The following is a 288,358-nucleotide window of genomic DNA, read 5'->3' as shown; positions in this document are numbered from 1 at the left end:
TTCACTTGTAAGGAAGGTCCATGTTGGAAATGGACAAGAATCAGATGGTAAATTTTTTAAGGCATTTAGATGGTTTTGGAGATGGCCAAGTGATGCAGTATTGAGATCAATTTTCTTGTTGGCATCTACTTGTGAAAGACGGTAGTTTCCTTAGAAGAGTATGAGGCTCACGACAAGGGCTTGTCTCACTGAAGTACAAGGCAAGGATGCGGTGTTGTCTCACTACGTCGAGTGTTTCAACCACAAAAAGGTTTGTAGAAAAAATTCAAGTACTTGACTCTATTGTACCCATCTCACTTATGTTCCATGAAATTTTTAATATTGTTTTGTAGATCATAATATATCACAAGGAATACTCTGAGGACAATGCAAAGTTCCCACTGTTTGCAATGAAAGTTATTACAAGTCTGTGTGGTGGGTATCCCCTGCCACTAAACTTAGAAAGGCTATATCTGATAGAGAAACAGTTTGCACTACGCATCTTTGGCATTGGGTATGGGTGCCAAGTACTCAAAGCCCCATATTTCATGTCCTACACAACTCAAGCTCTGGCGGCAAGAGTTGAAGACCTAGAGAGCTTAGATCCATACAATAAACGACTATTTTTTAGGGAAAAAGATGCTTGATGCTTGCGAAGATACTTCCATCAGCAGAGGAAAGAGTTCGTCTACGAGGCTTGCATGTTGAAGAGGTACAGAGTGAGGAAGAAGGAGGTGCAACAAAGAGGATAAAAACGGCTGGCTCAGGACCATCTTCTCCTGCTCCAGACTGATAAAGACGGCGACTACCTAACAAAGAATGTCATTTTGGCTTTTTGTTGGTGCAAAAAATTATCACATAAAATGTACTATTTAACATTTTCATTTTCTCTCTCTAAGCTAACGTCGAAATTCTTACAGGGCCAAAATGCGAGTCCAAGTTTCTCCTAATGGATATCATAAAACTTCCCATGGTAGGCGTAGAAGCATTTATCTCAAGCAAAGACTCCTCAGTGCACCATCGATAGAAAAACCAACAAAATGATTTAAAAAAAAAAGAGATACCTTTTCCTAGGCTTGCTATTGTCGTATACTTCTGTTGTGGAATCTAGTGGACTATCTAGTCAATCACAAGAACAAGTTTTTTTCTCACTGATAGATCTGGGGAAGTGCCTAGACAATCACAAGAACAAGAAGAGTCTAGCTCACTCAGAGATATGAGGGGCTGCCCAAAAATCACAAGCTCCTCTGTGTGTGTGTGTGTCTGTCTCTGTTGCAGCACTTGAACCAGATTCTTGGTGTGACCAATCTCTCCCCCTCTCCCTCCTCTATGTATGTGTGTGTGGATTGTTCAAAAGCCACACAAGTGCTCTCTCTCTCTCTCTCTCTCTCTCTCTCTCTCTCTCTCTCTCTCTCTCTCTCTCTCTCTCTCTCTCTATATATATATATATATATATTGTAGCACATGAATCAGATTCTTTCTTGGTGTGACCAATCTCTCCCCCTCTCCCCCCTTGTACGTGTGTGTGTGTGGATTGTTTGTCTACCACACGAGTACTCTCTCTCTCTCTCTCTCTCTCTCTCTCTCTCTCTCTCTCCCACAACCACCTTAAATGATTGGACCGTTGGGATCATGCATACTATTATTCCAAATTAACTTTTCACATGTGCCCACATTCTAATCATTCTATAGAAATAACTTTGAAAGTAATCAATACATGCTTAGTTTGTGGATGATATAGCTTATAAAAATTAGTTTCTATATTATAATGAGTCAAAATACATCAAGTCTCTTGAGCCACTAATAGCATTGATTAGGGGAATCCCACTTTGATCCATTTCTCTCTCTTCTATTGGATTCTTTGAAAGCACTTGTCAATGCTCAATCAAATGAATTGATAAAATGGATCAATGTTGGTTGATTATCACCTTCATTTACTAATGTGTGTTCATTAGGCCAATTTCCTAGGTTTTTCACCACAAAGCACTCTCCTTTCAAAGGCCCAATTGATTTGAAATTTGTATGTATATATTTTTTTATTATCAAGATCTTCTAAACAAGTCCTCAAGCTTTAAATAGAATTATATTTGGTTTGTCCACCATAAGCAAAGAAATCCATGTTTTTGGTGTGTGTAGGCCATTGTAATCTTTGCATAAAAGTCCATTTCTAAGCTTTTCCTTTGTGGAAAATATCATGAGGAGAATTGTATAGCCCATTGACTCTAATTGACATAGAGGGCAATAGATTCAAGTGGTTGACGGCCTAATTTTGGATTGTGGACTTCAGGGTGGACTTCTGAATGGTTGTCATATTCATTTGAGAAGAAATTTGGCTCCACTAGCCCAATTTTACTATGTTATTCATGAATGAGTCTTTGTTCAATCCTCCATAGATTCATATCCAATAATCATTACTTCTCTAAATTGGGATAAAGTGTCATCAATGGAGCCCAAGAAACAAGGGAAGGCCTAACTATCAAGTCACCCCAACCTTGAGATTGGGAACCTTACAATTTGTCTCAGTGGTATCACCATTTTTAAGGTTTTTGTGTACTTTTTTGATGTGAAAAGATTAATTAATGTACTTACTGTGTACATTTGGTCCTATCGTTCGTTTCAATTGTTGTCGTTTTCTATGTGATTGGTTTTTGTGGGTTGACACTAAAAAAAAAATCCCATTGCTGCATGAAACGGTATAAAATTTGATCGATAAATAGATCAATCTGATCTTCCAAAGTCATCCACTCAAACTTGGAAATGAGCAATAGAGATAGGCATAATAAATACTTTTTTTCCTTACATCCTGTGAACTCTTAAGAGGTAGAAAAAAAATACATGAAAAAGGTGATGACCTATTGACAATAGAAGAGGAGAAGAAGAAGTAGAAGAACATCTAGATGGATAAGGAAAAACAGGAAGAGCCAATTTTCATGCTTTCATCTCACCTTAAGCAAGTCCCACCATGGCTTGTGTAATTTTTAGGACCTTGAAATATAGGCTTAGAAGATGGCATGGATTGTGCTTTGGGGTTGGACATGCTACTTCCCACATCATTGGATTGGACTAAACATGCAAAGACAAATCCAAGGGTTGCTACAGTTGTTAATGAAATTGAAAGACTATATTTGGGAGTTACATGAGAGCCAAAGTGACTAAAATTCAAACACTTCTACTCATGTATCAATGAAACACTTTACTTGATTTGGATTCCCTCTTTTTACTTGGTTTGTATTAAAAATGTTTAACTTTAGAAGAGATATTGCTTTACAAAATTTTTTAAGATATCCTCATTTATTTAAAGGACTCATAGGGCTCTTTCAAGGTATTTCTTGTGCTTCTTAAGGACTCTTTGGATTTGCCTATGTCCTCCTTAGGCTCTTCTTGGGATGTCAGGCTCTTTCTTCTTCTTATCCTCCTTTGCCTCCTTCACCTTAGATTTTTTGTGTGGATCTATGGACGTTTGTGTCCTCCTTGAACTCTTTCTTGGGGTCACTTACTCCTTCTTCCCTTTCTTGCTCTACCCCTCTGCCTCTCCCTTTGGCTCTTTGATTGTATCTTTCTTTTGTTATTGCCTTGACTATTGGCTTTTGTTGAGCGTGCAACTTGGTGTCCTCGTCCTTTCCTTGCCCACCAAACATGGCTTTCAGAGTAGTAACAATACCTGTTGATCTGAGCAAGAAGAAAATTTGTACTTTATTAGCTGTTATAAAGTATATAAATACATAGACTTCCAATTAGAAATAAAATCAATTTAATCTCCATCTTAGAAACTGAAGTAGAATAGGTGGACAATGTTCAATTATTCCCATAGACCTTGAAGCATTACTATTTTAAACAAATAAAATCATATGAAGCTAAGATTTACCAAACACTAATAATGAAGTAGTAGGGGGACCAAAGTATACTAACAACCTTACCATTTGATGAAATCTATCAATAGACTTCAGAAGGTAGCAAGTCTTTCTAGTGATATCACTGGCTATGAAAATTAGGCTCCAATGAGAACTACGATCAAAGAAAAGTAGTTGGCTGAAAACAAAAGATAAAATCCTAAAATATCAAAAACACTTTGCAAACCAAGAGAAGAAAATTGATTGTACAAGTTTCAAAGTCCGCATTGGGGATAGTCATCTTTGGATTTAATTTACTGTTGAATATATCTTTACATAGTGAGATATGGTAAGAATCCACCACCTCCACTTTTACTAGATTTTTGGATCATAGTCATGCATCATTAGTTTGCAATAAGGTACAAAGGGTCAATTATCCACTTTAAACATGCTTTCCTAGTGCAACGACCTTGGTAGAAGACGTAAACCTTGAAGATGCCAACCAAAAATACAGAGTCATTGATTTCAATCTTCCTATATTTTAGAATTCTAAGCTTTTTGGGTTGACATTGCTCACCAATGAGAGAAGGTTGGATTCCAATCTCCCTCTGCTCCTTGGTTTCCAATTGTTCCTTGTTCTCAATCTTTCTCTCTTATAGTCAGTCTTTTATCAACTCCTCCTAATCCTTGCAAATGACATATTCAATGTTCACTTCTGTCATTTGGACATTTTTTGTTCAAGGTACATTAGATTATTGAAGGTATTCGAGTCTTGAAGTAGAATTGATTCTACTATCTTACTAGACTTGTACCTCAACCTCCTAATGATAATTATATGTATATCCATAAGAGTAACCCAATGGGAGTGAACTTCACATATAGGAGTGAGAATTATTGGACGCTGTAGTGCAAGGGTTGCAATGGGATGGAATACAACGATTTAGCTTTGACTTATAAGGATTTAGAGAGAAAATGGAGAAAAAGTCTTTTAAACTATGCATATTTTTTCTTTTTACCTGCCTTGAAGCTCGAGTTTATGAAGCTTTGGTGAAGATTGAAGGGTTTATTTGAATGTTTGTTGAAGGTTTGAGAACCCAAGGACCTTTTCTTTGCTTGTGTTACTCAGTTGCGAGTGTTGGAGTCCACCCTTGGCAAGCCTAAGGGCTTAGTTTGCAAGTATAATGATCTGAAGCATGTAGGCCTACAAGAAATGCCCCCTAAGCAAGAGGGCTTAGTTGCAAAGGGCCATTAGGGTCATCGGGTTGCGATGCGAGAAGGGGAGCTTTAAAGAGCTGAGCAATGTGGGCACTTTGGATAGGAAGCCAGGCAGCATGCACAAGTGAGCAAGAGAATTTTGGCAGCGCGGTCCAGCATCCAAGCAACTGGACAAGCAGTCCTAGATTTTTGTGTTTTTGTGTGTGTGTGTGTGTGTGTGTGTGTGTGTGTGTGTGTGTGTGTGTGTGTGTAAGATGTCCCTTGTATCCACACATAAAGTAAAAAACAACTCTAATTGGGGTGCTTTTCCACTTGGTCAAGCACTGTATGATTGTTCAAAAAAGGCTTTCAGCTTGTTTTCTCCAAAAAAAAGACCTTGAGCATTAAATTTCCCTTAGTACACTCTCTCTCACACACACACACACAAACACAAACACACACACACACACACACACACACACACACACACACACACACACACACACACACACACACAAAATCACACACACACACACACACACACACACACACACACACACACACACACACAACCCTTGAGCTTAGAGAGGTGATATGGAAAGCTCTCTAAAATGCAAGTAAAATTTGAGTGCATGCACTTATTAATTAGTAGTGAACAATCTCTAATGCTAATTTGGCATCCAATGGTTAGTGAGTGATTACCCAAGAGTCTTGAAACTCAAGAATATGCTCATGCTAACCAATTGGATCCAATTAGACATGAGGTATGCAATGAGGAGAGTAGAATAGAGATGCCAAGGATTCTATTGATGATTTAAGGAGTGTCCACAGCATTAGTAAAGTAAACTCAAGTTACAAAATTCAAATGAAAACTTAGCATATGATATGTACAACATAGGCTTTATTTATAAGGCTAGAATACATATTAGGCTGGGGTCTTTGACTTACACATAGCCATACCAAAAAAAACTTACATATAGGATGATGGTGCACATAATATCTAGAATGCCATTCTAGATAGTATGCCACATATGCACTTACCTTCCACATAGTCTTATACAATTAAGAGATGTTTCAATCCAACAATCTACATCGGACATAGGATGTGTCCACCAAACATTGAAAACTCCTCAAGTTAATGGAGGGTGAATTTTGATTGATATTGAAACTCTCATTCTATGAAACAGAGTCCTTTGCCTCTCTACAATTGTTCTTACTAACAAGCCCAAGAAGGTGTAGTGATGAATGTAGCCGAAAGGGTCATTAGATCTGTAGAACTAGTAAATGACCAAGCATCTTGAATAGTTTGAGACAAGCAAAAATCTTGTAACACAAACTCAAGGATGTGTGATCCTCGTCAAGGCATAGAGGAAGTCTCAAATCTCAAATGCAAAGAAATCGGGGAATAATTATAGAGCATCTTAATAGGTAAATCATGATTGTCGCACCACGAGATGCTGCCTAGGTGCTAATGTAAAATCTATCTAACTGCTCCAGTAAGTGTTTTGACTGTCTCATGAAACCCCACAAAATTGGAGTACGGGTCAAGGAAGGGACATGCCATGCATCTAAACCTAGAACCACAAAAAGAAGTCTGACCCAAGCCTCTTGTCTATGGTGCAACAAATGACAAAGAAGGTGGGTGAACTGCACATCAATCCTTCGAGGTCTGTACATTGTTGAAATCACCCCCAGTAATCCACAAATCCATAGAAGGCAATACATCCACAAAATGCTACCAAAAACCAAGTGAAGTGCGGCATAAATACACATCACAACTACCAAAGAGTCATCAATCTCTAGATTAATCCACAAAGCTCAACCATGTACCAATGTACCATGGTTGTGTACACAAAGTAGCCAATTGGGGACCACAAAAATGTACACGCCACTGCTAGAATATTGCTAGCCTATTGCAATTTTACAAAATATATGGGAATCCCTAGGTAGCAACCTGCCACATCTACATTAATTGCCTATACATGGATTGTGCTCTTGTACAAGAGGTTTATCCACATATTGATCCATAGAGAGTGAAAGTATCATTGAAACAAATTCTACCTTGGGCCATTGATGCTAGTGTGATTATTGACATTCCAAATAACAATATGTAAATCTATGTGACACACTATTATGAACCTAAAATCTCAAAGGCATATGTCAATCGTGTCAACCACTACAAGATTGAAGATCAATGTCGAGCCCTCTTATCCCTAGCCACATCTGTGGAACAAGAGCTAATGGAAGTGCATCTTCAGCATGCAGAGGACCTATCTTGAAAGAAAGACTTTGGTAGTAGTTGTAAACCAAAGAGCTGAAGTACATTGAACTCGCATCGTAGTGTAGTAACTATTGTCGACTCCAACCATACTTGGTTGGGACAGTATGATCAAAAAATAGAATCACTCATAAATACCAACGGTCCTCTGTATGTAGCCATTGTGTAAGCTTCTCTGTAGAAATGTATCATGGAATGCAACCTACCCAAGTTAGGATAGCTTGGAAAGTATGGCATACGACAAAACCCAGTATTGAAACCTCACTCCATGTCTCCATGTAAACAAAAAGTAGGGAGAAGGAGACCTTATTACTTTTCGTACCTCTTAGAAGAGATGCTAGCATTCCTTCTATGCATGTCGCAAAATGTACAATGAGATCAGCAGTGGACTTATGCTATCACCATTGTGCTCGTCTTGAGAGAAGTGCAAAGGTGCTGGAGTACTAGATATGAAGGATCAAGGAACATGGGATGAGGTGAGACACACAAAAGAGGTGGAGAGGAATATGAAGCAACATGTGCAGGGTGGTCGCCTTATGGTGGTGTTGGAGTATCAGTGGGGGAGGCAAAAGGAAAGGCGGTGTTGGTGAGGATGGTAGAGACAAAAAGTCCCTCTTCATAACTAAGTGTGAGGCAGCAACTGCTCTGCTGGGATTCTTGTGGAGCATTGGGTGGATGCCAAAGAAGTAGAGTGTATTTCTTGTAATGATTAATATGAGGGAGTGGTTGGTGCGCCCAATTCAGAATAACAAAAATATTTGCACCCATCATTTTGGTATACTAGAAGCCTGGTCATTTTCAACCTTATCCTCATCAATCGATCTTGTAAATCATCATTAAAAAAATAGTATACTTGCAACGTCATTTTCAGTCTTATCCTCGTTAATCGCATCTTGTAAATCATCATAAAAAATGGTTGACTTGTAACATCATTTTTTTATGCCTACTTAGGGTCCACATATGCCTAAATAGAACTAACAACTATTAACATATCATATACATTGTATAAGCCCATATTTGTTTGCTCAATACATGCTAACAATGGTTGATTTACATCTTCCATAAAAATAACTTTGAAAGTAATCAATACATGCTTAGTTTGTGGATGATATAGCTTATAAAAATTACTTTCTATATAATGATGACTCAAAGTACATCAAGTCTCTTGAGCCACTAATAGCATTTATTGGGGGAAACCCACTTTGATCCATTTCTCTCTCTTCAATTGGATTCTTTGGAAGCACTTATTAATGCTCAATCAAATGAATTGAAAAAATGGATCAATGCTGGTTGATTATCACCTTCATCTATTAATGTGTCTATAGAGCCCAATGAGCCCAATTCAAGTGGTTGACACCCTAATTGTGGATTGTGGACTTGCGGCTAGACTTCTGAATGGTTGTCAAATTCACTTGAAGAAATTTGGCTCCACAAGCCCCGTTTTACTATGTTAATCATGAATGAGTCTGTGTTCAATCCTCCATAGATTCATATCCAATAATCATTACTTCTCTAAATTGGGATAAAGTGTCATCAATGGAGCCCAAGAAACAAGGGAAGGCCTAACTATCAAGTCAACCCAACGTTCGGATTGGGAACCTTACAATTTGTCTCAGTGGTATCACCATTTTTAAGGTTTCTGTGTACTTTGTTGATTTAAAAGGATTAATGAATGTACTTATTGTGTACATTTGGTCCTATCATTGGTTTCAATTGTTGTCATTTTCTATGTGATTGGTTTTTGTGGGTTGACACTAATTAAAAAATCCCATTGCTGCATGAAACGGTGTACAATTTGATCATCTTCCAAAGTCAGCCACTTAAACTTGGAAATGAGCAACAGAGATAGACATAATGAATACATTTTTTCCTTACATCCTGTGAACTCTTAAGAGGTAGAAAAAAAATACATGAAAAAGATGATGACAATAGACAATAGAGGAGGAGAAGAAGAAGTAGAAGAACATCTAGATGGAGAAGGAAAAAGAGGAAGAGCCAATTTTCATGCTTTCATCTCACCTTAAGCAAGTCCCACCATGGCTTGTGTAATTTTTAGGACCTTGAAATATAGGCTTAGAAGATGGCATGGATTGTGCTTTGGGGTTGGACATGCTACTTCCCACATCATTGGATTGGACTAAACATGCAGAGACAAATCCAAGGGTTGCTACAGTTGTTAATGAAATTGAAAGACTATATTTGGGAGTTACATGAGAGCTGAAGTGACTAAAATTCAAACACTTCTACTCATGTATCAATGAAACACTTTACTTGATTTGGATTCCCTCTTTTTACTTGGTTTGTATTAAAAATGTTTAACTTTAGAAGAGATATTGCTTTACAAAATGTTCTAAGATATCCTCATTTATTTAAAGGACTCATAGGGCTCTTTCAAGGTGTTTTTTGTGCTTCTTAAGGACTCTTTGGAGTTGCCTATGTCATCTTTAGGCTCTTCTTGGGATGGCAGGCTCTTTCTTCTTCTCATCCTTCTTTGCCTCCTTCACCTTAGATTTTTACTATGGATCTATGGATGTTGACTCCTTGAACTCTTTCTTCGGGTCACTTATTCCTTCTTCCCTTTCTTGGTTTACCCCTCTACCTGTCCCTTTGGCTCTTTGATTGTATCTTTGTTTTGTTCTTACCTTGACTATTGGATTTTGTTGAGCATGCAACTTGGTGTCCTCGTCCTTTTCTAGCTTGTTCCTTGAGGTTATTTTTTCGTCCTTTCTTTCTTATGTGCACACGTCCCAAGTCTGTTGTTGACCCTCTCTTATGGCTTTGTATGATGTTTTTGTATACCCACCAAACATGGCTTTCAGAGTAGCAACAATACCTCTTGATCTGGGAAAGAAGTAAATTTGTGCTTTATTAGCTATTAAAAAGTATTAAATACATTAATTTCCAATTAGAAATTCAATCATTCTGATCTCCTTCTTACAAACTGAAGTACAATAGGTGGACAATGCTCAGTTATTTCCATAAGCCTTGAAGCATTACAATTTCAAACAAATAAAATCATATCAAGCTAAGATTTACCAAACACTGATAATGACATAGTAGGAGGACCAAAGTATACTAACAACCTTACCATTTGATGAAATTATCAATAGAGTTCAAAAGGCAGTGAGTATTTCTAGTGATATCACTCGCTATGACAATTAGGCTCCAATGAGAACTACGACCAAAGAAAAGTAGTTGGCAAACCAAAGGAAAAAAATGATTGTACAAGTCTCAAAGTCCACATTGGGGATAGTCATCTTTGGATTTAATTTACTGTTGAATATATCTTTACATAGTGAGAGATGGTAGGAACACCACCTCTACTTTTGCTAGGTACAAAGGGTTAATTATCCACTTTAAACACGCTTTCCTAGTGCAAGGACCTTGGTAGAAGAGGCAAACCTTAAAAATGCCTACCAAAATTACAAAGTCATTGATTTCAATCTTCCTATATTTGAGAATTCTAAGCTTTTTGGGTTGACATTTCTCACCAATGAGAGAAGGTTGGATTCCAATCTCCCTCAGCTCCTTGGTTTCCAACTCTTCCTTCTTCTCAATCTTGTAATGATTGATATGACGGAGTGGTTGGTGCACCCAATTAATAATAACAAAAATATTTGCACCCGTCATTTTGGTATACTTCTAGCCTGGTCATTTTCAACCTTATCCTCATCAATCGATCTTTTAAATCATCATTAAAAAAACGGTTGACTTGCAACGTCATTTTCAGTCTTATCCTTGTCAATCGCATCTTGTAAATGATCATAAAAAAAGATTGGCTTGTAACATCATTTTTTGCTACCTACTTACCGTCCACATGTGCCTAAATAGAACTTACATTTGTACTTCCACCTTTAAGTAGAGGGCAACTGTTAATATATCATATACATTGTATAAGCCAATATTTTTCTGCTCAATACATGCTAGCAATGGTTGAACTACATCTTCCATAGAAATAACTTTTGAAAGTAATCAATCAATACATGCTTAGTTTTAAGATGATATAGCTTATAAAAATTACTTTCTATATTATAATGAGTCAAAATACATCAAGTCTCTTGAGCCACTAATAGCTTGATTAGGGGAATCCCACTTTGATCCATTTCTCTCTCTTCAATTGGATTCTTTGGAAGCACTTGTCAATGCTCAATCAAATGAATTGACAAAATAGATCAATGCTGGTTGATTATCACCTTCATTTATTAAAGTGTGTTCAATAGGCCAATTTCCTATGTTTTTCACCACAAATCACTGTCCTTTCAAAGGCCCAATTGACTTGAAATTTGTGTGTATTTTTTTTTTCTTATCAAGATCTTCTAAACAACTCCTCAAGCTTTAAAATAGAATTATATTTGGTTTGTCCACCATAAGAAAAAAAATCCATGTTTTTGGTGTGTGTAGGTCATTGTAATCTTTGCATAAAAGTCAATTTCAAAGCTTTTCCTTTGTGGAAAATATCATGAGATGAATATTCTATAGAGCCCAATGACTCTAAAATACATAGAGGGCAATAGGTTCAAGTGGTTAACACCCGAATTGTGGATTGTGGACTTGCGACTGGACTTCTGAATGGTTGTCAAATTCACTTGAGAAGAAATTTGGCTCCACTAGCCCCATTTTACTATGTTAATCATGAATGACCGTTCAATCCTCCTTAGATTCATATCCAATAATCATTACTTCTCTAAATTGGGATAAGGTGTCATCAATGGAGCCCAAGAAACAAGGGAAGGCCTAACTATCAAGTCACCCCAACCTTCGGATTGGGAACCTTACAATTTGTCTTAGTGGTATCACCATTTTTAAGGTTTTTGTGTACTTTGTTTATGTGAAAAGATTAATTAATGTACTTACTGTGTACATTTGGTCCTATCATTGGTTTCAATTGTTGTCGTTTTCTATGTGCTTGGTTTTGGTGGGTTGACACTAATAAAAAAATCCCATTGTTGCATGAACGCTGTAAAATTTGATCAATAAATAGATCAATAAGATCTTCCAAAGTCATCCACTCAAACTTGGAAATGAGCAATAGAGGTAGACATAATAAATACTTTTTTTCCTTACATCCTGTGAACTTTTAAGAGGTAGATAAAAAATACATGGAAAATTTGATGCCCAATAGACATAGAAGAGGGGAAGAAGAAGTAGAAGAACATCTAGATGGATAAGAAAAAGAGGAAGAGCCAATTTTCATGCTTTCATCTCTCCTTTAGCAAGTCCCTTGAATATAGGCTTAGAAGATGGCATGGATTGTGCTTTGGGGTTGGACATGCTACTTCCAACATGATTAGATTGGACTAAACATGTAGAGACAAATCCAAGGGTTGCTACAGTTGTTAATGAAATTGAAAGACTATATTTGGGAGTTATATGAGAGCCAAAGTGACTAAAATTCAAACACTTCTACTCATGTATCAATGAAACACTTTACTTGATTTGGATTCCCTCTTTCTACTTGGTTTATACTCAAAATGTTTAACTTTAGAAGAGATATTGCTTTACAAAACGTTCTAAGATATCCTCATTTATTTAAAGGACTCATAGGGCTCTTTCAAGGTGTTTGTTGTGCTACTTAAGGACTCTTTTGAGTTGCCTATGTCCTCCTTAGGAACTTCTTGGGAGGGCGGGCTCTTTCTTCTTCTCATCCTCCTTTGCCTCCTTCATCTTAGATTTCTTTTGTGGATCTATGGATGTTTGTGTCCTCCTTGAACTCTTTCTTTGGGTCACTTCCTCCTTCCCCTCTGCCTCTCCCTTTGGCTCTTTGATTGTATCTTTAATTTGTTCTTGCCTTGACTATTTCCTTTTGTTGACAGTGCAACTTGGTGTCCTCGTCCTTTTCTAGCTTGTTCCTTGAGGTTATTTTTCCGACCTTTCTTTCTTATGTTCACACGTCCCAAGTCTGTTGTTGACCCTCTCTTCTGGCTTTGTACGATGTTATTGTATACCCACCAAACATGGCTTTTCAGAGTAGCAACAATACCTCTTGATCTGGGCAAGAAGCGAATTTGTACTTTATTAGCTGTTAAAAAGCATACAAATACATAGACTTCCAATTAGAAATTTAATCATTCTAATCTCCTTCTTAGAAACTGAAGTAGAATAGATGGACAATGTTCAATTATTTCCATAAGCCTTGAAGCATTACTATTTCAAACAAATAAAATCATATCAAGCTAAGATTTACCAAACACTGATAATGAAGTAGTAGGAGGACCAAAGTATACTAACAACCTTACCATTTGATGAAATCTATCAATGGACTTCAAAAGGTAGCGAGTCTTTCTAGTGATATCATGGCTACGACAATTAGGCTCCAATGAGAACTACAACCAAAGAAAAGTAGTTGGCTGAAAACAAAAGATAAAATCCTAAAATATAAAAAATCTTCGCAAACCAAAAGAAAAAAAAATGATTGTACAAGTCTCAAAGTCCGCATAGGGGATGATAGTCATCTTTGGATTTAATTTACTGTTGAATATATCTTTACATAGTGAGATATGTTAGGAATCCACCACCTCCACTTTTGCTAGATTCTTGGATCATAGTCATGCATCATCAGTTTGCGATAAGATACAAAGGGTTAGTCATCTACTTTAAACACGCTTTCCTAGTGCAAGGACCTTGATTAAAGAGGCAAACCTTAAAGATGCCAACCAAAATTACATAGTCATTGATTTTAATCTTCCTATATTTTAGAGTTCTAAGCATTTTGGGTTGACATTTCTCACCAATGAGAGAAGGTTGGATTCCAATCTCCCTCAGCTCCTTGGTTTCCAACTCTTCCTTCTTCTTAATCTCTCTCTTAAAGTTAGTCTTTTATCAACTCTTCCTGATCCTTGCAAATGACATCTTCAATGTTTACTTCTTTTGTCTTTGGAATTTTTGTTGTTCAAGGTACGTTAGATTATTGAAGGTCTTCGAGTCTTGAAGTAGAATTCATTCTACTATCTTACTAGACTTGTATCTCAACCTCCTAATGATAATTATATGTATATCCATAAGAGTAACCCAATGGGAGTGAGCTTCACATATAGGAATGAGAATTATTGTACGCAGTAGTGCAAGGGTTGCAATGTAAACGAATACAACGATTTAGCTTTGACTTATAAGGATTTAGAGAGAAAATTGAGAAAAAGTCTTTGAGAATATGCTTATTTTGCTTTTTTACCTACCTTGAAGCTCGAGTTTATGAAGCTTTGGTGAAGCTTGAAAGGTTTCTTTTAATGTTTGTTGAAGGTTTGAAAATCCAAGGACCTTTTCTTTGCTTGTGTTACTCAGTTGCGAGTGTTGGAGCCTACCCTTGGCAAGCCTTAAGGGCTCTGTTTGCAAGTTTAATGATCCAAAACTTGTAGGCCTACAAGAAATGCCCCGTTAGCAAGAGGGCTTAGTTGCAAAGGGTCATCAGGTTGCGAGAAGGGGGGCTTTATAGAGCCAAGAAATGTGGCCAGTTTGGACAGCAAGCCAGGCAGCATGCATAGGTGAGGAAGAATTTTGGCAGCGCGATCCAACATCCAAGCAAGTGGACAGGCAGTCCAAGACTTTTGTGTTTGTGTGTGTGTGTGTGTGTGTGTGTGTGTGTGTGTGTGTGTGTGTGTGTGTGAGGTCCCTTGTACCCACAATAAAGTAAAAAAAGACTCTAATTGGGGTGCTTTTCCACGTGGTGAAGCACTCTATGTGAGTTCAAAAAGGCTTTTAGCATGTTTCCTCCAAAAAAAAGACCTTGAGCATTAAATTCCCTTTAGTACACACACACACACACACACACACACACACACACACACACACACACAATCCTTGAGCTACTGCAAAAAAAAAAAAAGAGTTTGGTCTTCAACAGATGTTAATTTTATTGGGAAATCGGGCTAGCAATCCTTGCCTGATTTAAGCTTAGAGAGGTGATATGGAAAGCTCTCAAGAAGCTATGCACACACACAAGTTGGGAAAGACCATTGTGCCAATAAGAGAGGCCGAGGAAGCAGTAACACACAAAAATGATGCTAAAATGCAATTAAAATACGAGTGCATGCACTTATTAATTAGTAGTGAACAATCTCTAATGCTAATTCAACACCCAATGGCTAAGTGGTGACCCAAGAGTCTTGAAACTCAAGAATACACTCATGCTAACCAATTGAATCTAATTAGACATGAGGTATGCAATGAGGAGAGTAGAATAGAGATGCCACGGATTCTAGTGATGATTTAAGGAGTGTCCACAACATCAATAAAGTAAACTCAAGTTACAAAATTCAAATGAAAACTTAGCGTATGATATGTACAACATAGGCTTTATTTATAAGGCTCAAATTGATATTAGGCTGGGTCTTTGACTTACACATAGCCATACCAAAAAAACCTACATATAGGATGACGGTGCACATAATATCTAGGATGCTATTCTAGATAGCATGCCACATATGCACTTACCTTTTACATAGGCTTATACAATCAAGAGATGTTTCAATCCAACAATCTAGATCGGACATAGGATGTCCACCCAACATTGAAAACTCCTCAAGTTCATGGAGGATGAATTTTGATTGATCTTGGAACTCTCATTCTACAAAACAGAGTCCTCTGCCTCTCTACATTTGTTCTTACTAACAAGCCCAAGAAGATGTAGTGATGAATGTAGCCGAAAGGCTCATTAGATCTGTACAACTAGTAAATGACTAAGCATCCTCAATAGTTTGAGAAAAGCAAAAATCCTATAACACAAACCCAAGGATGTGGGATCCTCGTCTAGGCATAGAGGAAGTCTCAAATCTCAAATGTAAAGAAATTGGGGAATAATTATAGAGCATCTTAGTAGGTAAATCAATATTGTTGCACCACGAGATGCTGCCTAGGTGCCAATGTAAAATCTATCTAACTGCTCCAGTAAGTGTTTTGACTACCTCATGAAACCCCACAAAATTGGAGTACGGGTCAAGGAAGGGGCATGCCATGCATCTAAACCTAGAACCACAAAAAAAAGTTTGACCCAAGCATCTCTTGCCTATGGTGCAACAAATGACAAAGAAGGTGGGTGAACTGCATATCAATCCTTCGAGGTTTGTACATTGATGAAATCACCCCCAGTAATCCACAAATCCATAGAAGGCAATACATCCACAATATGCTACCAAAAACCAAGTGAAGTGCGGCATAGATACACAATACAACAACCAAAGAGTCATCAATCTCTAGAGTAATCCACAAAGCTCAACCATGTACCAATGTACCATGGTTGTGTACACAAAGTAGCCAATTGGGGACCACAAAAATGTATTCACCACTGCTAGACTATTGCTAGCCTATTGCAATTTCACAAAATATATGGGGATCCCTAGGTAGCAACCTACCAGAACGACATTAATTGCCTATACATGGCTTGTGCTCGTGCACACGAGGTTTATCGACATCTTGATCCATAGAGAGTGAAATTCTCATTGAAACAAATTCTATCCTGGGCCATTGATTGTGAGTGTGATGAAATCCATTGACATTCCAATTAACAATATGTAAATCCATGTGACAAACTATTATGAACCTGAAATCCCAAAGGCATATGTCAATCGTGTCAACCACTACAAGTTTGGAGATCAATGTTGAGCCCTCTTATTCCCTAGTTGTAGCCGTGGAACAGGAACTAATGGAAGTGCATCTTCATTATGCAGCTATCTTGAAAGAAAGGCTTTGGTGGTAGCTGTAAACCAAGAGCTGAAGTACATTGAACTTGCATCGCAGTGTAGTAACTATTGTCGACTCCAACAATACTTGGTTGGACAGTATGATCAAAAAATAGAATCACTTATAAATACTAACGGTCCTCTGTATGTAGCCATTGTGTAAGATTCTCCGTAGCAAGGTATCATGGAATGCAACCTACCCAAGTTAGGATAGGTTGGAAAGTATGGCATAAAACAAAACCCATGATTGAAACCTCACTCCATGTCTCCATGTCAACAAAAGGTAGGGAGAAGGACACCATATGACTTTTCCTACTTCTTAGAAGAGATGCTAGTGTGCCTTCTGTGCATGTTGCAATATATACAATAAGATCATTAGTGGACTTATCCTATCGCCATTGTGCTTGTCTTGAGAGAACTGCAAAGTTGCTGGAGCACTATATATGAAGGATCAAGGGACATGAGAATGAGCTGGGGCACACAAAAGAGGTGAAGGGGAATATGAAGCTCATATCATAGGAGACCCATGGGATAGACAATATCAGGGCAAAGATAATGCTATTTACAGCTTGACTTGGGAAATAATTTGTCATGTTTCACGAAGATACATAGGAAACTATGCACTAAGTTTAAAAATTCCAAATATCAACAATGCTACCCAAAGTGTACCTTCACAGTCCCAAAAGGTGAGACTAAACCAGAGCCAAACAATTTTGAACTCTTACAATGAAGCAGGTTGTAGTGATCACCCTAGGAAGGGGGGAGCTGCAAATCCATCAAAATCAGCTCATGTACCAAGAAATGCTACACCAATTAGAAGCCCTAAAGTCTTTAACCAACAGACTCTTTAAAGCAAAAACCATTGAAAGATCATATGGTTGTTGGAAGTTTCCAATTGACCCAGGTCCTATCAAAATCTGTAGACAAATGCTTATATGAAAATCATCAGGAACAGAAGTTTCAGTTGATCTCCAAAAATCAGAGTCAAAAACCAATAAATTTAATAGTGTTCAAGCAATTACATGTGATCAAGCTCACATATGCATATCAAGATGCACATGGTAAAGAATATCAGCAAGATCATGACCTTGTACAAACCCATAAGGATGTACAAACCAAAAAACAATAGGAAGTCCAAAGATCAATCACTCATTGCAAGCTGAATCAGTTGATGTAAGTCAGATTGCAAAACAAAGTTTCAATCCACCTTCCATAGAGACACAATTAAATCAAGATGAGACCATGGCAAAAGCAAGACAAAGATATTCAAGAGAACCAACAATGAGAATAGTTGTAGTTCTCAACAGTACAAAAGGAGCAAGTGTTAGATGCAATGCTCTATTGGATAAAGAAGCAAAGTGCAATATGGTTGCAGACACCATTCAGAGCATTCTAGAGATTACTCCATGCAAACATGATAGCAAGACAATGCTAAGTTTACATACATGTGAAAAATAAATGGTTGCTACCCTTAGCATCCAAAATCATGAAGAGCGGGTGAAGTTTCAGATGAAGCCTTCAAAGGAAATGCTTGCAGATGTCATCCTTGGACATCAGTGGTTAGATCAACACAAGGCCTACAAAGAAGATACAATGCTAATACTCTCTTTTCCAAGAGGTAGCAAGCAACATTTATAGGTACCGTTAATGCTAGATTTAGTGTTGTAGAAGTCACAAGGATCAAAGACAAATCTTGCAGACAAAGGTAAAGCTAAAGTGGACCCTCCACCGACTAGCAAAGAAGGTGTGACAGCATTTACATCTACATCAAAGAACCCTTATGGATCAGCTTCTTCAAGCAAGTTAGGTTTTCAAAACTTTAAGTCAAACACTAACCCAATTGAAACCAAAAAGGCAAAGGTATTTCAACCAAAGTACTCAAGAAAGCAAAGGAAATTCAAGCAAGCGTTTGTTCGAGCAGTTTAGTTAAAGTCAACGATCCGATTTGGATTAAAGATAGAAAATCAACACAGAAGGACAAACACATGGGATAGATAGCATCACAATGGAGCTTAAAAGAACAGGAGTACTATGGAGGTAATAGACAGATATGGGTGTCAAAGCCGCAGATTAGAACATATGAAGTAACTTTAAGTCCCTCCCAAGAAAGAAGGTCCACAAGGTATCAACCTTGACAATATCGTAGGATACCTAAGAAGCATGTATACAATAGAACAACATTGAAAGATGCCAAATTCTACCACATCTCACGAAGATGGATACTGAACAAAGATGGATCTCAAAGAATCTTCCTCTTAGACAAGGATTCTACACAAGTTATACAAAAATGGATCTCAAAGAATCTTCCTCTTGGACAAGGATTCTACACAAGTTATACAAAGATTTGGCTACTAGTCAACCACAAGCCAACTACAACTACACTAGGCCTACATGAAGATCTTAAGAAATCAACAAGACCTAGAGCGAGGCAAAGTCAATAAAGGAGATACAAAGGTCATCAAGAGATTTAGATTCCTAAGTCTTCCAATGCTCCTAGTCAAAATCCAGATGTCGACAGCCAACAAAGGCCTTCAACAACATCAAAGACTCCTATTAGCAGGCCTACTTGGAGAATCAAAAAAATAATGGAGTCTTCACAATCAAAGAAGGACAACCCAACCAATGATACAAATTCAAAGATGATAAAACAGGTATGGCAAAAGAAACCTTCAATGCCAACTTGGTTCTTCACTAATCCTCTTTTTGAGGATTCAAGCTTATTTTACATGAAGAAATGTTTGTAGTAAGCTCAAGAATGTAAAAAGTCAAGTTGCTAGGGTGCAAAAAACACTCTTTGGCATAGTCAGAGTCGGGTTGTTAAGCCATTGAATGAACAAAGTATTAGTCCCAAAGCTTCAAGTCATATTAAACTTTGTGATAAGAGTCGTAGTTATTAAGCTTACGCTCAAGCTGGAAGAGTTGAGCATATCTAAAGTCATGTCGCTCATGCTGGATGAGATGAGCATAAGAGTCGAAGTCTATTAACTTACAATTGATGGAGTGTCGTAGAGTCCAACACTTACGCACAGTGCACAGTAAGATGAGAGCATATATCCTCGTCAACAAAAACCATTCTTAAAGGGATGCCATCTTGTAAAGCCATGTCATATGCTTTTATAGCTACACTATCTTTCTGAAGAACCCCTTAAAATCCTTCTTGCACAACATATTGTTTCCCATACATTTTTGAGTATGAATACATAGGATATCCCACCATTGGACATATGCATTAGACACTCTTTTTTGCTTCCACCTATGCACCTTGAGTGGACTAGAATAGGCAAACCAACGTTCCATCATGCTACCCTTTCATATTTGCTGGCTTTTTAACTCCATATCTATCAACAAATAATCCTTTGAGTACTTTCTTCATATCTCTCATGCTAATAAGTACTCCAATAATGCGCTTATTCCAAAGGTACTTTTTTTCCACTATGTTTTTTTTCTTTGGTCATCCAGGTATTAGACCTTAATTTAGAACCTCATCATCCTACTTCCCTTGTACATACTTTTCATAAATAAATAGTAGCCTCATCATTATGCTATTACAACGAACAAATGCAACATCATCTCTCACATCAGACATATTCGGACCAATGAAGATGCTACAACAAATTGAACCTCATCAACCAATCAAAACCTTCCACAGCCTCCCGCACACTTTTCAATAGTGCCCGAGGAAGGGCACTAAAATCGAAAGGGGGGAATGTTAACTGAGTCAATGTCAATTAACAGAAACTACTAAAGATCGAAGACGTATGAATGTACATCAAGGATTAATCCAAAGAAGCAGTAAAGATTGGAGCTACACATTTTTCATGTTTTCTCACAATGGTCACATATTGTAAATTCTGAATTTATTTCAAGCCATTGTAATATTCTAATGTGTTACGTGCTCAACAAGAGTTCCAACTTTTAAAGAATAGGTCATATAATGTGCTTAGGTTGCAGATTTAGTAAGTGGTGGAGCCCTAAAGACCTTGAGCACCCGGACATTGCATATTTTTCTCCTAAGTACATAAGGTAGTGTGTAAAGGAGATTAGGGTTCTCAAGTTCATTTGTTAAGAGCACTCTTTGGTGAGAGCTCTTGAGGTGTGTAGCTATGGAGTCCTTGAGCTTCTCCTTGCTTATGAGACTTGATTAACACTAATCAATGATTCATTCTCATTCACTATGCCTCTCTCATGCTTCTTATGATTTTCTATGAATCGTAGATTAGCTATATCTTAGCTAATTAGTGGTTAATTTCTCTCTAATCTTGTGTGTGTATGTAAGTTTGATTGGAGTGTTGTGCAGATCTATGTGTATATGCATGTCATTAGTGTGTTGCATGATAGGATTAGTGTTGTGTGCATTTTGCAATCGTAGTGTGTGTGATTGGGTTGATTAAAGGTGAAGAGAAGTGGATGTGAAAATTGCCCTTCATTGTGGTTTAGCTCCTCCATAGGCCGAGAAGCTCACCTCGTAGAGTTAACCATTTGTGTTTCCACGATTAGCTCACTAACCATGTGAGTGTTTCCATACCCTAGTCGGGAGGTAGCTCATCCCTCTATATTGACAATTTTGTTGGATCCCCCAACAATATTAGTTATTATGACATTACCTCTCTCTTGAAATCGTAGTTGTCCTCAACTATGGGGTAGAGAAGATAAAGCCTATTCATTAGTCCTTTTTCTAACGGGTATAGAATCTCTATGTTACCCTACATCATCGGTCTAGAATGGATGACTAATCCATTTGGCGCTTGAGAGCCTAAGCTACCGCAAGCATGTCTGCACATTAGTCCTATTAATCTTTCATATTGAAATGACAAGCTCTACTTGATGTTTGGGAGATGTCGTCTCTGCAAACTTGATCCAAGCATGCATACTACTTCATTTTTGTGCACAATACAGAAAAAGAGAGTCTTATAAGACAAAAACTTTGTTCATTTTAAACATTTGTACATTTGCTTACTCTAGGGAAGCATTGTAAGCATTGACAAGGTTTAGGTTATCCTTTAATTGTATGACTTGCATCCTTCTAGCATCTTCAAAAGGATAATTCTTAAACTTAATAAGAGATTGTTGGATAGTCTTACCGTCTCTTAGTACCTTGTCTTCATGTCAGAGAATGGACTCAAGCTGCAACATCTCTTCTTGGTCCTCGATCTCTAGTGAGTCTTCAATAGTTGGTTCTTGAGGTGGCTCTCCTTGTAAGGCTTTAGTAGGCTCACATGGAAAGCATTGTGTATGAGACAATGGCTGGGCAACTTGAGTTGATATGCCATCTCATTGATTGGCCTAAGAATCTGGAAGGGATCATAGTACCTTTTTGCTAACTTAGCATAGTAATTTTGGTGTCCCGTAGGATTCTTGTCTGTTTGTGTCTTAATCAAGCCTTGGGAAATTTGAGTAAGACCCAATCATTTTCTTTAAAGGCTTGGACTCTTCTGTGCTTATCAACAGAGTAGCCTTTTGTCTTTGCTATGAGATAGAGATAGCATCCTTAATCTTTTGAAAAGATTCTTGTAGGTCTCGGCTATACTCTTCTGTAGCGAAGATCTCTGTGTACCTTAAGTAGCAGGGGACTTTTTGATCTTCCCCCAATTACCTCAAAAGGTCCTTTTCCATGGAAGTAGACAAAGGTTGAAGCAATCCAAGTTGCTTCCCTCTATCAAACTTCGTCTTTTGGTATACCACACATTTAGAAACATACTCTTGTATGTTTGCTTTCATGGTAGGCCAATATAAAATATGTTTCAATCCCTTTTAGGGTAGACTGAATCCCTCTATGCCCCGCATAAGGAGGAGCATGAGATTCATACATTACTTTCTCACGTAGTGAGCTAGTAACGCATAGTCTATTGCCATAGAGAAGATAACCATCTTGTAAGGTAAATGGTTCCTCTTTCTTCCCTAATGCAAGGGCTGAAATCACATCTCTAAAATCGTGATCAATAGCATACTCATGTATCATAGAAGATAGATCATTGTGAGTTGCTATGGAAATCACATTCACTCTCGGCCATCTTGAGAGTGCATCGGCTACTTGATTATGCTTGCCAACAATGTAAGCAATATGAAAATGAAATTACGAAAGAAAATTTTCCCAGCGCATTTTTTTATCGGAGAGCTTGGTCTGCGTCATGAAGTACTTAAGACTTTGGTGATCCGTTTGCAGAATGGAAGGAGTCCCCAATAAATAGTGCTTTCATGAGTCTAAGGCTTGTAGAACTACGAGGAGTTTCTTTTCATATATTCCTAGAGCTTTCTCAATAGGGTCGAGCCTTCGACTTTCATAGGCTATGGTGTGCCCTTCTTGGAGCAAAATAGCTCCAAGGCAATCATCACAAGCATCACATTGGATCTAAAATGGCTTTGAGAGATCCGGAAATGTAAGCACAGGTTGAGAGAATCTTTTCATTAAGCTTTTGAAAAGCATTGTTCTCCTTGGCAAACCATGTATACCTAACATTTTTCTTTGTTAGGTCATATGAGGGTCCTGCAATTTGTGAGAACTTTTCTATGAAGCGTCTATAGTATGCACACATGTCTATAAAGCTTCTTAGTTCATGAAGATTCCGTGGCTAGTTGATCCTTTTATTACCTCTAACTTTGATGGATCCATTTGGATGCCATCTTGAGAGATAATGTGACCTAAATACTCAATCTTTTGCAAGAAAAATTCACTTTTCTTTCGATTAACATAAAGTTTATTCTCTCTCAGAACTTGAAATATTACCTGGAGGTGTTGCTTGTATTCATCTAGTGAATAAGAGTAGATGATAATATCATCAAAGAACACTCCAGTAAAGGTTCTATGAGGCCTGAATAGCTTCTCCATCAAGCGAGTGAATGTGGCTGGTGCATTGGTCAAGCCAAAAGGCATGACAATATATTCATAAAGACCAAACATAGTGTGAAATGCGGTCTTTACAATGTTTTGATCAACTATCCTTATTTGATGATAGCCACTTTTTGGTAGGTCAATCCTATTGAAGTAGGTGAACTCTTGTAGCTTATCAAATAGGTCTTCTATCTGTGGAATGAAAAACCTATTCTTGATAGTGATCCTATTTAGTGCTCTATAGTTGACACACATACGATATGTGCCGTCTTTCTTTTGCACTAATAGCACAGGTGAGCAAAATGGAGATGAGCTAGGCCTAACCATGCCCCTCTCAACTAACTCATGTACTTGCCGCATAATCTCCTCTTGTTGAGCTTGAGAAATTCTATAAGGAGGTTTATTAAGCGGTGAACTTGTTGGAAGAAGTTCAATTGCATGGTCATCATTGCCTCGTTTAGGAGGTAGTTCAAAAGGGATGTCGTCAATAAAGACATCTTGAAACCCCTTGAGAAAATTGGATAACTTTAATTCCTTGTGAGTGTATATTTTCTTTCGCTAAAACACTAGGTTCATTTTGAGAATCTTTGAGAAAAATCATGTACACGGAAATAGAGCTCTTTATTGACTTATTGAAAAAGCTTGCGTATGTACAATGGGTATGGTGTTACCCATTTCCTTAGCATCTATGTACATATCTTTTTTCTTAAACCTAAAGTAGATTTTTCTTTCAGGGAATTTAACATTGGCAGCCATGTGATCAAACCATGGTGCCCCTAGGAGTACATCGTCATGCTTGAGAGGCGAGATAAAGAAGTCCTCTTTGACCACATAGATTTGGACATGGAGCCTCAATTTCCCTATTAAGGGAGTGATTGAAACTTATTGCCCCTTGAAAGCACCTTCTGCGAGTAGGATATCTCCCATCTCGTAAGCTTGTATGCCTAGCTTGGTGGCCAACTTTATGGATATGAAATTGTGAGTAGAACCAGGGTCAAAGAGAATAAAAGCATCATGTTCTCTTACCTTTCCCTAAGCATGGCATAGAGGAGATCCTTTGTGGTGAGTTTTCTCCTCTTGGATTTCGACCAAGGTAGCTCTAGGAGGCTCATGGCGGGTGTTCTTTTGAGGACGAGCACAGTATCCATGCCCTTGCTCGCCCCACTTGAAACAACGTTTATCCTTGAGATAATTCTCAAGCTGTTCAGGAGAGAGTTTGTTTTTGCCTTTGTAAAGTCCCTTCTCCTTAGCTTTGTTGGAATTGCCCTTAGGAAACTTTTGGACATTGTCCTTCCCCTTAAGCTCATTGGAACCCTTATTTTTTGTGGGCTTAGAATTTCTCTTAGCTCCTGTTTGGAAATTGATTTGAGAAGCCACCATAGTATGGTATATAACCGCCAATATAGTGCATGGCCTTTGGGAGTTGACATACTCCACCATTTCTTCAGTTCAGCCCGCACAAAATTACTGCTTTTGCTCTCCAAAATCCATCTTTTGGAAGACAGTGGCTTTGAGATGTAATCCCAAAACTTGTCTACATATTTGTGAATTCATGGGGAGAGAGCTTCAAGCTTTGCCATTCGGTAAGTACTTTGTCTTTGGCATCGGTGGCCAAAAACTGCTTAATGATGGAAGCTCTTAAAGCTTTCCATGTTTGTGGAGCTTCACGGTTGGCCCGTAGGATAGACCACCATTGCCTGACGGACTTTTAAAAGTGCATAGCTACATGGTGTAGCTTAGAGGACTCTGTGAAGCCCTCATCTCCAAACGCCGCATCGAATTGTTGGATAAAGGCCAAAACTTTGTCCATAGCACCAAAGGTGCCATCCTAGATAAGGAAAGAGATGCTCTTCCCTCCCTCTTTGAACTTCTTGAGCTTGGACAACCTCTTCCACATGGCATAGGATTTCGTATGGCCTCTTTCTTTTTGATGGTTCAAAAGTTGCATCATCGCTTTCTTCACAGGATGAAGAATTTGAGGAAGATGGAGAAGAGGGTGATCTCTTTCTTGCCTTGATCTTCTTTGCCTGCACCATCATTTTAATAAGAGAAAGAGGATAAAGAAGATGGAGAAGAGGGTGTCCTCTTTCTTGCCTTTTTCTTCTCTTGCTTTTTGTCACCCCCCTTTGAATTGTGGTGTGGAAAAGTGTGTGATGGTCTTCTCTATTTTGGAGGTGATGGATAGCATTTAGCCCGCTGTCTTTGTGGAACCATCTCCATCGAGGTGGCAAGAAACTCACTTCTTTCTCATTCCTTCAGAGGGGGCTCTTGAATTCTCCTTTGGGAAGGAGATGCATCATCAAGAAGAAAATTTTTGAGCCCTTCGTATGGATCCTCTTCTTCTTCCTAGGGGCTTCCTAGGTACTCTCTTGTCTTGGTGGGGACCTTGGAGAATCCCATGAGCACGAAGCTGTCATTGCACTTCACTTGGGAGGGATGGATTGCCCATGGCTTGTTGAAGTCTAGAAACAAGGTAGTTAACAAGCATAGGGGCATCATTAGTACCCGCTCATTAGCAAAATCAAAGTTATCAACGTTAATTTCACTCTCTTTACTATTGTCATCCATTCTAACAACTTTTAGGTGTAAACTTTTAGGTGTACTTTGGCACTTCAAGCCCTAGTTGCTACTCCTTGTTACCCCTTTCAGAAAAGCATTCAAGCTACTGTACTCGGGGCTAGAATACCCTTAATTGCAATGAATAGAAGAGAGGGTCTTTCAACACCAAAACAACACCGGGTCCTGTCAAGCCTCTAATAGCTCAATAGTGGTTAAGCCATAGGCAATCCCATAGGACTCCACTATTAGGACCATAGCTCTCGACGGTGATGCTCTATTATATGGACAAAGGCAGGTGCACTACAAGGTTGAAAATTTCCTATTCTACTTACTCAAATGCAATTAATAGTACCAACCACTTATAGCTCGTTTGAGGACCTCCCTTCTTGAGTAAGAAAAGAGAAACCTTGTGCTCTAATACCAATGTAACATTAAATGGCCTGGTAAGTTGTGTGTAGTGGAAAATAGCATGAACATAGTGAGCAAGAATAGATTCCTAATGAGAATAACAAGAGTGCTTGGGTGGAGAGAGCAATAAAAAGCATAACACCTAGTTAGATAGCATGAACCATACTTCAAAAGAGAGAGAAATTAAGCAATTGACAACAGCGGAGGACCGGATTTATATGGAGCCACGGCCCCCCCTCCAAAATCTCCCATCAAGAGAGACATTTTACAATAATACAATTCTTTGTGTTCTTTCAATACTAGTTAGTGCAATGAAGATGAAAGCTTCAAGCACTAAGCAAAACACTTATAAAAGAAAACATCAATTCCCTCACGGTCTTAGATCCCAAGACCTCACACACCTTCGAAGATGGTGAGAGCTAGCGGGGTATGAGAGTAGATTGAGAGAAAGATGGAGTAGTCTTACAAGAAAGATGTACATCTCCTCACATAATCACTCATATTAGCATAGCATAGCATCTCCTCACATAATCACTCATATTAGCATAGCATAGCTTAGTGATTAGCATGGTAGAGGAGATGAGCATGCATTGAAACTTGGCTCTTGGTTGGATTTGCGTCACAAAGCCAAGAGTTGTTGGTGTAGGCCTCTCTTCTCACAAGCTTGGAAGGGACCATAGTACCTTTTTGCTAGCTTAGCATAGTACTTTTGGTGTCTCGTAGGATTCTTGCCCATCGTGTGCCTTAATCGAGCCTTGGGAATTTTGAGTAAGACCCAATCATTTTCTTTAAAGGATTGGGTTCTTTTGTGTTTGTCAGTAGTAGCCTTTTGCCTCCTTAATCTTTTGGAAAGATTCTTGTAGGTCTCGGCTATACTCATCTGCAGCGAAGATCTTTCTGTGTACCTTAAGTAGCAGGGGACTTTTTGATCTTCCCCCCAATTACCTCAAAAGGTGCTTTTCACGTGGAACTATGTACATTGTTATTGTAGGCATACTCCACTAAGGGTAAGTACTTCTCCCATTGGGACCTTTGATCTACTTCCGTTACATAGACTTTTAGTAGATCGAGAATTGTTAGGTTAGCTATTTCACTTTGGCCATCCGTTTGCGGGTGATAAACCAAAGAAAAATTTAGCTTTGTTCCTAAATTCTCAAAGAGACCCTTCCACAAAATTATTGGTCATTCTAAGATCTCTATCCGACACTATGGACATTGGCAGCCATGGTACTTGAAGATTTGTGAAATGAAGAGGGTTGCCATTTATGGGCTTTGATAGTCTTTTTGACACGTATAAAATGAGCTTGTTTACTAAACCTATCTACTATCGTCCATATTCCCATGGATAGCCACAATATACTGCATTAAGAGTTATCATTATGGGAGGTGTATAGTAAATCATAAGGTAAACCCCATAAGGTAAACCCCATAAACCCCATAAGGAGTACATATAGTTGGATGTCACAGTTTTTAGCCAGATACAGTGATTTAGAGCACAATCAGAACCCCTCTAGATGCTATCATGGTCACATGCTGTGACCAAGTGTATGTGTACCCGCCCTATCCCAGGCGCTATACACAATGGGTTTTGACAGTAGGTCCATTGTGTATGGGCCTCCTGCCTCATCAAAAAAATGAGTTTAAAAAGTCTCTAGCAGAGAAGTGTCAAGTTGGAGTGTGCGTGAAGAGGGTAATATTATTTGTACTATTACAATATCTGATATCGTCTTCAAGGAAGACATTACTGCTGTAGGAGTTTTAAGGCTTTGTTAGCCCTTTTGAAAAAGGTATGGTTTTCATTGCGTAGTCTTTAGAAGAAATATGCCAAGCTTTTTATCTAATATCAAAAAGTCTTTATATGTGTAAGAGGTAGAATGTTCCTGTAATTATCAATATACAATTTACTTAAGCATGGGTGAGTACAATTGGATTAACTTGCTACTTAAAATCGACTAAGCCAAAAGACTACAATAGTCGTGAGTAGGAATCCAGTCTATAGTCAAGGAGAGACCACCTAACACCTGTCAACCTGTCAAGGAATTATAGAAATTGGGTCATTCAAAGCTTATAGACAAGAAATATCCAAAGCCAGCGTCCCGGTCCACCCAATTGCGTGGGAGGGCCTGGTGTTTAGGGGTGTGTGTAGTTATTTTACTTTTAATAAATACACACCAAGAAACAAGACGTTGAAAAGATAACTGGCTAAAGATCTCTAGGCAAAGATTAGTACAAAAACAACTTAGTCTTTGATTGATAACTGTAGGTTGAATCATCAAGTGTTTTAAAAGTCAGACTGCAACAGATAATGTTAGACTTGGCTACATATGGTAGGCTTCAAAGAATCTATCTGTTGTTATGCATGTCAAACTTAAAAATTATTAGACTAGCTACTGTCCTGCATATTAAAGTCTCAAGGATTTTATACCATCATATTCTTGCTAGAGTTACTTCATATGTTTTAACATCTTTTTTATAATAACCATTTCATGTAAAAAATGTCGACTAATCCATATCATTGTATGTACTTGCATGCAATGCTAAGTTATGTAATCTCATCTTCAAAATATGTTCGGAGGTTGAGTCCCTCAAAGCCAGAATCAACTAGGATTATCACTCGACCAAATTTTAGGCCAGATATTAAGAACCAAAAGTTACCGAGTCATCCCATAGTCTGTAACAGGTTATGCACATTCATCAGTACTATGTCATATTCCATAAAGAATTCCCTTTGAAATTAGCTGAACTATCAACCCACAGAAGTACCAGCTAGAGCCAAAGAAGTACTAGCTAGAGCCAGAAAAGTATTAGTCAGAGCCAGCCAAAAAACAGGTCACCTCAAGTCTTTCCCAAAAATAGCCGGTTTATAAGAGTAGAGTTTATTCTAAAAACATTGATTATTCATATCCGGAGACCAAGATTAAAAGACCACGATTCTAATATATTTGCAACAAGTATGCACACTCATCATCATTACACCAGATATCATAAAAAAGCTAAACTATCAGCCTAGGGAAGTGCGAGCCAAGGTCAGAGAAGTATTTAGCCAGAGCCAGAGTGAGTCATAAAGCAGGCCATCTCAAACCATTCATAGAAATAGCCATTGTATGAGAGTAGGATCAAGTTGAGAGAAATGACTAGCTAAATCCAGAGACCAGGCAAAACCAAAAAAATCTGTTGTAGACCAGATCACTTAACTCGCGAGAACTAGCAAAAGACATCTGCTAATGAAGTACAGATATCCAATCACAGTTAGAAAGTCAAGGCCACCAGGCCTCCCCATGTTACAACACTATACCCATCTCGATCAGAATTTTAGTTTAAGCCAAATCTTAAGTGGTAAAGCATAAGAAGCCAGAATATGTATGTGTACATATAAGGTTTTTATCGCACTACCACCACCAAGAGCTAGATGTAGTGTATATATGAAAAAAAGAAGACCAGATCTAAGTCAGGCATCCAAGCAACAAGCTGAAGGTTAAATTTATTGTAGGTCAAAGCAAACAGTCTCTCAATAAGATGAGTTTAAAAAGTCTCTAGCAGAGAAGTGCCAAGTTGGAGTGTCCCTAGAGCGGGTAAAATTATTTGTACTAATACAATATCTGATATCATCTTCAAGGAAGACATTACTCCTGTAGGAGTTTTAAGGCTTTATCAGTCCGTTTTGAAAAAAAGTGTGGTTGTCATTGAGTAGTCTTAAGCAGAAATCTGCCAAGCTTTTTACCTGATGCCAAAAAGTCTTCATATGTGTAATAGGTAGTATGTTCATGTAATTATCAATATACAATTTACTTAAGCATGGGTGAGTAGAATTGGATTAACATGTTACTTAAAATCGACTGAGCCAAAAGACTACAATAGTCGTGAGTAGGAATCCAGTCTATAGTCAAGGAGAGACCACCTAACACTTGTCAACCTATCAAGGAATTATAGACAGTGGGTCATTCAAAGCCTATAGACAAGAAATATCCAAAGCCAATGTCCCGGTCCACGCAATTGTGTGGGAGGGCCTGGTGTTTAGGTGTGTGTGTGTAGCTATTTTACTTTTAATAAATACACACCAAGAAACAAGACGTTGAAAAGACAACTGGCTAAAGATGTCTAGGCAAAGATTAGTACAGAAACAACTTAGTCTTTGATTGATAACTGTAGGTTGTATCATCAAGTGTTTTGAAAGTCAGACTACAACAAACTAAACCTTTTTAAGCCAAGATAGAATTCTCACCTGCATCCATATAGTCAAGACAACAGATAATGTTAGGCTTGGCTATGTATGGCAGGCTTCAAAGAATCTATCAATTGTTATGCATATCAAACTTCAAGGATTTTTTCCCATCATATTCTTGCTACAATTACTCTATATGTTTTAATGTCTTTTTTAGAATAACTATTTAATGTAAAAAATGTCGACTAATCCATATCATTGTATGTACTTCTTTAACTTAAAAATCTTGCATGTAATGCTACGTTATATAACTTCAAAATATGTTCCGAGGTCGAGCCTTTCAAAGCTAGAATCAATAAGGATTATCACTCGACCAAATTTTAGGCCAGATATTAAGAACTAGAAGTTACAGAGTCATCCCATAGTCTGCAACAAGTTACATGCATTCATTAGTACTATGCCATATTTCATAAAGAATTCCCTTTGAAATTAGTTGAACTATCAACCCATAGAAGTACCAGAGAAGTATCAGCCAGAGCCAGCCAAAAAACGGGCCACCTTAGGTCTTTCCCAAAAATAGTCAGTTTATGAGAGTAGAGTTTATTTTTTAAAAATTGATTAGTCTTATCCAGAGACCATTAAAAGACCACGATTCTAATACATTTAGAAGAGGTATGCACACTCATCATCATTACACCATATATCATAAAAAAGTTGAACTATCAGCCTAGGGAAGTCCCAGCCGGGTCATAGAAGTATTTAGCCAGAGCCAGAGCGAGTCATAAAGCAGGCCACCTCAAACCATTCCTAGAAATAGCCATTGTATGAGAGTAGGATCAAGTAAAGAGAAATGACTAGCCAAATCCAGAGACCAGGCAAAACAAGAAAAATGTGTTGTAGACCAGATCACTTAACTCACAAGAACTAGTAGAAGACATATGCTAATGAAGTACAAATATTTAATCACGGTTAGCAAGTCAAGGCCACCAAACCTCCCCATGTTATAACATTATATCCATTTCGATCAGAATTTTATTTTAAGCCAAATCTTAAGTAGTAAAGCATAAGAAGCCAGAATATGTATGTGTACATATAAGGTTTTTATGGCGCTACCAGCACCAAGAGCTAGATGTAGTGTATATATGAAAAAAAGAAGACTAGATCAAAGCCAGACATCCAAGCGACAAGCTGAAGGTTAGATTTATTGTAAGTCAAAGCAAACAGTCTCTTAGTAAAGTATTACAACCGAAATATTCTATAACGCTTACATATATTTTATGGTAGCATCATCACAAGATGTAGTGGAATATGTATGTAAAAAAAAACTAGATCTAAGCCAGACATCCAAGCAATAGGAGAAGATCAGTTTTTGTAAGTCAAAGTAATCTCCCCAAATCATAATACCATAACAAACTCAGGTAGTAAAGCACCAAAATCCAGATCATTATCTATATGTAAAGACTAGCAAAAGAGCTATATAGCAGATTCTTATCAGTGAATATCTAGCAAAGAAAACTTGCTATATATATACCAAATCACAGCGAGCATGATAATACCTTAAGACCCTTGGACCCCTAGCAAGGGAGAATATGGTTACCAAAACCCTGATTTTGGCCAGCCATCAAGAACCCGAGGTTAATGAGTAATTTCCTAGTCTACAATATATATGTTTAACCATCAACACACACTACGTACCATAACAAAATCTTCATCCAATAGTAGTTGGATTAACTGCCTAGGGAAGTATCAGCGAGAGCCACAAAAAGTGGAGCTAGTACTCTATGGTAAAATTACACTCAATTCACCCTTATTCCGTGCCAAAGTGATCCATCATTGAAAAAACAAAGTTTTAGATAGAAAATTCTCAAGCACAGTGAGTAGGCCATTTGTCAAATTTATCCCAAGGACCAATGTTAATCATAAAAAATTCCATCTATTTTGTGCTTAAGCCATAAGTTAGTTAATATTTTACTGTTGTTACACCATAGAGACCAGGTGAGCAGAGCTCCCTGGAATATAAAAGAAACATTCTCAAAATTTCTCAATAAAACCACAACTCCTCAAGCCAAAAAGAAGTAAAACCTCTAGCCCAACCAAGGAAGTATACCTGAACTCACCTTATTCCATAGTTTATCAAGGAAAAAATATAATACTGCAAATTAATCATGCCAAAAAGTTTTTAAGCCATAATTTAAAAAAGCCTTAAAAACCAGAGTAGCTCAACATTAGAACTTTTCTAGAAGCTGAAATTTGACTGAAGTTTTAGAACCTGTGGAGTAGATGCATTCCAAAATACTCTCCATAGTACCCGGGAGTTTCATAGCCAAGCAAAGGATAACACAGACAAACCTATGTTCACGAACTAGACCAAAATTACCTTCTCTATTTTGCAAAAAAGCAAAAGACAAAAAGAACCCAAGTCTAAGTGAGGGGAGAGGAGCCCATGTTTCAGTACAACCACAATAGCTGTCGTCCCTTGTGCTGCTCCCTAACAATCGACTACTCATATATAAAGATGCGGGTAAGGCCAAACCTGTTATGTTCATCATGGTAAGATATCACATCTGGAGTGAGAGAGGATTCTATAATGAGCTGCCTAATCATTGGTCCTCGTTACCAGCAAGGGAAGTTTTTGTCATGAAACCCTTCGAGTGAAACAGGGCAAACGAACCAGTGTTGTGGGGTTTTTTAAGTGCTATACCACGCACCAATTTATGCCTGGAGGAAAAATGGGAAGGAGACCCATCATTCATTTTTAATGAGATAAATCCTTTAAGGTACTACTCCCGCTGAGCCAGGCCTTTTTGTGGTTCATTACTCAACCAAGCTTATCAAGACAGCAGTGTAAGCTAGTATCAAGGGTCCGAACCTACTTATCCTATGCGGTGATTTCAGTCTTGAGGTAGACTCCCTTATGCTCAAAATAAGCCACTTGTGATCACAAGTAGTTATGCAGCAGTAGTCTCCTAGCCTTAGCCAACTACCAAAATATGTGTTAAGTTAGGTAAAACATTAGTTGTATAAAAAGTTCAAGTAACACTTCTAGTAGTACGTTGAGTTCAAATGTGAGTGTAGCTAGAATTAGTTAACATGGTCAGATGCAATAAAGTAAGCAAATAAAATCTAATTATTTATGGTGAATAGCTCCTCTTAGCCACTGTATACTGCATTAGGAGTTATCATTATGGGAGGTGTATAGTACAGCATAAGGTAAACCCCATAAGGAACCAACTCAAGTTTAATATTGAGTGCATATAGTTGGATGTCACAGTTTTTAGCTAGATACAGTGATTTAGAGCACAATCAAAACCCCTCCATATGCTATCATGGTCAGATGCACTGACCAAGTGTGTGTGTGTGTGTGTGTGTGTGTGTGTGTGTGTGTGTGTGTGTGTGTGTGTACTAAGGGGCATTTAATACCCAAATTCTTTTTTTTCGAGGGAACAATCTGCAAGCCTTTTTTGAACTCTCATAGAGTGCTTCTCCATGTGGAAAAGCACCCAAATTAGAGTCCTTTTTTACTTTATTTGTGGGTACAAGGGACCTCACACACACACACACACACACACACACACACACACACACACACACACACACACACACACACACACACACACACACACACACAAACACACAAAATATCTCGGACTGCCTTTCCACTTGCTTGGATGTTGGCTCACACTGCCAAAATTCTTGCCCACCTGGCTTCCTGTCCAAAGTGCCCACATTGCTCGGCTCTATAAAGCCCCCCTTGTCACAACCCAATGACCCTAATGGCCCTTTATAACTACGCCCTCTTGCTTAGGGGGCATTTCTTGTAGGCCTACAAGCTTTGCCAAGGGTGGGCTCCAACACTCGCAACTGAGTAACACAAGCAAAGAAAAGGTCCTTGGATTTTCAAAGCTTCAACAAACATTCAAAGAAACCTTTCAAGCTTCACCAAAGCTTCATAAACTTGAGCTTCGGGGCAGGTAAAAAGGAAAAATAAGCATAGTTTCAAAGACTTTTTCTCAATTTTCTCTCTAAATCCTTGTAAGTCAAACCTAAATCCTTGTATTCCATGGCATTGCAACCCTTGCACTACTGCATACAATAATTATCACTACTATATGTGAAGCTCACTCCCATTGGGTTACTCTTATGGATATACATATAATTATCATTAGGAGGTTGAGGTACAAGTCTAGTAAGATAGTAGAATCAATTCTACTTCAAGACTTGAAGACCTTCAATAATCTAACGTACCTTGAACAAAAAAAAGTCCAAAGACAAAGAAGTAAACGTTGAAGATGTCATTTGCAAGGATCAGGAGGAGTTGATAAAAGACTAACTATAAGAGAGAAAGATTGAGAAGGAAGAGTTGGAAACCAAGGACCTGAGGGAGATTGGAATCCAACCTTCTCTCATTGGTGAGAAATGTGAGGAATCCCTAACCTCGAGCGAGATTTTTCGAGTGATCCCTAAACCGAGCAAGACAAGACAAGGTACATTATCAAGAAACCAAAATCAATTAAGGTTCTCATATGTATTTCAAGCTTCAAAACAAGCAATAAAACAAGTTCCCACCTTTTCACTACTAGCACCTCCCCAAGATTTTTGTGCAAAGAGCTCTCCTTGAACATGTGCTTGTGCAAAGTGTCTCCTATGGGCTAGAAAATCTATTGTACAATTCAATTTGTTCCATAAAAATGGGATTAAAAAATCAAATGGCCCCCATACCCCTACCCGCATGTTAAATAAATAAGGCTCCATGCCACTTGTATAAATGGCATGACTTGGAATTGGGTAGTTTGTATAATGCGGATGCCATGTATATATCCACAACCTCTCCATTTGTCGCAAGTTTTGGCTAGTGGAAACAACCTTCTATACCCAAAATGCACTCTCCTTCCACTTCCTCTATTGTCATAAAGAACAAGAGTGCAAGGGAAAGAGGAGCTTAAACTTCTCTCTCTCTCTCTCTCTCTCTCTCTCTCTCTCTCTCTCTCTCTCTCTCTCTCTCTCTCTCTCTCTCTCTCACACACACACACACACACACACACACACACACAAACTTAATATTTGAAGTTATTGTATCAATGTAATATATTCGTCCTAGGGTTCTGACTTTGTGTGGCCATTCTTTTTAGAAACCCCATAACATGGTATATGTTCACTTTGGCTACCCTACCACTGCGGGGAAGACTTTGGTGCTGTTGACATAGGTGATATTGAAAAGTTAAAATCCGGGCGGTGGGTTTATCAGGGTGCACTGATGGAAGAGTGTGAGGGGTGTACAAGGAGAGTGTTTTTTGAACTTGTGTGAAAAAGAAGAAGAGAAGAAAGATATCAGTGAAACAAACGAGTTTGGGTGAGAAAAAGGTTAATTCTTTTTTTTTTTGGGAATCTCTAAGCCCTTATCCAAGACATTTTTAAATTATGACCGTGCTGCACCCTCTTGGAGCCCCGATACACAACTTCCATTGCAAACCCAACGGCCATCTCTCTCTCTTGAGTTCAACTCTCCTCGTCAGATAGATCTTTAAGGTCTCTCGGGATAGTTTCCTACGACGTTAAAATTCTCTTCTTCTCTCTCTTACAAAAAAATTAACCTCTATATGTGACTATCTCTCTATGCTGACATTCGCTTCGAGAATGGCGCCCTATTTACTGCTGTTGGCCCGCTGTGTTCTACAGCGCTTGCAGACCCCCCATTGCCACTCCTACACTGGCCCAATCTCACACCAGTAGTGTTCGGGAAAAATCATTTTTCCGAATATACAAAATTCCTTTCCTTAATTTTCCAAGAGGAAATTTTAAAAAATTCGGTTATTTTTCAGTTTTACACTATTCTTCTATATTTTGGGGTGAAATTTCACCTTTTTTCCTTGCACTCAACCACCATTTTTGAAATTGAAAACGGCACGATATTAAATTGAGACACATTTACTGCTCACCTCCCTCTACAATACCACCATTTACCTCTTCCTTTGCCTATCCATGCTTTCCTCCTTCCCCTCATCCCAGCCATCCGCCCTCCTGCAGAATCTAATGGCCTACGTAGTTTTCTCTTCCCTGCTCGTCGTCAACCACAACTGCTCCCTCAACGAGGGCCTCGCCCACATGGTCGACGTGGCCAGCGACAATAGCTCCACCCTGCAAAACTCTCTCTCTCTCTCTCTCTCTCTCTCTCTCTCTCTCTCTCTCACTCACTCACTCACTCACTCACTCACACACACACACACACACACACACCAAGCTGCCACCATCCCTTGATCTCTTTGTACAAGCTGCTACAAAGTTGTACAGGCAAAGCAAGAAGAGGATTTATCAGCCCACGTGCCTCCCTCTCTCTTTCTCTCGTTGGCTGTAGTCCTCTTCTGCGAGCCCGTGCAGCCAAAAGAAAATGGCATCCTCACATATCATGGCTCAAAGCAGGGTTGGTACTCAGGGATGCTGCCTATGAGCCCAAAATATCATCATCTCTACTACAATCGCCTTCGCCACTCCAATTATGTAGTCGACCTTAAAACTGCAAAGGATCTCTCTCTCTCTCTCTCTCTCTCTCTCTCTCTCTCTCTCTCTCTCTCTCTCTCTCTCTCTCTAGTCATCCACGCTGGCGTGGATGGATAGAGAGAGATTTTTCTACTGTTTTCGCAAGGGTTCTTCACTTCCCCCATTTGTAAGTTTACCCATCCTCTCCCTCCCTCTAGCCCATCCACGCCGGCGCGGATGGCTACAGAGAGATTCTCTTTCAGTTTTTGCAAGTATTCTCCACTCCCCCATTTTATTTGCATTCACTTGAGTATGTGCCCATGATTCACCAGAAAGCCACTATTGGCGCTCTCTCTCTCTCTCTCTCTCTCTCTCTCTCTCTCTCTCTCACACACACACACACACACACACACACACACACACACACACACACCTTGCTCTCTCTTAACCCTAGCTTGTGTTGAAACTCCTTTAAATCTATCAGCCTCAATCTCTAATTGATGTGATGATGTGCGCATTGTAAAGAATGAGGATGCAAGAGAGCTACACAAGACAAGCACAAAGCACACAGAGATGGAAAGCTTCTTCTTCTTCTTTACAGAAAAGAGAGTACAAAATGACTAAATGCTAAACCTGAAAAGTAGCACATATGTACATGCGGTCACTAAGTGTGAACTCGCTAAAAGCGTACTAGGCTGGCACTATAAGTGTAGTCCAGCTGTAGAATCACTGGCAGAGATCCTCCGTGTCGGTCACCTAACGCGCCAGTGAGTAAATGTCGTAAGCGGCCAAGACCCGTAGTGGATGTCAGCTCAAGGTGTAGAGCTTGACATCTCAACACTCTCCCTCGAGCTCTGCATGTCGCAGAGTCCAAGCATAGTCCGAAAACGTCGAAGCTTCTTAGCTCCGAGGGCCTTGGTAAAGATATCCGCTATCTGCTCCTCTGTGCTGACGTAGACCAAGTCGATGTCGCCCGCCAACACTCGCTCTCGAACGTAGTGGTAATAGACCTCTATGTGTTTGGTCCTGGCATGGAATACTGGGTTTCTAGCCAACTGTATACTGCTGAGGTTGTCACAATGGATGAAAATCTGCTGGTCCACCTGCACTCCCAAGTCCTCAAGTAATGTGCGTAGCCAAGCTACCTCGCACGCTGCAACTGCTGCACCTCTGTACTCGGCCTCTGTGCTCGATAAAGCAACCGTAGGCTGCTTTTTGCTGCTGCAAGTAACAGCAGCACTCCCAAAAGACAACATGAAGCCACTCGTAGATCTCCTATCAACAATGCTACCTGTCCAATATGCATATGTATACCCATACAATGCTAATGGTGCATCTGCTGCATAGAACAATGCGTAGTCAAGAGTACCTTGCATATACCTAAGTGTGCGTCGTACTCCATCCAAATGTGGCTTCCTCGGAAGCTGCATGAACTGACTCTCCAAGCCTACTGTGTAGCTCAAGTCTGGCCTCATGATAGTCAAGTAGATTAGACTACCCACAATCTTTCTGTACATGTTGACATCCTCAACAACATCACCCTTCTCTGCACTCAGCTTTGCATTCACATCCAAGGGAATAGAAATTGGCTTACAATCAGCCATACCATACTTTGACAACATGTTCAAAGCATACTGTCTCTGTGATAGCCATACACCCTCTGGAGTCCTGATCACCTCAATGCCAAGAAAGTAGCGCAACTCGCCTAAATCTTTCATTTCAAACTCCCGTTTGAGAAGACCCTTCACATGGTCAATCTCCATAGCATTGTCACCAATAATAATAAGGTCATCTACATATATGGTAATGACCACAATCTCCACATCACTCTCACGTACATAGAGTGAATGATCAGCATGAGCTCTCCTAAAACCAATACTGACAAGATACTTGGCAATCATGTCATACCATGCTCTAGAGCCTTGCTTCAAACCATACAAAGCTTTGAGAAGTCTGCATACATAATCTGGGTAACGTGGATCGACATAACCAGGTGGCTGATCCATATACACTTTCTCTTGCAACTCACCATTCAAGAAGGCATTCTTTACATCCATTTGATGCATAATCCATCCTCTAGATGCAGCCACTGCTATGACAACTCTTACAGTCGCCATCTTTACCACTGGAGCAAAGGTCTCCTCATAGTCTATGCCATACGTTTGTGCATAACCCTTTGCGACCAGCCTTGCCTTGTGACGCTCAATGTTACCATCAGCCTTATGCTTGGTTTTATATACCCATTTACAGCCAATAGCTTTCTTGCCACTTGGCAATGGCATCAACTCCCATGTGTCGTTTGCTTCCAATGCAGCCATCTCTTCATTCATTGCATCATCCCAATGCACATTTTCAACTGCATCCTCAAAATATGTGGGCTCCACATCCTGTATCACCTTAGCCATGTAGGCTTGGTGATGCGCTAGATACCCATCATAAGTCAATTTTTGAACTGGATTTTTGACTCTATTAGATCTGCGCGGTCCTGGGTCACTCCTTTGCCCTCTAGCATCTTCTTGTACTTTCCTTACATCAGGTGTCCTGACAGCCGGAATTCCAAATTCCTCATCAAGACTTTGTTCAGAACCATCTGAATCCATGTCTACATGTGGAAAACCTAATGATACATCAGCCATAAAGGGAGGTTCATCAACCTTTTCCTTTCCTTTTCGTGATACATTTCCTGTACCTGTTGGTGGAGTAACCTGCGTACGTAGTCTACCATTCCATGGTTTCTCAATAGAGCCACGAGAAGAGGACTCTTGTGGTCCGCTCAAAACCTGTGACTGTGGCCTCACATTTTGTACAACTACATCATCTTTTACATCAGCCCCAATAGTGCCATGTGCATATCTGTCTCCTTCTCAATCATGACTTTGAAGTCTTGAAAGTGACCAAACACTTCACTTTTGTTACGCATGAAGTAGACCCATACTTTCCTTGTATGGTCATCAATGAAAGAGACATAATACCTGCAACCATGTATACTTGCAGTATCGGTTGGACCCCAAACATCTGTGTGCACCACCTCAAGTGGCTTTTTACATACGTTGCGCTCATGTGGAAATGAGCCCTTTGACTGTTTTCCAAACTGGCATGCTGCACACACTTTATGCATACCATCCACCTTGAATTTGGGCAAACCTTTTACAATCTGTTTTGATTGCATGTTGTGCAATCTCTGCTCATTGACATGGCCAATGCGTTTGTGCCAAATGTCAACATCAACCACAACATCTGTGCCATGTGCAAATAATGCAGCTTTTACCTCAGGCATGTCTACATTCAGCGTAAACATTCTGCCCACACATTTGCTCTCTGTGATCAGCTTACAGCCATTTGGATTGAAGCGAACCTGAAAACCCTGCTCAACCATTTGTCCAACAGAAACAAGATTCTTTGTAATGTTTGGGACATGAAGTACATCTGCTAAGTACTTTGATTTCCCACTCTTTGTATTTAAGGGTATGTCCTCTACATGAGCAATGGGGTGAGCTGTGTCATCTCCTGTCTGCACATAGCCTGACACATCTGGTTTGCACATATCTCTAAACCACTCTCCACGAGACGTCATGTGATTAGAGGCACCTGAATTCACATACCAAACATCATTTTGGGTGGAATTCTCTTCAGTCATTGTATTCATTACATGCTGCATAACAAACATGCGCTCATTTTTGCTGTCATCTGCATCTCTGCTAGTAGATGCATAGTTGCCCTGTTCTCTCTTTCCACTTGCTTTTTCCTTTGGACAGTCACGTGACATGTGACCTCTTTTACCACAAGTCCAACATTCTCTGCTATCTGGAGTATGTTGCTGCCTACTTGATCCTGCACCACGACCTCTTTGACTCCCCCTGCCTTGAGACTGGTTTTCCCTGCCACCTGTATTGTTTTGATTTGATTGACCTTCCAAAAATTGGCCCCTGCAACCCCTTGGGCCTCGACCACGACCTCTACCTCTACCTCTACCTCTCTTGGACTTAGAATAGAAGGCCTGTTCAGAATTATTTCTGCCATGAGAAGAAGATGTGTCAAGGTTCTTCTCCTCAAGAATAAACATAGAAATCAAATCTTGGAACACGGGGATGTCGTCTCTTGTATTCATGGAAAACCTGAAATGTACATACTCATCTCCTACACCATCCAAGCATGCACGGACAATGTCATCATCTTCCACTGAGACTTTAATAGATCCAAGAGCCTCAATGATACTCTTGATCTTCAAAGCATGATCATTGATGGAGAGGTTGTTCCTCTTAACCTGATTTAGCTCCGACTTTAGTTGAAGCTTCTTGGCCTTGGTGTTCACCTCGAACACTCTGCCTAAATTTTTCCATGCAATGGCGGGGGTTTTAGCATCCTGTAGATACCCATCATGCCATCTGTGATGCTCATAGACAGTCAATAACATCACTTTGCTCTGGCCTTGTTGCCAGTCTCTCAAAGCTTTCCTTTGTTCTGCTGTAGCATTTGCCTCGGGAATCTCTGGTTCCTTTTCATTGTCTCCTTCTACATAGTCCCAATAACCTTTTCCTTTTAGGAAATTTATTATTCTGAACTTCCATGCAGGGTAGTTATTTTTCTCAAGCTTCTCAGTGACAATCTGATTGAAACCGTCAGACATCTTGAAGCACTAAGACAAAATAGCTACAATCTGCAAAAACTTGCAAATCTGCTGAACCTGCTATCGTGGTACCTGTAACGCTTCCTACATTCAATGAGTGTCCACAATCAAGCGTACATACAACCACTGTACTTGTACAATAAATCTCTGTGTACTGCACTTTGGAGACCTGTTCAGAAACTTCGGCATCTGGTCGTGGATTGCGAACGAAGGGATTGTGATGCTCTTGCTCTATTAGCCTCTCTTGCCTGCACCAGGCTCTGATACCATGTAAAGAATGAGGATGCAAGAGAGCTACACAAGACAATCACAAAGCACACAGAGATGGAAAGCTTCTTCTTCTTTACAGAAAAGAGAGTACAAAATGACTAAGTGCTAAACCTGAAAAGTAGCACATATGTATATGCGGTCACTAAGTGTGAACTCGCTAGAAGCGTACTAGGCTGGCACTATAACTGTAGTCCAGCTGTAGAATCACTGGCAGAGATCCTCCGTGTCGGTCACCTAACGCGCCGGTGAGTAAATGTCGTAAGCGGCCAAGACCCGTAGTGGATGCCAGCTCAAGGTGTAGAGCTCGACATCTCAACACTGTCCAATAACACATCGTAATCCATGGGATACATGAGTGTTCATGTAAGCCCCTCCCCCCCCCCCCCCCCCCCCCCCCCTTTGCCTCCTGCTCTCTCTCTCTCTCTCTCTCTCTCTTTCTCCACCTCTCGGTTTCTCTCAACCCTAGCCTCTGATGGTACTCCTCTAAATCTCCCAGTCACAATCCTCTAATTAATGTAATGATGTGGGCATATGTCCATTAACACATCACAATCCATGGGATAGATGAGTGTTCATGTAGGTAGGTATGGTCACAAAACCATCCTCTGTAGGAGATGCTCTCTGTAGAAGGCTAGCCATCTTCGGCACACGTGTAGGATGTATCCATGTCCTCCTAGTGTCTAACTAAATCAAGTCCTGTCTGATGAGCTGAGTGATCTCGGTGTGTGTGAGAGACAAGGAGGGTGCATCTAGTGAATGCTTGAAAAGGGGGTAATCTATCCATGTCAAAGAGAGAGAGAGAGAGAGAGAGAGGGAAGAGGTGGGGCCAGAGAGATAGGGGGAAGACAAGGGGAGAGGGGGGTGACAAGTGGTGGGACACACACACACACACGCACACACAAAGAGAGAGAGAGAGAGAGGGGGGGGTGGGGGGACAGGGGTATAGAGTGATAAGAAAAGAGAGAGGAAAAAGGGAGTGGAGGACCGTGAGGAAGGGAGGGGGGTTGGTGGAGGACAAGATGGAAGAAGGGAAGGCAGTTATAGGAGTAGATGTAGAAAGGAGGTAGAGGAGAGGGAGGAGGCTGAGGAGGAGGAGGAAGCGGATGGGCGGTGAGAGGAGGTACGGATGGCGGTCCTCAAAAAAAAAAAATCTCTCTCCGTTGAGCTCGCTCGAAGACCTAACTCCACTTCCAAATTTTGTGTGTGTGTGTGTGTGTGTGTGTTTAGCTTGTGGTGGGAACTAACTTATAGTTTCTAGAAGAGGCCAAAGGTTTCTTGGAGGTATTATATCAGCTTGCTTCAACCACTTTGCATCATTATGTGGTGGCACCACAACACTTGCTCATCCCTGCTAGTGAAGATGCTGCCTCAAAGCCTCCTGCCACTTTGTTGACCTTGCCTTGTCAATAGGTCGATGCATGTTGTCCACATAATCGACACGTTCTCATACTCCTTGCAATTGGCCACACCACGATAATGCTTTTTTACATGATTGGAGTGTATTGTCATAGTTGTACACACTGCCTAGCCCACCCTCAACCACCACAAACTCATTGCTTGTTTGATTCTCTTGCTCCCCTCATCATCAGCTCCCCACCCTGTTAAAAAATCAGCACCAACAACCACTGACATTACAGTCCCTATTAAGCGGTGTCCATAAAGATTGTAGGTACTCCTTATTCTTCTACGTGGTTCTCTCTTGGGTTGCTCTACTGTCAACCTCTCACATGTGGCCACTTGACCTTGCCATTCATTGCCAACTTAGAGCATCCAAATTTTCTCTTTTTTCTGTTAAAAGGAAAATGAGAATCTCAAAAAAATGTTCCCACCTCTACCACACCTTTGGTCTTCCTGATTCCTTCATTGCCTAAACGGCTTGCCCATGAGCATATCAAGATTTTTTAGAGCCACTACTAGATTGTAAATTTCTTTTCCTCCATCTCAAATTGAATGACAAAAGGTAATAAGTTTTTTGTTCTCACAACATGCTTTCAAAGGATTCAAGGCTTAAGAGTAATCTTGTAAGGTTGTATCACTAGTGTCCCAGTAGGAAGAAACAATCAAACAATGTTATTGATTATTTAGGATTTACACTACGTGACATCATCACACATGGTGATATTCTCATTTTGATATGAAATTGCAACAACAAGGATTAGACACTACCCAATAACATGGGTAAGACCTTCCTTTCACAACACAAGGATGCACAATCATGGGGGGAGATCAAAATGTGGATAAATTTAATGGTCAAGGCTCTCACACATAGCAGGCAAAAATATAAGATTATTAAATGAAAAAGGAGTTATGGTCTGTCATTAAACCACTAGGCTAAGGGTGACAGAATCAATACCCAATAGAGCTTAGCACACTTTGTAGCTAAAGATGAGAAGGCTCTTGGAATTTTATTTGCATCACTTAATAACAATTTTGTGGTTTATCTTGATAATTGCAAAATTGCACACAAGGAATGGACCACCTTAGAACAAAATTGTGGTGCCATTGCCAAGCATTTCAAAATTGCATTCAAAATGCAATTTTGTGGATTTGTTATGGAGCCCCAAGAAGATGTATCACCTCTCGTTAATAGGCTCAAAAGTATATGCACACAATATGCCCAGTAGACAATGAAGACCAAGTTGTTGTGCTTCTCAAAGCTATACGTGATGCAGATTCTGGGCAAATTGTCACATTGCCCAAAGAGAAAGACCTAGTTCCTAAACTTGTCATTAATTCTCTTCAAGAGCATGAAAAGAAGCTCAAAGGTCAACCACCATAGACAAATGGTGCGTTTTTTGTCTCATCCAATCCCTCCAACTACATCAACAAAAGAAATCTAAAATGCATACACTATGGCAAAACAAATCATCTTTCAAAGGATTGCTATGAAGTCAACCCTTGCTACATTTGTGGCAAGAATAACCATGCTACAAAGTATTTCATATTCAAACATAAGCCTTTACAAGTTACCAATCACAAAGAGCATTTCAAAGATAAAGAAAAATCCAAAATCAACATCACCATTTAATACACTAACAACAAAGATGACAACAATTTTGGCTTGGTATATGATGATATACTGGAGCATTACAATCTTATGTATTTTATCCTCTTTGTTTGTGTAGGGGAGGGTTGTGTTTGCCTCAATTTACTTTTGTTTAAGGGGAGGCTTGTGTCTTGTGTGCCCCACCTTAGTGTGTTGTGAGGGGAGGATTATCTTGTGTGAGTGATATGCAACCAAAAAACATATAGAGGAGGATTGTTGGGATGCAAATTTTTTGTTGCATCTGTTGTGAAAACAACCTCTTCCACCTAGAAATGTCAATAACCCATGTGGAGAATCAATCCATGTGTAAATCATAGCCACTTGTGTGGTGCATAAAAAGCCACATATCTGCCTTATGTGCCAAAAGGTTGCTTCTTTGTATATTGCTGCACAATCCGACCTTCCATGGTTACTGCTGATTCAATTCTCTTGGATGCTTGAATTGATACTCCATGTCAATAACACACATTGATGGTTTCCTTGATTGCAATATTCTTTACTCTAAAGACTCTTGTCTCCGATGCCAGCAACTCTAAAGCAGTCATGTTTGTTCCTTTTTCCACTGGCCATATACTTGGGACTCTAGCACGACATTGAGTGATTGTGTTATAGATCTTCCATGTGTGATCTACACTATCATTGCAGAACCACATTGTGCCTTTGAATCATTACCACGAGGATTATCATCCCTTCTTTCCCATGTTTGAATACCCCAAAAGGATGGTGCAACATCACCTAGACCTACATTCTTTATATTCTTCTTACACTTATCAACTCTAGATCCTAGCCACCCTTGACATTGAACCCTACTTCCCTTTGGTATACGGTGGATTTCCCATATTGTCTTATGAATATCTGCCTCCTCAACCATTAGCCCACCCTCATGTACTTCGAGCGGCCATTCCGATAGTTCCTTGGAGACCTCAACAATTTGGTGAGATACTCAGGTTGATGTGAAGCATTCTCCTACTCATAACTTACTCTTCCAGTATCTCCCTCCATTGTCGGTTGCTGATAGAGTGGTGTACCTTCGAGCCCATCCTCAATCTCTCTAGCAACAATAGCTGGGCCTGGTGCTTGACCTTGTTGTGCCCGACGAGCAAGTTTTTCCGTAGAAGGTCCATCTCCATGATATCTACCCTCAACAAAAGTAAGCATCTTCACACTTTGTAGCAAAGCGTGTAATAGATTAGACACGCATGCATCATACAAGTTCAACATTTCTTTATTTCCTCACTAGCAAGCCAGCTCACGTGATTTTTTTTAGCAAGGTTTGTAGTCGGGATCATGATATAGATCATCCACTTTCCGCAACATATTGATTGCATTCGAACACTAAATTACAAGACTCCCTTAAAATTGCTTGGGAATGTTTACCCCAACGAAGTGTTTTCTCCAAGGAGGGTATCGAACATGCCACCAACCTAACCAAAAATCCATTTTGAATACTTGGACACTTTTCCCAAAGCCCACCAAGCTTGTATAGTCCTGTACAAGCTGGTGGCCTCTTCCTTGCTCTTTGCACAATGCCATAATTCACACATACGCTTGTGCTCATCCTGTAAATTTTTATGCACGTATTGCATGGTGTGAATGTGCAAGCCTTGCTCCCTATTAAACAAACATGAGGGTTCTCTTCCTTCCAAAACATTGTCAAGTCCGCCATTGTATACTGTTTAAATAGCTTTCCAATTTGCTCTAGCCTCATCTTCCATTAATCCTCTAAATCAGCTGGATGATGCCCGCTATCCAACATCACTGTATTCATCATTTCCTAGAACATGATCTATGCGTGTGTGCCTTCTTCCTTCATCTTCCAGATGGCAATTGTTTGCATTTCTTGAATCCTGCAAAGATAAATGATTAATCAATGCTACAAAGGAACAAAAAAGAAGCTGAAAGTTGTCTTTGCAGGCCTTACGTAGGATGATTGACATGTGCTACCATTGTTGTCCACCCCACTACCCTACGCACGTGATCAAAGAAAACCCAACTTCTTTGCAAGTCCCCACTCCCATCTTGTCGCATTCTATTTACCAACTTGACACCAGATCTAGGTCCATTGATCAAAATTTTGAATACGTGACATCGTTTATTAGGGTCTGTGGATTGTCGTGGAAATAACATACCGTGAAGAAACCTATAGCCGCAATTGTTTTTCAGTCAAATCAATTGGGACTCCGCACTGACCCCAACCCATGTAGTTTTAAACCTGAGTTAATATCACGTCAGCCAAGATCAAGTGTAACAGGTTCGAAGACAAGAAAATAAAACAACACCTTTGCGTATGGATCAGTGGTTGCATCTCCTCCAGTATAGGGAGGAGCTCATTGCTATTTAGTTGCTCCTCTTTTCTCAAACCACCGCTCCCATTACCATCTGCTTTGCAAGATTCAATTGCAAATGCCTAGGTCCAATTGTTGGTGATTCAAGCACCACATGAGACACAAGTTCTCTCGTTTGTTGGATTGCCAATTGCAAAACTCCCTTTGCGATGGGGTGGTTATGGCTTTCAATGTGGATGAACAACGGGTCTAGTTGTATTCAGTGAGCAAGTAATATACATCACAAGAACACTCTCGAAGCAAAACTGGACTTTGACCACAGTGGAACCACCGTAGTGTTCCGTTTTTGGAGCTCAACGTACCAACTGACGTAATTGATGTTAGCAATTTTCCTGTCCAAGAAGTCTCATTTAGCCATCCATTTATTGCATTGATCAAGCACGGGCTATTTTTGTAGACAAGATGTTCACCACATTTACTTCTCTTGATTAAAGCTAGATACTGCATTTTGGAATAAACATGCTTAACCCAACAATGGCTATCGTAATTTTGATCCATCCCCAACATTTTGGGGACACCAGGCGGTACATGGTTCAACTCATAAATGCAATCTCCATTATATAAATGGGGAACTTCATCGACCTTTTTCTTAATTAAACACCTAGAAATCACTCGGCTCAACTTGGGGTACTTGTGGTTATTTAGCACAATGTCCTCTAGTGTACTCTGTGTTTTTCTACCTGGTTTGAGCCTGAAGATATTTTTTGTCTTTCTTTTCTTCTTCCATCCAAACATCTTGCATTGTTTCCTGGCAAATAGAAAATGAATCCCGATGTTTCTTGGATGAGTTTCCAGCAACAAAACCTTCTTTTTCATCAATGGAGCTATGAGATAACTCCGCCATCGCCACATTTGATCTTGACGACATATCCACACCCATGTTTGTGACCAACAAAAACTTTGTGGACAAGGTTGAATCCAATACAAATTAAAAATATTGATGACCTAATGTCACACCATCTTTCACCTGAGTCTGAAATTCATTATTGGGAGTTGAAATGATGGCCAACATCTCGTTGTTACTACTACCCCCATAATCTCCAGGATCGACCATGGAAAATCTTGCAAGGAAATCAAGCAACAAAGGTTCATCACTAATAGTATCAAAAAACAAACTCACCTTGCATGACGAAGAGGAAACCATTGATGGGAGAATCTTTTAGAGCTTAGTGGCTATCTAGATATATTAAAGCTGAGACCCTACCTATTTTTATTATTAATTGACGCACTCAAATACAAATATCTAGGCTCTCTCTATGCTACCCTATCATCAAGTATATCTTGGAGAAAACCTTGGTGGTTGAGGACTCTATTCGTGTCAATTCCTTCTCTCTTCTTTCCCTATCTCTCTCTCTATCTACCTCTATCTTCCCCCTTCTTTCTCTCTCTATCTTCTTCTCCACACTCTTTATCTCTATTTACCCCCTTTCTCTTTCTTATCTCACTATTCCCATCTCTCTATCCCTCTTCCTCCACTTCTCTTTTTCTCTCTATCTTATCCCCCCCCCCCCCCCCCCCCCCTCTCTCTCTCTCTCTCTCTCTCTCTCTCTCCCTCCAGTTCCCACGATGTTAAATTTCTCTTCTTCTTCTTCTTCTTCTATTCCTCTGCTCCATTTCTCTTTCTCTCGCTATCTCTCTCCCTCTCTCTCTCTCTCTCTCTCTCTCCCTCCGTTCCTCTTTCTCTCTCTGCTCTCTATCCCTCTCCCTCCATTCCTCTTTCTCTCTCTGCTCTCTCTCTAGAGTTCTCTATCCCTCTCCCTCCATTTCTCTCTCTCTCTCTCTCTCTCTCTCTCTCTCTCTCTCTCTTTGTCTCCATTCCTCTTTCTCTCTCTGCTCTCTCTATCCCTCTCCCTCCATTCCTCTTTCTCTCTCTGCTCTCTCTCTAGAGCTCTCTATCCCTCTCCCACCATTTCTCTATTCTCTCTCTCTCTCTCTCTCTCTATTCCCCTCTTTCTCTCTCCATCTCTCCCTCTTTTATCTCTCTATCTCTCTCTCTCTCCCCCCCCTCTCTCTCTCTATAGAGTTTTCTATCTCTCTCTAATTTTTTTTAAAGCATAACTTTCTAATGGAAGTAAAAATATAAAAAAAGCAACATCTAACTTGCTTTTTAATGAAGCACTATATTAGCAAAATCTAACTTTCTTTTGATGAAGCTCTCTCTCTCTCTCTCTCTCTCTCTCTCTCTCTCTCTCTCTCAAGGTGGGCGCTAGCGCTCAATTAGAGAGAGTGGGTGACCACTCTCTCTAACTATCAAATCTTTTATTAAAAAAACACCAACTTTTCTATTCTCTCTCTCTCTCTCTCTCTCTCTCTCTCTCTCTCTCTCTCTCTCTCTCTCAAGGTGGGCGCTAGCGCTCCGTGAGAGAGTGGGCGCTCAGTTAAAGAGAGAGAGAGAGAGAGAGAGAGAGAGAGAGAGAGAGAATAAAAAAGCTGATGTTTTTTTAAATAAAGGATTTGATAGTAATCATTTTTTATTTATCATAAAGAATTGTTCTCTCTCCCTTGCAATCACTCCCGCCCCATTACTCCTTTCTCATGCTACCTTAGTCTTTCTCTCTCTTGCGCTCGTTGTGAGAGGATGCTAGTGCCCAATTGCAGAGAAAGCAAGTGAGAGAGAGAGAGAGAGAGAGAGAGAGTGGGATAGAGAGGGGAGACTGTGCAAGAGAGAAAAGGGGTAGGCGATTGAGAGGGGGAGAGCCTATATAAAGGAGTTGAGAGGTGATTTTTTATTTTGCTAAGAATTATTGAAAGTCTTCTATCTAAGGCGAGTCTCCTGTCTCTATCTATGATCTCTCTCTCTCTCTCGCTCTTGTGGTGAGCGCTAGCGCCCACTTTGGGCATGTTTATGAGAGTCTCTCTCTCTCTCTCACCACAAGAGAGAGAGAGAGAGAGAGAGAGAGAGAGAGAGAGAGAGAGAGAGAGAGAAATGGAGAAGGAGAGAACGAGAAAAGTAGGATTGATAATGTTAGGGAGGCATTGAAGGGGTCACTTTTTGGAATGTGGTAATCATGCTTTTGTTGTATGCGGATGATGTAGTGCTTCTAGCACACTTTTAAAGATGCACAAAAGCTTATGGTTGTCCTTGAGAACTTTTTCTTGCATAGTGGGCTGATTCTGAATGAATCCAAAACAAAGGTTATGCTTGTGAAAACTAACCATAAGGAGAAGCCATGCATTGTAAGCACCAATTAGACATTTGAAGTTGTTGAGAGCTTTAAGTACCTTGGCCTTGAGGTTTTGTCCAATCACAAGTGGTATGAATGTGCTTTGCATCATTTGGAAGCATGAAAGAGAGCATATTATTCATTTGAGACCATGTGTAATGCAGAAAACATCAAGTGTTGGGTTCTCAAGAAGTACCTTTTTGATGCATTGGTGACACTAGTTCTTCTTTATGGAGTTGAAGTGTGGGACGGGAGCATTTTAAAGTCTATTTGGAAAGATTTTGAGAATATCCAAAAGCGTTTTCTTACAAACTTTCTCCAAGTTAAGACACAAACACCATATATGCTCCTACTTCTTGAGTCAAGATTTCTTCCAATTGAGGTTATGGGCATGGAAAGGGTTGTGGAGTACATGATAAAGATGCATCAAAACCCCTCACATGGACTTCCTACAATTGCATGAGAAGCAAGAAAAAAAGTTCAAAAGATGCGATCTTGAGCATGGGATGGATGCAAGACATAAAGAAGTGGTTTGGGAGATGGGATGCATTACACTTGCTACATGATGCTTCAATTGTCTCCCGAGTGAATGAAGCTTTTCTACAATGCCAATGTATTACGGCTTGGGAGAAATCCGGTGGGTCATGCTTCATACATTGCATAAGTGAGCGCAAGAGATAGAGCAAGAGAGAAAGAGAGAGGGAGAATGTGTGTGAGAGAGAAAGGGGTAGGAGATTGAGAGTTGGAGAGCCTATATAAAGGAGTTAAGTTTAGAGTTTTTAATTTGCTAAGAATTACTTACAATTTGCTATCTGAGGTGAGTCTCATGTCTCTATCTCTCCTTCTCTCTCTCGCTCTCTCTCTCTCTCATGTGCACGCTCATTGTGTGTGTGTGTGTGTGTGTGTGTGTGTGTGTGTGTGTGTGTGTGAGAGAGAGAGAGAGAGAGAGAGAGAGAGAGAGGGAGAGAAAGAAAGAGAGGAGGAAGATTTATATATTTTTTGATTAATTAATTATGTTTAATTAGATGGATAGAAGAAGGGAGAAGAAAAGAGCTATAGAGAGAGCTAGAAGAGGCATGTGTGAGAGAGAGAAGGGTAGGGGGTAGGGTGGTGTGACTAGAGAGAGAGAGAGAGAGAGAGGGAGAGAGGGAGAGGTAGGGAGCGAAATAGATAGATGGAGAGTAAGTGGGAGAATGTAATGGGAGAGAGAGAGAGGGTGTTGAAAGAGAGAAAGAGAGGAGAGGAAGAGGAAGAGGGGGGAAAGGATGGAGAGAATGTGATAAGGAGAGAGAGAGAGAGAGAGAGAGGGGTGTGTGTGGGGGAGAGAGAGAATAAGCGAGAAAGAGGTAAAGGTAGATCCAAAGAGAGGGAGAGGGGATTTTAGAACTCCAAAAGGACAGAGATTAAGGGGAGAGAGAGAGAGAGAGAGAGAGAGAGAGAGAGAGAGAAATAAATAAATAAACACAAATTCTACTTCTTTTTTGCAGATCAAAAAATTTGTGCTTCACTTTTAGTTCAACTAAAATGGCCAAGAAATTTGGTGCTGGTGCTTACGTTGAATTTTTTGACAATGAGTGTAGGTCAAATAGACAAGACTTTGAACGTGGCTAAGCTTCATGGGAGCAGATTGCCATTAGGTTGCAGTTTTAGAAGTATATGATTGCAAAGATGCTCCTCTCCCTCATGTTCCTTCGATGAACAAAGAAATGACTACCCTGAAGAAAGCAAAAGAGAGTCTTATTGCTTGGACTAAAAGTGATCTGGTACTTTTTGGTTTAGAGTCTTTGAATTGGCCTCTCTTTGAGCATAAACTCTTAAATGTCCACTTTAAAATTATTTTTTTGAATGATCATTAATGTTTTGTTTGTTTATTAATGAGTTACCAAGATAGCAAGGAAAGAACCACAAAAAATGTCTCCATCTGCTAGTGTATCTCTATCCAAGAGCAGGCCAATTAGTAGTATGCCATCTCCACCTATTGCGACATTAGAAAAATCTAAAAAAGAAGCAGAAGGAAAAGCAAAAGTTCAAGAAGGAGCATCATCTAGATTAGTAGCCAATGTTGACAACTCCAAAGAAGAGACCAATGACAGAGAAATGGAGGCATACATGGCAACATGGGCAAATGCTTGAGGTGAATTTCCAATTAATGAAGATGTTACAGTTCTCCAAGTTATGTTATTGAAACATCTTGGAAATTTGAAGGTACATAAGAGCATTTGAGTTTAAAGAAGCAATAACTGTTGCAAGACTTTAACATATTTTGGAGAATGCAGGTAGAGCACAAAACTCCATTGCCTTTGGTTCCTCTTTGCTGTTTGGTCAAACTAGACAAAGCAAGACAAGTTACCTGGGACCCCAAGCAGCTGCAACCATTGGCCAATAAATTCTTGTTGAAGGGGTATTATGAGCCCAAAGGTTGCTTCATATGCTCTCTTGATGCATCGGGCCATCCTTCCATCGACGTAGACGACGATATCATGTAGGCATGGAATCCCTTGTTGCAAGTGGCTAACGAGGAGGCCGAAATCAAGACACTTGTTGGGGTGACCTGTGCGGCAAAATGCTGTATACTTGGGATGGCAACCATAGGCAAGCCGTTGGATGGGAGTTTTTAAAGAGAGTAAGTTTTGTTGTTAATGGTGTTAATCTACTTGTATGTTCTAAAATACAGTTAATGCGTATTCTTCTCTTTGGTTTTAGGTGTTGCCTACAAAAAAGACGTCAATCTGCACCCAAGAGTTTGAGTTGAACTAGTGACAATAGATTCTTCAAATGAGGCTGATATGTTGAGCATTGCTATGCATATAAACAAGTAAGGTCCATTGATTCTATGTGCATGTGTATCTAGCTTTAGTATCAAATTGTCTTGACAATTTTTTTTCTTCAATTCCATGTAGATTGAACAAGATAGGATACATGGCTACCTCTTACATGGACATGATTTGGATGGTGCAGGCAATGGGCCTTGCTTCAAAAGAGGCTATCATGGAGAAACTACTGTGTGTAGTCTATAGTTGGATGCAGCCCCACAGACGTTGAGAAGAGGGTTGGAAAGAAATTATGGTACAATGTGCCTGTCATCCTAATGTCATAGCTTTATTCATTGTATAAGTGGCATCGAGTTGTTCAATTAGTAATTAGCATAAATTATTATCAAAGAATGTCACAACTTCTTCATCTTGTAAGTGGCATCAAATTGTTCAATTAGTAATTAGCTTAAATTGTCATCAAAGAATAAAATTATCATAGCACCATGCGTGTAGGAAAAGTATACCCTTTCCTTGAAAAAGATTATTGTAGAGAAGGATAGAATGCTTCCCTCAGGGTCTCAAACATAATTAAAAAATGCATTCTTTGAAACCGATGGGCCATCCAGAATAATGACAAAACATGCATTGGCCATTGTTGATTGTGCCTTTGGAGATGACTGGTGGAGGTTGGTTGTTTCAAACTCTCTAGTGGTATAAAAAAATATTCTTAGAGTACAATTTGAAATTGATCCCTTTGGACGTCGGTGCACGACATTGTGCACAATCGAGTGGACCAACCGTTCGAAGTGGGTGACAGAGAAAAGATTGTACGGGCTAGCCTGTGCATACCTTCTCGCTATCAAAAAAACCTACATTCTCCATGGGATGGCTTTTAATGATCCAAATGATGTTAAGAGTTTGGACATCCCTTAGACTAGTGAATACATTAACTCTCAACATTGCTGTTCTCTAGTTGGAGCATTCCAGGGAAGCTTTGGGCTTGCAAAGAGAGGCTCGTATCAAGGAAAAACATGAGTGTTGTTGACGTACATAGGATTAAATATCATGATTCACTTATTCATTGCTATCATTGTCGTGTTTAGGAAAAAGAAGTCGACTGTCTGCATAGGAAGTAATTGACTTCGCAACAAGTCTGGAAACAAAATTTTTGTATATCTCAAACCTACCATCCGTTACATACCCATCAATCGGTAAGTGGCCTTCTTGAGTGAAATTTGTGGTGGTAGGATCATGATCTTGATCGATACGGTTGAGGGTTTTTGCAGATAGTTATGGAGACCAAATTTAGATTGCGCATTTCAGCTCAGACAAGACAGAGGATGACTTGAAGAATGCTTTGCTTAGCACTATGAGGGGGTATGGAACGTGGGCATTGGTTTGTTTGGTAATTGCTTGCATGGTATACAAATGAGAATGACATTGTCATCTAATACGGAGGAGACTGTGGAGCGTTGGCTTTGTTGGGGAGCCATATGGGCCGTATGATGACAATATTTGAGAGTAACAAAGGGTTTTCCACAAAACTACACATTGTTTTGGAAATGCAAGCCCATCAACTGAGAGAGATACATGAGCAAGACAAGAGACATGCATATGAGGTGGATCATGCCATGAAGACAACATCTCTATTGGGGCCGCATCCAAACATTGTGGAGTTAGAACCACCGGCCCATGACTTAGAGTAGATATTTCAAACAGCACCTCACATTGTGTGGACCATGATCTTTTTTGTAAACCATTATTAATGATCGCTTTTAACATTCATTTGAGTAAAGAGATATGGTTATTCTCAAGTAGTTTGATCTTGTAATTAAGTGGGTTTTTTCTATTTTTGTAACCCTTTCCATGAACTATGAGAGAGATTTATGGACTTGTATGATCTTGTAATTAAGTGGATTTTCTCTTTGTGTATGTGTGTGTGCAATGCGGACATAAGACCTGCTCTTCTTTTTGTTGATAATCATTTTGTGTTCGTGGATTGCTTTGAACACTTGTGTTAGATGTTCTCTATGCTCTTTTTGGTTGTCAGATGTTCATTATGCAAATCTTCAGTCTTATGCACTAAGAAAATAAGACCTCCAACCACCCTACCCCCATTCTAAAGCGGTGTCTGTTGATGCGGCGGCACAATTTTGGGTGATAGACTTCGACCTTAACCCAAATTCCATGAAAAGAAGCACATTGCTTGTCATTTACCTCATCACAATAGAAACATCATTGCTTTACATGCTATCCACCATTAGATTGCTGCTCTTTCATGCGTTTGACTTGAGGGATCGTGCCCCTAAGGTAGCATCTCTATTGGGGCCGCATCCAAACATCGTGGATTTAGATCCATCAACCCATGATTTATAGTAGTGATTTCAAACATCACTTCACATTTTAAATAAAAAGATATGCTTATTCTCAAGTAGTCTGATCTTGTAATTAACTGGATTTTTCTATTCTTGTAACCCTTTCCGTGAACTGTGAGAGAGATATATGGACTTGTCTGATCTTGTAATTAAGTGTATTTTTCATATTCTTATGACCATTTCCGTGAATTGTAACAGAGATATATGGACTTGATGTGTGCCAAAAATAGAGATAGAGAGAGAGAGAGAGAGAGAGAGAGAGAGAGAGAGAAATTGGGAAATATAAGTTATATGGAGTGTGTGATGAGTGGCTATCACTCATTTGACAGAGGGATTAGGGAATCCAACACAAACTTGATAGAGAGAGCTTTTTCAATAATTTTGCCAATCGGTTCATTTTCCATAAAAAGCTCCCTCTAAAGCTCCCTTTATTCCCCTACTCGATAATGGTGATTAAACAAAATTGTTAAAGGTTTACGTTATTGAAGCCCTAGTCTTGAATAATTTGTAACTACCACCTATACAGGGGGGTATTAAAAGCATATATTGGTGGTACCAATTTTAGCACTTTTTGGTGTATCCTTCACAAAACGTGAAAACTCGTAAATTTTTTACAAAAAGTCTCAAAACTTGTCAAACCTTATAATTTTAATTCTGGTTCTGAAAATCTATCCATGGATATGTATATCATGCTAGTTTATTTTACATGTAAAACATGAAAATAGGGTTTTAAAGTGCTACCAAAGGGCTCTCAAAGACACCACTTTTTGGTACCACCAATACATGCTTTTACCCACTGTCTCCCCAAGATGATATCATAATTGGATTTCTTGTTGAAATCTACAATCTCAAAGGTGTGTTTATAGTCAATACCACATGAGTTGGCCATCACTCCTTCTAGTACGTCTAATCGTCCTTCTACATGTCCATCCGCTAGAGTTGGATTTTCATGGAAGTTTTTGTAGAGCATGTTTTTTCAAGATTCCCATACTTGTTTGGTAATGATGGCAATGCTCAATCCATTGTCTACTATAACTAGAGGGTTTATCCTACAAACTGAATAGGTAGAGTTGTATTTCCCTCTTCTCCTTTGTGGTGGTCTCCAACTTTGTTGACACAGGTTCTGGTTGGACTTCCTTTCCTAGAGACCATTCTCTTTTATTTCAATTATTTGTTCTTGAGATTTGATTCCCATTTTCCCTAATCTTTTATGGAATTCTTTCCACAAGTGTGGTCCAACCCTTAGCAACTCACACAATGTGATCATGCATTAAATTGGTATTCCACATTCCATGTCACTTTGGCAATACACGTCTTTGTGATGTTACACGCTTGAGATTTGTCCTTTTGTTCTCTCACAAATGAATCTAGGGTTCTGAAGGTATTGGCTTTTGAATCCCTTTTTTCTTTCAATTCCCAACCTTTATATAGAGACTGAATTTCTAGGTCCATAAGAGGGTTCTCAAAACAACTTTTCAAAGGGAGTTGATCCCAAATTTTGGCTCCCATCATTAGAATCTTAAAAAAGTTCCCATAGGTGGCTTGGCAATTCTTCTACCATATGTTAAATCCCTTGATTCCATCCATAGTATCTGCTACCGCAAGATTTGGTTCTTTCTTTGCTTGTGTAGTAATATTTTTCTAGATTGGTGCTTTTCTTTATTTACATTTTCTTGTGTTTGGACCTTGTATTTGCATTTGAGGTTTTAGGCTCTCTTGATGGCGACATTTATTTCTTCTTTTACGTAGACCTAGTCATGTCTCATTTATACTCGTAGCATTAATCTTTTGTCCATACCTTCAATCATTCCTTTATTTGCCATAAGATTTTGTTCATATATCTCATTTAATTTTCCCATTTTTATGTTCTATTTTTGTACAAGATCCCTATGTTTGTCTGCAAGCATAGCTCCCATCTCCAAGTGTTGAGTACAACCAAGGAAATCTTTCCTACAGTCACCAACTAAATGTAGCACAATGGTCATGTTGGAAAAAGGAGGTGGTGTATTTGTAAATGGATCGTTGGGATACATCCTCCCATCTATCCACAAGTATAAATGATGCTCCCCATTATTCCTTCTTTTTTCTTTTCCTCATGAGGTAGAAAGGTCTCGTTACATTTGTTCAATAGCTAGTACTCTGATTGAAATATTTACATGAAGATGGTACTTGTCATCTGTTTGTTTACAAACATGTGTAGCTGAAGGATTGATTGAAGTCCTAGTTTTGGATTAATGTTATCACCTACAAAAACAATGTTTTCTTGTTTTCATTAAGTGTTGGATGCAAGAAGGGAAGTTGAGAGGAAAACTCTATGGAATTTCATTCAAGGTTGGTCTTTATTGAACTTCCATTAACTATCTTGGCTCCCCAAAACCTTCTCTAGAATGAATGCATCTAGTCTTTATTAAAGGACTCAAAAAACTGAAATTGGGATGGGTGTTCATTCAAATTCACTATGAAATGCTTACATACATCCAAAAAGGATCACCGTGACATGATTAGAGGCATCTAAAGAGCACATACTTTTACTCTTATTGATAAAATGAACAAAATGAGCACTCCAAATTTCACTCTTCCTAAAGCCAAACTTTCCCTCCCCTAAACTGATGCGGCCTTATTAAAGGGCCCAAAAATTGAGCCTTTTTTTCTCCTAATGTATCCTACTTAGCTTATTTCTAGACATTCCTTCATATGACGTTCCAAAAACTTTATAGCCATGAAGATGATGTCATCTATAATTGCTAATAGATGATAAAGTATTGAAGAAGGAAATTTTAAAAGGAAGCATGCTCAATAAATATCAAAGTGTAGGCTTTGTTGCACTCATGTGTGTGGAAAAAAAATCTTCACCTAGATATGTGATGTGTCTAGCCATGTAGGCAAAGCTAGGTGATAAATGATATTTGCAAAAAGCTAAGCACGTGACACCTAAAGGTGATGTGATGATGTGACACCTGTACTTTGTCTCTTTTCTCTACTTCATACAAATTTGTGAGTTATATAATCAATGGCATGTTCTTGCTATGAACCTTTGGCCACTACCCTTGGTAGTGTACTTGTATCAAACTACATGCTTAATTAGGGTGAACTCTAGCCTACTTCCTCTTGGTTACACTTCTTGGTAGCTGCAATTACCTTCTTTTTGCACAATGTGTGCCAATGGTTGTGTAAAGTGATGCCTTAATTAGGGTGAACTCTAGCCTACTTCCTCTTGGTTACACTTCTTGGTAGCTGCAATTACCTTCTTTTTGCACAATGTGTGCCAATGGTCATTTAAGTGGATTTTGCACTATTTTGATGAATTTGGGTTTGATCATTATTAGTAATAGCTTATTTCATGCATTTGAGACAATAGCTTATGCACATTTTCAATCAAAGCCCTTAACCACATGATTTGGCTACCATTATACCCTCTAATTGGCTTGCCAAAATTAGGTGTCTGTGTGTGTGTGTGTGTTGTATTAAAGCTAATACTTATACACAAAAGGACATTATCTTCAAAAGAGGACTGGTTGTAGACGACAAGAAGGTGTTTGTACATATAATTTTTTGCATTCAAATCATTCATATACAATATGGTGAGAATTAAGCAACATTTTAGTTATCCTAAACATCTGGACAAACACAAAATCTATAGAGGTTTCAAAGAACCTATCAATTGTTATCCATGTCCTACTTAAGGATTATTAGATTAGCTACCACCCTAACACATGGAAGAGTTTGTTTTGCATTTTTTTCAAAATCTTATTTACCCATCAACAAGGGAATCACATCTTTTGAGGGTGTATTTAAGTGTTTTTAAGATTCCTTCTTGTAAGAAGCTAGTCCAACTTTCAAAATATTTTTATAGAAAAATTTTTAGGTGAATATTTCAAGTAATTCAAAGTCACCCTTCAAAAACTTGTTCCATTTTCTTGCATACCATCCAAACAAATACTCGGATGGCTTCAAACCTTCAGAGCAGTATCATCATAGTGATGGGAAACTTATTAGCAGTGTCCAAATATCAAATAGGATAAAAATTACAATATCCAAAGTTAAATTTTTTTTTTGGTGCCATTGATATACAATCCAACTACAAGCCATTCAAATCTAAAATCTTGTTAGTAAATAATAATCTCTAAATAACATGTTGAGAAAAGATCCAAAGTGTAAGGTTCTTGCAAAGACACAATTTACTAAGGTCTATTTTAGTTTGTTTGGTATCCAAAAATGAAATCCGAGATATCTAGTGAGGACCAATCAAGATAAGTAAAGCATACATCTAGTAGACAAAGCTTGGACTCACCCTAGTTTCTAAACGGTTGCAGATTCTTTGTCTACTTAATAGATGTTTTACTTATCTTGATTGGTCCTTACTAGATGCCTCATATGGAAATTTGGATACCAAAAAAACTAATATTATAAACCTTAATAAATTGTGTCTTTGCAAGACCATTGCACTTTGGATTTCATCTCAGCATGCTATTTTGAGTTAATATTTAAGTCTAGAAAAATGATTTTAGATTGTAGTTGGTTGTACATCAAGGGCACAAAGAAAGTTTTATTTAATTTGGATATTGGACTTTTTATCCTATTTGATTTGATATTTGAACAATGTTAAGAAGTTTCCCATGACTATGATGATACTGCTATAAAGGTTTGAAGCTAGCCCTATTTCTAGTTGGATGGCATGCAAGAAAATGAACAAGTTCTTGATGACTATAAATTGCTTGAAATATTCAGTAAAGATTTTTTTCTACAAAAATATTGTAAGAGTTGGACTAACTTCTTAGAAGAATGAATCTTAAAACCCTCAAAGGGTGTGATGCCCTTGTTGATGGATAAATAAGCTTTTGAAAGAAATACAAAAAAAAATCTTTCATTTGTTTGGGTAGTAGCTAATCTAAAAATATTTGAGTAGGACAAGGATAGAAACTCATAGGTTCTTTGACACCTATAAAACATAGCCAAGGCTAACAAATTTATTGTCTTGTTCATATGGAAGTAGGTGAGAATTATATCATGCTTAAAAGGCATTAGTTTTGCTGATGTTTAACCTTGAAGATGAAGACCATCTCATCTATAGATTTTGTGTCTGTCCAAATGTTCAAGATAGTTGGAATGTTGCTTCATTTTGACCATATTGTACATAAATGATTCAAATGTAGGAAAGTTTATATACGAACACCTTCATGTCATTTAAAGCCAGTTGTTTTTTGAACATAATGTTCTGTTGTGCATAAGTATTATATTTGATACAACAATAGACACTCCCTAAATGCAAGGGCTTCCCAAGGGACTAGGTAGGCTAGGGCACTAGCTTTGGCTTACTTTAGTCTCCAATAGGCCCTCTGTCAGTAATTTCTTTTAGGTTGACATGTGTAAGGTGGTCTATCTATTACTCTAGATGAGGTTCCTATTCACAACCATTTTGGTCCTTTGGCGTTGCTAGATTTTGGCAATAGGAGCTACCACTGTTACTACCTCTTGTTAGATTTCAAACTAAATTATTGTCTTCATTTCAAGAAAAGACTACTCCTATATGGACAACATGAATAAGGTACTACACTGACATATATTGGTTCACAAAGCTTTAAAACTTTGATTGGGCCTTCCACACTAACATATACTAGCTCAAAAAGCCTCAAAACTTTGATTGGAGTATAATACTCACTGAGACATTATTTGATTAGGCTTATTCATCAAATATTGCTTCCATGGTTTTGAACACTTGATTTACATTGCTTTATCTTTTCTACTATAACAACTACTATGGTTTCACGCTTGTTTGTTATACTCTCATTGACTCGATGAGGCAGTAGGCCCATATTGGGCCTACTACCTAAACATTGAGTATGGTGCTTGGGAAAGGGTGGACACACACACACACACACACACACACACACACACACACACACACATTTACTCATGTTGCTAAATACATTCTCGTCCCAGATTTTAATTAGATCCTAATCCATGGTTTTCAAACTAAAGAAAGAGGCTACCCATCTGGAAGTGGACTGCCTTGAAGCCTTATAGATTCATGAACAACTTTAAATAATTCAAGCTACTAACTATTTGCACTTTGTTCATATAGATGAGATAAGATTAACTTCTGGTTCCAAATACCTTTATGGTTTTCTAACTAGGGAGAGACCTACCTAGATCTCTATTTGCTAGAGGTTTACCCAGAGTTTCGTAGCGCAAATCCCACCTTGGAAGCTTCGATCAAGAGTGTGATTTGCACCTTAAGTGGTGCAATTTGATTACCCCCCTTCATTTGTTGGGAAGAATCTTGGAGCTTCCACTTTTTTCTTGTTTTGGTTAAAACACCCTATTGTACTAAAATTGTTCTCAAATGACTCCACTTTAAATGTCGCATGAGAGAGCCTTACATTTTTTCCCCTCATATTGCTTGCTTGCATGAGCTCAACCCTAGAATGGGATCCCTTGACTGTTTCCCTTGTGCAATGAAGAGCTCAACTGTGATCTTCAAACCAACCCCTTGAAGATTTTTTTAAAATGAAGAGGTGCTTAGTCGGAACCACCCCTTGATTCTCCAGTTTAAATGTCCCATGAGAGGCTCTCACATTTGCTCCCCTCATTTTGCTTGCTTGCATGAGTTCAGCCCTAGAATGGGATCTCTTTGACTCTTTCCCTTGTGCAATGAAGAGCTCAATTGTGATCTTCAAACCAACCCTTTGAAGAGGTTTTTTTTTAATTAGTTCCTTAGCGGGAACCACCCCTTGATTCTCTTACTCCTAAGACATAATGGGCTTAGGAAGACACTTAATGCTACCTTCCTTGTTGAGCTACCTTGACTCAGAGGTCACCCCCTTGGTCTCACTCTCTATCTCCCCCGCTAAGCAATGACTCACAATACATTGGATTTCTTCCTCCTCTCTCCCTCCCTCTATCGAATTCACATTGCATTGTAGTGACCCTCCCCCTCGATATGCCAAATCTATAGTGGAGGCCTCCATGTCCCTCTTTCTTGGATTTGAGGCCTCTCTCTTTCTCCAAGTGTGAGTTCTAAACATTTCATTTAATTATTGTTCAGCTTCAGATCCCTCCCTTGGTTCCTTGTTGTCAGAGTCTCGCTTTTATTCTGCTTTGTGTGTTTGGTAAGTCCTAGTAGCTATACACAAAAACACATAAAAAAATATATACATACACATGCAAATTTGTCTAGCTCTCAAAGCTTTACATCACACACGTAGGCAATCAAGGAGTATTCACTATTGCTGTCAACTTCTGTTTCTTTGGCTCTAGAAGGATCCCATCATTTTTTCTTGTAAAATTTTCCAATACTTATGCATGCTTTGGATTTCTTGTCATCTCTTACCTCTGGCATTCTTGACTATTTGTCTATATAATAGTATAACCAATTAGGCTTAGTGCACGCATATGACAATCTCACTTAGTTTCTATGAGATGCATGCCATAATGGATCCTATAAGCTCTGGATGGTTGGATGAGCTCTTGGCATCATGGTATGTACACATGGCCTCTTATGACATTTGATGCCCCGATAGCAATATGTCCCTCTTGTTCTTATTACTTGCTTCTACTTGCCTTTGCCTAGTTATAGGTATGTACTGAAGTTGATGGCACTACCCCTATTTTTTGATCTACTTAACACTAGCTATGGAAGGTGGATGATGAATTGGCATGTTGCCCCCTTTCTATTTAAAGGTGAGGGATTTCTATCCCTCATTTAGCATTATGAATTATTAATTTCCACCTGGAATAAGAATATGACTATGAGAGGAAGTGGTGTGCTAGTGGATGAGGTTCTTATGGTGGCTAGCTTGCTGGATACTAATTATTGGAATCTCTACTCCTCTTTGATCATGATGAGAACAAGGGAATGATCTTCCTTAAAAGTTTCTACTTAATTTAATGGTTATTGGCTTGTTGTGGTTTTAAAACTTGACTCTCACAGTACTCTAGTGCTATGGTGTGATGATATTTTGGGAATATTAAGCTTATGTTGTATTTCTAAGTGGTATGAGAAAGCACCTTGTGATGATCTTGGAATGATGATTGCTTTGGAAATGCTCTCTTAGCCTGACTTTGCTAGACTCTTGGACTTGACCTTAACTTTGGGTGATGTGAACATCACGAGTTGTTGGTTGCCTTTATTTTTCATACTTGGATTTGATGTTGACAACGTTATTATTTGAATCTTTGTAGCACTTGCAATGTTACTTTGGCCTCTCTTCAAATAAGATGCCTGGAAGGTTATGGCTGGGTTGCTTTTTTCTTCTCCTATTGGCTTTGAAGCACCTCATTTTTTGCTCATACTAGTTAGGAACTACTGTGATCTTTCTCATGATATTGCTATAGGTATTTGAATATTGACTTGACAATCCTCAATCTTGACTGGCTTAGAGTAGTTTGGGTGTTCCTTGGCAACACCTTAATGTTGCTTTCGTTTTGTGATTAGTGAAGATCTTGAAGGTAGTCAGCTCTTGGGATTTGGCATGATCTACATTCTTTGGGATAATAGCTAGGAAACTCTAGGTAAACCTCTAGCAAAAAGAGATCCATGCAAATCTATTACTTGAAACCAAAAGTCAAGCTTATCTCATCTATGTGAACAAAGTGAAGATAGTGAGAAGCTTGAATTATTAAAAATTGTTCTTGAAGCTATACGGATTCAAGGCAGTCCACTTCCAAATGGGTGGCCTCTTTTTAATGTTAGAGGTATGCAAAACTCGGAGTAGGATCTAAGTAAGCATTGGGATGAGAATGTATTTAGTAACACCAGTAAATGTGTGTGTGTGTGTGTGTGGGTGGTAGCCACTCCAATTCAAGATAGAAGAATTTTCCGGGTTGGACTATTTGGTTTCGTTTGGTTAATTTCCAAAAGGAGATGATCCAAGGCAAGTATAGATAGGATGCATGCTATTGAACTAAATCTACCTCACTTTTTGCCTTAGACTATTGGCCAGCTTATTCACAAAACCAGGATCAAACACATTGAGGATACAACCAACACCCATCGCCCCACCATAAGCCTCATCCGTTCATGTGGCATACTTCACACTCATGGTAAATCATGCTTGAATCACAATTTTGCTCCCCTGAGCACTATTCCCATACTGGCTCACCATAAACTTAAGGCACCACTCACAAGCATACAGCCTTAAACCCTTCAAGGGCTAGTTCCCACACTCAAGATCCAAGTCACATGCTCAAAAGATACCTAGCCCTTGTTCAAAGTGGCACAAGACCCTTCAAAGGTAGACACGTTAAATTAAAGGGTAGATTCCTACCAAGACAAGAAGACATTAACACAATTAGTGCATTTAATCCCAATTCCTAAATGCACAACTCCAAGCCCATAAAGCACTAGTGTCATTTTGTCAGTTTTCTTGTAAAGGTGTTTGGAGAAGCTTGCAAAAAAATCAAACTCATCAATTTGCACAACACCCTTCTGCATTAGATCATACCTCATATTATGCACACAAAAATCAAAAGTTATGGATGCTTATGAGAACATTGTGATGACATAATCCTATGTGAGCTCATTGGGAGAGGATTAGCCTCTGCCATCACCATCATGGTAAGACCTTCCTCTTTGGAAACTATAGTGTGCACTAGCATTGATATGTATGCCATGCGTATCAAGGCATCAATCCTTTATAATGTAGGGATGATATACCACCACAAACTATGACAAATAGAACATCAAGCAAAATTTAAAAATAACAAGAAATCCCAAAAGACAAACAAAGAATAAGATCAAGCAAACGATGAAGATCAAGCAAGCAAAAATATCAAACACCAAGTAACTGGCAACAATTTTGACAATAGAAAACAAACCAAACAATTTGAGGCGTGTGGGGACCTACTCCTTGTGAGTCCCTCTGTACATGTGATTGTGTTTCAGTATCCCTTTGTGTTTCAGGGAAGGCTTGTGATTGTGTACATGTATCCCTTTGTGTTTTTTGAGGGGAGAATGGTTGTGTGAGTACAAACAAAACCCACAAGGGAAGGATTGTTAGAGTGTGGAATTTATTGCTCAGATGTGAAAACGTGATGTATGAAGAAGCCTAGTCAACCTGAGAAGTGGAAAGCTAAGCATGTAACACTCTAAGGTGCTATGAGGATGTGACATCTAGATACGCTCTCTCCTGGCTCTACTTAAGAGCACACAATGTACACCTTTGTGAGTTGAATAAGCAAGCCAATGTATTGGACTGCAAATCCTAGAATGACGGTTCAACTCGGTCCCTAGGCTATTCCTTTTCTTTAAAAGGCCCCTCTTGCTTGTTTGCTTAAGCTATTGTGTGCATCATCCTCTTGTGTAATCTCTAGTCTAGTCTCTCTCTAACCACGCTTAAGCCATGAATGCTACACCATCCTAGATTGGCTAATCACCTATCCCTTCAATAACACTATAAAATATGTTGTCAAAGTTGAAAATGAACTCACTTGTGGTTCTTCAAGGTAGTGGATTGGATGTTGGATATCTAGTATTTATCAAACCCTCAAGCCATTCATAACATTCCTCTTAGTGAGACACGCATATTGTCCAAAGAAAATCAACGATTTCCCTCAAATCATTTGCTACCTCCTATCTCATTTTCAAATGTAACCAAAGGCATACGTTCTTTGGCATATGCATTGTTCAAGGATTCCTTGGGTGCATACAATGCTACCTCCTATCTCCTTTTTAAATGTAACCAAAGGCATGCATTCTTTGGCATATGCATTGTTCAAGGATTCCTTGGGTGCATACAAGCTTTGCTTATGCGCAATTGACATCCTTAAATCCTGTTGTAGATTAAGTACTTCCTAGTTTTAAATTGCATTTAGTAGCAATGCTAAGTTGTACATTAAGTTTCTTCATATTATAATAAATTGGTCATCTAATATTGGATGCTCCTAGGTATAGACACAAGGAAAGACTTGGGAGCTATAAATGTTTTTGGTAAATCTTGGAATTTGAGGATTCCCCATAACCTTCTCCATCATCAAAAGCATCTAACCTTTATTGAAGGAGTAGAACACTTGTGGCACTCACCCATTAGTCATTGCTCTTGCTTCCTCTGCCTTTTTATTGCTGATTTGAGATGTGCTTCCGTTTTTCCTTCTTGTTGGCTTTGTAAAAGTGTATCTTGTGGCACTCACCCATTAGTCATTGCTCTTGCTTCCTTTGATTTTTTATTGTTGATTTGAGATGTGCTTCCCTTTTTCCTTCTTCTTGGCTTTTGTAAAAGTGTATCTTCATACCTTCACACTCCTTGATTGTCTTCGTTGCTTGCTTGCTCATTGTTGCTTAAACCACTTGAAATCAAGCCCCCATGCATGCTCCATAATGAAAATCATGACAAGATTTCTTATACGGGTCTTGGACTTTTTTTTGTGTGCTTACGAACATGTGTACGTGCCTAGGCATGTGTGTGCATATGCATTGCACACACATACATGTGCATGTGTGTGTAAAGAAAGAAGACATATCTAGCCTCATCCATAGGCTAAAAAGTATATGTGCACCATTTTCATACATTCAAAGTTGTCGGGTTCATGCTAATTTGCTGGTGGACACCCACTACTAACCTAACCCATAACCTTATTCTTTATATATAGCATATGAATAAGGAGCATTGAATTATCTCTTCACTCACTCTATGATCCACCCACATGCTATGTACTCATCTCCACCAGCACTATGCACTCACACTCTGCATGCACCTTCTAGCACGCTCACAATTGGTATCAGAGCTATGATGGCTTCCTCCCGCTTTGCGTGTGCTGGAGCTGGCTAGCTTGGATTGAAAGCTTATAGCACTTTGAAAACAAAACCGAAAGCAATGCTAAAGTTGAAGGGGGGAATTAATGCTATCTACAAGATATTGCAATGTTGATGATACTATAGGGTTGATGATTTTTTTGGGAACGCTTACATTAGTGAAACCTTTCAAGCATTCCAGTGTGGAACTTTAGCAATAGATTAAAGCAGCACTAAGTACAAAATTAAACATAGCACTGAGGATTGGAGCATCAAGTAGTAGCGTTAGCTTTCTGTAGTGCTACATCATAGATATAGATAGAGAAGAGGCAAAGAGGTGACGTCTATTTCCTTCTTTGGTATCAAAAGAGAAGGAAAAGTGTGTGTCTGCATGCATACACACACACACACAACTTTCTTTTTAGTATCAAAAGGGAGCAGAGGGAGTGAGCTTTCTTACTTCTCTCATGGCATCATATGAGATTCTTGATGGAGATGTGTTTACGATACACACATATGGTTTGCAACTTCCCAGCATTTGCGATTGGCATCTCCGATCTCATTTCTTGGATTGCAACATCAATGACAAATCTTCAAGCTCAGTGGCTTTGGCATATAATGCAAGAGAGAGAGTGCATCAATTTTCTCGGTATCATTGATGAAGCGTTTCCATCCAACAACAAAAATCGACATCGACTTCCAATGCTTTTCTGAACATCAGCTTCCTCAACCTCCACAAAGCTTTTTTCCACGGCATCATCAGAGAGAGCAGTATTGTCAGTTATTGCTTGGCTTCTTAGTGCTATGTTTTTGCACATTTGATATCAAATCCCCAACAATTTGAGCATGTTATTCAACTTGTTATGGTTTTGTGAGCTTGGCTTATATAGAATTTGTTCTTGTGGTTCAGTATAGAGATTAATTATCCCATCAAGAAATCTCCGATAAAATATTCTTGCAAGTAATCACTGCATTGCTGATTGTACACTTATCTTAGGGTTTAGAGGAATGTAATTTTCAATGTCAACGTATGCTATAGTCATTGGAGTGACTATGTTATGGGACCATTTTGGTACCATTTCTAGGGCAAACACATAAACATTCAGTAGATCATCATCCATTCTTTTGGGTCATTCTCCTGATGTAACCCTAGAAAGGTGATTAGCCGTACTAATATGTGTTGTACTATGTTTACCATGACAATAAAATCAAATTCCAATAATATCATGAACCATCTCACAATTCTTCCCATGCTACATGGTTTGTTTACCAATAGACTAGGGCTTGTTGGTCTACAAAAAATGTAAACTTGTTGGCCAATAGATAATACCTAAATTTCTTGACAACATACATCATACCCAACCCTTCCCTTTTGGTGGTGTTGTAACTTTTCTCTACAATGTTCACTAGCAAATTGAAAAGGTCCATTGTGTTGTCAATAGGTTCAATTAAAATGCAACCTATAGCAAATTAGATTCATCTACATGCATAATCAAGATTAGTGGTGTTACCAATGCATCATCCAATTTTTAAATAATACTCCTCATAGTCATCCATCTAGTTGAAGTTAGTGTTCAAGGCATATAGAGGCTTTGCCTCTATGGCATCCATGTAGATAGATCTTTTGTAATGGCGAGAATGTCCCATGAATGCCTATACTTTTTGTAATTGTGGAACAATTTAGTGATCAATAGAAGTGACTTGATCCTCTTCTGCTTCATTTGTAGCATCATAAGAAGTACTTTAACCTTCTTTATCTTGATTGGATAAGTCATTGATGGAGGTTTATTCTTGTATTTTATATACATGTATCTCCTTTTCTAGAGCACTTTTGTATGTTTGGGGTTCTTCTCTTGGGGTTTCCTTGTATGAAAATGTTATGGATACCATCTACATTGAGATTATATCATGACCACCCTTGTCACAATATTTGTAGGAGTTCTTTACACAAGTGTTCAAAGTTACCAAAATGTGAGTCCACTCAAATGGCTTAAATAGATGTTCAAAAAATGGCTATGGGACGTAGTATTCAGCTTTTACATGCCACTCCAAAATACAATCCTCCCTCATTAAACTACTATGGTATGAAGCTTTGCACATCCAAAGGTGGCCTCTGCGTTAGTCAAGAAGGTAGTTTCATATTTGTTGTGGTCGTAGAGACAAATTCCTTAATAGGAGCTTTTGACATCTCTTTGTAGGAGTGATTCTTTAAGCTAGTTCAAGTAATTGCACCCACTTGTCTGAGGTATAAATAAGTATACCCTCAATCATTTGGAAATTGGTACGTGTAACCTTTTGCAAGTCAATTCTTGCTCACACTGAGGTTGCCTTAAATGTCAATAGGTCCAAATCATTGTTGGTATGGTGTGACACTCTTGGATCTTTAGTCATATTGCCATCATTTCGAAATGGTTTTGTGAGGGCCATGCTAGGGACCACTGATTGCACCATCTCCAAATGGATACACCATGATTCTTGAAATCCCTCCCGCTTGAAACTGACACCAAGACAATACTCCTCCTGCTCTTCGATGCCAACTCAAGGGGGTGATAACATTCATTTTTCTCATTGGGAACCCTTAATCTAGAAACACCTTTTCTTATCTGTTCAACTTTCCAATTGAAGTAAGTCATCAGACTAATTTGAACTCAACCTTCTAAGGGTCAATTGGTGGGAGTTCTCTAACTCACCCTTGCTTCAAGGTGACTGACGCTTTTTTTCCAGTTATGACCGAGCACAGTCGTCAATGCGTTCCTCTAAGATGAGTGTATTTATAATCTACAAGAAATCCTCATTCCCAAGTTTTACTAACGCTCTGTAGATCAAAATCCCTTTTCCCTGATCTTGACTTAACTTAATGGGCAACATATAATTGGATTCAACTTTCCAGCCAACAAATTAACCCTCCAAAATCCACTCTCCCACTGAACCATCTGGTAAATGCACCTTCCAAGGTAGTACTATGGTATTAGAAGACAATATCGCAAACATGTTAAACCAAAAATACCTTCCAAGCATTTGGAAGTAGTATGCAAACTGTTGCATACCCTTGCAAGTGTGCATTTATCAGGTCGTTCTTACCTTATCCTTTATAGAATATTTTTTTTCTTTTTTCCTTTAGTATTACTAAAGTTATCTAGTTATCTTTTAAGAATCACATATACTTCTCCATGCATATCCCTATCCTCATCCTTGGACTTGGGTAGCTTGTCTCCTTTGCCATGTGTGCAGGTGGCAATTTATATTTTTCTTTAGCTTGTTTGAGAAATACTTACATAATTACTCTACTTTATGTTTTCTTTTTTATAATTAATCTGAGAAGCAGAGAAAATGTATGGTTGCTGAGGAAAATTGCGATATAGCCCATTTAGGTTGTTCCAAGCTTTTGCAAGGTTTATTTCTACCAAACAATTAGAATTCCTTAATTAATCACATCCTCCCTCCCTTTTCTGATCCTTTTTTGGATCCACCTTTCTTTCTCTATTTTCGTTGACATCAGGACTACCCGAACTAGTCTGATTTCCAGACGTATCCATGGGTCTCACCACCTGATCGAGACACACCCCCATTCAATCCCAATTCCAGGGCTTTGAATGAACCCAAGCTCAAAATATAGACCAACGGTTATCAGTTCTATCTGAAAAGGAACATCTCCCATTGCATCCCATAGGTAAACATCTGTGTCTACCTTTTTCTAAACATTTTAGACAAATATTGTATTTAAATTCTATGTTATGCTAGGGCTATCCATGTCAAATCTTCTCGGTAAAGTTTTCAATCCTAGTTGAAAATTAAATTAGGTTCCTTGAGTTATCATCCCTTAGTTCATATTTTCTTTTTATCTCTATTCAAACAAGACCTTAAGAAATACAACAAGTCTGTTGGGAGTTTAAGGTTTTGTCTCGGCATAAGTTTCAAGTTAATCTCGTCTTGGGTGATTCCCATTTGTTTTCTTTGCACCATTTGCCATTCATGGGGCATCTCCATGAAAGGGATGGGAGTTTTATGTTCAAGAAATGTGATCATCACTTTTGCAAATCTATCCTCTTACTCACCCCTTCTTCTTAGTTGCAAAACAAACTTGAAAATAGACAAACTTGAAATGAACAATGCATATGCTCTATAAAACGACTTTTGCTTAAGTTTGTACCATGACTACTAACATTTAGAATGCATCAACTTGTGATTTCTAAGACAAATAATCTAAAACTTTGTTTAATTGATTCTGCAAGATTAAATGATGGTTTATGCAAAAGTAAAATCCTTCAATAAATGATAGTCTAAAAGTAATTTGTAAAATTTTTAAGAGTGGACATACTAGTGTCGTTCAAAATACTCATGCAATGGAGTACGAATGATACACAAATTCTTCTCAAGATAGGGTTTAGGCTTACCTTTTGTTTTCATGGAGAGGATTAATCACACAGCTAGGAGAGGCTTAAAGATTTGAAATTTTTCAATTGGTAAGAGGGAAGCAAGAAATGACCTTATTTGGAATGGGAATCTTCTTTCTCAAAGAAAACTTCTTTGGTTATGATAAACTTACCCTTCAAAACTCAACTTGCTTTTGAAAATTAGATATTAGCTTAGCATGCCACTAAAACTTTTACACACATAATTTATGCAAGATCAAGAGCATTTCTTTTGGAGAAATTACAATTTCTTTTTTGAAAATAAGGTTAGTTCTAAAAAAAATTTCATTACTTAGTTGCCTTTGATTTATGGTATTACTTTTATAAGAGTAATTTAGATAAGAGTATAAAAATAACTAAAAAATCAATAAAAAAGATCATACGAGAGATAAAGATAATTAAGGATATTAGTCACCATTCAATCATGCATACTATTTAAGTAAATATGATTTCCAACCATCTATGGTTAAAGAGAGTGCTTTCTACTCTCTCTATGACATATTAATATGGTAATCTAAAAAACTTGAAATAACAAAACTTGAAATATTTAGATAATTATGACCTCTAGGCACCTATGGTTAAAGAAAGTACTTTCTACTCTCTCTATGCCATATTAGTCTGGCAGTTTAAGAAACTTGAAATAACATTGTGACTAGTTATTAGCAACATGGTTAGTTATGATTAGTAATAAACCATAATTAGAAAGAAACAACAAATTAAGAAGTTATTTTTTCTTCCCAAGCAAGCAAGGGAACGGCTTGCTTATGGAAACATGAGAGCTTAAGCATGAATTTAAGTAAGGAAAAAACTAAATCACATTCAAAAAAGTGCAATAGCAATAAGATAACAAGCAAACATTACCTTTGTGTGTATATGCTAGAGTTTTCTCCTTGATTTGGGAGAGTATTGAAGAAGTGTGTTGATGTAGTCGGCTCTTTCCCTCTTCACTTCAATTGAGGACCACCAATTTGGTTACTTGGAATGAGAGAATGACAAGAGGGAAAGGAAATTCAACCTATGGAAATCTTGAGAATTAGGAGAGAGAAGAGGGAGAGGGTAACGGGAAGAAGAAGATCAAGTTTGTCACAAGTTTTGACAAACTTGATTAGGGTTTTGGCCATGTCTTTTCTTGGAGGGTGTGTGTGTGTGAAAGAGTCTTGGCTATGGCTTTCTCAAGCTTAATCTCAAGTTTGCACCATGAGAAAATGAAGGAGAGAATGTAAAAGGAAAAGAGGAGCACTCTTTTTATGCACATTTTAAATAAGTGCCTTCTCTTATCTTGATAGTTTATCTTCCGTATAAATAAGTTCTTTTTACTTATCTTGATAATTTATCTTGCTTTTCAAAAATTCTTCAACAAGCTACTTACTCACCTCATCCTTATACTTATCTTCTCTTTCTTTTTTCTTCATTCCAGTGCCGATGGAAGAGTTTGTGTTGTGTATGACTAATGCAGCTATGTGAATCAAGGTAGATGTTTGATGATTTGAAGAAGGTTATTCATGTGAAAAACCTTTTAGGACATGAAGAGCAAGTGAACTAGTGAAGGCCATGTGGTTTGTGATAAGAAAAGAAAGTGGATGTGTGGCTCAACTTTCTTGCATGAGGATAGCCAAAAAGTCATATTCTGTAAATTTTTTGTGTGTGCTTGCGAATGAAAAAGTGATTGAGATAGTTGAGATGCAAGAAGCTTTGCTTTTGTGTGTCATTGTGGGCTTGGGTGTGTGCAACTGAGTGTTTGCAATAAAGTTTTACCATTTGGTGTGTTTCTTTGAGTGGATCGGGGTGTTGTGATTCCATCTGAGCTATATAGAGGCTTGTGTGTGTTGTCGGGTGTGTTTCTCCTTTCCCCCCATTTATCTTTTGGTGCCCCCACTGAGGAGTATTTGATTGCTCCTATTTGAAGGTGAAGTCTTAGTTTTGGAGTTGATGAAGTGTAGATTTTGAAGAGCAAGTGTTGTAAAAGATGGCATGGACAAGTTTTCCTACTTTCACTGGGGTGGAAGATGCAGAGACTTGGCTGCAGGATTATGGTTTTTTTGTGCTGGAAAGCAGGTTGTTGAGAGAAGAAGGCACGTTTCAAGTTTTTCTGCTCCTGGTTTGTGGAAAGATGGTACGACGGATTACGAGATGAAGAAAAGGCAAATTGGGTAGTTGTAGAAGCGGCTTTTTGACGATAATATGTGCCGAATGTGCAGGTGCATGAAGTGAAGTAGAGGTTAGATGGTCTAAATCAAAGCCTGGACAATGATTTTCAAGCGTTTGTGTGAAAATTGAAGCCCTTTGGAGATAGCTGATGGAGGTAACTACTTCCCAAAGTATTGATTATTTGAAATTAAGCAGATTTTTAGATTGCCTGCATGAGGACATTTGGGACAAGGTTGAAGCCAATGGACCTATGACGTATGCAAAAGCTATAAATTTGGCAAGAGGCCAGACCAAGAAGATCTTGAAGAAGCGACAAGCGAGGCAAGAGGCCAGACCAAGAAGATCTTGAAGAAGAGACAAGCGAGGCAAAGTCTATCAAATGTTGTGGTGCCTAGGGAGGTCAAAGAAGCGGTGGAAGCGAAGCCAAGGTTGACGCAAAAAGAAGTGATGGTACGCGAGGAACCGTGGGTTTTATGATTGCAAAGAGGTGGAGTGATTTTGATGCCAAGGATGCTAGTTAGGAAAGCTCCAACTATGAAAGAAGTGCAAGCGGTTTCAGATCAAGTAGGAGATGCATGGGCAAACTGAGGTGTGGTTGGTCAAGATCCATTGGCAACTACTAGGAATCAAAGAGTAAGGTTTATAGACGATGTTGAAGTGGTAAAGGTAGAGGAAATCCCAGATATTGAGATGGAAGAAAGAACATGGAAAACCGATTCTTCCCACTCGAGGTATGAGGAATTTGATCTACTGCATGTAGATAAAGATGTGAAAGTTGGGTTTGAGGAGCAGGAGAAAGTGCAAACCGATTTTCTTGATGAAACCCAAGTGGAGGAATCCAGGCCTACAGAGTTAGACATGTAGGTAAAGATACTAGGTGGTGCCATGTTGATGGCTATGCTTGTTAAAGTTGCTATGGAGTGTGCTACAATGGTGCAACAAGTACAAAGCTATGCCATGAAAGGTAAAGCAAGCTTGGTTTTGGAAGGAGACCAAGGTAGTGCGTTAAAGGATGATTCTCTATCTTCTTTGATTGAGGATGAAGGGGAAGAGTAGGCAGATGCAGTTGATAAAGTGGTGGTGCTGATTGATCTTGAAGGGCCAATCAATGATGAAGGGCTTGATGATGCTGGAATTGAACTCAAAGAGGAGGTGCAGGAGAACATGGAGCCAATGGTGGAACTAGTGCAGCAAGTGTGCTCTATGGCAGATGAAGAAGATTCCCAAGATGTGTTTCAGCTTTCTAAGGAGGTATACAATTCATGGTTGAAAGGTATGGTTGTAAGTGTAGCTGTGCAGTATGTTATTCGTCGGATACGGGGTTCCCTTGAGAGAAGCTCTACTTTACAAGGTTGGGAGGGAGGGTCAAAAGTGTTGGTCCATGGCAGATGGTGCGATTGTAGGGCTAGATGCATTGGTTGGTTTTGGTAATTTGTTTGCACGGCCAAGTTTGTTGATGAAGCAAGATGATATTTGAAGAGGTGCTAAAGTGTTATGGGATTTTTGTGTGCATCGATGGCTACATGCTTGGGTAAAGCACTATTGGAGGTTGATATAGATGGATGGAAGAGAGAAAAGCAAAGTATTTGATCCAAAAGGTCAAACTATGCACGGGGTGGGAGGATTGGAAGCAGGAAATAGGTGTAGGGCCTTGTACATACGATAGTGTTTTTTGGTTCTCTCAAGGTGTTGTCTAGTTTTGATGTTCCTAGGTGAATAAATATGTTTTTTGGTTGATCATGAATGTTCAACAAAGGGATTGGGCAATGATGGCGCAACCAAAAAGTGTCGATGCCAAAATGCATGAGAAGCAGTATCAAAGGTGATTACAAATGTGTGCCAATTTGTAATGTGTACGACTTATGCGGCTATGTGGATCAAGGTAGAGGTTCGATGCTTTAAGGAAGGTTATTCATGTGAAAAACCTCTTAGGACATGAAGAGCAAGTGAAGGAGTGAAGGCCACATGGTTTGTGATAAGAAAAGAAAGTGGATGTGTGGCTTAGTCTTCTTCTTGCATGAGGATGGCCCAAAAGTCATGTTGTGTAAAACTTTTGTGTGGTTGAGAATCAAAAAGCGAGATGCATTAAGCTTTGCTTTTGTGTGTGATTGTGGGCTTGGGTGTGTGTAGTTGAGTGTTTGTAATAAAGTTTTGCCATTTGGTGTGTTTCTTTGAGTGGATCAGGGTGTTGTAATTCCATCTAAGCTATAGAGAGGCTTGTGTGTGTTGTCGGTGTGTTTCTCCTTTCCTCCCTTCCATCTTCTGGTGGCCCTGATGAGGAGTATTTGACTGCTACTATTTGAAGGTGAAGTCATAGCTTTGGAGTTGATGAAGTGTAGATTTTGAAGAGAAATTGTTGTAAAAGATGGCATGGATGAGTTTTCCTACTTTCACTGGGTGGAAGATGCAAAGACCTGGCAGCAAGATTATAATTTTTTTGGTGCTGGAAAGCAGGTCGTCAAGAGAAGAAGGCACGATTCAAGTTTTTTTGCTCTGGTTTGTGTGGAAAAGCAAAAAGATGGTGCGACCGATTGCGAGATGAAGAAAAGGTGGATTGGATAGCTTAAGTGGCCTTTTGAGGACAATATGTGCCGAATGTGTAGGTGCATGAAGTGAGCAGAGGTTAGATGGACTAAAGCAAATCTTGGATAATGATTTTCAAGCGTTTGTGTGGAATTGGAAGCCCTTTGGAGACAGCTGATGGAGGTAACTGCTTCCCAAAGTATTGATTATTTGAAATTGAGTAGATTTTTAGATTGCCTACATAAGGATGTTTGAGACAAGGTTTAAGCCCATGGGCCTGTGACGTATGCAAAAGCGATAAAGTTGGCAACAGGCCGGACCAAGAAGATCTTGAAGAAGCGACAAGCCACACAAAGTCTTTCAAGTGTTGTGGTGCCTAGGCAGGTTGAAGAAGTGGTGGAAGCAAAGCCAAGATTGATGCAAAGAGAAGTGCCAGTACGAGAGGAACCGATGGTTTGATGGTTGCAAAGAGGTGGATTGATTTTGATGCCAAGGATGCTAGTTACGGAAGCTCCAGTTGTGAAAGAAGTGAAACCGATTTTAGATTGAGTAGATGCACGAGCAAACTTAGGTATGGTTGGTCAAGCTCCATTGTCAAATGCTAGGAATCAAAGAGTGTGGTTTGCAGATGATGTTGAAGCGGTAAAGGTAGACAAAATCCCAGATCTTGAGATGGAAGAAGAAGTGAAAGCGGAGTATAGCAGTTCCATAGATGCTGACACAACATGGGAAACCGATTCTTCCCATTAGAGGTATGAGGAATTTGATCTTTTGCATGTAGATAAAGATGTGAAAGTTGGCTTTGAGGAGTAGGAGAAAGTGCAAACCAATGTGCTTGATGAAGTCCAAGTGAAGGAATACAAGCCTACAGAGTTAGACATGCAGGTAAATATGCTATGCGGTGCCATGCTAATGGCTATGCTTGTTAAAGTTGCTATGGAGTGTGCTACAGTGGTGCAATTGGTATGAAGTTATGCCATGAAAGGTAAAGAAAGCTTGGCTTTGGAAGGAGACGGAGACAGTGAGCTAGAGGATGATTCTCTATCTTCTTTGGTCAAGGATGAAGTGGAAGAGTAGGAAGGTGCTAATTGATTTTGAAGGGCCAATCGATGATGAAGGGATTGATGATGCTGGAATTGAGCGTGAAGAGAGGGTGCAGGAGAGCATGGAGCCATTGGTGAAACTAGTGCGAAAGGGGTGCTCTATTGCAGATGAAGAAGATTCCCAAGACGTGTCTAAGCTTTCTAAGGAGGTATACAACTCATGGTTGAAAGGTATGGTTGTAAGTGCAACTGAGGAGTATGTTATCCGTCGCGGATACAGGGTTCCCTTGAGAGAAGCTCTACTTTACATGGTTGGGAGGGAGGCTCAAAAGTGTTGGTCAGTGCAAATGGTGTGATTGCAGGGCTAGATGCATTGGTTGGTTTGGATAATATGTTTGCGGGACCAAGTTTGTTGATGAGGCAAGATGATGTTCAAAGAGGTGCTAAAGTGCGATTGGCTTTTTGTGTGCATGGATGGCTACATGCTTGGGCAAAGTACTATTGGAGGTTGATGTAGATGGATGGAAGAGAGCAAAGCCAAGTATTTGATCCAAGAGGTCAGCCTATGTAGGGGGTGGGGCAACCCACCTGAGGATTGGAAGCAGGAAACAAGTGTAGAGCCTTGTACATATGGTAGTGTTTTTTGGTTCTCTCAAGGTGTTGTCTAGTTTCGATGCTCCTAGGTGAATAAATATGTTTTTTGGTTGAACATGAATGTTCAACAAGGGGATTGGACAATGATGGTGCAACCAAAAAGTGTCGATGCCAGAATGCATGGAAAGCATTATCAAAGGTGCTTACAAATGTGTGTCGGTATGGCAAAGCATATGTGAAAATCCAGTGCCGATGGAAGAGTTTGTAGTGTGTATGACTTATGCAGCTGTGTGAATCAAGGTAGAGGTTCAATTCTTTAAAGAAGGTTATTCATGTGAAAAAACCTCTTAGGACATGAAGAGCAAGTGAAGGAGTGAAGGCCATGTGGTTTGTGATAAGAAAAGAAAGTGGATGTGTGGCTCAACTTTTTTGCATGAGGATAGCTGAAAAGTCCTATTCTGTATTTTTTTTTTGCAAAACGTATTTTTTCTAAGACCAGCTCACCAAGTCCAAAGGACAACACCGTTTTGAACTTTTTTGCGTCTTACGCACGCAGGCTGATTGTGCACCATTTGAAAGGTATTTTAGTTTTTGTAAATTGCTACTTTTTTAGAATACAGGAAGGACAGAGAAGGGGAGAGAGCTCTGAGAGAGCCTGATCCACTATAGCCAATCACTTGTTGGAGAAGAAGAAAGCTTCAATTGCGTCGTCTCTAGTATTGTCTCCCCCAATCTTCTTCTTCTCTCTTCTCTTGCGCAAAGGTGTCAGTGTGTCTAGGGATAAAAAATGACTTGCAAGTCCAAATACAATGCCAATTTGTTTCAACAAGGGTCCACCAACAATAGTACTTAGGACCTACTCCCAATTTTTCTATCACCATTTCTAGACAAAGATTATTAAAATCATGGTAATGGCCCCCAAGGCATTATTCTAGTTATATTGTACTGGGTCTCCCATATTTGCAGATTTCCTAATTCTTTCTTCGGTAGGAAAGATGAGGTAGACAGTTCTTTATCATGTCCTACTTCTTTTATTCTTTCTTTTCTACAGTTGTTATCTCCATTTCTCCTTGTACAAATTGGACAACTTTCTCTTCTTAATATTCCCATGCCATTTTCGTCAATACCTCACTCTCTTCCTACAAAAGTTCATATTGATAATCCTTATCTTTCCAGGGATAGAAACTACACTCTGATACCACTCATGAGGGCCATGCTAGGGATCATTGCCTACACCATCTCCAAATGTATACACCATGATTTATGACATTTCATTCCTCTCGCTTGAGACCGACACCAAGATAGGACTCCTTCTGCTCTTTGATGCCAACTCAAGGGGGTGATAACATTCAATTTTCTCATAGGGAACCCTCAATCCGGAAACACATTTCCTTATTGATTCAACTTTTCAATTGAAGTCATCAAACTAATTTGAACTCAACCTTCCAAGGGGCAATTGGTGGGAGTTTTCCAATTCACCCTTGGTTTAAAATCATTGATGCTTTTTTCTCGGTTATGACCGAGCATAGCCATCATTGTGTTCTCCTAAGATGAGTGTATTTATAACCTACATAAATCCCTCGCTCCCAAGTTTGACTCTCGCTCTGTAGATTAGAATCCCTTTCCGCCCAATCTTGACCTAACTTAATGGGCAACATAAAATTGGGTTCAACTTTCTAGCCAACAAATTAACCCTCCAGAATCGACCCTCCTACCGAACCGTTTGGTAAATGCAAAACAAACCATAATTAGAAGGAAACAACAAAATTAAGAAGTTATTTTTTCCCCCAAGCAAGCAAAGGAAAGGCTTGCTTATGGGAACATGAGAGTTTAAACATGAATTTAAGTAAGCATAAAAGTAAATCACTTTCAAGAAAGTGTAGTAGCATAAAGAGAACAAGAAAACATTATCTTAGTGTGTATATGGTAAAGTCTTCTCTTTGATTTGGGAGAGTATTGAAGAAGTGTGTTGATGTAGTCGGCTCTTTCCCTCTTCACTTTAGTTGAAGACCACAAATTTGGCTACAATGAGAGAATGGCAAGAGGCAAAGGGAATTCAAGCTATGGAAATCTTGAAAATTGGGAGAGAGTAGAGGGTGAGGGTAACGGGAAGACTGAGAAGACCAAGTTTGATAAGGTTTTTGGCCATCGATTCTCTTGGAGAGAGAGAGAGAGAGAGAGAGAGAGAGAGAGAGAGAGAGAGTAGGAGATGTGTGTGAAAAAGGCTTGGCTATGGTTTTCTCAAGCTTAATCTCAAGCTTGCATCTTGAGAAAATGAAGGAGAGAAGTGTGAATTGAGAAAAGAAGACCTCTTTTTATGCACATTTTAGATAAGTACCTTCTCTTATCTTGATAGCTTATCTTCATTATAGATATGTTCTTTTTACTTATCTTGATAGCTTATCTTTCTTTTCAAAACTTCTTCAACAAGCTACTTACTCACTTCATCCTTATCCTTATTTTCTCTTTCCTTTTCCTTTTTTTCTTCCTATTTCTTTATCTTTTTTTAATGCTAATTTTCTCAAAATAAAGAGCTATTTTCCCATGGTGTAAACCAAAAGCGTCTTGCGAGTAGACTAGGGTGCTTGGATTGAGCCAAATTTACTCGAACAAAATTTTTAATGATTATTTTTATTATTTTCTTTTTCTTTTTCTTCTTTAAGTCGGTGGATTAGATGCGTTGGCCTTGCGTAAGGGCTTGCAAGAGTAAATCAATAACATGATTTACTTTGTTGTTGTGTTTGGTAGATTCCTATTTTTCATGGGTGCTCACAAAGGAGACATGTGAAATAGTGGGATTTTCTTGATGCTTATTAGGCAACCATTGCTTAATTAAAAGACCTTGGTATGTTGTTTCTTCAAACTCACGGTCTCTCATCAGGCTGAATCCATTGTTATACTTATCCTGAACGAGTAGTTTGTGAGTAAAAAATATACGATTTTATTATCTGTGAGAGTTTCCAACTTAGCATTCCAAGCCATCAACATTGTCCCAACTATATATCCCTAAACTTTTATCATTTTTCTTTTGCTTTTTGGCAGTTCTTGAATTTGATAGCACACAACCTACTAAATCAATGGAAGGAAGAGCTTCATTGACTTTGTCTGTAGGTGCAGCCTTAGATGTTTGTTGCAGCAACCATATGTCCTCAACCATTGACATTCTCATAGTCATCCACTTTCAAAAATTTAGCACCCTTGGAGTTCATGTATAGTAATCTCCCTATTTTTGAGTCAAGGAGTGATTTTGAAACTTCATTCCATGGTCATCAATTTTGACCACATAATCGTTCAAAGGACCTAAATAAATATGATCCCCATGTTTGTTTTGCATGTAAAACTCAAGGACATCCGAATATCTAACCATAGTCTCAGGTCTAGAGTTGTTTGTTGGCTGGGAGTCCATCTGAGAACTAATATCAAAGTACAACTCAAGGCTTCTTTCAAGGATTGTCAACAACTTATCCCCTTTGCTTACACTCACTTTGGTTGATGCTCGACAATCAAAATCTTTGATCAATCTTGGGTGTCCTATAGGGTACATGGCCTGATCTAAGATACATAAATATGCAATTCACCATTTAATTGTAATGCTAACCTAGTTTATTTTGATTACTTTGTCAATTTGTAGTAGTCTTCAAGCTCCAATTTGTTTCCCTAATTAGAGTCTGAAATTTGCAACAGCCCCCTTTTGCCCTAGCAAATTCTTTTGGCTATAACTTGACTTCTAGTGGGTATTCCTGATCCAATCTAGAGGATATGGAAAGTACTCATGTGCCTCTATTACCCTATCAAGTTAGATACCTCCTCCATGAAAATAGTCTCATATCACCCTAGAGCTATCGACCTTTTATGAGAGTTTTGACTTGGCACACTAGTGCCCTATGTCAAGTATAGTACCCTCATAAATTTTTGTCAAATTTGGATGACTTTCAATTGTCCAAATGAAGTTTACCAATCAAACTTCTAATAAGATCCAAGTCCCCCTTTGCACTAAGAAGATTAGTGGCATTATCAACATATTAGTGAGAGGTGTCATGCAACTAATATCTAAATTTAGTGATATCAAGGGAACATGCTCCTTGAAAGTCGTAATGCACCTAATATTCACTTTTTCTCTTGTATCACAAAGTTCTAGGCCAAGCTATCCAATGGAGATTCTTTATTTTTCATAGTCAACAATGCACGTTCAAGTTATGAGCCATTTTAATCCATTTCTCTTTTAATTCTTCCTTTAGCATGTTTTAGTGGGACTGTTTTCCTCTCGTTTTTCCTCTTGATGTTTCTAAAATTGCATATACAAAGGGGGACTTGGCTCTAAGCTCACTTGTAAAAGTGGTCAATGGGCTTGTCCATGGAGTGCATCTAGGACTTGAAAAAGATAGAATTACTTGTAGTAAGTTCATTTGTACCCTATTACACTCTAAGAAAGTGTATGCAAAAGAAGAACTGACATTGAGCTTGAACTATTATAAGATAATGCAACCGATGATCTCAAGAGACTTCAGAAAATAATTAATGCCTTATAAGCCAATACTAGATATGTGTGTGTGTACACGTGTGTGTGTGTGTGTGTGTGAGAGTGTGAGAGAGAGAGAGAGAGAGAGAGAGAGAGAGAGAGAGAGAGAGAGAGAGAGAGAGAGAATCTATCGTACATGCACATGCACACATGCATGGGCTTAGTAGACTTCCTCCTTGTAAGTACAACTCTTCCTACATGCATGGGCCTAGTAGAGTCCCTCAATGTTACCCAAAAATCATCACCTAACGCTATGCACCACTTCTCAAAAGAAACCTAGGTTTACTGTAATCTTGACCCAAATTTTTTTAGATTTACCTCTAAATTTTAAATTTGAAGGTCATAAAACCTACAAATTTTAATGAAATTTTGTGTAAAAACCTTCAAACATAGTCAAGTTACTTCTAATATTTCCAAAATGACGCCTTAATTTCCCTCTCTAGATCCTAGCATTGAAGAATGGGCTCAAGCATAATTCTTTTATAGGCACAATCACATTTCATTTGTTATGAAATGTGAACTGAGAGCTTGGTCTCATGTTCTAGCACACGAGCTACCCTGCCCGATCATCTGGTTGATGGGACATCCAATCATGACCTCAAAATCGCTGACCAACTTGCTCTATGAGGAGAGGGATGAGAAAAGAAGAGGTTGAATGAGCAGGTGGCTGCTCCTCTTTCACATAAATCTCACATTTTAAGAGATACTGATATCGTATGTGTGTTGTTTATGAGAGTATGATAGGAACACAACCTTCTTTCTCTATGTTACTTGCTAGTGATTGGATGAAAAGCAAGAAGCAGCACACTACGACTAAGCTCTAGGGTAAAGGAGCCAATAGCGTGACATGGTCCAAAACAAGGAGAACTCTAAATCACATTTTATTTATTAGGAAAATGTTGATGATTCATGATGGAGGAGTAGAAATATTTTGAATTGAGCTATCTTCTCATCTTGAGTTCAGTCAAAGTCATTATTTAGAGTGGGCGATATGATGATCCCAAATTAAACTTCCTTCTAGTGGCATATACTTATTAACTACCCTTAAGTCAGCTCACACATGCCACAATTTTAACACAAGAGCAATGGCACATTCTATCAAAATCCCTTTAAGCTTCAGAACCTCCTTTGTGTAGTTTTTTCTTGCTCTAGTTGTTGTTGGAGGCGAGAGATATTGGAGTGTTGCATGATTTTGTAGGCCTCCATCATCTATTCTAGAACATCTACAATTATGTTCTAGTTGGCAACACAACCATCTGTGCTAATGTCATGACTATTGCCTCACTTACAAGCTTTGTTTTTTTGTTTGAATGCAAGCGGTCATTAACTCCCTTGTCCTTGTTTCCCACGTTCACATTATTGGAGCTATTTATAAGCTCTAAGGAGTCTCATATGAATCCCTCAATGGCCCTCTCAGATAAACCGCTAGTGCCAATTATTGTAATAAATTTATTCACTGCAAGAATACAATTCTTGAGGAGTTTATCACTGGCGCTATTTAAGCACTGAGGCCCCACTCGCATAGTAAGGCAAATCAAGTATATCTCAAAGATCATTCAAGGCATCCAAACTACATGCACTCAAGTCAATCAAAATGATTCAAAGCGTTCAAGATTTTGGTTATAATTGTAATGTCTGCAAAACTTTAGTCATCAAAGCTCCTACAGGAAAGGGAAACCATTTATGTGATGCATGCCACACCTAATCTCAAGATGTAAGGGGTCATAGATACTGCCAATATCCATTGGTATGTGAGGGCCATGCCACGGATCACCGGCTATACCATCTCCAAATGGGTACACCATGATCTCCAACATCCCTCCTGCTTGAGACTGACACCAAGACAAGACTCCTCCTACTCTTTGATGCCAACTCAAGGGGGTGATAACATTCACTTTCTCTCATATGGATCCCTTAGCCCCAAAGCACCTTTGCTGATCGCTCCAACTTTTTATCGAAGTCATCAGACTAAATTTGAACTCAACCTTCCAGGATCAACTGGTGGTAGTTCTCTATTTCACCCTTGGTTCAAGGTCACTGCTGACACTTTTTTCTTGGTTATGACGGAGCATAGCCATCAGTGCATTCCCTTAAGATGAGTGTATTTATTAACTACACAAATCCTTCATTCCCAAGTTTGATTCTCGCTCCGTAGATTGGAATCCCTTTTCTTGTTTTTGACTTAACTTAACAGACAAAATAAAATTGGGTTCAACTTTGTGGCCAACAATTAACCCTCCAGAATCCACCCTCCCACCGAACCGTTTGGTAAATGCACCTTCCTAAGGTAGTACTATGCTACTAGAAAACAGTATTCCAATCATGCCAAACCAAGAATACATGTCAAGCATTTGAAAACAGCAAGCAAACTATTGCATACCCTTGTAAGTGTGCATTTATGAGGTCGTTCCCACTTTTTTTCTTTACAAAATATTTTACTTACTTCTTTTTTTTTTAGTATTATTAAAGTTATCTAGTTATCTTTCAAGCAATCACATATAGTTCCCCAGGCATATCCCTATCCTTGGCCCAGGACTTGGTATCCTATCTCCTTCGCCATGTGTGGAGGCGGCGCCCTTACACAGCTTCTAATTCTTTTTTTTCTTTACCTTGTTTGGGAAAGGCTTACAAAATTAGTTTACCTTCAGTTCCTTTTAAATAATTAATCCGAGAGCCGAACAAAGGTCCAGCTAATGAGGACAATTGCGGGATAGCCCATTTAGGCTCCTAGCCTTTCCAAGGTTTCCTTTTCAAACAAGTGGAAGAGTTCATTAATTAAATCACATATTCCTCCCTTATTCAATTCCTTCCTGAAATCCCTTTTTCTTTCCTCTTTTTCTTGTCAGCATCAAACCTATGCAGACTAAGCTGATTTCCAGACTTTTGCGCGAGTCTCACCACTCGACCGGGACTCACTCCCATTCAATCCCATTTCTAGGGTAGTGAATGAAACCAAGCTCAAAACAACGATCGACGATTATCACTCCTAGTAAAAAAGGACCATCCCCCGTTGCATCCCATAGGTAAACACCTGCACCAGCCTTTTTCAAACATGTAATAAAAGGTTCGCACATAAATATTGAATATTAAACTAGGGCTATAAAGGTCAAATCTTCTTGATAAATTTTACAGTCCTAGTTGAAATTTAGTGCGAGTTCCTTGAGTTATAATCCCTTAGTTCCTATTTCCTTTTAATGTCTACTTAAACAAAACTTTAAGAAATACAACGCGTCTCTTGGGCGTTTAAGGTTTTGTCTCAGCGTAAGTTTCAAGTTAACCCCGTCTTGGGAGAATCCCATTTTTTTTTTCTTTTGCATCATTTGCCATCCATGGAGCATCTCCTTGGAAGCGATGGAAGTTTTATGTTCAACCACCACGGTTGTCACTTCCATGAAGCTATCCTTCCATGAAGCTATCCCCTTACTCCCCCTTTATTCATAGTTGCAAAACAAAATTTGAAAGTAGACAAAGTTGAAATGAACAATGTATATAGTATATACAATGACCTTTACTTACGTGTGTACCATGAATAGTAAACACTAACATTTAAAATGAATCAAATTGTGATCCTAAGAAAAATAATCTAAGACTTCCTTTGATTTGATTATACAAGATTAAATTATGGTTTATGCAAGAGTAGAATCCTTCTACGAGTGATAGTGTAAGAGTAATTTGTGAAATTCCCAAGAGTGAATATACTAGTGTCGTGAAAATGCTCATGCAATAGAGTGTGAATGATCAACAAATTATCCTCAACATTAGGTTTAGGCTTCCTGTTGATTCCATAGAGAGGATTAATCACTCAACTGGGTGAGGCTTAAGAAGTTGGGATTTTTTAAATTGGCAAGATGGAAGGGAGGATAACCTTACTTGGAATGAAAATCCTCTTTCAAAGAGAACTCCTTTGATTATGAATAAATTACTTTCTTGGAAGAATTGTATATTAAACTAGAGTAGGTCACTAAACGTTTATACACAGAATTCATGCAAAATCAAGGAAAAGTTGTGAGCCTTTCATAAGAGTATTTCTTTTGGAGAAACTATAATTCCTCTTTTGAAAAATAAAATTAGTTCCAAAAAAAATTCCACTACTTAGTTGCCTTTGATTTATGGCATTACTTTTATAAGAGTAATTTAAAAGTAACTTAAAAATCAATAAAAAGTTTTATGCGAGAGATTAAGGGATAATTTAAGATATTAGTCACCATTCTTCATGTATATGATTTAAGTAAATATGATCTCCAATCACTTATGGTTAAAGAGAGTGCTCTCTACTCTCTCTCTATGCCATATTAGTCTAATAATCTAAAAAACTTGAAATACTTAGATAATTATGACCTCTAGTCACCTATGCTATTCCCATGGCGTAAGCTGAAAGTGGCTCGTGGGTATACTTTGGTACTTGAATTAAACCCAAATTTACTTGAACCATAAGATTTACATCCTTGGGCGTAAATTTAACTAGTTTAACAAAACTACATCTCCTTTTTTGAGTTCCCATACTTTCACTTTACTATCATGCTAGTGTTTTCTTTGTTGTTGTACCACTTCCTATTTTAGTGTTGCTCTCTGTCTGATTTCATCTAACTTAAATGATTCATCGAGTCTATTTTTGAAAGTCAATTCATAATCCATATCATGTTCTATTGATAATGTAAGATTGGGAACAACAGATTCCATTGGTACCATAGATTCCGTCCCATACACCATTTTGAATGGTGTCATTCTAGTTGTCATCTTATGCACTATTCTATATACCTAAAGTGTTATTTGATGCTTCTTATCCCAGGTGTGAAGTTCCTTCATATTGATTCTAGTCAAAATAGCATGAATATCCTTTTTGTTATTCTCACATGTGGGATAGTAAGGCATGGAATTTCGATGCTTGATGGAGAAGATTTCAGTTAGGATCGAAAATTTTTCATCTCTAAAGTGAGTCCCTTGATTTAAAACTATCTCTATTGGGCAACCATATCAACATATGATATATTCATACAAGTATGTGGACTTAGCTGTGTTATTGGAAAGTATCTTAGCCTCCACCCATTAGCTGACATAGCAAGTATCTACGACTATATACTTGTTCTTCTTGGGGGTGACTTTCTTGAAGGGTCCCATGAAATGTAGACCTCACTTCATGAATATTCCTAGTGGCTAAGTTGTGGTCAAAGGTGTCACATTTTTTGCATTGGGTCTACCCATTCTCTGACAAATATCACATGTTTTAAAAAAGACTCTAACATTTGACATCATACTCTACCACCATAAACCTACTTACAAAATCTTCTTATAATTGATGTTAGTGAATAGCCCATGTGTGTCTCAATAATCACTTGCATCCTTGCTTGCATATGTACACATCTTCTTAACACTCCATCAATGCCTAGTCTGTATAGATATCCAACTATGATAGTAAGATTCAAACTTCTAATAATGAGAGCCTTTTAACTGGATTGAGAACAATCTTCTAGAAATCCACTATACTATAGGAAATCATACACATCGTGCCACTCTAGATTTGGTTCCTCTATTGTCATTATCTAAAATAATTTAGTATCTATTGGTTTATCCCTCAAAGGTGTTAATGAGATACCCTTTGTACTGGGTAGGAAATTTGCACCGCAGTGAGTCTTGCCAAGCTTATGTAAGATCTTCTCAAATTATGGAAGGAGCATCATCCATTTTTCTAATCTTTCTTGGTGGATGACCACTTTTATTAATCTAATAAAGTAAAGCCTAATGATCCATATAAAAATGAAATAATTTTTCCAACAAAAAATGTATGAATTCCCAATGCTTCTCTTTTTGTGGTCAAATACCCTTACTTCGCCTCATTGAATCAGCAAATGAAAAAGTACATTAGATAGTCATCTTTTCCATTGGGTGGTGCCAAAATTGCTCCCATTTCCATACGAGAGGCATATATATGAGCAAAAAATGACCTCCCAGTTTGGTTGGCAAAGAACCTATTTCATTCTAATGGCATCCTTTAAAGATTGGAAGCTGGCTTTACATTTTGGTGTCCAAAAAAATTTAACTCATTTGTGGGTTAATTCATATAATGGAATGGCCTTTGTTGCAAACATATGAATAAACCTTTCATAGAAATTAATGTTTCCCAAAAAGGAACTTAATTTAGATACATTTGTTGGCACTATAACCTACTTGACACTTTTGATCTTGTCTTTAACAATCTCTATGCCATTTGTAGATACAATATATCCATGTAGGGCTATCCCTTCCAAACCATGAACACTAGTCTAAAGGAATTCAAACAAATTCTCTTCTCTTTGCATCTTTTGAATACTATCTCCATGAAGAGATTGGTGGATAGATTAGTGAAGCATTCATGTTTTGTGTGTGTGTGTAATGGAGTAGAGAGAGTATCACAATGTAGAGTAGAAATGATCTTGATGATTAAGATAGAGGCTCATCAGGTGCATATGTCATGAGATAGGTAGTCAATGATAACATCATCATGTAGATCATTTTTCATATCATGTAAAACGGATGGGACAATCTTACCAATATTTGGCAGTGTCTAGAATCCCCATACATTATATTGTGTAGCCAAGTGCTATCATGCCTTGATTAGATGCAAATATGGATGTATTAGATTTGTACAAGTGCAAAAAGTGATTTGTTCAAATACAAGGCATAGTGCTACTAGGGATCTTGCTAATCTTGGGATTAGATAATGCATAAATGTCTTTTATGCATGAAGAAAGTATCTTGGCAATCCCTATAAGCTCCCCCTTGAAGCTCAAGTATTTTGGTCCTACTTGGATTATGTTAAATTGTAGATTGGATGATATTCCTAAAATGTTGGTTCCCACACTGCCATCCAAAATTACCCCTGACAGTGGTTCCCAATGTTTTCGGATCTTGTAGTCCGTCTGGATGACTAGTACTTTGTCATCCTTAATTTTAGATAGGTTGACTGCCATTGTGTTTGATTCCGTCTTCCTTGGCCTTCTAATAAAGTTGTTAGCTTCTGGTAATGTTTTTCTAATATGATTGAGTTCAACGGTTAGCTTCTATATTCTCTCACATACTTTGATATATATTTGATCCTATTCATTCTCAAAATTGCTATCTGAGCTGGAGTGTCTTTGCAGTGCCATGCCTCTGGTGGCCTCCTTCATCTCTTAGCCAAGAGCCTCTTTGCTTTTCTTTGTTTGATTAGATGTCTCATTTGGTAATTCTTCAATGACAACTCCTACACTCCTAGTGATCATGCGTACTAGAATTGGATCTGACATTTTTGCCTTGGCCACTTTAAATTTTATGTTATCTAGACATTGCATTGCAAAGTGTTTGTATTTTCCACAGGTATAGCAACTAAAGTTATTTTTGGTAAAGTCATCTCTACCCCTAACTCTACTAGAAATTTTTTGATAGCATCCTCTTCTAGCCATATTGCTAGTACTGGCTCCATTGTCCATGTTTGCTAGTATCCTCTCTTGCTTGGATGGTTCTGATTGTGTTAGAGCTATCATGGAAACATCTTTTCGTTCCTTGAAATAATGCATTCAGATTTTTCAATTTCTCCATAGGTGCTCAAAAGCAATAATTGCATTGACAACATTCATCAGACCTATGATCCTTTGGCGTGCATTTTGTGCACTAGGTCTCTATTTTTCCTACTACAGGTTTGGTCTTGGATATTTTAGATATCCGCTTGGATATCTATTTTTAGTCCAAGCTCCCTTCTTGGATGTGTCCTTTGAATCACTATCCAAAGAGTTGAAGCTAGTATCAAATCCTTTAGTAGATAATTCACTAGAACTAGGAATTTCCTTTCCTTTGTAGCCCTTCTCTTTCTTAGCTTGCTGCTCTAAATTTAGAGCTCTTTGCACCAGATCGTTAAATTTTTGATTTGGTGTTGGTACCTCCTATTATTCTAATTTCTTTCGTATGAATCCACTCAAAAACCATGCACACATGCATTTTTCTGATGATGGTTTATTTAGTTGTCTGGTCAATTCTTAAATTTTCTCCACATAGCTCCTAGTAGATAGCTTACCCTATTTGATTTCATCCAATTCTCAAAGAATGTCCTCACCCCTACAGTTTTTACTATACTCTAGAAAGAAAGCTTTCCTTAGCTTACTATAAGTTTGGAGCTTACATGCTAGGTAATGGTACCATTTCTTGTGGTGTCCTTGAGAGTTTGTGAAAAATTCTACCCCCAATCATCTTTAGTGATGTCCTTCATATCAACATACTACTCAAAGGCTTGTATATGGATATCTAAATCATTTTTTTATTGCTGCCTTGAAAGTGGGAAATGCAATTTCTAGATTACTAGATTATTCACCATATTTGGATTTATGATGATTTGTTCCTTTTCTTTGCGTCTAGATTTATCCTTGTGATCTAGTTTCCTCTCCCAATGTTTGTGCTTGCTATGATGGTCCATGGCTTCCTCCCATATGTTATTGTAGTTATCTCACGAGTCTCTGTTATTGTGTCTGACTCATTGCCTTGACCAACCTTGTGTGTGATCTTTTACTCATTTACTATGGCTGTTGGTATCATTGACATTGTTGTGAGCTTTTGCTTTGCCTTTCCCATGTGAATCAGAGCACCTCTCAGCTCTCTCTAAAATTCATTTTCATGAATGTGTTGAATTTTGAGGGGCTCGATGCATGTTAATTTCTCTTCTCCCTCGGGATTAGTATCAATTCTTCATTCTAAGAGCATGGTTCTCCTTCAGAGCCTTGCTCTAATTTCTCAGTTACTATGTTGATATTGTCCTAGACTTTAATAAACATTACATTAACTCTCCTTTCTTGTGTTGGATGATGTGGCAACATTACAAATAGTTGATTCACTCTAAATACTAGATAAAAGAATGGTTCCTATCAAGAGAGTTAGCTCACCATTGTGATTGCCAAAATGGAATGAGCTGGTCACTTGACAACAATTCCAGGTTTAGAATTCTTGAGTCAAATACTAGATGTTAGATCAAAAGTGATGAATAGAGTCAAACTTCAAATGACTAGATGAAAAAGTCAGACAAATAACTGAACTCAATTGAAAGATTGAATTCAAATGACATGAATTGAGACAACTAGAATTTAGATATTTAGATTCATGATTGGTTTAGAAGTACAACTCTAAAAGTACAAATAATATTGAACTTAGAGCTCAGTTACAAGACGATACAAGAGTTCTAATAGACGATGCTAGATTCAAACAGGCTTTGAGAAAGACCGATATACCCAAAATGAAAGTAATGGATTGTATTTATAGGTGCTTGTACTAGGTTTTGACTGACTATATAGTTTGAGAAAATGGGTTAAAGTAAGGGCTACTAGAAATAATGACACAAGAACCACAATTTCTTCTTGTGTGTGAATATGTCTTCACAGGATATGGGCTTCCAATAGAGATTTTGAGTAACCGCAATACACATTTTATTAATGAGGTGATAGAGAGCTTGCTAAATTATTTTATGACCATGGGGAGAAAAAATTTCCAGTAGCAAAAATCTAATTCCTTACCAAAGGATCCATCAGCCAAGAGATGTAGGAGGCCATAATGTTAGGGTGTGGTAAAGCCCAATGTGCTGTGCCTAAGTATTGGGCGGCCAGACACTAACTAAGAACTAACACTGACCATTCATTATGCATAAAACAATAAGGACTCATGATCGTAGTCACTACTGTGATAGCAATCCACAACCTATGTCTCCTCTTCTTCTCTCTTCTTCATTGATGCACACACATGCACATGCTCTTGCTTGCACACTTCAATTGGTATCAGAGCTTGAGGATTATAGAGCACCATTGGACCTTGGCAAGGAAGCAAGCGAGAAGAAAACAAAATGGAACAAAATTTTAGTACATTTTTGTAGATCTTTGTTTTTTGGTTTGTCAAAAGGTCTCCATTTAGGCCGATTCTCTCTTTTCTTGATTGATTATGGCCCTTACCTACGTGGGAACAATAGGATTCTAAGGGAAATTTAAGCCTTAAGACTCTAATTGAAGAGGATTTGACCCTTAAGAAAGAAGGAGAAATTTTTGGCTAAGTTTTAGGAAAGAAGCGTTATTTTTATGAAGAAAGAGCGTTTTTAGGAAAGGAGTATTCTTTAGCAAAGAAAGAACATTTTTAGAGAAGTAAGTCCAAGATAGAGATTCTTTTCTTCTCCTTCTCAAATAGAGTCTCAAAATTGTGCATTGCGATACGTGCACGTTAAAAATTTTTTTGTGAACATGCGCAAACTTATCTTCTTTCTCTTTTCTATTCTTATCTTTTGATTCAAGGCTTGAGAGCCTATATAAAGGTGCCTCTTCCCTCATTTTCAACACACACATAAGCTCTCAGAAGAGGAAGCTCTCTTGCCTTGACACCGAAGGTACCTTCTTTCCCTCAACCTCTATCCCTCTAACTCTTACCCTCAATCCAATTCCACCTACAAATTTATCTCTACGACCATTGTGTTGTCCCTCGGATCGTAGAGCTTTCTTTCTCTCTGCTTTTCACAACAAAGCTTTCCCTCTTATCTACCTGGATATAATGGCCCCAAAGAGAGTGACTCAAAGCTCTAAGGAAGCTCCTGCAGTTCCTCCTCCATGGAAGATACAAAGGAAAGTATCAACTACTCTAATCGTAGCTCAAGCGAAGGTATCAATGGTGGAAGAATTCGAATCCACCCAACGTCCAATGCGGAAGATATTCAAACACTTCGCTAATTTGGTAAGACAAATTTATCATTCTGTATCATTATACATGCTGACTTGGTAAGTCAAGTCTAGGAATTCCCCTTAAATTGTCCAAGAAACGTGATTATATCACAAGAAACATGATTTCGTAGAATAGTGAAAGATTTATTTGATAAATTGTTATTGTTCGATAGCTTGTTACTGTTAGATAATAAGAGTTGATTGATCATGTCTGAAGAATCACTTAAAGAGAAAAATTGCTAAAGGAATATCTTTTGTTCCTTGCGGTTGACGAGATGATCCCACGGTGAGTGAAGAATAAGCTAAGGTTTTCAGCTCTCTTGCTGTTAGCAAGATGCCCCTACAGTTAGTAATTCAGAAAGTATGCACAATTCACGATTAGCAAATAAGTAAACCTTTTGCAAGTTGGCTAGACAGAGAAAGTCGGCAGGCAGCGGCAAACTCAATAGAGATTGTTTTTTTTATTTTGTTGAAATATAGGATTGTCTTCATTAGGCCTTGTTTGAAGAATTATTTTGGTGATGTTTGAAGGGCTGTATGAAAAAACATGTGCTTGAATTAATAAAGGAACCCTATTTGTATCTGTAAAACAATGTGGTAGTAACTAAAAAATAAGAAAAATGAATGAGTGCAGTATGAAAAGTGGGAGACTAATATCCAATTGGATCTATGTCTACGGATGGTTGGTTTCAATTAGTCGGGTACTTTTGACAAGATTACTAGTTAGTTTAGAATAAGTCTCATATTATATTTAGGGTTTATGAATGGCGGCTGTGCCTCTTCAACATGGGGAAAAAGGCGTTGTTTATAGATTTTTAATATGTCAATGGGATTTTTTAATCTTTATAGGAAATAACTTCTATTAGAACCCTTTGATTGATCGACCTGGCTTGTGGTGTTTGACCCTTACAACCTTGATCATGATGGATAGAGGACTTTCTCTCTTATGTTGCTCATATCCTTGCTTTCTAGAATTGGAGTAAGGTGTCATCAACGGAACTTGAGAATAAAGGAAGGCCATCTATCAAGTCACCCCAATCTTTCAGGTTGGGGACCTCACAATTGGTATCAGAGCCTTAGGTTTGAAGTTTGGTTTCTCAATAATTTGCACTATTCTTGGGATTGAATGCATGAATCCATAGCTTGACACTGTTATCTTGTTTGTTTTGTAGCACAAATTTATGGACACCAACTGTTTAACTGTTTTTAAAGCCAATCACCAATATTTGAATTTTGAGAGAACGTGTTTTGCATCCTTGACAAGATTTTTTCACCTCACATAAATTTTGGCCCACTAAATACATGGTTATATACAAGCATTGGGTTCTTGGATCAACCTTTGCCATCCGAACACGTCAAATTGAACACTTGAAGATTGACCTACATCAAATCATGTGTGTTGAAGACTTGAAGTTGACTCGATACTTTCAATTTTATGAAGCACCACTGATTGTCATGGCCCCTGATGGAGTCACAATCCATAAAATTGATGGGTTTATGACAAAGTGACATCAAATATCCTTGCCACTCGAGTTGTTATTGACAATCACACTTGACCAACCTTCAAGGAAAGAGTTCTCATTGGCTATCCCGAGCTTCCTCGCATGTATTGTTTTTTTGACCCATATCATAAATCACCAAAATATTACAACATGCCAAATGATGTGTATCATAGTTATGGTTGAAACCTCTATTATATTTCCTCATGGAGGGATTTTTGTAGACCCTTATATGACATTTTGATGATTTTATGAATAGAAGATTAAGTTGTTTTCTCTTAAAAAAATTGTTTGGCTGGTTATGTCATCTAATTGAAATAAGTTATGATTGGTTAAGTCATGTGATTGTGTTTTAATGGAGTGGATAATTCATGATCGGTTAAGTCATGTGTTTAAGCTTTTGGTGGATTGGATAAGTCTAAGTTTGAAAAATACCTTAGTGTTTTGAGTTATTATAAATATTGATATTAATATATGCGTACACTCATGGGAACCCTCAAATCACTCCTAGAATGGAAACCCTTAGAATGATGCAATTTACACAAAAATCTAGGAGAAGAAATTTTTGCTTAAACAAATTTAACCACCTTCTTTCAAAGAAGAGGGCGATGATATTGAGAAAGATGCAGAAGTATGGATTGAAGCTATGGATGATTATCTGCAAACCAAGTAATGCTAGCAATGTTTTGCCTCTCAGGGGAAATGGGGTATTGAAAAACTCTCAGAATTGCAGGGAAATTAAACAAGCAGTGTAGGAAACATACTTATCTCTTACCCATGAAGTGTTAAAGATGAATGATTTCTTTATTTAGCCCTGAAATAGTACTACTCAAAGTTTGTAAGGCTTAGACATTACGCTTCGTCAGTGACCATAGAACCAATTAGCTCGCGACTAGAAGCCATGAAACCTACCACTATGCAAGATGTCTTACTACGAGCTAAGTAAGCCCTTGCTGAAGGAACGAGGGATTAGCAAGAGAGTTAAATAGAACCAAAGTTTTAATGGTTCTAAACGACCAACAAGGCTTCCAAATAATAATGGACAACCCCAAATAGCTTATGCCACTAATACACAATTCTCCACGCTTGGATGTTTGTTTCTTTGAATCTAGAGGGTTGAGACATTATCACTATAGAGGCCCTTATTTAATTGATAGAGAAGTAGCTGTAACTGAAGAACACCAAAGACACCGCCCTTTTGGACATAATGGTGGACAAGGTAGAAGGCGAGGAAGAGCAGCCACTACCTTTGGAAGAGAGCAAGGTAGGAATGCCTATGCACATGCAGCTATAGGAGAGCCTACCCTTGGTGAAGAATAAGAGAGAGCAACTATTTATCCAGCTATTGACAACCCTGAAGTTGAAGAACATTTGCTGTTATTTAAACACCATCCACCCATCAATGTAAATCGTTTAAACTCCTCATTGATTGTGGCAGTACTCATTCTTTTCTATCCCCAAAATGCTTGCAAAAGTTGAACTTGAATAAAAAACAAGCTAAAACCATGACAATAGAATTGGAAAATGGAAAAACCATGGTATCAAGACTGTTATCTATACATGTGGTAGTGATGTGTGTGAACACACTTAGGAGCCCCGGGGCATTTTTTCCCTCTTTAGGAGGTTTTTTTCCTCCGCATTTGTATATACGCTGATTCATTCTAGGGCTATCTATCTTTCCATTGCACACTAAGTAATACACTCTCTGTTGTGTGTCTTGAGCTTCCTTCATCTTCTCCAAGTTGTGTGTGCTTTCCTGCAACCCTAATTTGAACAATTGGTATCAGAGTAGGTCGCATCCTGCCGGGCTTAGTCGCTAGCAGCTCCAGTACACGCCTGTTCATTTTCTCCAATTTCAGTGAGCTTTGGCTAGCGTTCATAGGTCGACAAAAATTTTGGGTGAGCTCATAGAGTTTAGTCAGCTCAGAATTCTGATTTGGACTCATTTCAGTCTCCGTTTCCACTACAAGCAGTACTGCAAAGGCTATTTTATCATTTTGTTCAAAATTTTTGTCAGTGCTGTTTTCAGCATAATAGGTCCCTTGCAGTCTTCTACAATTTGTGCTATATAGCACATGTTGTTCCTGCTTTTTTTATCCTCTTTTGGGGCAGTTTTCACATCAGGTGCAACATTTACCATGGCTGACAACAACACAAATGTGTTCAAGATGTTTGCTGATGAGGACAGATTGGATGGGGACAATTATCCTATGTGGGCTTACATGATGCAACATGTTCTTGTGTCAAAGGGTGTCTAGAATATTGTGAAGGGCATTGATGTACGTCTTGGTTTTGAGGATGTAGGCGATGTTGAGGATGTTGCACGTCTTGCTGCAAGGATTGCTGCGTTAGAGTTGTTTTGCCTACGACAGAACAAGCTCGTTGGGATGTAAAGGATGTGCAAGCTCATGTGTTGATTGCATTGTTTGTGAAGTGTACCATTACTCCTCACATTCATTCAGCGAAATCTGCAAAACAAGCTTGGCATAGTCTGGCTAGTCTTTATGCAAGCCGCAATCAGTACAAGAGGTACTTCACATTAGTGACACTTGCAGTGCGATGCTCAAAAGTGAAAATCCACGGCGTTGATATGGACGTTGCTATTTTCTTTGTTACATAGCAACGCCGACAGGGATTTAAAAAAAAAACCCGAGAGCGCCAGAAACTCAGATCTCAGATCTGAGTTTTGGCGCTCAAGTGAAAGAGGTAACCCACGCTCTCCATCTCCTTCTTTCTCTTTTTCTTCTCTACACACACTCTCACACACACACACACACACACACACACACACACACAAGGAGAGGAAGAGGAGCTAGGTATGCTCCGTCCCTCTCTTCTCTCTCATGTTCCCTTTCTGTCTTTCTCTCTCCTCCTTGTCTCTCTCTCTCTCTCTCTCTCTCTCTCTCTCACACACACACACACACACTGTGTCTTTTTGAGAGAGAGAGAGAGAGAGAGAGAGAGAGAGAGAGAGATAAAGCAGAGAGAGAGAGAGAGATAGAGAGAGAGAAAGAAAGAAAACCAAAGAGAAAGCTAGAGAGCGCCCAGAAGACGGAAAGAGAGAGGTAAGGGGAGAAAACAAAGAGAGAGAGAGATAGATAAAAAAAAGTAGAGAAAATATGAAATGAAATGTTATATTAAGATTTAGGGTTAGGTTAGATTTTTAAAATTACATTTAATTAAAATTAAGTTAGACTATATATTTAACTCATATTTAAAATTTATGCTAATTTAAAATTAGACTAGATCTAAGTTTAGGTTAAGATTTAAAGAAGATTTAAGATTATATTAGATTTATGTTTATGTTGAGTTTAAGATTATGTTAGATTTAAAATTAGGGCAAGATTTAGGATTAGCTATGTTAGATTTAAGTTGGATTACATTTAAGTTTAATATTGAAAATTGGATTATATTTAGATTTTTGTTGAGTTCAAGATTAGATTAGGTTTAGATTTAAGATTAGATTAGATTTACATTTAGGTTTAGATTAGATTTAGGTTTATGTTGAGTTTAAGATCCATTAGATTAGATCTAGATTTAAGGTTAAATTAGATTAAATTAGATTTAGGTTAGATTTTAAGGCATGTCAATAAAAGATTTGCCCAAAGAGCAAACACTAGTGACACAACAATATCTATATTCCCATCAGAATTTGACACCTATTGACTCACCGACTAACCATATTCAATTAGCTCAGAATCACCATATGTTCAATTAGGTTAGATTTAAAATTAGATTTTGGACTTAGTTTTTATATTAAAAGTTTATCTTTGGGATTATGGAAAAAAATTAGAGTTAGGCAAACGGTGATCCATCTCTTCCTCTTTATGGATACGACCTTAAGTTGGAAAGCTTTCAACAACATGATACTCAAATTGGAGGCCAACATGTAATGTGCGAAGTAATTCCTCAAACAAGGATCTGCTATGAAGAGATGTTAAGATGCTGTGAATTGCTACAGCTAGAGAAGAGACAAAGGGGTTTTGTCTACTACATGCACTATCATGTAGACGTGGGTATGTAGATTTCTCGTACCCACAAATATAGGCATTGACCAATAAAGACGAGATTATAACCCGATGGTTCTGATCTCTGTGCACCTCTAGACCGAGGTGTGCGGGAATCAAACATGACTAGAGAATGTGAGGTAGTTTACAGTGTGGAGAGAGAGAGAGATAAAAGACGGAGGATGCCAATATAAGAGTAAATTTATGTCCATGTTATAAGGTTTTTACATTCATTATGAGTAGTGACGAGGATGTGGGGCTGTCCAGCCAAAACACCTACCTCTCAACAAGGATCTTATGTCCTTGTAATCAATGCAAGCATGCTGTGCGACGGACAAGTTGCGTTTCTTTGCAACACGTTCACAAATTTGGCGAGTTTGATCCATCTATTATAGATCGAGTTATTGCCAATTATAACTCGTCGGACTCTGATGCTGGCCAACATGCAGCAATCTTGCAACCCAATAGATGTGTTCGTAGGTGCTTTGGTCAAGCAGCATACGTGAGGCCACAAGATGTAGCCTTTGAAAGCTTGGAGGATGATCATATAGATCACATTCCCAATGAGGCAATGTTTGAGCCTGAGATTGATGAAATGATCGAGACGATCATGGATTCAAAAAGGCTTATCTATGATGATATGAAAAGTGAAGCCGATACGCCATTGTATGATGGAGTACGTGTGTTTAGATTGAAGGCACTCTTGGTTCTTCTCAATGTAGGCAAAGTTTGGATGGAGTGACACTAGTGTCACAATACTTTTCAGGCGATTTATCACAATGTGTTTACTTCAATAAAAAAACTCACATGTATAATGATCTAATAGATTACTTACACAAGTGTATCGCATTGTTTTTTTTGTGTAGATTTCTCAAAGAGCACATACTGCCAGCTAATAATGTGATGCCAGATTCCAGAGAGGAAGAAAGAAAGATCTTGCGAACCTTGGGGATGGATTACAATTCGATTCATGCTTGTCCTAAAAACTGCATTCTTTTTAGAGGGGAATACATAGACATGGAGAAGTGTCCGAAATGTGATTTCGAGAGATATCGAGTAGATCTCCATGGAACAGAAATTCCACAAAAGGTTTTGCGACATTTTTCTCTGCTTCCTCGCATCAAGCATTTTTTTGAATGTAAGTCCATGGCCGCCCTAGCATCATGGCATGGGGAGAATAGATCTTCGGATGGTGTATTACAGATTCATGTAGATTGTGCAGCTTGGAAACATATACACGATACATGGTCGGATATTGCCAGGGAAGCTCAAAATTTGCGCATAGGCATGGCTATGGATGACATTAATCCATTTGGTCAGAGATCAACATCTTACAGTGTATGGCCAGTTGTCATCGTCAACTACAACATTCCCCCGTGGTTGACTACCAAGAAGGGGCACCTGTGGCTCAGCTTGATTGTGCTAAGGTGGTATAAAGTGAAGAATATGGATGTGTATCTTCATCCACTATTGGAAGAGCTACAACATTGTGGATTGGCATAGAAGTGGTGGATATGAGCCGACACACAAGTTGACGGAATGCTTTGATTAGAGGCATTCTAATGTGGACCTTGCATGACTATCTTGGATTGTTGTGGGACCATCTCACACAACTGGCATAAAATGTGTTAGGTATGTTTGAAGTGGAATATATCATAGTGGGAATTATGTAACGAATTCATGTGGAGACTTTAATATCATTGCTAGACGTGTTTTGCAATTTATTTTGTAACATTTAATGGCCTAATAACTTATGTGTAGCGGAAATTAGCGTGAACATAGTGGGCATTTCATTAGAATAGATTCCTAATGAGAATTACAAGAGTGCTTGGGTGGAGAGAGCAACAAAAAGCATAACACCTAGTTAGATAGCATCGACAATACCTTCAAAAGAGAGAGAAATTAAGCTATTGACAACAATTGATGACCGGATTTTCATGGAGCCGGTCCCCCCTCCAAAAGGCTTTGTATTATGGTTTCTCCCATCAAGAGAGACATTGTACAATACAATTCTTTGTGTTCCTTCAAGACTAGCTAATGCAATAAAGATGGAAACTTCATGCACTAAGCAAAACACTTAACAAACACAACTTGAATTATCCCCGTTCTCAGACCCAAGACCTCACATACCTTCGAAGATGGTGAGAGCTAGCAGGGTATGAGAGTAGATTGAGAGGAAGAAGGAGTATCTTATGAGAAAGATGTACATCTCCTCACATAATCACTCATATGTAGCATAGCTTAGCTTAGTAATTAGCTTGGTAGAGGAGATGAGCATGCATTGAAGCTTGGCTCTTGGTTGGATTTGCATCCACATGCCAAGAGAGTGTTGATGTAGGCTTCTATCTCACAAGCTTGGAGTAGGTGACGAGTTCTCCATTAAAGCTTGGGAAGAGATAGTCTTCTCTTTCTTCACACATGACCTTGTGTGAGTGTGTGTGTGATAATGCCTTGCCAAAAATCAGCCCCCTCTCTCTCTTGGGCGAGCCCTCTTGCTAATTGCTCTTGCTGAAGCCTCATTGGCCCTCCCCAAGTCAAGCCAATTACAATTAAACAGCATAAGTGATAGCCTTCTGACATGTGTCCCCCTTTCCCCTTTTGTGAGAGCTTTAGGTAATTAAATAATTAAACTAAACTCTCATTGGACCCCTTTGCCTCCTGGCCAATAGGAATCAGGCAAGCCATGGGGCTCCTGAATGCTTATTGGACCCCTTGGGAGACTGCCCAATAGTCTTCTATGAGACTTAATTCTCATTGGTTTTTTTTATTAAATGTTTTTTAATTAAACTAGATTTACTCTAGCTTAATTCTCATTGGTCCACTTCAAGGGTCATCCAATAGAAATTGGGCACACTTTGTGGGCATCTGGCTTAGGGAGCTGACATGTGTCCCTCATTCCCTTTGTGTAAAGGGAGCCTGTGTGTGTGTGTGTGTGTGTGTGTGTGTGTGGCTTTCTCTCTCATCCCCTACCTTTAGGGCTCGCCCCCTCCCATGTAGGGATGTGCAAAGACTTTTAGGGCACACACAAAGCATCCAATTTTCCCTAGGGTTGACCTTTGGACACAACCTTTGAATTTTGGAACCTTAGCATTTTGGAAGTCTTAATGGGCTGAACCTTAGGGTCTTTTTAGCCCATTGTTGCACATGGCTCTTTTGCAGATGTCCCCCCCTTGGATCCCTATTTTCCCTACTGTGGCCGATCTGCTAGCTTAACCAATATTCTAGCTTTTTCTCCCCTGGCCTTCCCCACATTAAATGATCAGTTTAATATGAGAAAATCATTTAGGAGAATTAGATAGTGATTATTATGACATATTTTATCGTGGCCATTGAGGGATGTTGGTCTCTTGACGTTCGTAACACAATCTACAAACTTGCGAAGTTGGTGCAATGGATCTCACAAAAGGAGATCAATATAGACTCCATACCATTCGCCAAACTAAACCTGTGAAGGTTGTGTGCATGTTTGAGAAACACTTTCCTATTACCATGCTTACCATTCAGGTGCATCTTCTTGTTCACATAGTTGATGAGGTGAAAATATCTGGCACAATACATTCCAGATGGATGTTCTTTAGAACGTTTCATGAAAATGCTCGAGGGATATGTGCGTCAGAAGGCACGTCCGAAGGGTAGCATGGCAGAAGGTTGGTTGGTATCAAAGTCCCTAGTTTACATTGGAGAGTGGCTAGACGGATTTGATAAAGCCCGGGACACACTATGGCAAACCATAGATGATGGGCGCATATATGGGATTGTCATGTGAAATCTCGGTGTTGAGAAGAAGACGACAGAAGATCTAGAGGCTAAAATCAATCGATTTTGCATGCTTCAGAATCTAGTGATGCAAAATTGGATTTCACAATACGAGGATCCAAAGTAGCAGCGACAAAGGGCACAAATAGAGTGGTGATGGGGAAGACGACCGCCGATGCATTATCTGGCGGGTCTGGAGAGCCTACCAACATTCATGATCTTAATGTTGGGGTCAGCCTAACTTGGGCGGACAGTGTGAATTGGACACCGTGTATGCACTCTTATACATGCCTTTATAAGGCTCATCAAACTTTAATTGTAACTCTCTTACATTTTGTATAGATTAGAGTGTTATGTTCTTTTCTCCTCTTGTCTCTTATCTGCGCTCTCATTCTCCATAGCTATGTCTCTTAGGGACGCAGTCCGCTTCCCCTACAACTGGTATCAGAGCTGTATGGTAGCGATTCTGGGAGGCCAAGTGGAAATTGAAGCACCAACCAATTCTTGACTACAAGGAGCGTCTGACTGAGAGACGTCTTTAATCAGCTACAGAGAGGTGCGTTTAATCAACAAAGTTGAAGCTTTTGAGCTTTAATTAGTGAGAAATTTGTTGGAAGGACACGCCTTGAGTTGGCTATGGTTTCAAATTGGAAAGCAAGGGGCTGCACGTCAGGCATCAAGCACATCATTTACTGTGGGTGCAACTGAGCCGGAGAATGAGGCCAGACCACAACATCTTGGATTTGAAGGTTGTTTTGTAGAGAGGGAATGGCGATTGAAGTTCAGAAGCCGGCTAACGGAAATCTGAAGAAAGAGGAGGCAGAGCCCTTGGGAGAGTTGAGAGGGAAGGAAGACTTGAAGCACCCAGCTGCGGATCTGTGCCATGCTGGGGATGTGAACAGCTATGAGCCTATTGCAAAAGGAGGTCATTGGGTCAAGATGGTGTCCTAGACTCCTATGGCATGTCACACTTAGTACCTAATGGTGTGTTTGCAAGTTACACTAGGTAGCACCAGGCCATAGCAGATGTCGGAATACTGCCACTATCAGTTGCAGCAAGTCTTGAGCCTGTAGGAGGACATGAAGGCCAGCACAGAGAGGCATGCGTGGGAAAGCATGTGAGTCATAGGGCGAGCATGTATCCATTGGCATCAGCCCTTACGCCATCAACAGACCCCCTGTCGTTTTCTTTTTTGTTGTCTTTTATTCAAAGCTTTGTTTTAAAAGATTAAAAGTTGGCCTTTTAACTTTAGAAGGCATTATTCACACGAGCACGAGATACATCTTATTTGACGAGCCTAACAACATTTTTATCGAAGCTTCACAAGTGGCTCACACACTCATCCGCCTCCATGTGTGACAAGTTGTCACTCTTCTATGCCAAGTCGATATGTAAGGGATTAGACACTGCCCCGACGCGTGAATGTGATCGGTGGTAAGACCTTCCCGACGTAAAGCCCCATTCCTTGTAAATCACTACTCATGAGGTTAACGGGTAAACCTAAACCCGAGGTTAGCTAGAGTATACCAAAAACTCTAGGGTTTGAGAGTAAACCAAAGACTCCAAGTTTGGTGGCTATGTCTACCTCCACCTACGAGCAAGGGGAGGCTCTCTTGGTAGCGCCAAGTTATGGGTACACCTAAAACCCTTGGTTGTGAGAAAACCTAAAACTCACGGTTTACGAGTATACCAAAAACTCGTGGTTGGGAGTACACCTAAAACTCTTTGTGTCATGAGAGTGAGAGTCTAGTTCTAGGGGGTGTCACGAGGATGATTATGCCAAGTTTGGATAAAGGGGGCGATTGTTGGGGTCAGCCTAACTTGGGCGGACAGTGTGAATTGGACACCGTGTAAGCACTCTTATACATGCCTTTATAAGGCTCATCAAACTTTAATTGCAACTCTCTTACATTTTTTACATATTAGAGTGTTATCTTCTTTTCTCCTCTTGTCTCTTATCTGCGCTCTCATTCTCCATAGCTATGTCTCTTAGGGACGCTGTCCGCTTCCCCTACACTTAAGATGGTTGCACAACCAATTGAAAAGCACACAACAGTATGGTGAAGAAGTAACTGAGGAGGAGTGGGAGTACTCTCGGGGTTGCACAACCAAGATAAGTTTGCAATGTATGACTAGCAACTTTCTAGATGTTTGAACGACCACTCATAATCTTTGTTTGTTGTAGTATAAGTCATACACAATAGCATGGTGTAAAGGTCGACATTTTAGGGTGGAACGGATCGACAAAAATCATTTTACTTAAGATTGTGGAATCACGGCAAAATTTGAATAATCTAGTCGACGATGGTCCTCTGATGCAGATCGTGTCGTGGAAAAATTCACTTACTTTGGCACGCTACAAGAGATTTTGAGGATTGATTATAGAGGATTTTTTGTACTTGTTCAACGTGCAATGGTTCAAGATAAACATTGATTATAGAGGATTTTTTGTAAACTTCTTCGACGTCTGTATCCCCATCGAGACGCCACTAGAGACCCCTATCAAGACACCCAGGTTCACGCCTCACAGGCGAGAGGGCTTACCGTACTTGATTGACATCAGCGGTGGCATCATCTTGGATGTGGAAGACAAGAAGGTGATCTTGTGTATGCGCGGTCTTTGCTCTCAGGTGTTTAGACACTATATACTAAACACCTGGAGTGAAGTGCCAAGTGAATTAAAAGACAGAGTCATCAACATGCTGCATGAGGAGTTTCCCGTGTCAAGTCGAGATGAACGCTTCAATGAAGACCCGATGAAGGTTCGAATGCACAAATACTGCAAGCACAAGCGTTTTGAAGTACAAATAGCAATTAAGCATGGGTGGAACAGATCAGATTGGCTGGCCAAAGAAGATTGGAAGAATGTGAAGCAAGCAGCGTGCGAGAATCCTGACAAGTGGAAGCAATAAAAGGAGGTAGCCAAACCGCAAGTAGAGGCAGGGAGCTCGCACCACTTGGGGACTGGCGGGTGGGCATCATTTGAAGCCTATTACCTAAGTGTTTTTGCATTGCTCTTTAGGTTTGATAGTTATGTCTATTTGTACTTTTAAATTCTAACATAATGGATTCTTTGCATGTTTTGAACAGTGATCGATTGACAGGACGTGACCCCACATCGTACGAGCGCAAGTACAAGGTTAAACGCCCTGATGGACATTTTGAGTTCTCGGGGTGGCATGGTTAGTATTTCACTTTACTCTTTTACATTTATTGTATTTTAATGATAAGCTAATTTTTTTTATTTTTTTTTGTAATTATATGTTTATACGTACAAAAAGTACGTCTTTTTTTTGCGGAATCCCACAGATACGCCGCTCGGACGCAATGAGATGTTTGATTAGACGATGTCAATCTAGCCGTAGCCATAGCCGGATAGCATTAGTTTCCTTTTGTCATAGATTGTATATTGATATGATGTGTATACGTCTTTTTGTAACTATTGGAAAACCATGTATTTTCTCAATAATGACAATTGTTTGTAACTATTACATTTTGCAAAGCTTAATCAAGTGATTTTGCCTATGATGTGTAATTTTCATTGATTTACTTTTGTCAATTTACTTTCATCCAACTACTTTTGTCAGTTTTGTATCTTTATTCTGCAAACAATACTATGCATGATGGAGTCAATGGTTATATTGTCTCGTGGGTGACTACTTTGGTCTATATCTTGCACTTTCTTTCAAAGGTGAATCTGGGCTTATCTTGGATTCATTTAGGTTTACTCTATTATTGAAACATTCAATATGGTTGATAGGTGGCAGGGCATTCAATGCTCTACCATCCAAAAAATTTTACTCTTAGGCGTCGCTATAAGCATCGCTATATAAGGCTCTGGAACGTCACTATAAGCATCACTACAGAAGGACTACAATCGTCTCTATAGACGTCGCTATATGCGACGTAGATAACGATGCACATAGCAACATTCCCGTAGTGACGCTATTAGCGATGATCTTAGCAACACCGGGGAGTATAAAAATCAATGTATTTTCGTCGCTAAAAGCTTCACAAGTGCACATAACCTTTTGTAGTGAATGAGGCAAAAATTGCATTGCTGCGTAAAGAGATGGAGTCGAAGATTATGCATGAGGAAGATGATATGGACACTTTCCTTGCTGGTGTCAAGGATATCAATGAGCAACTTATTTTTGCAGGTGAAGTCATTTAGGCAGTTTCCTTGTGTAGACTATCCTTGATGCCTTACCAGATTCTTACCAGACTTTTGCTATTAGTTCGAGACTTATGACCCAAGGAAATCTTGAAGTTGTCAAATTTGATGCATTATGCACATTGCTATTGCAAGAGTCACTTTCCAAAAAAACCAGGACTAGATAGTGTGCAATTGAACAGGCTTTTATTGCTGCTCAAAGAAAGGGTGGTAATAATAGCAATGCAGCCACTTCTTATGGTCCTTCTACGAGTGGAAAATCACCTGTTCCTAATGCTTTTGTTGACAGCAATTCGTCTGGAAATTCTGGTGATAAGGACAAAAAGAATATGTGTTGCCATTATTGTAAAGCTAATGATCACTTGATCAAGCAGTGTCCTAAGTTGAAGGCCAAAGAGGCTAAAAAGAAAGAGGGTGGTTCGATTACAAATGCAACTATTGTTGAGTCTTCTGTGAAAGGAGACTGTGATGCTGATGTTGATGCAGAATGGGCTTTTAGTACAGAGTGCACGTACAATCTTGCTATCCATGATGCATGCATGTCAGTTGCTACAGATTCACATGTGTGGTATTTTGATAGTGGTGCTACAAAGCACATTACCTCACATTGTGAATTGTTCACGTCTCTCGAGTCTGTCCCTCGTGGGAATTCGGTCACTTGTGCCAACAATGCCTCTTATCCGGTTCAAGGTGTTGAAAAGATTGTGCTTATTGCTGCAAATGGCAATTCTTTCACACTTGTTGATGCACTTTATGTACCTGGGATCAAGAAGAATCTTTTATCTGTATATGCACTTGCTAGACTTGGACTTGTAGTCAAATTTGTGGATGACAAATGTACAATTCATGATCTTAGTTTTGTGATGAAATTGTTGCATCTGGCCTTTTGTGCCGTGGGCTATATAAGCTCACTTTGTATGACAAGTGTGGACAAAATTTTGCAAATGCAGTTGCAGAATCAAGGGATGTTTCACATGCAAAACTTGGCATGCACGTTATGGGCATCTAAATTTTGCCAGTTTGCTGCATTTGCAAAAATTTGATATGGTTGCTTCTTTGCCGCCTCTTGAAGTACCTGCCAAACATGTTTGTGAAGGCTGTATTTTGGGTAAAATGAAGCGTTCTAAGTTTCCAAAGGATGGTTCAGTTAGGGCCACATGCAGGTTGCAACTTGTGCATAGTGATGTTTGTGGGCCCATACAAACTCCATCCTTGGGAAATTACCTTTACTTTGTGACTTTCATTGATGATTACTCTAGGCATGCATGGGTATTTTCGCTTAAAGCAAAGTCCAAAGTTTTTATGTGCTTCAAACAATTTTTGGCTATGGCTGAAACTGTCTCGAAATGTACTATGGGCACCCTCCATTCCAATCGAGGGGGGAGTATATGTCTCATGAATTTAATGCATTTTTGGCTAGTCATGGGATAAAACACCAATGTACAATGCCTTGTACACCTCAACAAAATGGTGTTGCTGAGAGGAAAAACAGGTCACTTACGAAAATGGCACGATGTATGGTCAAAAGTCAAGCTTTGCCGCATTCTTTTTGGCTTGAGGCCATCATGTACTAAACAGGTGTCCTATGAAAGCTTTGCAATCTATTACTCCATATGAAGCATGTCATGATAGAAAGCCTTCTATTGAGCACATGAAAGCTTTGCAATCTATTACTCCATATGAAGCATGTCATGATAGAAAGCCTTCTATTGAGCACATGTGTGGTTTTGACTATTTGGCATATGCTTTGGTGCCACAAACATAACACAAAAGATTGGATGATAAGGCTGTCAAGTGTATTTTTGTTGGTTATAGTGCTAAAAGAAAAGGTTATAGGTTGTATCATCCACAAACAAAGCGTATTCTGGTTTCACAAGATGTTGTGTTTGTGGAAGATTCTGCTTAGCCCTTGCTGTCATGTACTAGAGACATTAATGTAAGCTCATTGGCCATTTATGACACTTTTTTGCCTCTTTTCAGTGGTGAAAATATGAATGTAAATTCCAATGAGGCAAATGTAAAGCCTATGGGGGTTTCTAAAAATGTTACAGATCAGCCTATTACTGATGCAGATGTACATGACGTACTAGATGAGAAAAGGGCTGAAAATGAGCAGGCTAGAGGTATGCCAAAATGGCTGGTGCACACTTTGCTGACAGTAAATTGGCTGCACCTTTGTCTAGTCATACTCGTTCAGGTTCTCACCATGCTTCCTATGCATTGGATTGTTATGCTTTGGCTTTGTCTAGCTTACATGATGTTGATGAACCTTTATCTTTTGATGAAGCAAAAAATTCAAAAAATTGGATGGCTGCCATGCAATCAAAATATGACGCACTTATAGAAAATGACACATGGACTTTATGTGATTTTCCTCTTGGAAAAAAAGCCATTGGTACAAAGTGGGTTTACAAGTTGAAACACAAGCCGGATGTTGAGGTTGATCACCATAAGGCTTGACTTGTTGCAAAAGGCTATGCGCAAAAAAAAGGCATAGATTATGAAGAAGCTTTTGCTCCCACTTGTTATATGACTACTGTTTGTTTTCTATGTGCATTGCAACTCATTTTGGTTGGGATGTATATCAATCAGACATTGTTATTGCTTTCTTGAATGTGACATTTTTGAGGAAGTTTATGTAATGTAGTCTCGCGGTTTTGTCAAGAAAGGACAAGAGGACAAAGTGTGTAGATGTAAGCAAGCTTTGTATGGGTTGAAGCAATCTCCTCGTGCTTGGTATGAGAAAGCTGACACTCATTTAGTCAAACGAGGCTTTTGTAACAGTCTAACAGAAAGCACATTGTATATCAAGCGTGAGGGCAATGTACTTCTCATTGTTGTTCTTTATGTGGATGATTTGCTGATCACTGGTCCCAATGAGGCACATTGTTCAATTTAAGGCTGATTTGAATGCTACTTTCAAGATGAAAGATTTGGGGCTGTTGCATCATTACTTGGGCATATAGTTTAAGCGGTGAGATGGTGGTATTGCTTTGTATCAGAAAAGTTACATAGAGATATTTCTATGTAAATTTGGAATTGAGGATTGCAACCTATTGCCACTCCCATGGAAACAGGTTTGAAGTTGAGTCTACATGATGTTAGTGATCCTGCCGATGTCACTCTTTATCAAACTGTTGTTGGCTGCCTCATTTATGTATGCAGCACGAGGTCAGATATTTAGTTTGTCATCTCACAGGTCAGCAGATTTATGCATAGCCCAGGGTCTAAGCATTGGTAGGCTCTCAAGAGACTACTTGAGTGGCACTTTACATCTTGGCTTGTTTTATCCCAAGGGGGGATCATTGCCGCCAGTCTTACATTATTTTTTCGACTCAGATTGGGTTGGTTGTTTTGACACGCGAGTGTCTACAAGTGGTTTTCGTTTCATGCTTGGCAGTTCATGTATATCATGAAACAACCTACTGCATCCACTTCTAGTTGTGAGACTGAGTACAAGGCAGTCTTCACAGCTACGGTTGAGTGTGTATGGCTCAGATACCTTATGGCTGATTTGGGTGTTGGACAGGACACTGCCAACACTATCTACACTGACAGTCAGAGCGCATTGATAATTGCAAGGAACCCAATTTCTCATGTTCGTGCAAGGCACATTGAGGTGCATTATGACTATGTCAAGCAGAGGCTCTCAGTGAGAGATATCAGCTTGGCTTATGTGCCAACACAGGACAACCTTGCAGATCTTTTCACAAAGGCATCGTCTCGTGAGAAGTTCGAAGCTTTCCGCAAAGCTTTGGGCTTACTCCCCTTTGTGGACTGATCATGTCGTCGGGGCATGGCACTTCTCTTTACTCATGTGCCAGCTCTCATTCACTGCATCACTCCAGGGGGATTCATTACCATATACGTGTGGTACTGATGTGTGTGAACACACTTAGGACCACCGGGGCAATTTTTCTCTCTTTAGGAGGTTTTTTTCTCCCGTGCATTGTATATACGTCCATTCATTCTAGGGCTATCTATCTTTCCATTGCACACTAAGTAATACATTCTCTGTTGTGTGCCTTGAGCTTCCTTTGTCTTCTCAAGCTGTGTGTGCTTTCTTGAAACCCTAATTTCAATAAAAACATTCTATGGGAAACCTGGATTTTGAACTAGGAGGGCACGCTACTTTGAATTTCTTTAGAACCCTACCAGTTGAGGTGTATGACGGGATTCTTGAGATGCAAGCTAGCATCCACTATGGCCAAGGTAGTTTGAGCTTTAGAAATAGAAAGAATGGGATTCCAAGGATTCAATTAGTCAAAGCAACCCATCTACTTAGAGATATGAGAGCTGAACAAAAAATATTCGTGGTCAAATTGAATAAGGTCGATCCAAAATCAAGCGATACAAAACCCTCTCGGCTTCATGAATATTCAAATGTCTTTCTAGAAGAACTCACCTCTATTCCTCCAAATTGAGAAACGGACGATGAGATTGAGATTCTCCCATGAAGTGAACCCGTGTCAAAGAGACCTTATAAAATGGTGCTACTAGAGGCCATTGAATTGAAGGAGCAACTTTGTCAGCTCATAGAACATAGATTTATTAGACCGAGTAAATCAAGTTGGGGAGAACTAATACTCTTTCAAAAAAAAAAAGATAAGACTCTATGATTTTGCATGGTTACAAAGGACTAAACTAGGTAACAGTTAAGAATAACTATACTATACCACGAGTGGATGAATTGCTGGATAGAATACATGGATCCAAGATCTTCTCCAAGATAGATCTAAGATGAGTGCATTTTATTTGTGAGATTTTATTTTTGTGCTTTTGCAACTGATACTATTGTTTAGAGCTTTTTGCCACTACTATTTGTTTCATCAAAGATACACATTGACATATGGTCTCCGTCACAACAAGAATCACTTACTAAAAAATGGATGGTAAACCATATGGGTGACATACAAGTGAAGACGCTGAAGTGGATAGTGGGGAAATTGCATAATACCATAGTGTAAGAAACCAACTAAAAATCACTACAATATTAGATTGAAAGCATACACACAAGAGCCAACTTATAACAAAAATTGTCATACTCTTGTAATAGACCCCAGGAAAGACATTTTTTATGGTAAATTTATGGTAATGTTTTGGGTGATCAATGACCCAAGTGTAGGTGATTGATCTACCAAAAAGGTAATAATTACTATTTCCAAAAACATTACATAGATGGAATTCACAAAAGAGATAACATTAAAAATTGCATATGATTCATCATTAAATAGGATACACCTTATGTGGATGACCCAACAAAAAGGCAAGGTCTATGGTTGTTAGTCCAAGGCTGATATATGACCATGTGTTGCTTTGTTTATTGCTTGGGCTGAAGGCAAAAAATGTGCACATTTACGTAAATTATACTTGTGTTTGTAGGCAAGAAACACCTTTTGAGTAGATTCTCTCTTTTGAAAATCATGATATGTGCAATTAGGCTCTTCTTTGACGTGCACATCATACGAGCTCTTCAAGAGTAGTCAAAAATGGCATGCAACCTTTGTGTTAACATAACCTCCTCGGTAAGGATCCTATCTCACCAAATGGATCTAACTTAGCATTTTTCACTTAAGATTGAATGTATATCTCATCCTTACCTCCCTAAACAATTAGCATATCATAGTTTATGACTAACTGTCATTTATGGCTAGAGGAAATAAAAGTAGATATCTATCCATATAGATGAGAAAAACCTACCATGTGGCTAGCTATTGAGGAATGACTATAATGTTGATGACCATATCTTCATATATGGTTGAGGGATAGAAACATAGAGGACCATCTAGATAAGCACAACTTACCACATTTTGACCAATGACAAATGACAAAGTTTCATAGTGTAGAGCAACTTTGCATGCTTCCTTTGGGTGCAACTAGGATTAGGGAACCCTTTCACTTTCTAGGAGTGGAAGGTATTTCATGACACGAGGATAAGTTTTGTTCTCACATATGGGTTATCACAAGACATAGAAGCTACACCACCCACCATGCAATCATGCATAATCACACCCTTGCTCATCAAATTCCATGTTTGCATGCAAATTTGGTGTAGGAGGATGCCACTATTGCTAGAGAATGCAACGTGTTTTTCCTTGAAACAATTGGATCCTCAGAGAAGGGCTTGGCATGCTCTATAAAAATCTCTAGATACCCACAATGCTTATGTTAGGATTCCATAAGAAGACACACCACAAAAATTGGATACATGACATTCAAACATATTTATTACATCTTCATTTGGGTTTCAGAATTAAACGTCAAGGTGCATCAATTTAGTCATCATGCAACCTTATTAAAATTAGAACTACTACAAGCTTTGGGTAACAAAGAATGACGGATCATGTGAGTAAGACATTATTGTGCTAATATACATCTCCTAGCTTAGGGTGACTAAATTTGATTCTAACTTTTTGGAGTAGCTAGGAGGACTTTTTTTGGAAGAATCTTTGGACAACCAAGATGGATGATGTCTTAGATTCACGTACGTGAGACATTTCTACTCCACACTATTTGCTAACATCTATTTTGTTGGTTGCCAAAAAATTTATTCAGGAGGCATGCGGTGGAATAAGCCAAGATGATTGAGTCAACCTTCTCACTAGTTGTCTCAATATCCATGATGTGATTTCTATTAGGGATGTCGTCACCAAGGAGCTCACACAAAAATTGACAAATGTGGTTAGTGAAGATGACATGCAACAAGCTTGTGGTGAGGCTAGGATCAACACCAAAGCCTGTACAAGTCTATTTTTCAACTCCTAAAGGATGCCCCGTGAGAGCGTGGCATTGTGGAGAACCTATTTTCCATTTCACACAAGCTCAACCTTGCAAAGAAGGCCACAAACTAAGATATGTTCTCTTGCATTGGGGCATACCTACACATTGAGAACATAATTCAAGCTTCACTTTATGCTTCATGCACACCAAAGACAAGGGGAAAAGATAAGAAAAACTCCATAAGATCTTTGGAGAAGGGCTTCCCTTACACAATTTGGAACAATAGATTTGTGAACCTTAGAATGCTTCAACAAGCTATGCTTAGATTCTATGAGTTACCTCAATACCTCAAGAAGGTGACCCAATATACTTCTTACTTTTGGTTATGTTCTTCTTATCATAGTCTTTGAAGTCTAAGGTCTTGCCTCTACTTGTTTTGTAGTGCTTGGCACAATGGTCGCTTTTGTGTTGAAACTCAGTGAGTGTCAAATAGTGAAAGGTCAAAATTTAGAGAGGTTAAGTGTCACTTTAATGAATGAAGCTCTATTGCAAACCAAGCGAGGGAAGGGATTCAATCGAGCCATCTCCCACCCCGTCTTTCAGTGGGCAATCAGAGAAAGACATTTGGTGGCTAGGTGCTATTGAGGTGCCCAAAGAGACCAATGTAGTACTTTCATGGGTTTTTGAAAGAACTCCATGGATTACAAAATAATACACTCCCAACTTGCAGGCGAGAAGTTGAAGGTTGAGGGTTTTCATAGCTTTGATGTGGAGTGGCACCTGGGTAGGGACTTAAAGACCATAAAGTATTTGCTTAGATGTAAACAAGGGGCTTCTTCACTCTATCCTTGTCCATTTTGCACTTGGGGGTAAAACCTAACAAACAAAAAGCACAAAAGAACTCTACAAAGGGCGGTTCAATGCTTCCATGGCAAGAGGATGGAGACAAAGCATGGTACAATTTTGCTGTCGAAGATGAAGGCAAGGAATGGGAAGCATCTGTTTTGAGATGCCCCATGCTCAATGCCCCATATGGTGCACTAAAGGACAAGTCTTGGAATTCAATCTTTCCATTTCTCTATCTAATGTACATTTTTGTACATTACACACATTTATGCACATTTTTGATAGGCTTTTGAAGCTCCACATTGACTATGATTTCACAATGAATGCATTGCAAAAGTCTCAGGAGGCAATCATCAAGGTGGAGACACTTCTCAATTCCATTGGTTATCACGGTAGAAATATGTCAATTGTTGCTGCAAAGAGCAAAGGGAGGCCCATGAGTTTGCCCAACAAGTGTCAATGAGTGGACAAAAATCCAAAAACTTCTTGAAGAAAGCAACATAGGGAAACCTATGCTGACATGCTACTCAAAACAACTCCAACCACGAGGCAGCTAACCTTTGGGAACTCTGGAAGGAATTATGAAAAGCTACTATTGACAATGACTAGAATGGCAAGCTTGCAAACAAGCACAAGCAAATTTGGGCAACTTCTGATAGAACGATTAAGCTTATGGGTCTTATCAGTACAAGAGAAGAGCAATGCAAATCATTTCAAGTGGTGTTGACGAATTTCACCAAGATCTTTACCTTTGCTTGGGGTGAAAATAACATCACACATTACATGGCAAGCCATGCCACATAGTGAAAGTATTATAAGATATTGCTTTCATTTCATACTTTGCATCAAATTTCTCGGGTGAACAACATATCGTATTTGTGCATGGAGCATTTTTTATGGACAAATATGGTTCTATTGAGATTTTTAGTACTCAATACATGGAGAAGTCCCATTATCGAGCTAAGGGGTGTACTAAAAAAATTCTCGACATGGTGGTGGTATGGTCCAATCTAATTATTTGGAAGAGATGTTCAATTGGTTCTTTCACATGACATTTTCTCATAAGCTCACCAAGGAGCGTGCGCAACAATCCAAGATTGCAAGGGAAGTGTGTAACGCAAATTGAGTCGTCAAGAGCATAACAACAAGTGGAGAATGTCACAAGGCCCCGCCAAGCATGCTGTATGGTGCTAACGTAGGGTCCAACAAGGGTCGAGGTGGATTCAACGCTAGTAACTACATGCCAACGTAGGATCCAACGAGGGCCAAGGTGGATTCAACACTAATAACTACTCTTCTTTACATATTTTTTAAATTAAAGTTTGGGGGCACCATTTCAAAATATAATAGCTTTTTAAATGGGCCCTTATAAATATAAGATCCACTCACTTGTCACTTATTTCTTCTCCACATATGAAGTCCCACCATACCCCGTGGCGCGCACCAAACAAACAGCCAAAGAGCATCCGCTTGCTAACAAAAACACTCTCCAAGGTTGCGAGAAGCCAACATGGATTAAAAACACAAAAAAATATCCACGAACACCCGACCATTCTTGGTGCTCCTCAAGCACTGGGCTGGGTAGTCAGGCAGGCAGACTCATCGCAGGTACAAGAGCAGCAATCATGGTAGCAACAACAAGGACAACAGACACCATGTAGAAGAAGATTCAAGCAACGCACCAACAATGGTGAGAAGAAGAATTGGAATCATCATCTGCAAGTGATAGGGAACAACCACCATGCCAACAATAGCAAGCATGACCATCTAGAGCTCAAGTAGTGCATACAAACAGTGAGTTAGAGACAGAGCCACCATGACAGTGTGCTAAGATACCACACATACATTGGGTGCCAGTGATGGGGAAGACACTACCCCGTGGGAAAGGAGCTTTCCTACAGCACAAGATCGGGAGGCAAGGGGGGAGGAGGACAATGTGAGGTGCTGGAGAAGGCGGCACCACCAACGAAAGACATGTAAATCATTGCAAATCAAATTTTTTTGAAGAAGCCCAAACACCACCCACTAGTAAATATGCAAGTGTCCCTCAGACAACCTCCACATTGTCGCAAAATAGCAAGGGCATTTGCAAAAAAATGGCACTACGAAAAGACAATTGAGTTGTTGATTCGACGAGCCCCCTTTGCTCGCACGATGAGAAGGAAGTGCTCCAAAGCTATGGAAATCAATATAAAATGCAAGCAATGGCACTGGAGGCAATTCAAGTAGTTGAAGAAGCCCAAACACCACCCACTAGTAAATATGCAAGTGTCCCTCAGACAACCTCCACATTGTTACAAAATAGCAAGGGCATTTGCAAAAAAATGGCCCTACCAAAAGACAATTGAGTTGTTGATTCAACGAGCCCCCTTTGCTCGCACGATGAGAAGGAAGTGCTCCAAAGCTATGGAAATCAATATAAAATGCAAGCAATGGCACTGGAGGCAATTCAAGTAGTTGGAGAGGCCCACATCATTTCTCTGTTAGAGGATACCAACCTATGTGCCATACATGCAAAGAGTGACTATAGTGTAGGACTTCGAGCATTAGCCAAAGTGAAATCTTTTTGTATTGCACACCCTACTTTTGTATCCAAACATTTTGACAATGATCAAAGGATTGAGAGTTTTGTATCTTCTATGTACAAAATATTTAAGCTTTTTAGCTTCTTAATGTGTTTAAGTTAAATGATATCTGTGTATTGAACAACCTTTGGGTCCACAAGTGTCAAGGGGGTGTGTTTGTGCATGACCACTTAAATTCAAGCAAAATCTAAGGTTTTTTGGTGTCGTGGGCTGAACTACGTGCCATCATGATCACCCCCCTTTTTGCTTTTTTTTTGGCCTTGTCTACACTCCAAGACACTAGAAAAGCACATATTTTGTTTGAATTCAAATGTTTATGCATCCATTCAGCTTTGGCTCCAACAATTTTAGGGGAGAGGGGTGAAGTATTGTGTGGACACTTGAATTTAAGAAAAATATGAGGTTTTATGGTGTCCTTGGACGCAGACAAGGGAAAAAAAGGCGAAAAGGGGGGTGGCCACAAGGGCGCACAGATCAGCCAAACAGGGATATTTTTTCTAGTGTTTAGATTTTAGGTTTGCTAGTCTAGAAGTGTTTCTGGCCTAGTAAGGAATGTGCCTGCTCAAGACCCATGGGAGTTGTACACGTTGTTGGGCGCATTTTCGACACACCATTTTTTGTAAATTTTTACATATGGAATGGCGCCTGATTTCAAAAGTGTGTGTGGGCTTTCTTTTTGTGGGCTTTTTAGCACATCTACATGCAGGGAAATTTGCTAGTGTAGCGTCAGTTGTTGGGTTACTCTAAGTACCTGTTAATGAGTTTTTTGAAGTGGGACTTGTGTATAATTAAAACGCATGTACAAACATAAAAATGTCCTTAGGAATGTAAAGTTGACATCTATAGTAAAGAAGGACATCCTCCATAGAATGGTCCTTAACTAGGGCTTTTTATTTTTCCATTGTATCTTCTTAGCTGAGGATTTGAATGACTTGAAGATAGGCTTCGTCTTTCTGTGAGCATTCCCTCACCTTATCCAATATTGGATTGTTACCATGGAGATGGCTCTAGGGAAGGCTTTTCTGCTAAAGACATTGACAACACATTTTCCTTGCCGGGCTGTATTTTATTTGAAAATTGTATTCTTGAAGAAGTTCTATCTAGCATCTTGCCGAATGTATTTTATTTGAAAATTGTATTCTTGAAGAAGTTCTATCTAGCGTCTTTGTCTCATGTTAAGAGTTGGTTGGGAAAAGATCCATTTTAGACACTGGTGATCAGTGATCATCTGAAATTGGCGTCCCAATAGATAATGTCTCCATAGCTTGAGGGCATGAATAACAGCTAATAATTCCAGGTCATGAGTTGGATAGTTTAACTCATGAAGCCTTCATTTTTTGGAAGTGTAGGCAACTGGTCAGCCTTCCTGTGTTAAGACTCCTCCTACAGCGAGACCACTTGCATCTATTACCACCTCAAAATCTTGAGTAAAATCGGGTAGCTTGAGCACGGAAGCAGAGGTGAGAAATTGTTTTAGTTGTTGGAAACAATCTTCTTATTCTCTTTCCCATGTAAGCTTGGAGGATTTCTTGAGTAGCTGAGTCAAGGGTGCAGCAGTGAGTGCATAATCTTTGACTAATATTCTATACCATCCTATAATACCTAGAAAACCTCAAATTTCACTGATAGTTTTGGGTTGTGGCCATTCTATTATGTCCTTAACCTTTGCAAGATCCACTGAGATCCCCTTAGAAGATATGATAAGACGCATTTGCTCATCTTGGCATATAGTTGATGTTGTTGAAGAATACTCAAGACCTTGCATACATGTTCCTCATGCTCCTTGGCATCTTCAGAATATGCTAATATATCATCAAAGAATACTAGAACAAAATCATCCAGGTATTCTTTAAATATATCCGATCTTCTTTGATCCAAATTTGATGATATCCTAACTTGAGATCAATTTTGTGAACATTTTGGCCTCGTGTAATCTATCTAGAAGTTCGTCTATGTAAGGGATAGGGTACTTGTTCTTTACGGATAACTGATTAAGGCCTAGGAGTAATCTATGCAAAGGCATAAGGATCCATCCTTCTTTTTTTGAAACAAAACAGGTGCTCCCCATGGAGAAATACTTGGTCCTGCTGGATTAGTTGTCGAAGTTGTTCTTTGAGTTCTATGGATTTGGGTAGGGACATCTTGTAAGGTCTTTTGAAAATAGGTTCACTACCTGGAAATGTTTCTATCTCATTAGCTATGTCCCTTGGGGAGGTAAATTTGAGAGGTCCTCTGGAAACACATCTGAAAATGTCTTAAGATACTCCGAAAGTTGGTTGGCCTCTGAATATTTGGCTTTGTTTAGTTTGACCATGAAGATTTGTTGTCCCTTATGTAGACCTTTAATAAGTCTACTAGCCTTAACTATATGGGCTTTCGGTTTCCCATTACGTCCCTGAACTAAAATTTCCTCTCCTAACCCATTTCTAAAGGATAAACTACCCTCTGCACAATGGATGTGAGCTTGATTTTTGATTAGCCAATCCATTCTCAAGATACCATTGTAAATTCCAACAGGTAGGGTGCAAAAGTAAGATGAGGTGGAAACTCCTCCTAGTTTAAATTCTACTTTTTGAGTTGAATATTGAGAAAGGACTTTTGTTTGCTAATTTCACTATCATTTCTTTGATTGGATATTGATTAAACTTAAGTTTCCTTAAACATTTTGGAGAAAGAAAAATGAGTGCTACCACAATCTATAAGTAATTCAAACTTTTCACCTTGTCGGTTTGCAATAATTTGAATGACTGGATATTGTTGGAGCACTCCAGGATTGTCAATTGTGGCAAACAGGGTTGCTCTTTCATCTTTCTCATTCATTAGAGTAGGCTCCCCTATTGCTGCATAAGCTTGAGCTCCTCTTTCTCTTCCCCTGCCACGTCCTTTGTAAGTTACCCCGGTTGACTTGAGGTTGGCGGTGAGGCCTAGTCGTAGCTCTAGGATCTAACTCTTGGGGATAGTTGCGCTTATAGTGTCCCATCTGGCCGCATCGATAACATCTTACATCAGGGAAGGTTTGATTCAGGGTCGCTGCAACAATTACTGTACATCGTTGACTTCCTTGGTTAAAAGTACCTTTAGCTCTTCCTCTATAATTGTTATGGTTATTATTAATTTTGGATCGGGTTGTTTCCTTCAGCTGCAAGAGGCTTGGCCCTAAGAAGGGGATCTTGAATTGATATAGGTCTCATGGCTTTGAGACATGGCTTGTTGTTGAGACCTTGACATAATCGGGCAATGTGTTGTTCCATGGTCATATAAGGAGCATAAAGTCGTAAAGACACAAACTTTGTATAGTACTACTCCAGTGAAAGTCCTAACTGGCGTAGACCAAAAAATTCCTTCATCTTTATAGCTTGGTGAGTAAGAGAGAGATAACGTTCTATGATGGGTTGCTTCATCTTCTCCCAAGTTGGGTTACCGGTAGGATTATCTATGTAGTGTTGTTTCCACCACAGCTTGGCATCTCCGCTGAGACGAACATACCCAACATTGTTTGGTTTTCCTGAGCAATTCATGCGGCTATGAAATAATCATCCATAGCCTCTAACCATGCTTCTGCATCCCGCTCTAGTTGGGTCCTTCTCCCTTGAAGATAGGGAGTTGGAATTGCTTTAATATAATTTCTTTTCTTGTGTAACAGCGTAGAGGCCATTTAGGCAAGGATTAATTTACGGAGTTTAGTGTTATTTAAATTTTTCTCTACTTTATTTCTATTTTAAAACATATAACACTTCATTCACATTGCAATGATCAAACAATAAATCCACTAGTCTTTATTCAAATAAACATGACATACAATATTCGAGGGAAACTCATGGTATATACAATGACTGATACAAGAAAATTGATATGTACAAGGACATCACCACTTCTATATAAAAAGCCTATGCACCATGGGTGGGTCGGATACAAGATCACAAAATACAACATCTCTTGGCCCTCTAAAGCTAGGGTCTACACCCATGGGCCTAATTTTTCCTGGATAGACTATGGTAGTTACTTGGTCAAACACCCATTGGTTTTGTGACACTAGAATACCATCTACTGTCAAGGTTTCATTTGGATCCTCTGTTCCTATGAAAAAGTATACTTCAATTACTCGAAGCTCCTCGGCCCACTTGAGTCTTTTGAGATTAATGACAAACCTTCCAGTTCTCCTGCATCTATGAGGAAGACCCCACCAGACCCTCCCCAACTAATCCCCAAAGCGGGTGGGAAAAACATGTAATCCAAAAGCTTCATCACATTCTTCCAAACTGCGTAATTCCAGGATGTGCATGCTCCCATAAAAATGATATTGAAGATCATAAACTTGCGAAAGGCCTTATGGAATTCTTCCTGCAAAGATGGAAACAAATTTTTTTCTCTTTCTCTTTCTCTCTTTCAACTACACACATTTTTAATTTCTTTTGTCAAAACCCAAATTTTCCCAATTTCTTAACGTTTTTCCTATAGGTCCAAGACCTTAATTAACACATGCTCTGATACTAATTAAAAGATCCCCAACCCACCAATATCAAAATTGGGATGGGGTCCTTAACAGGTCTCTAGGCCTATTAAAAATTCAGAGTCTCTAAGTAAGAAGGATCCAGGGAATAGACCTTTACGATTGACAATGACTTGGGTCTATAGCCCTAGAAGAAGACCTAGTTCTGTCTCACAGTGAAAACGGGACAACATCTTAAAAGTCCAAACTGTTTCAACCGTGTAACTTCCACAAATTTGGCTAAGGTATTATCAACCAACACTTTTTCCCCCTAACAGATGTGAGGGCACATTTGCTGGTGAACTTCTCTTCTAAGTGGAGAAGTTTCTATATGTTTTTAGCAAGCGGGGATGGATAGTTACCTGACTAATCAGGTCAACCCATCCATGATTGATAACCTTAGTCAATCCCCACTTACCACCCGCACTCACACCTGATTCTTTTGTTTCCTAATTACTATCACATTTGCTTTAATATTTAAAATAATGGTTTCCTTTTTAGCTTTCCTGAACAATAATTCGTTAAGACAAGTCATGAAAAAAATAGCATTAAAAACAGTCTTTCAAAAAACAAACATATTTAGACTTAAGGCAATGGTACGATCACTTATAATATTTCTTGACAACCCTGACATGTACTCTACTTGTCTCAAGCACACCTATACATGGGTGAAACAACATCACCCTTCCTTATTTATAATCCGGGTGGAAACCCATCACCCAAAGTTCGGGACGTCCATACGCCAAACCAATTGCCCATACAACCGGACGATTTTTCTAAGATAAAAATGGTATCCTAAGTAGGATCCACAAACATACACATGTAGGAGGTGAACACTCCATTCCACGTACATGGAGACAACTGACTCATCCATGGCTGATAAGCCATCATTACTCATCACCTGAAGTGAAAATATTCCAAGGAATGAGAGGTGTCTTGTGAGAAGTTGTCTTAAGGATGACCAATCATTCTTTCCTAAGTCAACCAGCCTTAACCCAAATAATTCATGTCTAATTTACAAACAAATGCACGTCGGTTTCTTGAAAGTTGTCTTCCATTTTCAGTCAGTTTTACTTTTCCTAATTTCTTACTCCCTCTTTTATGTATGCAATGTTAATACTTAAAGATTAACTTGACTTATTCATCTTAAATTATAATGAAGTACACCTGGGACTGGTCGGGCATTTGCTATAGTGCTAGGGCCTGAATGCTCTCATCAGTAGGCCTACTACTAGGCTCGGCCTCGTCAACGTGCAACGCTCCAGCCCTCTTGGGAATACTGCCCTCATCATTAGATTAAGGGTTTGCTCGGGTTCTTTTTGGTGCTATGACTTCTATCCTTATAAAAAAGAACGTCTATTTATTAGGTAAATCGTCCAAAAACTTGACTTTACCTTTGTATTTAATTTAATTCCTCTTTCTATCCCAACTAAGGTTAAATTTATAGTCCTAGATGGTAATTTCTTGACCTAGTAATTTCTTATTTGCTTATTTAGGTAAGATAATTTTATCTTAGCTTCCTTAAGGGTTTTGTAAGCTCCCTTAATTTTCTTATAAAAATTTGCATCTTTTTTCTAATTTTCTCTTTTTTATTAAGCTTAAAATTTGCTTATTTTTTGCTTAATATTTGTTAGATTCATTATCTCCTAAAGATTAAATTTCATCAGCTTTCTATCAATGGTTTATACGTTCAATAATTTTCCTAAAAACTTTTAACAATCATTTCTATTTATCTTAATTAATTTTTAGCTTAAAATAAGGTTTTTTGATCTATTATAATTACTTAAAATAATTAACTAATTATGATATAATTATCATGATTAGATGATGATGTTTTGTAACCCTAATAATTACCTTATAATTATTCAAGCTAGTTATCTAATTTTCTCTTTTAATTTATAGCTAAATTCAGTCTATTTTGGCTTAAGTAGTTAGCTAAACTAACTTTTTGGTCATAAAATAATTATCACGGCCTTCTAATGATGTTTACTAACTCTGAAAATTATCTTATAATTATCTAACTTGATTACATAATTTCTCCCTTTAATTTACAACTAAAATCAGTCTATTTTGGCTTCATCAAATAGCTAGATTAACTTTTTGTTCATAAGCTAATTATCACCCTAACTTGCAAGATTAACTAATTTTTCCCTTTAATTTACAGTTAAAATCAGTCTATTTTGGCTTAATTAAATAGTAAGGGAGTTTGCACTTCAAGATTGCACATCCAACGATCATACTGAAATTATACGTACAAGGAGGTGTAAGATTTTAAATCCTCATTGCTGAGTATCCAATGCTTGTTCATTTGGATAGCTTCCAAAGCATCATTGGACATCCTCACTATAATGTCAAAGCTTGCAATAGCTCCATCTACACACTGTAAGGGAGTCCACACTCCAAGCTTGCACATCCAACGATCATAGTGAAATTGTAAATACAAGGAGGTGCGGATTTTAAACAGCACATCCCAATGCCTGATGCTCCAACCTTACAACGACACCTATCTCCATTGTGCATACCCTCCACAAAACCCCAGTTCTCTTCTAAAAGCCTCCCTAAATCCTCATAATGCACATCTTTACATACAAGCATTGTGGTTGTGTCCGCAAATGCAACCTCTTTAAAGATATGCAAAAAAAATGAATAGGCAAACACCAAATCAAGCCCACAAATCTTGAAGCTTTAGAATATCTCAAGGAGTTTTGGACATCTATTACTATCTTTGCTTGAAAGATACTACAAACCATAAATCTGGATGTGGCCACTCCATACTTAATGAGGAAGATACCTTGATGGGTTCAAGCTTCCCATAACCTTGTGTTGAAGTAGGTACAATATAGGAGTGAGAATAAAAGAAAATTCTTCTTTGAAGTAATTTGGTCGGGCAAAGGTGTGCAAAAATAGTTGCTCCAATATTCCATTAGGAAGAGAATGGGGTCTAGGAGGGCCTCTTTATTTGGTAGTTTAAGGTAGTCAAAACTTTAATTTTAAGAAAGTAATTGAAGGACAGCCTTTGAATTCAAATAGGCAAAACGACTAGTTTATTTGAATTCAAAGTTTCCCCCCAAAATGGAACTTAAAATTTAGCGGGTAAAACCATATCATGTAGCATATCTATGGAAAGAGCTCGACGTTTAGATTGTAGATCTATGATCTCTACTCAAATCAGAGATCATATGTGGAAGTTACGAAAGGCTGAAAGTCATAGGATCGTCCACCTCCTTTTTGGGAGGAAAAGTGCATCCTTTGACCACTCTTACAGATCTCTTACACACCCACCATTCTTGCACACATGGCATGCACCTATTTGTCAAATTCTTAATCACCTCCATAAGATCATGGAAAATAAAGAGACCCTCCGATACCCCAACCTCTTCCTAATGGCATGTATAGCCTTGGATGTGCTAGAGAGGCTATGAAGTGGTTGTTTCTCCACCAATACAGATGGAAATATGACCGCAAAAGCAAGCCAAAACATAAATACGAAGCCATACAAACATTCCACTTTGACATCACACCCAACTTTGTATTGTCAAAACATGTGCTTACGATGTGCTGGGAATCGAGGTGGTTGTTGCAACTGCATGCTTGACATTGAGAACACATGCCGTACAATGGCTATGGTCCCCTTCTTCTTGCGATTCTTGAATCCAAGGAGTTTTCCTCTCCAATGATGATCCAAGTTTGCACGGTTTTGAACACGGTGAGGGCCAATAGCAGATGACTGCATATATACTCAAGCACCTTTGGTGAACTCTTGTGTTACCCTCACCATCGATACCTCTTGTGTTATGGCATGCAAGTGTTGTGACCTCATCATTTGGCCGCCTTTGTGGAGTAGAGCTTTCCATGGGTGAGTAAAGAAAATTAGGAGGAGGAGGAGGACCTTGCTTGTTGCTACAATGCAGGTGGGACAAAGGGAATGAGCTTGCTTGGTGTGCCAATGGGAGGCGGGAGTGGCAGAGAGGGAGAGGAGCATGGTTGGTGCCGCAATGGAGATAGGAGAAGGTGTATGCCCTTTACTTGGTGTGGCAATGGGAGGTGGGAGGGGAGGAGAGAGGAGCTTCCTCACTGCTGCAATGGAGATGACATTAGAGAGATAGTGTTGAAGTAGAGGGTGAGTGTGATGGTTGCAACCAAGGAGGGCTGGAAAAGGGGTTCTAGAGAGAGAAAAACACTTTCTAGGTATGGAATAGTTTTGAGGGGGCTTTGGAGAGTAGAAAATGATGTTTCAAAATTTTTTGAGAAATTTTGAATTTTATGATCTTTTGGTGCACTTTTTCACTTTTGGAGGTTTTAAAAAAAGCTTTTTTGACCATAAAATAGGTTTAGGGGGGTTTTGAAAAGATAAGGTTTGATTTTGGAAAAAAATTAAAATTTATAAATTTTTGGGGCTTTTTCAAAACTGGGTCAAAAAGGACGAAAACTTGGAGGTTCCAAATGCCCCGGGCCCCCCCAAACCCCTCACCTTCTTACTAGGTAAGAGGCCATTAATAAGTGTAAGACTACTTTGTCCCCCTACTTCTTTGAGGACATAGAGTGTGTCCACCACCTTCTTCCTATAGGCTGGCCTTTAATTAACCTTAATCCCAAATGGCCCCTAAAGGGTTCATATTTTTCCTAATGGATGGAATAATTAAGGATTTATCTTTTGTATAATCATGAATACAAGATTTTGATGATTGATTGCATTGTATTTTTGCTCAATGATTTAATCTCAATCAATTTTTATTTGCATCTAATGAAGAATCACATATCTTTTCCTCCAAAGAGTACTTGCTCAATACACCTAGTTATAATTCTTCTTTGTAATTTGACATAATGTTTGCTCAATCTTGCCCATTTACATGGTTGTAATGATTAAGAATTGAGTTTCTGCATCGATGTCAAAAATTGTGCTTTTAATTATCAAATACATTGGTTAATAATCAATGGTAAAACTTCAATTAAATTTTCATACTTATAATAGGGATGAGCTTATAATGTCTTGCTATAGTTATTTGCTCAATTTAATTGCTCACTCTTTTGGTCTTGCTCAAAAATATTTGCTCACTATATTGACTACCTCCTTTTTCTTTATCAGATTCTTCCTCACTAGAAGTAGCTTGCACCACTTCAAGTTTCTTGCCAAGCCAAGTGTTTGGCCTCGGTGTCTACTTTTGTTCTCGAGCCAGTCGAAGGTTGCCATCCCTAGTGAAAATGGTAGTCTAATTGAGTTAGCACTTTAACCCCTCAAATGTATTTTAGCTTGTTGGTCTTCTTTGTGGGGAGTCTGACCAACCCTCATGGAAATATGGACTAGATTAAGCTTCCTCTTTGTTTTTGTCTTTATTTGATGTTCCAAGAGGTTTGCAATGGCATGATTGGGGTTTGTGTACCGGATTGGCCTTGATTTAGAAATTTCCAAGTGTTGTTGGTACAAATGGAGTGGAGCTTCCAATTCTTTTCTCTTTAAATCTTCAAAAGTGGTAGATGATCCAACTTTCAAAAATTCCTCTATTGTGGTTATTCTCTTGCCTTCATGGAGTCTCCATTGTTAAAATTATAGAGCTTCTAGCACCATCTCTTCCATAATGCACAATATTATCTTCTCCATGTTTGAGTTGGAAAGGGTGGTGGTAATGTTCTCATCACTATTACTACTTTTGGACATTTTATCAATTTTACTTATGTTTTATTTTCAAAAACCATTCAAAAGAAGCGATGTTAATAGAACTCTCCTTTAGCTACTATTCTTAGAGTTTAAGTAAAAAGAAACCACTTCTACTTTTGGGTGTATGCATGAAGAGAGAAAGAGAATCCCAAAATTGCGTCTTTGCATTCACCACACTTTTTCAGCAAGGATTAGCTTCTTGGCTCTTCACACAAGGAAGAGGAGCGCTCCGAGAGCATCTAACAGGTGTCCTAGGTGACCATATGTTTAACTCCCCTTTCAAAGCCAACGGAGCCATGAGAATCTCCATCTAAGCAAAGCTACAAAAGATACACTTTTCCTCTTTTATACTATTTTCTCTCTTAATCATGGCATATACTCTCTTGATTGCCGATTGATTGATAGCAACCTCCTCCAATTGATGTGGGATCAGATCTTGTAGATTTTCCTTCTTGCTTTTCTTCTTCGAAGTGGATTCCCGGCTAGACACGGATTTTGCAATTGCTAGAGTTGAGATTCAAAAGTCAAGTTAGAGCCTTTTTCTGTTGTGGACATGTTTTGACATTAAAGAGTAAAAAACTCAACTTCAAAAATTTTCTCAAGCATGCAAGCAGCGTCTATAGGCATCAAGGAATATGTAGGAAGTAATAAATAAAAAAATTGTCACATTAGATTGGTATCACCATACTAGACTCGTGCAAACAACATATACTTTTTTCTCCATAACTCAGATGTCCACACCTATGTGAGCATGTCCCCCAAGTCATGAGTGATTTGGATTTTTAAAAGTTGGTGCAAACCCCTTAAACAAAAAATTTCTCTCAAAAATTTCTTTTTTGGTGAATTTCGTGATTGGCAAGTATAAATGAGCTGAGATATGATGGGTGGGCTTAGGATACAAGTGTTAACAAGCTGCTTTCAGGTCAAATCCTTGACTTATGAACAATGGTTTAGTATTGTGATACTAGAAAACTCTTCAGAGCAGGTGACTTAAGCCCTAGAAATTGGTTGTACAAGCTTTTGTAAGGCCCCTTGTGAACTTTTGATGATATTTGGACCATTGGATGCTATGTTAGGCCAAATTTTGGTTGTGGAAATTTGAAATTCTAGCTTCTTGAGTTTTGACAAAATTTTGTGGTTCAAAGTTGATGAAAATGGCTAAGAAAGGGTGTATGCCCATTGTAGAACCCATTGATGTGAACTTCTCCCAATTTTGATGCCCCTGTCCAGTATCGCAATACTCAACCTCTACTATATTTTTGGACAATTTTCCTAACACACATTTCCCTTAGCACATAGAACACATGCAAACATACTTAAGCAGGTTTTGAAGTCAAAAGTTGTCCCTTTATAGCAAATTTGGCCCGTGGCCTCTGAAATGCCAGATTCAGAGCTTGGATGATCATCCAAGTCTAAATTGAGCTTGGTAGGTAGTACCAATACATTTACCTCGGCATGTAAATCCCATGGGTATCAAAAAACATGTAATTTGGCCATTTGGATCGATATCATGATACTAATCTATTTTGCCATTTTTACATTTATTGATTTTCCTTGAGTCCTTCCAATCTTTGGAGCACATTGATGCCCTTGAAGTTGAATTTGAAGCTTTGGACCCCCAGCAAGATGTCTCCTGAGGTTGAGGATCTCTGGTTTTCACTTTCAACCCCCTACTTGGATTTTTTATCCCAAATTGCTCTCTGGCAATTTTAGTAGCTATTGGTCCCAAAATTCTCGAAATTTTGTCATGATGAGATCACTTTCTCTTCAATGAATTCTTTTTGCCCATCTATTAGCATATTGCCTATATAAGCCCCCAATCCCAACTTTGACTTTGCAAGTAGCTCCTCCCCATGGTCTTTGGAACCTATGTCGTGACTTTGGTCCAATATTTGTTGTAGTGGTGCAAAATGATGCTTTGTAATCATTCTCTTTATTTGGATGATACGTTGGCCATTTGGAGTAACTTTTTGTAATCAAAACACTGAGAGGTTTTACACAACATGCCCCAAAGTTGTTGGTGAAGTTAAATTTGAATTTTGAGTCGTCGATCACTTGGGCCATTATCATGACCCTCATGATGGTACTTGTGCTAAAGTAACTTTTGTCACCACAAGTGTATTCTAGACGATGTTCTAAACACATGGTTCAATTTTGGTCTATAGATCTATCCCTTATGGCCATTTTTCTACCTAAAATAAGTAGTTTTTTGCCTATTTTGTACTCTACCCTCTCAAAACTTGAGAGCCTGCAAACAAGAATGATAATGCTTGTTAAAGTACCAAGAACTTACCCTTCATATCTGATCTAGATAAGATATTTCAAGCTTGTCATTCAAGAGTGACAAAAGACAGCAAAAAAGAAACTCTTTTTCTCACACACAAAGGTAAATGGGGTAGAAATGAGCTTGGATTTGGCCAATTTGACTATATGAGATAGGGCTTTTTGAACTCAAGATGCCCAGACTAACCCATTAGCCCTAATAGAATAGCAATGGAACTGCAAGGAAAAGATTCCATAAGACCAAGCCTCCTAGTGGGGTAGTGTCCCAATATTTTTTTCAATTTCTCCCAATATATAACCTCTTTTTAATGGTAGTGTTCAAAAATCCATGAAGTTAAGAGGGTAAAACTAAGCTTAATCTACTATCAAAATATTCTTACTTCAAACAATAAATCCTATGTCAAGAAAATTATTGACATTGTCCAAACGAACAATAATCCAAGCTAAAGGAGCTAATCAAAAGTTTAGTTTAGGGAAGGTATTGTGATAGGGCCTCAAAAGGCCAAGTAATACTTCATGAAAGGGATAGTTTTTTTTGCACCTAGTCAATAGACAATGTGTTGTTGTTGTTGTTGTTGTTGTTGTTGTGTGTGTGTGTGTGTGTGTGTGTGTACTTTATATTTTTCCATCTTTACAGAACCAGTAGTGAATTGTACCAAATTTTATCTAGCTTAACTAGTAGACTTCAAAAAACGAGTCAATCGCAAATACACGATATGAAAAATCGATCGGACACTACAAATTAAGGAATTTATTATCAAGTACACAAAATACAATTGGCAATCCAGTAGAATACATAAACAATATGCATAAGTAGACTCAAATAATTGGTTGTGGATTCCATATTGCAAAAGATGTCTATTTTGACACTATTCATTTGGATATGAGGTGGAACACCTTATTGATGTGTCATGACTTAAACTGAGGGCTTCAAAGCCCTGCTCGAGTAAAATACTATTTTAGTCTGGTTGGCGATGCTTAGCGTCATGGGGACTTTTTGGCTGCATGTTTAATGAATAGATTGGTTTGCACTGGAAGTGTGGAAATGGAATTGAGTGATGGTATAGTTATGATCTCCTCACAAGGGATCTAACTCTCTTGCTTACTAAATACTCGCTTTTATTCGACCCTTAGGACATGCAAACGGCTGCTGATCTCATAACACAAATTGTTGAGTTTAAAGTATGGACTAGTTGATGAACTTTGGAATGGTGTTGACTCGGACCAGTACACAGACGCACTTTAACACACACAAACGTACATGAATACACACTTTTATTGTTGAATGCAAGCATTAGGATCTAGTTTGGATGGCATTATTTGGGTATGTGTTGAGTCGTTGGAAAATTGAGAAATTGAGGCCTATGGGGTGTTTGCCTGAGGTTTTATCTGATCCAAAAGGAGTAGAATCTTTGATCCTATACACTCATGAATCTGGGCATGTTGGTTGCATTTCATGGAATACATAACCATACACAATAATAGAACTCAAATAGTTCCGTATTGCACAAGCTGTCCCGAGCGAGTGATGGGTTTTTGGGAATGGGTTGACTCTGACTGATACACACATACACATAAACACACACATGCATTCATCAATACACACTTCTCTTGCTAAATGCAAGCACTAGGATCTAGTTTAGATGGCATTCTTTGGGTTGGAAGTGGAGCATTGAAATAATCATTGTTTACTTTTTCTTTGGCTCCGGAAAGCATTCAATCTTAAAATGTAATCTGGTTACATTCCTTGGTTGCTTTCAAAGTGGTTGGGAAAATATTAGTTGGTTATTGAAAATGACTAGGTTTTACTTTTTCATTTGTTCATATACAGGAACGCTTAAGCATGTTCATAAGGTTTACTTGAAGTTATTTGAGACTCGTTGTGAATGGTCTATGATTTTTTATGAAATTTTCTTGAAAAAACAAACAAAACTCTGGAATTTGTTTTTTTAAAGTATAATGATTACCAATTCTCATGAATTGCATACTTGTCAGGAACCAAGCAAATTAAGGATGACTGCATGGATTAGAGTGAATACTAGCCCACAAAAAATTAAAGCAATTAATAACAAATTACAAATAGCCAGATCGAAGCACAAATCACCAAAAGTAGAATCGTATAGGATTCGAGAATTCTTGCCTAGAAAAGCTAAGGCCTCTCTCAAACCTATCATTGTAATTGATGATAAATCAAGATAGTAGTAGGGGGTTGTTCAGGGGGGTGTGACAACGATAACAAGTCACTTGGTACCTGTCTACCCGTTCATTGTAGCCTATTCTAATTCTAATATTTTTTAATGTTTGGATGGTCGCAGGTACCAACCTCTCCTTCACCTACCAGGGGATGCACCTACTTTGCCTGCGTTTGGAGGCGTATCGGATAGGGGATCCATAGCTACGGACCGCTTCAATGTTGCTCGGGTGGAGCGTGAATGTGTGTGCGTGATGAGCCAGAGTGTGTGTGAGCGATGAACTAGAGTGCAGAGTTGTGTGCAGGAAAGCATCTCGCCCATGTTTATAATTATTTTCGCTACCTTCAAGTAATATGCCCCCATTTAAGTGAGGCCACTTGCCCAGAGGCCAATGAGTGTCCTATTTACCTCATGAGGCCACTTAAGGTGTTTATTGCCACCATGTTTATTGCCACCATGTAATGGCTCAACACAACATTATTTCTTATTGAAAATGTCCATGGGTACAACAGTAAGCAGATTCCTCTCACCATGCCATGGTTAGAATAGTTGATGCTCAGACACACTTATGCATTCACTCCCAAAACTCCGAAAAACATGTTTCTAATGGCTTATGATAGCCCACCGTTGCTATCCTTTCTCGAACGTGTACGCATTTGTCCGATTGATCTCTACACAATTGAAGAATTGTCAGCAAATTAGAAGGGTCCCATTGATGTCGTGTAGCAAGTGATAATGTGTGTGTGTATGTGTGTGTGCACGCGCGCGCGCATGAAGAAAGAAGACATATCTAGCCTCGTCCGTAGGTTAATGAGCCTGTCTGCACAATTTCATACATTCTCAAAGTCAGGTGGAGGAAAAAGTGTCTTTCCTACTCAAGGCTTTTTCAATCAAGCCATGGATAGTTATGCATAAATCTCAGCAAGAAGGAATCGATTCCTTCCTTGAAGAAGACCAGAGGAATCCTTCACAAGAAGAGAAGAAGCCAATCAAAGGAGCATGTGCAAATGCAACCACGAAGAAGCTTTCCACTATGGTGGGCATAGAGACTAATTTGGTTTTGTCAACCCATGTGAGAATTGTGGTAAAAAGACCATTCATCTTCTCATGGTTATTTCAAGGATGCAAATAAAGGTAAGTATAGTCATATGTTAGATAAAGACAAAGAAAAAAGTCGTGTTACAGAGGAAGAATATCTATGATGACTCTAGCCGAATCTTCTTTGAGACATTTTGTCCATCTCCTATGATTTAGAAGGTTTGCCTTTGTGCCAATACCTTTGAAAGAAAGCACATTGTCATTGGGTTTGTCTTTTTTCTTTAACTTCACTATTGGGTGCATATCCTTTAAGGAGAGGGTTTCCAGTATAGGGACCCATTTGTATCCCTCCTTGTTCTTTGCAAGCTTCATGGTATTTTCCTTTCAATATTTGACCTTTTGGATTAAAACCTGAGCCTAAAAAGCACACCCACTTTTGTAACACTTGCTTCAACACCTTAGAGGAGTTGACATCCATGATGTCATGAAGTTCTCTTTGCAAGGGCCATGTGACACTCTCCATTGTACTCCGTTTTTCCAAATAGTTTAGTAAAGTTCTCTCTTGCATGGGTCTAATTTTATCGTCTTCTATTCACTTGTGTATACTCTCAATATATCATGAATGCCACACTGTCTGTTACCATTTAAATACATCATCATGAACATTTTTATAATTTTAAATTATCTCTACATCCATTGAGCACCACAAATCAATTGGAGAATAGTATGGGGATTAGGTGACACAAGTTTAGAGATTCTACAATTCTCCATGAGAACATCCTCTACTACACACTCAAAACGACCTCACCTTTGTATAGAGTTTCCATTATCCGTCCCCATTCATGCATGCTATACGTGGCACAAGCGATCGTTCTATAGAGGCATAAAGCTCATCATCAATCTGAGTCTTCCACACAAAATGTTAGTCACCTACCAAACATGGCTCTCACACACACACTTTGACAATAGTGATAGAGATTAGGGCAGATAATCTAGTGATAAATTCTTGGCTAATACATGTAATTAAAGAGCTTAACTATATACACAAACTTAATAAGAAAGTTCTTTCCAAATATAGAGTAAATTATTTCATTATGTTGTGTGCACAAAGGTTGTTGTTTTGTAGATCTAGAGAGAGTAAAAAAGGTGGCAGATTCTAAGCATTCCACCTCTTAGGATTGACTAGATTATACACATCACATTCCGTATGACACATATTAGATGGGTTATGTCTACATTGCTTATGCATATGCACATCCTCCCCTTGACGTTTTGTTGCACATAGAGCACTCACATAATCCTCCCCCCAAAATACACAAAAGGGTGAGACACACGAGTGCCTCCACCTGCTTGTGTTGAGGTGGCGTATGATTGTGTGTCTACACCCTGTGTGATAGGAGAGACTTGTACAATCCTTCCCTACATGAGGGTTGGTCACATTAGATTGCTTACATACACAAAACTATTTCGATTGTTAAATATGAGGAATGGTTTCTCCCCCACACAAATCTACAATTTGTTGTCGATTGTCCTGTTTTTTGTCTTGATCTTCATTGTTTGCTTGATCTTTGTCCATTGTTGGTATTTTTTTATGCATTCATGGGTGGTGTGTCATAGATAACTAATGCTTGTGTCCACATGGCATACACATTATGGGTAGCCTTTGACGATGATCTTACCATAACTAGGTTGGCATTGTCTAATCCTCTAAAAATGGTGGGCTTAGATGTAAAAGCATGAATGTATACATACATTGCGTGAGAGTGTGTGAGGTCAAACTGGCGGCATACTCACAAATATGTTGGCATGCACCAAGGTGACCATAACTTCAAGATCAATTTTTTGTAGAATAACCATTTTCATAAACTCTTGAAGAATATTTCTCCTTTACTCTTATGCGAAGCTCTTGTTATGGTCTTTTTACGTAGAAATACACCATGGAAAGCTTAGAGGTCTAGCTGGTGAGGAACACACCTTGACTTTGAAGCTTAGAGGTTTTGGGTGAGGAAACATGGGCAAGGAGCCTTTGGTAGCTTGGTTTGTGCACCAAAGGGACTTCAAGTTGGCTTAAGGGACCATGAGAAACAAGCCTTAAAAAGTCAATGGCTTTTGAGGCATACAAAGTCTGTGGGGGAGCCAAAGCCAGAGACACACCCGTTGGACAATTTATTGAGCATATCGCCTCGCTTGGGGTCCATCAATGAGTGAACCGAGAGAGAATAGGAGCATAGAAGCCTTGTACGGTGACCGATCAATGAGCAGGAGGCTAGATTGACTGCTTGCATACATTATCAAAGCCAATCCCCTAGTTGTCGTGTCTGTCCGAACCAACCCTTGGATTTCAATCAAATTTTTTGACCACATAGAAGTCCGGCGTAACCCTTTTGCCTATCACAAAGCACACCTACACCACACACCTAAATTTAAAGGTGTTCTTAGGAAGCTTAATCACATCCAAATCCAAAGATTAATTAGTGTGCTAAAAGTTCCTTCTAAGGGCAAAAGGCACACATAATCAAACAATCATCATGAGCCATTAATGATGAGCAAGAATCCCCAAAAAAAAACACATTAAAAAAAGGCAAGAAATTGAAGAAACTTGGCACATAAGTGCACAAAAGGATCCTTAATCCCACAAGTTAATTAAGACATCAATTAAGTCAAGAGAGTGATTAATGGTTCAGCAAAGAGCTAGTGCAAAGGCTACTATCGCAAACAATCAATGCTACTAAATTAATGCAATAGGGGTGATCGATTATCAATCACATAGAGGTAGGAGAGGTCTAATGGATATGGCATAGAAGGGATTCATGCAATGCACCTACGCAAACTTGCAATAATTAATGATACTTAGACAAGAAGGGAAGTGGCCCAAGGAAGTAAGAAAAGGATATACCCAATGCTTGGTAATCAAGCAATGCTTAGATGCTTATTGGACTAGGGATCTAATAGTGACTCGGAAATGCTAATGACCTTGCAAGCTTTGTTGCCATTTGCTACAGATTAGGATGGATAATCTTGTGATTTCTTCATGGCTAATACATGTAATTAGAGAGCTTAACTATATGCAAAGAAATTTGTTACCAAAAAGAGATTTCATGATGTTGTGTGTACAAAGTTTTCTCTTTTGTAAAACTAAAGAGAGTACAATAGGTGGCACAAATGCACAATCACATAGGTTATGTGTAGATAGCTTACACATAGGCACATGACATGAAGAGGAGGCTCACACAGGAGATGCAACAAACCTTGTATCTCAACACATAACCCCTTGTCCACTTTATATACCTTGATGAATCTGAGAAGCTTATATACTCTCAAGAGAGCATTAACACAACAAATGCAACAAAGTCCGCATCCCACCACATGGCTTATTCTGCTTAGCCCTTCATTATATACTACTTTGAACTTATCTTGTGAAGCCACACAAAGCTTTAAAGATGTTGCCCATAATGTAATTGCATCATAAGGTGAAAAATATTAAGAAATTTCTCTACGGCAGAGTATAACACTAGGTAGCTCAAAATAAAGTTTTGATTCAAACTTTTACGATACGTTATGGCTATTTTTTTCAAAGTTTTAGAACATTGTCATTGTTTGTAAGCAGACGAATCAACGTTGCATTTCTAGTTTAACATCACAATAAACAATGATAAACTCAAGGGCACAAAGATAAGGGTTAATTGATTAGCACAATTGAAAATGAGACATGAAAAGAGTGGATAGAAATGATACCATGGGCAATGGACGAGATGGAACCTCAAAAGATTCTTGGCTATCTTAAAATATCCTAAGAGAGTTTATCATGCTATTTTTGCTGATTTATGTATGACCATATGCGTAAGGCATAATAACTATAAACTTAATACAAGGCATTGTTTACTTCACCTTTATCTTCGTCCAATGCACTTCTCTCTCTCTCTCTCTCTCTCTCTCTCTCTCTCTCTCTCTCTCTGCATATTTGGGTTTGTTTGTGAGGTAGCTAAATGCAAACAATATGGTTGGTTTCTTCCGATAAGCTTAACATTACAAAAAGAGCTCTGGAGGGGGACTTTGAGGGAAGGCCACATGGATCACTAACTCGTGATACAAAGAGAAATTTGGAATAGACACTTGTTACGCAAAGCAATTGAAGGTATAGGAGTAGTTACCGACTTGGATAAATACTTGTAGTGAGGCACAATGGACAATGAGAGAGAGAGAGAGAGAAATGAAATGAAATGTTATAGTAACGTCTTCAAAAGGCCAAAGTGACCTATGAGACCAAAAAGTTACAATGTGGTGGATCTGATACAAAGTCAAGAGTAACAAAATAACAACATAACAGAACAAAGATATATACTATGGGATTCTAGACTGGTCGATGGGATTCTAGCATCGGTCGTTGGCGGGGGGCGGGGGGAGAGAGAGAGAGAGAGAGAGAGAGAGAGAGAGAGAGAGAGTCAATGGACTGAAAGCGAAAGGTTGGCTGATTAGCATACTTGCAAGAGAGAGAGGACATAAGCCTTTCATCATCATGAACTTAGCCAATCGTGATGATAGGTTCCATGCGTCCTAAAGAGAGAATACACCAAGTTGGACATCATTATGTTCATGAGATGATGTAGAGGCCATTACACAGGTAGAGAAGGTTTTCATAAGAGAGGACATACCCCAGCAAATATGCCTATAACTTGTTGAAGAGATTGAATTTCAAATGCTCCTAAAATCTTACTCATAATAGTGCAAAAATATGATATAAAGTGAATTTATCAGCTAAAACAGAGAAAAGGAGTAATTTTTGGGACTGCAACCTAGCATACATCTTATAAATTGTCAAATTTTCAAAATGAGCATGCTAATTTATCAAAAAAAAAATTCTCAACATACAACCTTGTCAAGCATGTACAAGAAGGTTTAAAGTTATGCCTAATCTAGTACTCCATGAATCAAATAAGAAAATATTTCTATTGTGCCAACTGCTGTCAATTTAAGAGAATTTCCGAGTTGTAGGTCACATAGCCATCGAAACTTACTATCTCTAGTGCTATTTGAGGCTCCTAAAATTATATCAAAGCACTTATTCACTTTGTATAGAAAGAATGTATACAAAGAATGCATGATATCTCTTTTTTGAACCCATGACCTAACATAATTTACTACTCTTTCAACCATTTTCTATTAATTGAAAGTTATACACGATAAAATGATACTCTTACCATTTTTTCCTGGGCCTTGCTGATTTTTTATAAGCATACGAAATACATTGTCTAGAAGATTCACAACTCTGTGAGGATATGTCTACAGAGACAATGAAAATACTTTGGTTGCTGGTAAAAGGCACTTTGTTATTTAATCTTAATGCACATAGCATTCTATTAGATACCTAGCAATTACACACGAGTTTTTTGTTATGGTATCAAACAAAAGTTAAAAGCATAAGTAGCAACAACTGACTGTGTATGGGATAGCAGAAATGCCTAGTAAATATGGTGCATGGCAGCACAGATTTTTTCCTGGATCACATTGTTCGATTCAAATATGTGCCTACAATGTGAATTACCTCCTTGTTCGCACCCTGTTGAGATTTTTGCATATTTCAATGGGAATTCGAAATCTCGGGCACGATGCTGCTTCAATTATGTGCGCCTGCCCACTACTTTGCTTTTTTTCGAGTGAAGTGCCTTGCTGATGCTCAAAATGGAATGCTATAAAGTTTATTGACACGCAAGTATGCCTCGATAGAATCCATCATCTGCAGCATGCGTAATCTAATGTGGCTTGAATTCTGCATGTTGTCAAATTTCACAAGGGAAAACATCAGAATTTTTCCAGCTGCATCAGTAGGGATTGGCAAGAAAGTATTTAAACTTGAACTCACAAAGTTTCCAGATCTCAAATAAAAGAGTTGCAACTCAGTCAGAATCAAATATGCCATCACAATGCCTGCAAAAGATGGTTGTTTATTATCAGAAAGTATCAGGAGAACAAGGGTTCTCGCTGAGCAGTATCTTTACAACCAGTTATTATACCTCCGACTAAACTTTTCTGTGGCTTCTGCAGTGAGCAACAGAGTTTCACTGGCTCGCTCAAGGACAATGTAAAGCTCATGGCTCCCACGAATTCTTACAACCACCCACGCATTGCTTCGTGTCCTCACACACGTTTCCAATTCACGAAATTGTGCAGGATCCTTTCTGTCAGATCTTGCCTTGGCAGCATCAATCTCAGCCCTGACCTTGTCGAGGGATAGTAGAGAGTCCTAGCACAAAAACATCATTAGTATACATTTTGGGTAACACAGGGCAGCCAATGTGATGCAGAAATTTGATCACCTTTGTCAGGGTTGTTATTTTGCTTCCAGGTGAAGCTTTAGAGACTCTGCTATCATGGTCAACCCAAAGATAACGGTATCCCGGCACATGATTGGCATTGATACCTCCCCAATCCCTAGATATTCGCTCTTCAAGGACACTCAGCCTATTGGATGCCTGTTTCAAAACAATGACTGAGCGCTGAGAAATTTTTCCCATCATCAAGGAAACACATCCCTGTTGCATACAAGAAAACTAACCTTGTCTACAACTTGATTTCTAAGCACATGAGATCCGTCTATATCAGCAGCCAAATGCACTACTGAAATTAGCATGATAACAGTCAACTGTTTATGTTGATATGCAACCAGTTGCATGCATTCTTCAGATGATTGGTGAAGCCAGACAGTCGGAATAATGGCACTCATTCCCTGTGCCTCTACTCCCCATGCATCAGTGATGAGGAACCCATCATGGTCCCGCCACCACTTATCCCGCTGCAAGGGTCTTGGTGTAAAAACTTCCAAGCCCTGATCACCTGAGTCTTCTCGCAATGGACTCTGCTGACCACTTCCTGAGATTTCAGAAGCATTAACCCTCAAATGAGCTGATGCAGAGGAGTTCACACGAGAAAAAACCTTTTTCAAGCTGTGGCCACTAGAGGTGGCAGAGATGGCAGCAGGAGTCAGTCGCATCCTAGCATAGGTAAACAAATATGCTGCATCTTCCTAAACAAAACGGGGAAAACCTTTGACTTAAAGGGAAACACTGTGTTAAATCTTTCACAAAAAAGCACAATGAAGTGCTACTTACTGGAGAAAGGGTACTTGACACAAGGAGATCTTGAAAAAGCAAAAGCGTGTGGCAAATCCTACCACTTCCAAACCATGACTGTAGAAGGTCAATGAGAGACTGGTAAAAAACACCAGCAAACATGTTACAGCAAATGTGCCCAGTACCTGTTAGAATGTAGTAAAACGTCTTCACCTGAAAAATTCAGCAATCACATAATACTAATATTTTTTCACAAAACACAAACTAGAGAGCTCTATTGAGCATAGAGTAATATGTATTTATTCATTTGTTTGTTTTTTATTCATATTTGTATTTACAGATTCACTTACTGAAAGATTTCAAACGTTTCATTCCAACATTGCTGGGAATAATGTAACGGTTATGAATTCTGATAGTTGATAATACCAGGTCTGCACTACTTTGCAATCACAAAGACATTGATTGCCTAGGAATTTATCTTTTTTTCTAAAGGTATAGAGAAGAACGCTTATGCTTTTTGGGTTCAGGACTTTGCTCTATTTATTCATCTATTTATTTATTTAGTTACAGATTCACTTTGTTTTAAGAAGTGAAAGATTTCAAATGTTTAATTCCAACATTCCTGGAAATAATGTAATGGTTATGACTTCTTGAACTCAATGTTGTTTCTCCTTAGAGAGAATCATCTATGACCTCAACATAGCTAGCTTATATCTATAGAATATTCTATTGCAGACATGATAGATGATAATACCAAGGTTGCACTACCTTGCAATCACAAAGACTTTGATTGCCTAGGAATTTAACTTTTTTTTTTTTTTAAGGACTCTTATAGAGAAGAATGCTTATGCTATTTGATATGATGTGACATTGTAGCAGGGCTACAGTGTCACTTCACAGGACAAACAGTTGGACAGTTGGTCTGGTTCACAATGGACGGACCCTCTGGGCTGGGCAGTGATACGTGGCAGGGTACCGACGGTGGTCTAGTGGACATCGTGGCCAGGTCACCACCACTCAGTTTGGAGATAGACTTAGCTGACTGGACATTTATGAGCCGTTGGTGTGCTCTTTATGATTGTACATATGAGTAGTCGTTTTGGGTCATTAGCATCATTATCTTCATATATGGTCAGACGTAGTCGTCTAGAGGGAGTATATACACAGAGCACTTATTCACCATCCCTGCACATCTGAGCCTCGACACCCCATTGTACCTGAGAGTCCTCGGTTGGAGCTGAGTGTGTTGCCATGCCAGAGTCTGTATCAGTTCTTTGAGATAGTCGAGTCATTTGTTGTGGTCTATTGTTGCTGTTGTGTCTCTATGAGATCAGTTGTTGTCTATTGTTTCCTGTTTTCAGTCTGTTGTTTTGAGTGAGATTGTTTCGCACATTGCACTGAGGAGCACCCACTGTAGAGAGCACGACACAATATTTGCGCTATAGGTGCTCTCATTTTGGCGATCACGGTGGGACCTCAACTGAAATCTCACTCTGTGAGGTACAAATCTTGAAGCTAGTTGGGTCTATCTAGCTTCGCCTACCTTGCCTTGCATTGTTCTCCTCTCGCCTGGTCCAACTGGTCTAGTCCTCCCTCGCCCTAGTCATCTCTCGCCCTGGTCCAACCAGTCCTCGTCCCTGGTCTAGTTCTCCTCAACCCTCGTCTAGTCCTCCTCGTCCCTAGTCCAACCTCGTCTAGTCCTGGTCCAGCCTGGTCTAGTCACTTGCTTGGTCTACTAGAGTCTAGACCAGTCTTCAGCCAGTTCAAGGTTTTCTTGCCCAAAGCTTGGTTGGATTGGTGGTCACTGCATGACACATACAAGGCGGTCAGTCGAGCGTCAAAGCGCACTACTCAGCCCTCTGAAGTACTATAACAGAAGACGATCTTCGGTACCTAGTAGAAGTCCATCAACCTCATCACCTATACCTCCACATACATCACCCATTCCTTCATCAGGTTCCACATCTTCCAAATCACCTTCTCCAGTAAAGCTCTCTCCTATTCTACTACAGCAGGCTATTGAGCAACAGGCTCAGAGGAGCCATGGAGGCTTTGGCAAGTGTTTTGGCCAAGGTGAACATCAAGTTCCCCACCTTCAAAGGACTCTCTTCTGAAGATGCTGACGACCATGCAAGGAGGTTTGTATCTCTCTGTAGGGGTCCTGGTCATAATAGAGAGGATGCTTATTTGGTACTCTTTCCATCTACCTTGGATGGCTTAGCAGACAAATGGTACAGCTGGTTTGCAGAGAACCATTTTGCAACTTGGGCAGCCTTAAGACAACAGTTATGTGCAACATTCAGGCCAGGTGACTATCAGGAGAAGGTTTTGGATGAGTTGGCCAACATGGTGCTCCAGCCAGAGGAGACGTTTGCAGAACTTATGACGAAAACCAAGTCTCTGCTTGCCAAGCTTCCCCAGCAACCCGGTGAATTTATGGTTAAGAAGTGGGTAGAGAAGGCGCTTCCCAAAACTTCTCATCAAAAACTCCGAGAGAGTCTCTGACCCGACGCCACTCAACAGGAGTTCATCGCAGCTGCTACTAGGATAGAGGGGGCTAGGAAGCTGTTCACCAATCCCCCTCACATAGAGTGTCACCAGCGTGTGACTACTATCTATCCTTTTTGTTGACTTCTTTCTTATTATTCATTTACTTTCACTTTTTGGAAACACCCCTCGGGAAATCTAACTGCCCTGCATTGCATAGCTAGTGTGGAACTGTCCAGAGGGAGTCCACGCCTGAGGGCATGAGAGCACTAAGGTTGGACAAGGACTATGGTTAGCCAAAGTGGGATCATTGACTAGCCAAAGTGGAATCCTTTGCTACAGAGACTACATTTCAGTTCTGGGTGTGGCTGCAGTGTACAAAGGGGGTCAGATGACCTAGAAAGATACAATGGCAGCATCTCCTAAAATTTAGGGAACTGCTATTTTGGGACCTGAAAATGTGTTTGCGTCATTACCTCCGGAATGACAAGGAGAACATTTTATTACTCTGCCGTGAAGTCAACTGGGCAACCGGTTGGGAGATTTTTAGGCGGCAACCCCGAAACGGGAAAATGCTTGTAAATGCGCCAAGTGGCACATTCTGGTGCACTTTCCTCATGCAACAAGAAGTGGCGCTGAATTTAGGAGGAAGAGGGCTCATTTTTCAGTTTTGTCACAGGTTAAGAGCTATGGAGTGCTTCATTTCCCTCCTATGTACAGTGAGGTGCCAGGAGTGATGCCCTGCACGCTACGCACTGCCCTCTCTCTCCCCTTTGGCAGTATGTTATGCCCCTCTAGTGGGCTTTTCAATTGACCAATGTACAGTTGTGTGGGTTCATGCACGATTGCCGAAGCAAGAGCCTCTTGCACAGGTACTGGATTAGCTAGCGGCTAATCCCCCCGCAGGTACAGGTGATTCGGAGAGGTTTCACGCGCGAAATCTCGTTCGATTCAAAGGGCAAGTAGCCCTACAAGTGCGGGAGCTCGAGGACTTGCTACGGATGCGACCGGCACGCGGAACGGAGCCCGAAACAGTAAATTACAGCCTGCTGTGTATTTTTGCAGGTTTAGGGTTTTGGCCCTAAACGGTCCCTAATACCCCCAGGAGGTTCGGGGACGCAAGGGGACCGCTGTACAGGTGATTTGGCACATTTTCGGGGCTGAAAACAGAGAATTCAGCGTGCTGCAGATTCTCGCCAGGTTTTGCAAAGTGCCCGTATGCGTCGGGAAAGTCAGTCAATGCGTGGGAATACTGACTGTAAAGGGTCCTAGTACAGTTATGCTGCCGAAATCGGGCCAGAACAGTTGAAATTCAGCCAAGTTTGTGGGGGGCAACTTGTAGGGAACCACAGCGTTTATTCCCTCTTTTGAACAATAAAGAAATACCGAAAGGGGCGCCTAAGTTAGGAGCCAATCTGGTGTCGGTCTACTTATACAGGTGCAATCTAGCAGCCTGTATCCCTCTCCCCTTTGTTGTGTCTTGAAAGTAGAGGTAAAGTGGGCGACAATTTAAATGGGTGAAAGCAAATAAGGTTTAAGTCTAAAGCCTACCGCCCTTCTTGAAAGTACAGGCCGGTTTCATAGAGACTCCCTCTATGTTTTTGGAAATTCCTGCTGATCCATTGACTTCTTTGCGCAAAGAACTTGAAGCCCTAAAACTACAACGCACTCTCCAAGAAGAGAAATCAATCTCTCTTAGACAAGAGAAACCACCACATCTCGAGGCTTTGGATCAAATCAAGAGAGAGCTAGAACAGCTTCGGTCTTAGCAGGAGACTAAAGCTATGGTATGGTGCAGCTCTTGTCGCTCTCCCGGGCATCCTCCACAGGACTGTCCCCTTTGAGCTTATTGCCACTTCTGCGAAAAATCTAGGCACGAAGACAAGGATTGCTACTATATCAAGGGATTGCGGCAAATTCAACAAAGTCTAGGTCCTCTCCAACAAGGGCTAGCACCTGCATCCAACATGGTCTCACCCTATGGCCATGAAAACCCGTTGCCACCTCTGCTGACAACACCTCTTATACAGCAAGGTATGCACAACAACTTTGCATCTGCCAGCTTTTATCATGCTAGTACTCCTTCAGTCCCCCAAAGCTTCTACACGTCAACATCTGGTCCCATGCAGCAAGGGCAGAGACACTTCGCCCCTCCAATAGGCCAATTTTGTGCTACAGGTGCGGAGAGTATGGACATTATCAGAGCAAATGTCCGTTGCCAGAAGGGTCCCCTTGTTGCCGACATTGTCCTGAAGCTAAGGATCACTATAGTAAGGACTGTCCAAAACAATGAGCATCCACATCTGCAAGCACAAACGAGAACCAACAGGAGTTTACATTCCCGAAGCTTAACCTCATCACAATAAGTTCCATTCCACAGGCCTCGCCTTCCACTCTTGTAGTTGCCTCTCGAGATGGGTTGAAGCAAGTGGAAGAGCCGGCTCATGTGCTCACACGGACACAGAGAGCTGCTCTTGGCCTCAGCCTCCCTGGCAGTCCAATTTTTCCATCTCCTGTCACACAAATGAGTCAAACTCCATTAGTAGCTGACAAACCAGCAGGTAGTGTCAAGAGCCAACCTACATCGCTTCTATCAAATATTGATGGTGCTTTCATGGAAGTAGTAGAGGACTTGCAGAAGCTTAAGATACCAGAGCAAGATCTAATCAAAGGAAACAAGCCCACAGCAGAGTCTTATCTAAAAAAACACTTTTCAGCAAGTGTCACTCTACGACATGCTTCGCCTTGATGCAAATTTTAGAAGTGACACCCTTTCTATCATCTAGTTTCTGTACCCTGGTGCAGGGCCTAGTGGCGCGCACCTACCTTTGCAGTCCTTGGAGTCCTACATGATTTCATATCCAGCTGCTCCCCTCACCGACTACAAAAGTCCTCGTCTCACTGTGTCTGTTCTTGAGCATCAATTCTCAGGCGTCATAGTGGATGGTGGATCTGGGATCAATCTGATGCCAGAATTTACTATGTTGGCCTTAGGTCTGCAGCCTACCCGCCAGCTCCATTCACTGTTACACTAGCATAAAAGAGGACGGTCTACCCTGTGGGCATAGTAGAGAAGGTGCCTCTGATGGTACAAGACTTCACATTTAGCTTGGATTTTGTGGTGGTCAGTCTTCCTCAGGTGGAGGAAAAATTTCCTTTGCTGATTGGTAGACCATGGTTGCGGCATACTAAGGCACTTCATGATTGGGAAAACGATGCCATGTGGATACATACTCCTGGCTCCCCCATGCAACCAATTCGGCTTGAAAGGAGGTGTGGATCCAGTGGTCCATCACAGCTCATTGTCAGTACAGTCCAACCCCGACCCTGAGCAGCCCATCCCACCTGACGGGTCTGACGAAGACCTGCTGCAGTGGTTGGAAGCTACCGCCTCGATGCCATGCTATGTGGTCTCTATTCAAAACTCACCTGCGCGAGTAACACTCTCTCTCCCAGCTCCTCAGGCGGACACCAATGTCCCAAATCCTACAACAGACAGTGTACCAGTCGAAGAAGTGTGTCAGTCCGTAATTCTCATGATTCAAATGTTCCTCTGATAAAAGCCGTCGGTCTCGGGGAACCTATAACACATCACCGATGGGGGAAAAAATCTCCTCTGCATGAACTCGCCAATGATTCCCCCCTCCCTCTAACATCTCCCAGGTCGGACGCCTCCCCCCCTCAAAAGCACTCGATTATATCTGTGTCAGAAGATTTACCCTTCGAGAAGCTTCCACCAGGATGGTTACAAGAAGAGTATGCGGAGTTTCCAATCGATCAAACACCAGCACGTGAAGTCTCGAAGCGCCAAGAGGCAACTCAGTTCTCAACTTCTGAGGTACCCTCCACAGTTACACCTCCTGACCCTGTCAAAAAAGTCAACATGGGCAACCCTGACAACCCTTAGCACGTCCTCTTAGCAGCTTGGTTATGGGAGCATCCCGCATTACTTGATCAGGTAGTTTCTTTTATTCACTCTTTTAAGGATGTTTTTGCTTGGTTCTACAAGGATTTGGAAGGGATCCCACCAGAATTGGGTCTCCACACTATCCCTCTGGTTGAAGGGGCTAAGCTTGTCAGAGGCCGAGCTTATAAGCTCAACCCAAAGTCTGCAGAGGCTGTCAAGTCAGAGCTCGAAAGAATGCAAGAGGCAAGGATCATTGTACCTGTGGAGCACTCTAAGTGGTTATCACCCTGGTGATAGCGCCGAAGAAGCAATCCAATAAAATTCGTATGTGCGTAGATTACCACGCGCTGAATAAGGTAACTATCCCAGATGGTTTCCCCACACCTTTCACTGAGCGTGTGCTCGAAGATGTAGCAGTGCATGTTTTGTACAGTTTCATGGATGGGTTTAGTGGATACAATCAGTTGGGCATCCATCCAAGTGATCAGCTGAAAACAGCCTTTGTGACTCCCTAGGGTATTTTTATCTACACTAGAATGTCTTTTGGGTTGAAAAACGCTCCACCTTCTTTCAATCGGGCGGTATATCTCATCTTTTGTCCTCTGCTTACGGATCATCTTCACATCTTCATGGACGACTTTTCGACCTTCTCATGTGCTCAATGTTCAACCCCAGTGGAAAATCTAGAGGAACACCTCGCTCAGCTCTCTGATGTCTTCCTCCGGAGCAGAGAGACACGCCTAAAGCTAAATCCTAACAAATGTCATTTTTTGGTCACTGACGGCACACTTCTAGGCCATGTGGTGTCTGCTAAAGGTTTAGCACTTGACCCAGAGAAGATCGTGGCAATCTTAAAGTTACCACCTCCCATCAACCAAAAAGGGGTGCAGAGCTTTGTAGGCCACAGAGGCTATCATCGCAGGTTTACACGCATGTATGCACAGGTGGCTCAACCCTTAACACGCCTAACCAGCGCTATTGTTCCCTTTCAATGATCAAAAGCAGAGGCTGAAGCTTTTGCATACCTCAAAAAACGCCTTACTGAAGTGTCACCAACCAGTGGCAATTCCATTTTTGTTTATTTCTCTTTCTTTGGGGAATTTCGTTTGTTTTACCTTTTGGAAACACCCCTCTGGAAATCTAACTGCCCTGCATTGCATAGCCAGTGTGGAACTGTTCAGAGAGAGTCCAGGCCTGAGGGCTAATGAGTACTAAGGTTGGACAAGGACTATGGTTAGCATAAGTGGGGTCATTGGCCAGCCAAAGCGGAATCCTTTGCTACATAGGCTACATTTCAGTTCTGGGTGTGGCTGCAGTGTACAAAGAGGGTCGGATGACCTAGAAGAATGTAATGGCAGAAACTCCTAAATTTTAGGGACTGCTATTTTTGGACGGCAAAATGTCTTCGCGTCATTACGTGCAGTTTGACATGGGGATCATTTTGTTACTCTGTGGCCAAGTCAACAGAGGGTGCAGGTGAGATATTTTTAGACCTGAGGGTCTAAAGCGGGAAAATGCACAAATGAGTGTCACTTGGCACTCTGAGGCTAGTTTACTACTTAAAGAGAAGGCAAAAACGTGATTTTCAGTTGCGAGCTCGTTTTTTGAGTGCTGTCACAGGTGGGAGAGCTTCAATGGAGTGCTGGCTTACCCTCTATGTACAGTGAGGTGCAGGATGTCATGACCTGCACACCTCTCACTGCTCTCTCTCTCCCCTATTCTTTATGGTTATGCCCCTCTAGTGGGCTTTTCAATTGACCAATTTCCCTCTCTTGTATCATTATAGCACAGGTAGAATAGACGACTAATAATGGGTGAAAGCTAAATCAAGGTTTGAAGTAAAGTCTACCGCCCTTTTTGAAGTTAACAGGCCGGTTACAGAAGCGCCTATCCTAGTAGCTCCCAATTGGTCTCTCCCTTTTCATGTGCATACTAATGCCAGTCAACTCGCTGTGGAGGCTGTGCTGACTCAGCCTAGTAAGGAGTACAACCTGGATCGCCATGTTCACTATGCAAGTCGCCTACTCACCAAGGCCGAATGCAACTATAGCACCACTGAAAGAGAAGGTTTAGCTATTGTGTATGCTCTGCAAAAATTTCGGCATTATTTATTAGGGGTCCACTTGACAGTTATTACTGATCACCATGCCTTGCGCTATCTGCTCAACAAGCCGCAAGTTGAAGGTCGAGTATAGCGATGGCTACTGTTATTTCAAGAATTTGATTTCGAAGTGGTACTCAAGCCCGGCAAACATCATGTCCTTGCCGACCACCTCTCTCGCATTCACACGGGTGAAGAAGCAACGGGGATTGCACACGACTTTCCAGATAGGTGATGAGAGTGGAGTTGGTGACGAAGAATTTTCCTTACCAGGAGGATTTTTTTTCCGATCCTCCCCCTTCCCCATCTACACCACGGGTTGCACCAAATCCTATGGAGGCTTTGGTCAAGTCGATGATGGACATGATGCTACAACAAGAGTCGCAATGCGCCGCGCTTGGCGGTCGAAGAAAGAAAGGCAGCTATGGAGCTTGAGCGTGAGTAAGCACGCAAACTCAACGCATAGCGGCCGAAGAAAGGCAAGTGGCCCTCGAATTAGAGCGTGAGGCAGAGAGAGACCTACGCATGCAAGAGTTGGTCCTACAAGTAATCACCTCGAAATCCGAGCCGGTCAAAGATGTAGGCAGTTCATCAGCTAGCACAAGTAGAGATGCAAACTCCAACAATCCAGTCACTGAGAAGTTGACATTCAATAAGTATGACGGTAAGATGGATGCTAATGGTATTCATTCTTGGTTTCATCAATTTAATGCTTGCTTTGCGACAACTAAGAGTTTTGACGGCAACCATGTATCTTGCCGATGATGCCATTAATCGGTATCACGCATGGCAAGAGGCACAGTTGGCCGTGCACCTAGAGGAAGTCGAAGAAAGCGTGTCCCTTTCTTTCAATTGGGCCGACTTCCAAGACAAGCTCAAGGCGCTGTTTATGCCACCTCAGTACTTAGCGCGATTGAAAAAAGATTGGCCCAATCTCAAGCAAAATGGTATGCCAGTCATGTCTTTCTCTAACCGTGTTTTGCAGCTCGGCACCTAATTAGGCAAATCAGATGATGAGCGCAAAGAGGCATTCCTTTTCGGGTTGGACGAGTATATCAAGTTTGATGTGATGTACTCGACCCTGTGGATCTCAACAAGGCGGTAGTGATTGCTCTCGCACACGAGATGAAGCACAACAAAGGAAAGCCTAAGGAGAACAAGTCTTCTCACACTACCTCTCACACTCCTCAAAACTCACAGAACGGTAAGAATGGTAACTCTTCTAGCCAATCTTCCTATACTCCTTCGGAAAAGAACTCTCAAAATAAATCTAAGGGTAACGTTAAAACACTTGCTAAACCTAAGCTAACCCCAGATGAAAAAGTTGCACAAGGAATTATAGGAGGATACATAACGCCAAAAGAACAAGTCATTTATGCTAAGGAAGGTCGATGTTATCAATGTCACGTCAAGGGTCATATAAAGAAAGCTTGTCCTAAGACAGCACCACCCAAAGAACCCAAAGTACCGACAACTACCACAAGCACTTTAGTGAACCAATGTGAGTCTCCACATGTTTTTGACACACATTGATGAGTCTCTCCTTAAATGTTATGGTCATGTGAAGGGTCAACGTTTTGTCATATTGTTTGATTCAGGTAGTATGCATGATGTGATTGGTGACTCTCATGTAGAGAGAGCCCGCCTAGAGGTTAGCCAGACAACTCCTCTCGAGGTGTCGGGCTTCGCTCCCGGTATGGACTCTCGCATTACGCAAGAGTGCCTTGATGTGTTATTCACTGTTCAGCAAGATGCCTTCCGTTGTCGTGTCTCCTCTCTCAAGATGTTATATGATTTTGGGCATTAGATGGTTTCGTGAGCATAACCCTCTCATTGATTGGGCCGACAATACGCTCACTCTAAATGCCAAAAGTGACTCTCCCATGATCATTCGTGGTGAGGAGGGTCTGCATTCTTTACCTCTCATTTCTCATGTGCAAGCGAAGCGTGAGATACGAAGAGGAGCGCAAGCAGCATTCATCTATGCCTCTCCAGTTACCCAGAGCATTAAGGCCCAAACAGGTATTCAACCTTGTTTACCAAGTATGAGCACCTCTTTTTGCAGGATGATCTTCCACCCCGTCTCCCTCCCGAGCGGCTGGAGAACCATCGCATCGAACTCACGGAGGGAGCACAACCAATCAATAAGGCTCCCTACCGTTTGAACAAGACTCAAGAAGAAGAATTAGAGCGGCAACTATAACCGGCCCGTACAACGTAGAGGGCGGTACTATTTCAATTACCTGTTAACTTTACACAGAGCACTGAGAAGGGAAGAGAACACAGTTGCGTCCAGCGACTAGAATGTCACTGCGCACACGAGACCGACACCCTGTAGGCCCCAAAGACTAGCGCCCCTTTCGGTATTTCTTTATTCAAATTAAGGTAGACAATCCGACCACTTAGCACAAGCTTTCACAAAGCTGTCCAAACCTGGCGAGGGCTGAAAACGCAGGTTTTCGACCGGATTTCAATAGCATAACGGCGCAAAAACCCCTGTAGGTCAAAAACACCTGTCTAGGACGGATTCCCTCGATATCTGGAAGCTTTCTGGTGAGCTGTCACAGAAATTCAGCGGGCTGTAATTCTCTGTTTTTCACTGCCGGGAGCCCAAAAGCCTGTACACGCATCCCAAGGCTCTCACGAGGCTCCCCCGATGTTCCCTTGCAGTTTAGGTGCGAAACCCTAAACCTACAGAAAAACACAGCAAGCTGTAATTCCCTATTTCGGATCGTTTTTAGCGGAGCGAACACGCCTACGCGTGTCCCAAGGGCTCCCGCACGCAATGGGACAGTTCCCCTGTGAATTGGACGAGTTTTCACGCGAGAAAACTCTCCAAACTTGCAATCTTTCGTGATGGAACTGTGCGTACCTGTGGGGGATTAGCAATTAGCTAATCCGGTTCCTGTTCAGAAGGCTCTTGCCTTGGCAAACGCGCATAAACCCCCAGAACTGTACATAGGTCAAATGAGAAGCCCACTAGTGGGGCATAACATATTGTACGTAGGGGAGAAAGAGAGCAGTATGTAGAGTGCGGGGCATCACTCCCGTCACCATACTGTGCATAGAGGGCAAGGTAAGCATTCCATAGCTTCTGTACCTGCTACAATCCACCTGAGGCTGAAAATGGCACCCCCTTTGTTGCTATGCAGCTCGTTTTTGCCTCCCAGAGTGGCAGAATCGCTCACAGGCTGACACGTCGCCCAGTTTCCGAGTTTGGGCTTTCCCTGCTAAAAATATCTCAACTGGTGCATCAGTTGACTTGGCAGCAATAAAATGTTCCCCTTGTCATTCCAGAGCTAATGACGCGAACACATTTTCCGGTCAAAAATAGCAGTTCCCTAAATTTTAGGAGATGCTTCCATGGCGTCCCTATCGGTCTCCTGACCATCATTGAAGACTACCATTTGACCAACATCTACAATGTGGGTTAATTTATTGGCCCCTTTCAACTTATAAAGTTACAGTGACTTGACGAGTGGCCCAGATTCCAGTTTGGCGCACACGAGCTTCTATACTCATCAGAATTCAGTGCTAACTGGCCCGGGCAGTCCCTGTCTGACCGACCTAGATCCCCGATGTGAGAAACCCATTTGGCTGCAGCCGTTTCACACTGGCCATGCAATGTCCACTTGCACCTTTTCAAGGGTTCCAAGACAAACAAGTAAAAATAAAATAAATATATTTAATACTTATTTACGGAAGGCAACAGGAAAAATACACCTCCTGGTGACAGCAACTCACAGTGTTGGTGGCCAGAGGATTCATACGTCCTAGTGTAAGTCCTTTTGCTGCTCCTATTTTATTTGTCCGCAAGAAGGATAGTTCATCTCGTTTGTGTGTTGATTACAGGGCTTTGAACAAGATGACCGTCAAGAACAAGTTTTCGATGCCTCGCATTGAGTATATCCTGGATAGGTTCAATGGGGCAAAGGTTTTCAGTAAGGTCGATCTCAAAAGTGGATACCATCAGGTAAGGGTATTCAAAGGCGACATCTACAAGACTGCCTTTCGCACAGGGAGATATGGTTGGTGTGTGTGTGTTTATCTTTCTTGATGATATTCTCATTTTTTCAGCATTGTGGAAACAACTTGAAAAAAATGTAGCAAGGGTTTTAGCCCATTTAGATGAGTGTCAGTTGTACATTGCAGCTAAGAAATCTGCCTTTTTTCTCACTGAGTCACTTATCTAGGTTATATCATTTTTGCAGAAGGTGTCAAGCTCGATCCCGCGAAGGTAGAACATGTTCGTAATTGGGATTTGCCCAAAACTGCATATGATGTGCGTTCTTTTCTTGTTTATGCCAAGCATATAATTCGCATATAGAGAATTTTGCACGCATTACCACACCCATGTCAGATGTTTTGAAAGGGGTAAAAACTCGCCGACAGTGGGTGGATTTGCTCGAAGCAGCCATTGAGGATTTCGCAGCTCTCAAGGTTGCGGTGACCTAAGCGCTGTGTCTCATCCTTGCCTCTTGGGACGACCCCTTTGAGGTATGGACAGATGCGAGCAATGTCGCCATAGGAGCTATGCTTCAGCAGCATGGCCATCCAGTTGCATTTCTTAGTCGGAAGTTAAATAGTGCAGAAATGAATTATTCAATTTATGACAAAGAACTTCTGTCTGTCATTCCCTCTCTCAAGCATTGTAAGCATTTTCTACATAGTAGAGAGTTCACAGTTCGCACAGATCACCAAGCCCTCAAGTGGCTCCAGAACTATGCCTAGTGTACATTGGAGTGAACGCCAAGCACGGTGGTCACAATTTTTTGAGCAATTTGGTGGTTTGATTGAGTATGTGCCTGGTAAACCTAACCCTGTTGCATTAAGTCCCAAAAGACAAATGCTGAAACCGGCCCGTGGGGCGGTAGGCTTTGGCTTTCACCCAAAATACTTTACTTTAGACACACTGTCACCAGCGTGTGACTACTATCTATCCTTTTTGTTGATTTCTTTCTTACTATCTATTTACTTTCACTTTTTGGAAACACCCCTCGGGAAATCTAACTGCCCTGCATTGCATAGCTAGTGTGGAACTGTCCAGAGGGAGTCCAGGCCTGAGGGCAAGAGAGCACTAAGGTTGGACAAGGACTATGGTTAGCCAAGTGGGGTCATTGACTAGCCAAAGTGGAATCCTTTGCTATAGAGACTACATTTCAGTTCTGGATGTGGCCGCAGTGTACAAAGAGGGTCGGATGACCTAGAAAGATACAATGGCAGCATCTCCTAAAATTTAGGGAACTGCTATTTTGGGACCTGAAAATGTGTTGACGTCATTATCTCCGGAATGACAAGGGGAACATTTTCTTACTCTACCGTGAAGTCAACTGGGCAACCGGTTGGGATATTTTTAGACGGCAACCCCGAAATGGGAAAATGCTTATAAATGTGCCAAGTGGCACCTTCTGGTACACTTGCCTCATGCAACAAGAAGTGGCGCTGAATTTGAAGGAGAGAGAGCCTCATTTTCAGATTTGTCACAGGTTAAGAGCTATGGAGTGCTTGCTTTCCCTTTTATGCACAGTGCGGTGCCAGGAGTGATGCCCTGCACGCTACGCACTGCCCTCTCTCTCCCCTTTGGCAGTATGTTATGCCCCTCTAGTGGGCTCTTCATTTGACCAATGTACAGTTGTGTGGGTTCATGCGCGATTGCCGAGGCAAGAGCCTCTTGCACAGGTACTGGATTAGCTAGCGGCTAATTCCCCCGCAGGTACAGGTGAATTCGGAGAGGTTTCACGCCAGAATTCTCGTCCGATTCAAAGGGCAAGTAGCCCTACAGGTGCGGGAGCTCGAGGACTTGCTACGGATGCGACCGGCACGCGAAACGGAGCCCGAAACAGTGAATTACAGCCTGCTGTGTATTTTTGCAGGTTTAGGGTTTTGGCCCTAAACGGACCCTAATACCCCCAGGAGGTTCGGGGACGCAAGGGGACCGCTGTACAGGTGATCTGGCGCATTTTCAGGGCTGAAAACAGAGAATTCAGCGTGCTGCAGATTCTCGCCAGGTTTTGCAAAGTGCACGTATGCGTCGGGAAAGTCATTCAATGCGTGGGAATACTGACTGTGAAGGGTTCGAGTACAGTTATGCTGCCGAAATCGGGCTGGAACAGTGGAAATTCAGCCGAGTTTGTGCGGGGCAGCTTGTAGGAACCACAGCGTTTATTCCCTCTTTTGAACAATAAAGAAATACCGAAAGGAGCGCCTAAGTTAGGGGCCAATCTGGTGTCTGTCTACTCATACAGGTGCAATCTAGCAGCCTGTATCCCTCTCCCCTTTGTTGTGTCTTGAAAGTACAGGTAAAATAGACGACTAATAATGGGTGAAAGCTAAATCAAGGTTTGAAGTAAATTCTACCGCCCTTTTTGGATTGAACAGGCCTGCGGTAGTAGCATTGGTGCAGTGCTAATGCAAGATGGCAGGGTAGTAGCCTATGAGAGCAGAATTTTGCAAGGGCCAAAGATGACCATGCAGGTCTATGAGAAAGAGTTACTGGCTGTGATTCATGCGCTCTTAAGTTGGAAACACTACCTGCTAGGTGCAGATTTCGTTGTCCAAACGGACCATAAGACCTTGCGATACTTCTTGACACAAACAAAGTTATCTGAGAAGCATATGCGATGGGCAAATATCTTGTCCATGTTCCATTTTCAGATTGTGCATGTGGAAGGAAAGAAGAACGTTGTGGCTGATGCCTTGTCAAGAAAGCCACAAATTTCAGCTGTGTCGATTCCTTATCATCATGAACTTGATGATATGAGAGAACAGTATGCAAATGATGAAGATTTTGCAAGGGTCTTCGAGCAACTAATGGATAGACAACGTCATGAACACTATCTTCTTAAAGACGGGTTCATGATGATGCATGGCAGATTGTGTGTCACAAAGCCATTGCGACGCAAAGTTATGGAAGAGAGTCATGTCCCACCGTATGCAGGGCATCGTGGTATCGATGCTACAGTTAAAGCGGTTGAGACATTCTTCTATTGGCCTACATTGAGAAGGGATGTGGATGCCTTTGTGCGAGAATGCCTAATATGCCAAAAGGTCAAGTTTGACAGGCAAAAGACACCAGGGTTATTGCAACCACTACCTATTCCAGATAAACCATGGGAAAGTATTGCTATGGATTTTATCTTTGATCTTCCGAGAACGCAGACAGGAAACGATGGTATTTGGACCATTATTTGCAGATTTAGCAAACAGGCAGATTTTATTCCTGTCAGGAAGAAGATAAAGCCAGATCAGATGGCACGCTTGTTTATGAGCAATATTTTCAAGTATCATGGCATGGCACAGTCGATTGTTAGCGACCGTGATACACGCATGACAAGTTTGTTATGGAGAGGCTTGTTTGAGAATATGGGCACCACGCTTAAATTCTCTTCGTCATTTCATCCTCAAACAGATGGGCAGTCAGAAGAGGCAAATTCTACTGTCCTAGATCTGCTGAAGTGCTATGTGTCAGAGCATAAAGGAAAGTGGGAGCACTATTTGCCATTGGTGGAGTATGCATACAATAATACAGTGCATTCATCAACTGGCAAGGCACCTTTTGAGATAGTTGAAGGTGGCAAGAAAGTTCCTCCCATACTGCATACAAAGGACAAGATATTTGAAGCAGATAAGTATGTTCAGGACATGGATGAAATGTACAAGAAGGTCAAAGTGGCCTTAGAAAGGACTCAGGCAAAGCAAAAGAAAGCAGCTGATCGTCACCGTCGTGAAGTGGTATATTCACTTGGTGATTGGGTGCTTTTACGCTTTGAAAAGGCAAGGTTAAAGAAGATGAAGGGCAAGGAAAGACTGTTTCCAAAGCTCAGCATGCGTTACTATGGGCCTTTTCAAGTGTGCGACATAATCAGTCATGTTGCATATAGGCTGAAATTGCCTGACAGTTGAAAGATTCACAATGCGTTTCATGTGAGTCTTCTCAGACCCTATGTGGGTGATGTGCCAGAAGATATGCCAGCTGAAGATCAGCCGGAAGTCGAGGAACTTGACGAGATCTTGGTCCCTGAACAGATTTTGGCACACAAAGAAAGGAAAGTGAAAGGCAAGGTTGCTAGGCGTTACTTGGAAAAGTTCAGAAACTATCCACCAATGGATGCTAAATGGATGGACAGTGTGACAATGGCTTCTGAAACAAATGATGTACACGGTATTTAAAGTGAGCTCAAATCAAATACCTGTTACATGAATGTTAGAGCTGTACAGATTGTCAGTTTTGGCAATTGCTCTTATGGAATGTCCAAAAGTTTCGTTAGTGCTATAGAAGTGAGTATTTCTTGTCAGTTTGTCAAGGATACAGTGATTGCTTCTATTGAAGAGTACATGTGTAACTGCATTCTTAAACTGTCGGTTTGGGTATGCTCGAAAGTGTTAGGGGATCCAACGTGTACTATAAGACAGTGGCAAAATGTGCAGCTACCATTTTGTCATTGGAAAGTTAGTGACTCAAGCAATGGCAGAGTGCGAAGCTACCACTATGTCATTGGGACAGGGTTCACACGCAGGTAATACATGAGTCGACGAGGTGTTGAATACACCAGGGTTGACAATGAGCATGTATGTGTCGTACATGTGTCGACAGGTGTTGAATACATCAGTGTTGACTAGGAGCATGAACGACATAGATGCAAACGAGGACGTTTGAGATTTCAAGAGGGGGTTATGTCACCAGCGTGTGACTACTATCTATCCTTTTTGTTGATTTCTTTCTTATTATCTATTTACTTTCACTTTTTGGAAACACCCCTCGGGACATCTAACTGCCCTGCATTGCATAGCTAGTGTGGAACTGTCCAGAGGGAGTCCAGGCCTGAGGGCAAGAGAGCACTAAGGTTGGACAAGGACTATGGTTAGCCAAGTGGGGTCATTGACTAGCCAAAGTGGAATCCTTTGCTATAGAGGCTACATTTCAATTCTAGATGTGGCCGCAGTGTACAAAGAGGGTCGGATGACCTAGAAAGATACAATGGCAGCATCTCCTAAAATTTAGGGAACTGCTATTTTGGGACCTGAAAATGTGTTGACGTCATTATCTCCGGAATGACAAGGGGAACATTTTCTTACTCTGCCGTGAAGCCAACTGGGCAACCGGTTGGGATATTTTTAGACGGCAACCCCGAAATGGGAAAATGCTTATAAATGTGCCAAGTGGCACCTTCTGGTGCACTTGCCTCATGCAACAAGAAGTGGCGCTGAATTTGAAGGAGAGAGAGCCTCATTTTCAGATTTGTCACAGGTTAAGAGCTATGGAGTGCTTGCTTTCCCTTTTATGAACAGTGCGGTGCCAGGAGTGATGCCCTGCACGCTACGCACTGCCCTCTCTCTCCCCTTTGGCAGTATGTTATGCCCCTCTAGTGGGCTCTTCATTTGACCAATGTACAGTTGTGTGGGTTCATGCGCGATTGCCGAGGCAAGAGCCTCTTGCACAGGTACTGGATTAGCTAGTGGCTAATTCCCCCGCAGGTACAGGTGAATTCAGAGAGGTTTCACGCCAGAAATCTCGTCCGATTCAAAGGGCAAGTAGCCCTACAGGTGCGGGAGCTCGAGGACTTGCTACGGATGCGACCGGCACGCGAAACGGAGCCCGAAACAGTGAATTACAGCCTGCTGTGTATTTTTGCAGGTTTAGGGTTTTGGCCCTAAACGGACCCTAATACCCCCAGGAGGTTCGGGGACGCAAGGGGACCGCTGTACAGGTGATCTGGCGCATTTTCAGGGCTGAAAACAGAGAATTCAGCGTGCTGCAGATTCTCGCCAGGTTTTGCAAAGTGCCCGTATGCGTCGGGGAAGTCATTCAATGCGTGGGAATACTGACTGTGAAGGGTTCTAGTACAGTTATGCTGCCGAAATCGGGCTGGAACAGTGGAAATTCAGCCGAGTTTGTGCGGGGCAGCTTGTAGGAACCACAGCGTTTATTCCCTCTTTTGAACAATAAAGAAATACCGAAAGGGGCGCCTAAGTTAGGGACCAATCTGGTGTCTGTCTACTCATACAGGTGCAATCTAGCAGCCTGTATCCCTCTCCCCTTTGTTGTGTCTTGAAAGTACAGGTAAAATAGACGACTAATAATGGGTGAAAGCTAAATCAAGGTTTGAAGTAAAGTCTACCGCCCTTTTTGGATTGAACAGGCCGGTTTCACACACACAGAGAGAACGTACAAAGGAAACCTGTGACGGGAATTAACACTTAAGCACACACGTGGCTCGGAAGCTAGAATGCTCCGAGCAGACGCCGACAACCTGTAAGCCCCAAAATTGGCGCCCCTTTCGGTATTTCTTTATGCTTTGAGAGGGTAAATTACAAAGTAGAGTCCTAGGAATCCTTTACCTGTATCCAGCTAGATACCGACTGTTTTGGCCAAATTTCAACAGCATAACACCAAAACTTGCGCGAAACCAACACGATGGTCAAGTGACGCCTATGCTCCTCTTCATTCTTCGAAAAGACTACCATGTCATCAAAGAACGTCCCAACAAACTGTTGATGCAAGCGGAAAATCTGGTCCGTCATTCTGTTGAACGTGGCAAGAGCATTTGCTAAACCAAACGGCATCACTAGAAACTCATAAAGACCAAATGTCGTTCTACACGCAGTCTTGTGCACATCCTCTGGCCTTATACAAATTTGATGGTACCCACTCTTAAGGTCTATCCTGCTGAAAATTGCAGCCCCCTCTAAACAATCGAGAATATCATCAATTCGAGGAATTGGAAACCTATTCTTGATGGTATTTTTATTCAACGCACGTAATCAATACACATGCGCCATGAGCCATCCTTTTTCTGCACTAGGAGCACTGGGGAAGCAAAAAGGTGAAGAACTAGGCTGAATCAGCCCCTTCTCTAATAACTCCTCAACCTGGCCCATAATCTCTTTCTGCTGCACCGCACTAACCCTGTACGGAGGTCTATTTGGTGGGCTACACGGTGACACACCCTGGCACCAAATCTATCCGATGGTCCTCAGGTCTCTCTGGCGGCAATTGCGACAGTAATGAATCAGAAAAACAGTCGCTAAACTCTTGCAAGAATGCTGACCTTTCTTTATCTAACACCAATAAATTTGACTGACAATTATCTAAGACATCACGTGCAAAACTCAAGTACACAGAAAGATGATTCTTTATTACAGAAGTGATAGCAGAAGCAGATACAATAGGGACAGACTCCCCTTTGAGCTTTACATCCAAAACATGAGTTTTGCCCTATGCTGAAGGGTGATCGTCTTGCCGAAGGCATCCAGCACGCCATGCACTCTGAACATCCAGGGAATTCCAAGTAGCGCATCGCACCCTTCCAATGGCATGATATAAAACTCTTCTGTGTCCGCAAATGCAAACATTTGCTTGAAGTAAACCCAAGTGGCGGGTGCCTGTCCTTGCATTAACAATGTCGTCCACCATGTAAGCGCATTATCCTTTAAGAAAGTGATAGCTTTCCTGACCTTAGAGGCCTAAGTAAAATTCCCTCCTGCATAAGCTGTATCAAACTGCTGGAGGAAAGTGAAAGCCTTTGCTTTATCCTCGAAGCCACTTCAAGTGTTGAACTTTACAGCTGCACCACCTTCTTTATAAGCTTTCGGCTTCTCCAGTGCCCCCAAATTGTCATAGGGAACAGTCTGCAACATGGTCGGCATATCTTGGCCATTAACATTTTGCATCAGAGGTGCAACATCTGGCTGTTGTCCAGAAAAACCAGACATGCCAAAATGACCCTGTGCCACCCCAAACTGGCCCTAGTTGCACTGAAAACCTTGCCATTCCGAAGATAATGACGAGAACAGATTTCATGGCCCTCTTCAGGAGGAGGACATAGTGGAGCCTCCCGCCACCGCAGCCTCGCAACCACCAACCCCCCCCCCCCCCCCCCCAATAAGGCTTCAGACGCTTCTCCTGACCCAGCTCGCGTCCCTCTTGCACAGGGGACTGGACAGTCTTCGGCAGCCCGTCATTCTCTTGGTAGTGCTTTCGCTACGAACCGTGCGGCTCGGGAGGGACAACCCTACTAAAGGACACCACTTTTGGTTCAGGCCTCCCCTTTTGCAACAGTCGCTCTAGAACGTCCCAGTTTTGACATTTGTCGACGCTGGGATGCCTGCAACTACAGCTTTACTCCTTTCCTCGGTGACCCTTCTTGTGACTTCGATGCAGCTTGCTTCTGAGCGCAGGTGGTCTTGTTGGTAGCCAGGGGCATACAGGCGTTGGATACAGCTATTGGCTTTTCTTTTCCAGTGTGTGGCCGAGATCACATTGAGTGGACGCTGCAGTCAGTTTTGGATTGGCTATAAGCCAAGGCTATTGAGTTTTCACACCACACAGCAGAGCTGGGAGTGACAGACGTGATATAGACACTCTGGCCACTAGCCAAGTTCTATGTGACACCCCCAGATGCATCTCGATGTAGGCATATCGTGGCTTACTTGTCACAAGACGGGCACCACGTGCCAATAAAAAAGAACAGACTAAATAGACTTTTAGCACTTCAATAACAACTGAACTGAGAGAGAGAGAGAGAGGACACGTGACACGGAGTGACAGAATTCCACCCAGAGTTATTGGCCCCAAACCTTGGCGCCCCTTTCGGTATTTCTTTAAATTGCATCAACACAGTACAAGCCGGTACTCCAGACTCTGCACCTTCTTCAGGAAGCATGCCAGAGAATGAGCCCTAACCTCATATTTATAGGCCCTTGGCCTGAAAAGCAGTTTTTCATGAAAAGCCTTTTAACTCAAAAGCATCTGGTGCAAAACCAATGCCAAAAAGCTGCCAACGTAATCACGGAAACCCATACAACTTCCACATTATCAGCCAGCACAAACGCGGAAATCCGTACAGCCTACCACATCATCATGCCAGCGCAATTTTCGAAAATCTGCCATGTCATCAATACTTATGTGTGTGCAGGTCCTGCTTTATTTTAATCCTTTATGTCACTTGGGGCCCCATCGGACGGGGTCCCCATAAGTTGGTAGGACTTCTTCTTTTGTTACTTGTTCTTCTTGGGGTTTAGGCCCCTCGACCAGCATCTGCAAGTTAGGCTCCATTCTTTAGGGCTTTGACACGTGAGAAGTTTGTTACATCTCCCCTTCTTGAAAGAGAGTAATCGTCCGCGATTACAGCATATCTGCAAAACAACTCAAGTTAGCTCAAAAATTTTCGAGGGTTATTCAGAGGGACAGTTAGTTTGCTCTTTTTGTTAAGGAGTTAGCTTCTCCTTTCGGCTGTTTTGATCAAGGAGTAGCTTCTCCTTTCAACTCTTTTGATCAAGGAGTTAGCTTCTCCTTTCTGCTCTTTTGATCAAGGAGTTAGCTTCTCCTTTCTGCTCTTTTGATCAAGGAGTTAGCTTCTCCTTTCGTCCAAATCGGAACTCTTGATATTCCGGCGTAGTAAAATTAGCCATCACACCCAGACCGTACTATCTTCCACGGGTATCTTGATGCACTAAAATTACATACCCACGCAATCTCATCCAATTAGGAATATTCAGTGGTTGGCACATCACAATGCAACACAAATGCTCACGTATGCATGTTACAAGACATAGAAACATAAAGTTGTCGATGAACACTCCTCCCGCATAACCTAACAAGGTCCGGGCCGGGAGATATTCAACGACTCCCTCATCACTCCTCCCGCATAACCTAAAAAGGTCCGGGCCGAGAGATATAGAGGCCTTTTACAACCAAACGCCCCCCAGACCGCAGCTTGCGTCGTTTGGAGGTGCTGAGAGTAACCACTACTCAGACTTCTTAATACTCCTCCCGCATAACCATCCAGCTCCGGGCCGGGAGTCACAACAACAATACTCCCCCTGTAAATAACCACAAGGGTCCGGGCCACGAGTTAAAAAAACAGCACTTTTCAATCATTCAATACTCCCCCCGCAAATAACCACAAGGGTACGGGCCATGAGTATGAACAAGCATTCTCAAACATAATTTCTCACTACTGCACCCGGGAGTAAAATCACCAATCATTGAAACCAGTGTCAAACTAGAGTCAGACAATTCAAATCGGCACCAAAATAGGTTCAAAACAGATACCATCCATTTCAAACAAATTCCAAACAGGATTACCAAACAAGTTCAAACAGAACTCAAACTTAAAAAGCAATCTCGACATCAGTCTGACTTTCCATCCTGAAACATGCACCAAAAAAATTAGGGTTAGGTTTATTCCATAGGGTCGTAGCCGAGCACAACATGGTCCATCAACTCTTGGACAAACAGTGTTTCTTTGGCGGTAATGATAGTCCCAAGATAGCAATCGCACTGGACCTCCAAGGTCATCGGATCGTGAAGAGACGTCTACTGAGAGATGTCGTGAAATTTCAAGACATAATCTGCTAGGGTTTCCATGGCAAGCATTTCAGGATACCCCACTCTACTAGAAGTTGCACTCCGAAAGAAGATGTCAGAAACCTATAACTTCGGGCAAAAATTTTCTTGAAAGCTTGCCAAGTACTTAGAGTATGCTGCTTGGTAGCTATCAACATCTGCATAGCACTGCCTCTGAGAAAAGCACTGCCTCGAAACAAATCTTGGATCCTTCTCTTGTAAGTGATCTTAATGGCTTATGCCCTGTAAGACATGAGCGGTGAAGAGGGGAGCGCCCGATGCGTGATGAAGTAAGGGTGGGAGTGGCTAATAAGTCCGGGGTGGCGGGCGAAGATACCTCGAATAAAGCTCTGTCTAATAAGTCCGGGTTGGAGGGCTAAGATACCTCGAATAAAGCTCTGTCTAATAAGTCCAGGTTGGAGGGTGAAGATACCTCGAGTAAAGCTCTGTCTGCTCTTTTGTGGGACCGGTATGCTTTCAGAAAAGCACACGCCTGATGCTCTGATACCACTGTCACAAGATGGGCACCACGTGCCAATAGAAAAGAACAGATTGAACAGACTTTTAGCACTTCAATAACAACTGAACTGAGAGAGAGAGAGAGAGAGAGAGAGAGAGACGACACGCGACACGGAGTGGCGGAATTCCACCCCAGAGAGTATTGGCCCCAAACCTTGGCGCCCCTTTCGGTATTTCTTTATACTGCATCAACACAGTACAAGCCGGTACTCCAGACTCTACACCTTCTTCAGGAAGCATGCCGAAGAATGAGCCCTAACCTCATATTTATAGGCCCTTGGCCTGAAAAGCAGTTTTTCATGAAAAACCTTTTAACTCAAAAGCATCTGGTGTAAAACCAATGCCAAAAAGCTGCCAGCGTAAATCACAGAAATCCGTACAGCTGCCATGTTATCAACTAGCGCAAAACGCGAAAATCCGTACAGCCTGCCACGTCATCATGCCAACGCAATTTTTGAAAATCTGCCACGTCATCAATATTTGCGTGTGTGCGGGTCCTGCTTTATTTTAATCCTTTATGTCACTCGGGGTCCCCATAAGTTGGTAGGACTTCTTCTTCTATTACTTGTTCCTCTTAGGGTTTAGGCCCCTCGGCCAGCATCTGCAAGTTGGCTCCATTCTTTAGGGCTTTGACACGTCAACAATTTATTACATTACCTCTTTGCGGACGCTCAAAGCATTCCGAGCTATGTTTTTGTCCATGAGGATTCTTGGTCTGAGGATGTTGCTTTACGGACTGCACGCTCTTCGTGGGCTTGGGTCGTACAACACATGCACACGCCTCTCGCGGGGTCGCTCGGATGTGGACTATTCCCCATCCAAGCCAGCCTCGAAGATTGCGCAGTTGGTTGCAGCAGCAGCATCAGTTTTCTCTCACTGAGCCATGAGGATTGTCTCATGAAACATGCAAGGTGTAGATGGACCCCAGTTTGCGCGGCACAAGGGCCGCTGAGCAGTGGTATGTGGGGGGAGACTTCAACATGTTGGAGGACCCCTCAGACAAGACGGGAGGCAGCCATGCTACAGTGTACGGATCTGAGTTGGCAGCTTGGGGTACGACCATCAGATAGCCTCTCTTTCTCTTGGACTGACAGGAGAATAGGAGGGGTGAATCTGTCGAGGATAGACCGCTTCTATGCTAGTGACTACTTTTGTGACAGGGGAGGAGTTGTATGCATTCTGGCAGGCACCACCTTCTTTGACCATGCGCTAGTGATCGTTACAGTTTCAGACACACAGAGGGATGGTAGCACCACGCTACGCACCCCTGAGAGACTCTTACTGGATACAAAGCTGAGAGAGCAGGTTGTGATGCTTTGGACAGAGAGCTTGGACATGCAGGGCTCCCCTGCTGAAAGGGCGGCCACGGCCTCACAGAGATTAGTCGTTTCTTTCTCCAGTAGTCTCTGTCTGGGAACAGAGAGGAGGAGAGGGGGCTCCGTCAGGGCATTGCATCCTTGTAGAGGATGCAAGAGCGTCACCCTGACAACCCCTGGATGGAGAAGCAGATGCAACAGGCTCGTCAACAGCTGATCACCGTTGAGGAGAGGTGACATGAGTTTGCATACCATCGTCAAGCAGCTCAGTGGACCCAGGTGGGTGACAGAGTTACTAGTGAGTTTTTCGAGACTGTGGGCCCTAGACATGCGCGCACCAGTGCTAGCTAATTGAGGAGGCTAGATGCGTCACTGGCTACAAAGCCATAGGATATGAAACCGGCCCGTGGGGCGATAGGCTTTGGCTTTCACCCGAAATTCTTTACTTTACTTTAGACACAAAGAGAGAGAGAGAGAGAGAGAGAGAGAGAGAGAGAGAGAGAGAGAGAGAGAGAGAGAGAGAGAGCTTTGCAAAGGGAACCTGCGACGGGAATTAACACTTAAGCGCACACACGGCTCGGAAGCTAGAATGCTCCGAGTAGACGCCGACAACCTATAGGCCCCAAAATTGGCGCCCTTTCGGTATTTCTTTATACTTTAAGAGGGTAGATTACAAAGAGGAGTCCTGGGAATTCTTTACCTATATCCAGCTAGATACCACTTGTTTTGGCAAAATTTCGGCAGGACTACAGTCCCCAATCTTGTCTGAAACCAATTCCCCTGCTGGAACTCACTTCCACTGGCATAAACCCTCTGATTCCTGCCCAAAAACAATAAATTCATCTCGCTGTACTTACTGGTTTTTGCCCTGTTTTCAGCCCTGAACAGTCCCCAAATTGTCCTCTATCAGTGGGGCAATGTTCCCAATGGTTCAAGCGTCCGTATGGCTGAAAAACAGTCAAAATACAATGCATAACCAGCACTGAAATCGCACGTGTACCGTGAGGTTATCACCCTCACCGGTGCCTGCTTTTGAAGTAGCAGTTGCTACTCCTGTTCCTGCTCAGAGACGCACTTGCCTCAGCAAAAACGCATGTAGCCACAAAGTTGTACATGAGTCAAATGAAAGCCCTCTTGTGGGGCATCACATAACTACACGTAGGGGGGAGAGAGAGTCGTGTAGAGTGTGCAGGACATCACTTCTTGCACTACATTGTACATGAGAGAGAAAGCTTGCACACAATAGCTCTCAACCTGTGGCACGAGCTTGCAAATGAGACTCCCACCTAGAAATTCAACGCCACTTCTTCTTGCATGAGGAAAGTGCACCAAATTGTGCCACTTGGCACGCTTATAAGCAATTTCCCGTTTCGGGGTTGCCGCCTATAAACCTAGTTGACTTTGCGGTAGAGTTCTAAAATGTTCCCCTTGTCATTCCGGAGATAATGACGCTAACAGATTTCATGGCCCAAAATAACAATTCCCTAAATTTTAGGAGATGCTTCCGTTGGGCTCCCACTGTTCTTTTGACCATCTATCCCCATTGGAACCGCATCCAAAAATGCAATGTGGCCAAACTGCCGGGTACTTTCCTTTGGTGACCCCACCTTTGCTTTATGCCTTTATTGAATTCACTTCCTAGTATACACAACTTGCTAAGTACGAGGGGGGACCTATATGATCTTGAACCGAGCTTAGACATCCAACTTCCCGTCTGAGGGTGAAACTACCGTTCACATTGGCCATACAATGTCCAACCATTTGCAACTTCAAAAAGAGGGTCTCAAAAATAAAACAAAAATCATTGGAAAGAAACCAACAACTAAGGGTAGCAATTGCCACATCCTCGTGACATAGTTAACACTTGCAACATCCTCGTGACATACCCCCTCTTGAAATCGCAAACGTCCTCAATTGCATACCATAAATACACGCCACTGATGATCTTCTGTTATTAGCACTCTTTTATCATCGCATGTATCCGCAAGAAAGGTCGTAACACATAGATACAAATGACTTAATGAGACCTTCATACTTTTGTCATTTCCATCTATTACATTGAATTCATATGTACATTTGATGTGCTAGCTCTATCATTACCCCTCCTTTGCACACATTGGGTTGGGGCATAGGTAGCCTGTAACCCAAAGGATTCAAGGTAAAGCTACAATACATTTGGTGACTCTGACAGTTTATGCTCTTCCATCCACTTTGCATCCATAGGTGGATAACTTTTCTGTCCTTTCGTGCCAAAACTTGCTCAGGTAGCAGTATCTCATCAAGTTCCTCAACTTCTGGTTGATCCTCATCTGGCATATCTTCTGGCACATCACCCACGAAGGGTCTTAGAAGACTCACGTGAAACGCATTATGAATCTTCCACGCATTAGGCAATTTCAGCCTATAAGCCACATCATTGATCTTGTCAACTTGAAAAAGCCCATAGTAATGCATGTTGAGCTAAGGAAACAGGCGTTCCTTGCCCTTCATCTTCTTTAACCTTGCCTTCTTGAACCTTAAGAGAACCCAATCACCACGTGATAACAGCAATTCACGACGGTGACGATCAGCAACCTTTTTCTGCTTTGCTCGAGTCTTCTCCAAGGCAACTTTACTTCTCTTATACATTTCATCCATGTTCTCAACATATCGATCTGCCTCAAAGATCTTGTCCTTTGTATGCAAAATGGGAGGAACTTTTTTGCCGCCTTCAACAATCTCGAAAGGTGCTTTGCCAGTCGACGAATGCACCGTATTATTGTACGCATACTCAAGCATAGGCAAATATTGTTCCCACTTGCCCTTATTATCTGACACATAGCATTTCAGCAGATCTAAGACAGTAGAATTAGCCTATTCTGACTGTCCATCAGTTTGTGGATGAAACGAAGACGAGAACTTGAGCGTAGTACCCATGTTCTCAAACAATCCTCTCGAGAACAAACTGGTCATGCGAGGATCACGATCACTGACAATCGATTGTGGCATACCATGGTACTTAAACACATTGTATATGAACAAGCGTGCCATCTGATCAGATTCCTAATAGGGATAGAATGGGCCTGCTTGCTGAACCTGCAGATAATGGTCCATATACCATCATTCCCTGTTGGCGTTCTTAGAAGACCAAAGATAAAGTCTATAGCAATGCTTTCCCATGGCTTATCCGGAATCGATAGTGGTTGTAACAGCCCTGGTGCCTTTTGCCTGTCAAACTTGACCTTTTGGCAAAGTATGCATGCTCGCACAAAGGCATCCACATCTCTCCTCACGTAGGCCAATAGAAGAATGTCTCTACCACTCGCATCAAAACCACGATGCCCTGCATACGGTGGGACATGACTCTCTTCCATGACATGTTGCAATGGCCTAGTGACACAAAGTCTGCCATGCATCTTCATAAAACCATCTCTGAGGAGGTAGTGCTCATGATGTTGCCCCTCTTGCAACTGTTCAAAGATCCTTGCAAAATCTTCATCAGTAGCATACTGTTCCTTCATGTCATCCAACTCATGATGATAAGCAATTGACACAACTAAAATTTGCGGCTTCCTTGATAACGCATCTGCCACGGATTCTTCTTGCCTTCCACATGCATAATCTGGAAGTGGAACATAGAAAGAATGTTTGCCCATCGCATATGCTTTTCAGATAACTTTGACTGTGTCAAGAAGTATCACAAGGTCTGATGTTCTGTCTGGACAACAAAATTAGCACCTAAAAGTTAGTGCTTCCAACTAGAAAGCGCATGAATCACGGCCAAGAGCTCTTTCTCATAGACTTGCATAGTCTTCTCTAGCCCTTGCAAAATTCGGCTTTCATAAGCTACTACCCGTCCATCTTGCATTAGCACTGCTCCAATGCTATTGTCACACGCGTCACACTGGACCACAAATGACTTCCTGAGGTCTGGCAAAACAATTACTAGATCTCAAGTCAACTTTTCCTTTAAGAGACTAAAGGTTGAAATCTCTTTTTGGATCCATCTGAAAGTGACCTCTTTCTTTTGCAAAGCGTGAAGAGGTGATGCTATCTCTGCAAAATTCCTGATAAACCTTCTATAGTAGGAACACAATCCCAAGAAGCTTCTGACATCGTGCACAATCTTCAAGTCTGGCCATGTCTTAATAGCTTCGACCTTTGCGGGATCCATTCTGACACCATCCTTTGAGACTATGTGGCCGAGAATGTGGATCTCTTGTAGGAAGAATTCACTTTTCTTAGGATTGACAAGTAGCCTGTGACTGCGCAGCTCTTGAAACACAATGGTCAAGTGACGCCTATGCTCCTCTTCATTCTTCGAATAGACTTCATGCCATCGAAGAACGTCCCAATAAACTGTTGATGCGAGCGGAAAATCCGGCCCATCATTTTGTTGAACGTGGCACGAGCATTTGTTAGCCCAAACGGCATCACTAGAAACTCATAAAGACCAAATGTCGTTCTAAACGTAGTCTTGTGCACATCCTCTGGTCTCATACAAATCTGGTGGTACCCACTCTTAAGGTCTATCTTGCTGAAAATTGCAGCACTCTCTAAACGATCAAGAATATTATCAATCTAGGAATAGGAAACCTATTCTTGATGGTATTCTTATTCAACGCACGGTAATCAATACACATGTGCCATGAGCCATCTTTTTTCTGCACTAGGAGCACTGAGGAGCAAAAGGGTGAAGAACTAGACTGAATCAACCCCTTCTCTAATAACTCCTCAACCTGGCCCATAATCTCTTTTTGCTGCGCCGCACTAACCCTGTAGGGAGGTCTATTTGGTGGGCTACACCTTGGCACCAAATCTATCCGATGGTTTCAGGTCTCTTTGGCGGCAATTGCGACGGTAATGAACCAGAAAAACAATCACTAAACTCTTGCAAAAATGCTGATCTTTCTTTATCTAACAAAAATAAATTTGACTGACAATTATCTGAGACATCACGTGCAAAAATCAAGTACACAGAAAGATGATTCTTTATTACAGAAGTGATAGCCAAAGCAAATACATTAGGGACACACTCCCCTTTGAGCTTTACATCCAAAACATGAGTTTTGCCCCTATGCTGAAGGGTGATCGTCTTGCCGAAGGTATCACCCCATGTACTTTGAACATCCACGGAATTCCAAGTAGCACATCGCACCCTTCCAATGGCATGATATAAAACTCTTCTGTGTCTACATATGACTGAATATGTAGACGCAGCTTTCTAATAATGGGAGTAACACACTCTGCGTGGACAAGGCGTACCAACCCTGCCTCTGCTGTGCACCCGCATTTGTACTAGGCCTGTCACCCACCATATCTAGCACCAAACCTGTCATGGGTTTAGGCTTCTTGCCTTTCTGGTCTTCTTTATCATCTGAGTCAGCTGGTCTTTTCCTTTGTAGACAATTGGTAGCAAAGTGACCACGCTGCTCGCATATAAAGCATTTATTTTCAGCCATTAGGACCTTCTTTTCCTCGAGTGACTTGCGCAAAAGGCTTCCTTTTTTGTTTCTTTGCCTGCGCTCCAAAAGTCCCGGATGAATCCTTATCTGTGGTGGCCTTTTCTGACCCCTGTGACGCTTCAGGAGCCGTTTTCACAAAGGGCTTCTTCGCTGAATTTTTCTTTTTCTGCCCTCCTTTCTCGTTGCCCGGAAACGCACTGTCCTCTCCTTTCAACAAGGCAAGACTAGTGTTAGCAACTTCCATGAGTTGGGTGAGGGTAGCCACTCTATTCTTGGTACAATAGTCCCGAAGCCCTTTAGGCAGCCCACAACAGTACTTCTCTATATGCTCTATCAATGGCACAAATCTGTAGGTCACTGAGAGTAACGCTTTACAAAACCTCCGATTGTACTCCAACAAGCTCTTGCATGTAGCCGAAGTAAGCTATGGAGCCGAAGTAAGCTGGTGTCAATCTGTCATGACGTCGGCTTCAAATTCATTTGACAGCCAAGCAGTTGCAAACATTTGCTTGAAGTAGACCCAAGTGGCCGGTGTCTGTCCTTGCATTAACAATGTCGTCCACCATGTAAGCGCATTGTCTTTCAAGAAAGTGGCAACTTTCTTGACCCTAGAGGCCTCTATAAAATTCCCTCCTGCATAAGCTGTATCAAACTGCTGGAGGAAAGTGAGAGCCTTTGCTTTATCCTCGAAGCCACTAAAAGTGATGAACTTTACAGCTGCACCACCTTCTTTGTAAGCTTTCGGCTTTTCCAGTGCCTCTAGATTGTCCTTAAGGAATAGTCTGCAACATGGGCACTGTGGTGGGCATCATCGGCACGTCTTGGCCATTAACATTTTGCGTCAAAGGTGTCATATCTAGCTGTTGTTCAGAAAAACCAGCCATGCCAAAATGACCCTGCGGCACCCCGAATTGGCGCCCTGGTTGCTCTGAAAACCTTACTGCATGCCGATGCTACCATACATGGGGTTTGGCATCATGCGTTGCATACCCCCAAACACTGTCCCTAGCATGTACGGCTGACTTCGGGGCGCATAACCAACCATACTCTTGAACACAAATCCACACCTGAAATACCCAGGATGTACTATGGGTGGTGGAAAAACTGGATGCATTGCTTGGTAAGCAGTTCCCTATCCATTAAAAACAGCATGCGGGCTCTGAAAGGTGGTGGGCTGAACTGGCATAGCCTGTGGAATAGGCGTCCTACCCACCTGTTCAAGGACGGGAGGAACCTGTTTTGGAGCCCCTGACTCCGCAACATGCGAGTGTTCCCTATCCTGCTGAGATGCATGAAGTACTTACTTAGGCTTGAGCCTCAACAAGCTCTACTCGTGGTGTAGGTTGCCTATTTTGTTGTAGCACTCGTGGCACTTGCAGGAACTCCATAAACCTTGGGTTCCGCACCAGTTGCGAAAAGACATTCACCGCGGCAACTAACTGAGTCCTGAACGCATCATCCTCAAGTTACCCAGTCATAAAGCCCTGTACTGGAGGGACATTCAACAGGAGGTACAGACTGACGTGGCCGTGAGCTCTCGCCAATCTCGAACACCATAGGAATTTCTTGTTTGTCTTTCGAAGAGGAGCCCTCTTCCATAATACCCTTCCCTTTGTCGGCCATAGTGTAACCCCGCGTTCCTGTACTCTGTGTCTTTCCCAAAACAACCGAGGCTCACTTCTTGAGGAAAAAGTGATTGATGTCCCAGCAACGGAACCTTGAAAGCAACGGAACCTTGAAACCGGCCCGTGGGGCAGTAGGCTTTGGCTTTCACCCGAAATTCTTTACTTTACTTTAGACACACACACAGAGAGAGTACTTTGCAAAGGGAACCTACGATGGGAATTAACACTTAAGCACACACACGACTCGGAAGCTAGAATGCTCCAAGTAGACGCCAACAACCTGTAGGCCCCAAAATTGGCGCCTCTTTCGGTATTGCTTTATCCTTTAGGAGGGTAGATTCCAAAGAAGAGTCCCGAAAATTCTTTACCTATATCCAGCTAGATACCACCTGTTTTGGCAAAATTTCGGCAACATGACAACCCCAAAACTTGCCCGAAACCAATTCCCCTGCCTTCCACTGGCATAAACCCCTCTACTTCCTGCCCAAAAACAATGAATTCAGCTCGCTGCATTTACTCATTTTTGCCCTGTTTTCAGCCCTAAACAGTTCCAGAACTGTCCTTTATCAGTGGGGCAATGTTCCCAATATTTCTGGCGTTCGTATGGCTGAAAAACAGTCAAAATACAGCGCATAACCAGCATTGAAATCGCACCTCTACGGTGAGGTTATCACCCTCACCGGTGCTTGCTTTTGGAGTAGCAGTTAGCTACTCCTGCTCCTGCTCAGAGAGGCTCTCGCCTCAGCAAAAACGCATGTAACCACACAGTTGTACATGAGTCAAATGAAGAGCTCTCTTGTGGGGCATCACATTACTGCACGTAGGGGAGAGAGAGAGAGAGCAATGTAGAGTGTGCAGGACATCATTTCTTGCACTACACTATACATGAGAGGGAATGCTTGCACACAATAGCTCTCAACCTGTGGGGCAAGAGCCTCCTAGCTAGAAATTCAGCCCCACTAATTCTTGCATGAGGAAAGTGCACCAAATTGTGCCACTTGACACGTTTATAAGCAATTTCCCGTTTCGGGGTTGCCGCCTAAAAATCTCCCGACTGGGTGCCCAGTTGCCTTTGCGGCAAAGTTCTAAAATGTTCCCCTTGTCATTCCGGAGATAATGACGCAAACAGATTTCATGGCCCAAAATAGCAGTTCCCTAATTTTTAGGAGATGCATCCGTTAAGCTCCCACTGGTCTTCTGACAATCTATCCCCATTGGGACCGCATCCAAAAATGCAATGTGGCCCAACTGTCGAGTACTTTCCTTAGGTGACCCCAACTTGGCTTTATGCCTTTATTGAATTCACTTCGTAGTATCCACCAACTTGCTGAGTGCGACGGGGGGACCTATATGATCTTGAACTGAGCCTAGACATCCTCTTACTATACGAATTCCAGTGCCGACCAACTTCCCGTCTGCGGATGAAACTACCGTTCACATTGGCCATACAATGTCCGACCATTTGCAACTTCAAAAAGAGGGTCTCAAAAATAAAACAAAAATCATTGGAAAGAAACCAACAACTAAGGTTAGCAGTTGCCACGTCCTCGTGACATAGTTAATAGTTGCCATGTCCTCCTGACAATATACGTAAAGGCGTACAACAGAGTGAAATGGGATTCCTGGAGGGCACTCTTCTTCGACTAAGGTTCTTAGATGCTTGGATCAAGGGGGTGTTAGCTCTTTACAGGCGGGCTCATAGTCAGGTGCTTTTGGCAAGGGGGAGAGGGGAGCGCTTTTTGCTCACGCGATCGGTTAGACAGGGATGCCCTCTTGCCCCCTTCCTGTTTCTCTTCTACGTTGAGGCGATGAGCAGATTTTTAACTTCACAGGCAGTGGGATTGCGAGGCTTACAGCTGCCCATCAAGGGAGAGGAGCTTTTGGATGCAGAGTTTGCAGACGATTCATGCTTGTACTTGGAGGGCCGAGAGGCCAACCTACACAGGTGTGAGCAGGCTCTCGAGGTGTTTTGTTGTGCGTCGAGAGCATTGATCAATTGGAGGAAGATAGTGGCTTTCTAGGTTGGCAGTGCTCCCTGTCACGTTGGCTTGGACTTGACCCTAGAGCAACAGATCACTCCTCTCATCTTGTCTATTCGGAAGAAGCTACTGCATTGGAGCTCAGTGCGGTTGTCTTTCGCTGGCAGGGTAGTAGCCAACCGGGTGCTTTTCGCTACTATGTGGTACATTACACCTTGCGGGATCTTCTCTAGCTCATGCATCAGCCAATTGGAGAGGTTGATCACAAAATTTTTGTGGTCAGGGCAGGATACATAGTCGGCTCGGACCAAGGTTTCCTGGCAGGTCATCACACTACCTTGCTCTCAGGGGGGGTTGGGGATCATAGACCCAGCACGGTAGAGTAGAGCCCTCCTTGGGAAGCTGGTAATCAGAGGTCGTCTTCCAGGCGGGGAGCCCTAGAAGGAGTTGTTGTTGCAGCGGATTAGCGCCATAGTCCCTCAGACGGGGACCCACGGAGTACCTCCACACAGTGGATTTTCACAAAGATGCGCAGAGTCAGTCTAAGCAGGAGGTGGGAGGATTGGTTTGCAGTGAGCCTGTTGCAAGCTTGGGAACAGTTGAGGGGTGGCTTGGAGCAGCACCAGCCCACTTGCATTAGGAGCGCCTGAGACAGCCACTGGTTCTAAACCATTTGGTCCGCACTCAGCGTGGTCGCATGGTAGGGAGCCGACCACACGTCTCTTGGGGCCGCATGGCAGAGGGGCTAGCCCGTTTGCTTGGGGACTGGCTACAGTTTACAGATCTTCCAGAGGAGCTTCAGAGCACACAGTTGCAGGGCATGAGAGGGGTAGAGAGCATGTGTCAAGACATTTCCGAGGCTCTACCAGCAGATTGGCTCATCCCTTTGGAGCCGTCAGCTCCTCACTGGATGGGGGCCTTCATGCAACTGGAGGTCCTCATAGCAGTCAAGGCCAGCTCAAACTCAAGCTCTTGCTTGTTCTTTAAGGTACAAAGAGAGGGTCGTCTCCTCAGCGTCCCTGCCGAGGCACTCGGGTCCCGAGGTGGTTGAGTGCTACTTCCAAATGATTCGAGTGGTGGGCATCAATGGGAGGACCTGTGTCATTGACCCCGACCCTACTGCTCTAGAGACGGGACATTGGCGACTTTGGGCATGTGAGACCCTACCTCTGACACAGCTATAGTGGGACCCAGGGGAATGGTTCTGGCGAGACCCCTTTGCGCCAGCTGACCACCCTGGGATCCCCTTTTTTCAGTACACATCTCGGCTGGGGCGTCACATACTAACAACTCGGAGAGAAGCTCGACCTGCTGCAGTGACCCAGAGGCAGGAGGAGGGCCTCACGGCAGAGTTTCTAGCAGACTTTTGGGAGCGGTTGTGGGACAGCCGGCAGCCGACGAGAATTACCTTGTTCAAGTGGTTGGTGACACACAGAGCGATTGCAGTTGGGAGTTGGTTGGTGCACAGTGGCCTCTCGGCAGCATGCGGAGCTTGCGGCCATCCACTTAAGACACAACGACATTGTCTGTGGGATTGCCCCATTGCACAGCAGGTGTGGCTTCGGGTCTTGCAACTGATGCCTGCGCTATCCTCTGTTCGTTAGTATACTTGGGGTGTTGCTGCTTGGTCCACCCTTTCCGGCCCAGCACTGCGCTTGGAGATGGCTTCAATCAGCAGGATGATTGTGATACAAGATGGCAGACCTACTCTACAGCTAGCCACAGAGATCATCCCTCAAGAGTGGAGCAGAGAGAGTGAGAGAGAGAGAGAGAGAGAAAATGAAATGGAATGAAATGTTATATTAACGTCTTCAAAAGGCCAAAGTGACCTATGAGACCAAAAAGTTACAATGTGGTGGATCTGATACAAAGTCAAAGTAACAAAATGACAAAACAAATATACTATGGAATACTTGACTGCTAGGTGTGAATGGGGCAGAGCAGTTAGCTGGGGTAGCTAAATCACAAGAGATCCAGCATCGGTCGCTGGCGGATCTCATCAAACTCCTCCATGGTCAGTAGTCTGACCGGGCGTCGTGCATGTGTCACAAGGCGGGCACCACGTGCCAATAAAAAAGAACAGACTGACAGATTTTTAGCACTTCAATAACAACTGAACTGAGAGAGAGAGAGAGAGAGAGAGAGACGACACGCAACACGGAGTGGCGGAATTCCACCCCAGAGAGTATTGGCCCCAAATCTTGGCGCCCTTTTCGGTATTTCTTTATATTACTGCTGATTCGCAAAGTACAACAGTCGGGGAGCACCTCCTGTGCAATTTGCGCGCTGAAGAGTGCCAGAGAGGGCCCCCAAGGCTCATATTTAAAGGCCCAAAGCCTAAAAGCATCAAATATGAAAAGCTGACCCCAAAAAATCACTTTCCTAAAATTTTGGGATTTTCCTAAAAATCCGTCGCGAATTCCGGGACGTCCGTACAAGTGCCACATCATCATATTTTGATGTGCGAAGTCTTTTGAGTGTGTTTTGCTTTATTTTTAAAGCCTTTATGTCACTTGGGGCCCCATCGGACGGGGTCCCCATAAGTTGGTAGGACTTCTTCTTCTGTTGCTCGTTCTTCTTAGGGTTTCTAGAATTAGGGTTTGCAGGTTTTAGGGTTAGGGTTTCCAAAATTAGGGTTTACAGGTTTTAGGGTTAGGGTTTCTAAAATTAGGGTTTCAACAGTTAGGGTTTCTGGTAGAAATTAGGGTTAGGGTTTCTGCTCTCGGGCAGCCACATCATCTGTAAGTTGGCTCCATTCTTTAGGCTTTGACACGTCAGCAGTTTGTTACATCTTCCATTCTTGAAAGAGAGTAATCGTCCGCGATTACAACATATCTGCAAAACAACTCAACTTAGCTCAAAAATTTTCGAGGGTCATTCCGAGGGACAATCAGTTTGCTCTTTTTATTAAGGAGTTAGCTTCTCCTTTCTGCTCTTTTGATCAAGGAGTTAGATGCTCCTATCAGCTGTTTTGATCAAGGAGTTAGCTTCTCCTTTCGTCCAGATCGGAACTCTTGATATTCCGGCGTAGTAAAATTAGCCATCACACCTAGACCGTACTGATCTTGCACGGGTGTCTTGATGCACTAAAATTCCATACCTAGGCAATCTCATCCAATTAGGAATATTCAGTGGTTGGCACATCACAATGCAACACAAATGCTCACATATGCATGTTACAAGACATAGAAACATAAAGCCGCCGATGAACACTCCTCCCGCATAACCTAACAAGGTCCGGGCCGGGAGATATTCAACGACTCCCTCATCACTCCTCCCGTATAACCTAAAAAGGTCCGGGTCGGGAGATATAGAGGCCTTTTACAACCAAACGCCCCCTAGACCGCAGCCTGCGTCGTTTGGAGGTGCTGAGAGTAACCACTGCTCAGACTTCTTAATACTCCTCCCGCATAACCATCTAGGTTCGGGCCGGGAGTCACAACAACAATTATTTTACAAGCATACAACCAAACGCTCCCCAGGCATCGGCCTGCGTCGTTCCGAGGTTCAAACAATACCAAAACAATATTTCTCACTTCTCCACCCGGGAGTAAAATCACCGATCATTGAAACCAGTATCAAACCAGAGTCAAACAATTCAAATCGGCACCAAAACAGGTTCAAAACAGATACCATTTATTTCAAACAAATTTCAAACAGGATCACCAAACAAGATCAAACAAAACTCAAACTTAAAAAGCAATCTCGACATTAGTCGAGCTCGAAAAGTCAACTAACTTTCCATCTTCAAACCTGCACGAAAAATTAGGGTTAGGTTCCTTCCATGAGGTCGTAGCCGAGCACGGCATGGTCCATCAGCTGTTGGACAGACAGTGTTTCTTTGGCGGCGATGGTAGTCCCAAGAGATACCAATCGCACTAAACCTCCAAGGTCATCTGCTCGTGAAGAGACATCTACTGGGAGATGTCGAGAAACTTCAAGTTATAATCTGCTAGGGTTTCCATGGCAAGCATTTCAGGATAACCCACTCCGAAGGAAGACGTCAGAAACCATATAACTTCGGGCAAAATTTTTCTTGAAAGCTTGCCAAGTACTTGGAGTATGTTGCTTGGTAGCTGTCAACATCTGCATGACCCTGCCTCTGAGAAAAACAGTGACTCGAAACAAATCTTGGATCCTTCTTTTGCAAGTGATCTTAATGGCTTATGCCCTGTAAGACATGAGTGGTTTGCTCTGTCTACTCTTTTGTAGGACCGGTATGCTTTTAGAAAAGCACACGCCTGATTCTCTGATACCACTGTCACAAGGCGGGCACCACGGGCCAATAGAAAAGAACAGACTGAACAGACTTTTAGCACTTCAATAACAACTGAACTGAGAGAGAAAGAGAGACGACACGCAACATGGAGTGGCGGAATTCCACCCCAGAGAGTATTGGCCCCAAACCTTGGCACCCCTTTCAGCATTTCTTTATACTATTGCTGATTCGCAAAGTGCAACGGTCGGGGAGCACCTCCTGTGCAATTTGCGCGCTGAAGAGTGCTAGAGAGGGCCCCCAAGATCATATTTAAAGGCCCAAAGCCTAAAAGCATCAAATATGAAAAGCTGACCCCAAAAAATCACTTTCCTAAAATTTCGGGATAATCTGCCGCGAATTCTGAGACGTCCGTACAGGTGCCACATCATCATATTTTAATGTGCAAAGTCTTTTGAGTGTGTTATGCTTTATTTTTAATGCCTTTATGTCACTTGGGGCCCCATCGGACGGGGTCCCCATAAGTTGATAGGACTTCTTCTTCTGTTGCTTGTTCTTCTCAGGGTTTCCAGAATTAGGGTTTCCAGGTTTTAGGGTTAGGATTTTCAGAATTAGGGTTTCAGCAATTAGGGTTTCTTGCAAAAATTAGGGTTAGGGTTTCTGCTCTCGGGCAACCACATCATCTGTAAGTTGGCTCCATTCTTTAGGCTTTGACACGTCAGCAGTTTGTTACAGCATGTCGGACAAAAGTGATCCGAATCCTCTGATGCAACCTCCGTCGATGCTGTGTGGTCCTCCGCAGTCGTGGACGTCTGGATCTCCCTAGCTCGGTCGCCCGGTCGATCAGTGTGCCTCTGGTGTGAGGCGACGAGCTCTGCTGTGGTAGTAGCTCCTCCAGGTGTCTAGTGTCTGCTCTAAAGAAGTCTGTGATGTGTCTCTGAGACTGGCTAGCCTCTCCTCTCATCAGGCTCTTTCTGTGTCAACGCAGCTCGAGTAGAAACAAACCCAAGCATCTCTGATCCTCGTACTACATGACTCTGGAGAGTGGTCCAAAGCCCTCTCTAAACAAGCAATGGAAGCGGCCTCGTATCTCGTAGTAGACGGGGCAGTGGCATGTGTAGTGCAACTCTGTCTCTGGCTCCATGCCACACAGGGGGCATGTCCTGGCCTCTGCTGGTACTCCACTGTATCTCCGAGTCTCGATCCGCAACTGGTGTGAAGATGTGCGTATCTGGCCAATAGCACATCGTATCCCATGAGACAAGTGAGTCTCCATGTATCTGGGCCTCGTCACAAAATCGTCCTCTGTAAGCTGGAGAAGATTCTCTCTGTAGAAAGCCATCCTCGTGCCCAGCTCCTATGCTGGTTGTATCCATGTCCTCCTAATGTCTAGCTGAGCCAGGTCTTGTCAGATGAGCCTGGTGATCTCGGAATGTGTAAGAGTCAGAGAGGGTGCCTCTAATGAGTACTGGAAGGGGGGCAATTTGTCTATGCTGAACCCATGCCCCTGAAACCATGATGTCATTTCACCATACCAACATGTTGTATCTCCCTGCATGGCTAACTATCGAGAGGACTCAAGTGCAAGGCGGGCATATATGTCTCTGGGGAGTTCCCACATGCGGTGTATGAAGGAGACAGATCTGGTAAGCGCCTCGACTACTAGTGGGGGAGCAGCTAGCTCTGCTCGGATAATGGCACGTGGTACTGAAGCCTTGGCTCTAATGAGCCGCGAGATCATAGAGACCAAAGGCTTCTCCATGTCCCCCCACCCATCAGTGCTCCATCACTCAAGAATAGCTGGTAAAGATCCTGCTCTAGTCGAGCCAAAAATGCCCTTTTCTTCCGCCGCACTAGGCGTCGAAAATCAATCTGTGACTGCCTGTGAGTGATGTCTCCCAAAAGCACCTCCCTCTGAAGTCTAGCTCTAGTCTCACGGCATTCCGCATCCTACCAGCTGTTCTGGGGCATGCTTCCAGAACGGCGTCTCTGCTCAGGCTGAGAGTGTGGGTATGCCTCTGCTACTGCATCATGTAATGTCTGTGTCAGTATAGTAGTAACCTCCTCCAGAGGTCGTCCTGGCTCCTCAGTGCACAAGCGTCTGTATATCTTATCTATGTATACAGAGTCCGTCTCCCACGTGAAGGTGTAGCGAGTAGGGGCAACTGCCCGTGGCCTGTGTGCTACACTGAACTGGAAAGAGATGGTCAACGACACGAGCATGATCCACTGCAACCCCAACAGGTCTGGGCCCAACAGTGAGATCCTGGATACTAGAGATGAGGCTCGGCTGTGCCATGACATAATCCACTGTGCTGGCTCCGTGTCTGTGTGGAAAGCATGTGAAACCTCCCGCAGCGGGAAATCTCTGTAGGCCATTCAAGATGGCCAATCCATGTACAATCCCCATGTCTATCAAGTGCCGTCCATACTCAGTATATATTCCCCATCCTGCGATAGTCTAGATAGGCCCGTCTCCACAACATCCAACTCTCTCAGCATCTCCTCTGAGGTATCATAAAACACTGTCTGATGATGGGCAGTCCTAGCATTGAAGTCCCCTAGAATGATAATGTCACCATCTCTAGAGAACTCCCATATATCATCATCCAAGATAGAAAAGGGAGACTGTCCTTTAGGTGGTGCATATACTGACATACTCGAGGGGAAGTAACAAATAGCAATGTAAAGATATCTGTCTATCTCTGCTCTCAATCTCACCCACATGTACCTAGCTTGCTCATCCCTGCGAGCTATATGTATCAATGGCTGTAACTACTCCCTAAATAACACTGCCACTCCTCCCGAGCCCCGCCCTCTGTGCTCTGATCGTGTCTCCTGTCTACAGGCTTTCTCCCATCTGTATCCACTAATGTGAGGCATAGACTGCCCAGGGGCCTGATGTGTCTCAGAGTAGAAGACGATGTCTCTCCCGGAAAAACTCTCCTCAAAAGCACCTACATCAAGACGCATAGATCCATTACAATTCCAAGTAGCAACTTTGAGTACAATCCCATAGGCCTCACACCGTCGTGTGGAGCGTCGCTCCAATATCACCACTCTTCCATCTTGGTAAAAGGCAATCTTGCCTTTTTCCCTTGCCGCTCTAATCTCTGGCATTACCTCCTGCATATGAGCAATCTGTGAGAGGGTAAGGTCATCCCCGAGAAAGATACCTGTTTTCTTAAGAGTTGGTCTTTTCTTCAAAAAGTCTTTCTTTGCTTCCATGGAGGGAAAACGAAGGATGAGTGCTCTTTCTTTCGAGGTTTCCCCATTGCTCCCATTTTTCTTGTTGCCGACTCTCCAGGCTCTTGAGTGCATCGGCTCATGAACCCCCATCAAAGCCATGAGTTCTTTTACCTCTTCGTCTACATTATCTTTGTCTTTAAGACCGCAAATTCGAACATGTAGAGAACGCACACGTCGTCTTTGCTCCTCCTCTAGGGTCAAGTTGATAATGGTGGGAGTTGACGTTATTTCCTTGCTTTTCCCTTTCTTGGCCACCTCAATCCATTTATGGGCTTCATCTGCCTTCTGCTGAGTCTTTGTAATAACGTCCACCCAGGAAGTCGTCATCTCTTTGTGCTGCTCTTCCCCCTCTTTGATGGCTCGCACTTGCTCTTTGATTGAGTTTAGTTCTTCTATTACTGAGGGTTGCAGTTCTCCCTCTTCAAGTGTGTTTCGTGATTGTGCCTCTGCGAGCGCCTTCTTGAGTGACGCAATCTCTTCGTCTTGGGCCGTCACACGATCTCCCATTGCAGTAATCTTGCTTTCGTGGGCAAACACACGATCTTCGAGCATTTTTATTGTGCCTAGCATGCTGGTTGCGGTTGATCTTGTTAATAGTTTCTATCATTTCTTCTTTACATTTTTGAATTGCATCTTCTAAAGCATTGGGTTTATCATTCTGCTTCCTCATGCTTGGTCGCCGCCAAAAACAAGGGGATTGCGGCGGTAAAAAGGGGACCACACTGTATGCACAAGCACTTCCACACTATGCATACATGCTTACCCACATTAAGCATACATTCGCACTCTTTGCACTTTCAAATCGTCAATTTCTAAATTTTCTGAATTTTCTGCTGAACCTGCAATTTCTGAATTTCCTGCATTTCCTGCATGCTGAATAATTCTGAAATCACACACCCCTGCAGATACAATCTCCTGTAATAGATGCAGTCGAATGCTCGTGGTAGCTATCCCAATGGCTGTGAGACCCAGGAAAATTCTTGTCTCTTAGATTGGCTCTATGCTGCCACTGTTTTTGAAGCTCACCACAGCAGGTAAGTGCTGATGAGATTGCTGAGGCCTGCGTGAGTCTGCAGACCTGCGCAAAGGGGGGCTGGTGGAGCCTGCGCGAATAGGCAGGGGCCAGACCAGGCGCGACCAGGTAAGGGGCTCATCTGCGGCCTGACACTTTGGTTTATTTGGCGAGCCCGCTGCTTTTGCATTTTTAAGGCTCGCCTTGTCCCTCCGACGGAGACTGTTTGTGACTTTTGGCTAGAGCTGGTCCACACAGTGCACACTCAGGGGCTCGAATGTGCTTCGCATAAAGTAGATTTTAGTGACACCAACAAGCCAGTTCATAAAATCTTGTACTTCCACCTGCTGTCTGAAATCTTACACCAATCGGACTCAGAATGGGAATAGGATTCTCTGCTGGCTCCCTCTACATGTTCCTTTGGCTGAGCCTCATACTCATCCTCATCAGCCTGCCTTTCTTCATCTTGATTGGCTGATCATCTTCAGCCTTGTGTCAAAATCCATAGCATGTTGTGAAAAGTCAGATTGGTTCTCCTTAGAAGAAGAATCTATTGAAGCTATGATACCACAATAACCAACAAGCCACTGGTAAGGTGGTGAATCAACTGCAAACACACGTCAGCATTGAAAACTGATAACACTTGAACTTTAAAACAAATGAAGTCGAGACACGGTGGAGCGTCATTCTCTACCTAGACGCACTCGCCCTTATGTCAGGCGCCCCACACAAGAAGAATCTGTTGAAGCCTGATACCACTGTAATGAGCAAGCCACTGGCAAGGGGGTGAATCAACAGCAAACACATGTTGGGAAGTGAAATGTAAAGACACGGTGGAGCGTAGTTCTCTACCCATATGCACTAGCCCTTTAGTAATCCACACAGTTACAACTGCCGGGGAGTTAATCTGCAACCATGCATTAAATTTGCCAGAGAGCTTCCAAGTCCACGTATTTAAAGACATTGAAGCCCAAAAGCAAAAGCTATAAAAGTATGGTGCTCAAAGCACAAAGGCTAAAAACATGGCGTCCAAGAAGTCAACTGCTTTAATCACTGGTCCAAAAAGCAAGTTAGTGCTGCCACGTCATTTGCAGCGCAAATCATGGCGCAGGATTGTCCATACAGTTGTCTGTCTCTCTCTCTCCGGTCGGGATGCAAGTGTAACCACGTCATCACTTTGTGAAAGTCAGCTGTCCAGCTTTGGCAGTGCAGTAAGTGCAAGTATGGTTGTTAGCTTCCCTTCCCCTTCATGGACTCCATCCAGTCGTACGATGAGCTGGCCTGCACTACATCGCACCATGGTCTTTAACTCCTCTGAGGGAAGTTGAGGACCACACAAAGTCTGCTACTCGAGGCCTTAAAGTAACTTTGCCATTGACGAATGTCGTAAAATTTTTACTGTGATAGCTATCTGTTTTACAGTACTAGCAGAGCAAACAAATTGGATACTGAACATATGTTCCAATAACCTGTGAAAGTTATGAAGTAATCAAGACAAGAAACGCAAGCCTGTAGGATCTCCTTAGGGTCCCATGAACCAGGGCTTGGTTAAATGGAAGCCCTCTCTGAGAAAACAACTGCCAACATACTAGGGGTGTCGAGTGTGAAGTAGCAGCTTCTGGGTCGTATTCTAAATTTGAGACAAATACCCAATCCTGACACAAAACCACCTCGGCAAGTGCTATGATGGCCCCAGTAGCTCAATTGGAAGTCCAATGTAAACATCCAGCATTTAAGTGGGACAAACATGACTCCCATCAAAGGGGCCTTCCAAACTGGTCAAATGTAAATCACATAACCTGTCCACATCAATAACTACACATAACTGATGGGGTAATCACCTTTTAAGACTCCATAGCTGAGGCGACTACTTACTCTTCATTCATGGCTACGTTGCCACAGGCTGCAATGGCTACAGCCATGAACAGCTTTGCTGGAAGCCTATAAGACCTACCATGACCATCCACACATAGCCTAACATGTAGTGTGAAAATCAGAGTATGGCTTCTTCCTTTAAATGAGTGGCGCCGGCCTCGTGAAAAAGACACTCGCATTTAATGAAAAAGTGACTGTTTTCAAGGGCTTTTGAAAAGTTAGGTGTACTTTCAAAGTATCTAGTTGTCCTTTTAGACGTACCCAATAAGTGCAGAGGCATTTTACAAAATTTTCTAGAGAGAGAAATAGAATTTCTTAGAAGGCTCAAATGACCTCCGAAATCTTCTAATAATTAGCCAAAGGTTGAATGATAGGAGGATGCCAAAGCTCTGATCTACCATTTACTTCACGATTGTATGTAGTAGTGAGAGAAAACTAATGCCCTACCTAGAGAAAAAGTCTTTGGATCTGTCAGCATCCAACTCAACACATCCATAATGGCTAATTATGTTCCAAATATTTTCTAGCTTGACCAACACAAGTTGTAAACATTGCTATCCAAGTACAATTGATGTAAGCAGCAACTGTTATTCGTCCACGTATACATACAAAAGGTGTAAGTAGCACCTAAATGTCCAATCTATACCACCACCTAGTAAGTTTCTGCCTGTATGCATACACATATCTCCATGAGCACAGATTAATGCTGAGAACCATGAAAGAGGAAAAATCATCTTAGGTTTATCTTTCTTATTTAATTGCTGTTCAATACATGCAAATGTGGCTGCAATAACCGTGTTGAGGCTTTTTTGAACAACAGTTTCTTACCTGCACTTCGAGGGCAGTACCACGATCCAAGGCTGTCATTTGGACTGACCCTCTTTCTTGAAGGGCAAAATGAGAGGACATCATCAGCAATTTTTTTCCTGTCAAAAGGTCTTCAATAGAGCAGATTTAATGAATTAGAGTGCAAAGTACATCACAGACAGAAACAAAATGACCTCTAGTTCAAAATAAAATACCAGCAAGATAGTCAGGTAAAAAAGCATGCAAGCAGCTTCTTGCAATGTCCCCACTTGGATTGTTTGAAAGAAGAGCTTTGAGAGAACCATAGAATAAGGTGAACAGGCCATGTGCCTCCCTTAACACAGCTTGCAAAGCATGGGTTCTTCCAATTTCACTATTTTCCTTTCGTTTGTCAAGAACCTGCTTCACAGTTCAGGTCTATCTGAGACACATGTTTGGAGTCTGAAAGATGAATTGTCAAACAGCATTGCTCAAATACACAATAAATATGTTAGAAAAAATTGCATGCTACTACACAGTCAAGAAGAGGCAAACAGAATATTCCAGGCATTTGCAACTTAAATGCCACAACCATAACAACTTTTACTGCAGTTACTAGTTACTATTATCCCCTACTATATGCTTGTAAATTACCACACCTTCCAGTCACTTAATATTGAGGCCATAAGATATACAAGAAGATGGGCTGGTCCCCCCACCTAACCCCCCCCCCCCCCCCCCCCCCCAATAAAAGTATCCTTATTACTAGGGAGAAGTCTATACAAGCACTTGAACCGAACGTATTACATGTTTGTTCTAGAATAAGACTACATGGTTCCTTGAAGACTCAGCTTCCTATTCCTAGGGCAAAACCCTATTCCAAGGAACTTTCGTTCCTTATTTTGAATCCTCGAGAACCAAGGTTTTCACCTCTCGATGTCACCTTCCAGACTCAGGCCATGACATCCCTACAACCCTTTTCCGACCCTGTTCCTAGAGTCCTTTTCCTGCAGAACAACTATGCTTTCTTGGACGTGAAGTCCTTTCTTGGGAATCTCAACTTCCAGATCACAACTCAAGAGTCTACCTCTCTCCGATCCGTGGATCTACTCCCAAGCTCAGGGTGTGAAAACCTTGGGCGGATCTGGCTCTAGTTCCTCAGAGCGGTTTTCTCCTGCAAAGGCTCATGCCTTCCTTTGCTCATGCTCCCTCGTAAAGAGGAAGTACATTTGCAAAGTGGCTGCCCACTTATCAAATGGGCGCCCGGCCTATTTTAAAAATGGTCTGAACCTCCCAAAAACTCAATAAAACCTTATAAGCTGTAAAACAATGCTTGCACAACACTTCCCAAGCGTCCCTGGATGCAACCACATGCACAGATGCAATGCAGACATCGACTTCCTGGCGGGAAAGCATCTGATTTCTCAAAAAGCAACCTGCTTTCTCAGAAAAGCAATTGTATTTCCACAAAGTTTCCAGTGAATGAAACCGGCCTGTTCAATCCAAAAAGGGCGGTAGACTTTACTTTAAACCTTGATTTAGCTTTCACCCATTATTAGTCGTCTATTTTACCTGTACTTTAGTGACACAAGAGAGGGGAATGGGATACAGATGCTAGAATGCACCTGTATGAGAAGACTGACACCAGATTGGCCCCTAACTTAGGCGCCACTTTCGGTATTTCTTTATTGTTCAAAAGAGGGAATAAACGTTGTGGTTCCCTACAAGCTGCCCCGCACAAACTCAGCTGAATTTCCACTGTTCCGGCCCGATTTCGGCAACATAACTGTACTAGAACCCTTCACAGTCAGTATTCCCACGCATTGAATGACTTTCCCGACGCATACGGGCACTTTGCAAAACCTGGCGAGAATCTGCAACACGCTGAATTCTCTGTTTTCAGCCCTGAAAATGCGTCAGATCACCTGTACAGCGGTCCCCTTGCGTCCCCGAACCTCCTGGGGGTATTAGGGTCCATTTAGGGCCAAAACCCTAAACCTGCAAAAATACACAGCAGGCTGTAATTTACTGTTTTCGGCTCCGTTTCGCGTGCCGGTCGCATCCGTAGCAAGTCCTCGAGCTCCCGCACCTGTAGGGCTACTTGCCCTTTGAATTGGACGAGATTTCTGGCGTGAAACCTCTCCGAATTCACCTGTACCTGCGGGGGGATTAGCCGCTAGCTAATCCAGTACCTGTGCAAGAGGCTCTTGCCTCGGCAATCGCGCATGAACCCACACAATTGTACATTGGTCAAATGAAGAGCCCACTAGTGGGGCATAACATACTGCCAAAGGGGAGAGAGAGGGCAGTGCGTAGCGTGCAGGGCATCACTCCTGGCACCGCACTGTGCATAAGAGGGAAAGCAACCACTCATAGCTCTTAACCTGTGACAAAACTAAAAATGAGGCTCTCCCCTCCTAAATTCAGCGCTAACTCTTGTTGCATGAAGCAAGTGCACCAGAAGGTGCCACTTGGCACATTTATAAGCATTTTCTCGTTTCGGGGTTGCCGTCCAAAAATATCCCAACCCAACCGGTTGCCCAGTTGACTTCACGGCAGAGTAGGAAAATGTTCCCCTTGTCATTCCGGAGGAAATGACGTCAACACATTTTCAAGTCCCAAAATAGCAGTTCCCTAAATTTTAGGAGATGCTGCCATTGTATCTTTCTAGGTCATCCGACCCTCTTTGTACACTGCAGCCACATCCAGAACTGAAATGTAGCCTCTGTAGCAAACGATTCCACTTTCGCTATTCAATGACCCCACTTGGCTAACCATAGTCCTTGTCCAACCTTAGTGCTCTCTTGCCCTCAGGCCTGGACTCCCTCTGGACAGTTCCACACTAGCTATGCAATGCAGGGCAGTTAGATGTCCCGAGGGGTGTTTCCAAAAAGTGAAAGTAAATAGATAATAAGAAAGAAATCAACAAAAAGGATAGATAGTAGTCACACGTTGGTGACATACCCCCCTCTTGAAATCTCAAATGTCCTCGTTTCCATCTATGTCGTTCATGCTCGTAGTCAACACTGATGTATTCAACACCCGTCGACACATGTACGACACATACATGCTCATTGTCAACCCTCGTGTATTCAACACCTCGTCGACTCATGTATTGCTTGCGTGTGAACCCTGTCCCAATGACATAGTGGTAGCTTCGCACTGTGCCATTGCTTTGAGTCACTAACTTTTCAATGACAAAATGGTAGCTCCACATTTTGCCACTCTCTTATAGTACACGTTGGATCCCGTAACACTTTCGAGCATACCCAAACCGACAGTTTCAGAATGCAGTTACACATGTACTCTTCAATAGAAGCAATCACTGTATCCTTGACAAATTGACAAGAAATACTCACTTCTATAGCACTAACCAAACTTTTGGACATTCCATAAGAGCAATTGCCAAACTGACAATCTGTACAGCTCTAACATTCATGTAACAGGTATTTGATTTGAGCTCACTTTAAATACCATGTACATCATTTGTTTCAAAAGCCATTGTCACACTGACAATCCATTTAGCTTTGAAACTCAAGGGGTCAAGGTAGGTTGCAAATCGAAGGCTTCCAGGTAAAGTGATAACACAGTTGGTGACTCTGCAAGTTCACCTTCTTCCATCCACTTAGCATCCATTGGTGGATAGTTTCTGAACTTTACCAAGTAACGCCTAGCAACCTTGCCTTTCACTTTCCTTTCTTTGTGTGCCAAAATCTGTTCAGGGACCAAGATCTCGTCAAGTTCCTCGACTTCCGGCTGATCTTCAGCTGGCATATCATCTGGCACATCACCCACATAGGGTCTGAGAAGACTCACATGAAACGCATTGTGAATCTTCCAACTGTCAGGCAATTTCAGCCTATATGCAACATCATTGATTATGTCGCACACTTGAAAAGGCCCATAGTAACACATGCTGAGCTTTGGAAACAGTCTCTTCTTGCCCTTCATCTTCTTTAACCTTGCCTTTTCAAAGCGTAAAAGCACCCAATCACCAAGTGAATATACCACTTCACGACGGTGACGATCAGCTGCTTTCTTTTGCTTTGCTTGAGTCCTTTCTAAGGCCACTTTGACCTTCTTGTACATTTCATCCATGTCCTGAACATACTTATCTGCTTCAAATATCTTGTCCTTTGTATGCAGTATGGGAGGAACTTTCTTGCCACCTTCAACTATCTCAAAGGGTGCCTTGCCAGTTGATGAATGCACTGTATTGTATGCATACTCCACCAATGGCAAATACTGCTCCCAGTTTCCTTTATGCTCTGACACATAGCACTTCAGCAGATCTAGGACAGTAGAATTTGCCTCTTCTGACTGCCCATCTGTTTGAGGATGAAATGACGAAGAGAATTTGAGCGTGGTGCCCATATTCTCAAACAAGCCTCTCCAGAACAAACTTGTCATGCGTGGATCACAGTCGCTAACAATCGACTGTGGCATGCCATGATACTTGAAAATATTGCTCATAAACAAGCGTACCATTTGATCTGGCTTTATCTTCTTCCTGACAAGAATAAAATCAACCTGTTTGCTAAATCTGCAAATAATGGTCCAAATACCATCGTTTCCTGTCTGCGTTCTCGAAAGATCAAAGATAAAATCCATAGCAATACTTTCCCATGGTTTATCTGGAATACGTAGTGGTTGCAATAACCCTGGTGCCTTTTGCCTGTCAAACTTGACCTTCTGGCATATTAGGCATTCTCGCACAAAGGCCTCCACATCTCTTCTCAATGTAGGCCAATAGAAGAATGTCTCAACCGCTTTAACTGTAGCATCGATACCACGATGCCCTGCATACGGTGGGACATGACTCTCTTCCATAACTTTGCGTCGCAATGGCTTTGTGACACACAATCTGCCATGCATCATCATGAACCCATCTTTAAGAAGATAGTGTTCATGACATTGTCCATCCATTAGCTGCTCGAAGACCCTTGCAAAATCTTCATCATTTGCATACTGTTCTCTCATATCATCAAGTTCATGATGATAAGGAATTGACACAGCTGAAATTTGTGGCTTCCTTGACAAGGCATCAGCCACAACGTTCTTCTTGCCTTCCACATGTACGATCTGAAAATGGAACATGGACAAGATATTTGCCCATCGCATATGCTTCTCACATAACTTTGTCTGTGTCAAGAAGTATCGCAAGGTCTGATGGTCCGTTTGGACAACGAAATCTGCACCTAGCAGGTAGTGTTTCCAACTTAAGAGCGCATGAATCACAGCCACTAACTCTTTCTCATAGACCTGCATGGTCATCTCTGGCCCTTGCAAAATTCTGCTCTCATAGGCTACTACCCTGCCATCTTGCATTAGCACTGCACCAATGCTACTACCGCACGCATCACACTGGACCACAAATGACTTGCTAAGATCTGGCAACACAATGACTGGATCTGAAGTCATCTTTTCCTTTAAGAGATTAAAAGCTGAAATCTCTTTCTGTGTCCATCTAATGGTGACTGCTTTCTTTTGAAGAGCATGTAAAGGTGAAGCAATCTCAGCGAAATTTCGGATAAACCTTCTGTAATAGGAGCATAGTCCCAAGAAACTTCGGACATCGTGCACCGTCTTCAAATCTGGACATGACTTGATCGCTTCAACTTTGGCAGGATCCATTCTGACACCATCCTTTGAGACAATGTGTCCCAGAAAGTGAATCTCTTTCAGTGAATCTCTTCCTCTGATCTAATGCGGATCTGATGGTACCCACTCTTTAGATCTATCCTGCAAAACATAGCTGCTCCTTCTAATTTGTCCATAATATCATCAATTCTAGGTATAGGGAACCTATTCTTGATGGTATTCTTGTTCAGTGCACGGTAGTCGATGCACACGCCATGAGCCATCCTTTTTCTGCACCAACAACACTGGAGAACAGAATGGAGATGAACTGGGCTGAATCAGCCCCTTTTCTAACAGCTCCTGTACTTGGCCCATTATCTCTTTCTGCTGAGCCGCACTAACCCTCTACGGAGGCTTATTTGGTGGGCTACTGCCTGGCACCAAATCTATCGCATGGTCCTCGGGTCTCTCTGGCGGTAATTGAGACGGTAATGAATCGGAAAAACAGTAACTATACTGTTGTAAAAACATTGACCTTTCTTTATCTAGCACAGATAAATTTGATTCATCACAATCTGACACTTCACGTGCAAAAACCAAGTATGTAGAAAGATGCTTTTTCATTACAGAAGTAATAGCAGAAGCTGATACAGTGGGAATAGACTCCCCTTTAAGCTTTACATCCAGAATGTGAGTCTATCCCCTGCTCTGTACAGTGATCTTTTTGTTGTAGGCATCCATGATTCCCTTTACACGAAACAACCAAGCAATACCTAACAACACATCACATCCGTCCAGTGGCATGATGTAAAATTCTTCAGCATCTACATAGGACTGGATATGTAGACGCAACTTTCCAATGATGGGTGTCACAGCCTCTGTATGGCCAGGACATGCCAAACCTGCCTTTGCTGTATACCCCATCTCTTCAGGTCTGATTCCCAACTTTGAAGCCAATTCTGGGGAAATGAAGTTGGCTTTGGCACCTCGATCAAAGAAGATAAGCATTGTTTGATCCCTAACCTTTCCCCAAGCTCTACAAAGCTCACTTGCATATGAATTTGGCTTGTCGCCCACCATATCTGGCACTAGACCAGCCATGGGCTTCTTTCCTTTCTTGTCCTCCTTGCCTTCAGAATCAGCTGACCTTTTCTTTGTAGGACAGTTGTAAGCAATGTGGCCAGGCTGCTCACATATAAAGCATTTGTTTTCTGTTCTCAGGACCTTCTTTTGCTCTTCTGACTTGCGAGGAAAACGTCTTTTCCATTTCTTCGCTGGTCCCTTTTCTTATTCAGCCGTAGCTTTATCTTTCCCTGCGTTGGCCGACTCCTGAGTCCCTTTAGGAGCCTCATTGGGAACGTGCTTCTTGGCTGAATTTTTCTTGCCTGATCTTGCCTTGACGCCAGTGTTAAATTCACAATCTTCTCCCTTGAGCAAACCATTGCCAGTGTTTGCTACCTCGATGAGCTGCGTCAAAGTAGTGACTTTTGTCTTCGTACAATACTTTCTCAATCCTTTAGGTAGGCCACAACAGTATTTTTCAATCTGTTCTGTCAATGGCACAAACCTATAGAGAGTTACCGGAAGTAGAGCTTTCCAAAACTTCCAATTGTAATCATCTAGATTTCTGCAAGTGGCAACATTAAGCTGGTGCCATTCTGTCATGACATCTGCTTCAAAGTCATCAGATAACCATGCTGCTACAAAAATCTGCTTGAAATAAATCCATGTGGACGGAGCTTGCCCTTGAAGCAATAAAGTTGTCCACCATTGTCCCGCATTCCCTGTCAAGAAAGTGGCTGCCTTGCGGACCTTTGAAGCTTCTGTAAAGTTTCCCCCTGCATAGGCCTTGTCAAACTGTTGGAGGAATGAAAGAGCCTTCTTCGTGTCATCAAACCCTGTAAAGGTCGTGAATGTCACACCTTTGCCACCTTCTTTGTACGGAGTTGGCCTCTCCAGCGGCGTTAAATTGTCATATGGAAGTGACTGAAACATGGGAACACTATTAGGGTTCATCTGTGTTCCTTGGCCGCTATTAACTTGACTTGGAAATGCCATATTTGGCTGCTGATTTGTAATTCCAGCCATACCAAAATTTGCGTGTGGCATCCCAAATTGACCCTGAGTTCTCTGAAACCCTGGTAGCATGCCTGTGACACCATACATGGGGTTAGGCATCATTGTTTGAGCACCCCCGAACACTGTTCCTGGCGTGTAAAACTGATTTCCAAGTGCATGACCAGCCATGCTCTGGAATACCGATCCACCTCTAAAATAGCAAGGGTGTACTGAAGGTGGTGGGAAGACCTGTTGCATAGCCTGTAGGTTACTTCCCTGCCCTTTAGAACCAGCTATAGGCTGCTGAAAGGTGGCGGGCTGAACTGGTACAGCTTGAAAGACTGGCATCTCAGCCACCTGTTCTTGCACCTAAGGCACAGGTTGTGGAGACTGCATGTTCTCCGTCAAGTGTACAGGTGTTTCCATTGATTGTGCGGTATGAATCACCTATGCTCGAGCCTTAACAGGCTTTTGAAGATGATCCAATGACCTAACTTGCTGAGACGGAACATGAGGTTGCAGAAAGGCTAAAAACCTCGGGTTCTGCATTACTTGTGTGAACATAGCCACAGCTGTAGCCAACTGGGTCCTGAATATATCATCATCTGTCTGTGGTGGTCTTGAAGACTCACCCACTTCATGTGTCTGTTGACCCTGTGAAGAGGAAACCTCTTCAGTCACATCATCTGGTCTGTCAGCCATAATTGCAATTCCCTGTGTCTGGTCTATGATCCGCTGTGTCTTCAAGCCCAATCTGACCAAGGCTCACTTCTATGGGAAAAAGGCTCACTTCTATGGGAAACTGGCCTGTTCAATCCAAAAAGGGCAGTAGACTTTACTTTAAACCTTGATTTAGCTTTCACCCATTATTAGTCGTCTATTTTACCTGTACTTTAGTGACACAAGAGAGGGGAAAGGGATACAGATGCTAGAATGCACCTGTATGAGAAGACCGACACCAGATTGGCCCCTAACTTAGGCGCCCCTTTCGGTATTTCTTTATTGTTCAAAAGAGGGAATAAACGCTGTGGTTCCCTACAAGCTGCCCCGCACAAACTCGGCTGAATTTCCACTGTTCCGGCCCGATTTCGGCAGCATAACTGTACTAGGACACTTCACAGTCAGTATTCCCACGCATTAAATGACTTTCCCGACGCATACGGGCACTTTGCAAAACCTGGCGAGAATCTGCAGCACGCTGAATTCTCTGTTTTCAGCCCTGAAAATGCGCCAGATCACCTGTACAGCAGTCCCCTTGCGTCCTCGAACCTCCTGGGGGTATTAGGGTCCGTTTAGGGCCAAAACCCTAAACCTGCAAAAATACACAGCAGGCTGTAATTTACTGTTTTGGGCTCCTTTTCGCGTGCCGGTCGCATCCGTAGCAAGTCCTCGAGCTCCCGCACCTGTAGGGCTACTTGCCCTTTGAATCGGACGAGATTTCTGGCGTGAAACCTCTCCGAATTCACCTGTACCTGCGGGGGGATTAGCCGCTAGCTAATCCAGTACCTGTGCAAGAGGCTCTTGCCTCGGCAATCGCGCATGAACCCAGACAACTGTACATTGGTCAAATGAAGAGCCCACTAGTGGGGCATAACATACTGCCGAATGGGAGAGAGAGGGCAGTGCGTAGCGTGCAAGGCATCACTCCTGGCACCGCACTAGGCATAAGAGGGAAAGCAAGCACTCCATAGCTCTTAACCTGTGACAAAACTGAAAATGAGGCTCTCCCCCTCCTAAATTCAGCGCCAACTCTTGTTGCATGAGGCAAGTGCACCAGAAGGTGCCACTTGGTACATTTATAAGCATTTTCCCGTTTCGGGGTTGCCGTCTAAAAATATCCCAACCGGTTGCCCAGTTGACTTCACGGCAGAGTAAGAAAATGTTCCCCTTGTCATTCCGGAGGTAATGACGTCAACACATTTTCAGGTCCCAAAATAGCAATTCCCTAAATTTTAGGAGATGCTACCATTGTATCTTTCTAGGTCATCCGACCCTCTTTGTACACTGCGGCCACATCCAGAACTGAAATGTAGCCTCTGTAGCAAAGGATTCCACTTTGGCGAGTCAATGACCCCACTTGGCTAACCATAGTCCTTGTCCAACCTTAGTGCTCTCTTGCCCTCAGGCCTGGACTCCCTCTGGACAGTTCCACACTAGCTATGCAATGCAGGGCAGTTAGATTTCCCGAGGGGTGTTTCCAAAAAGTGAAAGTAAATAGATAATAAGAAAGAAATCAACAACAAGAATAGATAGTAGTCACACGCTGGTGACAGTGAACCCATCTTCATTCAAGTGCTTGCTCATCCTTGAGCACAATTCTAACACAGTTCAAAATTTCTTGCCAACTATGGAATATTCCCTTTCCAATGTCCTCGTCACCCACCATGTGACGCATCAAGAATACCCTTCACCTAGTCCTTTTCTACCGATTTTACGGTACAATTTCCTTCGCGATACTTTATGTCACCCATCCTATGTTGCATGGTCGAATCCTTCTTCCCGATGCTCCCTGTCACCAATCCAACATGACGCATGAGAAGTACCCGTCCTTGGTGGCCTTACAGATATTCCCGTTCATAGTGCTCCCATCATTACTCTGAATGATTCACTAGAAATATCTGTACTCGGATGTCTCCAGTGAGAAAAACCCTCTCACTTAAAATTCCAATAAATCATTTAGAATTTTTTTCCCTAGTGTCTCAAGCGAGAAACCCTCTCACTTATAAATCCAATAATTCATTAAGAATTATTTTTCTTTCAGATAAAGCTATTTTAGCACAACACTCTGCAAAGCGTGGGGCAAAGCACGAGACGAAGAAGCCCTCATCTTCTTCGACGGAGAAGCTAAGGCCAACTTCATGTCAACAAGTTTCCAATACCCACGATCGATGTTATACTGGACAGGCTACAGGGTTCTACATGTTTCAGTAGAATTGACCTGAAAAGTGGCTATCATCATATCAGTATCGCTCCAAGAGATGTATACAAAACCGTATTCATGACATCCTTTGGATTGTACAAGTATTTGGTGATACCTTTCAGTCTCACAAATGCTCGTGCAACGTTCAGAGGATGATGGATAGGATTTTTCAAGAGTATAGGTCATTTGTGGGCACCCTTTTCAACAACATCATCATATTCTCCAAGAATGAGCTAGAGCATCGACACCCTCTGTTATAGGTTTCGAGATTGGCAAAATTTGAAGAAATGTTCACGAGGTTCGAAGCTTTTTGAGTTTGTGTTCTTACTATCCGTTGTTCATTCGAAAATTTGCGGAGATTGCTTCTCCTTTACAAGGGCTCCTTTTACATGAGTACCATCTGAGATTGCAGCCTTCAAGACTCCTAAAGAAAAGTTGACGATAGGTCCAGTGTTGGTTTTGCCGCCTTATGGTCGCAGTCTGGGAGCGGAATGCAGGAGGGCCATGTTATAGCTTATGAGAGCCGAATGTTTCCAAGACCAAAATGAGTTGCACGGATGTATGAGAAAGAGCTTCTGACAGTCATCCATGCTCTCACTCAATGGCGATACTTTCTACTTAGAGCCGATTTTACAGTGTTCACTGATGAACAGAGTTTGCGATGCTTTTTGTCTCAGAAATAGCTTTCGGACAAGCACGTGCGGTGGGCAAACATTTTGTCCCAATGTCATTTTCAAATAGTCCATGTGTAGGGATATAAAAATGTGGTGGCAGACGCCTTGCCTTGCCTCACAAGCCACTTGTTTTGGCTATTTCGGCGATTCATCACCACAGCTTCGAGGATATGGTAGACCAGTACGCCACGGATCCAGATTTTGCAGACATCTTTGACCGACTACAGAGTGGGGAAGTGGTTGTAGGTGTGGTTGTAGGTTACTGCCTTAAGGAAGGCTATTTGATGCGGAAAATTTCGTTGTGTGACACGAGCGCTGCGGAATAAGGTTTTGACGGAGTGCCACTATCCACCTTTTTTCGGGCCATCACGGCATAGAGACCACCTTGAAAGGTATGGAACGGTCTTCTCTTGGCCAAGGCTCAGAAAGGATGTGGACGAGTTTGTTCGCAGTTGTTTGGTATGCAAAGGTCAATCATTGGTTGTTACCTAAGCCATGGTTGATACATGATACGAAATCAATTGCAAGGTGTTTTCTTACCTTTCCATCAAATGTAAGGATTTTGTGATTTCACTGCTTAGTTCATTTCGATGAGCACATAAGGTTTGGGATGTCACGTGACACATCCAACCCTGTGTCCGTGGACAAACTACAGCATGATCAGGGTTCGGTTCATAGGAAGTGATCTGGCACTTTTGTGAGTCTGTTCGCAGATCGTGCATGTCCAAACACTTAGATTAGATGCATATCCTCTGGTTGCACACAGCATGACCATCAGATTCCAATCAGATCCCATCAGTAGCATTTTTACAGTGCATAGACCTATTTTCCCTATTTTTGACATTTTTCACTTATTATTTTTAAGTGAATTTTGTTGCAAAGTAGGTAGGGCAATTTTCCTAAGTTTGTATATAAGCAAACCTAGCGCTAGCACTTTCTAGCAGAAGAGGCAACAGGAGCTTCGGTTCAACAGGTACCTTCTCAGCAGGAACCCCCAGCAAGGCCTAGCGTTTTTGCTACACAACAACGAGGCTAGCGTTTTGCATCAAGAACCCAGATCAGCCAACGTTTTTGCACTTGCAGATTCCCGGCGATAGTAGAACCACAGATCAGCCTAGCATTTTGCATTTGCAAGACATCTGGCAACAGCAGAACCAGCAAAAGCTCTAGCATTTTTGCAAGAAGACTTCAAATCAGCCCTAGCGTTTTTGGTTTGCAGATCAGCCCCGGCGTTTTGCAGATTCATTGCGACGGAACATCAAGAACCACAAGCGTTTTCAGTTTTCAGCCTTTAGCACTCGCAGATCAAGTCCCGAACCTCGCAGATCTCACCTTCCCGCAGTAGATTCTCGCTGCACGGTCAGATCCCACGTAGTTTACAGATTCAGCCCGGAAAACGCAGATTTCAGCATCTGCGTTTTCAGCACGTCGTCGTCCCATCGTCGTCATCAACATCATCACCGGCATAGAGTCAAAATTCAGCAGATAAATATTGGCAGATTTCAGCCCTTAGCATTTTCAGATTTCAGCCCGTCTCGTCGTCGTCCTCATCGTCGTCGGCAAGTCCGAGCATTGTAGGGATTTGTGCAATCATTGTAAAACCCTTCGGAGGAGGGTTTTACGACCTCTCTAGTGTCGTATTCTCTTCTCTCTCTATCTCTCAGTCTCATACACTTTCACGCACAGTGTCCATTCACTTTGTTTGTGTTCATTGCACTCACTCATTAAAAACGGAAGGCTCTCCCTTCCATAAGAACACAAGAAACCTTGAGCACAGTTCGGAGCACTCATCCTGAGCAAAGTTCAAACATTCATTCCGTTGCACCTTACATTGGTATCACAGCTTTGGCAGTGTTCTGTATCACTCAAGGAAAGAACCACAGAATTTTTTTTTGCTTGTTGCGGTCGCACGAACCCAAGTTCGCTTGGGCGTGTCGATTCCTAATCGTGTTTTTGAAGAATGACAGGAATCCCAGGAAAGAAGGGCTTGTCCAGCCTCCCCTTGTGCCTCATTTCACTCATTGAGAGCGGACTGTGCACTTAGCGGCCGGCCAATCGACGTGAGGTGGGAAAAAGCAACCTTGGTGTGAGCGCAATGCCGCCAAGGGGTGCGCCGCGGAAAAGAGCAGAACTCGGGTGAAGAGAAGATCCTTCTCTAACACAGATTGAAAGCGAAAGAAGAACCGCAAGAACCCCAAGAATCAAGACCCCAAGAACCCAAGTTCCTCGTGAACTTAAGACCTCAAGACCACAAGAACCCACGACTTCAGAATGGTCATCACTCGACGCGGAATGGATACTTCGCTTGGAGGTGATGAGAAAGGCGAAGAAGAATTTTTTCCCACCAAGAGGTTTTTCCGACCCTCCCCCTTCCCCATCTACGACAAGGATTGCCCTAACTCCTATGGAGGCTTTCGACAAGAGGATGATGGACAAGGAGTTCGCAGAAAGAATGGCAGCCATAGATCATGACTACGAAGAAAGAGTGGCAGCCATAGAGCGTAAGTACGACTTGGAAGCCAAAGAAAGTCAAGCCAAATTGGATCGCAAGAACAAAGAAAGTCAAGCCAAATTGAATCGCGAGAACAAAGAAAGAGAAGCAGAATTTAATCGCGAGAACAAAGCAAGACAAGAACAGAGCGACCAATACATGAAAGAGTTCTTGCGACTCTTTTCTATTGTGCAGGTGCAGTTTGCACACGATTGGGAAAAAGAGACTCTCTCAGTCTCTTCTTCTCCCAAGCATGACACACATGATTTGCATGATGATGATTTGAATGACAATGATAAGCATGATGATTTGGATGATAATGACAAGCATGATGATTTGCATGATGATCAAGATGTGATTTCTCACAAGCATGATGATTTGCATGAAGAAGACGTGATTGTTCACAAGGATAATGGTTTAGTTGATGCTTTTTCTAGTGAAGCTAACCTCATTGCAGGTTCGATCAATCACCAAGAACCGATCTTGGCTCTCGAGTCGAGGTCCAAAGAACCCCCACAGGACGATTCAATCATTCAAGAAGAACCGACCTTGGCTCTCGAGCCTAGGTCCAAAGAACCCTTACAGAAAGTACTATGTGTTCGAATGATTCGTCGGCACGCATTGTTCGAGTGTTTCATTCGTGATCGTTTCCTTTATTTTCGTCAGAGTCTTTATGTGATCCCTTTTCCTAGGCATGACATATTGTACGTTGAGCATGTTTCACTCATGAATGAGCACGAGTGTATGCAGATTGTTCATGAAAATCTGAAAAGTATGCATTCAAGGAAGTCACATTCCATGTCTCTTCCTTGACACGACACAGTTGTAGAAAGAGCACATGAAACTTTGAAAGTATGAGCACCAAGCATGGGCATTCCCGTTGTGAATTGCCACTGTTGATTGCTTTAGATCAAAAGAGAAAGATTCGATCTCATTGTTTGCATGTGTGTGGTGAACGGTTTGGCACTCCGTCTCTTTGTTCATCTACATTGTATGCACAGTCTTTGAGGAAGATGAGATTTTTTCCAGTCACTTTACATGGAATAGGTATGTTCATGGTTTTGTGTTGGAAATGGTTTTAGGAATTTTCAGCCATGGAGATTCTTGAAGAAGAAAGAAGCACGACTCTCGACGAAGTTGAAGCATTGAAGGAGCCACAGAAGACTTTGTGTCGCTTTCGGCGCGGCCCAAAGAAGCAAGCATTGCAGACCTTTATGAAGTTCAAGTACCGCACGACCCACACATTAGAGTGGGCCGGCGAAGAGTCCCTTCCAAGATTCCGGATGCTATTGGCAATCTCCCTCAACGCCATACAGTTCGGTACCAGTACCTCACTTTGAAAAGGAGGGGTGTCTGTAACAGACTTGGACACTCCAAGTCAAGAATCAATCGCGACAGCACCAAATAACCACTTCAAAACAATTCACAGATCACAATAGATTTGCACTGGCCCGACGGAGTTCCGTGCCTAGAGATATTGGCCCCAAAGACTAGCGCCCCTTTCGGTATTTCTTTTTGTATTAATCAGTTCAAAGTACAAGCGAGTGGGTCGGGTTTCACTCTCAGACTCTGCGTCCAGATGCTCTGAGAAGTGAATGCCCAAACCACTTATTTAAAGTTACAAGGGATGCCCAAAAGCAGAGCCTCAAAAGCTTGAAAGCAAAAGCAATTTTTCTCTCTCTCTCTCAATGAGAGTAAAAATAAAAGCAATCAACTTTTTCTCTCTCTCTTGGCCCAGCGTAGAGAAAAGCAAAAACAGCTAGCGCAATTTTCGGGACTGCCGTACTGCCACGTCAGCAGGCCAGCGCATTTTCCGAAATTCTCTCCTGCTGCCCTAGGGTTAGGGTTTTCAGAAATTAGGGTTTGCTGAAAATTAGGGTTTTTGGCAGATTTTAGGGTTTGCAGGAAATTAGGGTTTTCTGGCAGAAATTAGGGTTTTTGCTACTGGTAGCCACGTCATCATTTTGTGACATACCCCCCTCTTGAAAGCATTGTAATCGACCGCCATTACGCCTGCAAAACCGACAAAAGCCATAAACCATCTTAGCAAACACTAACTGTTAGTACCTACATACTAGGAACACACATTTAGCACATGTACCAAATCGACAGTCACATCACACGACATCACAGGACATCACAGGACATCACATGACATTCACCATTCATTCGGATCTTAGACCATGATTTATCGGCAATGTAGCTAGCAATCACATCTAGGTCCAATCGGAACCTCATCGATGTCCGATTGACTAACCCCTATTGCAACCATGTCTATTTGAGATCAATCAGACCAAAATGCTGCAGTCATTTCGTCTGTCAGTTCCTGCACTCAAAAGAAGTCAAGAACAAATCAGTATCATTATCAAGAATTCCATTTCATAAAGTCATCCAGCAGAATACTGTCAGCTCTCAGTATCAAAATCGAGGCATCTGTTGACAAAGGAGTGGAGTAACTCCCCTCTTGTACATCCCACTGCACCAGATCTCCGGCCAAGCTGAATTTCTGGGTTCCGTTTGGAGTAGGCTATGCTAAACCAAAGGATCAAGGTAAAGTTTCACAATCCAAGGAGTATCTGCTAGGTCCTCCTCCTCCATCCACTTCGCATCCAATGCAGGATAGTTCTTGAACTTAACCAAGAACCGCCTTCGGACTTTACCTTTAGTCTTCGACTCTTCGTATCCTTATGTGCCAAATCTGTTCAGGAAGAAGGATCTCCTCGTTTTCTTCTACTTCGGGTTGCTCATCAAGCTCCCCATCATCAAGCACATCACCCTTAAAAGGTTTCAAGAGACTCACATGCAATGCATTGTGAATCCTCCAAGTATCTAGCAGTTTCAATCGAAAGGAGACATCATTTATCTTTTCAGTAATCTGGAAAGGTCCGTAGTATCGCATACTAAGCTTTGGAAAAAGCCTCTCCTTTCCCTTTTTCTTTCATAGGCGTGCCTTCTCAAAACGTAAGAGCACCCAATCATCCTCCTTCAATTTCATGTCGCGACGATGGCGATCCGCTGCCTTTTTCTGTCGTTCTTGAGACTTCTGCAAAGTCTCGCGAACCTTGGCAAAAGCCGTATCCAAATCTCGCGAATATTCGTCCGCTTCAAATATCTAATCTTTCGTGCTCAGGAAGGATGGAACCTTCGCAGCACTTTCAACAATCTCAATGGCGTCTTCCCCGTCGAAGAGTGTATCTTGTTATTGTAGGCAAATTCCACCAAAGGTAAGTTCTTTTCCCATTGAGTTTTCTGATCCGAGATACAAGACTTTAATAAATCTAAAACCACTGAATTGGCAATCTCAGATTGCCCGTCAGTCTGCAAGTGGAACGATGACGAGAACTGCAACCGCGTGCCAATGTTCTCCCAAATTGCCTTCCAAAACAAACTCATAAATCTGGGGTCTCTGTCGGAGACAATCTTCTCAAAGGTGCCATGTAATCGGAAAATCATCGTGATCATTCTGTGTTCTCGGGAGATCAAAAATGAAATCCATTGCAATACTTTCCCGGGGGGGGGGGGGGGGAGGGTTATGGGTAAAGGCTGTAACAATCCCTGTGCCTTATGCCTGTCAAACTTGACCTTTCATGGTGGTAGCAATGCCGCGGTGACCCGTAAAAAGGTGGACAGTGGTATTCAGTCATAACCTTTTCCCTCAACGGCTGTGTAACGCACATGGTTTTTCTCATCAAGTAGCCTTCCCGAAGGGAGTATCCTGCTACTGTCTCCCCATCCCGTATCCGTGTGAAAATATCTGCAAAATCTGTATCTGTAGCATACTGATCGACCATATCCTCGAAGCTCCTATGATGTATCGCGGAAATAGCCAGAACCAACGGTTTCCGAGACAAAGCATCCGCCACCACATTCTTTTGTCCCTGCACATGGACAATCTGGAAGTGGAACTGTGACAAGATGTTCGCCTACCGCATCTGCTTTTCCGAAAGCTACTTCTGTGACAAGAAGTAGCGCAAACTCTGATGGTCTGTAAAGACAATAAAATCCGCTCCGAGTAGGTAATGCCGCCACTAAGTAAGAGCATGGATAACCGCCAAAAGCTCTTTCTCATAGATCTGTGCTGTCATCTCCGGCCTAGAGAACAAACGGCTCTTGTAAGCTATGACATGGCCTTCTTGCATCAAGACCGCACCCAGACTACGACCACAAGCATCATAATATACTTCAAATGACTTCTGCAAGTCCGGCAAAGTCAAAATTGGTCCCGTAGTCAATTTCTCTTTCATTGTCTGAAAGGCGGTCACTTATGTGGGTCCCCACGAGAAAGGTACTCCTTTCTGTATCAAGATATGCAGAGGGGAAGCAACCTCTGCAAACTTTCGTATGAACCGCCTGTAAGTACGAACACAGTCCCAAGAAGCTTCCAACTTCATGGACCTTCTTCAAATCGGGCCAATCACGGATAGTCTCTATCTTGGCCGAATCCATTTGTACTCCTGCTGCTGAGACAAAGTGTCCCAAAAAGTCTTTGAAGCAGATGATCTCAGTGTTCTGCCTCATTCTTGGAGAAACAATGATATCATCAAAGAAAGTGCCAACAAAAAGCCTGTACTCTCGAAAAATCCCGTCCATTATCCGGTTAAATGTTGCAAGAGCATTGGTTAAGCCAAAAGGCATCACCAAAAACTCAAATAATCCAAAAAGTAGTCCGGAAGGCTGTCTTGTAGACGTCTCGCATCGCGATGCGGATCTGATGATATCCACTCTTCAGATCAATCCTGCTAAAGCACGAGGATCCCTGTAACATGTCGAGTATATCATCGATCCTAGGAATCGGAAATCTGTTCTTGATGGTGATTTCGTTGAGAGCTCTATAATCGATGCACATTCTCCAAGATCCGTCTTTCTTCAAATCCAACAACAGTGGAGAGCAATATGGTGAAGTACTAGGCTGGACAAGACCCTTTTCCAAGAGGTCTTTCACTTGGTTCATAATCTTTTCAGTCTATATTCTGCTCACACGGTAAGGTGGCCGGTTCGGTGACGTGCTTCCAGGTATCAGGTCAATGGTCTGATCTTCAGGCCCTTTGAAAAGCAATCGGCATGAGTGTAGAGAAAAATCTTGGCGTTTTTTTTTAATCAGGTCAAAACATATTCAACCTTTATCCATTGTTCAGTTCTTTCCCAAAAGAATGAGTAAAGAAACTAAAGGTCAAAACATATTCAGTTCTTTCCCAAAAGAATGAGTAAAGAAACTGAAGTTCATCAAGTACAATCCTCTGAGCCCTTCATTTATCAAAGTCGCTTTCTCGGCCCGGTAGTCAACCACAACGTAGTTCTTGTGGCACCAAGGGATCCGGAGTAGAACGTCCCTCGCGTGCCCTAAACACCCCTGTCATTGCAAACGAAGTTTACCAATGCTCGGTGTAATGGCAACATCCCATCCGGGTGCCAATCGAACTACCTCCGCCTGTGGCGTCAGTTTGTCGAGTGTAATTCCAAATCGAGCCGCCAATTCCGACTAAAAAGAAGTTGGCCTTGGCTCCTTCAAAAGAGCTTCTTGATCCTTCACTTTGCTCCAAAAGTGGCAAAGTTTGTACTTTCGTGCATTAGATTCGGTGCAGGTCCCACGCCATGTGGTACCAGTTCTGCTTTTCTATCTGCCTTTTCTGCCACGTTCCTCAACTGCTCTCGAACTCTCAGGCCTGTCGTCGTCTTTATCATTCTGTTCTTTCTGTGCCTTTTTAGGGCACTTCGCAGAGATATGTCCATGTTCTTGCATCCAAAGCACTTCCCCTCTCTGATGAAGCGAGCTCTCTCCTCAAGAGTAAGCTTGGGTCGTGCATCCTTTTTCTCTGGATTGCCCTTTTTCTTTCTACTTTCATTCCCAGAAGTCTGTTCGGCTCATTGTGTCATGGCCTCATCTGTGGGGTAGGTCAGACTGCCAGAGTGAATGGCAAAGCCCCGCTTCGCATGACTCATCAACTCCTGAATAGAAGCAGACTTCTGTTCCAAGCAGTGATCTCAGATCTCTGTAGGTAGACCCAAGGTAAACCGCTCAATCTGTTCTCTGAACGAGATCTTCTTGAATGAAGAGGCGGTTAGAAAAGAGCTCCAGAATTTTTCACAGTAAGATTTGATTGTATCTTTCTTGGTCATCCGAAGATGGTTCCAAGCAGCTCGTATATCTCGTTCATATTCTTGCGTCAACCAAGAAGAAATAAAAAGCTTCTTAAATTTTAGCCATTTAACTAGCGCAGTCTTGTTTAAAAGAAGTGTGGACCACCAAGTACGAGCATTCCCCTTATAGTAAGAGGTAGCTCTCTGAATGCTCTGAATAGCGTCCTCCCGCGAAAGCAATGTCAAACTGTTGTATAAAAGACAAAGCCTTCAAAGCATCTAAGTATCCTGAAAAAGTATCAAACTTGATCGAGTGGCCACCTTCCTTAAACTCTCGGACTTTCTTGCTTTTATCTTCGAGAAAGTCATACTGGTTGGCTTTGTAAAAATTCTTCTTGTTTGCATAGAAGTTTCCATCATCGGAATCTGAGATGTCTGTAGATGAGTCCTCTGTAGAACTGTCAAGCTCTGGGTGAGATTTAGCCTTCTTTGTCTTTTTCTTGCCCTTTCCGAAGCTTTGTTTCTTGCTTTGCTTTTTACCTTTTCTGTCTTCTTCGCTCGAATCTGAAGAGCTAGAAGAACTATCAGAAGAAGAAGAAGAAGAAGAACTGAGTACTCCTTCTAATCGAGCACGCTTCTTCTGTTTCTTTGCCTTGTCGAATGTCAACTGACGACCCAAATATCCCGGGAAGTCAGTGCCTTTCTTCGGCTTTTTGTCGTGCTTTCTGGCTTTCTTTTGCGTGTCAAAAAGCTGAGCAATCCGTGCATCAACCAAAGAAGTCTCGCTCATATATTTTACCAATTTCGGATCCTTCGCAAAACTGAGCATCATCTTTGTTGCATCGCCGATCAATTGACGATGCTTCATCTCTCTTTGCTCCGCCTGAGTAGGCCGAGGCGGGCCATACTCTGTGCCCGAAACTTCGTTGTGATCCCTGCCCGCATCTCCAGATGCAGATGGAGTCGGACTGATCCTTGTGTGAAGCCATAGGTGCCGCGGGAAAAAAAAATTGGGGATCGGATTTTCCGTAGAAGAGAAATCGGCCGTGCTCTGATACCACTGTAAGACTTGGACACTCCAAGTCAAGAATCAATCGCGACAGCACCAAATAACCACTTCAAAACAACTCACAGATCACAATAGATTTGCAATGGCCCGGCGGAGTTCCGTGCCTAGAGATATTGGCCCCAAAGACTAGCGCCCCTTTCGGTATTTCTTTTTGTATTAATCAATTCAAAGTACAAGAGAGTGGGTCGGGTTTCACTCTCAGACTCTGTGTCCAGATGCTCTGAGAAGTGAATGCCCTCTGAGAAGGGATGCCCAAAAGCAGAGCCCCAAAAGCTTGAAAGCAAAAGCAATTTTTCTCTCTCTCTCTCTCAATGAGAGTAAAAATAAAAGCAATCAACTTTTTCTCTCTCTCTCTCTCTTGGCCCAGCGTAGAGAAAAGCAAAAACAGCCAGTGCAATTTTCGGGACTGTCGTACTGCCACGTCAGCAGGCCAACGCATTTTCTGGAATTCTCTCCTGCTGCCCTAGGGTTAGGGTTTCCAGGAATTAGGGTTTGCTGAAAATTAGGGTTTCTGGCAGATTTTAGGGTTTGCAGGAAATTAGGGTTTTCTGGCAGAAATTAGGGTTTCTGCTGCCGGTAGCCACGTCATCACTTTGTGACAATGTCACGTGACACATCCAACCCTATGTGTCCGTGGACAAGCTATAGCATGATCAAGGTTCAGTTCAGTCAAGTCAGTCTAGAATAGGAAGTAATCTGGCACTTTTGTGAGTCTGTTCGCAAACCGTGCATGTCCAGACACTTAGATTAAATGCATATCCTCTGGTTGCACAAAGCATGACCATCAGATTCCAATCAGACCCATCAATAGCATTTTTACAGTGCATAGAACTATTTTCCCTATTTTTGACATTTTTCACTTATTATTTTTAAGTGACTTTTGTTAGAAAGTAGGTAGGCCAATTTTGCTAAGTTTGTATATAAGCAAACCTAGCGCTAGCACTTTCTGGCAGAAGAGGCAACAGGAGCTTCGGTTCAACAGGCACATTCTCAAAAGGAACCCCCAGCAAGGCCTAGAGTTTTTGCTACACAGCAGCGAGGCTAGCGTTTTGCATCAAGAACCCAGATCAGCCAACGTTTTTGCACTTGCAGATTCCCGACGATAGTAGAACCACAGATCAGCCTAGCGTTTTGCATTTGCAAGACATCTGACAACAGCAGAACTAGCAAAAGCCCTAGCGTTTTTGCAAGAAGACTTCAAATCAGCCCTAGCGTTTTTGGTTTGCAAATCAGCCCCGACGTTTTGCAGATTCACCGTGACGGAAAATCAAGAACCACCAGCGTTTTCAGTTTTCAGCCTTTAGCACTTGCAGATCAAGTCCCGAACCTCGCAGATCTCACCTTCCCGCAACAGATTCTCGCTGCACAGTCAGATCCCGCGTAGTTTACAGATTCAGCCCGGAAAACGCAGATTTCAGCATCTGCGTTTTCAGTGCGTCGTCGTCGCATCATCGTCATCGACATCATCACCGACATAGAGTCAGAATTCAGTAGATAAAGATTGGCAGATTTCAGCCCTTAGCATTTTCAGAATTCAGCCCGTCTCGTCGTCGTCCTCATTGTCGTCGACGTCGTCGGCAAGTCCAAGCATTGTAGAGATTTGTGCAATCATAAGTAGACAGCTCTCGCCATAGAAAGTGGGGCCTTCGGAGGAGGGTTTTACAACGTCTCTGGTGTCATATTCTCTTTTCTCTCTAGCTCTCAGTCTCATGCACTTTCACGCACAGTGTCCATTCACTTTGTTTGTGTTCGTTGCACTCACTCATTAAGAACGGAAGGCTCTCCCTTCCATAAGAACAAAAGGAACCTTGAGCACAGATCAGAGCACTCATCTTGAGCAAAGTTCAAACATTCACTTCCGCTATGCCTTACATGGGACTACCTTTGCAGCCTATATGAGGCGGTTACCCCTGGTCTAGTAGTACTCTCTTCGAGGTCCTACTCGTTTGCGGCAAGGTGAGTACTTTTGAGTACATGGCTGCTCAACTTTTGACCAAGCTTCCCTCGCAGTATGACTGTCTTTACCAGTCTCTTGTTTCCTTTGCTCATGCTACCATTTGAGAGAATCTTGTACCTGCTTTGCAAGAGATTTCTCAGCGTCTTTAGATCGAGATTCCCTTGACCCTGTTGCTGCAGAACGTTATGGTTCATTTGCGACTAGGACAACCTCTCCCCTTTCTGCTCCCTATGCTTTGGCCGAGATGTCGGCTGCCGCCATTGCCTTTTAGCCACTTCATTTGCCCCTTGGCCCTACTCCTATGCTAGTTCCTCTGGACTTGGAGTGTTGCCGGTTTCTTTTTGACCTACGCAACCAATGTCCTTTGGTTAGAGTGTTGTGCTTCAAGGGGGTTACAAGTTCTCCGTCCATTTTTTTGGCCATGTTGACTTAATCGGTGCAACCTCCACTATTGTCACCTTCACTTGGCTTTGGAGGGTTCGTTGTTTCTTGGCTTGGCATCATTTTGGTTCTCCAGATTTGTCAAGACTTCGGCATTTTCCTCCACGACTTCTCAGCATCATCTCTTTTTTTGGGAGGGGAGCGGTAGCAATACACGAATAGAAACTTCAAAATCACTAAACTTTACTAGAAAGAGAGAGAGAGTCGACACAGCATGGCAGAGTTCCGCGCTCAGAAGCACTAGCCCTAAAGACTGGTGCCCCTTTCCGTGTTTCTTTATTATTGCTTACAACAAAGTACAACTCGCAAGGGTCCTCTGCTCTCACACTCTGCGTCCAGATGCTTTGCAGAATGAGGCCCGAAGGGCTCTTATAAACTTACAAGGGATACCCAAAAGCAGAGCCCCAAAAGCATTTTGATTGAAAAGCACCTTAACCCAAAAGCATCGGCTCTCAAAAGCTAGCGCTAAGGATGCCAGTTCGTTTTGCAGAAATCTGTACAGCTTGCCACGTCGTCAGCGTAAAACGCGGGCTTCCGTACAGCTGCCACGTCATTGGCGGGATTTACAAAAAACTCCTTCAGAGTTCAAGCTTTGGGTTTTTAGGGTTTTAGGCCCCACGGCCGGTGCTCCATAAGTTCTTTCAGTTCGTAGGCCCACGGCCCATCTTCTAGGTTCAGTTCCTCTTGTCCACTTGGTCATTTCTCTTCTTGTTGGGCATGCCACATCATCACTTTGTAACATTCCCCCCTCTTGAAAGAATTGTAATCGCCCTCAATTGGCCTGCAAAAATAGCCAAAGGACAAAAACTTTCTTCAATAGACACTGACTCTATGTACTCATGCACCAAACTCCACCAATCTAGTACTTCTACAAAGACATCAATCACTAATCAATCACATTTCTGTCGAGGGTCTCAGATACAAATTCTGATCATTGTAACCATTCAGCAATCACATCCAGACCACGCTGATCTTTTCACGGATGTCTTGATCTACTAAATCTTGTTACTATCGAATTCATATCCTTTCTTTTCACATTTCAATCAAGCAAACCATGGCCATGGCTATCCCCACAAGATAGTACATCCACATAGCATGCAATTCACAAAATCACACACGTAGTTCACGTCGGACACCGTGTTTTTAATCATTCAATCTAGCCATCTCATTCTGTCCAGAACTCTTGATACACCTAGATCAATGTGCAGCCATATCATCCTTCCGGAACGCTTGATGCACTCACACCAATATCCAATCATCTCATCCAGATAGACATCTTGATGAACTAGAATCTCATTCAGTTCACATTCAATTCTCATTCAATTAGCCATCACATCCAGATCTCAGCGATCTCTAACAGATGTCTAGATGCACTAAGTTTAAATCATTCATCAAACAAAATGCTGCAGACATTTCGTCTCATGTCTCTAACAATACACACATGAAAGAGCACATGCTTTCAGCTCAATCAAGGAAATTTCCAATTGAGTGCACACAATTCATAAAGTCATTCCGCAAAATATTGTCAGCCCGTCAGTACCCTAAAATCTCAAAGAAAAATTAGTGACTTTATTAATGTAGGCAATCTGTGACAAGGGAGTGGAGTGGCTCCCCTCTTGTGCAGTCCGCACGACACCAAATTCAACCTGTTGATTCATCGGTAACTTTTGGCATAAACACCGCTAATGACCCAAAAGCTTCAAGGTACAATTGTCTTTGAAAAGAATTTGCGAGGTTCTCTTCTTCCATCCACTTTGCATCGAGGGCAAAAAAGTACCCTTGACCAAATTATCCAGTGGACCTAGCTTACCTTTCAATTCTTTTGTCGTGTCCTTTGACGTGTTGGTTGCCTTGCTGGCCTCCCTATCCTTGGCACCACAATCTGGATCTAAGGAATTCTTTGATTTGCCAACTGATTCCATTTCCTTTCTTTCCTTGTGCCTTAGGACCTATGGGTAGCCTCACTAGCCTCCCCTGTCCATTGGCACGTCAGTCTTAATCGTCAAAACCTTGAGATGCACTATCATCCGATCCTTGCTCTTCTCCGAAAGCCATTGATAAATTTGCATCTGGTTCCCTTGGTTTGTCTGAACCCTCGGATACGCTACCATTCGATTCTCTTATCGTTCCAGAATCCTGTGATGAGAGGTCATCCAGTTTCCCTGATTCATTCTCTTCACTAGAGGGCTCTTGCCCTATTGAGGTGGATGCTATCCTATCTGTAGGATAAGTCAATGAGCCGACATGTGTCACAAAGTGATGACGTGGCTGCCTGAAACCCTAATTCTGTTGAAACGCTAACCCTAAAATCAAAAACCCTAATTCTGTTGAAACCCTAACCCTAATCCTACCCTGATTTGCTGACGTGGCGGGCTAGCACGTAGCCTACTGTACGGACACCAGCATGATTTTCGGAAAGCTGGGCAGATTTTGGCTTTTGCTTACTCAACGCAAGAGATGAGAGAGAGAGAGAGAGAGAGAGAGAGAGAAGCTTTTGCTTTTATTTTATAAAAGCATAGAAGAATGAGAGAGAAAAGGCTTCTGCTTTATTTTAAAAGCTTTTGATTGGACAACTTTTTGGAACTTGCTTTATTTATAAGCAAGAGAGAGAAAGAGCCTTTTCTTTATTTATGGGCTTTTGATTTTCAGCTTTTGGGGCTCTGCTTTTGGCATCCCTTGTAGCTTTAAATATGTGAGCAGGCCTCTCACAACTCAGAGACTATGGACGCAGAGTCTGAGTGTGAGCGCCTGCCCGCACTCTTGTACTTTGAACTCAGATTAATATAAAAAGAAATACCGAAAGGGGCGCAGTCTTTGTGGCCAATATCTCTAGGCACGGAACTCCCCCGGGCCAGTGTCGAATAAATTGTGAACTGTGAATTGTTTTGAAGTGGTTATTTCGTGCTGTCGCGGTACATTCTTGACTTGGAGTGTTCAAGTTTGTTACAGTGGTATCAAAGCACAACCATTTCTCTTCTACGGGAAATCCGATCCCAATTTTTTTTCCGCGGCACCTATGGCTTCACACAAGGATCAGTCGACTTCCTCTGCATCCGGAGATGCGGGAAGGGATCACAACGAAGATTCAAGCAAGGAGTATTGCCCGCCTCGGCCTACTCAGGCGGAGCGTCAAGAGATGGAGCGTCATCAACTGATCGGCGATGCAACAAAGATGATGCTCAATTTTGTGAAGGACCCAAAATTTGCAAAATATATGAGCGAGACTTCTTTCTAGGAGGTGCATGCGCAGTGGCAGAAACCCACAACACCACTCCCAAAACCCGTTCTCAAGAAACCTTACGCTCACAAGAAGTATTCAGAGAAGGAATTAGAAGAGGTGGTTGATGCACGGATTGCTCAGCTTTTTGACATGTAAAACAAAGCTAACTAGCACGGCAAAAAGCAGAAGAAAGGCACTGACTTCCCGGGTTATTTGGGTCGTCAGTCGACATTTGAAAAGGCAAAGAAACAGAAGAAGCGTGTTCGATTTGAAGAAGTACTCGGTTCTTCTTCTTCTTCTTCTTCTTCTGATAGTTCTTCTAGCTCATCTGACTCAAGCGAAGAAGACCGAAAAGGCAAAAAGCGAAGCAAAAAGCAACGCTTCAGAAAGGGCAAGAAAAAGGCAAAGAAGTCTAAATCTCACCCCGTGAGTGACAGTTCTACAGAGGACTCGTCTACAGACAGTTCAGACTCTGATGACAGCAGCTTTTATGCAAAGAAGATGAATTTTTACAAAGCCAACCAGTATGACTTTCTGGAAGACAAAAGCAAGAAAGTCCGAGAGTTTAAGGAAGGTGGACAGTCAATTAAGTTTGACACATTTTCTGGTTATAGAGATGCTTCGAAGGATTTGTCTTTTGTAAGCAGTTTGACATCGCTTTCGCGAGAGGGCGTTACTCAGAGCACTCTTAAGATTCAAAGAGCTGCCTCTTACTTTAAGGGGAATGCTCGAACTTGGTGGTCCACGCTTCTGTTAAGCAAGACTGCGCCAGTTAAATGGCTCAAATTCAAGAGGCTTTTTATTTCTTCTTGGTTAGTATGAACGTGATATACGAACTGCTTGGAACCATCTTCGGATGACCAAGAAAGATACAGTGGACGCTTATTGCGAGAGATTCTGGAGCTCTTTTCTACCCGCCTCTTCATTTAAGAAGATCTCGTTCAAGGAACAGATTGAGCGGTATACCTTGGGTCTACCTACAGAGATCCGAGATCACTGCTTGGAACAGAAGTCAGCTTCTATTCAAGAGTTGATGAGTCATGCGAAACAGGGTTTTGCCATCGACTTTGACAGTCTGACTTACCCCACAGATGAGATCATGACACAAAGAGCTGAACAGACTTCGACAAATGAAAGTAGAAAGAGAAAGAGCAACCCATAAAAGAAGGATGTACGACCCAAGCTTACTCCTCAGGAGCCGGCTCGCTACATAAAGGAGGGGGGAAGTGCTTTGAATGCAGGGAAACTGGGCATATCTCCGCGAAGTGCCATGACAAGGCACCGAATGAACAGGATGAAGAAAGGCCAGAAAGTTCTAAAGCAGCTGAGACACGTGGCAGAAAAGGCAGATAAAAAGCAGAACTGGTACCACATCGAGTGGGGCCTGAACCGAATCAAATGAATGAAAGTACAAACTTTGCTGCTTTCGAGGCAAAGTAAAAGATCAGGAAGCTCCTTCAAACTCTTGAATTGGCGGCTCGATTTGGAATTACGCCCGATAGGCTGAGGCCACAAGTGGAGGTAGTTCGAGTGGCACCCGGACGGGATGTTGCCATTACACCGAGCATTGGCAAACTTCGTTTGCAATGACAAGGGTGTTTAGGACACGAGGAGTTTTACGTATTTGCCTTCGGAGGTTGTGACGTTCTACTCGAAATCCCTTGGTACCACAACAACAACGCCGTGGGTGACTACCGGGCCGAGAAAACGACTTTGACAAATGAAGGGCTCAAAGATTGTACTTGATGAACTACAGTTTCTTTACTCTTTTTTTTTTGGGAGAGAACTGAACGATGGATAAAGGTCGAATATGTTTTGACCTGAACAAAAGAACGCCAAGATTTTCTCCACACTCATGCCGATTGCTTTTCAGAGGGCTTGCCAAGCGAGTTACCATCCGCTCGTCCTACTATTGATATGATACCTGGAAGCACACCACCAAACTGGCCATCTTACCATGTGAGCCGAGCCCAGAACGAAAGAGATTATGAACCAAGTGAAAGACCTCTTGGAAAAGGGTCTTGTCCAGCCTAGTACTTCATCGTTTTGCTCTCCAGTGTTGTTGGTTTTTAAGAAAGACGGATATTGGAGAATGTGCATCGATTATAGAGCTCTCAACAAAATCACCATCAAGAACAGATTTTCGATTCCTAGGATTGATGATATACTCGACACATTACAGGGATCCTCGTGTTTTAGCAGGATTGATTTGAAGAGTGGATATCATCAGATCCGAATCATGCCAGAAGACGTCTATAAGACAGCCTTTCGGATGACTTTTGGGTTATTTGAGTTTTTGGTGATGCCTTTTGGCTTAACCAATGCTCCTGTGACATTTAACCGGATGATAGACAGGATTTTTCGAGAGTACAAGCTATTTGTTGGCACTTTCTTTGACGATATCATTGTTTTCTCCAAGGATGAGGCAGAACACTGAGATCATCTGCTTCAAGTCTTTCAAGCATTACGAGATCACAACTTAGTGATTAATGCAAAGAAAAGTGATTTTTTCCTACCAGAGATACACTTTTTAGGACACATTGTGTCAGTAGCAAGAGTGCAGATGGATCCGGCAAAGATAGAGACTATTCGTCATGGGCCCGATTTTAAGAATGTCCATGAAGTTAGAAGCTTCTTGGGATTGTGTTCGTACTATAGGCCATTCATTCGAAAGTTTGCAGAGGTTGCTTCCCCTTTGCATATCTTGACACAGATAGGAGTCCCTTTCTCGTGGAGACCCACAGAGGTGACTGCCTTTCAGACTTTGGAAGAGAAATTGACTACGGGACCAGTTTTGACTTTGTCGGACTTGCAGAAGTCGTTTGTAGTATATTGTGATACTTGTGGTCGTAGCCTGGATGCGGTCTTAATGCAAGAAGGCCAATGTCATTGCCTACGAGAGCCGATTGTTCTCAAGGCCAGAATTGACAGCACAGATTTGTGAGAAAGAGCTTTTGGCGGCTATCCATGCTCTTATTCAGTGGCGACATTACCTACTCGAAGCCGATTGTACGGTTTTCACAGATGATGCGAGTTTACACTATCATTTTAGTTTGTTTTGGATGGCTTTTTGGGAGTTCTTGTCATGATTCCACCCGTAGTCAGATGGGCAATGTCAACAGCGTGTGACTACTATCTATCCTTTTTGTTGATTTCTTTCTTATTATCTATTTACTTTCACTTTTTGGAAACACCCCTCGGGAAATCTAATTGCCCTGCATTGCATAGCTAGTGTGGAACTGTCCAGAGGGAGTCCAGGCCTGAGGGCAAGAGATCACTAAGGTTGGACAAGGACTATGGTTAGCCAAGTGGAGTCATTGACTAGCCAAAGTGGAATCCTTTGCTACAGAGGCTACATTTCAGTTCTGGATGTGGCCACAGTGTACAAAGAGGGTCGGATGACCTAGAAAGATACAATGGCAGCATCTCCTAAAATTTAGGGAACTGCTATTTTGGGACCTGAAAATGTGTTGACGTCAGTACCTCTGGAATGACAAAGGGAACATTTTCTTGCTCTGCTGCAAAGTCAACTGACGCACCAGTTGAGATATTTTTAGCCGGGAATGCCCAAAGTCGGAAAATGTGCCATGTGGTACTCTGTGAGCATTCTGCTACTCCTGGCCAGAGAGGGGGCGCCTAATATGAGAGAGGAGGCTGATTTTCAGATTGTCACAGGTTAAGAGCTATGGAGTGCTTGCTTTCCCTCTTATGCACAGTGCGATGCCAGGAGTGATGCCCTGCACACTACGCACTGCCCTCTCTCTCCCCTTTGGCAGTATGTTATGCCCCACTAGTGGGCTCTTCATTTGACCAATGTACAGTTGTGTGGGTTCATGCGCGATTGCCGAGGCAAGAGCCTCTTGTACAGGTACTGGATTAGCTAGTGGCTAATCCCCCCACAGGTACAGGTGAATTCGGAGAGGTTTCACGCCAGAAATCTCGTCCGATTCAAAGGGCAAGTAGCCCTACAGGTGCGGGAGCTCGAGGACTTGCTACGGATGCGACCGGCACGCGAAACGGAGCCCGAAACAGTGAATTACAGCCTGCTGTGTATTTTTGCAGGTTTAGGGTTTTGGCCCTAAACGGACCCTAATACCCCCAGGAGGTTCGGGGACGGGACCGCTGTACAGGCGATCTGGCGCATTTTCAGGGCTGAAAACAGAGAATTCAGTGTGCTACAGATTCTCACCAGGTTTTGCAAAGTGCCCGTATGCGTCGGGAAAGTCAGTCAATGCGTGGGAATACTGACTGTGAAGGGTCCTAGTACAGTTATGCTGCCGAAATCAGGCCGGAACAGTTGAAATTCAGCCAAGTTTGTGCGGGGCAGCTTGTAGGGATCCACAACATTTATTCCCTCTTTTGAACAATAAAGAAATACCGAAAGGGGCGCCTAAGTTAGGGGCCAATCTGGTGTCGGTCTTCTCATACAGGTGCATTCTAGCATCTGTATCCCATTCCCCTCTCTTGTGTCACTATAGCGCAGGTATAATAGACGACTAATAATGGGTGAAAGCTAAATCAAGGTTTGAAGTAAAGTCTACCGCCCTTTTTGGATTCAACAGGCCGGTTTCATGGTTCCATCGACGGGATTAAATCACTTTTTCCCATAGAAGTGAGCCTTGGTCAGTTTTGGGCTTGAAGACACAGGGGATCATAGACCAGACAAGGGGAATTGCAATTATGGCTGACAGACCAGATGATGTGACTGAAGAGGTTTCCTCTTCACAGGGTCAACAGGCACATGAAGTGGGTGAGTCTTCAAGACCACCACAGACGGATGATGATATATTCAGGACCCAGTTGGCTACTGCTGTGGCTATGTTCACACAAGTAATGCAAAACCCGAGGTTTTTAGCCTTTCTGCAACCTCCTGTTCCGTCTCAGCAAGTTGGGTCGCTGGATCATATTCAAAAGCCTGTTAAGGCTCAAGCACAGGTGATTCATACTGCACAATCAATGGAAACACCTGTACACTTGACGGAGAACATGCAGTCTCCACAACCTGTGCCTAAGGTGCAAGAATAGGTGGCTGAGATGCCAGTCTTTCAGGCTGTACCAGTTCAGCCCGCCACCTTTCAGCAGCCTATAGCTGGTTCTAATGGGCAGGGAAGCGACCTACAGGCTATGCAATAGGTCTTCCCACCACCTTCAGTACACCCTGGCTATTTTGGAGGTGGATCAGTATTCCAGAGCATGGCTGGTCATGCACCTGGAAATCAGTTTTACACGCCAGGAACAGTGTTTGGGAGTGCTCAAACGATGATGCCTAACCCCATGTATGGTGTCACGGGCATGCTACCAGGGTTTCAGAGCACTCAGGGCCAATTTGGGATGCCACATGCAAATTTTAGTATGGCTGGAATTACAAATCAGCACCCAAATATGGCATTTCCAGGTCAAGTTAATAGCGGCCAAGGAACACAAATGAACCCTAATAGTGTTCCCATGTTTCAGTCACTTCCATATGACAATTTAACGCCGCTGGAGAGGCCAACTCCGTACAAAGAAGGTGGCAAAGGTGTGTCTTTCACGACCTTTACGGGGTTTGATAGGAATAAGGCTCTCTCATTCCTCCAGCAGTTTGACAAGGCCTATGTAGGGGGAAACTTTACAGAGGCTTCAAAGGTCCGCAGACAGCCACTTTCTTGACAGGGAATGCGGGACAATGGTGGACAACTTTATTGCTTCAAGGGCAAGCTCCGTCCACATGGATTTACTTCAAGCAGATTTTTGCAGCAGCATGGTTATCTGATAACTTTGAAGCAGATGTCGTGACAGAATGGCACCAGCTTAATGCTGCTACTTGCAAGAATCTGGATGATTACAATCGGAAGTTTTGGAAAGCTCTACTTCCAGTAACTTCCTATAGGTTTGTGCCATTGACTAAACAGATTGAAAAATATTGTAGTGGCCTACCTAAAGGATTGAGAAAGTATTGTACGAAGACAAAAGTCACTACTTTGACGCAGCTCATTGAGGTAGCAAACATTGGCAATGGTTTGCTCAAGGGAGAAGATTGTGAATTTAACACTGGCGTCAAGGCAGGATCAGGCAAGAAAAATTCAACCAAGAAGCACATTCCCAATGAGGCTCCTAAAGGGACTCAGGAGTCGGCCAACGCAGGGAAAGATAAAGCTACGGCTGAATCAGAAAAAGGACCAGCAAAGAAATGAAAAAGACGTTTTTCTCGTAAGTCAGAAGAGCAAAAGAAGGTCTTGAGGACAGAGAACAAATGCTTTATATGTGAGCAGCTTGGCCACATTGCTTACAATTGTCCTACAAAGAAAAGGCCAGTTGATTCTGATGACAAGGAAGACAAGAAAGGAAAGAAGCCCATGGCTGGTCTAGTGCCAGATACGGTGGGCGACAAGCCAAATTCAGATGCAAGTGAGCTTTGCAGAGCATGGGGAAAGGTCACGGATCAAACAGTGCTTATCTTCTTTGATCCAGGTGCCAAAGCCAACTTTATTTCCCCAGAATTGGCTTCAAAGTTGGGAATCAGACCTGAAGAGATGGGGTATACAGCAGAGGCAGGTTTGGCATGTCCTGGCCATACAGAGGCTGTGACACCCATCATTGGAAAATTGCGCCTACATATCCAGTCCTATGTAGATGCTGAAGAATTTTACATCATGCCACTGGACGGATGTGATGTATTGTTAGGTATTCCTTGGTTGTTTCGTGTACACGGAATCATGGATACCTACAACAAAAAGATCACTGTACAGAGCAGGGGAAAGACTCACATTCTGGATGTAAAGCTTAAAGGGGAGTCTATTCCCACTGTATCAGCTTCTGCTATTACTTCTGTAATGGAAAAGCATCTTTCTGTGTACTTGGTTTTTGCACGTGAAGTGTCAGATTGTGATGAATCAAATTTATCTGTGCTAGATAAAGAAAGGTCAATGTTTTTACAACAGTATAGTGACTGCTTTTCCGATTCATTACCATCTCAATTACCGCCAGAGAGACCCGAGGACCATGCAATAGATTTGGTGCCAGGTAGAAGCCCACCAAATAAGCCTCCGTACAGGGTTAGTGCGGCTCAGCAGAAAGAGATAATGGGCCAAGTACAGGAGCTGTTAGAAAAGGGGCTGATTCAGCCCAGTTCATCTCCATTCTGTTCTCCAGTGTTGTTGGTGCAGAAAAAGGATGGCTCATGGCGTATGTGCATAGACTACCGTGCACTGAACAAGAATACCATCAAGAATAAGTTCCCTATACCTAGAATTGATGATATTATGGACAAATTAGAAGGAGCAGCATGTTTAGCAGGATAGATCTAAAGAGTGGGTACCATTAGATCCGCATTAGATCAGAGGATGTGCACAAGACTGCTTTTAGAACGACGTTTGGCCTTTACGAATTTTTAGTGACGCCCTTTGGTCTCACAAATGCTCCTGCTACGTTCAATAGGATGATGGACAGAATTTTCCGTCCACACCAGGAGTTTGTTGGTACATTTTTTGATGACATGATAGTCTACTCAAAGAATGAAGAGGAGCATAGGCATCACTTGGCCATTGTGTTCAAAGAGTTACGCAGTCATAGGTTGCTCATCAATGCAAAGAAAAGTGAATTTTTTCTGGAAGAGATCCACTTTCTGGGACACATTGTCTCAAAGGATGGTGTCAGAATGGATCCTGCAAAAGTTGAAGCGATCAAGTCATGGCCAGATTTGAAGACGGTGCATGATGTCCGAAGCTTCTTGGGACTATGCTCCTATTACAGAAGGTTTATCCGAAATTTCGCTGAGATTGCTTCACCTTTACATGCTCTTCAAAAGAAGGCAGTCACCTTTAGATGGACACAGAAAAAGATTTCAGCTTTTAATCTCTTAAAGGAAAAGATGACTTCAGATCAAGTCATTGTGTTGCCAGATCTTAGGAAGTCATTTGTGGTCCAGTGACGCCTGTGGTAGTAGCATTGGTGCAGTGCTAATGCAAGATGACAGGGTAGTAGCCTATGAGAGCAGAATTTTGCAAGGGCCAGAGATGACCATGCAGGTCTATGAGAAAGAGTTACTGGCTGTGATTCATGCGCTCTCAAGTTGGAAACACTACCTACTAGGTGCAGATTTCGTTGTCCAAACGAAACATCAGACCTTGCGATACTTCTTGACACAGACAAAGTTATCTGAGAAGCATATGCGATGGGCAAATATCTTGTCCATGTTTCATTTTCAGATTGTGCATGTGGAAGGCAAGAAGAACGTTGTGGCTGATGCCTTGTCAAGGAAGCCACAAATTTCAGCTGTGTCGATTCCTTATCATCATGCACTTGATGATATGAGAGAACAGTATGAAAATGATGAAGATTTTGCAAGGGTCTTCGACCAGCTAATGCAAGGACAACGTCATGAACACTATCTTCTCAAAGATGGGTTCATGATGATGCATGGCAGATTGTGTCTCACAAAGCCATTGCGACGCAAAGTTATGGAAGAGAGTCATGTCCCACCGTATGCAGGGCATCGTGGCATCGATGCTACAGTTAAAGCGGTTGAGACATTCTTCTACTGGCCTACATTAAGAAGAGATGTGGATGCCTTTGTGCGGGAATGCCTAATATGCCAAAAGGTCAAGTTTGACAGGCAAAAGGCACCAGGGTTATTGCAACCACTACCTATTCCGGATAAACCATGGGAAAGTATTGCTATGGATTTTATCTTTGATCTTCCGAGAACGCAGGCAAGAAATGATGGTATTTGGACCATTATTTGCAGATTCAGCAAACAGGCTCATTTCATTCCTGTCAGAAAGAAGATAAAGCCAGATCAGATGGCAAGCTTGTTTATGAGCAATATTTTCAAGTATCACGGCATGCCACAGTCGATTGTTAGCGACCGTGATCCACGCATGACAAGTTTGTTCTGGAGAGGCTTATTTGAGAATATGGACACCACGCTCAAATTCTCTTCGTCATTTCATCGTCAAACAGATGGGCAGTCAGAAGAGGCAAATTCTACTGTCCTAGATCTGCTGAAGTGCTATGTGTCAGAGCATAAAGGAAAATGGGAGTAGTATTTGCCATTGGTGGAGTATGCATACAATAATAGAGTGCATTCATCAACTAGCAAGGCACCTTTTGAGTTAGTTGAAGGTGGCAAGAAAGTTCCTCCCATACTGCATACAAAGGACAAGATATTTGAAGCAGATAAGTATGTTCAGGACATGGATGAAATGTACAAGAAGGTCAAAGTGGCCTTAGAAAGGACTCAGGCAAAGCAAAAGAAAGCAGCTGATCGTCACCGTCGTGAAGTGGTATATTCACTTGGTGATTGGGTGCTTTTACGCTTTGAAAAGGCAAGGTTAAAGAAGATGAAGGGCAAGGAAAGACTGTTTCCAAAGCTCAGCATGCGTTACTATGGGCCTTTTCAAGTGTGCGACATAATCAGTGATGTTGCATATAGGCTGAAATTGCCTGATAGTTGGAAGATTCACAATGCGTTTCATGTGAGTCTTCTCAAACCCTATGTGGGTGATGTGTATGAAGATATGCCAGCTGAAGATCAGCCGGAAGTCGAGGAACTTGACGAGATCTTGGTCCCTGAACAGATTTTGGCACACAAAGAAAGGAAAGTGAAAGGCAAGGTTGCTAGGCGTTACTTGGTAAAGTTCAGAAACTATCCACCAATGGATGCTAAGTGGATGGAAGAAGGTGAACTTGCAGAGTCACCAACTGTGTTATCACTTTACCTGGAAGCCTTCGATTTGCAACCTACCTTGACCCCTTGAGTTTCAAAGCTAAATGGATTGTCAGTGTGACAATGGCTTCTCAAACAAATGATGTACATGGTATTTAAAGTGAGCTCAAATCAAATACCTGTTACATGAATGTTAGAGCTGTACAGATTGTCAGTTTGGCAATTGCTCTTATGGAATGTCCAAAAGTTTTGTTAGTGCTATAGAAGTGAGTATTTCTTGTCAGTTTGTCAAGGATACAGTAATTGCTTCTATTAAAGAGTACATGTGTAACTGCATTCTTAAACTGTCGGTTTGGGTATGCTTGAAAGTGTTACGGGATCCAACGTGTACTATAAGACAGTGGCAAAATGTGCAGCTACCATTTTGTCATTGGAAAGTTAGTGACTCAAAGCAATGGCACAGTGCGAAGCTACCACTATGTCATTGGGACAGGGTTCACACGCAGGCAATACATGAGTCGACGAGGTGTTGAATACACCAGGGTTGACAATGAGCATGTATGTGTCGTACATGTGTCGACAAGTGTTGAATACATCGGTGTTGACTAGGAGCATGAACGACATAGATGCAAACGAGGACGTTTGAGATTTCAAGAGGGGGGTATGTCACCAGCGTGTGACTACTATCTATCCTTTTTGTTGATTTCTTTCTTATTATCTATTTACTTTCACTTTTTGGAAACACCCCTCGGGAAATCTAATTGCCCTGCATTGCATAGCTAGTGTGGAACTGTCCAGAGGGAGTCCATGCCTGAGGGCAAGAGAGCACTAAGGTTGGACAAGGACTATGGTTAGCCAAGTGGGGTCATTGACTAGCCAAAGTGGAATCCTTTGCTACAGAGGCTACATTTCAGTTCTGGATGTGGCCGCAATGTACAAAGAGGGTCGGATGACCTAGAAAGATACAATGGCAGCATCTCCTAAAATTTAGGGAACTGCTATTTTGGGACCTGAAAATGTGTTGACGTCATTACCTCTGGAATGACAAAGGGAACATTTTCTTGCTCTGCTACAAAGTCAACTGACGCACCAGTTGAGATATTTTTAGCCGGGAATGCCCAAAGTCGGAAAATGTGCCATGTGGCACTCTGTGAGCATTCTGCTACTCCTGGCCAGAGAGGGGGCGCCTAAAATGAGAAGGGAGGCTGATTTTCAGATTTTGTCACAGGTTAAGAGCTATGGAGTGCTTGCTTTCCCTCTTATGCACAGTGCGGTGCCAGGAGTGATGCCCTGCACGCTACGCACTGCCCTCTCTCTCCCCTTTGGCAGTATGTTATGCCCCACTAGTGGGCTCTTCATTTGACCAATGTACAATTGTGTGGGTTCATGCGCGATTGCCGAGGCAAGAGCCTCTTGTACAGGTATTGGATTAGCTAGCGACTAATCCCCCCACAGGTACAGGTGAATTCGGAGAGGTTTCACGCCAGAAATCTCGTCCGATTCAAAGGGCAAGTAGCCCTACAAGTGCGGGAGCTCGAGGACTTGCTACGGATGCGACCAGCACGCGAAACGGAGCCCGAAACAGTGAATTACAGCCTGCTGTGTATTTTTGCAGGTTTAGGGTTTTGGCCCTAAACGGACCCTAATACCCCCAGGAGGTTCGGGGACGCAAGGGGACCGCTGTACAGGCGATCTCGCGCATTTTCAGGGCTGAAAACAGAGAATTCAGCGTGCTGCAGATTCTCGCCAGGTTTTGCAAAGTGCCCGTATGCGTCGGGAAAGTCAGTCAATGCGTGGGAATACTGACTGTGAAGGGTCCTAGTACAGTTATGCTGCCGAAATCAGGCCGGAACAGTTGAAATTCAGCCAAGTTTGTGCGGGGCAGCTTGTAGGGATCCACAACATTTATTCCCTCTTTTGAACAATAAAGAAATACCGAAAGGGGCGCCTAAGTTAGGGGCCAATCTGGTGTCGGTCTTCTCATACAGGTGCATTCTAGCATCTGTATCCCATTCCCCTCTCTTGTGTCACTATAGCGCAGGTATAATAGACGACTAATAATGGGTGAAAGCTAAATCAAGGTTTGAAGTAAAGTCTACCGCCCTTTTTGGATTCAACAGGCCGGTTTCACGCAATCTGAGATTGCAAATTCAATTGTTCTAGATTTATTGAAGTCTTACATTTCTGATCAGAAGACTCAATGGGAAAAAAATTTGCCCTTGGTGGAATTTGCCTACAATAACACGATCCACTCTTCGACGGGGAAGGCGTCATTTGAAATCATTAAAGGTGCTCCGAAGGTTCAACCCTTCCTTAGCACGAAAGGTAAGATTTTTGAAGCCGACCAGTACACAAGGGACTTGTACACTGCTTTTGCCAAGGTTCAGGAGGCTTTAGCGAAATCTCAAGAACGACATAAAAAGGCAGCCGATCGACATCGACGAGATTTGAAATTAAAGGAAGACGATTGGGTGCTCTTACGTTTTGAGAAGGCACGCCTAAGAAAGAAAAAGGGAAAGGAGCGGCTTTTCCAAAGCTTAGCATGAGGTATTATGGCCCTTTCCAGATAAAAGAAAAGATCAATGATGTCTCCTTTAGACTTAAGCTGCCCGATACTTGGAAGATTCACAATGCATTTCATGTGAGTCTATTGCATCCTTTTAAAGGCAATGTGCCCGATGATTGATGAGCAACCCGAAGTGGAGGAAAGCGAGGAGATAATCGTTCCAGAACAGATTTTGGCACACAAGGACAGAAAGATAAAAAATAAAGTGATTAGGCGGTGCATTCGGTTTAGCATAGTCTACTCCGATAGAACCCCGACTTCAGCGAGGGTGAATCTAGTGCAGCGGGTTTGCACAAGAGGGGAGTCACTCCGCTCGTTTGTCAACAGATTACCCTGGTTTTGAATAGAGTCACTGATGTTTCCTTTGGGTGTTAGGGATACTAAAGGGCTGAATAGTGTTTTGTTGTATGACTTTATAACAGAAATTCCCTAAAATGAAAATGATTGATTTGTACTTGACTTGTTTGAGTGCAGGAACTAAAAGACGAAATGACTGCAGCATTTCGGTCTCATAAATCTCTATACACATGATTTGTACTTGACTCGTTTGAGTGCAGGAACTAAAAGACGAAATGACTACAACATTTCGGTCTCATAAATCTCTATACACATGATTGCAATAAGGATTAGTTAATCGGACATCCGTGAGGTCCGGAATGGATCTAGATATACGTTGCCGATGGTCATGGTCTGAGATTTGGAATGAATTTGTCATGTGATGTCCTGTGATATCAAGTGATGTCCAGTGATGTCCGATGATGTGACTGTTGTCTTGTACAAGAGCTAGATGTGTCGTGTCTAGTGCGTCAGTACTAACAGTTAGTGTCTACTAAGACAGTTTACGGCCTCTGTTTGTTTTGCAAGCGTAATCGAGGGCGATTACAATTCTTTCAAGAAGGGGGTCTATCACAAACTGGTGGCGTGGCACGCAGTGACGTGGCACTGTACGGACGGCCGCAAAACACGCTGACATGTTGACGTGGTAGCGTACGGAATTCCGTGATTTCCGCTGGCAACGTACGGAAATTACGTTGGCTGTTTTAGCAACCTTTGGAAGACCAGTTGCTTCTGGGAACTTCGCTTTTGAGTTTAAACTGATTTTGGGGCTCTGCTCTTAGACATCCTTTGTAAAAATAAATAAGCCTTAGGGGCTCACTTCTCTGGGCATCTGGACGCAAAGACTGAGAGTGAGTACCCGCGGGCTCTTGTACTTTGCACAAAGATTGATATAAAAAGAAATACCAAAAGGGGCGCCAGTCTTTGGGGCCAATACCTCTTGGCACGGAACTACGTCGGGCCGTGTCGTCTTTTATGAATTGTTTTAAAGTGAATCTCTGTTGTGTCGCGGTAGAATCTTAACTTGGGGTGTCCAAGTTTGTTACAGGGGTTTTGTCCGGTTCTTGTGCTTGTAAAAAGATTCTCCCTAATAAAGATTCTCTTTAGAGGGGGGACCGGCCCATCTTCTGGTCCCAAATACAATGTCGAACTTCTCCCTCTACTCTGTTTAGTTGAAAGATTATTTATTTTCAGCTTGTTGATTATTCGCGTGCGCTCCCATTTGTGAGAGTGGTATCAGAGCTCAAATTTCTCTTTTTCTCTGCAAAGGAGAACAATTCCGAGAAGAAACGGGAAGAACCAAGGGAGAAGCGTTGAAGAGGAACTTTGGCAAATGCGAGCTCAGCTTGCGGAATTGCAACAACTTCTCACGTTGCTGGCTGTCCAAAAAAATTTGTACAGAATCAAGAAGCCGCAAGGAACGGATGCCAATGGGCGTCAGGAAAATCTTACCGGTGGAAGCAATCCGCAGGAGGATGGTGCGGAAAGAGGTGCCGAAACGTGTAAGGGATCTCCTGAACAGGACAAACTGCCTTCCAAAAGCAAGGGCCAGGAAAAAGAACTCCCTGCTTAACAAAAGCAAGGATGTCTCTATCTCTTCTCCATCATACTCTCCTGACTACACTACTATATCTACTTCTCATACAATATCAAAATCTTCTCCCAAGAAGAAAACTCCTACTACTTCCCTACATAATACTAAAGAGAAGCCCCTGTTTAAGAGGGATAACCACAGACGTCACCGCAAGATGCGGATTTTCAAATCCGGTGACAAGGATGTGAAGTTTGACAACTACACAGGACGGAGAGATATCTCCAAAGCACTAACCTTTATCGGGCAGTTTCAAGTTGCTTTCGCTAATGAGCACTTCACGGAAAAATCCAAGTTGCGTCATGTTGGGATGTATCTCAAGGAGAGGGCAAGCAAATGGTGCTTAGCCAAGATTTTGGAAGGCTCTCAAGCCAAAACGTTGACTCAGTTCAAAGCTGAATTTTATGAACAATTCCTTCCACCAAATTTCGAGAAGGACATTCAGAAGGAATGGGATTGATCGCCCAGAGAAAACACGAGAAAGTCACCTCTTATGTTGACAAGTATTCGTCAGTTCTTCTAAAGGTTACTCCTTTCATGAAGATTTCCAACGAAGAAAAGATGCAAAAATTCGAAGCGGGTCTCCTACCACAACTTTGAAAGAGCGTGAAGGTGTATCCTCATAATACCCTTCAAAGGATGATGGAGTCAGCAAACATTGCTAAGGACCTACACTCTAACTACAGAAGAGATACTCCTATCGGAGCACACCATCCATCATCAGGACCGGACACTTAAGTCTGGAAAGATTACACTTTGGATGCTCAAGGGACAACCGAGCAGGAATTAGCACTCTTATCTCACGAAACTGGAAGGATATGTACAAGCACTACAGTTGAGGACAACTGTTTATAGAGGCCAGAGGGATGTTGCTAAATGGACTATTTTCTTATTTTCTTGAGTAATTTCTTTTTATTGAAATTAGGATATTTAAATGTGTGCACTTGAACCGTAAGGTTAGGAAGTGTAGATCTACTGGAATTATTAAAAAAGCCATCACCAACGGACAACTCTGATGTGTCATATGGTGGGTGACATTAAGCATCGTGAACGGGTTGTACCGTTAGGGGGTAGGAGAGACCGGGAAACAAATATTCCTGATGCGTCACGTAATGGGGTGACGGGAGCATCGGAAAGGGAATTTTTCGTTGGTCTGGCAGGAAACCCGAACTAAAAAGAGGAATACGCAGAAAGACACAAGCACAAGAATAAAGATAGGTTCTGAAATTTTGATTCGAGAAGCTTTTCCTAAAAACAAGAATATTTTTAAAAGTGAGCAGATGCTCTCTCGCAAGGAATCTGTGTCTACATTGCATCTGTGCCTAAGAATTACATCCAGGGACGCTTGGAATGTGCCTGTGTAGCATCAAATTTCAACTCACTGAGTTTTATTGAGTTTTGTCCAGGTTCACATTTTTTTTTAAAGTAACCGGCCGCCCACCTAATAAGTGGGCAGCCCATTAAAAAATAAAGCAAGGGCTTATTAAAAAAAGCATCAACGATCTCTGTACGCAGCAAAAACAGCCAACGTTGTTTCTCTCCTCTCTCTAGTTGCCAGTGTCAGCCTCAATCTCTCTCCTCTCTCTAAAATCTACCGCCAACTCTCTCTCTCTCTCTCTCTCTCTCTCTCTCTCTCTCTCTCTCTCTCTCTCTCTCTCTCTCTGGCCGGGTTCGGACCGGCTATTCCTGCCGGTCCTCAAAACCTATAAAAGCAACAAACGCTCCCTCTCTGGGACAGATTTTTGCCGGCGCTAGCTGGGAAGGGAACTCTAGCGGGGAAGGAGATGCAAGTGATCGCGAGACTACGAAGCACAGAGGTCGCTTTTCTGTGCAAAGAGGGACAGGTATCAATTGTAGATTCGCCATACGCATTGTTGTCCTGTGTTTGTGTGTTTGCAGGTACTTCATCGCGAAGGAGCAGCGGGAAGACCTCGGCCTATGCTTGGGAATTCCAAGAAAAGATTCGGAAATTATCTGCGGAGCCTCGACTCCAAGTACAGACGGAAAAAGAATTGAGAGCTCGTCTCTCGGATTTCCATCACGAGAAAGAACAACCATCGAGTCCAAAAATAGATTGGAGGGGTTTTCTCTAATTCTTGTGCTTGTAAAAAGATTCTCCCTAATAAAGATTCTCTTTAAGGGGGAGAGGAAACAGTCCATCTTTTGGTCCCAAATACTGTGTCGAACTTCTTTCTCAACTTTGTTTAGTTGAAAGATTAATTATTTTTAGCTTGTTGATTATTCATGTGTGCTCTCGTTTGTGACATCATCCGCCAGGACTTGACTCAGCTAGATACTAGGAGGACTTGGATACAACCGGCGCAGGAGTTGGGCACAAAGATGGCTTTCTATAGAGAGCATCTTCTCCAGCTTACTAAGGATGGTTTTGTGAAGAGGCCCAGATACATGGACACCCACTTATCTCATGGGATACGATGTACTATTGGCCCAATACGCACATCTTCTCACCAGCTTCGGATCGAGACTGGTAGATACAGAGAAGTACCAGCAAAGGCCAGGACATGTCCCCTATGTCACATGGAGCCTGAGACAAAGTTGCACTACACATGCCACTGCCAAGTTTACTATGAGATACAAGGCCGGTTTCACTACCTGTTCAGACAGGGTTTTGGATTGTTTTTGCTCGAGCTGCACAGACACAAAGAGAGCCCAGTGAGAGGAGAGGCTAGCCAGTCTCAGAGACGGATCACAGACTTTTTTAGAGCGGACACTAGGCAACCGGAGGGGCACCTACCTCAACAGAGCTCACATTCTCCTCACACTAGAGGCAAGGAGATCAAGACACCCACAACTGCACAGGACTACACAGCATCGACAGAGGCTGCATCAAAGGATTCGGATCACTTTGGCCCGACATGCACAACGCCCAATCAGACTACTCACCATGGAGGAGATTGATAAGATCCGCCAACAACCTCCTATGATTTAGCTCTTTTGAGGATTGTACACCCTGCTCATCTTGTATCGGCCTTTGCATCAGCTCTCACCCATTATATTCCCACACGCACACCCACATTGTGTTGTACTAGCCCCCAGTCACTACTTTCACTTCATTTTATTTTTGTACCCAGACATTGTTTTAGATCCACCAAGATTGTATCAGTTTGGTCTCATAGGTCATTTTGGCCTTTTGAAGATGTTTAATATAACATTTCATTTCATTTCATTATCATCTCTCTCCCTCTCTCTCTCTCTCTCTCTCTCTCTCTCTCTCTCTCTCTCTCTCTCTCAAAGTTAATTAAAATTGTAGATAAGACTGCTCAACAACGACCAAAAAACTACAAACAGAACCCAAACTCGAAGCAAACACTTGCACTTGCCATAATCATCCAAAGACCTTGCTCTGGTTGAAAGAGAACATGTAACCGCCTTTCCGAATCAATAACGTCACAAGGAGCATCAGGAGAGAAAATTCTGAAACCAAGACACGTGACATTTTCAGCTTCTAAAACATTTGCCAATCCCATCCACGTCCCCAAAGCAAAAACATCACGCCTTTTTCTGTGACACAGAACAAGAAAGAGACACTAACAGGCATAATCGATACAAGGGATGTCACCGACTTTGTGAATGTGATGAGACCTTCTCCGAGGCCAATCAAAGAGAGCTGCGCAGCCAAAGGGCAGTCTGTTGGATAGAAAAAAAGTATTTTATCCAGCTCGTGGCCATCACACTGTCCTCTGCTCGTGTCAAAAACACATAGTTGCAAGGAGGCATCCCACTCCGACATTTCGAAGCCTGCGCAGATCTATCTCATTAATCGACTCGACCGAAGCGTACTTTTAAGAGAACTAAAATTTCGACAAAATTTCCCAACATACCCTTTGTTTTCAAAAAAACCATAAGAGCAGCAGGGAGAACTTTAAACATAGAGAGAATCTTGAAGGCAGTAGAGGTAATTTTATATATGCGCAATATATATGTGTGCTAAATTTGTAAGCATGTATGTATGTCTTTAGTGTGTGCATGTGATTGGTAGATTGCATTGTTGGTTCTATGAATTTATCCATGTAATATACATACGCTTATGAATAACTAGTTATATGTGATATTTATAGGTACAATATGGAGGTTTGAAAGAACATCAAAAATATATGTTTATATCTATCTAATCGGAGTGTGGAACATCAAAAAAGGAGAGAGGGGGGGAGTTTGAAAAAGAAATGAAGAAAGGTTATTTATAACGCAAGAGTTGCAAATTTGGTTGAAGTTATTGTAGCTAGACCCAAAGCAAAATCGTGTTGTGGGGTGAAAGTTTTTAAGCCAAGCTTGGTCAAGTGTTGAGTTGTATAACGTGGTTATTTCTTTCATCACTTGGATAAACTTTTTTGTGTGGAATGAATTGCATAATTTTCTGTCATCAACTTTGATTTGGTTGTGATGAATGGGTTAGAGAATCTAGAAATTGCGATGAATGGGCTAGAGAGTCTTGAGATTTGCTGGGTCTTTTACTCGAGACAGAGTTGTATAGATCAAGCTAAATGCTATAGCCACCATCGTGAGGCCTTATGATCTATGTATTGTGCATGCCTTTGCAACTTGGATAGGAAGTTGTGTTATGGAGACGACATTTTATAGGTTCTTTTCAATTTGGAAGTCTTTGTTGATTTCAAATATTGGGATTCATGTTGGTATAATGCCATTGTGATACAATGGTTGATTTGTGGAGCGTTGTGTTTTGCCTATCGTTGTGTCAAAGAACTCTATCCATGCTATGTGATAGTTCCCCTTCGTTTCAATCATTTTGAGGATGATATCTGCTCCATTCACTAAGCCATTAGTAGTTTGTATATTTCTAGCACATATCTCAACTAGCATGCTCGCGTTGATTTGAAGGGTGGGTGTCAATCGGCACTGATTTTAGGATCATTTGGGACAACAATATTTTTTGAACACGATTTGTGTTGTGCATCATGTGCATGGACAATATACAGTTGCCCACCCAAGCTATTGAAGATGTGGTGATTATGTTGATTCTTCAAATTGTTTCGAAAGAAAAGGTGTGGTGTATGAAATTTGTTCAAGATTTTATCTTGAAAGGTGGAATTCATATTAGAAAATCCTCTTCTATTTGGTTGTCCATTCTCACTCAATTGAGTAAGCTATGAAATGTGTTTCCGATTGACGCATTGTATATTTGAGTTCATAGCATTTTATACAAGCATGCCAAAAAGAGGTTGTCAAAGCACTAGAATGGTTTTGTGGTGAGTTAAATATCCAATGGTCTCGAACTGAGCTTGCTTGGCAAAGGTCGCCACAAAAGATAACATAAAGACCGCCAAAAGGTTGGACATAATTATGTTTGATAGCGAGTAGTTTCAAATCAAAGACATCGATCATTCTGCTCCCTATGAGAAAAGCCTCATCAAAGAAAACTAATTTGAGGTTCTTCTAGAGTTGTGAAAGTTCTCCCAAAAGGTCGTTTGAGAGTTTTGTTTTGTTTTGCAGAATAGCTTCAATGTAATGGATTGTTGTGCCATCTAAGTTAAATGCATCCTTTCCTGTGTAGGCCATTAGCAACACATTGGATAAGTCAATGTCCATCTCAATGTTAGTGTCTAATTAGAGCTTGCACAATAGCTTGAGACAGTGAATATCTTGCCTGTTCCAACACCTCCAGTTAGGAAGAGATGGATCAGTGTTGTTTTTCGTGTACATTTGTCGGTCATGATGTCATTCTATATCAAACATTGTTAAAAATTTAAGCTTCCTACAAGTGAATGGTACTTCTCATTGGAGATAGTTAGCTTCTTGGAGTTGAAAGGTTGATGTGTGTTGATGGGTCTAAAGTTGAGGAGATCAAGGTTGAGTTCATAGTGAAATGTTTGTAAATTATCCGATTGATGTTAAGGATCTATCAATCGATTGTGAGTTGTTCGCAAAAGTTACCTCATTCTTGTAAATTTTGAGCTTGTTCAAAGACAATTTGTAGATTGTCCATGTAAATGTATGTCCTTACAAGATCCAAATTGTGGTTGGAATTAGTTTCATCCCTTGTAAATGGCAAGAAGAGCAAGCAAGGCTCATGGTAGTGCCTCTCAAGATCTTTCACAGTGTTGAAGTTTGCAAATCGAATAATTCATGGGTTTTTGTGTGTGTGGTTCTTTCCTTGTGTCTAGCTATAGAATCCAACAAACTCTACTAGGCATAGAGTTCTAAGGGGGCTAAATAATGAATGTACTTTGTGGCAACATCACAAAATAAGATATTTTCTTCCTCTGGATTGACGGTGGTTAGAATTGATTTTTGCTTTAAATCATTGTTCAGTGGTTTGCAAAGTCTATGTTAATGAACATGAATTGCCTAGTCACACTGTATAGAGGCAATGATAGTGTAATATAAGCAGCTTGTTGTGATGAGATCTCTTGGGTGTTGATCAAAGTGCTCACAATTTTTTTGAGTCTCTCCAATGTGGGAAGATTGTGTTTCTTGCATGTATTCAAAACAATCTTTGTTGCCTTACTTTGTGGTCAAATCAATTGTTGTCATGCATGATGTACAATATGCAATAGCTCCATGTGCATTAAAGATGAATTTTATATCAATGTTAGCATCTCAAAGAGTGCACAAAGACCTATTGATGTAAATGTCTTTTGGTGCTAGTTTAAGCAAGAGTGTTGGTTCATCCATGGAAAGTGAAAGAAGCCAATCATCAAAACTTACACTTGAAGGATGTCCCAAGGCAAGAAAAGTTGCATTGGTGTGTTTTTTGTTGGCCACTAATATTTCCCTCTTTGCCTCTCAACCACAACCGGGGACAAGATTGTCGATGTTTGAGCTAGTGCTGGAGGAAAATAAATTTACAAGCCATTTTTTGATGCTTGCATGCTTTGTGATGGGAGTGTAATCATTCGGCTCCAAGATTCTTGTGGATGGAATCCTTGTCAATCAATATGTATGCATCCACAGAAAGAAAGATTTGCTCATCGCTAGCTATGCCAAAATGTGGAGCTTCTTTGATCCAAATGAATCCATGATCATGTTGACTACCTCTATGTTGGAATTCAATTGCAAGGAAATAACTTCATCAATAATTGAAGCAATTCGCTTAAGCTCGTCCTTGAGAGCCTTGAATTTGTGCAAATAATGTCTCGCAGTTGTAAGTGGATGTGAACGAATGAGCAGGGCCATATGAAGACAACAACATTTCAAGAGTCACTTTCTTTGATTTTAGGATTGGCTGATCGAGTGGTTTTCGTCATTGATTTGCGCATGAAAGAGTCACAAAGAAAGTCGATTGTCCCAATTATCAAATCATTGCATCAAATGTTACGCTTGAATTTTGCTTTATAATCTGTGGAGTTCCACAGATTCTCAAAGTCTTCATAACCAATTTGTGACAATAAGATATCTTCAATGTTGGCGCTTGATTGGAGTCTCTTGCTTTGAGTTGTTTGTCTTGCATCTTGCCCTTGCATAGCCAAACCCAAATAGACGCCAACACTTTCATGACTCTTATCTTTATTTTTTTGAAGAAAAAATTATATATATTATAAGCGAACCATCTATTGATATTTTTGCATTCCCATTGGGCTACTTTTTTATAATGTTTTTTTGTGAAAGCATGGTATTTTCTTTTTCCCATAGAACAATGTAAAGAATGACAACTCCTTGCAAGCATCCTTGTCAAACAAACTAAGTGGATTGAATCCTTCTCAACGGGCAACAACAATAGGTTGATCATTATGATAAAAACGTGTTGCAAAGAGTAAAGACCATGCAAAAGTGTATTGGAGTCTTCAAAGACATAACCATTTTCATTTCTTCATGCAAACAGGATGTAATGGGAAAGTGGAAGCCCACGTGTCATCAATACTAGCATTTTGCTCAATATAGAGAGGTTTTTTCAATCTATCCTATTCTTTGGTAATATATAACAATAAGGAGAGGGTGAGGTGTGATCCTCACTGAGAGCTCCACCCAAACTCTTTGCATTCTCCTTCCTCATATAGCACGCCAAGCATGCACTCATCCGCACACACACTCTGCATAAGTGGTATCAGAGCCAATTAGTTGTCAGTGAGAGAGCTTCATTGTCGTGAGTGCTTCGTGCGCTCTACGCATTGGAGTGCATTGGTGTGTGCTTACAACAAAATTTGGAGCAAGAAATTTATTGCCATGTATGGGATTCTGGAGCTAAGATCTTTATCTTGTATTTAGCTCATTTAAGAGATGATTTAAGATTTGAGACCATTTTGCTATGGTTATTCAACCCACAGTGTGGCACATTAGCAGAAACAGGTTTTTACAAGTGCATTTTTTGGCCATAATTTCCTCATACGAACTCATATCTGCGCAACCCAGGAGTCGTTTTGGGGGTTTTGGCACATTTCATACACAATAATGGTGTCTATTTGAACTAATTGGGACATTTTCTACAACAACGTGCAAGATATTAGTACACACACAGACACACACACACATAGAGGTTTTTCGCTTTGGCCACTCCTTTGAGCAGGCAAGACACTTTTACCTGCGACAGTGGAAGAGCATCAACACTCGCTTTTCTTGGCATCAACATCAGCACCAGATTTGGCATCGACACACCGTCTTGGCATCGACATCGATATAACGGTTTTCATGGCATTATGAGATAGAGCAATCTTGACAGTTATTGCTTGGCTTCTTAGTGCTCTGTTTTACATTGATTTTGATGTATGGTCTCCGTGATATTGTCTATGCATAGCCGTTGATGGCTTCTCAGAGACAGCTCTCACATATAGACTTACACAACGCAAAAGGATACCCACATGTTCTCTTGACACAATAGATCTACGAGCATCTTTGGTAGTGATAGCCATTACAGTTCCAGTAGGAGTTTGGATGTATATGTTTTATGTGTGATTAGCATTTGAGAATGCTTGTGCTCCATTGAGAGCATTTTACTTTGCATAGGAGCTCACTTGAGTCCAGATTTTGCGTGCATCCTCATTGGCACCCGTTTGAGCGCGTGTCTTGTGGTTTTGTAGTGACAATTTGACATTTTGGATGTATTCTATGTTGCAAATACTGCCATTGTACCTCATTGTGGAGAGATTTTGACTTGTTGTGGCAGTCCCGACCATTTCTAAGACTCGGTTTGGAAGAGCTTTTTATGAGACTGTGGCTAGTCGAGCCTGCATAACCTTTTGTGAGGGTCATTGCGTGAGGTTTTTTGAAGCCGAGCACTGGGGGCCGGGTTACCCAATGTGAGGTGGATTAGGTTGCTGGAGATCCCCATTCGTGACAATGGTGATACATATATGGCAAGTGGAAGTAGCCAAAGGAAGAGGTTGCAGTCGTAGTCACGGTCGTTCTCAGGATCGCAAGAATGTGTGTAGCAAGAGCTGTGGGCATGACACAAGGAACATTAAATGCTACTTTTGTCACAAGAAAGGACACATAAAAAAAAGATTGTCGTTTATTGCAAAGAGAAAAGGATAAAGCCAATATCATAATTTTTGTACCTCTTAAGAGCAATGTGAAGATAGAGGAGCTCAATGTCATTGAGTGTCCACATATTGATGTTGTTCTTGATGTGTTGCACCCATGCTATGCACAAAATTGTATTATTGACTCAGGTGTTAGTTTTCATGTAACTCCTCACAAGGAGTGATTCTCTTGTTATGCTTCTACACATGGTTCAATTAAGCTGGGGGATTTTCATCAGCTTGAGATATGTGGTATTGGGAATGTGAAGTTGTGTATGTGCAATCGTACTAAGTTCATGCTACAAGATGTTAGACATGTGCCAAAGCTAATTAAGATATTAGTTTCAGGAAGATAGCTCGATGATCTTGGATACACTAGAGTGTTTGGCAATGGTTCCTGGACTATCAGAAAAGGTAACTTGGTCATGCATAAGGGACAAAAGTGTGGTTCATTATATTCCTTCTACGTCTCTTTTGTGAAAGAGAACTCTATCTATGTATCCAAGTGGCCTTCTACTGAGTTGTGGCATATCCGGCTTGGTCATATGAGTCAAAAGGGAATGAAACAGTTACATCATTTTGGCTTTATCCTCGTGTTGAACTAAAGTGATTTTAGTTTGTGTGAGCATTGTATATACGAAAAGCAAACTAGGCTTACCACTTTGCCATTAGATTGAAAGTTAGGAAATCCTCTAGATTTGGTTCGTAGCGATCTATGCGGGCCTATGTTGCATAAGTCTTTAGGGGGGAATTATATTTCTTGACTTTCATAGATGACTCTACTTGAAAGGTGTGGGTCTACCTCTTGAAGAGGAAAGACGAACTCTTTAATGTCAAGCAAGAAGTTGAAGGCTTTGCGCACTGACAATGGGGAGAGTACGTATCCATTGAGTTTAAGGACTTTTGTAGCAAACAAGGCATTAGGATATAGTTTACTACGCAGTACATTCCTACTCAGAATGGAGTTGTTGAGCACATGAATAGATCTATTAAGGAGAGGGTCACTTACATGCTATCTACGACAAATTTACCTTGAGAGTTTTTGGGAGAAGATGTTATGATAGCGATGCATATAATCAATAGATCTCCTAGTACACCATTGAGCTACAAGTTTCCGCATGAGATATGGACAGACAAAAAGTCCAATTATGACAGATTACGTATGTTTGTGTGTGAGGCATTCTCACATCTGCCTAAAGAGATTAGAAAGAAGTTGGGATCCCAAGTTGCTTAAATGCATTTTCATTGGCTATGGTGTAGATGAAGAGATGGGTTATCGTCTTTGGCACCCGAAATCTTAGAGATTTAATCCTACCTCACAAGTGATCTTTAAAGAATCAAATATGCATAGACAGACTATGAACGAGGTAATCTCTCTACCTTTACAAACACACCCTATCTCTCACTCACACACTCTCTATCTTTGTCTTTCTCTCTCTATAAATGCTTCTTCCTCTCTCTCTCTCTCTCTCTCTCTCTCTCTCTCTCTCTCTCTCTCTCTCCCCCCCAATTTGTACACACGCACACACACACACACTCTCTCTCTCTGCCCTCTTTCTCTCTATCCTTGTCACACACATACACACACACTTTGCCCCACTCTCTATACTCTTCTCGCCCCCCCCTCTCTCTCTCTCTCTATACCTTCACAATGGAGTCTTTCATAACTTCTACCCTCTCCATTTCTCTCTCTCTCTCTCTCTCTCTCTCTCTCTCTCTCTCTCTCTCTCTCTCTCTCTCTCTCTATCTATCTATCTATCTCTATACATTCACTAAGGTAGACACTCTATACCTATGAATGCTTGAATCTGATTTGTCTTGAAGAAAGACAATGTGGTATGGGCACATGGACTTAAGTTTGAACTTAGAACTAATTGTTAGTCGAGTTAGTTAGGCTACCTTGAATATTTGATTAGTTAGTGGCCTAACTACCACTACCTGGATGAGACCTAATTAACTCATGGCCTAACTAGATCACAAACAAAACCTAACCAGGTTATGCTAAGGCTAGACCCTAACATGGGATGAACTAGGCCTTAATGCCTTTTGACTCGAAGACTTGGGATGTGATAAACCCAAGGGCTTATACCCTGGGCCGACTTGAAGGCATAGTCCTTTTGCACGCAAGGTGACCTAGGTAATTAAGGTAGGCCCAACGGGGCAATCATAGCATCTTTATTGTAAATGAAATCGGTGACAGACACCTGGAAATTTGTGAGGCTTGAGGTAGCCTGTGTAGAGTGGACAGAAGAGCACTCCACCTTAGTAGCATGGTGCGCGGCCTTATCTAAGGCACCTTTTTGATGCAGAACAGAGTAAGATACTATGAGCAAGATGGAGGAGAAGCAATACTTAAATGTGAGCTCATTATTGTGAGCTCACTTAGTTTTCATTTCAGTGTTTCCAAACAATAATTGCTTAGTCTGTGAGCATAGTAAGGACTTCTTTTGTCTGAGAGCCTTGTTGATTAAGATATCAAGTAACAATAAATCATTTTAAGTGTTAGCTTTACACCTCCTCCTTCTTTGAGTGAGTGGGTAAGTAGGATATACCAGCACAGAACTTGGAAGTTTGAAGTTTCAAACCACTCTGCCATGGTGATGAACAATGTGGCTGGACCATCTGAGGTAGCACAACAATTAGTTTACGTTCTATTTCTTCTCTAAGGTATTGAGTAGTGACTAAACTCAAGAAATGGGAATGCATGGTCTATGCATTGTAACTATTGGTACAAGGATACCATGTTGGATGCATGGTTTAGATGGGGTGAATTTCATTATCAAGGAAATTTGGTGGGATTAATCTATCTCAGAAGGATTACCAGACTTATCCTTAGGTTGGTTGGGTTGTTATGATGGGTTTTTTTTGCGGATCAAATAAACCTTGGTTATCTGTTACCTAGGACACTTTGATGCCTGTAGACTCTGTTAAGATCTAGCTTGCATGTAGTTGCCTACTCTGCCTTTGACCTCTCAAGGCTCTGATTAACAAGTAGGATCAATGTATGTTAACCAGTAATAGGTGAGGAAAGCAAGGGAGTGATCCTAATTAGGACTTATGGGCTACCTTACCACTTTGAAATGGTACATTGCTGTTTTAAATTTCTCTACCCAAGAGTAGGGGTATTGTTGGGCTTCCATGACACAACTATTGTATAGAAGACTGTCTGGTTGCCTCCTTAGATGTGACAGCATGTTTGTAGATTTTTGAATAAACTTGACTGAGTATTAGGGTTAGGAACTCTACTATGTTGAAGGTCATGCAGCTGATACTTGAACGGGAAGTAGATCTCCTAAGTGTGACCTAGTATCCTTGATTTTGAAATAGTCCATGAGATGGGGAATACAGGTTATGGATGCTATAATGTGCCAAGACTAATAGGGGTTTGAAGGACATATGACATGTGGTTTAGCATGATAGTAGAATATATTTGGTTTAAAACAAGAGTAAAGAGCATTTAAAATGCTTGGCAAAAAAGGTTCTTCGTTTACTTAGATAACAAACTGGTTAATTTCTCCTAAATCTAATCTAAGTAAAAAAATCTTCAGTTGGTTTTTTTTGTTGTGCAGATCTGGTAAGTATTGTTGATGAGGATTGTAACAAACCCAGTCAGTAAAGAGGGATTAAAAATTATGTGTGGAGCTCTGATGGATACTGTTGTGGTCACTTAAATCAAATGATAACCATGAGATTTTGATTTTTTCTTTGCAGGTTTTGTACTTGATTTAAATAAAAGAAAAATTTAACTAAAAACAGCTTGAGTAGTTGAAAAAATTGGATGAGTTTTTGGTACAATACATGATCTGTTTTTGGATGTTGGCATACATAAGATTTGGCTGGATTTGCTGACTTGGTTGCTCCAAAAAAAAGGGATAAACTAAACATAAAAATAAGGTAGCATAAGGATGAGAGATGTTGCTTGATATCAAAATCTGAAATGTCTAAAAAATGGTTATGATTTGAAGTCTTAAAATAGGAAGTGGTTTTTGGAAAGTTGGGAGCAATGGCCTGAGACTTCCAATATAGGTGGTCCATTGGAAAAAAAATAGGGTAACTAGAGGTAACCTTAAAAAGGCTTTAAGTAAATGGAAAGGAGGGTTGCTTCCTGAAAATATTCTTCCACCTTTTACGTCATTCTCCTCTTTTAGTATAACTTAGGGTGACATGGATGATAACTAGAGTCACCCCAGTTACCTGTAATGCTGTTTGGAAACTAATCTATTGATTGTTTTCTTATTGTGGATGCAGGTAAGAGTGCTCTCTCTCTGGCTTTGCTAAAGGAAGGACATGCTGTCACTTTTCCCTTTTCTCTAGCAAGACTCCAGAGAAACTAAGATCTGGCTTGCACATTAGACTAAATAAATATGTCTACTTGAAACGGATGTTGTGGTATATGGTTCTTGAATTTTTTATGAAGTCTCATGTGCTATTTTAGCTTATGTATATAAGAAACTCTCTCTCCTACGTACATGGGTGGACAATGGCACATAGTGCACTTGAACACCAAAACCTGGGCTACATTACTTCTTCCATAGATATCTAGTTTATCTAGATATCCTTGAATGGGAGGAAGCCCACAACCAATATGACTCTGTTTAGGTTGGTTTAAGGATGGACTCCCTTCCAAATTTACTTACCCTATTTAGTTGCTAGCTTAAATGGCCTTTGTATCTGCTAGACTTGACCTTTCAACCCAGCATCTCTCACATGTCTCCCTTCTTGTGATAAAAATGATCTCTAAATCCAAGGCATTACTCCTCTTGAATGATAGCTCATTTTTTTTGGAAAATTCCTCACATGACTCTATCACAGACTTAATTTCCTTCAATGACTAGGTCTTGGTGCTGGCCAACCTTGATGCAAATGAGAAAGAAGGACTCAAATACATGCAAAACAAGATTGACAACCTGACAGCCATAGAACAGGGGCACAAAGATGACTTGGTGGAGTTTTCTTCTTTAGGTGTTGAGCTTTCCCTCTCTCTTTGCCCCTCAATCTTAGTCTCGTGGTGAAGGGCACGAGATTGCCCTCGTTTGCGGGGCTGTCCACAATACATAGCCACATGGACAGTGGGTGACCCGTAGTCCACATGTCCATGAGCGACCCGTAGTGCTTGTGGCCATGCCATGTCATGTGGACAGCCTTGCAGATGGAACATGCGCGGGACCGCCCTCCGTCCCGGGGCCCTACCCTGTGTGAACTTCGGGGCGTCCGCAGTCCACACGGAATGCCCCATAGAGAGCGCCTGCATGTACTTTCTGGCTTGTAAGTTCCACGTCCCCCCTCCCCCCCTTTGCCTATAAAAGGGGAGTGTCCCCCTTGCACTTCCGTTTTTTCTCACTCTCACTATCTACCTTTCTCCTCAAAGCTAACAACATTATTGAACTCCAAAAAGGTTTCCTTCTCCTCTTTACACTACCCCCCTCCCCCCTCCATTTACTGTAAAAGAAGAGTTACGTCATACATTCCCTTTTCTCTCTAACTTTTACTCTCAATCTCTCATAAGTATTTACTCTCACACTCTCAAGCTCTTAGTCTTTCACTATTACCCTCTACCTCTCCCATATGTTCTCTTATATTTAACTTTCTCTCTCCTTATACCTTTCTTCCATCCCTCTCTTCTAACCTCTCCACTCACTATAATATCTTCACATGCCCCCCTTCTATATTTTTCTCCCTCACCGACGAATTCTCTCTCTTTTTTTTGCACCCCTATTAAAAAAAGAAGCCAATTCTAATGAGAAACTAGTCTAAAGGAGTGGACTATCAAGAAGAAATCCCAATCCACACGACTCAAGAAAGCGATTTTTCTATTGCATCGACATCCGCGCGGTTGGAGCATCCGTGCTGACGGCTACACATGTACCTCTGTTGAAGGGTGCAGTCATGTTGACATCCATAGGAGCACAAAATATGGGTAATGACCCTCTTACCAATCTCTTTGGATTGATAGCCACGTTTATTCAGGTTTGGATTGATGCACATGTTGTGCCATACAATCACATGTTGCCTCAAATCCCTCTTTATCATCTTTTGGCCAATCCGGCCATTAGAATGAACAATGATTGTCTGGTAGAACTCACGACCTCTATAGACAAAAGAGGTTACCAACCCATGATTGTTTATTTCATTGTGTCTGAAGCTTATCCCGAGCAAGATCTCATACCATTTGATATGTGTGGCACTAATGGAAGAGAGTTAGTTATGTTGGCTAAGTTTGATGACAAAATAGAGCCATTCCCAAGCTCCCTTACATGGAGGAAAAAATATTTATCAAATGGGATGATAATCATTGGCTCCATGTATGGAAATCTTGGGCATTGCGAGAGCGGTTAGATGAATTCTCAACCTCGAAGGTTGGGTGCACAATTGTAAAGTTTTGACCCTGAGGAGCTAACGGAATTCCTATTAGTGCTCTGCATGATCAACAAGAAAGGTACCTAACATTACTTTTGGTGCACTTAAAATTTCAATGATTAATAAAATTCTACATCAAAAAATAGGGTGACACGAGTCCATGTATCTCACACCACTGGCCACGACATCTTTATGATGCAAAAATTAGCACTTGTCGACCCACTGTCCTTGTTGGACAAATTCAATGAAGAGGATAGGGAAAAAGCTGAGAGAGAACTTTGTGGCATGGCAATGAACCAATCAAAATGTCTTGGACTACCGATGTCTTTACCAGCACAACTACTTTGGAAGGTAATTGTAAATTTATAATACACATGTATTAGGTGACTACATGTTATTTTGCTTGGACATAAATTTGTCTTTGCGATGTGTTTTATAGGAGGAGTTTGATGCAATGTATCGGCTCAAAACGCAAAATTTTCTGGCCAAGGGCAGTAGAGAGTACCTTTCGAATAAAGATGTTTACAAGGAAATCTATGACTTTGCGATAAAAAAGACCGAGAACTTCTTTGTGCAAAAGGGATCAGAGATAGTGGGCATCACTAATCCCAAGAATGACATGATTTTTTTTTCCAAAAATGCATTTTGTTTGTGAATGGGGTGAGAAGGGTTGCAAAATGACCCCCTTTAGAGTGTCTGAGGCTGCACATGCACACATCAATCATGTGGAGGAAGTATTGTTTGCTTTTGAATGCACTGTTTGTTTTTGCATAATGTCTAAGATGGTATCCAATGAAACAAGGCAAGCAATGTCGTTTGGTCGACATATTGGCCAAGGGCATTGTCTCAATGATGGAGACATCTATTTTGACTCAAGAGAAGCCATCCTCACAGTGGTTGAGAATGCACGTTTACTAGTGGCAGCTTGAAAGGTGAGCATAGATATATTAGAGTACGGGATCATATTATTTATGCAATATTACTAATGCTTAGAGTGTAGGGGTGTATTGAGCTTGGCAAAGAAGATGGAGGCCAAGAAGTCCACGGTGAAGAAGCTACACGCACGCGTTGCACATGATTGTGGCCTCTCTTGGAGAGGCAATGAAGGATTTTTGACAAGAGCACTTTGGCAAGGCTTTTGTGCGATGGAAGCCAGCTATACGAGCCACACACAACACAAAGGAGCATTCCCACTTTGCATGTCTTATATACATGTATTCAACCATAGAGTTTCATTAGGATGTACGATTCATATTGTGTGTTTTAAATGATGGAGTAATAATTATAATTTGTAGATGGTGGGTGGATGCCCTCAAATAAGGTTTTTTTAGTCCATACCCTGAACATCCCAGCGACGCGTGGGTGGAGTCTGAGAGAGAGAAGAGTGGGATCTGTCCCAATGATTGGATAGACAAACTCCATGGTAAGGATATGTGGAGAGACTATCCATGGTTCTTGGATTATGTGAATGGCGAGTTTCTTAAAAACAAAGCCACAACGATAAGTTATCTTTTTCTTGTGCAACTAATGTGGTATTTGGTTTGGTATAGTGTCCTCACTATTTTTTTGGACTTGCAGCATTACACAAGAAGTTTAAGGGGAAGGGCAAAAGCAAAAGTGTCACCATCAATCAGCCTCGTGACGAGTCCATTCCTCTAGAATAGCTAAGAGACGTCCAAGCCCAAAAAGTGCAGCTAGTGGATCTCACATGGTAAGAAGAGAAGACAACTAGTCATCAAAGAACTCAAGGAGTTTTCAAAAGAGCAACAGAGTGAAAGGAGCAATCAGCAAGGTGGTGGGTCAAATTATGAGCAGGGTGACTTTGAGCGACACTCCAAATCACGAAGGTCAAGTCCATCTCATGGTTCAAGGTCTAGGAGTTCAATGCATCCCATATCCATTGCTATTGGGCAAAGCGAGGGCAACACCCACTTTCAACGAGGCCTTCCAAACCACTTGCTTCCTTTCCACTAGGTAAAAAACGCAGATATAAGCCAATGCATTTTGTTTAAACTAAAACGGTTTCCAACAATTGATCACATTTTGGATGTGACGCAGTTTTGACTCACTCATATGCAAAAATGGCAGATATTGTGTGTGTTGGAGTGGTTCTTGTACATCTTGCAGTACTTGCTAATATTTACTATCTACAAAAGGTGCTCATGGATCAAAAATTCAATCTTGAGTGAGTTTATGATGCTTTGGTATCTAATTTCTATTTTGAAGTCGTTGGACACTCATTCAATCGTCTTACACATTGCAGGAGCCTCCAAGTGATCCGTCGTTTGGTTGGGTCTCTCTCTCACACCAACAAAATGGATCTTGATTAGCGGCTTAGAGGGATGCAACTTGTGTGGACATGCCTACCGACACATTGAAAACTTGAGAAAAGGCTTGCCTAAGTGATAGAGAATCTTGACAATGTAATGTTTTCAAAGGGTCCAAGGTTTCAATAATTTTTATGATTTCTACACATAAATGTTATCAAAAAATGAACAAAGAGATTAGAGAACTAATGGAGATTCTTGAGCCTTTTGTCCTCTGTTGCACAAACATTAGCTTCTATAGAGGAGGCAATGCTATTATAGAGGGTTAAAAGGGCCTCTTGGGACAAATGACACTTGGCGCCCTTGTGTAAGGAAAATAATTTTGTGTGTGAAAAAGGGCTTTTAGTAACATCATGTCATTTCCTATGGATGCGTTCAAGAAAAAGAGAGGGTTGAGAGCTCACATGAGAAACCAACCTCCAAAATTTTATCCAATCAAATTGATTGCCGTGTTGATGTCAACCCAAGACCTCTACTTCATCCCTGTTTGAAATGAATGCATAGAAATCGGGGGACACCAATGAAATTGAGCAAGGAATATGGGAAAATGTATTCTCTACTGAGCTCATCGCCCGTGTGTTCACCCTAGCTACAAAGTTCTTATTACTAGATGGTGCAATTGTTGTGGCATGCTGAGCAGACCACTTGGCCCTCCTCATCAAGGAGGTTTACTTAAGCGACTTTTATCATTTTTGGAATATCTTCTTTCGAATGTTTTCATACACATATGTTGTTATAGACAATTTCACATATCCAGTAAGTACTTAATCATTATTGTACAAGTTTCATGATAGATATTGGTGTGCTTCTATTTTAAACGTAAACCATGTTGTAGGTTGAGACCTTGGTGCTAGCCATGGTCAGATGCAAGATTGAAGGGCTTCCAATTGTTCCATTATATGATCGACAGGTTAGAGATATGGCAACCAACAATGATGGTTTTGAATTTGACAGTGACATGATCCGAGAGCCATTACGAGAGGTGCCAGGGATGCTAGATGGAATTGGATCACCCTTTTGATCCAGAGTGGAGAAGAGCGAGTTCTTTGCTTGGTAAGTCAAGGAGTGGTTGAACTCCCTCTATATAGTTTCATTGCATTGTCCACTAATGTACATGTTATTCTACAAGTGGTTGTTGGGTACATTCACGAAGGTTGGCGACACAATTTTGGAATGTCTTGCTAGATGTGGTGGCTTGGAGATAGAGTGTGAGAATCTACAACAACAATGCATCAGCATCAAGCAAGACTGCAATTTTTTTTTTTGGCACATGTTCAACCATAGCATCGTCTTCGTAGTGGTCTAGGATCAACTCTTTATTTGGGTGAGGTTTCACGTTCACCACAATCACAGTCGGGATCCATCGCCTTTACAACGGTGCCATTTGCTTCACCCCCGAGCAAACCACCACATGTAGAACCAAGTTGGCCAAGCCATAGTTAATCGCTCTACAGGCCACTATTTCCCTCACTACCCATGGGGCCCCCACCTGCACACGCCTCAATAACACAACCGCCTCCAGAATTGTGGCACCAGGAACCTGAAACCCATAATGTATTGATTATTTCATATGTACTTATTTTCTATGTAATGGCACATTCAGACTTGGTACTTGTTCTTCTCACTATATTTTAATTTGTGCTAGGGTTCATTGACTATTTTTTAATAGTCATGTTAAGTTATCCTTGGTTTGAAGGTAAGTTAAATGAAGATGTTTAATCTTCAAGTGAGATTTTCTTGAACAATTTATCTTAGTTGAAAGACAGACGGAGGACATGGTGCGAATGGTCTTGGAAGTAAAGTCACTTAGAGTTCTCTATAAATAGACAAAAATCCACTAGTTTCATTCATTTGCAAATTTATCTGTGTTTTTTTTCACAAGATTCTCCTCCACTCTTCTCGCATTCACACATTTACCATGCCAAGGGGAAACCGTGACAAGGCGATCAGTGTGGGCATGCTGCACAACGCGGGCATGGCTCTCAATGTGGTCACCACTCGCCCATGTTAACCCCATGAACGGTGTGCATGCTAATCACATTCTTAACAATGTGTATGAAATAAATAATTTATGCCTCTCTCAAAGTGCATAAAACAACACAGATGCTTTTTGTGTAGTCTCAATGATGCCACAAAGTCCCTATTCAATGCCATGTATGAGCTTGAATTAAATGTTTCTTCAACCAAAGAGGATGTTGAGCAAGTTTCCATGATTGCCCACAATGCAATAATGCTTTGGGGGAACATGGATATCGCACCACACCAGAGTGTGCAACCTCCGAGAGACGTTTGGAGGCTTGGGTAAAAGTGTGGATGGCATACATTGCTTCACAAGGACAACCAATGAATTCAACAATGAGAACGATGCAATTACAATGACAACGATAACAACAATGACAGTAGCGATGAGGAGACGAATAGATTTCCCCATTGTAAGCTATTGTCAGAACAATAAGCCCATTGCTGCATTTTTTTTTGGAGCAAATGCTGTGTTTATATCTCTATACCACTACATGCATTTTTATCTGCATATGTATTGCATTTTTGCTGTGTTGCACTCTTTTACATATATTTAATCACCATCCACACTATTCTTGCCTAAAAGTGATGCTTCTAATCTTGCTCGAGGAAGGTCTTTGCCATTTTGTAGTTCCTAAGTACTAAGGAGTTTTTAAGTTGACAATACTATCGAATGGAATTTTGAGCAAAACAATTACTTCGTCGGTTCTAGACATCTTGCACCAAAATGGGTCTCTGCTTACATTTATGCCAATATTTTTTGGGTAGTCATAGATGTTGCAAAGATCTAAGGTCTAAGGATGATTTTAAAAAAAACATGTTTTAAAAAAAAAATCTTAAAAAGTGCCCTTTGGGCTTGTGTGTGCTCGTGGAGGAGAAGAGGAGGAAATGTACCCGTTTGCCTCTTTGTTGGCTGCTAGTGGAGCATGCTGTGAACACTATTTCATGTGTGTGTGTGTGTGTGTGTGTATGTGTAACTCATTGAAGAGTAGAAAGAGAGAGATAATTAATGTCTTTCTGCATAATTGAGAGGAGTCAAAGTGAGAGATTGAGAGAAAGGGGCATGTGCATATTGAGGGAGTTGAGATTGAGAGAGAGCTTTCAACTCTCTGTGTCTTGACCCGAGAAGAAGAAGATTGAGAGAGCTCTTGCTCTCTGTGGTCAATCAAAGGAAGAGAGAAGGGATATATATATATATATATATAGAGAGAGAGAGAGAGAGAGAGAGAGAGAGAGAGAGAGAATCTCCTGCAAATCTTGTTACTAGAGAGACAATAGAGAGAGACTTTACAAAATCCGAGTAGGAGAAGCAGAAGAAGAGGGAGGGAGGGAGGGAGTTGGCCTTTTGGCCTCTAAATCAAATAGGGGGAGACTCTCTCTCTAGAATCAGAGAGAGAGAGAGAGAGAGAGAGAGAGAGAGAGAGAGACCTTAAAGATCATTCTGACAAGTCTTGACCTTAAGACCTATCAAACAAGGGGACATAAATTGGCCCACAACTGGGTTAATAGAAAAAAAAGGTTAGAGAGAGAACGAGAGGCATTCTGTGAGGAGAGAAGCTTGGGAGAAAATATCATTTATTTTTCTTCAAAGTCAATTTGAGTGACATGTCTACATCTAGTGAAGACCTCTCGCGCCTTGCGATTGTGACCACTAAAACCAAAGCGTAGTAGTCAAGTTCAGTTTTCAAGGCAATACCTATATTCTGATAAATTAATTAAAAAAAAATGCATGTGCTCTCATATAGCAATGTTTACGGCTAGCCGTCGCAACACATTGTAATTATTATTTAAAATTGAAGCATTGTATCTGCCCAAAACCTCGACAACAACAGAGTGCTACCCATCATTGCACATCACAAGATAAGTTTTTTTCTCCTCTCTTGGAACATTAAAATATAAGTCTCTAGCTTTTGTAAAAATTGCACTGCACAAAAAATATCAATATAAACATCACCTTTTGCACTATGGCTAAACGCATGGTTTGGTGGTACAAAAGGACTGGCCTTGACACAACATAGGCTTGGTGGTTCATGTGTGTAAAAAGAGAGGACCTTTTAGCTCGAATTGGGGAGGGGCCATATATTTCTTTTTCTTTGTTTTTGAAGATGTTTTTATCTTTTGAAACTGGCCACTCCTGAGAAGAGGTGGGGGTTGAGGGCGGGATCCGGGGGGTGGGGGGGTTATGCTTTGGTGCTTTGACGCCCTCTCTCTCTCTCTCATTCTGTGTGTGTGTGTGTGTGTGTGTGTGTGTGTGTGTGTGCCATGTAGCTACACAGTGAAGCTCGGTCTCACAGATTGTTCCCTCTCCCCCCCTCCCGCTCTCCCCCTCTCGCACTTGCTCCTTGCCAATGGGCAGTACTGCAAGAGATTACTACTCGGGTGGTTCGAGCACGGAGAAACAGACACAAAGCCATTCCATTAGCAATTTCATTCCGACTAATCAAGCTTTTCTCGTAATTATTGGGCTGCAAAGTAAGGCGAGTAGAGAAGCAAAGAAAGACATCCTTCTTTTGCTCTTGGATTAACAAAAGCCAAGACAAGGAAGAACATTTGTGCAGTGGTGGCACAATGTTGGCACAAGCAAACACTAGGTCTATCAAGGAATGAACAACAGGAAATATTCTAGCAACTCTTGGACCACCATACATTTTTTGAGTTGAAAAGAAAAATTCAACAATGTCAAAAACACTGTTCTATTGGGTGTGCGCAACACTTTGACTCAAATTAAGGTCCCACACTCAACAAATGAGCTTTTTGTGAAGAGAACCTCTTTGACAATGATCTTGAAATGTTGTGACCTTCATTGTACAATCCTCCTGTAGAGATCAAATTTTTGCACAGAGAAGGAACATGCCTAACATCTTTAAGCTTCCATTCAGTTCCATTAGCAGTTTTGACACAAACTATACCTTTGCCTACAATTTCACAAGCTTCATCATCTCCCAAGTATACATAACCAAAATTACCTTTGGTGTAGTCTTGGAAATGCTGCTTGTGTGGTGTTGCATGGAATGAAGCCCCAAAATCTACTATCCAAGAGTTGGACACATTGTCTAATGAGAGATTTAGAGCATCTTTGCTCTGCTTTACCTGCCACATTGGCCTCCGATTTCTTGCCTTGAGACTCCGACTCCTTCTTCTTCTTGGACCATCAATCCTTCTTGATGTGGCCCTTCTTGCTGCAGTTCCAACATTCAAGAACTGAAATTGTGCATGACTTGCTACCTTAAGCGATCATGACCCTTTTGGTTTTTGAACCTCTTGTTCGATCTTCCCCTTGTTTTTGCTGACACTGCAACACTTGATGATTCACCTGTGCTTCTCCTTTGCATTTCTTTGCTTAGGAGAACACCCACATTATCATCAAACTTAAGAGTCTTTATGTCAGAGACATAGTTACTTACAACCATTACAAGGCTGTCCCAACTATCCGATAGAGATGACAATATAAGGAGAGCTCGCACTTCATCATCAAAATTGACCTTCACCAATCAAAGTTGACTTATGTTGGTGTTAAAGTCGTTTAGATGTTCTGCAAATGAACCACCCTCTACCATTTTTAGATTGAACAAGTTCTTCATGAGAAGTGCTTATTGGATGCGACGGTTTCTTTTAGAGGCTGTCAAGGAACTTCATCAATTCTTCCTTGGTCTTCATCTCCAAAATGTTGAAGGCCACCATTGACGCCAAGATTAACTGAATTGTTCCTAATGCCTTTTGGTCAAGGACAATCCATGCTTTATCTTCCATTGTTGTGGGCTTCTTTGCAAGACCGCCTAGAGGCAAATAAAGGTCCTTTTTGGTATAGATAGTCTTCAATCTGCATCTTCCAATGTTGGTAGTTTTTTCCATTGAACTTCTTGATCTTGAGCTTCCCTTTCTCTTTCATTACTCTCACTCAATTCAAGGAATCCTTTCCTTGAGATACTTTAGCTACGGGCAAACCTTGCTCTGATACCACTTGTTAGGAAATATGACATAGCTAAGTAGATATTAGAGTAGTATACTTAATGGAGGGAGATAATTTTCACACACGAGAGATTATAGAGTAGAGAGAGAGAGAGAGATCACACGATATATGTGGTTTACCCAATGTGGGCTACATCCACGGGAAAGCAGCCACTCGATGTTTTAGTACTTCAAACTAGAAGTAGGTTGGGTTGTCCATAAATCTACTCACAACTCCATTGCATGTGTAATGTCTGGCCTTATCTAGACCATAACATACATTAGAGAACCTACTGCTGCAGTATATGGAACTTTAGACATGTAGGTTATCTCCTCTTGTGTCTTTGAATTGGGCGTGAATTTTTGGTTTTTCGACGAGTGATTTTTCTTCACGCACGATGGCTTCTCCTCATAACACTGGCATTATTGTGCATTTTTAATACTAAAAATTACAAGGGATAAATCAGGCTCCATACTTAACAATTAAACCATATTGGATGTGATTTGGTGCATGTTTCTTAATCCTACTCTCGTATATAGTTGCAGATGGTGGTGATTATTCTTCTTCTACATGGTCTCTCTACTTTAATGGTGCCTGTTGAGGCATGGAGAAGACGCGAAGTTGTGGCATTTTCATTTATCCACTTGATGGTTGTGCTATTCTTTTAGGAGTTCTACTTGCCTAGGAGAAATTAAGTAACAATGTAGCAAAGTATCAGTCACTATTGATTGGGTTGAGAGATTTGTATATATTGGGAGCTACACATGTGAGAGTATTTGGAGATTCACAACTTGTGGTACACCAGTTCCATGGCTAAGCCCATACCCGCCACCCTTTGATGTATTACTAAAGCCAAATAGCCCATGACCTCTTCACCTCCTATACCCTCACCTTTTTGCCTCATCATGAGAACATTGTAGCAGATTCTATTGTCTTGATGGCCCTTCTGGATCCTTTACCCAACATTTTGATCGTGCCTTGATAGACCATTTCACATCACCTTGACCATGGGAATTAGTGCAAAATATTAAGTGTTTGGGAGTTGAAGAGTTGTGTTTCCATTTGAGATTTTTGAGAGTATCTAACCCTTCTACTTTTAAAAGCCTTATTCTCTCTATGACTAGGTGCCTTATACATTTATCAGATGTCACTTCCTTGACTATAGACCCTAGCCATTTGCTTATGATAATTTAGTTGCACAAGTCTAACCAGAGATTCAAGGTTCACACTAGCAGGCTAGTTTTCCCCACAGAATGCCTTGTTGCATTTTTTTTGGAGCAAAAATTGTGTTTATATCTCTATACCACAGCATGCATTTTTTAATGCATATGTATTTCATTTTCACTGTGCTACTCTTGTTTGCATCCATTTAATCACTATCCACACTATTCTTGCCTAAAACTGATGCTCCTAATCTTGCTCCAAGGAGGTCTTTGCAATTTTGCAGCTCCTGAGTACCAAGGAGTTTTAAAGTCAAAGATGAAGGAAATCAATTACTTTGTAGGTTCCAGACATCTTGCACCAAAATGGGTCTCTGCTTACGTTTATGCCAATATTTTATGGGTAGTCATAGATGTTGCAAGGGTCTAAGGTCTAAGGATGATATATGAAAAAAAAGAACTCTAAAAAGGTGCCCTTTGGGATTGTACATGCTTGTGGAGGTGAAGAGGAGGAGATGTACCCATTTGCCTCTTTGTCAAGTTGCTAGTGGAGCATCTTGTGAGCACTATTGCATGTGTGTGTGTGTGTGTGTGTGTGTATGTGCTACTCATTGAAGAGTAGAGAGAGAGAGAGAGAGATGTGGTTCACACAATGTGGGCTACGTCTGTGGGAAAGCTAGCACTCAATGGTTTTAGTACTTCAAACTAGAAGTAAGTTGTGCTCTTTTCTTGGGTTGTCCATCAATCTACTCACAACTCCATTGCATGTGCAATGTCTGGCCTTATCTAGACCATAACATACATTAGAGAACCTACCGCTACAGTATATGGAACTTTAGACATGTTACAGGCTATCTCCGCTTGTGTCTTTGGATTGGGTGTGAATTTTTGGTTTTTCGACGAGTGATTTTTCTTCATGCACAATGGCTTCTCCTCATAACACGGACATTATTGTGTGTTTTTAATACTAAAAATTACAAGGGATAAATCAGACTCCATACTTAACAATTAAACCATATTGGATGTGATTTGGTGCATGTTTCTTAATCCTACTCTCGTATATAGTTGTAGATGGTGGTGATTATTCTTCTTCTACATGGTGTCTCTACTTTAATGGTGCCTGTTGAGGCATGGAGAAGACGCAAAGTTGTGGCATTTCCATTTATCCACTTGATGGTTGTGCTATTCTTTTAGGAGTTCTACTTGCCCAGGAGCAATTAAGTAACAATGTAGCAAAGTAGCAGTCACTATTGATTGGGTTGAGAGATTTGTATATATTGGGAGCTACACATGTGAGAGTATTTGGAGATTCACAACTTGTGGTGCACCAGTTCCATGGCTAAGCCCGTACCCGCCACCCTTTGATGTATTACTAAAGCCAAATAGCCCATGACCTCTTCACCTCCTATACCCTCACCTTTTTGCCTCATCATGAGAACATTGTAGCAGATTCTATTGTCTTGATGGCCCTTCTGGATCCTTTACCCAACATTTTGATCGTGCCTTGATAGACCATTTCACATCACCTTGACCATGGGAATTAGTGCAAAATATTAAGTGTTTGGGAGTTGAAGAGTTGTGTTTCCATTTGAGATTTTTGAGAGTATCTAACCCTTCTACTTTTAAAAGCCTTATTCTCTCTATGACTAGGTGCCTTATACATTTATCAGATGTCACTTCCTTGACTATAGACCCTAGCCATTTGCTTATGATAATTTAGTTGCACAAGTCTAACCAGAGATTCAAGGTTCACACTAGCAGGCTAGTTTTCCCCACAGAATGCCTTGTTGCATTTTTTTTGGAGCAAAAATTGTGTTTATATCTCTATACCACAGCATGCATTTTTTAATGCATATGTATTTCATTTTCATTGTGCTACTCTTGTTTGCATCCATTTAATCACTATCCACACTATTCTTGCCTAAAACTGATGCTCCTAATCTTGCTCCAAGGAGGTCTTTGCAATTTTGCAGCTCCTGAGTACCAAGGAGTTTTAAAGTCAAAGATGAAGGAAATCAATTACTTTGTAGGTTCCAGACATCTTGCACCAAAATGGGTCTCTGCTTACGTTTATGCCAATATTTTATGGGTAGTCATAGATGTTGCAAGGGTCTAAGGTCTAAGGATGATATATGAAAAAAAAGAACTCTAAAAAGGTGCCCTTTGGGATTGTACATGCTTGTGGAGGTGAAGAGGAGGAGATGTACCCATTTGCCTCTTTGTCAAGTTGCTAGTGGAGCATCTTGTGAGCACTATTGCATGTGTGTGTGTGTGTGTATGTGCTACTCATTGAAGAGTAGAGAGAGAGAGAGAGAGAGAGAGAGAGAGAGAGAGAGAGAGAGAGAGAGAGAGAGAGAGAATTTATCTCTTTTGGCATAATTGAGAGAAGAGTCAAAGTGAGAGATTGAGAGAAAGGGGCATCTGCATATCTAGGGAGTTGAAATTGAGAGAGAGCTTTCAACTCTCCATGTCTTGACCCGAGAAGAACGAAATTGAGAGAGATCTTGCTCTCTATGGTCAATAAAAGGAAGAGAGGAGTTGAAATTGAGAGAGAGCTTTCAACTCTCCATGTCTTGACCCAAGAAGAAGGAGATTGATAGAGATCTTGCTCTCTATGGTCAATGAAAGGAAGAGAAGAGGAATTTATATATATATATATATAAAATCTCTCCTACAGATCTTGTTAATAGAGAAAGAATAAAAAGAGACTTTGCAAAAACCGAGTAGGAGAAGCAGAAGAAGAGGGAGAGAATAGGGAAGGGGTTGGCCTTTTGGCCTCTAAATCAAAGAGAGGGAGACTCTCTCTGTAGAATCAAAGAGAGAGAGAGAGAGAGAGAGAGAGAGAGAGAGAGAGGAACAGAGAGAGAGGAACTCTCTACAACATTCAAAGAGGAACGAGAGAGGAACTCTTTGCAACATTCAAAGAAGAGAGAGAGAGATCAAGAGGGCAACCTCCTTCTTTGCAAAACCGAAAGATAGAGAGAAAGAGTGACCTTCTATTGTAGGTCAATAGAGAAATAGGATTTTATTTTACTAAATAATAAAAGAGTTCAAGATTTGAGTTTATTAAACCCACTAAGGGGCATTCCCATACTCGAGTAAGGAGGAAGAGGAGTGAGAAAATCTCGCTTTGTTGAACCGAAGGAAGTTTTTTTTAATGTCAAAGCAACAATCTCGAGACCTTAAAGATCATTCTGACAAGTCTTGACCTTGAGAACTATTATACAAGGGGAGGCAAATTGGCCACAATTGGGTTAAAAGAAAAAAAAGGTTAGAGAGAGAGTTGCATGTGTGCGCATGAGCTCTGTGAGGAGAGAAGTTTGGGAGAGAATATCATTTCTTTTTGTTCAAAGTTAATTTGAGTTACAACTTTTGAAGTGTCCACATCTAGTGAAGACCTCTCGCCTTGCGATTGTGACCATTGAATCCGAAGCATAGTAGTGAAGTTCAGTTTTGAAGGCAATACCTATATTTTGATAAATTAAATTTAAAAAAATGCACGCGCTCTCATATAGCAATGTTTAGAGCTAGCCGTCGCAGCACATTGTAATTTAAAATTGAAGCATTGTATCCATTTGAGGGTTGGGAGGTGCCCAAAATCTTGACAATAGAGTGCTACCCATCATTGCACATCACAAGATAAGTTTGATTCTCGTCTCTTGGAACATTAAAAATATAAGTCTCTAGCTTTTGTAAAAATTGCATTGCACAAAAAATATCAATATAAACTTCACATTTTGCACTATCTCTTGTGTTTTGCCTCGATGTCGTCTCTCTTGGCTCATCGTTACATAATAATTATCATAAGTTGTTTCTTTCTGTTGCTTTTTGTGCATCACTGTGTCACATAAAAGGCGTTGCAACCATAATCCTTGGCAACAAAATATTAGTCGCACACTTCAGCTATATAATTCCTATTGCTAGGGGGGGTTTGGGTCTCTCTCTGCCTCTCTCCTTGTATACCATACCATCCTCCTAGAGGTGTTTGGGGGGTTTTCCTTTTTCTCTCTCTTCCTATATATTTTTGAGATAGTGGCACACCCCGTGGGACTCTAGCTTAAGTCTAGGGTTTCACGACATGAACCTACTTCTAAAAAATGGTTATGCAACAAACTCGTGAGTGGCAAGAGATCTTAGAGAGAGTGGTAGAGCCCGTGGATATTTGAGGAGGAAATCTAAGAAGAGAAAGCGTGAGAAATCTTGGTCTTTTATCCCTTCATTTGGGAGATCCACATCTAGCACGTCATGGCATCCCCACCTTTAACTCTGCCACCTATTCAACCAATGACCCCACTATCTACCCCACCTCTACCTTTAACCAACCCTATCATGGGTCAACCACTCTGTGCACAATCACCTCTTCGAATACCACCTAATTTGGCTCTCATCTTGAAGCCCCATCAATTCCATTACCCAAGTTTCATGGATCGCCTTTAGAAAATCCTGATAACCATATCAATAACTTTAGGACTGCATGCCAAGCCTCACATATTATTGAAGAGGGCATCTCATGAATTACTTAAGCACTACCTTAAAAGGAGAGGCGGCCACATGGTCCCAGCCCAATTTGTGACGTGTTTTAATGATTTTCAGCAAAAGTTCTTGGCTGAGTTTTGCAAGCCTCCCAACCCTCATCTATTCTATGAACAATTGAATATCATAGGTGTGTTTGTTTTTGTGTGCTTATTGTGCATAACCATGTCACATAAAAGGCGCTGCAACCATAATCTTTGCAAAACAATATTAGTCGCACACTTCAGCTATATAGTTCCTATTGCTAGGTTGGGGGTTAGGTCTCTCCCTCCCTCTTTGTTTGTACATCCTTCTAAAGGTGTATGGGGTTGGGGTTTTTCCTTTTTTTCTCTCTTCCTAAATATTTTTGAGACACTGGCACATCCGTTGGGAATCTAGCTTCAACCTAGGGTTTCACAACACGAGCCTACTTCTAAAAAAGGGTTATGCAACAAAAAGGGTTCAAGTGCATAACTGATTGGTGAGATTAGGAAATAATAATAGGAAATGAAAAGACCATGAAAGTGGAAAGTCAAAAGACTTTTTGTGTCCATATAAAAGAGATGGTCGAGTACACAATGATACATTTGTGTTTTTCTTTTCCTTATTTTTTCTTTAACGTTTTCTTAGTGTCCTTGCACTACATAAATAGTGTTTTTTTTAAAGCCATTAGGAATACCTTATAGTAAATCTTGAAAGACCTTAAAGATCATTCTGACAAGTTTTGACCTTGCGACCTATTAAACAAGGGAAAGCAAATTGGCCACAACTAGGTTAAAAGAAAAAAAGGGTTAGAGAGAGAGAGTTGCATTTGTGCATGTGAGCGAGAGGCATTCTATGAGGGAGAAGTTTGGGAGAGAATATCATTCCTTTTTGTTCAAAGTCAATTTGAGGGACAACTTTTGATGTGTTCACGTCGAGTCGAGTAAAGACCTCTTGCCTTGCTATTGCGACCACTGAAGCCAAAGCACACCATATTAGAGAGTTTGAGACTTTAGAGCCAATTTGGGAATCACCAATGTCTTGAAGATTTGGCCATATGGACAAACCCTCAAACTATTTTTAAAGACCCAAGCCTTCCACATGGTAGTAGTTGAAAAGATCTTCCAAGCCATGCTCTCAAAACTTTGGCTAAGATTTGACCATGTGGTCAAATCTTGTGCTCTTGTTAAAAGTGGAAATTGGGAAATTCCCAAATTCACTAATATAATGTGACGACCAATAGTCAAGTTCAATTTTGAAGGTAATACCTATATTTTGATTTTAAAAAAAAAACCTCACGTGCTCTCGTATAGCACTATTTTGGGCTAGCCATTGTAGCACATTGTAATCATTATTTAAAATTGAAGCATTGTATCCATTGGAGTGTTGAGATCCACATCAGGCCACAATGCTTGTCCTGCTTACAAGCCATTATTTTGGAATTGGTGGCCAGATGTCTTGTGCAAGCTAATCTATCCAAATAATCATCGTTTTATGTCTCAATACCTTTTTTTGTCCATTTTTAATGAAAAATATCATTCTTTTAAAGTTTATTTTTAATGTAACATAGAAAGAAGTACGCAAATTTGAATATTTTAGTGCCAAAGCGGGGGCGGTAATGTTGTGTGGTCTCACGTAATGAATGGCTATTTACCACAGATTCTTTGCCTCCCTCTCATTGAATGAGTCTTAGCTAGAAAACCTCTTACACTCATGAGTAACCGATGCTAGGCTGTCGCGGCACCGCCACAAGTGATTATTTTTGGAGATTTTCCCTACATCTTCCACTATATAAGGTGAGGGGTTCTTCCCTTGACTTAGGCTTGGTCTCCCTTGGCAACTTGGAGAATTGCTTGGGATTGCGTCTGCTCACATGTTTTTTATCTCAATGCAAACCCCATGCCCTGTTGTTTGATTATAAACAGGATTTTAAAAAAAAAACATCTAGACTATTGGAAGATCTGTTCATTTGGGATTTTTCATTAGCAAAAGAATATGAAATAAGAAACTTGGTACAGGTTTTCATACATCAGTAAAAGGTTTTTTTGGCTGCATACATACTTAATCTTTTGCTAATGTGCTAGAAAATGGCATCAAAACTGTCATACATATCGTTACTGTTCGGGCTTTTTTTGATACTGATGGTGAGTATACGGCTGCATGCCTGGTGGTGATACTGGTTATGCTGCCATGGAGTTTATACATTCTATAGCAGATCTGCACATTTGGGATTTTCCTTATCTAAAAGCAAATGGTTTGATAACCTCGACACTAATAAGTACACATCAATAAAGGGTTTCTTTTTGCCTGGTACTGATTACATACACTCACTCTAGTTTTTTGGTTGCTTGACATAAAAATGGCATCAATTCTATGGTTACTGGAATGTGCTATACTGGTTATGCTACCAAATTCTGATAGTTGCAGTTGTTTATGCTACATTCAAATCGTAGAAAGAAAAAAATGGAGTTAATACTTGATGATCTGATCTGGTCTAACTTGTAATAGCTAGACTTTATACTTTTGGCTTGATCTTGGGGGTGATGGTAAATTAGCCAGATCTGGTTTTCCATTATACAAATCTAGTCTGATATAACCGGTCTTTTTCATATGGATAATGATCTGTTTTTTTTGTGTGCTTTGCTACCTTAGTTTGTTATGGTATTATGGTTGGGGGAAGACCGTTGTGACTTACAAAACCTCTAAACTTCACCTGCTGCTTGGATATCTGGCATAGATATGGTTCTTTACTTACTTATTCCAATACATCTGGTGAAGATGCTACCATAAAATAAATTCTGGTTTTTACTGCTTGCTTTGACTTACTATAAATGGTACCATCTGCTTGATTGCCTGGATGCCTGGCTTTGCTCTGGTCCAGGTTTGATAAAACTATAAATACAAAAAATCCCTATATTTAGCAGGAGGTATTGGTCCTTTTTTCACTACTCCTGGTCTTCTAAACCTGCTCTCCACTTATGGATAATGATCTGGTGCTATAGATACCTAAGTTTTTATGGTATTATCATTTGGGAAACTGTTTTGACTTACTAAACTGACTGTCACCTATTGATTGGTTGTCGGGCTTAGATCTGGTTTTCCATTATAGCTTGTGCATACTGATCTAGTCTGGTATAACTGGTTAAAGACAGACTTTATACCTTCTTCTTGATACTTAGATTGTCGGCTTAATACTAGCTCTTTTTTTCACTACATCTGGTTAGAATCTTCCTGGCCAACTATAGCTTAGATTTGGATAAAGATACTTTGAACCTGCTCACTAAGACTTGAGTAAAAAAACTTTTGTTTTTATACCTTATGGTTGGTTCGTTATAACACCAATCAAAGGATGACCTGAAAACATTTTTTACTAGTGAGAATGAGCTCCATTCTTTTTTTTTCACTCTGGGTGACACTTTCGGGGCAGTCCAATCTAGCTGCTATTTGGATACCAATCTCTTAAATGGGTGCTGATAGGTAAGCAGGCCTATTACAAAAGGTTACTCCGTATAACGAAGGTTTCTACTGGCTGAACTAAACCTTGTTTTTTTCATACATTGCTTAAACTAAGGAATTACATATGATGATATGGAGTTGTCGACTTCCTCTCACAGTAAAAGGTTATTTTAATCATATGAAGCAATTCTGGTAGGATTGCTTTGTATAGGACAATAGCTAGTCTAAATACTTTTTAAGTTTGACATGGATAACAACTCATAGGTTCTTTGAAGCCTACCATACGTAGCCAAGTTTAACATATCTGTTGTCTTGACTATATGGATGCAGGTGAGAATTCTATCTCGGCTTAAAGAGGTTTAGCTTGTTGCAGTCCGACTTTGGAAACATTTAATGATTCAATTGGAATAGTTTTTGATACCTTTGTACAAATTCATTTGGAATGATACTTCATTCTTATTATGTTGTACAGTTATGAATCAAAGAATGAGTTGTTTCTGTACTTATGTTTGCCTAGACTTCTTTAGCAAGTTGTCGTTTTGAACATCTTGTTCATTGTTGTGTTATTTATTTGAGTTAAACATCTACACACACACACACACACACACACACACACACACACACACACACACACACACACACACACACACAAAGATAACACATCAATAATGTGCTCAAACTTTGGAGTTTTATGTAAAGAAATCGTTAAAATTTTCAGAAGTGTGAACAGGAATCAATGTTAGATGAGCTTCCACTGTGTCCTTTTTGGCCTCAAAGATAAATCTTTGAGGGCTCTTGCATGCACTATTTTAATTTTGTAAACCAACCCCCCCCCCCCCCCCCCCCCCCCCCCTTCCCCCCTTTTCAATGTTTCCCTCTCTCTTGCATACAATATTTTGTAAGGTATGTCCTCTCTCTCTCTCTCTCTCTCTCTCTCTCTCTCTCTCTCTCTCTCTCTCTCTCTCTCTCTCTCTCTCTCTCTCTCTCTCTCTGGTTTTTTCCTATTAAGAGTGTTTCCAAATGCATCCTCTCGGTGGACTCAAAGTTTTTTGTTGGTTGATAAGCATTCTCTCTACGTGCTTTCATTGTGTTTATTTTTCCATAGTTTTCTATAAAAGAGAACAAGCTTCCACAAGAAGTTGACTATCCTCACCCACACACATGATCAGCTCCTGAAATAGGTCCCCCCCCCCCCCCCCCTTCCCCCCTTTTCAATGTTTCCCTCTCTCTTGCATACAATATTTTGTAAGGTATGTCCTCTCTCTCTCTCTCTCTCTCTCTCTCTCTCTCTCTCTCTCTCTCTCTCTCTCTGGTTTTTTCCTATTAAGAGTGTTTCCAAATGCATCCTCTCGGTGGACTCAAAGTTTTTTGTTGGTTGATAAGCATTCTCTCTACGTGCTTTCATTGTGTTTATTTTTCCATAGTTTTCTATAAAAGAGAACAAGCTTCCACAAGAAGTTGACTATCCTCACCCACACACATGATCAGCTCCTGAAATAGGTCTTCTACATCTTGTAAACCTCTTGCGTTGGTGACTATGGTGACATTGTCTTCGTTGTTGCAAGTGCGAGTGTCATTTGTAGAATCAACATCCACCTCAATGTTACGAACCAGCCTTGCTTGAAGGTCCTCCACCTATTTTTTGTAGAGCTTCAACATGTTTCCTTCAATGCAAATGGCGAGGACACACCTAATGCAAGCATAACCTTCACTTGATGCTCACATATGTTCCCCTGTTCAGACCACACACATGAGCAACACCCCCAGGAGGTTTTAGTGTTGTAAATAGTGTGTACTACGTGAGGATGTGAAGTATTGTGCACTACGACATGAACACCCTCCTCCCCTGAAACTATGGTGACATGGTCATCAAGAATGTGAGATGCTCTCTCAAAAGAGTTTTCCACTACCTTCTCTATTGCGTCATTATGAATGAAACCATTACCTTTCAGCATCTACATACCAATAATATGGTAGAGTGCATGAAATTAATTTGTGAAGCAACCAATCAACACATCGACCAACCATCTTCTTGAAACTCCCTAAAAACTTGGACTTGAGAATGCCATGGTATGCTTCGATGGCCCCATTTGTGTCCTAGCTAGAGTGTGGTAGTGTCCTTGCAGCATGAACCCACATATCTGCACAAAAAATAAAGCAATTTATGACCAAGAAACGTGCATGAGTGCATGGAATGCAATCACCAATACCTTACCAATTTTTGGTAGCAAATAAATCCAAAAATACTCCAAGAATGCCTCTTCCATGTGGAAGTCATCTAGAAATGCCTCTATCATTGTGTTGAGTGCTTTATGTGATCTCTGTCTCAATTGTGCAAGAGGGCCCTCAAGAGTGCATCATCACCCCTAGTCGACGAAACATGATTGCACTTGTTGGCCAATCTTGTACCTTTCTCACAAGATGCTTTAGCCAACACCTCCTCACATGCCACAAGCAAAGGTAGACTGGTACATGAAAGACCTTCCTATGCAAAATGAGTGCCACTGTATGAGCAAAACATACAACAAGAGGATATGGTATTGCATTCAAAATGTGAACCTATACCTGATTGCCTTTATTTTGGTTTTTTCATCATCTACCATGAAAGCGGTAGGCTTCCAACACTTGTGGAGATCCTACAATGTGCTCCTAAATTTGCAAAGCCACAAGGAGGTCGCTTCCATTGTGCTGCTAGAAGTCAATACCCAAGAAATTGGTACCCCATTGTGATGCGCATCGAAGACAAGAATGGTGTACAAGCAAAACTACAATTGGGAAAAGGTGCAATTTTTTTAATTGTACTAGATTGTGATGTTTTGCATAGTTTCTTAGTGGGAAAGAACCTTACCTTGTACTTGTTCTCCCAAAAGTTGTATCCATAGCAAAGAGGTTGGCATCTCCATATACTCTACACATTGCCTTTTGCCAAGACGTTTGAATCCCCAATATGAAATCTTGCTGATGCACACGATTCTTCTCTCTGTGTGTGAAAATAGATTCATTCTCCAACACTAGTGCCGCATACTCTCAGCATCATCCTCATGCAGTTGATAGGTTTCAATTGATAGCTTCCTTGATATATTAAATATCTAACAAACAAAGAGAAAATCATCCCTCGAATTTGAATGATTGGGGTACACCAAAATCTACAAATTATAAGAGAAAATTGTGAGGCCAAAACCAATACTTTGAAAAGATGAACAAACAATGTATGATGAGAAATAAGTAAACGTGTAGTTAAACACCTAAACACTTACACAATGTTCTCGATCCATGCATCATTGTGCGTTGTCTTTATTTGGCACTGGTCTTTACGTTGGTGTGTGTACTTTTTGAAAACCGTGTAATATCCTTTAACTTTACCCTCGCCATGTACAAAATCATCGATCTTTCTTTGACCATTGGGTCTTGGCTTTCCGCATAACCACATACTTGGAACGTTCATCGTGCACCAATATCCTTTGCAATCCACCAGCATTGAATGGACCAAGTGGAGGGAAGTCCACATTTAGAACCGCCATTGTTAGTTGGAGTGTGTGTGTGTGTGTATGAGAGAGAGAGAGAGAGAGAGAGAGAGAGAGAGAGAGAGAGAGAGAGAGAGAGAGAGAGAGAGAGAGAGAGAGACATAGAGTCTCAAGAAAGAGAAAGAGATGGATAAAGAATAAATGGTGATTAATAATGAATATGTTTTATAGCATTATTAGGTGTGGAAAAAGGGAAGAGAAACCAGGTGTTCAATACATCACTCACCAATGACCATTTTTAAGAATGAATTGTGGTTTCAAACCCTAGCCATCGTGATGAAGGCCTGCTCCCCTACCCGCTCTGCTCATCGACAGGCGCAACAACTTCATGCCGGGTTGGGGGCCCCATTAGGTGGACTATCTAGGGATTGTGAGTTGTTGGGCGTTGGGCCTTGGGCAAGCTGCGGGCTCCGGGGCTGCCATGAGGGGTTTGGCTCGGCATATGGGGCAGGGTGCTCTGGGGAAGGGACGCTCGGCTATATTGTCCTTCTTATGTGTTGAGTGGCGCTCAACATGGAAAATTTTTGCACTTTGGACTTGGCGGATGCCCACCTCTCCTGCAGAGGGAGCTCTCGCCTTGTTCTTCTTCGGTTTGATTCTCAGTGGTTGGTATCATACTTGGGGTGATAGATGCTGACGATGGTAGAATTGGTAGCTATTGTGGTAGCCCTAGGTCAGGATGTCAGGTGCATGGCCCTCTTATGGCATGTTCTCTTTGATTCTTCTCTTTGGTGGGTGCGGTGTGGTCAACCTTGGCCTGCTGCGGCATGGTGCTGGGGCTTGGCAACTTTTGGCTCCATGGTGGCTTTGCACGGGCCTTGGTTGACCCGACTTGTGGGACTTCTAGTGGTTTCATGGTTCGATGGTTTTTGTGATCTCATCTTGTTTTGTGCTTGGATCTTCTCGAAATTGTTCCTGCGAGTTGGTGGAGGCTTCAAAATCCCCCCTGCTTGCGGATTTAGCTTCTCTCTGGTGAACTTTGTTGGTGGCTTTATTAAAGGTATGTTTTGTGTTTTGCTATTTTTGTATCTATTGTAGCCTCATCTGGAGGGCATCCCTTCTTTGGGGTGGAAAACCGGGTTGGGTCGGTGGCAAACTCTTCGTGATGTGTTTGGTTTTTGCATTCTATCCAATATGGTCTTGGTGACTCTGTACGGATGTCCTTATGGTTTTGTGTGGTATTCGTGGCTCGGTTAGAGCACAGATTTGGTTGTAATTTTTTTGGATTATATAATCTAATCACCCACCTATGATATTCCTAATGGCTTCAAAAAATATATATTCATTACCTACATAGTGCAAAGACACTTTAAAGAGAAGAAATATTAAATAGCAAAATATAGGAGAAGAGAAACACAAATGATAAGAGAAACACAGAGGTACCAATCTGAACTCAACCACCTCTTTTTATATGGACACAAAAAGTCTTTTGACTTTCCACCTTCATGTGTCTTTTCATTTTCTAAACTCACCCTTTACTTATGCACTTAAGATGTTTTGAACGGATATTTATTTTTCCGACATTGGGGGCCCTAATGTGGGTTTTGCAAAAAAAAAAAAAGAATCAAATGTGGTTTGGAAAGATGTGTATAATTGGGTGTCTCGTAGACTATAATTATCAAATAATTCTTTGGCTAATAATCATTCTCAATCATAGTTTTCTCTATGGCATTGGCAATTGGAGAATGTGAATAGAGAGAGAGAGAGAGAGCCTAAGGCTTAAGCATCTTGTTCATCATTAACTCAATCATTAATCTATCCTATATATAATGGGGGGAGGGATTCTGCCCCTCCCCCACCCCATCGAGACACATGTCAACAACTCCTTTGTCCGGCACCTTCGGGTAGTGTTTTTTGAACGGAGAGAGAGAGAGAGAGAGAGAGAGAGAGAGAGAGAGAGAGAGAGGAGATTAGAATACCGGTAGCCAACTTGATGCTGGAGTCTAAGATTTAAATCAATACGACCTTAGTCGCTATCCATGCCAACAATGCTTGCAACATTGAGAGGGAAAGAGAGAGTTGTTGGCGTTCTTGCTTGCAACATGCAAGGGAAGAGAGAGAGAGAGAGAGAGAGAGAGAGAGAGAGAGAGAGAGAGAGAGAGAGAGAGAGAGAGAGAGAGATCAACAATATCCGCTACACAAGAAAATATGGAGGGGAAGAGAACCTTTCTTCTGTGAGCTCACTTAAAACTATGCTAAGAAGAAGGATTTGTAACAAGGTAGTAGGATACATGCTGATATTCGTTATAGTGGGTTACTTGAAAAGAAGACATACTTGGGCAACCTGTTAGTCAGTACGTATGTCAAGTGCGAATCGTTCTTTTGTGAGCTCACTAAAAACCGTGCTAAGAAGAACGATTTGTAACACGTTAGTCAGTATGTATATCAAGTGCGGTGCACTTCTCAAATTGCAACAGGCCCTGAACGAGCTTCCTGTCTTCAATGTTGTCTCATGGAGTGCATTGATTGTAAGATATGTCCAATAGGGTCAGGGTCAGAAAGCTCTGGGCTATTTTCAACAGATGCAGAGAGAGGATGGTGCACTTCTCAGAGGTCAACAAGTCCTCGACAAGATTCCTTTTTGTAATGTTGTCTCATGGAGTGCATTGATTGCAGGATGGGCTTATGTACGTCAAGTGCACTGCTATTCTTAGAGCGCAATAGGTCCTTGATGAGGTTCATGTCCAAAATGTTGTCTCATTAACTGCATTGATTGCAGGATATATCCAACAGGGTCAAGGTCAGGAAATTTTGAGATGTTTTCAATTGATGTAGAGAGAGGGCATCTCTCTAAATGTGATCTCTTACACTTGCACCTTGAAGGCATGTGGCATAACACAAGATGCTAATTTAGATGATATTGTTAGTCAAGGGTTGTTGAAAGAAAATGTCATGCCTTGGTCCACATGTACGCCAAATGTGGTGCACTTCATAAAGCACAAAAAGTGCTTCATGACCTTCATGTCTGGGATGTTGTCTCTTGGAATGCATTGATTGTGGGATATGAGCAGGGCTAAGAAGCTCTGGGCTGTTTTCAGTGGATGCCTCACTTAAAAGTGTGCTAAGAAGAAGGATTTGTAACAAGGCAGTAGGATACATGTTGATATTCGTTATAGTGGGATACTTGAAAAGAACACATACTTGGGCAACACATTAGTCACTATGTATGTCAAATGCGGTGCACTTCTCAAGTGCAATAGGCCCTAGATGAGCTTCTTGTCTACAATGTTGTCTCATGGAGTGCATTGATTGTAGGATATGTCCAATAGGGTTAGGGTCAGATAGCTCTGGGCTATTTTCAACAGATGTAGAGAGAGGACGGTGCACTTCTCAGAGTTCAATAGGTCCTTAACAAGCTTCTTTTCTGCAATGTTGTCTCATGGAGTGAATTGATTGTAGGATGGGCAGTATCTACATCAAGTGCGGTGCACTTCTTAGAGCACAATAGGTTCTTGACAAGGCTCTTGTCCGAAATGTTGTCTCATGGATTGCATTGATTGCAGGATATGTCCAATAGAGTCAAGGTCAGGAAGTTCTGGGCTATTTTCAGCTAATACAACGAGAGGGCATCTCTCCAAATGCAATCACATACTCTTGCACCTTGAAGTCATGTGGCATTACACAAGATGCTAATATGGGCAAAAGAATTTAGATGATATTGTTGGTCAAGGGTCATTAGGGGAAGTTTGAGGTCTCGAATATGCCGTGTACAAAATGGTAGAGAGAGAAATTACTATTCATTGTTGAAAAAATGAACAAGCAATTTTAAAGCCCAAAAATGGAAATTCTTAATTGATGAGATTTGTAGGAGATGGTATGAAATGTTCTTGATGAGATTTGTAGGAGATGGTACTTTTCATTGTTGAAAAAATGAACAAGGAATTTTTTGGGGCCCCACATGTAGTGTCATTTTCAAATCTTTTGAGAATGTGTCCCTTTCCCAAAAATTCTTAATTGATGAGATTTGTAGGAGATGGTACTTTTCATTGTTGAAAAAATGAACAAGGAATTTTTTGGGGCCCCACATGTAGTGTCGTTTTCAAATCTTTTGAGAATGTGTCCCTTTCCCAAAAATTCTCCTTCCAATGCACGATTTTCTCTTTTGGTCCAAATTTCAAATTTCCCTCTACTCATTATGTCCTTTCTCTGGATCTTTCTCTACACCATATCCAACTCATCATCTTCTCCATATCATCTCCATGAATCTTGCTAAAAGAGGTATCTATCATCTCTGAGTCGAGCTGGAAGATGAATATTCCCTTCTCTGAAAAAGAAATAGGCTTTGTGAAACTCCTTCTTCTGCCATATAAGCATTGACATTAGAACAAAAGAAGCACATTAATCTACGAATAGATTGTAGATTGTATCCCATAGACCCCATCACCAAATGCACCCCATCATTTTTTAAATGTTCTTAATTGATGAGATTTGTAGGAGACGGTATGAAAGGGCTATTAGGCTACCATTACAACAAAGAAGGATTTGGAAAACCATTTGCTCTACAGTGAAGGATTCTCTTGATCATCAACTTCAAGAAAGCAAGGAGAAGGTACAGAACCTCTAATTATTGTAGAATACAATCACAAGAAAGAGGACAAAGCTTGGGCTTAGACAAAGACAGAAGAAGTTGAAGAATATAGAGAGCCTCAAGCGAGGAGGTGGAGGATGCAACAGAGGAATCAAAGCTGTAAGGTAAAATTGATTTTTTACAAATCAAATTGATAACTGTCTTGCAAGTTGGTATCTTTGGGTGTTATAGTCTTTCTTTGTGTTTACCTCAAGTCCTCAGTTTAGCCAGACTGTTCACAAGGAAACATGAGTGGTGCATCACAATCATTTTGTGAAGTGGTTCCACCTGTTGTTGCTGGTAACCTATTAAATGAAAGAAGATTTATGGTTGTTAGGCAAAAATGCATCAATGGATTTTTGCAAAGTTCTACTTTGGACAAAGATGAAGTTCAAGGCACTTTGGACAAAGTTGGAATTAGTAGGCTCGGTTACCAAAATCTATTCAAGCTCATCAATAGAAACCTAAAGCAGTCAAGATTGAAGGGGTCCTTACTTCCAAAGCCATCAATTGATCAACAACCAAGCTTATAATTAATTCCAAGGTAAGAAGAAAGACCCAAGTTTAACTCTTTCAACAATTTTGTTCATTGACTTCAGAACTTTGCAGAAGGCAATGCTAAAAAATTCTATTATCTTCAACATACTAAGACGAATGGGCAAGCCATTTTTGTCATCAAATTAGATAAGGGTGAAATTGTGAAGGGTAGAAAGCTTGAGAGAGTATCGATAACCCTCATGAATAGAGCTCTTCACACCACAGAGGGAAATAAAATCCTAAAAATTTTAGCGTGCAATCAGAGGAAGAACATGTGGTGGTTGGGTTCTTTTGTGGCTGATAGTGAAAATTTCAATAGGTTGAATTGGGTATTCCAGCACACTAATATCCCTGCAATAATCAAAGCACAACAGGTTGGGGAGGAGCTATATATGTTGAGGGCTTTGGTAGGTACAAGGTGGAATGGCACATGGGGGGGGGGGGGGGGGGGGGGGGGGGGACCTTAAGACACTAAAGTGTATGTACAATGTGTCAAGGGGTGCCAATGCCAAAATCCCTTGTATCTACTACATGGGTGTTGCAAAGGAGTTGAATCTTGCTAATTGGAATAAAGCCCTCGATAGACACTCTAAAGATCCAAACTCTCATGCTGTTTTAGATATTCCCCTTTCAAATGTCCATCTCTAGAGGCACACTACATGCACTTTGTAGAATTGTGCACCTCTACATAGGGTTTGCATGGAAACTAAAACCTTTATCAGCTAGAGAAATTGTCATAAAATGTATTGAGAGGGTATTGTTTGATATTGAACTTCATGGGGGGAATGTTGTGATTGAATCAGACCCCAAGAGGTCATCTAGTGGAAATAATGATCCTAGGAAAGATTCTATAAGTGGGATGAAGGTTAGAATATTCTTAGGATTCCATGGAAAGTTGGGTAGGGTTTCATCTAAAGTCCAATACAACCAATGGAAGGTTTGACACAACGTTATGAAGGACCACGGAGTTGATGGCAAAGCAAGAAATGAGAAGTCAAAAGTGTGGGAAGCCTTGGATGCATTCTTTTCTTACTGTGATAAAAGTCATTAGGGAAAGAATGACCTCTCCAACTTTAAGAAAGTGTTGAGCAAATCCAAGAAAGCTATGACAAACGCTTGGAGCTCAGAGAACTTCTCACACTACATGGTAATAATTATGAATTTTGATTCTACTAATTTGCTTCAATACTTGCATAAGCTACTAAAGAAATTATCTTTTTTTTTGTGCAACACATTATCTACAATCACATTCCTTGATTTGTAAAGAATTATGGAAGCTTGTCAATCTGGTCTACTCAAGGTATGCAGAAGTCCCACTATCAGGAAAGAACCAAGTTTTTCAAACACACTAGACATGGTGGAGAAGCTCAAAAAGCTAATAGCTTGCTTGAAGTATTCCAATGGTTTTACAGACAAGTGTGGCATAGAACAAGATCACAAGGGACTAGAAAATTAGTGGAAAATTCTGAGATGCTATAGCTATACAGAGGAGTATACAAAAAAGGAAGAATGCATACAATAGGTTGCTTGCAAATGAAAGATTTTACAATGGATTTCCCCTCAAGAGAGGCAAGGAAGAAAATAGGGAATAATACAAGTATCAGTTCTAGCTGCTTGATCTAACATCATGCTTTTCATTTTCCCCCCTCCACTTCAAGTACTCCTGCTTCTTGTAACCATGCGATTACTTGCCTAGGTCACCAGAAAGAGGAAAGGACATAACTAGCCATAGTGCCAAAGTATACACTTCTTGAGCCCATAAATACTGGAATAAATCCAAAAACTCTAATGGCTTCTTGCTTCTCAAGAAGTATGATTTTGTCGACTCCAAGTCGTATTGGATATGAACCTACCACCCTTGATAGAGCCAGTAGTGCAAGTATGGGGAGAGTGGGTAATTGGGAAAGCTTCCTATGGTCTCCTTGTTGAGCTTCCCAATGTAATGGCCCAAACTTTGATCCCTCTTTAGATCCAAAGGCTTGGAACCCTTCCCTCTCCCTAGAAACTTGCCAGGATCTACAATATCAATCTGTGCAAAAAAACCCCTCAGATTAGTTAAAAGAAATGAAATTTCATTGACCTAAATAATGTGTTTGCAAAAATTCTATTTTACCATTTTACCTTAGGGTTTTCATCATCTTCAAAAGGTCCTCTTTCCAGAGGTCGATGGAAAAGCTTGGTTTATTCTCTTTGATCTTTCTTGAAATTTCTTTATCCATGTGTTCAATCTTCAATCTTTTAAATTTGTTGGAACTCCTCATATATGTGGGAAGCCCTTGCTCTTCATAGCTCTTAACAGCTTTTAGTACATGCTCTCTGCTCAATAAAATTTTCAGATTTTGTATCAAGCAATGACAATGGTCATGGTGTATTGTGGTCCACAAAGCCTTTATCTACTCTACCCACTTTGCCAAAATAATAAGGCAGTAGTCCTCTCTTAGATCAAAGAGATTTTTTATTTCCTATAGCAGCAAATACTCCTTATTGTTTATCTTGTAAGTGGGCATGGTTGTTGTGCATAGAAAGGGATCAAGATCTTCCTCTAGAATATGGATGGACTCCTCCACCTTGGTGATGTTCCTTGCGTTGAACTATGCAACATCCAAGGTCTCTTTGCTTTGAAGCCTCTCCATTTCCTCCTTGAAATCTTTAGGTGTTTTCTCCACATCTTGGATATTCACAGTTGTTGTGATTTACAGAGGCTTGAACTCTCCTTCCTCTATTGGAACAAGAGTTAAAAAGAGCAAAAATGCAATGTCTTGGCAGGCTCAATCATGCTCTCCATGCCACTCATAGGGGTTATGGACCTTCTTCCCTTCATTTTGGAGTAATGCCAACTTCTTAGAACTTGTGCTTGGTGTTAAATTTCTTTCATTAATCATTAAAGTGTATAAAGTTGTCAACCTTGTGCATTCTAGTAAGGTCAACAAAAACGTTATGATAGTCAAGAATTTCATTGCTGAAGCCTTCTAGAAAACTCTTCAGATCAAAGGTAACATCAAACATATCTCTCACACAAAAAAATTGGAAAATTGCATGACTTGGTATAGTAGATCCATCAACCTATCATCACTAGTCTCCTTAACCTCTTCAATGTGGTACAAAGGGTTAATTATCCATTTTAAACATGCTTTCCTAGTGTAAGGACCTTGGTAGAAGAGGCAAACCTTGAAGATGCCAACCAAAAATACAGAGTCATTGATTTCAATCTTCCTATATTTTAGAATTCTAAGCTTTTTGGGTTGACATTGCTCACCAATGAGAGAAGGTTGGATTCCAATCTCCCTCTGCTCCTTGGTTTCCAATTGTTCCTTGTTCTCAATCTTTCTCTCTTATAGTCAGTCTTTTATCAACTCCTCCTAATCCTTGCAAATGACATATTCAACGTTCACTTCTTTGTCATTTGGACATTTTTTGTTCAAGGTATGTTAGATTATTGAAGGTATTCGAGTCTTGAAGTAGAATTGATTCTACTATCCTTCTAGACTTGTACCTCAACCTCCTAATGATAATGATATGTATGTCCATAAGAGTAACCCAATGGGAGTGAGCTTCACATATAGGAGTGAGAATTATTGAACGCTGTAGTGCAAGGGTTGCAATGGGATGGAACACAAGGATTTAGCTTTGACTTATAAGGATTTAGAGAGAAAATGGAGAAAAAGTCTTTGAAACTATGCTTATTTTGCCTTTTTACCTGCCTTGAAGCTCGAGTTTATGAAGCTTTGGTGAATCTTGAAGGGTTTCTTTGAATGTTTGTTGAAGCTTTGAGGCTTAGTTGCAAAGGGCCATTAGGGTCATCGGGTTGCGAGAAGGGGAGCTTTAAAGAGCTGAGCAATGTGGGCACTTTGGATAGGAAGCCAGGCAGCATGCACAAGTGAGCAAGAGAATTTTGGCAGCGCGGTCCAGCATCCAAGCAAGTGGACAAGCAGTCCTAGATTTTTGTGTTGTTGTTGTTGTTGTGTGTGTGTGTGTGTGTGTGTGTGTGTGTGTGTGAGTGTGTGTGAGGTCCCTTGTATCCACACATAAAGTAAAAAACAACTCTTATTGGGGTGCTTTTCCACTTGGTCAAGCACTGTATGATTGTTCAAAAAAGGCTTTCAGCTTGTTTTCTCCAGAAAAAGACCTTGAGCATTAAATTTCCCTTAGTACTCTCTCTCTCTCTCTCTCTCTCTCTCTCTCTCTCTCTCTCTCACACACACACACACACACACACACACACACACACACACACACACACACACACACACACACACACACACACACACACAAAATCCTTGAGCTACTGCAAAAAAAAAAAGATTTTGGTCTTCAATAGATGTCAATTTTATTGGGAAATTGGGCTAGCAATCCTTGGCTGATTTAAGCTTAGAGAGGTGATATGGAAAGCTCTCTAAAATGCAAGTAAAATTTGAGTGCATGCACTTATTAATTAGTAGCGAACAATCTCTAATGCTAATTTGGCATCCAATGGTTAGTGAGTGATTACCCAAGAGTCTTGAAACTCAAGAATATGCTCATGCTAACCAATTGGATCTAATTAGACATGAGGTATGCAATGAGGAGAGTAGAATAGAGATGCCAAGGATTCTACTGATGATTTAAGGAGTGTCCACAGCATTAGTAAAGTAAACTCAAGTTACAAAAATCAAATGAAAACTTAGCATATGATATGTACAACATAGGCTTTATTTATAAGGCTCAAATACATATTAGGCTGGGGTCTTTGACTTACACATAGCCATACCAAAAAAAACTTACATATAGGATGATGGTGCACATAATATCTAGGATGCTATTCTAGATAGTATGCCACATATGCACTTACCTTCCACATAGGCTTATACAATTAAGAGATGTTTCAATCCAACAATCTAGATCGGACATAGCATGTGTCCACCAAACATTGAAAACTCCTCAAGTTAATGGAGGATGAATTTTGATTGATATTGGAACTCTCATTCTATGAAACAGAGTCCTTTGCCTCTCTACAATTATTCTTACTAACAAGCCCAAGAAGGTGTAGTGATGAATGTAGCCGAAAGGGTCATTAGATCTGTAGAACTAGTAAACGACCAAGCATCTTGAATAGTTCGAGACAAGCAAAAATCTTGTAACACAAACTCAAGGATGTGTGATCCTCGTCAAGCCATAGAGGAAGTCTCAAATCTCAAATGCAAAGAAATCGGGGAATAATTAGCGCATTTTAATAGGTAAATCATGATTGTCGCACCACGAGATGCTGCCTAGGTGCTAATGTAAAATCTATCTAACTGCTCCAGTAAGTGTTTTGACTGCCTCATGAAACCCCACAAAATTGGAGTACGGGTCAAGGAAGGGACATGCCATGCATCTAAACCTAGAACCACAAAAAGAAGTCTGACCCAAGCATCTCTTGTCTTTGGTGCAACAAATGACAAAGAAGGTGGGTGAACTGCACATCAATCCTTCGAGGTCTGTACATTGTTGAAATCACCCCCAGTAATCCACAAATCCATAGAAGGCAATACATCCACAATATGCTACCAAAAACCAAGTGAAGTGCGGCATAAATACACATCACAACTACCAAAGAGTCATCAATCTCTAGAGTAATCCACAAACCTCAACCATTTACCAATGTACCATGGCTGTGCTGTGTACACAAAGTAGCCAATTGGGGACCACAAAAATGTACACGCCACTGCTAGAATATTGCTAGCCTATTGCAATTTTACAAAATATATGGGAATCCCTAGGTAGCAACCTGCCACATCTACATTAATTGCCTATACATGGATTGTGCTCTTGTACAAGAGGTTTATCCACATCTTGATCCATAGAGAGTGAAAGTATCATTGAAACAAACTCTACCTTGGGCCATTGATGCTAGTGTGATTATTGACATTCCAAATAACAATATGTAAATCTATGTGACACACTATTATGAACCTGAAATTTCAAAGGCATATGTCAATCGTGTCAACCACTATAAGATTGAAGATCAATGTCGAGCCCTCTTATTCCCTAGCCGCATCCGTGCAACAAGAGCTAATGGAAGTGCATCTTGAGCATGCAGAGGAGCTATCTTGAAAGAAAGGCTTTGGTAGTAGTTGTAAACCAAAGAGCTGAAGTACATTGAACTCGCATCAGAGTGTAGTAACTATTGCCCACTCCAACCATACTTGGCTGGGACAATATGATCAAAAAATAGAATCACTCATAAATACTAACGGTCCTCTGTATGTAGCCATTGTGTAAGCTTCTCTGTAGCAATGTATCATGGAATGCAACCTACCCAAGCTAGGATAGCTTGGAAAGTATGGCATACGACAAAACCCATGATTGAAACCTCACTCCATGTCTCCATATCAACAAAAACCAGGGAGAAGGAGACCTTATGACTTTTCCTACTTCTCAAAAGATATGCTAGCGTGCCTTCTATGCATGTCGCAAAATGTACAACGAGATCAACAGTGGACTTATGCTATCACCATTGTGCTCGTCTTGAGAGAAGTGCAAAGGTGCTGGAGTACTTACTACATATGAAGGATCAAGGAACATGAGGATGAGGTGGGACACACAAAAGAGGTGGAGAGGAATATGAAGCAACATGTGCGGGGTGGTCGCCTTATGGTGGTGTTGGAGTATCAGTGGGGGAGGCAAAAGGAAAGGAGGTGTTGGTGAGGATGGCAGAGACAAAAAGTCCCTCTCCATAACTAAGTGTGAGGTAGCAACTGCTTTGCTGGGATTCTTGTGGAGCATTGGGTGGATGCCAAAGAAGTAGAGTGTATTTCTTGTAATGATTAATATGAGGGAGTGGTTGGTGCGCCCAATTCAGAATAACAAAAATATTTGCACCCATCATTTTGGTATACTAGAAGCCTGGTCATTTTCAACCTTATCCTCATCAATCAATCTTGTAAATAATCATTAAAAAAATGGTATACTTGCAACGTCATTTTCAGTCTTATCCTCCTTAATCGCATCTTGTAAATCATCATAAAAAATGGTTGACTTGTAACATCATTTTTTGATGCCTACTTAGGGTCCACATATGCCTAAATAGAACTGACATTTGTATTTCCACCTTTAAGTAGAGGCAACTGTTAACATATCATATACATTGTATAAGCCCATATTTGTCTGCTCAATACATGCTAACAATGGTTGAACTACATCTTCCATAAAAATAACTTTGAAAGTAATCAATACATGCTTAGTTTGTGGATGATATAGCTTATAAAAATTACTTTCTATATTATAATGAGTCAAAGTACATCAAGTCTCTTGAGCCACTAATAGCATTTATTGGGGGAAACCCACTTTGATCCATTTCTCTCTCTTCAATTGGATTCTTTGGAAGCACTTATTAATGCTGAATCCAATGAATTGACAAAATGGATCAATGCTGGTTGATTATCACCTTCATTTTTTAACGTGTGTTCAATAGGCCAATTTCCTATGTTTTTCACCACAAATCAGTGTCCTTTCAAAGGCCCAATTGACTTGAAATTTGTGTGTATTTTTTTTTTCTTATCAAGATCTTCTAAACAACTCCTCAAGCTTTAAAATAGAATTATATTTGGTTTGTCCACCATAAGCAAAAAAATCCATGTTTTTGGTGTGTGTAGGTCATTGTAATCTTTGCATAAAAGTCCATTTCTAAGCTTTTCCTTTGTGGAAAATATCATGAGGAGAATTGTCTATAGAGCCCAGTGACTCTAAAATACATAGAGGGCAGTAGGTTCAAGTGGTTGACACCCTAATTGTGGATTGTAGACTTGCAGCTATAGACTTGTGAATGGTTGTCAAATTCACTTGAAGAAATTTGGCTCCACAAGCCCCATTTTACTATGTTAATCATGAATGAGTCTGTGTTCAATCCTCCATAGATTCATATCCAATAATCATTACTTCTCTAAATTGGGATAAAGTGTCATCAATGGAGCCCAAGAAACAAGGGAAGGCCTAACTATCAAGTCACCTTAACCTTCGGATTGGGAACCTTACAATTTGTCTCAGTGGTATCACCATGAGATGAGTCTGTGTTCAATCCTCCATAGATTCATATCCAATAATCATTACTTCTCTAAATTGGGATAAAGTGTCATCAATGGAGCCCAAGAAACAAGGGAAGGCCTAACTATCAAGTCACCTTAACCTTCGGATTGGGAACCTTACAATTTGTCTCAGTGGTATCACCATTTTTAAGGTTTTTGTGTACTTTGTTGATTTGAAAGTATTAATCAATGTACTTATTGTGTACATTTGGTCCTATCATTGGTTTCAATTGTTGTCGTTTTCTATGTGATTGGTTTTTGTGGGTTGACACTACTTTAAAAATCCCATTGCTTTATGAAACGGTGTACAATTTGATCATCTTCCAAAGTCAGCCACTTAAACTTGGAAATGAGCAACAGAGATAGACATAATGAATACTTTTTTTCCTTCCATCCTGTGAACTCTTAAGAGGTAGAAAAAAAATACACGAAAAAGATGATGACCGATAGACAATAGAGGAGGAGAAGAAGAAGTAGAAGAACATCTAGATGGAGAAGCAAAAAGAGGAAGAGCCAATTTTCATGCTTTCATCTCACCTTAAGCAAGTCCCACCATGGCTTGTGTAATTTTTAGGACCTTGAAATATAGGCTTAGAAGATGGCATGGATTGTGCTTTGGGGTTGGACATGCTACTTCCCACATCATTGGATTGGACTAAACATGCAGAGACAAATCCAAGGGTTGCTACAGTTGTTAATGAAATTGAAAGACTATATTTGGGAGTTACATGAGAGCTGAAGTGACTAAAATTCAAACACTTCTACTCATGTATCAATGAAACACTTTACTTGATTTGGATTCCCTCTTTTTACTTGGTTTGTATTCAAAATGTTTAACTTTAGAAGAGATATTGCTTTACAAAATGTTCTAAGATATCCTCATTTATTTAAAGGACTTATAGGGCTCTTTCAAGGTTTTTGTTGTGCTTCTTAAGGACTCTTTGGAGTTGCCTATGTCCTCTTTAGGCTCTTCTTGGGATGGCAGGCTCTTTCTTCTTCTCATCCTTCTTTGCCTCTTTCAGCTTAGATTTTTTTTGTGGATCTATGGATGTTGACTCCTTGAACTCTTTCTTCGGGTCATTTATTCCTTCTTCCCTTTCTTGGTTTACCCCTCCGCCTCTCCCTTTGGCTCTTTGATTGTATCTTTGTTTTGTTCTTACCTTGACTATTGGATTTTGTTGAGCGTACAACTTGGTGTCCTCTTCCTTTTCTAGCTTGTTCCTTGAGGTTATTTTTCCATCCTTTATTTCTTATGTGCACACGTCCCAAGTCTGTTGTTGACCATCTCTTATGGCTTTGTACGATGTTTTTGTATACCCACCAAACATGGCTTTTAGAGTAGCAACAATACCTCTTGATCTGGGAAAGAACTAAATTTGTGCTTTATTAGCTATTAAAAAGTATAAAATACATAGATTTCCAATTAGAAATTCAATCATTCTAATCTCCTTCTTAGAAACTGAAGTAGAATAGGTGGACAATTCTCAGTTATTTCCATAAGCCTTGAAGCATTACAATTTCAAACAAATAAAATCATATCCAGCTAAGATTTACCAAACACTGATAATGACATAGTAGGAGGACCAAAGTATACTAACAACCTTACCATTTGATGAAATTATCAATAGAGTTCAAAAGGTAGCGAGTATTTCTAGTGATATCACTCTCTATGACAATTAGGCTCCAATGAGAACTACGACCAAAGAAAAGTAGTTGGCTGAAAACAAAAGATAAAATCCTAAAATATAAAAAATCTTTGCAAACCAAAAGGAAAAAAATGATTTTACAAGTCTCAAAGTCCCCATTGGGGATAGTCGTCTTTGGATTTAATTTACTGTTGAATATATCTTTACGTAGTGAGAGATGGTAGGAACACCACCTCTACTTTTGCTAGATTCTTGGATCATAGTCATGCATCATCAGTTTGCAATAAGGTACAAAGGGTTAATTATCCACTTTAAACACGCTTTCCTAGTGCAAGGACCTTGGTAGAAGAGGCAAACCTTAAAGATGCCTACCAAAATTACAAAGTCATTGATTTCAATCTTCCTATATTTGAGAATTCTAAGCTTTTTGGGTTGACATTTCTCACCAATGAGAGAAGGTTGGATTCCAATCTCCCTCAGCTCCTTGGTTTCCAACTCTTCCTTCTTCTCAATCTTGTAATGATTGATATGAGGGAGTGGTTAGTGCACCCAATTAATAATAACAAAAATATTTGCACCGGTCATTTTGGTATACTTCTAGCCTGGTCATTTTCAACCTTATCCTCATCAATCGATCTTGTAAATCATCATTAAAAAAACGGTTGACTTGCAATGTCATTTTCAGTCTTATCCTCGTCAATCGCATCTTGTAAATGATCATAAAAAAAGATTGGCTTGTAACATCATTTTTTGCTACCTACTTACCATCCACATGTGCCTAAATAGAACTTACATTTGTAGTTCCACCTTTAACTAGAGGGCAACTGTTAATATATCATATACATTGTATAAGCCAATATTTTTCTGCTCAATACATGCTAACAATGGTTGAACTACATCTTCCATAGAAATAACTTTGAAGGTAATTAATCAATACATGCTTAGTTTTAAGATGATATAGCTTATAAAAATTACTTTCTATATTATAATGAGTCAAAATACATCAAGTCTCTTGAGCCACCAATAGCTTGATTAGAGGAATCCCACTTTGATCCATTTCTCTCTCTTCAATTGGATTCTTTGGAAGCACTTGTCAATGCTCAATAAAATGAATTGACAAAATGGATCAATGCTGGTTGATTCTCACCTTCATTTATTAACGTGTGTTCAATAGGCCAATTTCCTATGTTTTTCACCACAAATCAGTGTCCTTTCAAAGGCCCAATTGACTTGAAGTTTGTGTGTTTTTTTTTTTTCTTATCAAGATCTTCTAAACAACTCCTCAAGCTTTAAAATAGAATTATATTTGGTTTGTCCGCCGTAAGCAAAAAAACCCATGTTTTTGGTGTGTGTAGGTCATTGTAATCTTTGCATAAAAGTCAATTTCTAAGCTTTTCCTTTGTGGAAAATATCATGAGATGAATTGTCTATAGAGCCCAATGACTCTAAAATACATAGAGGGCAATAGGTTCAAGTGGTTAACACCCTAATTGTGGATTGTGGACTTGCGACTAGACTTTTGAATGGTTGTCAAATTCACTTGAGAAGAAATTTGGCTCCACTAGCCCCAGTTTACTATGTTAATCATGAATGAGTCTTTGTTCAATCCTCCATAGATTCATATCCAATTATCATTACTTCTCTAAATTGGGATAAGGTGTCATCAATGCAGCCCAAGAAACAAGGGAAGGCCTAACTATCAAGTCACCCCAACCTTCGGATTGGGAACCTTACAATTTGTCTCAGTGGTATCACCATTTTTAAGGTTTTTGTGTAGTTTGTTTATGTGAAAAGATTAATTAATGTACTTACTGTGTACATTTGGTCCTATCATTCGTTTCAATTGTTGTCGTTTTCTATGTGATTGGTTTTTGTGGGTTGACACTAAAAAAAAAATCCCATTGCTGCATGAAACGATATAAAATTTGATCGATAAATAGATCAATCTGATCTTCCAAAGTCATCCACTCAAACTTAGAAATGAGCGATAGAGATAGACATAATGAATACTTTTTTTCCTTACATCCTGTAAACTTTTAAGAGGTAGAAAAAAAATACATGAAAAAGATGATGACCAATAGACAATAGAAGAGGAGAAGAAGAAGTAGAAGAACATCTAGATGGATAACAAAAAAGAGCAAGAGCCAATATTCATGCTTTCATCTCACCTTAAGCAAGTCCCACCATGGCTTGTGTAATTTTAAGGACCTTGAAATATAGGCTTAGAAGATGGCATGGATTGTGCTTCGGGGTTGAACATGTTACTTCCAACATAATTGGATTGGACTAAACATGCAAGGGTTGCTACAGTTGTTAATGTAATTGAAAGACTATATTTGGAAGTTACACAAGAGCCGACTCCATGTGCTTTGGGGTTGGACATGTTACATCCAACATAATTGGATTGGACTAAACATGCAAAGACAAATCCAAGGGTTGCTACAATTGTTAATGAAATTGAAAGACTATATTTGGGAGTTACACGAGAGCCGACCTATGGACGTTGACTATGGACCTATTTTTGTGGATCTATGGACGTTGACTCCTTGAACTCTTTCTTGAGGTCACTTACTTCTTCTTCCCTTTCTTGGTTTACCCCTCTTCCTCTCCCTTTGGCTCTTTGATTGTATCTTTCTTTGGTTCTCGCCTTGACTGTTGGCTTCTGTTGAGCGTGCAGCTTGGTGTCCTCGTCCTTTTCTAGCTTGTTCCTTGAGGTTATTTTTCCAACCTTTCTGTCTTATGGTCACATGTCCCAAGTCTGTTGTTGACCCTCTCTTGTGGCTTTGTACGATGTTTTTGTATAGCCACCAAACATGGCTTTCAGAGTAGCAACAATACCTCTCTTGTGGCTTTGTATGATGTTTTTGTATACCCACCAAACATGGCTTTCAGAGTAGCAACAATACCTCTTGATCTGGGCAAGAAGCAAATTTGTACTTTATTAGCTGTTAAAAAGTATACAAATACATAGATTTCCAATTAGAAATTGAATCATTCTAATCTCCTATTCTATTAGTTGAAGTAGAATAGGTGGACAATGTTCAATTGTTTCCATAAGCCTTGAAGCATTACTATTTCAAACAAATAAAATCATATCAAGCTAAGATTTACCAAACATTGATAATGAAGTAGTAGGAGGACCAAAGTATACTAACAACCTTACCATTTGATGAAATCTATCGATAGAGTTCTAAAGGTAGCGAGTCTTTCTAGTGATATCCCTGGCTACAACAATTAGGCTCCAATGAGAACTATGACCGAAGAAAAGTAGTTGGCTGAAACAAAAGATAAAATCCTAAAATATAAAAAATCTTTGCAAACCAAAAGGAAAAAAAAAGAATTGTACAAGTCTCAAAGTCCGCATTGGGGATAGTAATCTTTGGATTTAATTTACTGTTGAATATATCTTTACATAGTGAGAGATGGTAGGAATCCACCACCTCACTTTTGCTAGATTCTTGGATCATAGTCATGCATCATTAGTTTTCAATAAGGTACAAAGGGTTAATTATCCACTTTAAACACGCTTTCCTAGTGCAAGGACCTTGGTAGAAGAGGCAAACCTTAAAGATGCCAACCAAAATTACACAGTCATTGATTTTAATCTTCCTATATTTTAGAGTTCTAAGCATTTTGGGTTGACATTTCTCACCAATGAGAGAAGGTTGGATTCCAATCTCCCTCAGCTCCTTGGTCTCCAACTATTCCGTCTCCTTAATCTTTCTCTCTTATTTATAGCTAGTCTTTTATCAACTCCTCCTTATCCTTGCAAATGACATCTTCAATATTTACTTCTTTTGTCTTTAGAAATTTTTTTGTTCAAGGTACGTTAGATTATTAAAGGTCTTTGAGTCTTGAAGTAGCATTGATGTCTTACTAGACCCAATGGGAAGTGACCTTCACATATAGGAGTGAGAATTATTGTACGCAGTAGTGCAAGGGTTGAAAGCAATGGAATACGAGGATTTAGCTTTGACTTATAAGGATTTAGAGAGAAAATTCAGAAAAAGTGTTTAAAACTATGCTTATTTTGCTTTTTTACCTGCCCTGAAGCTCAAGTTTATGAAGCTTGACAGGTTTCTTTGAATGTTTGTTGAAGCTTTGAAAATCCAAGGACCTTTTCTTGGCTTGTACTCAGTTGCGAGTGTTGGAGCCCACCCTTGGCAACCCTAAGGGCTCTGTTTTGCAACTTTAATGATCCGAAGCTTGTAGGCCTACAAGAAAGCCCCCCTAAGCAAGAGGGCTTAGTACTAATGCAAAGGGCCATTGGGTTGCGAGAAGGGGGGGTTTATAGAGTTGAGCAATGTGGGCACTTTGGACAGGAAGCCAGGCAACATGCAGAGGTGAGGAAGAATTTTGGCAGCGCGATCCAACATCCAAGCAAGTGGACAGGCAATCCTAGATTGTTGTGTTTTTGTGTGTGTCTGTGTGTGTGTGTGTGTGTGTGTGTGTGTGTGAGGTCCCTTGTACCCACAAATAAGGTCCCTTGTCCCTTGTCCCTTGTCCTCCAGAAAAAAGACCTTGAGCATTAAATTGCCCTTAGTACACTCACTCACACTCTCTCTCTCTCACACACACACACATACACACACAAAATCCTTGAGCTACTGCAAAAAAAATAAGAGTTTGGTCTTCAACAAATGTCAATTTTATGGGAAATTGGGCCAGCAATCCTTGGCTGATTTAAGCTTAGAGAGGTGATATGGAAAGCTCTCAACAAGCTATGCACACACACGAGTTGAGAAGGCCAATTGTGCCAATAAGAGAGGCCAATGAGGAAGCAATACGACACAAAATTGATGCTAAAATGAAGTTAGAATACGAGTGTATGAACTTATTAATTAGTAGTGAACGATCTCTAATGCTAATTCGACACCCAATGGTTAGTGAGTGGTGACCCAAGAGTCTTGAAACTCAAGAATACGCTCATGCTAACCAATTGGATCTAATTTAGAAATGAGGTATGCAATGCGGAGAATAGAATAGAGATGCCAAGGGTTATAGTGATGATTTAAGGAATGTCCACAACATCAATTAAGTAAACTCAAGTTACAAAATTCAAATGAAAACTTAGCGTATGATATGTACAACATAGGCTTTATTTATAAGGCTCGAATAGATATTAGGCTGGGGTCTTTGACTTACACATAGCCATACCAAAAAAACATACATATAGGATGACGGTGCACATAATATCTAGGATGCTATTCCAGATAGCATGCCACATATGCATTTACCTTCCACATAGGTTTATACAATTAAGAGATGTTTCAATCCAACAATCTAGATACGACATAGGATGTGTCCACCCAACATTGAAAACTCCTCAAGTTCATGGAGGATGAATTTTGATTGATCTTGGAACTCTCATTCTATGAAACAGAGTCCTTTGCCTCTCTACAGTTGTTCTTACTAACAAACCCAAGAAGGTGTAGTGATGAATGTAGCGGAAAGGGTCATTAGATCAATAGAGCTGGTAAATGACCAAGCATCCTTAATAGTTTGAGGCAAGCAAAAATACTGTAACACATTTCAAGGATGTGTGATCCTGGTCTAGGCATAGAGGAAGTCTCAAATCTCAAATGCAAAGAAATAGGGGAATAATTATAGAGCATCTTAGTAGGTAAATCATGATTGTTGAACCACGAGATGCTGCCTAGGTGCCAATGTAAAATCTATCTAACTGCTCCAGTAAGTGTTTTGATTGCCTCATGAAACGCCACAAAATTGGAGTACGGGTCAAGGAAGGGACATGCCATGCATCTAAACCTAGAACCACAAAAACAAGTTTGACCCAAGAATCTCTTGCCTATGGTGCAACAAATGACAAAGAAGGTGGGTGAACTGCACATCAATCCTTCGAGGTCTGTACATTGTTGAAATCACCCCCACTAATCCACAAATCCATAGAAGGCAATACATTCACAATATGCTACCAAAAACCAAGTGAAGTGCGGCATAGATACACATCACAACTACCAAAGAGTCATCAATCTCTAGAGTAATCCACAAAGCTCAACCATGTACCAATGTTCCATGGTTTTGTACACAAAGTAGCCAATTGGGGACCACAAGAGTGTATACGCCACTACTAGAATATTGCTGAATATATTGGAATCCCTAGGTAGAAACTTGCCACATATATGTTAATTGCCTATACATGGCTTGTGCTCTTGCACAAGAGGTTTATCCACATCTTGATCCATAGAGAGTGAAAGGCTCATTGAAACAAATTCTATCTTGGGCCATTGATGCTAGTGTGATGCAATCCCTTGACATTCCAATTAACAAAATGTAAATCCATGTGACAAACTATTATGAACCTGAAATCTCAAAGGCATATGTCAATCGTGTCAACCACTACAAGATTGAAGATCAATGTCGAGCCGTCTTATTCCCTAGCCAAAGCCGTGAACAAGAACTAATGGAAGTGCATCTTTAGCATGCAGAGGTTCTTGAAAGAAAGGCTTTGGTGGTAGCTGTAAACCAAGAGCTGAAGTACATTGAACTTGCATTGCACTTTAGTAACTATTGTCGACTCCAAACATATTTGGCTGGGACAATATGATAAAAAAAATACAATCACTCGTAAATGCTAATGGTCCTCTGTATGTAGCCATTGTGTAAGCTTCTCTGTAGCAATGTATCATGGAATGCAACCTACCCCAAGTTAGGATAGCTTGGAAAGTATGGAATAAAACAAAACCCATGATTGAAACCTCACTCCATGTCTCCATATCAACAAAAACTAGGGAGAAGGAGACCTTATGACTTTTCCTACTTCTCAGAAGAGATGCTAGCGTGCCTTCTATGCATGTCGCAAAATGTACAACGAGATCAACAGTGGACTTATGCTATCACCATTGTGCTCGTCTTGAGAGAAGTGCAAAGGTGCTGGAGTACTTACTAGATATGAAGGATCAAGGAACATGAGGATGAGGTGGGACACACAAAAGAGGTGGAGAGGAATATGAAGCAACATGTGCGGGGTGGTCGCCTTATGGTGGTGTTGGAGTATCAGTGGGGGAGGCAAAAGGAAAGGAGGTGTTGGTGAGGATGGCAGAGACAAAAAGTCCCTCTCCATAACTAAGTGTGAGGTAGCAACTATTCTGCTCATCCTAGATTCCTGGGGCGCCTTGGGTGGATGCGAAAGAAGTAGAGTGTATTTCTTGTAATGATTAATATGAGGGAGTGGTTGGTGCGCCCAATTCATAATAACAAAAATATTTGAACCCGTCATTTTGGTATACTTCTAGCTTGGTCATTTGAACCTTATCCTCATCAATCGATCTTATAAATAATCATTAGAAAAATGGTATACTTGCAACGTCATTTTCAGTCTTATCCTCGTCAGTTGCATCTTGTAAATCATCATAAAAAAATGGTTGACTTGTAACATCATTTTTTGATACCTACTTAGGGTCCACATATGCCTAAATAGAACTAACATTTGTATTTCCACCTTAAAGTAGAGGCAACTGTTAACATATCATATACATTGTATAAGCCCATATTTGTCTGCTCAATACATGCTAACAATGGTTGAACTACATCTTCCATAGAAATAACTTTGAAAGTAATCAATACATGCTTAGTTTGTGGATGATATAGCTTATAAAAATTACTTTCTATATTATAATGAGTCAAAATACATCAAGTCTCTTGAGCCACTAATAGCATTTATTGGGGGAATCCAACTTTGATCCATTTCTCTCTCTTCAATTGGATTCTTTGGAAGAACTTATCAATGCTCAATCAAATGATTTGACAAAATGGATCAATGCTGGTTGATTATCACCTTCATTTATTAATGTGTGTTCAATAGGCCAATTTCCTATGTTTTTCACCACAAAACACTGTCCTTTCAAAGGTCCAATTGACTTGAAATTTGTGTGTATTTTTTTTTTCTTATCAAGATCTTCTAAACAACTCCTCAAGCTTTAAAATAGAATTATATTTGGTTTGTCCACCATAAGCAAAAAAATCCATGTTTTTGGTGTGTGTAGGTCATTGTAATCTTTGCATAAAAGTCCATTTATAAGCTTTTTCTTTGTGGAAAATATCATGAGGAGAATTGTCTATAGAGCCCACTGACTCTAAAATACATAGAGGGCAGTAGATTCAAGTGGTTGACACCCTAATTGTGGATTGTGGACTTGAGGCTAGACTTCTGAATGGTTGCCAAATTCACTTGAGAAGAAATTTGGCTACACTAGCCCCATTTTACTATGTTAATCATGAATGAGTCTTTGTTCAATCCTCCATAGATTCATATCCAATAATCATTACTTCTCTAAATTGGGATGAGGTGTCATCAATGGAGTCCAAGAAACAAGGGAAAGCCTAACTATCAAGTCACCTTAACCTTCGGATTGGGAACCTTACAATTTGTCTCAGTGGTATCACCATTTTTAAGGTTTTTGTGTACTTTGTTTATGTGAAAAGATTAATTAATGTACTTACTATGTACATTTGGTCCTATCATTGGTTTCAATTGTTGTCGTTTTCTATGTGCTTGGTTTTTGTGGGTTGACACTAATAAAAAAATCCCATTGTTGCATGAATGCTGTAAAATTTGATCAATAAATAGATCAATAAGATCTTCCAAAGTCATCCACTCAAACTTGGAAATGAGCAATAGAGGTAGACATAATAAATACTTTTTTTCCTTACATCTTGTGAACTTTTAAGAGGTAGAAAAAAATACATGGAAAAGTTGATGACCAATATACATAGAAGAGGAGAAGAAGAAGTAGAAGAACATCTAGATGGATAAGAAAAGGAGGAAGAGCCAATTTTCATGCTTTCATCTCTCCTTAAGCAAGTCCCTTGAAATATAGGCTTAGAAGATGGCATTAATTGTGCTTTGGGGTTGGACATGCTACTTTCAACATGATTAGATTGGACTAAACATGCAGAGACAAATCCAAGGGTTGCTACAGATGTTAATGAAATTGAAAGACTATATTTGGGAGTTATATGAGAGCCTAAGTGACTAAAATTTAAACACTTCTACTCATGTATCAATGAAACACTTTACTAAATTTGGATTCCCTCTTTCTACTTGGTTTATACTCAAAATGTTTAACTTTAGAAGAGATATTGCTTTACAAAATGTTCTAAGATATCCTCATTTATTTAAAGGATTCATAGGTCTCTTTGAAGGTGTTTGTTGTGCTACTTAAGGACTCTTTCGAGTTGCCTATGTCCTCCTTAGAAACTTCTTGGGATGGCATGCTCTTTCTTCTTCTCATCCTCCTTTGCCTCCTTCACCTTAGATTTATTTTGTGGATCTATGGATGTTTGTGTCCTCCTTGAACTCTTTCTTTGGGTCACTTACTCCTTCCCCTCTGCCACTCCCTTTGGCTCTTTGATTGTATCTTTATTTTGTTCTTGCCTTGACTATTTCCTTTTGTTGAGCATGCAACTTGCTGTCCTCGTCCTTTTCTAGCTTGTTCCTTGAGGTTATTTTTCCGACCTTTCTTTCTTATGTTCACACGTCCCAAGTCTGGCGTTGACCCTCTCTTCTGGCTTTGTACGATGTTATTGTATACCCACCAAACATGGCTTTTCAGAGTAGCAACAATACCTCTTGATCTGGGCAAGAAGCGAATTTGTACTTTATTAGCTGTTAAAAAGTATACAAATACATAGATTTCCAATTAGAAATTTAATCATTCTAATCTCCTATTCTATTAGCTGAAGTAGAATAGGTGGACAATGTTCAATTGTTTCCATAAGCCTTGAAGCATTACTATTTCAAACAAATAAAATCATATCAAGCTAAGATTTACCAAACACTGATACTGAAGTAGTAGGAGGACCAAAGTATACTAACAACGTTACCATTTGATGAAATCTATCGATGGACTTCAAAAGGTAGCGAGTCTCTCTAGTGATATCACGGCTACGACAATTAGGCTCCAATGAGAACTACAACCAAAGAAAAGTAGTTGGCTGAAAACAAAAGATAAAATCCTAAAATATCAAAAATCTTCGCAAACCCAAAAGAAAAAAAATGATTGTACAAGTCTCAAAGTCCGCATAGGGGATGATAGTCATCTTTGGATTTAATTTACTGTTGAATATATTTTTACATAGCGAGATATGGTAGGAATCCACCACCTCCACTTTTGCTAGATTTTTGGATCATAGTCATGCATCATCAGTTTGCAATAAGGTACAAAGGGTTAATTATCTACTTTAAACACACTTTCCTAGTGCAAGGACCTTGATTAAAGAGGCAAACCTTAAAGATGCCAACCAAAATTACACAGTCATTGATTTTAATCTTCCTATATTTTAGAATTCTAAGCATTTTGGGTTGACATTTCTCACCAATGAGAGAAGGTTGGATTCCAATCTCCCTCAGCTCCTTGGTTTCCAACTCTTCCTTCTTCTTAATCTTTCTCTCTTAAAGTCAGTCTTTTATCAACTCTTCCTGATCCTTGCAAATGACATCTTCAATGTTTACTTCTTTTGTCTTTGGAATTTTTGTTGTTCAAGGTACGTTAGATTATTGAAGGTCTTCGAGTCTTGAAGTAGAATTGATTCTACTATCTTACTAGACTTGTATCTCAACCTCCTAATGATAATTATATGTATATCCATAAGAGTAACCCAATGGGAGTGAGCTTCACATATAGGAATGAGAATTATTGTACGCAGTAGTGCAAGGGTTGCAATGCAAAGGAATACAACGATTTAGCTTTGACTTATAAGGATTTAGAGAGAGAAAATTGAGAAAAAGTCTTTGAGAATATGCTTATTTTGCTTTTTTACCTGCCTTGAAGCTCGAGTTTATGAAGCTTTGGTGAAGCTTGAAAGGTTTCTTTTAATGTTTGTTGAAGTTTTGAAAATCCAAGGACCTTTTCTTTGCTTGTGTTACTCAGTTGCGAGTGTTGGAGCCTACCCTTGGCAAGCCTTAAGGGCTCTGTTTGCAAGTTTAATGATCCAAAACTTGTAGGCCTACAAGAAATGCCCCCTTAGCAAGAGGGCTTAGTTGCAAAGGGTCATTAGGGTCATCAGGTTGCGAGAAGGGGCCAAGAAATGTGGCCACTTTGGACAGCAAGCCAGGCAAGGCAGCATGCACCGGTGAGGAAGAATTTTGGCAGCGCGATCCAACATCCAAGCAAGTGGACAGGCAGTCCTAGACTTTTGTGTTTTTGTGAGTGTGTGTGTGTGTGTGTGAGGTCCCTTGTACCCACAATAAAGTAAAAAAGACTCTAATTGGGGTGCTTTTCTACGTGGTGAAGCACTCTATGAGAGTTCAAAAAAGGCTTTTAGCATGTTTCCTCTAGAAAAAAGACCTTGAGCATTAAATTCCCCTTAGTACACACACACACACACAGACACACACACACAAACACACACACACACACACACACACACACACACACACACACACACACACACACACACACA

The 288,358-nt window shown here is 41.0% G+C and overlaps 1 protein-coding gene across 3 annotated transcripts; it reads right to left on the bottom strand.

The window, feature by feature from the left end:
• Positions 1–138,169: 138,169 nt before the first annotated feature.
• On the bottom strand, positions 138,170–229,394 carry LOC147432043 (vacuolar fusion protein CCZ1 homolog B-like). 3 transcript variants are annotated; one of them, XM_086491852.1, is made up of 12 exons: positions 229,268–229,394; positions 229,010–229,184; positions 228,767–228,860; positions 185,035–185,218; positions 184,841–184,950; positions 139,975–140,073; positions 139,800–139,889; positions 139,422–139,721; positions 139,183–139,338; positions 138,880–139,109; positions 138,729–138,793; positions 138,170–138,635 (listed from the first exon to the last, which is right to left on the bottom strand). In XM_086491852.1, the coding sequence occupies exons 1-11, from the start codon at positions 229,314–229,316 to the stop codon at positions 138,763–138,765; spliced, it is 1,518 nt and encodes a 505-aa protein (XP_086347978.1). In that variant the 5' UTR covers positions 229,317–229,394; the 3' UTR covers positions 138,170–138,635; positions 138,729–138,762. The 3 variants fall into 3 exon arrangements, with proteins under 3 accessions (XP_086347978.1, XP_086347977.1, XP_086347979.1); XM_086491851.1 differs by having other exon boundaries at positions 139,422–139,889; positions 229,268–229,393; XM_086491853.1 differs by lacking the exon at positions 229,268–229,394 and having other exon boundaries at positions 139,422–139,889; positions 228,979–229,090.
• Positions 229,395–288,358: the final 58,964 nt, after the last annotated feature.

This window comes from Adiantum capillus-veneris, chromosome 20, assembly GCF_014529385.1.
Source record: "Adiantum capillus-veneris isolate H3 chromosome 20, ASM1452938v2, whole genome shotgun sequence".
In the NCBI taxonomy this organism is placed as follows: domain Eukaryota; kingdom Viridiplantae; phylum Streptophyta; class Polypodiopsida; order Polypodiales; family Pteridaceae; genus Adiantum; species Adiantum capillus-veneris.
Note: the sequence above shows the minus strand (reverse complement) of the source record. Positions and strands in the feature narration are given on the sequence as shown.

Bases quoted from the DNA above. Each gene is read 5' to 3' on its own strand.
- LOC147432043 (XM_086491851.1), bottom strand. From the start codon at position 229,316: ATGTTTAAAGTTCTCCCTGCTGCTCTTATGGTTTTTTTGAAAACAAAG. The intron at 139,339-139,421 runs GTTAGTTTTCTT...GTTTTGAAACAG, and splicing joins GAAATCAAGTTGTAGACAAG to GCATCCAATAGGCTGAGTGT. The intron at 139,110-139,182 runs GTGATCAAATTT...TTTTTGTGCTAG, and splicing joins AAATAACAACCCTGACAAAG to GACTCTCTACTATCCCTCGA.